We start from the raw sequence: 284,484 nt of genomic DNA, 5'->3' as shown, positions 1-284,484 counted from the left end.
TCCCTGCACCATAAAAAGATCACTTTCGTACCATGCGGGTACTGCTTTCCTCCTAAGCTGTGCATCCGCAGGCAGCTTCAAGGTGTTCCTTTTGTGGATAGACTCTCGTGGAGATGCCGGCTAAGCTCACTTGGGAAGTACAAGTGCCAGAGTTCCTCTCCGGGCAGCATCAAGAGATCACATTCGTAGCAAGCGGGTACTGCTTTCCTCCTAAGCTGTGCATTCGCAGGCAGCTTCAAGGTGTTCATTTTGTGGATAGACTCTCCTGGAGATGCCGGCTAAGCTCACTTGGGAAGTACAAATGCCAGAGTTCCTCTCGGGGCAGGATGAAGAGATCACATTCGTAGCAAGCGAGTACTGCTTTCCTCCTAGCCTGTGCATTCGCAGCCAGCTTCAAGGTGTTCCTGTTGTGGATAGACTCTCGTGGAGATGCCGGCTAAGCTCACTTGGGAAGTACAAGTGCCAGAGTTCCTCTCCGGGCAGCATCAAGAGATCACATTCGTAGCAAGCGGGTACTGCTTTCCTCCTAAGCTGTGCATTCGCAGGCAGCTTCAAGGTGTTCATTTTGTGGATAGACTCTCCTGGAGATGCCGGCTAAGCTCACTTGGGAAGTACAAGTGCCAGAGTTCCTTTCCGGGGCACCATCAAGAGATCACATTCGTAACATGCGGATACTTCTGTCCTCCTAAGCTGTGCCTTCGCAGCCAGCTTCAATGTGTTCCTTTTGTGGATAGCCCCTCGTGGAGATGCCGGCTAAGCACACTTGGGAAGTTCAAGTGCCAGATTTCCTTACCGAAGCAACATCAAGGGATCACATTCGTAGCATGCGGGTACTGCTTTCCTCCTAAGCTGTGCATTCACAGCCAGCTTCAATGTGTTCCTTTTGTGGATAGACTCTCGTGGAGATGCCGGCTAAGCTCACTTGGGAAGTACAAGTGCCAGAGATCCTTTCCGGGGCACCACCAAATATAACATTCGTAGCATGCGGGTACTGCATTCCTCCTAAGCTGTGCATTCGCAGCCAACTTCAAGGTGTTCCTTTTGTCGATAGACTCTCTTGGAGATGCCGGCTAAGCTCACTTGGGAAGTACAAGTGCGTGAGTTCCTCTCCGTGAACCATCAGAAGATCACTTTCGTACCATGCGGGTACTGCTTTCCTCCTAAGCTGTGCATTCGCAGCCAGCTTCAAGGTGTTCCTTTTGTGGATAGACTCTCGCGGAGATGCCGGCTAAGCTCACTTGGGAAGTACAAATGCCAGAGTTCCTCTCCAGTCAGGATCAAGAGATCACATTCGTAGCAAGCGGGTATTGTTTTCCTCCTAAGCTGTGCATTCGCAGCCAGCTTCAAGGTGTTCCTGTTGTGGATAGACTCTCGTGGAGATGCCGGCTAAGCTCTCTTGGGCAGTACAAGTGCCAGAGTTCCTCTCAGGGCAGCACAAGAGATCACATTCGTAGCATGCGGGTACTGCATTCCTCCTAAGGTGTGCATTTCCAGCCAGCTTCAAGGTGTTCCTTTTGTGGATAGACTCTCGTGGAGATGCCGGCTAAGCTCACTTGGGAAGTAAAAGTGCCAGAGTTCCTTTCCGGGTCACCATCAAGAGATCACATTCGTAGCATGCGGGTACTGCTTTCCTCCTAAGCTGTGCCTTCACAGCCAGGTTCAATATGTTCTTTGGTGGATAGACGCTCGTGGAGATGCCGGCTAAGCTCAGTTGGGAAGTACAAGTGCCAGAGTTCCTTTGCTGGGCAACATCAAAATATGATATTCGTAGCAGGCGGGTACTGCTTTCCTCCTACGCGGTGCATTCACAGCCAGCTTCAAGTTGTTCCTTTTGTGGATAGACTCTCGTGGAGATTCCGGCTATGCTCACTTAGGAAGTACAAGTGCCAGATTTCTTTCCGGGCGCCATCAAGAGTTCACATTCGTAGCATGCGGGTACTGCTTTCCGCCTCAGCTGTGCATTCGCAGCCAGCTTCAAAGTGTTTCTTTTGTGTATAGACTCTCGTGGATATGCCGGCTAAGCTCACTTGGGAAGTACAAGTGCCAGAGTTCATTTCCGAGGCACCACCAAATATAACATTCGTAGCATGCGGGTACTGCTTTCCTCCTAAGGTGTGCATTTCCAGCCAACTTCAAGGTGTTCCTTTTGTGGATAAACTCTCGTGGAGATGCCGGCTAAGCTCACTTGGGAAGTACAAGTGCCTGAGTTCCTCTCCGTGCACCATCAAAAGATCACTTTCGTACCAAGCGGATACTGCTTTCCTCCTAAGCTGTGCATTCGCAGCCAGCTTCAAGGTGTTCTTTTTGTGGATAGAGTCTCGTGGAGATTCCGGCTATGCTCACTTAGGAAGTACAAGTGCCAGATTTCTTTCCGGGCGCCATCAAGAGTTCACATTCGTAGCAAGCGGGTACTTCTTTCCTTCTAAGCTGTGCATTCACAGCCAGATTCAATGTGTTCCTTTTGTGGATAGACTCTCGTGGAGATGCCGGCTAAGCTCACTTGGGAAGTACAAGTGCCAGATTTCCTCTCCGGGCCGCATCAAGAGATCACATTCGTAGCAAGCGAGTACTGCTTTCCTCCTAAGCTGTGCATTCGCAGCCAGCTTCAAGGTGTTCCTTTTGTGGATAGACTCTCGTGGAGATGCCGGCTAAGCTCTCTTGGGAAGTACAAGTGCCGGAGTTCCTCTCCCTGCACCATAAAAAGATCACTTTCGTACAATGCGGGTACTGCTTTCCTCCTAAGCTGTGCATCCGCAGGCAGCTTCAAGGTGTTCCTTTTGTGGATAGACTCTCGTGGAGATGCCGGCTAAGCTCACTTGGGAAGTACAAGTGCCAGAGTTCCTCTCCGGGCAGCATCAAGAGATCACATTCGTAGCAAGCGGGTACTGCTTTCCTCCTAAGCTGTGCATTCGCAGGCAGCTTCAAGGTGTTCATTTTGTGGATAGACTCTCCTGGAGATGCCGGCTAAGCTCACTTGGGAAGTACAAATGCCAGAGTTCCTCTCGGGGCAGGATGAAGAGATCACATTCGTAGCAAGCGAGTACTGCTTTCCTCCTAGCCTGTGCATTCGCAGCCAGCTTCAAGGTGTTCCTGTTGTGGATAGACTCTCGTGGAGATGCCGGCTAAGCTCACTTGGGAAGTACAAGTGCCAGAGTTCCTCTCCGGGCAGCATCAAGAGATCACATTCGTAGCAAGCGGGTACTGCTTTCCTCCTAAGCTGTGCATTCGCAGGCAGCTTCAAGGTGTTCATTTTGTGGATAGACTCTCCTGGAGATGCCGGCTAAGCTCACTTGGGAAGTACAAGTGCCAGAGTTCCTTTCCGGGGCACCATCAAGAGATCACATTCGTAACATGTGGGTACTGCTCTCCTCCTAAGCTGTGCCTTCGCAGCCAGCTTCAATGTGTTCCTTTTGTGGATAGACTCTCGTGGAGATGCCGGCTAAGCTCACTTGGGAAGTACAAATGCAAGAGTTCCTCTCGGGGCAGGATGAAGAGATCACATTCGTAGCAAGCGGGTACTGCTTTCCTCCTAAGCTGTGCATTCACAGCCAGATTCAATGTGTTCCTTTTGTGGATAGACTCTCGTGGAGATGCCGCCTAAGCTCACTTGGGAAGTACAAGTGCCAGAGTTCCTCTCCGTGCAGCATCAAGAGAGAACATTCGTAGCATGCGGGTACTGCTTTCCTCCTAAGCTGTGCATTCGCAGCCAGCTTCAAGGTGTTCCTTTTGTGGATAGACTCTCGTGAGGATGCCTGCTAAGCTCACTTGGGAAGTAAAAGTGCCTGAGTTCCTCTCCGTGCACCATCAAAAGATCACTTTCGTACCATGCGGGTACTGCTTTCCTCCTAAGCTGTGCATTCACAGCCAGCTTCAAGGTGTTCCTTTTGTGGATAGACTCTCGTGGAGATGCCTGCTATGCTCTTTTGGGAAGTACAAGTGCCAGAGTTCTGTTCCGGGGCACCATCAAGACATCACATTCGTAGCATGCGGGTACTGCTTTCCTCCAAAGCTGTGCCTTCGCAGTCAGCTTAAATGTGTTCCTTTTGTGGATAGACGCTCGTGGAGATGCCGGCTAAGCACACTTGGGAAGTTCAAGTGCCAGATTTCCTTACCGAGGCAACATCAAGGGATCACATTCGTAGCATGCGGGTACTGCTTTCCTCCAAAGCTGTGCCTTCGCAGCCAGCTTCAATGTGTTCCTTTTGTGGATAGACTCTCGTGGAGATGCCGGCTAAGCTCACTTGGGAAGTACAAGTGCCTGAGTTCCTCTCCGTGCACCATCAAAAGATCACTTTCGTACCATGCGGGTAGTGCTTTCCTCCTAAGCTGTGCATTCGCAGCCAGCTTCAAGGTGTTCCTTTTGTGTATAGACTCTCGTGGAGATGCCGGCTAAGCTCTCTTGGGAAGTACAAGTGGCAGAGTTCCTCTCAGGGCAGCATCAAGAGATCACATTCGTAGCATGCGGGTACTGCTTTCCTCCTAAGCTGTGCATTTCCAGCCAGCTTCAAGGTGTTCCTTTTGTGGATAGACTCTCTTGGAGATGCCGGCTAAGCTCAGTTGGGAAGTACAAGTGCGTGAGTTCCTCTCCGTGAACCATCAAAAGATCACTTTCGTACCATGCGGGTACTGCTTTCCTCCTAAGCTGTGCATTCGCAGCCAGCTTCAAAGTGTTCCTTTTGTGGATAGACGCTCGTGAGGTTGCCTGCTAAGCTCACTTGGGAAGTAAAAGTGCCTGAGTTCCTCTCCGTGCACCATCAAAAGATCACTTTCGTACCATGCGGGTACTGCTTTCCTCCTAAGCTGTGCATTCGCAGGCAGCTTCAAGGTGTTCCTTTTGTGGATAGACTCTCGTGGAGATGCCTGCTAAGCTCTTTTGGGAAGTACAAGTGCCAGAGTTCTGTTCCGGGGCACCATCAAGACATCACATTCGTAGCATGCGGGTACTGCTTTCCTCCAAAGCTGTGCCTTCGCAGCCAGCTTAAATGTGTTCCTTTTGTGGATAGACGCTCGTGGAGATGCCGGCTAAGCACACTTGGGAAGTTCAAGTGCCAGATTTCCTTACCGAGGCAACATCAAGGGATCACATTCGTAGAATGCGGGTACTGCTTTCCTCCAAAGCTGTGCCTTCGCAGCCAGCTTCAATGTGTTCCTTTTGTGGATAGACTCTCGTGGAGATGCTGGCTAAGCTCACTTGGGAAGTACAAGTGCCTGAGTTCCTCTCCGTGCACCATCAAAAGATCACTTTCGTACCATGCGTGTACTGCTTTCCTCCTAAGCTGTGCATTCGCAGCCAGCTTCAAGGTGTTCCTTTTGTGTATAGACTCTCGTGGAGATGCCGGCTAAGCTCTCTTGGGAAGTACAAGTGGCAGAGTTCCTCTCAGGGCGGCATCAAGAGATCACATTCGTAGCATGCGGGTACTGCTTTCCTCCTAAGCTGTGCATTTCCAGCCAGCTTCAAGGTGTTCCTTTTGTGGATAGACTCTCTTGGAGATGCCGGCTAAGCTCAGTTGGGAAGTACAAGTGCGTGAGTTCCTCTCCGTGAACCATCAAAAGATCACTTTCGTACCATGCGGGTACTGCTTTCCTCCTAAGCTGTGCATTCGCAGCCAGCTTCAAGGTGTTTCTTTTGTGGATAGACTCTCGCGGAGATGCCGGCTAAGCTCACTTGGGAAATACAAATGCCAGAGTTCCTCTCCGGTCAGGATCAAGAGATCACATTCGTAGCAAGCGGGTACTGTATTCCTCCTAAGCTGTGCATTCGCAGCCAGCTTCAAGGTGTTCCTGTTGTGGATAGACTCTCGTGGAGATGCCAGCTAAGCTCACTTGGGAAGTACAAGTGTCAGAGTTCCTTTCCTGGGCACCATCAAAATATAATATTCGTAGCATGCGGGTACTGCTTTCTTCCTAAGCTGTGCATTCACAGCCAGCTTCAAAGTGTTACTTTTGTGTATAGACTCTCTTGGAGATGCGGGCTAAGCTCACTTGGGAAGTTCAAGTGCCAGATTTCCTTACCGAGGCAACATCAAGGGATCACATTCGTAGCATGCGGGTACAGCTTTCCTCCTAAGATGTGCATTCACAGCCAGCTTCAATGGCTTCCTTTTGTGGATAGACTCTCGTGGAGATGCCGGTTAAGCTCACTTGGGAAGTACAAGTGCCAGACTTCCTTTCCGGGGCACCACCAAATATAACGTTCGTAGCATGCGGGTACTGCTCTCCTCCTAAGCTGTGCATTCGCAGCCAGCTTCAAGGTGTTCCTTTTGTGGATACACTCTCGTGGAGATGCCGGCTAAGCTCATTTGGGAAGTACAAGTGCCAGAGTTCCTCTCCGGGCAGCATCAAGAGATCACATTCATAGCAAGAGGGTACTGCTTTCCTCCTAAAGTGTGAATTCACAGCCAGCTTCAAAGTGTTACTTTTGTGTATAGACTCTCGTGGAGATGCTGGCTAAGCTCACTTCGGAAGTTCAAGTGCCAGATTTCCTTACCGAGGCAACATCAAGGGATCACATTCGTAGCATGCGGGTACTGCTTTCCTCCTAAGCTGTGCATTCACAGCCAGCTTCAAAGTGTTACTTTTGTGTATAGACTCTCGTGGAGATGCCGGCTAAGCTCACTTGGGAAGTTCAAGTGCCAGATTTCCTTACCGAGGCAACATCAAGGGATCACATTCGTAGGATGCCGGTACTGCTTTCCTCCTAAGCTGTGCATTCACAGCCAGCTTCAATGTGTTCCTTTTGTGCATAGACTCTCGTGGAGATGCCGGCTAAGCTCTCTTGGGAAGTACAAGTGGCAGAGTTCCTCTCAGGGCAGCATCAAGAGATCACATTCGTAGCATGCGGGTACTGCTTTCCTCCTAAGGTGTGCATTTCCAGCCAGTTTCAAGGTGTTACTTTTGTGGATAGACTCTCGTGGAGATGCCGGCTAAGCTCTCTTGGGAAGTACAAGTGCCTGAGTTCCTCTCCGTGCACCATAAAAAGATCACTTTCGTACCATGCGGGTACTGCTTTCCTCCTAAGCTGTGCATTCGCAGGCAGCTTCATGGTGTTCCTTTTGTGGATAGACTCTCGTGGAGATGCCGGCTAAGCTCACTTGGGAAGTACAAGTGCCAGAGTTCCTCTCCGGGCAGCATCAAGAGATCACATTCGTAGCAAGCGGGTACTGCTTTCCTCCTAAGCTGTGCATTCGCAGGCAGCTTCAAGGTGTTCATTTTGTGGATAGACTCTCCTGGAGATGCCGGCTAAGCTCCCTTGGGAAGTACAAGTGCCAGAGTTCCTTTCCGGGGCACCATCAAGAGATCACATTCGTAACATGTGGGTACTGCTCTCCTCCTAAGCTGTGCCTTCGCAGCCAGCTTCAATGTGTTCCTTTTGTGGATAGACTCTCGTGGAGATGCCGGCTAAGCTCACTTGGGAAGTACAAATGCCAGAGTTCCTCTCGGGGCAGGATGAAGAGATCACATTCGTAGCAAGCGGGTACTGCTTTCCTCCTAGCCTGTGCATTCGCAGCCAGCTTCAAGGTGTTCCTGTTGTGGATAGACTCTCGTGGAGATGCCGGCTAAGCTCACTTGGGAAGTACAAGTGCCAGAGTTCCTCTCCGGGCAGCATCAAGAGATCACATTCGTAGCAAGCGGGTACTGCTTTCCTCCTAAGCTGTGCATTCGCAGGCAGCTTCAAGGTGTTCATTTTGTGGATAGACTCTCCTGGAGATGCCGGGTAAGCTCACTTGGGAAGTACAAGTGCCAGAGTTCCTTTCCGGGGCAACATCAAGAGATCACATTCGTAACATGTGGGTACTGCTCTCCTCCTAAGCTGTGCCTTCGCAGCCAGGTTCAATGTGTTCCTTTAGTGGATAGACTCTCGTGGAGATGCCAGCTACGCTCACTTGGGAAGTACAAATGCCAGAGTTCCTCTCGGGGCAGGATGAAGAGATCACATTCGTAGCAAGCGGGTACTGCTTTCCTCCTAAGCTGTGCATTCACAGGCAGATTCAATGTGTTCCTTTTGTGGATAGACTCTCGTGGAGATGCCGCCTAAGCTCACTTGGGAAGTACAAGTGCCAGAGTTCCTCTCCGTGCAGCATCAAGAGAGAACATTCGTAGCATGCGGGTACTGCTTTCCTCCTAAGCTGTGCATTCGCAGCCAGCTTCAAGGTGTTCCTTTTGTGGATAGACTCTCGTGGAGATGCCTGCTAAGCTCTTTTGGGAAGTACAAGTGCCAGAGTTCTGTTCCGGGGCACCATCAAGACATCACATTCGTAGCATGCGGGTACTGCTTTCCTCCAAAGCTGTGCCTTCGCAGCCAGCTTAAATGTGTTCCTTTTGTGGATAGACGCTCGTGGAGATGCCGGCTAAGCTCACTTGGGAAGTACAAGTGCCAGATTTCCTTACCGAGGCAACATCAAGGGATCACATTCGTAGCATGCCGGTACTGCTTTCCTCCTAAGCTGTGCATTCACAGCCAGCTTCAATGTGTTCCTTTTGTGGATAGACTCTCGTGGAGATGCCGGCTAAGCTCACTTGGGAAGTACAAGTGCCAGAGTTCCTTTCCGGGGCACCATCAAGAGATCACATTCGTAACATGCGGGTACTTCTGTCCTCCTAAGCTGTGCCTTCGCAGCCAGCTTCAATGTGTTCCTTTTGTGGATAGCCGCTCGTGGAGATGCCGGCTAAGCACACTTGGGAAGTTCAAGTGCCAGATTTCCTTACCGAGGCAACATCAAGGGATCACATTCGTAGCATGCGGGTACTGCTTTCCTCCTAAGCTGTGCATTCACAGCCAGCTTCAATGTGTTCCTTTTGTGGATAGACTCTCGTGGAGATGCCGGCTAAGCTCACTTGGGAAGTACAAGTGCCAGAGATCCTTTCCGGGGCACCACCAAATATAACATTCGTAGCATGCGGGTACTGCTTTCCTCCTAAGCTGTGCATTCGCAGCCAGCTTCAAGGTGTTCCTTTTGTGGATAGACTCTCGTGGAGAAGCCGGCTAAGCTCTCTTGGGAAGTACAAGTGGCAGAGTTCCTCTCCGGGCAGCATCAAGAGATCACATTCGTAGCATGCGGGTACTGCTTTCCTCCTAAGCTGTGCATTTCCTGCCAGCTTCAAGGTGTTCCTTTTGTCGATAAACTCTCTTGGAGATGCCGGCTAAGCTCACTTGGGAAGTACAAGTGCGTGAGTTCCTCTCCGTGAACCATCAGAAGATCACTTTCGTACCATGCGGGTAATGCTTTCCTCCTAAGCTGTGCATTCGCAGCCAGCTTCAAGGTGTTCCTTTTGTGGATAGACTCTCGCGGAGATGCCGGCTAAGCTCACTTGGGAAGTACAAATGCCAGAGTTCCTCTCGAGTCAGGATCAAGAGATCACATTCGTAGCAAGCGGGTACTGTTTTCCTCCTAAGCTGTGCATTCGCAGCCAGCTTCAAGGTGTTCCTGTTATGGATAGACTCTCGTGGAGATGCCGGCTAAGCTCTCTTGGGCAGTACAAGTGCCAGAGTTCCTCTCAGGGCAGCACAAGAGATCACATTCGTAGCATGCGGGTACTGCTTTCCTCCTAAGGTGTGCATTTCGAGCCCGCTTCAAGGTGTTCCTTTTGTGGATAGACTCACGTGGAGATGCCGGCTAAGCTCACTTGGGAAGTAAAAGTGCCAGAGTTCCTTTCCGGGTCACCATCAAGAGATCACATTCGTAGCATGCGGGTACTGCTTTCCTCCTAAGCTGTGCCTTCGCAGCCAGGTTCAATATGTTCTTTGGTGGATAGACGCTCGTGGAGATGCCGGCTAAGCTCACTTGGGAAGTACAAGTGCCAGAGTTCCTTTGCTGGGCAACATCAAAATATGATATTCGTAGCAGGCGGGTACTGCTTTCCTCCTACGCGGTGCATTCACAGGCAGCTTCAAGTTGTTCCTTTTGTGGATAGACTCTCGTGGAGATTCCGGCTATGCTCACTTAGGAAGTACAAGTGCCAGATTTCTTTCCGGGCGCCATCAAGAGTTCACATTCGTAGCATGCGGGTACTGCTTTCCGCCTAAACTGTGCATTCGCAGCCAGCTTCAAAGTGTTTCTTTTGTGTATAGACTCTCGTGGATATGCCGGCTAAGCTCACTTGGGAAGTACAAGTGCCAGAGTTCATTTCCGAGGCACCACCAAATATAACATTCGTAGCATGCGGGTACTGCTTTCCTCCTAAGGTGTGCATTTCCAGCCAACTTCAAGGTGTTCCTTTTGTGGATAAACTCTCGTGGAGATGCCAGCTAAGCTCACTTGCGAAGTACAAGTGCCTGAGTTCCTCTCCGTGCACCATCAAAAAATCACTTTCGTACCAAGCGGATACTGTTTTCCTCCTAAGCTGTGCATTCGCAGCCAGCTTCAAGGTGTTCCTTTTGTGGATAGAGTCTCGTGGAGATGCCGGCTAAGCTCACTTGGGAAATAAAAATGCCAGAGTTCCTCTCCGGGCAGGATCAAGAGATCACATTCGTAGCAAGCGGGTACTTCTTCCTTCTAAGCTGTGCATTCACAGCCAGATTCAATGTGTTCCTTTTGTGGATAGACTCTCGTGGAGATGCCGGCTAAGCTCACTTGGGAAGTACAAGTGCCAGATTTCCTCTCCGGGCCGCATCAAGAGATCACATTCGTAGCAAGCGTGTAATGCTTTCCTCCTAAGCTGTGCAGTCGCAGCCAGCTTCAAGGTGTTCCTTTTGTGGATAGACTCTCGTGGAGATGCCGGCTAAGCTTACTTGGGAAGTACAAGTGCCAGAGTTCCTTTCAGGGGCACCCTCAAGAGATAACATTCCTAGCATGAGGGTACTGCATTCCTCCTAAGCTGTGCCTTCGCAGCCAGGTTCAATGTGTTCGTTTTGTGGATAGACGCTCGTGGAGATGCCAGCTAAGCTCACTTGGGAAGTACAAGTGTCAGAGTTCCTTTCCTGGGCACCATCAAAATATGATATTCGTAGCATGCGGGTACTGCTTTCCTCCTAAGCTGTGCATTCACAGCCAGCTTCAAAGTGTTACTTTTGTGTATAGACTCTCTTGGAGATGCGGGCTAAGCTCACTTGGGAAGTTCAAGTGCCAGATTTCCTTACCGAGGCAACATCAAGGGATCACATTCGTAGCATGCGGGTACAGCTTTCCTCCTAAGATGTGCATTCACAGGCAGCTTCAATGGCTTCCTTTTGTGGATAGACTCTCGTGGAGATGCCGGTTAAGCTCACTTGGGAAGTACAAGTGCCAGACTTCCTTTCCGGGGCACCACCAAATATAACGTTCGTAGCATGCGGGTACTGCTCTCCTCCTAAGCTGTGCATTCGCAGCCAGCTTCAAGGTGTTCCTTTTGTGGATACACTCTCGTGGAGATGCCGGCTAAGCTCATTTGGGAAGTACAAGTGCCAGAGTTCCTCTCCGGGCAGCATCAAGAGATCACATTCATAGCAAGAGGGTACTGCTTTCCTCCTAAACTGTGAATTCGCAGCCAGCTTCAAAGTGTTACTTTTGTGTATAGACTCTCGTGGAGATGCTGGCTAAGCTCACTTCGGAAGTTCAAGTGCCAGATTTCCTTACCGAGGCAACATCAAGGGATCACATTCGTAGCATGCGGGTACTGCTTTCCTCCTAAGCTGTGCATTCACAGCCAGCTTCAAAGTGTTACTTTTGTGTATAGACTCTCGTGGAGATGCCGGCTAAGCTCACTTGGGAAGTTCAAGTGCCAGATTTCCTTACCGAGGCAACATCAAGGGATCACATTCGTAGGATGCCGGTACTGCTTTCCTCCTAAGCTGTGCATTCACAGCCAGCTTCAATGTGTTCCTTTTGTGCATAGACTCTCGTGGAGATGCCGGCTAAGCTCTCTTGGGAAGTACAAGTGGCAGAGTTCCTCTCAGGGCAGCATCAAGAGATCACATTCGTAGCATGCGGGTACTGCTTTCCTCCTAAGGTGTGCATTTCCAGCCAGTTTCAAGGTGTTACTTTTGTGGATAGACTCTCGTGGAGATGCCGGCTAAGCTCTCTTGGGAAGTACAAGTGCCTGAGTTCCTCTCCGTGCACCATAAAAAGATCACTTTCGTACCATGCGGGTACTGCTTTCCTCCTAAGCTGTGCATTCGCAGGCAGCTTCATGGTGTTCCTTTTGTGGATAGACTCTCGTGGAGATGCCGGCTAAGCTCACTTGGGAAGTACAAGTGCCAGAGTTCCTCTCCGGGCAGCATCAAGAGATCACATTCGTAGCAAGCGGGTACTGCTTTCCTCCTAAGCTGTGCATTCGCAGGCAGCTTCAAGGTGTTCATTTTGTGGATAGACTCTCCTGGAGATGCCGGCTAAGCTCCCTTGGGAAGTACAAGTGCCAGAGTTCCTTTCCGGGGCACCATCAAGAGATCACATTCGTAACATGTGGGTACTGCTCTCCTCCTAAGCTGTGCCTTCGCAGCCAGCTTCAATGTGTTCCTTTTGTGGATAGACTCTCGTGGAGATGCCGGCTAAGCTCACTTGGGAAGTACAAATGCCAGAGTTCCTCTCGGGGCAGGATGAAGAGATCACATTCGTAGCAAGCGGGTACTGCTTTCCTCCTAGCCTGTGCATTCGCAGCCAGCTTCAAGGTGTTCCTGTTGTGGATAGACTCTCGTGGAGATGCCGGCTAAGCTCACTTGGGAAGTACAAGTGCCAGAGTTCCTCTCCGGGCAGCATCAAGAGATCACATTCGTAGCAAGCGGGTACTGCTTTCCTCCTAAGCTGTGCATTCGCAGGCAGCTTCAAGGTGTTCATTTTGTGGATAGACTCTCCTGGAGATGCCGGGTAAGCTCACTTGGGAAGTACAAGTGCCAGAGTTCCTTTCCGGGGCAACATCAAGAGATCACATTCGTAACATGTGGGTACTGCTCTCCTCCTAAGCTGTGCCTTCGCAGCCAGGTTCAATGTGTTCCTTTAGTGGATAGACTCTCGTGGAGATGCCAGCTACGCTCACTTGGGAAGTACAAATGCCAGAGTTCCTCTCGGGGCAGGATGAAGAGATCACATTCGTAGCAAGCGGGTACTGCTTTCCTCCTAAGCTGTGCATTCACAGGCAGATTCAATGTGTTCCTTTTGTGGATAGACTCTCGTGGAGATGCCGCCTAAGCTCACTTGGGAAGTACAAGTGCCAGAGTTCCTCTCCGTGCAGCATCAAGAGAGAACATTCGTAGCATGCGGGTACTGCTTTCCTCCTAAGCTGTGCATTCGCAGCCAGCTTCAAGGTGTTCCTTTTGTGGGTAGACTCTCGTGAGGATGCCTGCTAAGCTCACTTGGGAAGTAAAAGTGCCTGAGTTCCTCTCCGTGCACCATCAAAAGATCACTTTCGTACCATGCGGGTACTGCTTTCCTCCTAAGCTGTGCATTCGCAGGCAGCTTCAAGGTGTTCCTTTTGTGGATAGACTCTCGTGGAGATGCCTGCTAAGCTCTTTTGGGAAGTACAAGTGCCAGAGTTCTGTTCCGGGGCACCATCAAGACATCACATTCGTAGCATGCGGGTACTGCTTTCCTCCAAAGCTGTGCCTTCGCAGCCAGCTTAAATGTGTTCCTTTTGTGGATAGACGCTCGTGGAGATGCCGGCTAAGCTCACTTGGGAAGTACAAGTGCCAGATTTCCTTACCGAGGCAACATCAAGGGATCACATTCGTAGCATGCCGGTACTGCTTTCCTCCTAAGCTGTGCATTCACAGCCAGCTTCAATGTGTTCCTTTTGTGGATAGACTCTCGTGGAGATGCCGGCTAAGCTCACTTGGGAAGTACAAGTGCCAGAGTTCCTTTCCGGGGCACCATCAAGAGATCACATTCGTAACATGCGGGTACTTCTGTCCTCCTAAGCTGTGCCTTCGCAGCCAGCTTCAATGTGTTCCTTTTGTGGATAGCCGCTCGTGGAGATGCCGGCTAAGCACACTTGGGAAGTTCAAGTGCCAGATTTCCTTACCGAGGCAACATCAAGGGATCACATTCGTAGCATGCGGGTACTGCTTTCCTCCTAAGCTGTGCATTCACAGCCAGCTTCAATGTGTTCCTTTTGTGGATAGACTCTCGTGGAGATGCCGGCTAAGCTCACTTGGGAAGTACAAGTGCCAGAGATCCTTTCCGGGGCACCACCAAATATAACATTCGTAGCATGCGGGTACTGCTTTCCTCCTAAGCTGTGCATTCGCAGCCAGCTTCAAGGTGTTCCTTTTGTGGATAGACTCTCGTGGAGAAGCCGGCTAAGCTCTCTTGGGAAGTACAAGTGGCAGAGTTCCTCTCCGGGCAGCATCAAGAGATCACATTCGTAGCATGCGGGTACTGCTTTCCTCCTAAGCTGTGCATTTCCTGCCAGCTTCAAGGTGTTCCTTTTGTCGATAAACTCTCTTGGAGATGCCGGCTAAGCTCACTTGGGAAGTACAAGTGCGTGAGTTCCTCTCCGTGAACCATCAGAAGATCACTTTCGTACCATGCGGGTAATGCTTTCCTCCTAAGCTGTGCATTCGCAGCCAGCTTCAAGGTGTTCCTTTTGTGGATAGACTCTCGCGGAGATGCCGGCTAAGCTCACTTGGGAAGTACAAATGCCAGAGTTCCTCTCGAGTCAGGATCAAGAGATCACATTCGTAGCAAGCGGGTACTGTTTTCCTCCTAAGCTGTGCATTCGCAGCCAGCTTCAAGGTGTTCCTGTTATGGATAGACTCTCGTGGAGATGCCGGCTAAGCTCTCTTGGGCAGTACAAGTGCCAGAGTTCCTCTCAGGGCAGCACAAGAGATCACATTCGTAGCATGCGGGTACTGCTTTCCTCCTAAGGTGTGCATTTCGAGCCCGCTTCAAGGTGTTCCTTTTGTGGATAGACTCACGTGGAGATGCCGGCTAAGCTCACTTGGGAAGTAAAAGTGCCAGAGTTCCTTTCCGGGTCACCATCAAGAGATCACATTCGTAGCATGCGGGTACTGCTTTCCTCCTAAGCTGTGCCTTCGCAGCCAGGTTCAATATGTTCTTTGGTGGATAGACGCTCGTGGAGATGCCGGCTAAGCTCACTTGGGAAGTACAAGTGCCAGAGTTCCTTTGCTGGGCAACATCAAAATATGATATTCGTAGCAGGCGGGTACTGCTTTCCTCCTACGCGGTGCATTCACAGGCAGCTTCAAGTTGTTCCTTTTGTGGATAGACTCTCGTGGAGATTCCGGCTATGCTCACTTAGGAAGTACAAGTGCCAGATTTCTTTCCGGGCGCCATCAAGAGTTCACATTCGTAGCATGCGGGTACTGCTTTCCGCCTAAACTGTGCATTCGCAGCCAGCTTCAAAGTGTTTCTTTTGTGTATAGACTCTCGTGGATATGCCGGCTAAGCTCACTTGGGAAGTACAAGTGCCAGAGTTCATTTCCGAGGCACCACCAAATATAACATTCGTAGCATGCGGGTACTGCTTTCCTCCTAAGGTGTGCATTTCCAGCCAACTTCAAGGTGTTCCTTTTGTGGATAAACTCTCGTGGAGATGCCAGCTAAGCTCACTTGGGAAGTACAAGTGCCTGAGTTCCTCTCCGTGCACCATCAAAAGATCACTTTCGTACCAAGCGGATACTGTTTTCCTCCTAAGCTGTGCATTCGCAGCCAGCTTCAAGGTGTTCCTTTTGTGGATAGAGTCTCGTGGAGATGCCGGCTAAGCTCACTTGGGAAATAAAAATGCCAGAGTTCCTCTCCGGGCAGGATCAAGAGATCACATTCGTAGCAAGCGGGTACTTCTTCCTTCTAAGCTGTGCATTCACAGCCAGATTCAATGTGTTCCTTTTGTGGATAGACTCTCGTGGAGATGCCGGCTAAGCTCACTTGGGAAGTACAAGTGCCAGATTTCCTCTCCGGGCCGCATCAAGAGATCACATTCGTAGCAAGCGTGTAATGCTTTCCTCCTAAGCTGTGCAGTCGCAGCCAGCTTCAAGGTGTTCCTTTTGTGGATAGACTCTCGTGGAGATGCCGGCTAAGCTTACTTGGGAAGTACAAGTGCCAGAGTTCCTTTCAGGGGCACCCTCAAGAGATAACATTCCTAGCATGAGGGTACTGCATTCCTCCTAAGCTGTGCCTTCGCAGCCAGGTTCAATGTGTTCGTTTTGTGGATAGACGCTCGTGGAGATGCCAGCTAAGCTCACTTGGGAAGTACAAGTGTCAGAGTTCCTTTCCTGGGCACCATCAAAATATGATATTCGTAGCATGCGGGTACTGCTTTCCTCCTAAGCTGTGCATTCACAGCCAGCTTCAAAGTGTTACTTTTGTGTATAGACTCTCTTGGAGATGCGGGCTAAGCTCACTTGGGAAGTTCAAGTGCCAGATTTCCTTACCGAGGCAACATCAAGGGATCACATTCGTAGCATGCGGGTACAGCTTTCCTCCTAAGATGTGCATTCACAGGCAGCTTCAATGGCTTCCTTTTGTGGATAGACTCTCGTGGAGATGCCGGTTAAGCTCACTTGGGAAGTACAAGTGCCAGACTTCCTTTCCGGGGCACCACCAAATATAACGTTCGTAGCATGCGGGTACTGCTCTCCTCCTAAGCTGTGCATTCGCAGCCAGCTTCAAGGTGTTCCTTTTGTGGATACACTCTCGTGGAGATGCCGGCTAAGCTCATTTGGGAAGTACAAGTGCCAGAGTTCCTCTCCGGGCAGCATCAAGAGATCACATTCATAGCAAGAGGGTACTGCTTTCCTCCTAAACTGTGAATTCGCAGCCAGCTTCAAAGTGTTACTTTTGTGTATAGACTCTCGTGGAGATGCTGGCTAAGCTCACTTGGGAAGTTCAAGTGCCAGATTTCCTTACCGAGGCAACATCAAGGGATCACATTCGTAGCATGCGGGTACACCTTTCCTCCTAAGCTGTGCATTCACTGCCAGCTTCAAAGTGTTACTTTTGTGTATAGACTCTCGTGCAGATGCCGGCTAAGCTCACTTGGGAAGTTCAAGTGCCAGATTTCCTTACCGAGGCAACATCAAGGGATCACATTCGTAGGATGCGGGTACTGCTTTCCTCCTAAGCTGTGCATTCACAGCCAGCTTCAATGTGTTCCTTTTGTGCATAGACTCTCGTGGAGATGCCGGCTAAACTCACTTGGGAAGTACAAGTGTCAGAGTTCCTTTCCGGGGCACCACCAAATATAACATTCGTAGCATGCGGGTACTGCATTCCTCCTAAGCTGTGCGTTCGCAGCCAGCTTCAAGGTGTTCCTTTTGTGCATAGACTCTCGTGGAGATGCCGGCTAAGCTCTCTTGGGAAGTCCAAGTGGCAGAGTTCCTCTCAGGGCAGCATCAAGAGATCACATTCGTAGCATGCGGGTACTGCTTTCCTCCTAAGGTGTGCATTTCCAGCCAGTTTCAAGGTGTTACTTTTGTGGATAGACTCTCGTGGAGATGCCGGCTAAGCTCACTTGGGAAGTACAAGTGCCAGAGTTCCTCTCCGGGCAGCATCAAGAGATCACATTCGTAGCAAGCGTGTACTGCTTTCCTCCTAAGCTGTGCATTCGCAGCCAGCTTCAAGGTGTTCCTTTTGTGCATAGACTCTCGTGGAGATGCCGGCTAAGCTCTCTTGGGAAGTACAACTGCCGGAGTTCCTCTCCGTGCACCATAAAAAGATCACTTTAGTACCATTCGGGTACTGCTTTCCTCCTAAGCTGTGCATTCGCAGGCAGCTTCAAGGTGTTCCTTTTGTGGATAGACTCTCGTGGAGATGCCGGCTAAGCTCACTTGGGAAGTACAAGTGCCAGAGTTCCTCTCCGGGCAGCATCAAGAGATCACATTCGTAGCAAGCGGGTACTGCTTTCCTCCTAAGCTGTGCATTCGCAGGCAGCTTCAAGGTGTTCATTTTGTGGATAGACTCTCCTGGAGATGCCGGCTAAGCTCACTTGGGAAGTACAAGTGCCAGAGTTCCTTTCCGGGGCACCATCAAGAGATCACATTCGTAACATGTGGGTACTGCTCTCCTCCTAAGCTGTGCCTTCGCAGCCAGCTTCAATGTGTTCCTTTTGTGGATAGACTCTCGTGGAGATGCCGGCTAAGCTCACTTGGGAAGTACAAATGCCAGAGTTCCTCTCGGGGCAGGATGAAGAAATCACATTCGTAGCAAGCGGGTACTTCTTTCCTCCTAAGCTGTGCATTCACAGCCAGATTCAATGTGTTCCTTTTGTGGATAGAACCTCGTGGAGATGCCGCCTAAGCTCACTTGGGAAGTACAAGTGCCAGAGTTCCTCTCCGTGCAGCATCAAGAGAGAACATTCGTAGCATGCGGGTACTGCTTTCCTCCTAAGCTGTGCATTCGCAGCCAGCTTCAAGGTGTTCCTTTTGTGGGTAGACTCTCGTGAGGATGCCTGCTAAGCTCACTTGGGAAGTAAAAGTGCCTGAGTTCCTCTCCGTGCACCATCAAAAGATCACTTTCGTACCATGCGGGTACTGCTTTCCTCCTAAGCTGTGCATTCGCAGGCAGCTTCAAGGTGTTCCTTTTGTGGATAGACTCTCGTGGAGATGCCTGCTAAGCTCTTTTGGGAAGTACAAGTGCCAGAGTTCTGTTCCGGGGCACCATCAAGACATCACATTCGTAGCATGCGGGTACTGCTTTCCTCCAAAGCTGTGCCTTCGCAGCCAGCTTAAATGTGTTCCTTTTGTGGATAGACGCTCGTGGAGATGCCGGCTAAGCTCACTTGGGAAGTACAAGTGCCAGATTTCCTTACCGAGGCAACATCAAGGGATCACATTCGTAGCATTCCGGTACTGCTTTCCTCCTAAGCTGTGCATTCACAGCCAGCTTCAATGTGTTCCTTTTGTGGATAGACTCTCGTGGAGATGCCGGCTAAGCTCACTTGGGAAGTACAAGTGCCAGAGTTCCTTTCCGGGGCACCATCAAGAGATCACATTCGTAACATGCGGGTACTTCTGTCCTCCTAAGCTGTGCCTTCGCAGCCAGCTTCAATGTGTTCCTTTTGTGGATAGCCGCTCGTGGAGATGCCGGCTAAGCACACTTGGGAAGTTCAAGTGCCAGATTTCCTTACCGAGGCAACATCAAGGGATCACATTCGTAGCATGCGGGTACTGCTTTCCTCCTAAGCTGTGCATTCACAGCCAGCTTCAATGTGTTCCTTTTGTGGATAGACTCTCGTGGAGATGCCGGCTAAGCTCACTTGGGAAGTACAAGTGCCAGAGATCCTTTCCGGGGCACCACCAAATATAACATTCGTAGCATGCGGGTACTGCTTTCCTCCTAAGCTGTGCATTCACAGCCAGCTTCAATGTGTTCCTTTTGTGGATAGACTCTCGTGGAGATGCCTGCTAAGCTCTTTTGGGAAGTACAAGTGCCAGAGTTCTGTTCCGGGGCACCATCAAGACATCACATTCGTAGCATGCGGGTACTGCTTTCCTCCAAAGCTGTGCCTTCGCAGCCAGCTTAAATGTGTTCCTTTTGTGGATAGACGCTCGTGGAGATTCCTGCTAAGCACACTTGGGAAGTTCAAGTGCCAGATTTCCTTACTGAGGCAACATCAAGGGATCACATTCGTAGCATGCGGGTACTGCTTTCCTCCTCAGCTGTGCATTCGCAGCCAGCTTCAAGGTGTTCCTTTTGTGGATAGACTCTCGTGGAGATGCCGGCTAAGCTCTCTTGGGAAGTACAAGTGGCAGAGTTCCTCTCAGGGCAGCATCAAGAGATCACATTCGTAGCATGCGGGTACTGCTTTCCTCCTAGGCTGTGCATTTCCAGCCAGCTTCAAGGTGTTCCTTTTGTGGATAGACTCTCTTGGAGATGCCGGCTAAGCTCACTTGGGAAGTACAAGTGCGTGAGTTCCTCTCCGTGAACCATCAGAAGATCACTTTCGTACCATGCGGGTACTGCTTTCCTCCTAAGCTGTGCATTCGCAGCCAGCTTCAAGGTGTTCCTTTTGTGGATAGACTCTCGCGGAGATGCCGGCTAAGCTCACTTGGGAAGTACAAATGCCAGAGTTCCTCTCCGGTCAGGATCAAGAGATCACATTCGTAGCAAGCGGGTACTGTTTTTCTCCTAAGCTCTGCATTCGCAGCCAGCTTCAAGGTGTTCCTGTTGTGGATAGACTCTCGTGGAGATGCCGGCTAAGCTCTCTTGGGCAGTACAAGTGGCAGAGTTCCTCTCAGGGCAGCACAAGAGATCACATTCGTAGCATGCGGGTACTGCTTTCCTCCTAAGGTGTGCATTTCCAGCCAGCTTCAAGGTGTTCCTTTTGTGGATAGACTCTCGTGGAGATGCCGGCTAAGCTCACTTGGGAAGTAAAAGTGCCAGAGTTCCTTTCCGGGTCACCATCAAGAGATCACATTCGTAGCATGCGGGTACTGCTTTCCTCCTAAGCTGTGCCTTCGCAGCCAGGTTCAATATGTTCTTTGGTGGATAGACGCTCGTGGAGATGCCGGCTAAGCTCACTTGGGAAGTACAAGTGCCAGAGTTCCTTTGCTGGGCAACATCAAAATATGATATTCGTAGCAGGCGGGTACTGCTTTCCTCCTACGCGGTGCATTCACAGGCAGCTTCAAGTTGTTCCTTTTGTGGATAGACTCTCGTGGAGATTCCGGCTATGCTCACTTAGGAAGTACAAGTGCCAGATTTCTTTCCGGGCGCCATCAAGAGTTCACATTCGTAGCATGCGGGTACTGCTTTCCGCCTAAGCTGTGCATTCGCAGCCAGCTTCAAAGTGTTTCTTTTGTGTATAGACTCTCGTGGATATGCCGGCTAAGCTCACTTGGGAAGTACAAGTGCCAGAGTTCATTTCCGAGGCACCACCAAATATAACATTTGTAGCATGCGGGTACTGCATTCCTCCTAAGATGTGCATTTCCAGCCAACTTCAAGGTGTTCCTTTTGTGGATAAACTCTCGTGGAGATGCCGGCTAAGCTCACTTGGGAAGTACAAGTGCCTGAGTTCCTCTCCGTGCACCATCAAAAGATCACTTTCCTACCATGCGGGTACTGCTTTCCTCCTAAGCTGTGCATTCGCAGCCAGCTTCAAGGTGTTCCTTTTGTGGATAGAGTCTCGTGGAGATGCCGGCTAAGCTCACGTGGGAAATACAAATACCAGAGTTCCTCTCCGGGCAGGATCAAGAGATCACATTCGTAGCAAGCGGGTACTGCTTTCCTCCTAAGCTGTGCATTCACAGCCAGATTCAATGTGTTCCTTTTGTGGATAGACTCTCGTGAAGATGCCGGCTAAGCTCACTTGGGAAGTACAAGTGCCAGAGTTCCTTTCAGGGGCACCCTCAAGAGATAACATTCGTAGCATGAGGGTACTGCATTCCTCCTAAGCTGTGCCTTCGCAGCCATGTTCAATGTGTTCGTTTTGTGGATAGACGCTCGTGGAGATGCCAGCTAAGCTCACTTGGGAAGTACAAGTGTCAGAGTTCCTTTCCTGGGCACCATCAAAATATGATATTCGTAGCATGCGGGTACTGCTTTCCTCCTAAGCTGTGCATTCACAGCCAGCTTCAAAGTGTTACTTTTGTGTATAGACTCTCGTGGAGATGCCGGTTAAGCTCACTTGGGAAGTACAAGTGCCAGACTTCCTTTCCGGGGCACCACCAAATATAACGTTCGTAGCATGCGGGTACTGCTCTCCTCCTAAGCTGTGCATTCGCAGCCAGCTTCAAGGTGTTCCTTTTGTGGATACACTCTCGTGGAGATGCCGGCTAAGCTCATTTGGGAAGTACAAGTGCCAGAGTTCCTCTCCGGGCAGCATCAAGAGATCACATTCATAGCAAGAGGGTACTGCTTTCCTCCTAAACTGTGAATTCGCAGCCAGCTTCAAAGTGTTACTTTTGTGTATAGACTCTCGAGGAGATGCTGGCTAAGCTCACTTGGGAAGTTCAAGTGCCAGATTTCCTTACCGAGGCAACATCAAGGGATCACATTCGTAGGATGCGGGTACTGCTTTCCCCCTAAGCTGTGCATTCACAGCCAGCTTCAATGTGTTCCTTTTGTGCATAGACTCTCGTGGAGATGCCGGCTAAACTCACTTGGGAAGTACAAGTGTCAGAGTTCCTTTCCGGGGCACCACCAAATATAACATTCGTAGCATGCGGGTACTGCATTCCTCCTAAGCTGTGCGTTCGCAGCCAGCTTCAAGGTGTTCCTTTTGTGCATAGACTCTCGTGGAGATGCCGGCTAAGCTCTCTTGGGAAGTACAAGTGGCAGAGTTCCTCTCAGGGCAGCATCAAGAGATCACATTCGTAGCATGCGGGTACTGCTTTCCTCCTAAGGTGTGCATTTCCAGCCAGTTTCAAGGTGTTACTTTTGTGGATAGACTCTCGTGGAGATGCCGGCTAAGCTCACTTGGGAAGTACAAGTGCCAGAGTTCCTCTCCAGGCAGCATCAAGAGATCACATTCGTAGCAAGCGGGTACTGCTTTCCTCCTAAGCTGTGCATTCGCAGCCAGCTTCAAGGTGTTCCTTTTGTGCATAGACTCTCGTTGAGATGCCGGCTAAGCTCTCTTGGGAAGTACAAGTGCCGGAGTTCCTCTCCGTGCACCATAAAAAGATCACTTTCATACCATCCGGGTACTGCTTTCCTCCTAAGCTGTGCATTCGCAGGCAGCTTCAAGGTGTTCCTTTTGTGGATAGACTCTCGTGGAGATGCCGGCTAAGCTCATTTGGGAAGTACAAGTGCCAGAGTTCCTCTCCGGGCAGCATCAAGAGATCACATTCGTAGCAAGCGGGTACACTTTCCTCCTAGGCTGTGCATTCGCAGCCAGCTTCAAGGTGTTCCTGTTGTGGATAGACTCTCGTGGAGATGCCTGCTAAGCTCTTTGGGAAGTACAAGTGCAAGAGTTCTGTTCCCGGGCACCATCAAGACATCACATTCGTAGCATGCGGGTACTGCTTTCCTCCAAAGCTGTGCCTTCGCAGCCAGCTTCAATGTGTTCCTTTTGTGGATAGACGCTCGTGGAGATGCCGGCTAAGCACACGTGGGAAGTTCAACTGCCAGATTTCCTTACCGAGGCAACATCAAGGGATGACATTCGTAGCATGCGGGTACTGCTTTCCTCCTAAGCTGTGCATTCACAGCCAGCTTCAATGTGTTCCTTTTGTGGTTAGACTCTCGTGGAGATGCCGGTTAAGCTCACTTGGGAAGTACAAGTGCCAGAGATCCTTTCCGGGGCACCACCAAATATAACATTCGTAGCATGCGGGTACTGCATTCCTCCTAAGCTGTGCATTCGCAGCCAGCTTCAAGGTGTTCCTTTTGTGGATAGACTCTCGTGCAGATGCCGGCTAAGCTCTCTTGGGAAGTACAAGTGGCAGAGTTCCTCTCAGGGCAGCATCAAGAGATCACATTCGTAGCATGCGGGTACTGCATTCCTCCTAAGCTGTGCATTTCCAGCCAGCTTCAAGGTGTTCCTTTTGTGGATAGACTCTCTTGGAGATGCCGGCTAAGCTCACTTGGGAAGTACAAGTGCGTGAGTTCCTCTCCGTGAACCATCAAAAGATCACTTTTGTACCATGCGGGTACTGCTTTCCTCCTAAGCTTTGCATTCGCAGCCAGCTTCAAGGTGTTCCTTTTGTGGATAGACTCTCGCGGAGATGCCGGCTAAGCTCACTTGGGAAGTACAAATGCCAGAGTTCCTCTCAGGTCAGGATCAAGAGATCACATTCGCAGCAAGCGGGTACTGATTTCCTCCTAAGCTGTGCATTCGCAGCCAGCTTCAAGGTGTTCCTGTTGTGGATAGACTCTCGTGGAGATGCCGGCTAAGTTCTCTTGGGCAGTACAAGTGGCAGAGTTCCTCTCAGGGCAGCACAAGAGATCACATTCGTAGCATGCGGGTACTGCTTTCCTCCTAAGGTGTGCATTTCCAGCCAGGTTCAAGGTGTTCCTTTTGTGGATAGACTCTCGTGGAGATGCCGGCTAAGTTCAGTTTGGAAATACAAGTGCCTGAGTTCCTCTCCGTGCACCATCAAAAGATCACTTTCGTACCATGCGGGTACTGCTTTCCTCTTAAGCTGTGCATTCGCAGCCAGCTTCAAGGTGTTCCTTTTGTGGACAGACTCTCGTGGAGATGCCGGCTAAGCTCACTTGGGAAGTACAAGTGCCAGAGTTCCTCTCCGGGCAGCATCAAGAGATCACATTCGTAGCAAGCGGGTACTGCTTTCCTCCTAAGCTGTGCAGTCGCAGCCAGTTTCAAGGTGTTCCTTTTGTGGATAGCCTCTCTTGGAGATTCCGGCTAAGCTCACTTGGGAAGTAAAAGTGCCAGAGTTCCTTTCCGGGTCACCATCAAGAGATCACATTCGTAGCATGCTGGTACTGCTTTCGTCTTAAGCTGTGCCTTCGCAGCCAGTTTCAATATGTTCTTTGGTGGATAGACGCTCGTGGAGATGCCGGCTAAGCTCAGTTGGGAAGTACAAGTGCCAGAGTTCCTTTGCTGGGCAACATGAAAATATGATATTCGTAGCAGGGGGGTACTGCTTTCCTCCTAAGCGGTGCATTCACAGCCAGCTTCAAGGTGTTCCTTTTGTGGATAGACTCTCGTGGAGATTCCGGCTATGCTCACTTAGGAAGTACAACTGCCAGATGTCTTTCCGGGCGCCATCAAGTGTTCACATTCGTAGCATGCGGGTACTGCTTTCCGCCTAAGCTGTGCATTCGCAGCCAACTTTAAAGTGTTACTTTTGTGTATAGCCTCGCGTGGATATGCCGGCTAAGCTCACTTGGGAAGTACAAGTGCCAGAGTTCATTTCCGAGGCACCACCAAATATAACATTCGTAGCATGCGGGTACTGCTTTCCTCCTAAGGTGTGCATTTCCAGCCAACTTCAAGGTGTTCCTTTTGTGGATAAACTCTCGTGGAGATGCCGGCTAAGCTCACTTGGGAAATACAAATGCCAGAGTTCCTCTCCAGGCAGGATCAAGAGATCACATTCGTAGCAAGCGGGTACTGCTTTCCTCCTAAGATGTGCATTCAGAGCCAGATTCAATGTGTTCCTTTTGGGAATAGACTCTCGTGGAGCTGCCGGCTAAGCTCACTTGGGAAGTACAAGTGCCAGAATTCCATTCCGGGGCACCACCAAATATAACATTCGTAGCATGCGGGTACTGCTTTCCTCCTAAGCTGTGCATTCGCAGCCAGCTTTAAGGTGTTCGTTTTTTGGATAGACTCTCGTGGAGATGCCGGCTAAGATCTCTTGGTAAGTACAAGTGGCAGAGTTCCTCTCAGGGCAGCATCAAGAACACACATTCGTAGCATGTGGGTACTGCTTTCCTCCTAAGCTGTGCATTCGCAGCCAGCTTCAAGGTGTTCCTTTTGTGGATAGACTCTCGTGGAGATGCCGGGTAAGCTCACATGGGAAGTATAAGTGCCTGAGTTCCTCTCCGTGCACCATAAAAAGATCACTTTCGTACCATGCGGTTACTGCTTTCCTCCTAAGCTGTGCATTCACAGCCGGCTTCAAGGTGTTCCTTTTGTGGATAGACTCTCGTGGAGATGCCGGCTAAGCTCACTTGGGAAGTACAAGTGCCAGAGTTCCTCTCCGGGCAGCATCAAAAGATCACATTCGTAGCAAGCGGGTACTGCTTTCCTCCTAAGCTGTGCATTCGCAGCCAGCTTCAAGGTGTTCCTTTTGTGGATAGACTCTCGTGGAGATGCCGGCTAAGCTCACTTGGGAAGTACAAGTGCCAGAGTTCCTTTCCGGGGCACCATGAAGCGATTTCATTCGTAACATGCGGGTACTGCTTTCCTCCTAAGCTGTGCCTTCGCAGCCAGCTTCATTGTTTTCCTTTTGTGGATAGACGCTCGTGGAGATGCCGGCTAAGCTCACTTGGGAAGTACAAGTGCCAGAGTTCCTTACCTGGGCACCGTCAAAATATGATATTCGTAGCATGCGGGTACTGTTTTCCTCCTAAGCTGTGCATTCGCAGCAAGGTTCAAGGTGTTCCCTTTGGGGATAGACTCTCGTGGAGATGCCGGCTAAGCTCACTTGGGAAGTACAAGTGCCAGAGTTCCTCTCCAGGCAGCATCAAGAGATCACATTCGTAGCAAGCGGGTACTGCTTTCCTCCTAAGCTGTGCATTCGCAGCCAGCTTCAAGGTGTTCCTTTTGTGGATCGACTCTCGTGGAGATGCCGGCTAAGCTCACTTGGGAAGTACAAGTGCCAGAGTTCCTTTCAGGGGCACCATCAAAATATGATATTCATAGCATGCGGGTACTGCTTTCCTCCTAAGCTGTGCATTCACAGCCAGCTTCAAAGTGTTACTTTTGTGTATAGACTCTCGTGGAGATGCCAGCTAAGCTCACTTTGGAAGTTCAAATACCAGATTTCCTTACCGAGGCAACATCAAGAGATCACATTCGTAGCAAGCGGGTACTGCTTTCCTCCTAAGCTGTGCATTTCCAGCCAGCTTCAAGGTGTTCCTTTTGTGGAGAGACTCTCGTGGAACTGCCGGCTAAGCTCACTTGGGAAGTACAAGTGCCAGAGTTCCTCTCCGGGCAGCATCAAGAGATCACATTCGTAGCAAGCGGGTACTGCTTTCCTCCTAAGCCGTGCAGTCGCAGCCAGTTTCAAGGTGTTCCTTTTGTGGATAGACTCTCTTGGAGATGCCAGCTAAGGTCACTTGGGATGTAAAAGTGCCAGAGTTCCTTTCCGGGTCACCATCAAGAGATCACATTCGTAGCATGCAGGTACTGTTTTCCTCCTAAGCTGTGCCTTCGCAGCCAGGTTCAATATGTTCCTTTGGTGGATAGACGCTCGTGGAGATGCCGGCTAAACTCACTTGGGATGTACAAGTGCCAGAGTTCCTTTCTTGAGCACCATCAAAATATGATATTCGTAGCAGGCGGGTACTGCTTTCCTCCTAAGCGTTGCATTCACAGCCAGCTTCAAGGTGTTCATTTTGTGGATAGACTCTCGTGGAGATTCCGGCTATGCTCACTTAGGAAGTACAAGTGCCAGATTTCTTTCCGAGCGCCATCAAGAGTTCACATTCGTATCATGTGGGTACTGCTTTCCACCTAAGCTGTGCATTCGCAGCCAGCTTCAAAGTGTTACTTTTGTGTGTATACTCTCGTGGATATTCTGGCTAAGCTCTCTTGGGAAGTACAAGTGCCAGAGTTCATTTCCGAGGCACCACCAAATATAACATTCGTAGCATGCGGGTACTGCTTTCCTCCTAAGGTGTGCATTTCCAGCCAACTTCAAGGTGTTCCTTTTGTGGATAAACTCTCGTGGAGATGTCGGCTAAGCTCACTGGGGAAGTACAAGTGCCAGAGTTCCTTTCCGGGGCACCACGAAATATAACATTCGTAGCATGCGGGTACTGCTTTTCTTTTAAGCTGTGCATTCGCAGCCAGCTTCAAGGTGTTCGTTTTGTGGATAGACTCTCGTGGAGATGCCGGCTAAGTTCTATTGGGAAGTACAAGTGGCAGAGTTCCTCTCCGGGCAGCATCAAGAACACACATTCGTAGCATGCGGGTACTGCTTTCCTCCTAAGCTGTGCATTCGCAGCCAGCTGCAAGGTGTTCCTTTTGTGGATAGACTCTCGTGGAGATGCCGGCTAAGCTCACTTGGGAAGTACAAGTGCAAGAGTTCCTTTCCGGGGCACCACCAAATATAACATTCGTAGCATGCGGGTACTGCTTTTCTTCTAAGCTGTGCATTCGCAGCCAGAATCAAGGTGTTCGTTTTGTGGATAGACTCTCGTGGAGATGCCTGCTAAGCTCACTTGGGAAGTACAAGTGCCTGAGTTCCTCTCCGTGCACCATCAAAAGATCACTTTCGTACCATGCGGGTACTGCTTTCCTCCTAAGGTGTGCATTTCCAGCCAGCTTCAAGGTGTTCCTTTTGTGGATAGACTCTCGTGGAGATGCCGGCTAAGCTCACTTGGGAAGTACAAGTGCCAGAGTTCCTCTCCGGGCAGCATCAAGAGATCACATTCGTAGCAAGCGGGTACTGCTTTCCTCCTAAGCTGAGCATTCACAGCCAGCTTCAAGGTGTTCCTTTTGTGGATAGACTCTCGTGGAGATTCCAGCTATGCTCAGTTAGGAAGTACAAGTGCCAGATTTCTTTCCGGGCACCATCAAGAGATCACATTCGTAGCATGCCGGTACTGCTTTCCTCCTAAGCTGTGCATTCGCAGCCAGCTTCAAAGTGTTACTTTTGTGTATAGACTCTCGTGGAGATGCCGGCTAAGCTCACTTGGGAAGTTCAAGTGCCAGATTTCCTTACCGAGGCAACATCAAGGGATCACATTCGTAGCATGCGGGTATTTTTTTCCTCCTAAAATGTGCATTCGCAGCCAGGTTCAATGTGTTCCTTTTGAGGATACACTCTCGTGGAGATGCCGGCTAATCTCACTTGGGAAGTACAAGTGCCAGAGTTCCTTTCCTGGGCACCATCAAAATATGATATTCGTAGCAGGCGGGTACTGCTTTCCTCCTAAGCGGTGCATTCACAGCCAGCTTCAAGGTGTTCCTTTTGTGGATAGACTCTCGTGAAGATTCCGGCTATGCTCACTTAGGAAGTACAAGTGCCAGATTTCTTTCCGGGCGCCATCAAGAGTTCACAGTCGTAGCTTGCGGGTAATGCTTTCCTCCTAAGCTGTGCATTCGCAGCCAGCTTCAAAGTGTTACTTTTGTGTATATACTCTCGTGGATATGCCGGCTACGCTCACTTGGGAAGTACAAGTGCCAGAGTTCATTTCCGAGGCACCACCAAATATCACATTCGTAGCATGCGGGTACTGCTTTCCTCCTAAAGTGTGCATTTCCAGCCAACTTCAAGGTGTTCCTTTTGTGGATAAACTCTCGTGGAGATGCCAGCTAAGCTCACTTGGGAAGTACAAGTGCCTGAGTTCCTCTCCGTGCACCATCAAAAGATCACTTTCGTACCATGCGGGTACTCCTTTCCTCCTAAGCTGTGCATTCGCAGCTAGCTTCAAGGTGTTCGTTTTGTGGATAGACTCTCGTGGAGATGCCGGCTAAGCTCTCTTGGGAAGTACAAGTGGCAGAGTTCCTCTCCGGGCAGCATCAAGAACACACATTCGTAGCATGCGGGTACTGCTTTCCTCCTAAGCTGTGCATTCGCAGCCAGCTTCAAGGTGTTCCTTTTGTGGATAGACTCTCGTGGAGATCCCGGCTAAGCTCACTTGGGAAGTACAAGTGCCAGAGTTCCTTTCCGTGGCACCACCAAATATAACATTCGTAGCATGCGGGTACTGCTTTCCTCCTAAGCTGTGCATTCGCAGCCAGCTTCAAGGTGTTCGTTTTGTGAATAGACTCTCGTGGAGATGCCGGCTAAGCTCTCTTGGGAAGTACAAGTGGCAGAGTTCCTCTCCGGGCAGCATCAAGGGATCACATTCGTAGCATGCGGGTACAGCTTTCCTCCTAAGATGTGCATTCACAGCCAGCTTCAATGTGTTCCTTTTGTGGATAGACTCTCGTGGAGGTGCCGGTTAAGCTCACTTGGGAAGTACAAGTGCCAGACTTCCTTTCCGGGGCACCACCAAATATAACAGTCGTAGCATGCGGGTACTGCTCTCCTCCTAAGCTGTGCATTCGCAGCCAGGTTCAAGTTGTTCCTTTTGTGGATACACTCTCGTGGAGATGCCGGCTAAGCTCACTTGGGAAGTACAAGTGCCAGAGTTCCTCTCCGGGCAGCATCAAGAGATCACATTCATAGCAAGAGGGTACTGCTTTCCTCCTAAACTGTGAATTCGCAGCCAGCTTCAAAGTGTTACTTTTGTGTATAGACTCTCGTGGAGATGCCGGCTAAGCTCACTTGGGAAGTTCAAGTGCCAGATTTCCTTACCGAGGCAACATCAAGGGATCACATTCGTAGGATGCGGGTACTGCTTTCCTCCTAAGCTGTGCATTCACAGCCAGCTTCAATGTGTTCCTTTTGTGCATAGACTCTCGTGGAGATGCCTGCTAAGCTCACTTGGGAAGTACAAGTGCCAGAGTTCCTTTCCAGCGCACCACCTAATATAACATTCGTAGCATGCGGGTACTGCATTCCACCTAAGCTGTGCATTCGCAGCCAGCTTCAAGGTGTTCCTTTTGTGGATAGACTCTCGTGGAGATGCCAGCTAAGCTCCCTTGGGAAGTACAAGTGGCAGAGTTCCTCTCAGGGCAGCATCAAGAGATCACATTCGTAGCATGCGGGTACTGCTTTCCTCCTAAGCTGTGCATTTGCAGCCAGCTTCAAAGTGTTACTTTTGTGTATAGACTCTCTTGGAGATGCCGGCTAAGCTCACTTTGGAAGTTCAAGTGCCAGATTTCCTTACCGAGGCAACATCAAGAGATCACATTCGTAGCATGCGGGTATTGTTTTCCTCCTAAGATGTGCACTCGCAGCCAGCTTCAATGTGTTCCTTTTGAGGATACCCTCTCGTGGAGATGCCTGCTAAGCTCTTTTGGGAAGTACAAGTGCCAGAGTTCTGTTCCGGGGCACCATCAAGAGATCACATTCGTAGCATGCGGGTACTGCTTTCCTCCTAAGCTGTGCATTCACAGCTATCTTCAATGTGTTCCTTTTGTGGATAGACTCTCCGTGGAGATGCCGGCTAAGCTCACTTGAGAAGTACAAGTGCCAGAGTTCCTTTCCGGGGCACCACCAAATATAACAGTCGTAGCTTGCGGGTACTGCTTTCCTCCTAAGGTGTGCATTTCCAGCCAGCTTCAAGGTTTTCCTTTTGTGGATAGACTCTCGTGGAGATGCTGGCTAAGCTCACTTGGGAAGTAGAAGTGCCTGAGTTCCTCTCCGTGCACCATCAAAAGATCACTTTCGTACCATGCAGGTACTGCTTTCCTCCTAGGCTGTGCATTCGCAGCCAGCTTCAAGGTGTTCCTTTTGTGGATAGACTCTCGTGGAGATGCCGGCTAAGCTCACTTGGGAAATAAAAGTGCCAGAGTTCCTCTGCGGGCAGCATCAAGAGATCACATTCGTAGCAAGCGGGTACTGCATTCCTCCTAAGCTGTGCAGTCGCAGCCAGCTTCAAGGTGTTCCTTTTGTGGATAGACTCTCGTGGAGATGCCGGCTAAGCTCACTCGGGAAGTACAAGTGCCAGAGTTCCTTTCTGGGTCACCATCAAGAGATAACATTCGTAGCATGCGGGTACAGCTTTCCTCCTAAGCTGTGCCTTCGCAGCCAGCTTCAATGTGTTCCTTTTGTGGATAGACGCTCGTGGAAATTCCGGCTATGCTCACTTGGGAAGTACAAATGCCAGAGTTCCTCTCCGGGCAGGATCAAGAGATCACATTCGTAGCAAGCGGGTACTGCTTTCCTCCTAAGCTGTGCATTCGCAGCCAGCTTTAAAGTGTTACTTGTGTGTATAGACTCTCGAGGAGATGCCTGCTAAGCTCACTTGGGAATTTCAAGTGCCCGATTTCCTTACCGGTGCAACCTCAAGTGATCACATTCGTAGCATGCGGTTACTGCTTTCCTCCTAAGCAGTGCATTCACAACAAGCCTCAATCTGTTCCTTTTGTGGATAGAGTCTCGTGGAGATGCCGGCAAAGCTCTCTTGGGAAGTACAAGTGCCAGAGTTCCTTTCCGGGGCACCACCAAATATAATATTCGTAGCTTGCGGGTACTGCTTTCCTCCTAAGCTGTGCCTTCGCAGCCAGGTTCAATGTGTTCGTTTTGTGAATAGACGCTCGTGGAGATGCCGGCTAAGCTCACTTCGGAAGTTCAAGTGCCAGATTTCCTTACCGATGCAAAACCAAGGGATCACATGCGTAACATGCGGGTACTGCTTTCCTCCTAAGATGTGCATTCACAGCCAGCTTCAATGTCATCCTTTTGTGGATAGAGTCTCGTGGAGATGCCGGCTAAGCTCTCTTGGGAAGTACAAGTGGCAGAGTTCCTCTCAGGGCAGCATCAAGAGATCACATTCGTAGCATGCGGGTACTGCTTTCCTCCTAAGGTGTGCATTTCCAAGCCAGCTTCAAGGTGTTCCTTTTGTGGATAGACTCTCGTGGAGATGCCGGCTAAGCTCACTTGGGAAGTACAAGTGCCTGAGTTCCTCTCCGTGCACCATCAAAAGTTCACTTTCGTTCCATGCGGGTACTGCTTTCCTCCTCAGCTGTGCAGTCACAGCCAGCTTCAAGGTGTTCCTTTTGTGGATAGACTCTCTTGGAGATGCCGGCTAAGCTCACTTGGGAAGTACAAGTGCCAGAGTTCCTTTCCGGGGCACCAGCAAATATAACATTCGTAGCACGCGGGTACTGCTTTCCTCCTAAGCTATGCATTCGCTGCAAGCTTCAAGGTTTTCCTTTTGTGGATAGACTCTCGTGGAGATGCCGAGTTAGCTCTCTTGGGAAGTACAAGTGCCAGAGTTCCTCTCCGGGCAGCATCAAGAGATCACATTCGTAGCAAGCGGGTACTGATTTCCTCCTAAGCTGTGCAGTCACAGCCAGCTTCAAGGTGTTCATTTTGTGGATAGACTCTCTTGGAGATGCCGGCTAAGCTCACTTGGGAAGTACAAGTGCCAGAGTTCCTTTCCGGGGCACCACCAAATATAACATTCGTAGCATGCGGGTACTGCTTTCCTCCTAAGCTGTGCATTCGCAGCCAGCTTCAAGGTGTTCGTTTTGTGAATAGACTCTCGTGGAGATGCCGGCTAAGCTCTCTTGGGAAGTACAAGTGGCAGAGTTCCTCTCCGGGCAGCATCAAGGGATCACATTGGTAGCATGCGGGTACAGCTTTCCTCCTACGATGTGCATTCACAGCCAGCTTCAATGTGTTCCTTTTGTGGATAGACTCTCGTGGAGATGCCGGTTAAGCTCACTTGGGAAGTACAAGTGCCAGACTTCCTTTCCGGGGCACCACCAAATATAACAGTCGTAGCATGCGGGTACTGCTCTCCTCCTAAGCTGTGCATTCGCAGCCAGGTTCAAGTTGTTCCTTATGTGGATACACTCTCGTGGAGATGCCGGCTAAGCTCACTTGGGAAGTACAAGTGCCAGAGTTCCTCTCCGGGCAGCATCAAGAGATCACATTCATAGCAAGAGGGTACTGCTTTCCTCCTAAACTGTGAATTCGCAGCCAGCTTCAAAGTGTTACTTTTGTGTATAGACTCTCGTGGAGATGCCGGCTAAGCTCACTTGGGAAGTTCAAGTGCCAGATTTCCTTACCGAGGCAACATCAAGGGATCACATTCGTAGGATGCGGGTACTGCTTTCCTCCTAAGCTGTGCATTCACAGCCAGCTTCAATGTGTTCCTTTTGTGCATAGACTCTCGTGGAGATGCCTGCTAAGCTCACTTGGGAAGTACAAGTGCCAGAGTTCCTTTCCGGGGCACCACCAAATATAACATTCGTAGCATGCGGGTACTGCATTCCACCTAAGCTGTGCATTCGCAGCCAGCTTCAAGGTGTTCCTTTTGTAGATAGACTCTCGTGGAGATGCCGGCTAAGCTCTCTTGGGAAGTACAAGTGGCAGAATTCCTCTCAGGGCAGCATCAAGAGATCACATTCGTAGCATGCGGTACTGCTTTCCTCCTAAGCTGTGCATTTGCAGCCAGCTTCAAAGTGTTATTTTGTGTATAGACTCTCTTGGAGATGCCGGCTAAGCTCACTTGGGAAGTTCAAGTGCCAGATTTCCTTACCGAGGCAACATCAAGAGATCACATTCGTAGCATGCGGGTATTGTTTTCCTCCTAAGATGTGCACTCGCAGCCAGCTTCAATGTGTTCCTTTTGAGGATACACTCTCGTGGAGATGCCTGCTAAGCTCTTTTGGGAAGTACAAGTGCCAGAGTTCTGTTCCGGGGCACCATCAAGAGATCACATTCGTAGCATGCGGGTACTGCTTTCCTCCTAAGCTGTGCATTCACAGCTAGCTTCAATGTGTTCCTTTTGTGGACAGACTCTCGTGGAGATGCCGGCTAAGCTCACTTGGGAAGTACAAGTGCCAGAGTTCCTTTCCGGGGCACCACCAAATATAACATTCGTAGCATGCGGGTACTGCTTTCCTCCTAAGGTGTGCATTTCCAAGCCAGCTTCAAGGTGTTCCTTTTGTGGATAGACTCTCGTGGAGATGCCGGCTAAGCTCACTTGGGAAGTACAAGTGCCTGAGTTCCTCTCCGTGCACCATCAAAAGTTCACTTTCGTACCATGCGGGTACTGCTTTCCTCCTCAGCTGTGCAGTCACAGCCAGCTTCAAGGTGTTCCTTTTGTGGATAGACTCTCTTGGAGATGCCGGCTAAGCTCACTTGGGAAGTACAAGTGCCAGAGTTCCTTTCCGGGGCACCAGCAAATATAACATTCGTAGCACGCGGGTACTGCTTTCCTCCTAAGCTATGCATTCGCAGCAAGCTTCAAGGTGTTCCTTTTGTGGATAGACTCTCGTGGAGATGCCGAGTTAGCTCTCTTGGGAAGTACAAGTGCCAGAGTTCCTCTCCGGGCAGCATCAAGAGATCACATTCGTAGCAAGCGGGTACTGATTTCCTCCTAAGCTGTGCAGTCACAGCCAGCTTCAAGGTGTTCCTTTTGTGGATAGACTCTCTTGGAGATGCCGGCTAAGCTCACTTGGGAAGTACAAGTGCCAGAGTTCCTTTCCGGGTCACCATCAAGAGATCACATTCGTAGCATGCGGGTACTGATTTCCTCCTAAGCTGTGCCTTCGCTGCCAGGTTCAATATGTTCCTTTTGTGGATAGACGCTCGTGGAGATCCCGGCTAAGCTCACTTGGGAAGTACAAGTGCCAGAGTTCCTTTCCAGGGCACCACCAAATATAACATTCGTAGCATGCGGGTACTGCTTTCCTCCTAAGCTGTGCATTCGCAGCCAGCTTCAAGGTGTTCGTTTTGTGAATAGACTCTCGTGGAGATGCCGGCTAAGCTCTCTTGGGAAGTACAAGTGGCAGAGTTCCTCTCCGGGCAGCATCAAGGGATCACATTCGTAGCAAGCGGGTACTGCTTTCCTCCTAAGCTGTGCATTCGCAGCCAGCTTTAAAGTGTTACTTTTGTGTATAGACTCTCGAGGAGATGCCGGCTAAGCTCACTTGGGAATTTCAAGTGCCCGATTTCCTTACCGGTGCAACATCAAGGGATCACATTCGTAGCATGCGGTTACTGCTTTCCTCCTAAGCAGTGCATTCACAACAAGCCTCAATCTGTTCCTTTTGTGGATAGACTCTCGTGGAGATGCCGGCTAAGCTCTCTTGGGAAGTACAAGTGCCAGAGTTCCTTTCCGGGGCACCACCAAATATAACATTCGTAGCATGCGGGTACTGCTTTCCTCCTAAGCTGTGCCTTCGCAGCCAGGTTCAATGTGTTCGTTTTGTGAATAGACGCTCGTGGAGATGCCGGCTAAGCTCACTTCGGAAGTTCAAGTGCCAGATTTCCTTACCGAGGCAAAACCAAGGGATCACATTCGTAACATGCGGGTACTGCTTTCCTCCTAAGATGTGCATTCACAGCCAGCTTCAATGTCATCCTTTTGTGGATAGAGTCTCGTGGAGATGCCGGCTAAGCTCTCTTGGGAAGTACAAGAGGCATAGTTCCTCTGCGGGCAGCATCAAGAGATCACATTCGTAGCATGCGGGTACTGCTTTCCTCCTAAGGTGTGCATTTCCAAGCCAGCTACAAGGTGTTCCTTTTTTGGATACACTCTCGTGGAGATGCCGGCTAAGCTCACTTGGGAAGTACAAGTGCCTGAGTTCTTCTCCGTGCACCATCAAAAGTTCACTTTCGTACCATGCGGGTACTGCTTTCCTCCTCAGCTGTTCAGTCACAGCCAGCTTCAAGGTGTTCCTTTTGTGGATAGACTCTCGTGGAGATGCCGGCTAAGCTCTCTTGGGAAGTACAAGTGGCAGAGTTCCTCTCCGGGCAGCATTAAGAACACACATTCGTAGCATGCGGGTACTGCTTTCCTCCTAAGCTGTGCATTCGCAGCCAGCTTCAAGGTGTTCCTTTTGCGGATAGACTCTCGTGGAGATGCCTGCTAAGCTCACTTGGGAAGTACAAGTGCCAGAGTTCCTCTCCGTACACCAACAAAAGATCACTTTCGTACCATGCGGGTACTGCTTTCCTCCTAAGCTGTGCATTCGCAGCCAGCTTCAAGGTGTTCCTTTTGTGGATAGACTCTCGTGGAGATGCCGGCTAAGTTCAGTTGGGAAATACAAGTGCCTGAGTTCCTCTCCGTGCACCATCAAAAATCACTTTCGTACCATGCGGGTACTGCTTTCCTCTTAAGCTGTGCATTCGCAGCCAGCTTCAAGGTGTTCCTTTTGTGGACAGACTCTCGTGGAGATGCCGGCTAAGCTCACTTGGGAAGTACAAGTGCCAGAGTTCCTCTCCGGGCAGCATCAAGAGATCACATTCGTAGCAAGCGGGTACTGCTTTCCTCCTAAGCTGTACAGTTGCAGCCAGTTTCAAGGTGTTCCTTTTGTGGATAGACTCTCTTGGAGATGCCGGCTAAGCTCACTTGGGAAGTAAAAGTGCCAGAGTTCCTTTCCGGGTCACCATCAAGAGATCACATTCGTAGCATGCGGGTACTTCTTTCCTCCTAAGCTGTGCCTTCGCAGCCAGGTTCAATATGTTCTTCGGTGGATAGACGCTCGTGGAGATGCCGGCTAAGCTCACTTGGGAAGTACAAGTGCCAGAGTTCCTTTGCTGGGCACCATCAAAATATGATATTCGTAGCATGCGGGTACTGCTTTTCTCCTAAGCTGTGCATTCGCAGCAAGGTTCAAGGTGTTCCTTTTGTGGATAGACTCTCGTGGAGATTCCGGCTATGCTCACTTAGGAAGTGCAAGTGCCAGATTTCTTTCCGGGCACCATCAAGAGATCACATTCTTAGCATGCGGGTTCTGCTTTCCTCCTAAGCTGTGCATTCGCAGGCAGCTTCAAGGTGTTACTTTTGTGTATAGACTCTCTTGGAGTTGCCGGCTAAGCTCACTTGGGAAGTTCAAGTGCCAGATTTCCTTACCGAGGCAACATCAAGGGATCACATTCGTAGCATCCGGGTATTGTTTTGCTCCTAGGATGTGCATTCCCAGCCACCTTCAATGTGTTCCTTTTGAGGAAACACTCTCGTGGAGATGCCTGCTAAGCTCTTTTGGGAAGTACAAGTGCCAGAGTTCTGTTCCGGGGCATCATCAAGAGATCACATTCGTAGCATGCGGGTACCGCTTTCCTCCTAAGCTGTGCATTCGCAGCCAGCTTCAAGGTGTTCCTTTTGTGGATAAACTCTCATGGAGATGCCGGCTAAGCTCACTTGGGAGGTAAAAGTGCCAGAGTTCCTCTGCGGGCAGCATCAAGAGACCACATTCGTAGCAAGCGGGTACTGCTTTCCTCCTAAGCTGTGCAGTCGCAGCCAGCTTCAAGGTGTTCCTTTTGTGGATAGACTCTCGTGGAGATGCCGGCTAAGCTCACTCGGGAAGTACAAGTGCCAGAGTTCCTTTCTGGGGCACCATCAAGAGATAACATTCGTAGCATGCGGGTACTGCTTTCCTCCTAAGCTGTGCCTTCGCAGCCAGCTTCAAGGTGTTCCTTTTGTGGATAGACTCTCGTGGAGGTGCCGGCTAAGCTCACTTGGGAAGTCCAAGTGCCAGAGTTCCTTGCCGGTGCACCACCAAATATAACATTCGGAGCTTGCTGGTACTGCTTTCCTCCTACGCTGTGCATTCGCAGCCAGCTTCAAGGTGTTCCTTTTGTGGATACACTCTCGTGGAGATGCCGGCTAAGCTCACTTGGGAAGTAAAAGTGCCAGAGTTCCTCTGCGGGCAGCATCAAGAGATCACATTCGTAGCAAGCGGGTACTGCTTTCCTCCTAAGCTGTGCAGTCGCAGCCAGCTACATGGTGTTCCTTTTGTGGATAGACCCTCGTGGAGATGCCGGCTAAGCTCACTTGGGAAGTACAAGTGCCAGAGTTCCTCTGCGTGCAGCATCAAGAGATCACATTCATAGCAAGCGGGTACTGCTTTCCTCCTAAGCTGTGCATTCACAGCTAGCTTCAATGTGTTTCTTTTGTGGATAGACTCTCGTGGAGATGCCGGCTCAGCTCACTTGGGAAGTACAAGTGCCAGAGTTCTGTTCCGGGACACCATCAAGAGATCACATTCGTAGCATGCGGGTACTGCTTTCCTCCTAAGCTGTGCATTCACAGCTAGCTTCAATGTGTTCCTTTTGTGGATAGACTCTCGTGGAGATGCCGGCTAAGCTCACTTGGGAAGTACAAGTGCCAGAGTTCCTGTCCGTGCACCATAAAAAGATCACTTTCGTACCATGCGGGTACTGCTTTCCTCCTAAGCTGTGGATTCGCAGCCAGCTTCAAGGTGTTCCTTTTGTGGATAGACTCTCGTGGAGATGCCGGCTAAGCTCACTTGGGAAGTACAAGTGCCAGAGTTCCTCTCCAGGCAGCATCAAGAGATCACATTCGTAGCAAGCGGGTACTGCTTTCCTCCTAAGCTGTGCATTCGCAGCCAGCTTCAAGGTGTTCCTTTTGTGGATCGACTCTCGTGGAGATGCCGGCTAAGCTCACTTGGGAAGTACAAGTGCCAGAGTTCCTTTCAGGGGCACCATCAAAATATGATATTCATAGCATGCGGGTACTGCTTTCCTCCTAAGCTGTGCTTTCACAGCCAGCTTCAAAGTGTTACTTTTGTGTATAGACTCTAGTGGAGATGCCAGCTAAGCTCACTTTGGAAGTTCAAATACCAGATTTCCTTACCGAGGCAACATCAAGAGATCACATTCGTAGCAAGCGGGTACTGCTTTCCTCCTAAGCTGTGCATTTCCAGCCAGCTTCAAGGTGTTCCTTTTGTGGAGAGACTCTCGTGGAACTGCCGGCTAAGCTCACTTGGGAAGTACAAGTGCCAGAGTTCCTCTCCGGGCAGCATCAAGAGATCACATTCGTAGCAAGCGGGTACTGCTTTCCTCCTAAGCCGTGCAGTCGCAACCAGTTTCAAGGTGTTCCTTTTGTGGATAGACTCTCTTGGAGATGCCAGCTAAGCTCACTTGGGATGTAAAAGTGCCAGAGTTCCTTTCCGGGTCACCATCAAGAGATCACATTCGTAGCATGCAGGTACTGTTTTCCTCCTAAGCTGTGCCTTCGCAGCCAGGTTCAATATATTCCTTTGGTGGATAGACGCTCGTGGAGATGCCGGCTAAACTCACTTGGGATGTACAAGTGCCAGAGTTCCTTTCCTGAGCACCATCAAAATATGATATTCGTAGCAGGCGGGTACTGCTTTCCTCCTATGCGTTGCATTCACAGCCAGCTTCAAGGTGTTCATTTTGTGGATAGACTCTCGTGGAGATTCCGGCTATGCTCACTTAGTAAGTACAAGTGCCAGATTTCTTTCCGAGCGCCATCAAGAGTTCACATTCGTATCATGTGGGTACTGCTTTCCTCCTAAGCTGTGCATTCGCAGCCAGCTTCAAAGTGTTACTTTTGTGTATATACTCTCGTGGATATTCTGGCTAAGCTCACTTGGGAAGTACAAGTGCCAGAGTTCATTTCCGAGGCACCACCAAATATAACATTCGTAGCATGCGGGTACTGCTTTCCTCCTAAGGTGTGCATTTCCAGCCAACTTCAAGATGTTCCTTTTGTGGATAAACTCTCGTGGAGATGTCCGCTAAGCTCACTTGGGAAGTACAAGTGCCTGAGTTCCTCTCCGTGCACCATCAAAAGATCACTTTCGTACCATGCGGGTACTGCTTTCCTCCTAAGCTGTGCATTCGCAGGCAGCTTCAAGGTGTTCCTTTTGTGGATCGCCTCTCGTGGAGATGCTGGCTAAGCTCACTGGGGAAGTACAAGTGCCAGAGTTCCTTTCCGGGGCACCACGAAATATAACATTCGTAGCATGCGGGTACTGCTTTTCTTTTAAGCTGTGCATTCGCAGCCAGCTTCAAGGTGTTCGTTTTGTGGATAGACTCTCGTGGAGATGCCGGCTAAGTTCTATTGGGAAGTACAAGTGGCAGAGTTCCTCTCCGGGCAGCATCAAGAACACACATTCGTAGCATGCGGGTACTGCTTTCCTCCTAAGCTGTGCATTCGCAGGCAGCTTCAAGGTGTTCCTTTTGTGGATCGCCTCTCGTGGAGATGCCGGCTAAGCTCACTTGGGAAGTACAAGTGCAAGAGTTCCTTTCCGGGGCACCACCAAATATAACATTCGTAGCATGCGGGTACTGCTTTTCTTCTAAGCTGTGCATTCGCAGCCAGCTTCAAGGTGTTCGTTTTGTGGATAGACTCTCGTGGAGATGCCGGCTAAGTTCTCTTGGGAAGTACAAGTGGCAGAGTTCCTCTCCGGGCAGCATCAAGAACACACATTCGTAGCATGCGGGTACTGATTTCCTCCTAAGCTGTGCATTCACAGCCAGCTTCAAGGTGTTCCTTTTGTGGATAGACTCTCGTGGAGATGCCTGCTAAGCTCACTTGGGAAGAACAAGTGCCTGAGTTCCTCTCCGTGCACCATCAAAAGATCACTTTCGTACCATGCGGGTACTGCTTTCCTCCTAAGGTGTGCATTTCCAGCCAGCTTCAAGGTGTTCCTTTTGTGGATAGACTCTCGTGGAGATGCCGGCTAAGCTCACTTGGGAAGTACAAGTGCCAGAGTTCCTCTCCGGGCAGCATCAAGAGATCACATTCGTAGCAAGCGGGTACTGCTTTCCTCCTAAGCTGAGCAATCACAGCCAGCTTCAAGGTGTTCCTTTTGTGGATAGACTCTCGTGGAGATTCCAGCTATGCTCAGTTAGGAAGTACAAGTGCCAGATTTCTTTCCGGACACCATCAAGAGATCACATTCGTAGCATGCCGGTACTGCTTTCCTCCTAAGCTGTGCATTCGCAGTCAGCTTCAAAGTGTTACTTTTGTGTATAGACTCTCGTGGAGATGCCGGCTAAGCTCACTTGGGAAGTTCAAGTGCCAGATTTCCTTACCGAGGCAACATCAAGGGATCACATTCGTAGCATGCGGGTATTTTTTTCCTCCTAAGATGTGCATTCGCAGCCAGGTTCAATGTGTTCCTTTTGAGGATACACTCTCGTGGAGATGCCGGCTAAGCTCACTTGGGAAGTACAAGTGCCAGAGTTCTGTTCCGGGGCACCATCAAGAGATCACATTCGTAGCAAGCGGGTACTGCTTTCCTCCTAAGCTGTGCCTTCGCAGCCAGCTTCAAGGTGTTCGTTTTGTGGATAGACTCTCGTGGAGATGCCGGCTAATCTCACTTGGGAAGTACAAGTGCCAGAGTTCCTTTCCTGGGCACCATCAAAATATGATATTCGTAGCAGGCGGGTACTGCTTTCCTCCTAAGCGGTGCATTCACAGCCAGCTTCAAGGTGTTCCTTTTGTGGATAGACTCTCGTGAAGATTCCGGCTATGCTCAGTTAGGAAGTACAAGTGCCAGATTTCTTTCCGGGCGCCATCAAGAGTTCACATTCGTAGCTTGCGGGTAATGCTTTCCTCCTAAGCTGTGCATTCGCAGCCAGCTTCAAAGTGTTACTTTTGTGTATATACTCTCGTGGATATGCCGGCTACGCTCACTTGGGAAGTACAAGTGCCAGAGTTCATTTCCGAGGCACCACCAAATATCACATTCGTAGCATGCGGGTACTGCTTTCCTCCTAAGGTGTGCATTTCCAGCCAACTTCAAGGTGTTCCTTTTGTGGATAAACTCTCGTGGAGATGCCAGCTAAGCTCACTTGGGAAGTACAAGTGCCTGAGTTCCTCTCCGTGCACCATCAAAAGATCACTTTCGTACCATGCGGGTACTCCTTTCCTCCTAAGCTGTGCATTCGCAGCTAGCTTCAAGGTGTTCGTTTTGTGGATAGACTCTCGTGGAGATGCCGGCTAAGCTCTCTTGGGAAGTACAAGTGGCAGAGTTCCTCTCCGGGCAGCATCAAGAACACACATTCGTAGCATGCGGGTACTGCTTTCCTCCTAAGCTGTGCATTCGCAGCCAGCTTCAAGGTGTTCCTTTTGTGGATAGACTCTCGTGGAGATCCCGGCTAAGCTCACTTGGGAAGTACAAGTGCCAGAGTTCCTTTCCGGGGCACCACCAAATATAACATTCGTAGCATGCGGGTACTGCTTTCCTCCTAAGCTGTGCATTCGCAGCCAGCTTCAAGGTGTTCGTTTTGTGAATAGACTCTCGTGGAGATGCCTGCTAAGCTCACTTGGGAAGTACAAGTGCCAGAGTTCCTTTCCGGCGCACCACCAAATATAACATTCGTAGCATGCGGGTACTGCATTCCACCTAAGCTGTGCATTCGCAGCCAGCTTCAAGGTGTTCCTTTTGTGGATAGACTCTCGTGGAGATGCCAGCTAAGCTCCCTTGGGAAGTACAAGTGGCAGAGTTCCTCTCAGGGCAGCATCAAGAGATCACATTCGTAGCATGCGGGTACTGCTTTCCTCCTAAGCTGTGCATTTGCAGCCAGCTTCAAAGTGTTACTTTTGTGTATAGACTCTCTTGGAGATGCCGGCTAAGCTCACTTGGGAAGTTCAAGTGCCAGATTTCCTTACCGAGGCAACATCAAGAGATCACATTCGTAGCATGCGGGTATTGTTTTCCTCCTAAGATGTGCACTCGCAGCCAGCTTCAATGTGTTCCTTTTGAGGATACCCTCTCGTGGAGATGCCTGCTAAGCTCTTTTGGGAAGTACAAGTGCCAGAGTTCTGTTCCGGGGCACCATCAAGAGATCACATTCGTAGCATGCGGGTACTGCTTTCCTCCTAAGCTGTGCATTCACAGCTATCTTCAATGTGTTCCTTTTGTGGATAGACTCTCCGTCGAGATGCCGGCTAAGCTCACTTGAGAAGTACAAGTGCCAGAGTTCCTTTCCGGGGCACCACCAAATATAACATTCGTAGCTTGCGGGTACTGCTTTCCTCCTAAGGTGTGCATTTCCAGCCAGCTTCAAGGTTTTCCTTTTGTGGATAGACTCTCGTGGAGATGCTGGCTAAGCTCACTTGGGAAGTAGAAGTGCCTGAGTTCCTCTCCGTGCACCATCAAAAGATCACTTTCGTACCATGCAGGTACTGCTTTCCTCCTAGGCTGTGCATTCGCAGCCAGCTTCAAGGTGTTCCTTTTGTGGATAGACTCTCGTGGAGATGCCGGCTAAGCTCACTTGGGAAATAAAAGTGCCAGAGTTCCTCTCCGGGCAGCATCAAGAGATCACATTCGTAGCAAGCGGGTACTGCATTCCTCCTAAGCTGTGCAGTCGCAGCCAGCTTCAAGGTGTTCCTTTTGTGGATAGACTCTCGTGGAGATGCCGGCTAAGCTCACTCGGGAAGTACAAGTGCCAGAGTTCCTTTCTGGGTCACCATCAAGAGATAACATTCGTAGCATGCGGGTACAGCTTTCCTCCTAAGCTGTGCCTTCGCAGCCAGCTTCAATGTGTTCCTTTTGTGGATAGACGCTCGTGGAAATTCCGGCTATGCTCACTTGGGAAGTACAAATGCCAGAGTTCCTCTCCGGGCAGGATCAAGAGATCACATTCGTAGCAAGCGGGTACTGCTTTCCTCCTAAGCTGTGCATTCGCAGCCAGCTTTAAAGTGTTACTTGTGTGTATAGACTCTCGAGGAGATGCCTGCTAAGCTCACTTGGGAATTTCAAGTGCCCGATTTCCTTACCGGTGCAACCTCAAGTGATCACATTCGTAGCATGCGGTTACTGCTTTCCTCCTAAGCAGTGCATTCACAACAAGCCTCAATCTGTTCCTTTTGTGGATAGAGTCTCGTGGAGATGCCGGCTAAGCTCTCTTGGGAAGTACAAGTGCCAGAGTTCCTTTCCGGGGCACCACCAAATATAACATTCGTAGCTTGCGGGTACTGCTTTCCTCCTAAGCTGTGCATTCGCAGCCAGGTTCAATGTGTTCGTTTTGTGAATAGACGCTCGTGGAGATGCCGGCTAAGCTCACTTCGGAAGTTCAAGTGCCAGATTTCCTTACCGATGCAAAACCAAGGGATCACATGCGTAACATGCGGGTACTGCTTTCCTCCTAAGATGTGCATTTACAGCCAGCTTCAATGTCATCCTTTTGTGGATAGAGTCTCGTGGAGATGCCGGCTAAGCTCTCTTGGGAAGTACAAGTGGCAGAGTTCCTCTCAGGGTAGCATCAAGAGATCACATTCGTAGCATGCGGGTACTGCTTTCCTCCTAAGGTGTGCATTTCCAAGCCAGCTTCAAGGTGTTCCTTTTGTGGATAGACTCTCGTGGAGATGCCGGCTAAGCTCACTTGGGAAGTACAAGTGCCTGAGTTCCTCTCCGTGCACCATCAAAAGTTCACTTTCGTTCCATGCGGGTACTGCTTTCCTCCTCAGCTGTGCAGTCACAGCCAGCTTCAAGGTGTTCCTTTTGTGGATAGACTCTCTTGGAGATGCCGGCTAAGCTCACTTGGGAAGTACAAGTGCCAGAGTTCCTTTCCGGGGCACCAGCAAATATAACATTCGTAGCACGCGGGTACTGCTTTCCTCCTAAGCTATGCATTCGCAGCAAGCTTCAAGGTTTTCCTTTTGTGGATAGACTCTCGTGGAGATGCCGAGTTCGCTCTCTTGGGAAGTACAAGTGCCAGAGTTCCTCTCCGGGCAGCATCAAGAGATCACATTCGTAGCAAGCGGGTACTGATTTCCTCCTAAGCTGTGCAGTCACAGCCAGCTTCAAGGTGTTCATTTTGTGGATAGACTCTCGTGGAGATGCCGGCTAAGCTCTCTTGGGAAGTACAAGTGGCAGAGTTCCTCTCTGGGCAGCATCAAGAACACACAATCGTAGCATGCGGGTACTGCTTTCCTCCTAAGCTGTGCATTCGCAGCCAGCTTCAAGGTGTTCCTTTTGTGGATAGACTCTCGTGGAGATCCCGGCTAAGCTCACTTGGGAAGTACAAGTGCCAGAGTTCCTTTCCGGGGCACCACCAAATATAACATTCGTAGCATGCGGGTACTGCTTTCCTCCTAAGCTGTGCATTCGCAGCCAGCTTCAAGGTGTTCGTTTTGTGAATAGACTCTCGTGGAGATGCCGGCTAAGCTCTCTTGGGAAGTACAAGTGGCAGAGTTCCTCTCCGGGCAGCATCAAGGGATCACATTGGTAGCATGCGGGTACAGCTTTCCTCCTAAGATGTGCATTCACAGCCAGCTTCAATGTGTTCCTTTTGTGGATAGACTCTCGTGGAGATGCCGGTTAAGCTCACTTGGGAAGTACAAGTGCCAGACTTCCTTTCCGGGGCACCACCAAATATAACAGTCGTAGCATGCGGGTACTGCTCTCCTCCTAAGCTGTGCATTTGCAGCCAGGTTCAAGTTGTTCCTTTTGTGGATACACTCTCGTGGAGATGCCGGCTAAGCTCACTTGGGAAGTACAAGTGCCAGAGTTCCTCTCCGGGCAGCATCAAGAGATCACATTCATAGCAAGAGGGTACTGCTTTCCTCCTAAACTGTGAATTCGCAGCCAGCTTCAAAGTGTTACTTTTGTGTATAGACTCTCGTGGAGATGCCGGCTAAGCTCACTTGGGAAGTTCAAGTGCCAGATTTCCTTACCGAGGCAACATCAAGGGATCACATTCGTAGGATGCGGGTACTGCTTTCCTCCTAAGCTGTGCATTCACAGCCAGCTTCAATGTGTTCCTTTTGTGCATAGACTCTCGTGGAGATGCCTGCTAAGCTCACTTGGGAAGTACAAGTGCCAGAGTTCCTTTCCGGGGCACCACCAAATATAACATTCGTAGCATGCGGGTACTGCATTCCACCTAAGCTGTGCATTCGCAGCCAGCTTCAAGGTGTTCCTTTTGTGGATAGACTCTCGTGGAGATGCCGGCTAAGCTCTCTTGGGAAGTACAAGTGGCAGAATTCCTCTCAGGGCAGCATCAAGAGATCACATTCGTAGCATGCGGTACTGCTTTCCTCCTAAGCTGTGCATTTGCAGCCAGCTTCAAAGTGTTATTTTGTGTATAGACTCTCTTGGAGATGCCGGCTAAGCTCACTTGGGAAGTTCAAGTGCCAGATTTCCTTACCGAGGCAACATCAAGAGATCACATTCGTAGCATGCGGGTATTGTTTTCCTCCTAAGATGTGCACTCGCAGCCAGCTTCAATGTGTTCCTTTTGAGGATACACTCTCGTGGAGATGCCTGCTAAGCTCTTTTGGGAAGTACAAGTGCCAGAGTTCTGTTCCGGGGCACCATCAAGAGATCACATTCGTAGCATGCGGGTACTGCTTTCCTCCTAAGCTGTGCATTCACAGCTAGCTTCAATGTGTTCCTTTTGTGGACAGACTCTCGTGGAGATGCCGGCTAAGCTCACTTGGGAAGTACAAGTGCCAGAGTTCCTTTCCGGGGCACCACCAAATATAACATTCGTAGCATGCGGGTACTGCTTTCCTACTAAGCTGTGCATTCGCAGCTAGCTTCAAGGTGTTCGTTTTGTGGATAGACTCTCGTGGAGATGCCGGCTAAGCTCTCTTGGGAAGTACAAGTGGCAGAGTTCCTCTCCGGGCAGCATCAAGGACACACATTCGTAGCATGCGGGTACTGCTTTCCTCCTAAGCTGTGCATTCGCAGCCAGCTTCAAGGTGTTCCTTTTGTGGATAGACTCTCGTGGAGATCCCGGCTAAGCTCACTTGGAAAGTACAAGTGCCAGAGTTCCATTCCGGGGCACCACCAAATATAACATTCGTAGCATGCGGGTACTGCTTTCCTCCTAAGCTGTGCATTCGCAGCCAGCTTCAAGGTGTTCGTTTTGTGAATAGACTCTCGTGGAGATGCCGGCTAAGCTCTCTTGGGAAGTACAAGTGGCAGAGTTCCTCTCCGGGCAGCATCAAGGGATCACATTCGTAGCATGCGGGTACAGCTTTCCTCCTAAGCTGTGCATTCGCAGCCAGCTTTAAAGTGTTACTTTTGTGTATAGACTCTCGAGGAGATGCCGGCTAAGCTCACTTGGGAATTTCAAGTGCCCGATTTCCTTACCGGTGCAACATCAAGGGATCACATTCGTAGCATGCGGTTACTGCTTTCCTCCTAAGCAGTGCATTCACAACAAGCCTCAATCTGTTCCTTTTGTGGATAGACTCTCGTGGAGATGCCGGCTAAGCTCTCTTGGGAAGTACAAGTGCCAGAGTTCCTTTCCGGGGCACCACCAAATATAACATTCGTAGCATGCGGGTACTGCTTTCCTCCTAAGCTGTGCCTTCGCAGCCAGGTTCAATGTGTTCGTTTTGTGAATAGACTCTCGTGGAGATGCCGGCTAAGCTCACTTCGGAAGTTCAAATGCCAGATTTCCTTACCGAGGCAAAACCAAGGGATCACATTCGTAACATGAGGGTACTGCTTTCCTCCTAAGATGTGCATTCACAGCCAGCTTCAATGTCATCCTTTTGTGGATAGAGTCTCGTGGAGATGCCGGCTAAGCTCTCTTGGGAAGTACAAGTGGCAGAGTTCCTCTCAGGGCAGCATCAAGAGATCACATTCGTAGCATGCGGGTACTGCTTTCCTCCTAAGGTGTGCATTTCCAAGCCAGCTTCAAGGTGTTCCTTTTGTGGATACACTCTCGTGGAGATGCCGGCTAAGCTCACTTGGGAAGTACAAGTGCCTGAGTTCCTCTCCGTGCACCATCAAGAGATCACATTCGTAGCATGCGGGTACTGCTTTCCTCCTAAGCTGTGCATTTGCAGCCAGCTTCAAAGTGTTACTTTTGTGTATAGACTCTCTTGGAGATGCCGGCTTAGCTCACTTGGGAAGTTCAAGTGCCAGATTTCCTTACCGAGGCAACATCAAGAGATCACATTCGTAGCATGCGGGTATTGTTTTCCTCCTAAGATGTGCACTCGCAGCCAGATTCAATGTGTTCCTTTTGTGGATAGACTCTCGTGGAGATGCCGGCTAAGCTCACTTGGGAAGTACAAGTGCCAGAGTTCCTTTCCGGGGCACCACCAAATATAACATTCGTAGCATGCGGGTACTGCTTTCCTCCTAAGCTGTGCATTCGCAGCCAGCTTCAAGGTGTTCGTTTTGTGGATAGACTCTCGTGGAGATGCCGGCTAATCTCTCTTGGGAAGTACAAGTGGCAGAGTTCCTCTCCGGGCAGCATCAAGAAATCACATTCGTAGCATGCGGGTACTGCTTTCCTCCTAAGCTGTGCATTCGCAGCCAGCTTCAAAGTGTTACTTTTGTGTATACACTCTCGTGGAGATGCCGGCTAAGCTCACTTGGGAAGTACAAGTGCCAGAGTTCCTTTCCGGGGCACCACCAAATATAACATTCGTAGCATGCGGGTACTGCTTTCCTCCTAAGCTGTGCATTCGCAGCCAGCTTCAAGGTGTTCCTTTTGTGGATAGACTCTCGTGGAGATGCCGGCTAAGCTCACTTGGGAAGTACAAGTGCCTGAGTTCCTCTCCGTGCACCATCAAAAGATTATTTTCGTACCATGCGGGTACTGCTTTCCTCCTAAGCTGTGCATTCGCAGGCAGCGTCAAGGTTTTCCTTTTGTGGATAGACTCTCGTGGAGATGCCGGCTAAGTTCACTTGGGAAGTACAAGTGCCACAGTTCCTCTCCGGGCAACATCAAGAGATCACATTCGTAGCAAGCGGGTACTGCTTTCCTCCTAAGCGGTGCAGTCACAGCCAGCTTCAAGGTGTTCCTTTTGTGGATAGACTCTCGTGGAGATGCCCGCTAAGATTACTTGGGAAGTACAAGTGCCAGAGCTCCTTTCCGGGGCACCATCAAGAGATCACATTCGTAACATGCGGGTACTGCTTTCCTCCTAAGCTGTGCCTTCGCAGCCAGCTTCAATGTGTTCCTTTTGTGGATAGACGCTCGTGGAGATGCCGCCTAAGCTCACTTGGGAAGTACAAGTGCCAGAGTTCCTTTCCTGGGCACCATCAAAATATGATATTCGTAGCATGCGGGTACAGATTTCCTCCTAAGCTGTGCATTCACAGCCAGCTTCAAGGTGTTCCTTTTGTGGATAGACTCTCGTGGATATTCCGGCTATGCTCACTTAGGAAGTACAAGTGCCAGATTTCTTTCCGGACACCATAAAGAGATCACATTCGTAGCATGCGGGTACTGCTTTCCTCCTAATCTGTGCATTCGCAGCCAGCTTCAAAGTGTTACTTTTGTGTATAGACTCTCGTGGAGATGCCGGCTAAGCTCACTTGGGAAGTTCAAGTGCCAGATTTCCTTACCGACGCAACATCAAAGGATCACATTCGTAGCATGCGGGTATTGTTTTCCTCCTAAGATGTACATTCACAGCCAGCTTCAATGTGTTCCTTTTGAGGATACACTCTCGTGGAGATGGCGGCTAAGCTCACTTGGGAAGTGCAAGTGCCAGAGTTCTGTTCCGGGGCACCATCAAGAGATCACATTCGTAGCATGCGGGTACTTCTTTCCTCCTAAGCTGTGCATTCACAGCTAGCTTCAATGTGTTCCTTTTGTGGATACACTCTCGTGGAGATGCCGGCTAAGCTCACTTGGGAAGTACAAGTGCCAGAGTTCCTCTCGGTGCACCATCAAAAGATCACTTTCGTACCATGCGGGTACTGGTTTCCTCCTAAGCTGTGTATTCGCAGCCAGCTTCAATGTGTTCCTTTTGTGGATAGACTCTCGTGGAGATGCCGGCTAAGCTCACTTGGGAAGTACAAGTACCTGAGTTCCTCTCCTGGCAGCATCAAGAGATCACATTCATAGCAAGCGGGTACTGCATTCCTCCTAAGCTGTGCAGTCGCAGCCAGATTCAAGGTGTTCCTTTTTGTGGATAGACTCTCTTGGAGATGCCGGCTAAGCTCACTTGGGAAGTACAAGTGCCAGAGTTCCTTTCCGGGGCACCATCAAGAGATCACATTCGTAACATGTGGGTACTGCTCTCCTCCTAAGCTGTGCCTTCGCAGCCAGCTTCAATGTGTTCCTTTTGTGGATAGACTCTCGTGGAGATGCCGGCTAAGCTCACTTGGGAAGTACAAATGCCAGAGTTCCTCTCGGGGCAGGATGAAGAGATCACATTCGTAGCAAGCGGATACTGCATTCCTCCTAAGCTGTGCATTCACAGCCAGATTCAATGTGTTCCTTTGGTGGATAGACTCTCGTGGAGATGCCGCCTAAGCTCACTTGGGAAGTACAAGTGCCAGAGTTCCTCTCCGTGCAGCATCAAGAGAGAACATTCGTAGCATGCGGGTACTGCTTTCCTCCTAAGCTGTGCCTTCGCAGCCAGCTTAAATCTGTTCCTTTTGTGGATAGACGCTTGGTGATGCCGGCTAAGCACACTTGGGAAGTGCAAGTGCCAGATTTCCTTACCGAGGCAACATCAAGGGATCACATTCGTAGCATGCGGGTACTGCTTTCCTCCAAAGCTGTGCCTTCGCAGCCAGCTTCAATGTGTTCCTTTTGTGGATAGACTCTCGTGGAGATGCCGGCTAAGCTCACTTGGGAAGTACAAGTGCCTGAGTTCCTCTCCGTGCACCATCAAAAATCACTTTCGTACCATGCGGGTACTGCTTTCCTCCTAAGCTGTGCATCCGCAGGCAGCTTCAAGGTGTTCCTTTTGTGGATAGACTCTCGTGGAGATGCCGGCTAAGCTCACTTGGGAAGTACAAATGCCAGAGTTCCTCTCCGGGCAGGATCAAGAGATCACATTCGTAGCAAGCGGGTACTGCTTTCTTCCTAAGCTGTGCATTCACTGCCAGATTCAATGTGTTCCTTTTGTTGATAGACTCTCGTGGAGATGCCGGCTAAGCTCACTTGGGAAGTACAAGTGCCAGAGTTCCTTTCCGGGGCACCACCAAATATAACATTCGTAGCATGCGGGTACTGCTTTCCTCCTAAGCTGTGCATTCGCAACCAGCTTCAAGGTGTTCGTTTTGTGGATAGACTCTCGTGGAGATGCCGGCTAAGCTCTCTTGGGAAGTACAAGTGGCAGAGTTCCTCTCCGGGGAGCATCAAGAAATCACATTCGTAGCATGCGGGTACTGCTTTCCTCCTAGGCTGTGCATTCGCAGCCAGCTTCAAGGTGTTCCTTTTGTGGATAGACTCTCGTGGAGATGCCGGCTAGGCTCACATGGGAAGTAAAAGTGGCTGAGTTCCTCTCCGTGCACCATCAAAAGTTCACTTTCGTACCATGCGGGTACTGCTTTCCTCCTAAGCTGTGCATTCGCAGCCAGCTTCAATGTGTTCCTTTTGTGGATAGACTCTCGTGGAGATGCCGCCTAAGCTCACTTGGGAAGTACAAGTGCCAGAGTTCCTCTCCGGGCAGCATCAAGAGAGAACATTCGTAGCATGCGCGTACTGCTTTCCTCTTAAGCTGTGCATTCGCAGCCAGCTTCAAGGTGTTCCTTTTGTGGATAGACTCTCGTGAGGATGCCGGCTAAGCTCACTTGGGAAGTAAAAGTGCCTGAGTTCCTCTCCGTGCACCATCAAAAGATCACTTTCGTACCATGCGGGTACTGCTTTCCTCCAAATCTGTGCATTCGCAGGCACCTTCATGGTGTTCCTTTTGTGGATAGACTCTCGTGGAGATGCCTGCTAAGCTCTTTTGGGAAGTACAAGTGCCAGAGTTCCTTTCCGGGGCACCATCAAGAGATCACATTCGTAGCATGCGGGTACTGCTTTCTTCCAAAGCTGTGCCTTCGCAGCCAGCTTCAATGTGTTCCTTTTGTGGATAGACTCTCGTGGAGATGCCGGCTAAGCTCACTTAGGAAGTACAAGTGCCTGAGTTTCTCTCCGTGCACCATCAAAAGATCACTTTCGTACCATGCGGGTACTGCTTTCCTCCTAAGCTGTGCATTCGCAGCCAGCTTCAAGGTGTTCCTTTTGTGGATAGACTCTCGTGGAGATGCCGGCTAAGCTCACTTGGGAAGTACAAATGCCAGAGTTCCTCTCCGGGCAGGATCAAGAGATCACATTCGTAGCAAGCGGGTACTGCTTTCTTCCTAAGCTGTGCATTCACAGCCAGATTCAATGTGTTCCTTTTGTGGATACACTCTCGTGGAGATGCCGGCTAAGCTCACTTGGGAAGTACAAGTGCCAGAGTTCCTTTCCGGGGCACCACCAAATATAACATTCGTAGCATGCGGGTACTGCTTTCCTCCTAAGCTGTGCCATCGCAGCCAGCTTCAACGTGTTCGTTTTGTGGATAGACTCTCGTGGAAATGCCGGCTAAGCTCTCTTGGGAAGTACAAGTGGCAGAGTTCCTCTCCGGGCAGCATCAAGAAATCACATTCGTAGCATGCGGGTACTGCTTTCCTCCTAGGCTGTGCATTCGCAGCCAGCTTCAAGGTGTTCCTTTTGTGGATAGACTCTCGTGGAAATGCCGGCTAAGCTCACTTGGGAAGTAAAAGTGGCTGAGTTCCTCTCCGTGCACCATCAAAAGTTCACTTTCGTACCATGCGGGTACTGCTTTCCTCCTAAGCTGTGCATTCGCAGCCAGCTTCAATGTGTTCCTTTTGTGGATAGACTCTCGTGGAGATGCCGCCTAAGCTCACTTGGGAAGTACAAGTGCCAGAGTTCCTCTCCGTGCAGCATCAAGAGAGAACATTCGTAGCATGCGGGTACTGCTTTCCTCTTAAGCTGTGCATTCGCAGCCAGCTTCAAGGTGTTCCTTTTGTGGATAGACATTCGTGAGGATGCCGGCTAAGCTCACTTGGGAAGTACAAGTGCCAGAGTTCCTCTCCGGGCAACATCAAGAGATCACATTCGTAGAAAGCGGGTACTGATTTCCTTTTAAGCGGTGCAGTCACAGCCAGCTTCAAGGTGTTCCTTTTGTGGATAGACTCTCGTGGAGATGCCCGCTAAGATCACTTGGGAAGTACAAGTGCCAGAGCTCCTTTCCGGGGCACCATCAAGAGATCACATTCGTAACATGCGGGTACTGCTTTCCTCCTAAGCTGTGCCTTCGCAGCCAGCTTCAATGTGTTCCTTTTGTGGATAGACTCTCGTGGAGATGCCGCCTAAGCTCACTTGGGAAGTACAAGTGCCAGAGTTCCTTTCCTGGGCACCATCAAAATATGATATTCGTAGCATGCGGGTACAGATTTCCTCCTAAGCTGTGCATTCACAGCCAGCTTCAAGGTGTTCCTTTTGTGGATAGACTCTCGTGGATATTCCGGCTATGCTCACTTAGGAAGTACAAGTGCCAGATTTCTTTCCGGACACCATAAAGAGATCACATTCGTAGCATGCGGGTACTGCTTTCCTCCTAAGCTGTGCATTCGCAGCCAGCTTCAAAGTGTTACTTTTGTGTATAGACTCTCGTGGAGATGCCGGCTAAGCTCACTTGGGAAGTTCAAGTGCCAGATTTCCTTACCGAGGCAACATCAAAGGATCACATTCGTAGCATGCGGGTATTGTTTTCCTCCTAAGATGTACATTCACAGCCAACTTCAATGTGTTCCTTTTGAGGATACACTCTCGTGGAGATGGCGGCTAAGCTCACTTGGGAAGTACAAGTGCCAGAGTTCTGTTCCGGGGCACCATCAAGAGATCACATTCGTAGCATGCGGGTACTTCTTTCCTCCTAAGCTGTGCATTCACAGCTAGCTTCAATGTGTTCCTTTTGTGGATACACTCTCGTGGAGATGCCGGCTAAGCTCACTTGGGAAGTACAAGTGCCAGAGTTCCTCTCGGTGCACCATCAAAAGATCACTTTCGTACCATGCGGGTACTGGTTTCCTCCTAAGCTGTGCATTCGCAGCCAGCTTCAATGTGTTCCTTTTGTGGATAGACTCTCGTGGAGATGCCGGCTAAGCTCACTTGGGAAGTACAACTACCTGAGTTCCTCTCCTGGCAGCATCAAGAGATCACATTCATAGCAAGCGGGTACTGCATTCCTCCTAAGCTGTGCAGTCGCAGCCAGATTCAAGGTGTTCCTTTTTGTGGATAGACTCTCTTGGAGATGCCGGCTAAGCTCACTTGGGAAGTACAAGTGCCAGAGTTCCTTTCCGGGGCACCATCAAGAGATCACATTCGTAACATGTGGGTACTGCTCTCCTCCTAAGCTGTGCCTTCGCAGCCAGCTTCAATGTGTTCCTTTTGTGGATAGACTCTCGTGGAGATGCCGGCTAAGCTCACTTGGGAAGTACAAATGCCAGAGTTCCTCTCGGGGCAGGATGAAGAGATCACATTCATAGCAAGCGGGTACTGCTTTCCTCCTAGGCTGTGCATTCGCAGCCAGCTTCAAGGTGTTCCTGTTGTGGATAGACTCTCGTGGAGATGCCGTCTAACCTCACTTGGGAAGTACAAGTGCAAGAGTTCCTCTCCGGGCAGCATCAAGAGATCACATTCGTAGCAAGCGGATACTGCTTTCCTCCTAAGCTGTGCATTCGCAGGCAGCTTCAAGGTGTTCACTTTGTGGATAGACTCTCGTGGAGATGCCTGCTAAGCTCTTTTGGGAAGTACAAGTGCCAGAGTTCTGTTCCGGGGCACCATCAAGACATCACATTCGTAGCATGCGGGTACTGCTTTCCTCCAAAGCTGTGCCTTCGCAGCCAGCTTAAATGTGTTCCTTTTGTGGATAGACGCTCGTGGAGATGCCGGCTAAGCACACTTGGGAAGTTCAAGTGCCAGATTTCCTTACCGAGGCAACATCAAGGGATCACATTCGTAGCATGAGGGTACTGCTTTCCTCCAAAGCTGTGCCTTCGCAGCCAGCTTCAATGTGTTCCTTTTGTGGATAGACTCTCGTGGAGATGCCGGCTAAGCTCACTTGGGAAGTACAAGTGCCTGAGTTCCTCTCCGTGCACCATCAAAAGATCACTTTCGTACCATGCGGGTACTGCTTTCCTCCTAAGCTGTGCATTCGCAGCCAGCTTCAAGTTGTTCCTTTTGTGGATAGACTCTCGCGGAGATGCCGGCTAAGCTCACTTGGGAAGTACAAATGCCAGAGTTCCTCTCCGGGCAGGATCAAGAGATCACATTCGTAGCAAGCGGGTACTGCTTTCTTCCTAAGCTGTGCATTCACAGCCAGATTCAATGTGTTCCTTTTGTGGATAGACTCTCGTGGAGATGCCGGCTAAGCTCACTTGGGAAGTACAAGTGCCAGAGTTCCTTTCCGGGGCACCACCAAATATAACATTCGTAGCATGCGGGTACTGCTTTCCTCCTAAGCTGTGCATTCGCAGCCAGCTTCAAGGTGTTCCTTTTGTGGATAGACTCTCGTGGAGATGCCGGCTAAGCTCTCTTGGGAAGTACAAGTGGCAGAGTTCCTCTCCGGGCAGCATCAAGGAATCACATTCGTAGCATGCGGGTACTGCTTTCCTCCTAGGCTGTGCATTCGCAGCCAGCTTCAAGGTGTTCCTTTTGTGGATAGACTCTCGTGGAGATGCCGGCTAAGCTCACTTGGGAAGTAAAAGTGGCTGAGTTCCTCTCCGTGCACCATCAAAAGTTCACTTTCGTACCATGCGGGTACTGCTTTCCTCCTAAGCTGTGCATTCGCAGCCAGCTTCAATGTGTTCCTTTTGTGGATAGACTCTCGTGGAGATGCCGCCTAAGCTCACTTGGGATGTACAAGTGCCAGAGTTCCTCTCCGTGCAGCATCAAGAGAGAACATTCGTAGCATGCGGGTACTGCTTTCCTCTTAAGCTGTGCATTCGCAGCCAGCTTCAAGGTGTTCCTTTTGTGGATAGACTCTCGTGAGGATGCCGGCTAAGCTCACTTGGGAAGTAAAAGTGCCTGAGTTCCTCTCCGTGCACCATCAAAAGATCACTTTCGTACCATGCGGGTACTGCTTTCCTCCTAAGCTGTGCATTCGCAGGCACCTTCATGGTGTTCCTTTTGTGGATAGACTCTCGTGGAGATGCCTGCTAAGCTCTTTTGGGAAGTACAAGTGCCAGAGTTCTGTTCCGGGGCACCATCAAGACATCACATTCGTAGCATGCGGGTACTGCTTTCCTCCAAAGCTGTGCCTTCGCAGCCAGCTTCAGTGTGTTCCTTTTGTGGATAGACTCTCGTGGAGATGCCGGCTAAGCCCACTTGGGAAGTACAAGTGCCTGAGTTCCTCTCCGTGCACCATCAAAAGATCACTTTCATACCATGCGGGTACTGCTTTCCTCCTAAGCTGTGCATTCGCAGCCAACTTCAATGTGTTCCTTTTGTGGATAGACTCTCGTGGAGATGCCGCCTAAGCTCACTTGGGAAGTACAAGTTCCAGAGTTCATCTCTGTGCAGCATCAAGAGAGAACATTCGTAGCATGCGGGTACTGCTTTCCTCTTAAGCTGAGCATTCGCAGCCAGCTTCAAGGTGTTCCTTTTGTGGATAGACTCTCGTGAGGATGCCGGCTAAGCTCACGTGGGAAGTACAAGTGCCAGAGTTCCTTTCCGGGGCACCACCAAATATAACATTCGTAGCATGCGGGTACTGCTTTCCTCCTAAGCTGTGCATTCGCAGGCACCTTCATGGTCTTCCTTTTGTGGATAGACTCTCGTGGAGATGCCGGCTAAGCTCTCTTGGGAAGTACAAGTGCCAGAGTTCCTCTCCGGGCACCATCAAGACATCACATTCGTAGCATGCGGGTACTGCTTTCCTCCAAAGCTGTGCCTTCGCAGCCAGCTTCAATGTATTCCTTTTGTGGATAGACTCTCGTGGAGATGCCGGCTAAGCTCACTTGGGAAGTACAAGTGCCTGAGTTCCTCTCCGTGCATCATCAAAAGATCACTTTCGTACCATGCGGGTACTGCTTTCCTCCTAAGCTGTGCATTCGCAGCCAGCTTCAATGTGTTCCTTTTGTGGATAGACTCTCTTGGAGATGCCGCCTAAGCTCACTTGGTAAGTACAAGTGCCAGAGTTCCTCTCCGGGCAGCATCAAGAGAGAACATTCGTAGCATGCGGGTACTGCTCTCCTCTTAAGCTGTGCATTCGTAGGCAGCTTCAAGGTGTTCCTTTTGTGGATAGACACTCGTGAGGATGCCGGCTAAGCTCACTTGGGAAGTAAAAGTGCCTGAGTTCCTCTCCGTGCACCATCAAAAGTTCACTTTCGTACCATGCGGGTACTGCTTTCCTCCTAAGCTGTGCATTCGCAGGCACCTTCATGATGTTCTTTTTGTGGATAGACTCTCGTGGAGATGCCTGCTAAGCTCTTTTGGGAAGTACAAGTGCCAGAGTTCTGTTCCAGGGCACCATCAAGACATCACATTCGTAGCATGCGGGTACTGCTTTCCTCCAAAGCTGTGCCTTCGCAGCCAGCTTCAATGTGTTCCTTTTGTGGATAGACTCTCGTGGAGATGCCGGTTAAGCTCACTTGGGAAGTACAAGTGCCAGAGTTCCTTTCCGGGGCACCATCAAGAGATCACATTGGTAACATGCGGGTACTGCTTTCCTCCTAAGCTGTGCCTTCGCAGCCAGCTTCAATGTGTTCCTTTTGTGGATAGACGCTCGTGGAGATGCCGGCTAAGCACACTTGGGAAGTTCAAGTGCCAGATTTCCTTACCGAGGCAACATCAAGGGATCACATTCGTAGCATGCGGGTACTGCTTTCCTCCTAAGCTGTGCATTCACAGCCAGCTTCAATGTGTTCCTTTTGTGGATAGACCCTCGTGGAGATGCCGGCTAAGCTCACTTGGGAAGTACAAGTGCCAGAGTTCCTTTCCGGGGCACCACAAAATATAACTTTCGTAGCATGCGGGTACTGCATTCTTCCTAAGCTGTGCATTCTTAGCCAGCTTCAAGATGTTCCTTTTGTGGATAGACTCTCGTGGAGATGCCGGCTAAGCTCTCTTGGGAAGTACAAGTGGCAGAGTTCCTCTCAGGGCAGCATCAAGAGATCACATTCGTAGCATGCGGGTACTGCTTTCCTTCTAAGGTGTGCGTTTCCAGCCAGCTTCAAGGTGTTCCTTTTGTGGATAGACTCTCGTGGAGATGCCGGCTAAGCTCACTTGGGAAGTACAAATGCCTGAGTTCCTCTCCGTGCACAATCAAAAGGTCACTTTCGTACCATGCGGATACTGCTTTCCTCCTAAGCTGTGCATTCACAGCCAGCTTCAAGGTGTTCCTTTTGTGGATAGACTCTCGTGGAGATGCCGGCTAAGCTCACTTGGGAAGTACAAATGCCAGAGTTCCTCTCCGGGCAGGATCAAGAGATCACATTCGTAGCAAGCGGGTACTGCTTTCCTCCTAAGCTGTGCCTTCGCAGCCAGCTTCAATGTGTTCCTTTTGTGGATAGACGCTCGTGGAGATGCCGGCTAAGCACACTTGGGAAGTTCAAGTGCCAGATTTCCTTACCGAGGCAACATCAAGGGATCACATTCGTAGCATGCGGGTACTGCTTTCCTCCTAAGCTGTGCATTCACAGCCAGCTTCAATGTGTTCCTTTTGTGGATAGACCCTCGTGGAGATGCCGGCTAAGCTCACTTGGGAAGTACAAGTGCCAGAGTTCCTTTCCGGGGCACCACAAAATATAACTTTCGTAGCATGCGGGTACTGCATTCTTCCTAAGCTGTGCATTCTTAGCCAGCTTCAAGATGTTCCTTTTGTGGATAGACTCTCGTGGAGATGCCGGCTAAGCTCACTTGAGAAGTACAAGTGCCAGAGTTCCTTTCCGGGGCACCACCAAATATAACATTCGTAGCATGCGGGTACTGCTTTCCTCCTAAGCTGTGCATTCGTAGCCAGCTTCAAGGTGTTCGTTTTGTGGATAGACTCTCGTGGAGATGCCGGCTAAGCTCTCTTGGGAAGTACAAGTGGCAGAGTTCCTGTCCGGGCAGCATCAAGAGATCACATTCGTAACATGCGGGTACTGCTTTCCTCCTAAGCTGTGCCTTCGCAGCCAGCTTCAATGTGTTCCTTTAGTGGATAGACGCTCGTGGAGATGCCGCCTAAGCTCACTTGGGAAGTACAAGTGCCAGAGTTCCTTTCCTGGGCACCATCAAAATATGATATTCGTAGCATGCGGGTACAGCTTTCCTCCTAAGCTGTGCATTCACAGCCAGCTTCAAGATGTTCCTTTTGTGGATAGACTCTCGTGGAGATTCCGGCTATGCTCACTGAGGAAGTACAAGTGCCAGATTTCTTTCCGGACACCATCAAGAGATCACATTTGTAGCATGCGGGTACTGCTTTCCTCCTAAGCTGTGCATTCGCAGCCAGCTTCAAAGTGTTACTTTTGTGTATAGACTCTCGTGGAGATGCCAGCTAAGCTCACTTGGGAAGTTCAAGTGCCAGATTTCCTTACCGAGGCAACATCAAGGGATCACATTCGTAGCATGCGGGTACTGCTTTCCTCCTAAGCTGTGCATTCACAGCCAGCTTCAATGTGTTCCTTTTGTGGATAGACCCTCGTGGAGATGCCGGCTAAGCTCACTTGGGAAGTACAAGTGCCAGAGTTCCTTTCCGGGGCACCACAAAATATAACTTTCGTAGCATGCGGGTACTGCATTCTTCCTAAGCTGTGCATTCTTAGCCAGCTTCAAGATGTTCCTTTTGTGGATAGACTCTCGTGGAGATGCCGGCTAAGCTCTCTTGGGAAGTACAAGTGGCAGAGTTCCTCTCAGGGCAGCATCAAGAGATCACATTCGTAGCATGCGGGTACTGCTTTCCTTCTAAGGTGTGCGTTTCCAGCCAGCTTCAAGGTGTTCCTTTTGTGGATAGACTCTCGTGGAGATGCCGGCTAAGCTCACTTGGGAAGTACAAATGCCTGAGTTCCTCTCCGTGCACAATCAAAAGGTCACTTTCGTACCATGCGGATACTGCTTTCCTCCTAAGCTGTGCATTCACAGCCAGCTTCAAGGTGTTCCTTTTGTGGATAGACTCTCGTGGAGATGCCGGCTAAGCTCACTTGGGAAGTACAAATGCCAGAGTTCCTCTCCGGGCAGGATCAAGAGATCACATTCGTAGCAAGCGGGTACTGCTTTCCTCCTAAGCTGTGCCTTCGCAGCCAGCTTCAATGTGTTCCTTTTGTGGATAGACGCTCGTGGAGATGCCGGCTAAGCACACTTGGGAAGTTCAAGTGCCAGATTTCCTTACCGAGGCAACATCAAGGGATCACATTCGTAGCATGCGGGTACTGCTTTCCTCCTAAGCTGTGCATTCACAGCCAGCTTCAATGTGTTCCTTTTGTGGATAGACCCTCGTGGAGATGCCGGCTAAGCTCACTTGGGAAGTACAAGTGCCAGAGTTCCTTTCCGGGGCACCACAAAATATAACTTTCGTAGCATGCGGGTACTGCATTCTTCCTAAGCTGTGCATTCTTAGCCAGCTTCAAGATGTTCCTTTTGTGGATAGACTCTCGTGGAGATGCCGGCTAAGCTCACTTGAGAAGTACAAGTGCCAGAGTTCCTTTCCGGGGCACCACCAAATATAACATTCGTAGCATGCGGGTACTGCTTTCCTCCTAAGCTGTGCATTCGTAGCCAGCTTCAAGGTGTTCGTTTTGTGGATAGACTCTCGTGGAGATGCCGGCTAAGCTCTCTTGGGAAGTACAAGTGGCAGAGTTCCTGTCCGGGCAGCATCAAGAGATCACATTCGTAACATGCGGGTACTGCTTTCCTCCTAAGCTGTGCCTTCGCAGCCAGCTTCAATGTGTTCCTTTAGTGGATAGACGCTCGTGGAGATGCCGCCTAAGCTCACTTGGGAAGTACAAGTGCCAGAGTTCCTTTCCTGGGCACCATCAAAATATGATATTCGTAGCATGCGGGTACAGCTTTCCTCCTAAGCTGTGCATTCACAGCCAGCTTCAAGGTGTTCCTTTTGTGGATAGACTCTCGTGGAGATTCCGGCTATGCTCACTGAGGAAGTACAAGTGCCAGATTTCTTTCCGGACACCATCAAGAGATCACATTTGTAGCATGCGGGTACTGCTTTCCTCCTAAGCTGTGCATTCGCAGCCAGCTTCAAAGTGTTACTTTTGTGTATAGACTCTCGTGGAGATGCCAGCTAAGCTCACTTGGGAAGTTCAAGTGCCAGATTTCCTTACCGAGGCAACATCAAAGGATCACATTGGTAGCATGCGGGTATTGTTTTCCTCCTAAGATGTGCATTCACAGCCAGCTTCAAGGTGTTCCTTTTGTGGATAGACTCTCGTGGATATTCCGGCTATGCTCACTTAGGAAGTACAAGTGCCAGATTTCTTTCCGGACACCATAAAGAGATCACATTCGTAGCATGCGGGTACTGCTTTCCTCCTAAGCTGTGCATTCGCAGGCAGCTTCAAGGTGTTCATTTTGTGGATAGACTCTCGTGGAGATGCCTGCTAAGCTCTTTTGGGAAGTACAAGTGCCAGAGTTCTGTTCCGGGGCACCATCAAGACATCACATTCGTAGCATGCGGGTACTGCTTTCCTCCAAAGCTGTGCCTTCGCAGCCAGCTTAAATGTGTTCCTTTTGTGGATAGACGCTCGTGGAGATGCCGGCTAAGCACACTTGGGAAGTTCAAGTGCCAGATTTCCTTACCGAGGCAACATCAAGGGATCACATTCGTAGCATGAGGGTACTGCTTTCCTCCAAAGCTGTGCCTTCGCAGCCAGCTTCAATGTGTTACTTTTGTGGATAGACTCTCGTGGAGATGCCTGCTAAGCTCACTTGGGAAGTACAAGTGCCTGAGTTCCTCTCCGTGCACCATCAAAAGATCACTTTCGTACCATGCGGGTACTGCTTTCCTCCTAAGCTGTGCATTCGCAGCCAGCTTCAAGTTGTTCCTTTTGTGGATAGACTCTCGTGGAGATGCCGGCTATGCTCACTTGGGAAGTACAAATGCCAGAGTTCCTCTCCGGGCAGGATCAAGAGATCACATTCGTAGCAAGCGGGTACTGCTTTCTTCCTAAGCTGTGCATTCACAGCCAGATTCAATGTGTTCCTTTTGTGGATAGACTCTCGTGGAGATGCCGGCTAAGCTCACTTGGGAAGTACAAGTGCCAGAGTTCCTTTCCGGGGCACCACCAAATATAACATTCGTAGCATGCGGGTACTGCTTTCCTCCTAAGCTGTGCATTCGCAGCCAGCTTCAAGGTGTTCCTTTTGTGGATAGACTCTCGTGGAGATGCCGGCTAAGCTCTCTTGGGAAGTACAAGTGGCAGATTTCCTCTCCGGGCAGCATCAAGAAATCACATTCGTAGCATGCGGGTACTGCTTTCCTCCTAGGCTGTGCATTCGCAGCCAGCTTCAAGGTGTTCCTTTTGTGGATAGACTCTCGTGGAGATGCCGGCTAAGCTCACTTGGGAAGTAAAAGTGGCTGAGTTCCACTCCGTGCACCATCAAAAGTTCACTTTCGTACCATGCGGGTACTGCTTTCCTCCTAAGCTGTGCATTCGCAGCCAGCTTCAATGTGTTCCTTTTGTGGATAGACTCTCGTGGAGATGCCGCCTAAGCTCACTTGGGATGTACAAGTGCCAGAGTTCCTCTCCGTGCAGCATCAAGAGAGAACATTCGTAGCATGCGGGTACTGCTTTCCTCTTAAGCTGTGCATTCGCAGCCAGCTTCAAGGTGTTCCTTTTGTGGATAGACTCTCGTGAGGATGCCGGCTAAGCTCACTTGGGAAGTAAAAGTGCCTGAGTTCCTCTCCGTGCACCATCAAAAGATCACTTTCGTACCATGCGGGTACTGCTTTCCTCCTAAGCTGTGCATTCGCAGGCACCTTCATGGTGTTCCTTTTGTGGATAGACTCTCGTGGAGATGCCTGCTAAGCTCTTTTGGGAAGTACAAGTGCCAGAGTTCTGTTCCGGGGCACCATCAAGACATCACATTCGTAGCATGCGGGTACTGCTTTCCTCCAAAGCTGTGCCTTCGCAGCCAGCTTCAGTGTGTTCCTTTTGTGGATAGACTCTCGTGGAGATGCCGGCTAAGCCCACTTGGGAAGTACAAGTGCCTGAGTTCCTCTCCGTGCACCATCAAAAGATCACTTTCATACCATGCGGGTACTGCTTTCCTCCTAAGCTGTGCCTTCGCAGCCAGCTTCAATGTATTCCTTTTGTGGATAGACTCTCGTGGAGATGCCGGCTAAGCTCACTTGGGAAGTACAAATGCCAGAGTTCCTCTCCGGGCAGGATCAAGAGATCACATTCGTAGCATGCGGGTACTGCTTTCCTCCTAGGCTGTGCATTCGCAGCCAGCTTCAAGGTGTTCCTTTTGTGGATAGTCTCTCGTGGAGATGCCGGCTAAGCTCACTTGGGAAGTAAAAGTGGCTGAGTTCCTCTCCGTGTACCATCAAAAGTTCACTTTCGTACCATGCGGGTACTGCTTTCCTCCTAAGCTGTGCATTCGCAGCCAGCTTCAATGTGTTCCTTTTGTGGATAGACTCTCGTGGAGATGCCGCCTAAGCTCACTTGGGAAGTACAAGTGCCAGAGTTCATCTCTGTGCAGCATCAAGAGAGAACATTCGTAGCATGCGGGTACTGCTTTCCTCTTAAGCTGTGCATTCGCAGCCAGCTTCAAGGTGTTCCTTTAGTGGATAGACTCTCTTGAGGATGCCGGCTAAGCTCACTTGGGAAGTACAAGTGCCAGAGTTCCTTTCCGGGGCACCACCAAATATAACATTCGTAGCATGCGGGTACTGCTTTCCTCCTAAGCTGTGCATTCGCAGGCACCTTCATGGTCTTCCTTTTGTGGATAGACTCTCGTGGAGATGCCGGCTAAGCTCTCTTGGGAAGTACAAGTGCCAGAGTTCCTCTCCGGGCACCATCAAGACATCACATTCGTAGCATGCGGGTACTGCTTTCCTCCAAAGCTGTGCCTTCGCAGCCAGCTTCAATGTATTCCTTTTGTGGATAGACTCTCGTGGAGATGCCGGCTAAGCTCACTTGGGAAGTACAAGTGCCTGAGTTCCTCTCCGTGCACAATCAAAAGATCACTTTCGTACCATGCGGGTACTGCTTTCCTCCTAAGCTGTGCATTCGCAGCCAGCTTCAATGTGTTCCTTTTGTGGATAGACTCTCTTGGAGATGCCGCCTAAGCTCACTTGGTAAGTACAAGTGCCAGAGTTCCTCTCCGTGCAGCATCAAGAGAGAACATTCGTAGCATGCGGGTACTGCTTTCCTCTTAAGCTGTGCATTCGCAGCCAGCTTCAAGGTGTTCCTTTTGTGGATAGACTCTCGTGAGGATGCCGGCTAAGCTCACTTGGGAAGTAAAAGTGCCTGAGTTCCTCTCCGTGCACCATCAAAAGATCACTTTCGTACCATGCGGGTACTGCTTTCCTCCTAAGCTGTGCATTCGCAGGCACCTTCATGGTGTTCCTTTTGTGGATAGACTCTCGTGGAGATGCCTGCTAAGCTCTTTTGGGAAGTACAAGTGCCAGAGTTCTGTTCCGGGGCACCATCAAGACATCACATTCGTAGCATGCGGGTACTGCTTTCCTCCAAAGCTGTGCCTTCGCAGCCAGCTTCAATGTGTTCCTTTTTTGGATAGACTCTCGTGGAGATGCCGGCTAAGCTCACTTGGGAAGTACAAGTGCCAGAGTTCCTTTCCGGGGCACCATCAAGAGATCACATTCGTAACATGCGGGTACTGCTTTCCTCCTAAGCTGTGCCTTCGCAGCCAGCTTCAATGTGTTCCTTTTGTGGATAGACGCTCGTGGAGATGCCAGCCAAGCACACTTGGGAAGTTCAAGTGCCAGATTTCCTTACCGAGGCAACATCAAGGGATCACATTCGGAGCATGCGGGTACTGCTTTCCTCCTAAGCTGTGCATTCACAGCCAGCTTCAATGTGTTCCTTTTGTGGATAGACTCTCGTGGAGATGCCGGCTAAGCTCACTTGGGAAGTACAAGTGCCAGAGTTCCTTTCCGGGGCACCACAAAATATAACTTTCGTAGCATGCGGGTACTGCATTCTTCCTAAGCTGTGCATTCTTAGCCAGCTTCAAGATGTTCCTTTTGTGGATAGACTCTCGTGGAGATGCCGGCTAAGCTCTCTTGGGAAGTACAAGTGGCAGAGTTCCTCTCAGGGCAGCATCAAGAGATCACATTCGTAGCATGCGGGTACTGCTTTCCTTCTAAGGTGTGCGTTTCCAGCCAGCTTCAAGGTGTTGCTTTTGTGGATAGACTCTCGTGGAGATGCCGGCTAAGCTCACTTGGGAAGTACAAATGCCTGAGTTCCTCTCCGTGCACAATCAAAAGATCACTTTCGTACCATGCGGATACTGCTTTCCTCCTAAGCTGTGCATTCGCAGCCAGCTTCAAGGTGTTCCTTTTGTGGATAGACTCTCGTGGAGATGCCGGCTAAGCTCACTTGGGAAGTACAAATGCCAGAGTTCCTCTCCGGGCAGGATCAAGAGATCACATTCGTAGCAAGCGGGTATTGCTTTCTTCCTAAGCTGTGCATTCACAGCCAGAATCAATGTGTTCCTTTTGTGGATAGACTCTCGTGGAGATGCCGGCTAAGCTCACTTGGGAAGTACAAGTGCCAGAGTTCCTTTCCGGGGCACGACCAAATATAACATTCGTAGCATGCGGGTACTGCTTTCCTCCTAAGCTGTGCATTCGCAGCCAGCTTCAAGGTGTTCGTTTTGTGGATAGACTCTCGTGGAGATGCCGGCTAAGCTCTCTTGGGAAGTACAAGTGGCAGAGTTCCTCTCCGGGCAGCATCAAGAGATCACATTCGTAACATGCGGGTACTGCTTTCCTCCTAAGCTGTGCCTTCGCAGCCAGCTTCAATGTGTTCCTTTTGTGGATAGACGCTCGTGGAGATGGCGCCTAAGCTCACTTGGGAAGTACAAGTGCCAGAGTTCCTTTCCTGGGCACCATCAAAATATGATATTCGTAGCATGCGGGTACAGCTTTCCTCCTAAGCTGTGCATTCACAGCCAGCTTCAAGGTGTTCCTTTTGTGGATAGACTCTCGTGGAGATTCCGGCTATGCTCACTGAGGAAGTACAAGTGCCAGATTTCTTTCCGGACACCATCAAGAGATCACATTCGTAGCATGCGGGTACTGCTTTCCTCCTAAGCTGTGCATTCGCAGCCAGCTTCAAAGTGTTACTTTTGTGTATAGACTCTCGTGGAGATGCCGGCTAAGCTCACTTGGGAAGTTCAAGTGCCAGATTTCCTTACCGAGGCAACATCAAGAGATCACATTCGTAGCATGCGGGTACTGCTTTCCTCCTAAGCTGTGCATTCACAGCCAGCTTCAATGTGTTCCTTTTGTGGATAGACTCTCGTGGAGATGCCGGCTAAGCTCACTTGGGAAGTACAAGTGCCAGAGTTCCTTTCCGGGGCACCACCAAATATAACTTTCGTAGCATGCGGGTAATGCATTCTTCCTAAGCTGTGCATTCTTAGCCAGCTTCAAGATGTTCCTTTTGTGGATAGACTCTCGTGGAGATGCCGGCTAAGCTCTCTTGGGAAGTACAAGTGGCAGAGTTCCTCTCAGGGCTGCATCAAGAGATCACATTCGTAGCATGCGGGTACTGCTTTCCTCCTAAGGTGTGCGTTTCCAGCCAGCTTCAAGGTGTTCCTTTTGTGGATAGACTCTCGTGGAGATGCCGGCTAAGCTCACTTGGGAAGTACAAATGCCTGAGTTCCTCTCCGTGCACAATCAAAAGATCACTTTCGTACCATGCGGATACTGCTTTCCTCCTAAGCTGTGCATTCGCAGCCAGCTTCAAGGTGTTCCTTTTGTGGATAGACTCTCGTGGAGATGCCGGCTAAGCTCACTTGGGAAGTACAAATGCCAGAGTTCCTCTCCGGGCAGGATCAAGAGATCACATTCGTAGCAAGCGGGTACTGCTTTCTTCCTAAGCTGTGCATTCACAGCCAGAATCAATGTGTTCCTTTTGTGGATAGACTCTCGTGGAGATGCCGGCTAAGCTCACTTGGGAAGTACAAGTGCCAGAGTTCCTTTCCGGGGCACTACCAAATATAACATTCGTAGCATGCGGGTACAGCTTTCCTCCTAAGCTGTGCATTCATAGCCAGCTTCAAGGTGTTCCTTTTGTGGATAGACTCTCGTGGAGATTCCGGCTATGCTCACTGAGGAAGTACAAGTGCCAGATTTCTTTCCGGACACCATCAAGAGATCACATTTGTAGCATGCGGGTACTGCTTTCCTCCTAAGCTGTGCATTCGCAGCCAGCTTCAAAGTGTTACTTTTGTGTATAGACTCTCGTGGAGATGCCGGCTAAGCTCACTTGGGAAGTTCAAGTGCCAGATTTCCTTACCGAGGCAACATCAAAGGATCACATTCGTAGCATGCGGGTATTGTTTTCCTCCTAAGATGTGCATTCACAGCCAGCTTCAATGTGTTCCTTTTGAGGATACACTCTCGTGGAGATGCCGGCTAAGCTCACTTGGGAAGTACAAGTGCCAGAGTTCTGTTCCGGGGCACCATCAAGAGATCACATTCGTAGCATGCGGGTACTGCTTTCCTCCTAAGCTGTGCATTCACAGCTAGCTTCAATGTGTTCCTTTTGTGGATACACTCTCGTGGAGATGCCGGCTAAGCTCACTTGGGAAGTACAAGTGCCAGAGTTCCTCTCCGAGCACCATCAAAAGATCACTTTCGTACCATGCGGGTACTGGTTTCCTCCTAAGCAGTGCATTCGCAGCCAGCTTCAATGTGTTCCTTTTGTGGATAGACTCTCGTGGAGATGCCGGCTAAGCTCACTTGGGAAGTACAAGTACCTGAGTTCCTCTCCTGGCAGCATCAAGAGATCACATTCATAGCAAGCGGGTACTGCATTCCTCCTAAGCTGTGCAGTCGCAGCCAGATTCAAGGTGTTCCTTTTTGTGGATAGACTCTCTTGGAGATGCCGGCTAAGCTCACTTGGCAAGTAAAAGTGCCAGAGTTCCTTTCCCGGTCACCATCAAGAGATCACATTCGTAGCATGCGGGTACTGCTTTCCTCGTAAGCTGTGCCTTCGCAGCCAGGTTCAATATGTTCCTTTTGTGGATAGACGCTCGTGGAGATGCCGGCTAAGCTCACTTGGGAAGTACAAGTGCCAGAGTTACTTTCCTGGGCACCATAAAAATATGATATTCGTAGCATGCCTGTACTGCTTTCCTCTTAAGCTGTGCATTCGCAGCCAGCTTCAAGGTGTTCCTTTTGTGGATAGACTCTCGTGGAGATTCCGGCTATGCTCACTTAGGAAGTACAAGTACCAGATTTCTTTCCGGGCACCATCAAGAGTTCACATTCGTAGCATGCGGGTACTGCTTTCCTCCTAAGCTGTGCATTCGCAGCCAGCTTCAAAGTGTTACTTTTGTGTATACACTCTCGTGGAGATGCCGGCTAAGCTCACTTGGGAAGTTCAAGTGCCAGATTTCATTACCGAGGCAACATCAAGGAATCACATTCGTAGCATGTGGGTACTGCTTTCCTCGTAAGCTGTGCTTTCACAGCCAGCTTCAATGTCTTCCTTTTGTGGATAGACTCTCGTGGAGATACTGGCTAATCTCACTTGGGAAGTACAAGTGCCTGAGTTCCTCTGCGTGCACCATCAAAAGATCAGTTTCGTACCATGCGGGTACTGGTTTCCTCCTAAGCTGTGCATTCGCAGCCAGCTTCAATGTGTTCCTTTTGTGGATAGACTCTCGTGGAGATGCCGGCTAAGCTCACTTGGGATTACAAGTGGCAGAGTTCCTCTCAGGCAGCATCAAGATATCACATTCGTAGCAAGCGGGTACTGCTTTCCTCCTAAGCTGTGCAGTCGCAGCCAGATTCAAGGTGTTCCTTTTTGTGGATAGACTCTCTTGGAGATGCCGGCTAACCTCACTTGGCAAGTACAAGTGCCAGAGTTCCTCTCAGGGCAGCATCAAGAGATCACATTCGTAGCAAGCGGGTAATGCTTTCCTCCTAAGCTGTGCAGTCGCAGCCAGCTTCAAGGTGTTCCTTTTGTGGATAGACTCCCGTGGAGATGCCGGCTAAGCTCACTTGGGAAGTACAAGTGCCAGAGTTCCTTTCAGGGGCACACTCAAGGGATAACATTCGTAGCATGAGGTTACTGCATTCCTCCTAAGCTGTGCCTTCGCAGCCAGGTTCAATGTGTTCGTTTTGTGGATAGACGCTCGTGGAGATGCCAGCTAAGCTCACTTGGGAAGTACAAGTGTCAGAGTTCCTTTCCTGGGCACCATCAAAATATGATATTCGTAGCATGCGGGTACTGCTTTCCTCCTAAGCTGTGCATTCACAGCCAGCTTCAAAGTGTTACTTTTGTGTATAGACTCTCTTGGAGATGCGGGCTAAGCTCACTTGGGAAGTTCAAGTGCCAGATTTCCTTACCGAGGCAACATCATGGGATCACATTCGTAGCATGCGGGTACAGCTTTCCTCCTAAGATGTGCATTCACAGCCAGCTTCAATGGCTTCCTTTTGTGGATAGACTCTCGTGGAGATGCCGGTTAAGCTCACTTGGGAAGTACAAGTGCCAGACTTCCTTTCCGGGGCACCACCAAATATAACGTTCGTAGCATGCGGGTACTGCTCTCCTCCTAAGCTGTGCATTCGCAGCCAGCTTCAAGGTGTTCCTTTTGTGGATACACTCTCGTGGAGATGCCGGCTAAGCTCATTTGGGAAGTACAAGTGCCAGAGTTCCTCTCCGGGCAGCATCAAGAGATCACATTCATAGCAAGAGGGTACTGCTTTCCTCCTAAACTGTGAATTCGCAGCCAGCTTCAAAGTGTTACTTTTGTGTATAGACTCTCGTGGAGATGCTGGCTAAGCTCACTTGGGAAGTTCAAGTGCCAGATTTCCTTACCGAGGCAACATCAAGGGATCACATTCGTAGCATGCGGGTACACCTTTCCTCCTAAGCTGTGCATTCACTGCCAGCTTCAAAGTGTTACTTTTGTGTATAGACTCTCGTGGAGATGCTGGCTAAGCTCACTTGGGAAGTTCAAGTGCCAGATTTCCTTACCGAGGCAACATCAAGGGATCACATTCGTAGGATGCGGGTACTGCTTTCCTCCTAAGCTGTGCATTCACAGCCAGCTTCAATGTGTTCCTTTTGTGCATAGACGCTCGTGGAGATGCCGGCTAAACTCACTTGGGAAGTACAAGTGTCAGAGTTCCTTTCCGGGGCACCACCAAATATAACATTCGTAGCATGCGGGTACTGCATTCCTCCTAAGGTGTGCGTTCGCAGCCAGCTTCAAGGTGTTCCTTTTGTGCATAGACTCTCGTGGAGATGCCGGCTAAGCTCTCTTGGAAAGTACAAGTGGCAGAGTTCCTCTCAGGGCAGCATCAAGAGATCACATTCGTAGCATGCGAGTACTGCTTTCCTCCTAAGGTGTGCATTTCCAGCCAGTTTCAAGGTGTTACTTTTGTGGATAGACTCTCGTGGAGATGCCGGCTAAGCTCACTTGGGAAGTACAAGTGCCGGAGTTCCTCTCCGTGCACCATAAAAAGATCACTTTCGTACCATGCGGGTACTGCTTTCCTCCTAAGCTGTGCATTCGCAGTCAGTTTCAAGGTGTTCATTTTGTGGATAGACTCTCCTGGAGATGCCGGCTAAGCTCACTTGGGAAGTACAAATGCCAGAGTTCCTCTCAGGGCAGGATGAAGAGATCACATTCGTAGCAAGCGGGTACTGCTTTCGTCCTAGCCTGTGCATTCGCAGCCAGCTTCAAGGTGTTCCTGTTGTGGATAGACTCGCGTGGAGATGCCGGCTAAGCTCACTTGGGAAGTACAAGTGCCAGAGTTCCTCTCCGGGCAGCATCAAGAGATCACATTCGTAGCAAGCGGGTACTTCTTTCCTCCTAAGCTGTGCATTCGCAGGCAGCTTCAAGGTGTTCATTTTGTGGATAGACTCTCCTGGAGATGCCGGCTAAGCTCACTTGGGAAGTACAAGTGCCAGAGTTCGTTTCCGGGGCACCATCAAGAGATCACATTCGTAACATGTGGGTACTGCTCTCCTCCTAAGCTGTGCCTTCGCAGCCAGCTTCAATGTGTTCCTTTTGTGGATAGACTCTCGTGGAGATGCCGGCTAAGCTCACTTGGGAAGTACAAATGCCAGAGTTCCTCTCGGGGCAGGATGAAGAGATAACATTCGTAGCAAGCGGGTACTGCATTCCTCCTAAGCTGTGCATTCACAGCCAGATTCAATGTGTTCCTTTTGTGGATAGACTCTCGTGGAGATGCCGCCTAAGCTCACTTGGGAAGTACAAGTGCCAGAGTTCCTCTCCGTGCAGCATCAAGAGAGAACATTCGTATCATGCGGGTACTGCTTTCCTCCTAAGCTGTGCATTCGCAGCCAGCTTCAAGGTGTTCCTTTTGTGGATAGACGCTCGTGGAGATGCCGGCTATGCACACTTTTGAAGTTCAAGTGACAGATTTGCTTACCGAGGCAACATCAAGGGATCACATTCGTAGCATGCGGGTACTGCTTTCCTCCAAAGCTGTGCCTTCGCAGCCAGCTTAAATGTGTTCCTTTTGTGGATAGACGCTCGTGGAGATGCCGGCTATGCACACTTTTGAAGTTCAAGTGACAGATTTGCTTACCGAGGCAACATCAAGGGATCACATTCGTAGCATGCGGGTACTGCTTTCCTCCTAAGCTGTGCATTCACAGCCAGCTTCAATGTGTTCCTTTTGTGGATAGACTCTCGTGGAGATGGCGGCTAAGCTCACTTGGGAAGTACAAATGCCAGAGTTCCTTTCCGGGGCACCATCAAGAGATCACATTCGTAACATGCGGGTACTGATTTCCTCCTAAGCTGTGCCTTCGCAGCCAGCTTCAATGTGTTCCTTTTGTGGATAGACGCTCGTGGAGATGCCGGCTAAGCACACTTGGGAAGTTCAAGTGCCAGATTTCCTTACCGAGGCAACATCAAGGGATCACATTCGTAGCATGCGGGTACTGCTTTCCTCCTAAGCTGTGCATTCACAGCCAGCTTCAATGTGTTCCTTTTGTGGATAGACTCTCGTGGAGATGCCGGCTAAGCTCTCTTCGGAAGTACAAGTGGCAGAGTTCCTCTCAGGGCAGCATCAACATATCACATTCGTAGCATGCGGGTACTGCTTTCCTCCTAAGCTGTGCATTTCCAGCCAGCTTCAAGGTGTTCCTTTTGTGGATAGACTCTCTTGGAGATGCCGGCTAAGCTCACTTGGGAAGTACAAGTGCGTGAGTTCCTCTCCGTGAACCATCAAAAGATCACTTTCGTACCATGCGGGTACTGCTTTCCTCCTAAGCTGTGCATTCGCAGCCAGCTTCAAGGTGTTCCTTTTGTGGATAGACTCTCGCGGAGATGCCGGCTAAGCTCACTTGGGAAGTACAAATGCCAGAGTTCCTCTCCGGTCAGAATCAAAAGATCACATTCGTAGCAAGCGGGTACTGTTTTCCTCCTAAGCTGTGCATTCGCAGCCAGCTTCAAGGTGTTCCTTTTGTGGATACACTCTCGTGGAGATGCCGGCTAAGCTCTCTTGGGCAGTACAAGTGGCAGAGTTCCTCTCAGGGCAGCACAAGAGATCACATTCGTAGCATGCGGGTACTGCTTTCCTCCTAAGCTGTGCATTCGCAGCCAGCTTCAAGGTGTTCGTTTTGTGGATAGACTCTCGTGGAGATGCCGGCTAAGCTCTCTTGGGAAGTACAAGTGGCAGAGTTCCTCTCCGGGCAGCATCAAGAGATCACATTCGTAACATGCGGGTACTGCTTTCCTCCTAAGCTGTGCCTTCGCAGCCAGCTTCAATGTGTTCCTTTAGTGGATAGACGCTCGTGGAGATGCCGCCTAAGCTCACTTGGGAAGTACAAGTGCCAGAGTTCCTTTCCTGGGCACCATCAAAATATGATATTCGTAGCATGCGGGTACAGCTTTCCTCCTAAGCTGTGCATTCATAGCCAGCTTCAAGGTGTTCCTTTTGTGGATAGACTCTCGTGGAGATTCCGGCTATGCTCACTGAGGAAGTACAAGTGCCAGATTTCTTTCCGGACACCATCAAGAGATCACATTTGTAGCATGCGGGTACTGCTTTCCTCCTAAGCTGTGCATTCGCAGCCAGCTTCAAAGTGTTACTTTTGTGTATAGACTCTCGTGGAGATGCCGGCTACGCTCACTTGGGAAGTTCAAGTGCCAGATTTCCTTACCGAGGCAACATCAAAGGATCACATTCGTAGCATGCGGGTATTGTTTTCCTCCTAAGATGTGCATTCACAGCCAGCTTCAATGTGTTCCTTTTGAGGATACACTCTCGTGGAGATGCCGGCTAAGCTCACTTGGGAAGTACAAGTGCCAGAGTTCTGTTCCGGGGCACCATCAAGAGATCACATTCGTAGCATGCGGGTACTGCTTTCCTCCTAAGCTGTGCATTCACAGCTAGCTTCAATGTGTTCCTTTTGTGGATACACTCTCGTGGAGATGCCGGCTAAGCTCACTTGGGAAGTACAAGTGCCAGAGTTCCTCTCCGAGCACCATCAAAATATCACTTTCGTACCATGCGGGTACTGGTTTCCTCCAAAGCAGTGCATTCGCAGCCAGCTTCAATGTGTTCCTTTTGTGGATAGACTCTCGTGGAGATGCCGGCTAAGCTCACTTGGGAAGTACAAGTACCTGAGTTCCTCTCCTGGCAGCATCAAGAGATCACATTCATAGCAAGCGGGTACTGCATTCCTCCTAAGCTGTGCAGTCGCAGCCAGATTCAAGGTGTTCCTTTTTGTGGATAGACTCTCTTGGAGATGCCGGCTAAGCTCACTTGGCAAGTAAAAGTGCCAGAGTTCCTTTCCCGGTCACCATCAAGAGATCACATTCGTAGCATGCGGGTACTGCTTTCCTCCTAAGCTGTGCCTTCGCAGCCAGGTTCAATATGTTCCTTTTGTGGATAGACGCTCGTGGAGATGCCGGCTAAGCTCACTTGGGAAGTACAAGTGCCAGAGTTACTTTCCTGGGCACCATAAAAATATGATATTCGTAGCATGCCTGTACTGCTTTCCTCTTAAGCTGTGCATTCGCAGCCAGCTTCAAGGTGTTCCTTTTGTGGATAGACTCTCGTGGAGATTCCGGCTATGCTCACTTAGGAAGTACAAGTACCAGATTTCTTTCCGGGCACCATCAAGAGTTCACATTCGTAGCATGCGGGTACTGCTTTCCTCCTAAGCTGTGCATTCGCAGCCAGCTTCAAAGTGTTACTTTTGTGTATACACTCTCGTGGAGATGCCGGCTAAGCTCACTTGGGAAGTTCAAGTGCCAGATTTCATTACCGAGGCAACATCAAGGAATCACATTCGTAGCATGTGGGTACTGCTTTCCTCGTAAGCTGTGCTTTCACAGCCAGCTTCAATGTCTTCCTTTTGTGGATAGACTCTCGTGGAGATACTGGCTAATCTCACTTGGGAAGTACAAGTGCCTGAGTTCCTCTGCGTGCACCATCAAAAGATCAGTTTCGTACCATGCGGGTACTGGTTTCCTCCTAAGCTGTGCATTCGCAGCCAGCTTCAATGTGTTCCTTTTGTGGATAGACTCTCGTGGAGATGCCGGCTAAGCTCACTTGGGATTACAAGTGGCAGAGTTCCTCTCAGGCAGCATCAAGAGATCACATTCGTAGCAAGCGGGTACTGCTTTCCTCCTAAGCTGTGCAGTCGCAGCCAGATTCAAGGTGTTCCTTTTTGTGGATAGACTCTCTTGGAGATGCCGGCTAACCTCACTTGGCAAGTACAAGTGCCAGAGTTCCTCTCCGGGCAGCATCAAGAGATCACATTCGTAGCAAGCGGGTAATGCTTTCCTCCTAAGCTGTGCAGTCGCAGCCAGCTTCAAGGTGTTCCTTTTGTGGATAGACTCTCGTGGAGATGCCGGCTAAGCTCACTTGGGAAGTACAAGTGCCAGAGTTCCTTTCAGGGGCACCCTCAAGGGATAACATTCGTAGCATGAGGTTACTGCATTCCTCCTAAGCTGTGCCTTCGCAGCCAGGTTCAATGTGTTCGTTTTGTGGATAGACGCTCGTGGAGATGCCAGCTAAGCTCACTTGGGAAGTACAAGTGTCAGAGTTCCTTTCCTGGGCACCATCAAAATATGATATTCGTAGCATGCGGGTACTGCTTTCCTCCTAAGCTGTGCATTCACAGCCAGCTTCAACGTGTTACTTTTGTGTATAGACTCTCTTGGAGATGCGGGCTAAGCTCACTTGGGAAGTTCAAGTGCCAGATTTCCTTACCGAGGCAACATCATGGGATCACATTCGTAGCATGCGGGTACAGCTTTCCTCCTAAGATGTGCATTCACAGCCAGCTTCAATGGCTTCCTTTTGTGGATAGACTCTCGTGGAGATGCCGGTTAAGCTCACTTGGGAAGTACAAGTGCCAGACTTCCTTTCCGGGGCACCACCAAATATAACGTTCGTAGCATGCGGGTACTGCTCTCCTCCTAAGCTGTGCATTCGCAGCCAGCTTCAAGGTGTTCCTTTTGTGGATACACTCTCGTGGAGATGCCGGCTAAGCTCATTTGGGAAGTACAAGTGCCAGAGTTCCTCTCCGGGCAGCATCAAGAGATCACATTCATAGCAAGAGGGTACTGCTTTCCTCCTAAACTGTGAATTCGCAGCCAGCTTCAAAGTGTTACTTTTGTGTATAGACTCTCGTGGAGATGCTGGCTAAGCTCACTTGGGAAGTTCAAGTGCCAGATTTCCTTACCGAGGCAACATCAAGGGATCACATTCGTAGCATGCGGGTACACCATTCCTCCTAAGCTGTGCATTCACTGCCAGCTTCAAAGTGTTACTTTTGTGTATAGACTCTAGTGGAGATGCCGGCTAAGCTCACTTGGGAAGTTCAAGTGCCAGATTTCCTTACCGAGGCAACATCAAGGGATCACATTCGTAGGATGCGGGTACTGCTTTCCTCCTAAGCTGTGCATTCACAGCCAGCTTCAATGTGTTCCTTTTGTGCATAGACGCTCGTGGAGATGCCGGCTAAACTCACTTGGGAAGTACAAGTGTCAGAGTTCCTTTCCGGGGCACCAACAAATATAACATTCGTAGCATGCGGGTACTGCATTCCTCCTAAGCTGTGCGTTCGCAGCCAGCTTCAAGGTGTTCCTTTTGTGCATAGACTCTCGTGGAGATGCAGGCTAAGCTCTCTTGGAAAGTACAAGTGGCAGAGTTCCTCTCAGGGCAGCATCAAGAGATCACATTCGTAGCATGCGAGTACTGCTTTCCTCCTAAGGTGTGCATTTCCAGCCAGTTTCAAGGTGTTACTTTTGTGGATAGACTCTCGTGGAGATGCCGGCTAAGCTCACTTGGGAAGTACAAGTGCCGGAGTTCCTCTCCGTGCACCATAAAAAGATCACTTTCGTACCATGCGGGTACTGCTTTCCTCCTAAGCTGTGCATTCGCAGTCAGTTTCAAGGTGTTCATTTTGTGGATAGACTCTCCTGGAGATGCCGGCTAAGCTCACTTGGGAAGTACAAATGCCAGAGTTCCTCTCAGGGCAGGATGAAGAGATCACATTCGTAGCAAGCGGGTACTGCTTTCGTCCTAGCCTGTGCATTCGCAGCCAGCTTCAAGGTGTTCCTGTTGTGGATAGACTCTCGTGGAGATGCCGGCTAAGCTCACTTGGGAAGTACAAGTGCCAGAGTTCCTCTCCGGGCAGCATCAAGAGATCACATTCCTAGCAAGCGGGTACTGCTTTCCTCCTAAGCTGTGCATTCGCAGGCAGCTTCAAGGTGTTCATTTTGTGGATAGACTCTCCTGTAGATGCCGGCTAAGCTCACTTGGGAAGTACAAGTGCCAGAATTCCTTTCCGGGGCACCATCAAGAGATCACATTCGTAACATGTGGGTACTGCTCTCCTCCTAAGCTGTGCCTTCGCAGCCAGCTTCAATGTGTTCCTTTTGTGGATAGACTCTCGTGGAGATGCCGGCTAAGCTCACTTGGGAAGTACAAATGCCAGAGTTCCTCTCGGGGCAGGATGAAGAGATCACATTCGTAGCAAGCGGGTACTGCTTTCCTCCTAGCCTGTGCATTCGCAGCCAGCTTCAAGGTGTTCCTGTTGTGGATAGACTCGCGTGGAGATGCCGGCTAAGCTCACTTGGGAAGTACAAGTGCCAGAGTTCCTCTCCGGGCAGCATCAAGAGATCACATTCGTAGCAAGCGGGTACTGCTTTCCTCCTAAGCTGTGCATTCGCAGGCAGCTTCAAGGTGTTCATTTTGTGGATAGACTCTCCTGGAGATGCCGGCTAAGCTCACTTGGGAAGTACAAGTGCCAGAGTTCGTTTCCGGGGCACCATCAAGAGATCACATTCGTAACATGTGGGTACTGCTCTCCTCCTAAGCTGTGCCTTCGCAGCCAGCTTCAATGTGTTCCTTTTGTGGATAGACTCTCGTGGAGATGCCGGCTAAGCTCACATGGGAAGTACAAATGCCAGAGTTCCTCTCGGGGCAGGATGAAGAGATCACATTCGTAGCAAGCGGGTACTGCATTCCTCCTAAGCTGTGCATTCACAGCCAGATTCAATGTGTTCCTTTTGTGGATAGACTCTCGTGGAGATGCCGCCTAAGCTCACTTGGGAAGTACAAGTGCCAGAGTTCCTCTCCGTGCAGCATCAAGAGAGAACATTCGTATCATGCGGGTACTGCTTTCCTCCTAAGCTGTGCATTCGCAGCCAGCTTCAAGGTGTTCCTTTTGTGGATAGACTCTCGTGAGGATGCCTGCTACGCTCACTTGGGAAGTAAAAGTGCCTGATTTCCTCTCCGTGCACCATCAAAAGATCACTTTCGTACCATGCGGGTACTGCTTTCCTCCTAAGCTGTGCATTCGCAGGCAGCTTCAAGGTGTTCCTTTTGTGGATAGACTCTCGTGGAGATGCCTGCTAAGCTCTTTTGGGAAGTACAAGTGCCAGAGTTCTGTTCCGGGGCACCATCAAGACATCACATTCGTAGCATGCGGGTACTGCTTTCCTCCAAAGCTGTGCCTTCGCAGCCAGCTTAAATGTGTTCCTTTTGTGGATAGACGCTCGTGGAGATGCCGGCTATGCACACTTGGGAAGTTCAAGTGACAGATTTCCTTACCGAGGCAACATCAAGGGATCACATTCGTAGCATGCGGGTACTGCTTTCCTCCTAAGCTGTGCATTCACAGCCAGCTTCAATGTGTTCCTTTTGTGGATAGACTCTCGTGGAGATGGCGGCTAAGCTCACTTGTGAAGTACAAATGCCAGAGTTCCTTTCCGGGGCACCATCAAGAGATCACATTCGTAACATGCGGGTACTGCTTTCCTCCTAAGCTGTGCGTTCGCAGCCAGCTTCAATGTGTTCCTTTTGTGGATAGACGCTCGTGGAGATGCCGGCTAAGCACACTTGGGAAGTTCAAGTGCCAGATTTCCTTACCGAGGCAACATCAAGAAATCACATTCGTAGCATGCGGGTACTGCTTTCCTCCTAAGCTGTGCATTCACAGCCAGCTTCAATGTGTTCCTTTTGTGGATAGACTCTCGTGGAGATGCCGGCTAAGCTCTCTTGGGAAGTACAAGTGGCAGAGTTCCTCTCAGGGCAGCATCAAGATATCACATTCGTAGCATGCGGGTACTGCTTTCCTCCTAAGCTGTGCATTTCCAGCCAGCTTCAAGGTGTTCCTTTTGTGGATAGACTCTCTTGGAGATGCCGGCTAAGCTCACTTGGGAAGTACAAGTGAGTGAGTTCCTCTCCGTGAACCATCAAAAGATCACTTTCGTACCATGCAGGTACTGCTTTCCTCCTAAGCTGTGCATTCGCAGCCAGCTTCAAGGTGTTCCTTTTGTGGATAGACTCTCGCGGAGATGCCGGCTAAGCTCACTTGGGAAGTACAAATGCCAGAGTTCCTCTCCGGTCAGGATCAAAAGATCACATTCGTAGCAAGCGGGTACTGTTTTCCTCCTAAGCTGTGCATTCGCAGCCAGCTTCAAGGTGTTCCTTTTGTGGATACACTCTCGTGGAGATGCCGGCTAAGCTCTCTTGGGCAGTACAAGTGGCAGAGTTCCTCTCAGGGCAGCACAAGAGATCACATTCGTAGCATGCGGGTACTGCTTTCCTCCTAAGGTGTGCATTTCCAGCCAGCTTCAAGGTGTTCCTTTTGTGGATAGACTCTCGTGGAGATGCTGGCTAAGCTCACTTGGGAAGTACAAGTGCCAGAGTTCCTTTGCTGGGCAACATCAAAATATGATATTCGTAGCAGGCGGGTACTGCTTTCCTCCTACGTGGTGCATTCACAGGCAGCTTCAAGTTGTTCCTTTTGTGGATAGACTCTCGTGGAGATGCCGGCTAAGCTCAGTTGGGAAGTACAAGTGCCAGAGTTCCTTTCAGGGGCACCCTCAAGAGATAACATTCGTAGCATGAGGGTACTGCATTCCTCCTAAGCTGTGCCTTCACAGCCAGGTTCAATGTGTTCGTTTTGTGGATAGACGCTCGTGGTGATGCCAGCTAAGCTCACTTGGGAAGTACAAGTGTCAGAGTTCCTTTCCTGGGCACCATCAAAATATGATATTCGTAGCATGCGGGTACTGCTTTCCTCCTAAGCTGTGCATTCACAGCCAGCTTCAAAGTGTTACTTTTGTGTATAGACTCTCGTGGAGATGCGGGCTAAGCTCACTTGGGAAGTTCAAGTGCCAGATTTCCTTACCGAGGCAACATCAAGGGATCACATTCGTAGCATGCGGGTACAGCTTTCCTCCTAAGATGTGCATTCACAGCCAGCTTCAATGGCTTCCTTTTGTGGATAGACTCTCGTGGAGATGCCGGTTAAGCTCACTTGGGAAGTACAAGTGCCAGACTTCCTTTCCGGGGCACCACCAAATATAACGTTCGTAGCATGCGGGTACTGCTCTCCTCCTAAGCTGTGCATTCGCAGCCAGCTTCAAGTTGTTCCTTTTGTGGATACACTCTCGTGGAGATGCCGGCTAAGCTCACTTGGGAAGTACAAGTGCCAGAGTTCCTCTCCGTGCACCATAAAAAGATCACTTTCGTACCATGCGGGTACTGCTTTCCTCCTAAGCTGTGCATCCGCAGGCAGCTTCAAGGTGTTCCTTTTGTGGATAGACTCTCGTGGAGATGCCGGCTAAGCTCACTTGGGAAGTACAAGTGCCAGAGTTCCTCTCCGGGCAGCATCAAGAGATCACATTCGTAGCAAGCGGGTACTGCTTTCCTCCTAAGCTGTGCATTCGCAGGCAGCTTCAAGGTGTACATTTTGTGGATAGACTCTCCTGGAGATGCCGGCTAAGCTCACTTGGGAAGTACAAATGCCAGAGTTCCTCTCGGGGCAGGATGAAGAGATCACATTCGTAGCAAGCGGGTACTGCTTTCCTCCTAGCCTGTGCATTCGCAGCCAGCTTCAAGGTGTTCCTGTTGTGGATAGACTCTCGTGGAGATGCCGGCTAAGCTCACTTGGGAAGTACAAGTGCCAGAGTTCCTCTCCGGGCAGCATCAAGAGATCACATTCGTAGCAAGCGGGTACTGCTTTCCTCCTAAGCTGTGCATTCGCAGGCAGCTTCAAGGTGTTCCTTTTGTGGATAGACTCTCCTGGAGATGCCGGCTAAGCTCACTTGGGAAGTACAAGTGCCAGAGTTCCTTTCCGGGGCACCATCAAGAGATCACATTCGTAACATGTGGGTACTGCTTTCCTCCTAAGCTGTGCATTCGCAGCCAGCTTCAAGGTGTTCCTTTTGTGGATAGACTCTCGTGAGGATGCCTGCTAAGCTCACTTGGGAAGTAAAAGTGCCTGAGTTCCTCTCCGTGCACCATCAAAAGGTCACTTTCGTACCATGCGGGTACTGCTTTCCTCCTAAGCTGTGCATTCGCAGACAGCTTCAAGGTGTTCCTTTTGTGTATAGACTCTCGTGGAGATGCCGGCTAAGCTCTCTTGGGAAGTACAAGTGGCAGAGTTCCTCTCAGGGCAGCATCAAGAGATCACATTCGTAGCATGCGGGTACTGCTTTCCTCCTAAGCTGTGCCTTTCCAGCCAGCTTCAAGGTGTTCCTTTTGTGGATAGATTCTCTTGGAGATGCCGGCTAAGCTCTGTTGGGAAGTACAAGTGCGTGAGTTCCTCTCAGTGCACCATAAAAAGATCACTTTCGTACCATGCGGGTACTGCTTTCCTCCTAAGCTGTGCATCCGCAGGCAGCTTCAAGGTGTTCCTTTTGTGGATAGACTCTCGTGGAGATGCCGGCTAAGCTCACTTGGGAAGTACAAGTGCCAGAGTTCCTCTCCGGGCAGCATCAAGAGATCACATTCGTAGCAAGCGGGTACTGCTTTCCTCCTAAGCTGTGCATTCGCAGGCAGCTTCAAGGTGTTCATTTTGTGGATAGACTCTCCTGGAGATGCCGGCTAAGCTCACTTGGGAAGTACAAATGCCAGAGTTCTTCTCGGGGCAGGATGAAGAGATCACATTCGTAGCAAGCGGGTACTGCTTTCCTCCTAGCCTGTGCATTCGCAGCCAGCTTCAAGGTGTTCCTGTTGTGGATAGACTCTCGTGGAGATGCCGGCTAAGCTCACTTGGGAAGTACAAGTGCCAGAGTTCCTCTCCGGGCAGCATCAAGAGATCACATTCGTAGCAAGCGGGTAATGCTTTCCTCCTAAGCTGTGCAGTCGCAGCCAGCTTCAAGGTGTTCCTTTTGTGGATAGACTCTCGTGGAGATGCCGGCTAAGCTCAGTTGGGAAGTACAAGTGCCAGAGTTCCTTTCAGGGGCACCCTCAAGAGATAACATTCGTAGCATGAGGGTACTGCATTCCTCCTAAGCTGTGCCTTCACAGCCAGGTTCAATGTGTTCGTTTTGTGGATAGACGCTCGTGGTGATGCCAGCTAAGCTCACTTGGGAAGTACAAGTGTCAGAGTTCCTTTCCTGGGCACCATCAAAATATGATATTCGTAGCATGCGGGTACTGCTTTCCTCCTAAGCTGTGCATTCACAGCCAGCTTCAAAGTGTTACTTTTGTGTATAGACTCTCGTGGAGATGCGGGCTAAGCTCACTTGGGAAGTTCAAGTGCCAGATTTCCTTACCGAGGCAACATCAAGGGATCACATTCGTAGCATGCGGGTACAGCTTTCCTCCTAAGATGTGCATTCACAGCCAGCTTCAATGGCTTCCTTTTGTGGATAGACTCTCGTCGAGATGCCGGTTAAGCTCACTTGGGAAGTACAAGTGCCAGACTTCCTTTCCGGGGCACCACCAAATATAACGTTCGTAGCATGCGGGTACTGCTCTCCTCCTAAGCTGTGCATTCGCAGCCAGCTTCAAGTTGTTCCTTTTGTGGATACACTCTCGTGGAGATGCCGGCTAAGCTCACTTGGGAAGTACAAGTGCCAGAGTTCCTCTCCGTGCACCATAAAAAGATCACTTTCGTACCATGCGGGTACTGCTTTCCTCCTAAGCTGTGCATCCGCAGGCAGCTTCAAGGTGTTCCTTTTGTGGATAGACTCTCGTGGAGATGCCGGCTAAGCTCACTTGGGAAGTACAAGTGCCAGAGTTCCTCTCCGGGCAGCATCAAGAGATCACATTCGTAGCAAGCGGGTACTGCTTTCCTCCTAAGCTGTGCATTCGCAGGCAGCTTCAAGGTGTACATTTTGTGGATAGACTCTCCTGGAGATGCCGGCTAAGCTCACTTGGGAAGTACAAATGCCAGAGTTCCTCTCGGGGCAGGATGAAGAGATCACATTCGTAGCAAGCGGGTACTGCTTTCCTCCTAGCCTGTGCATTCGCAGCCAGCTTCAAGGTGTTCCTGTTGTGGATAGACTCTCGTGGAGATGCCGGCTAAGCTCACTTGGGAAGTACAAGTGCCAGAGTTCCTCTCCGGGCAGCATCAAGACATCACATTCGTAGCAAGCGGGTACTGCTTTCCTCCTAAGCTGTGCATTCGCAGGCAGCTTCAAGGTGTTCATTTTGTGGATAGACTCTCCTGGAGATGCCGGCTAAGCTCACTTGGGAAGTACAAGTGCCAGAGTTCCTTTCCGGGTCACCATCAAGAGATCACATTCGTAACATGTGGGTACTGCTTTCCTCCTAAGCTGTGCATTCGCAGCCAGCTTCAAGGTGTTCCTTTTGTGGATAGACTCTCGTGAGGATGCCTGCTAAGCTCACTTGGGAAGTAAAAGTGCCTGAGTTCCTCTCCGTGCACCATCAAAAGGTCACTTTCGTACCATGCGGGTACTGCTTTCCTCCTAAGCTGTGCATTCGCAGGCAGCTTCAAGGTGTTCCTTTTGTGGATAGACTCTCGTGGAGATGCCTGCTAAGCTCTTTTGGGAAGTACAAGTGCCAGAGTTCTGTTCCGGGGCACCATCAAGACATCACATTCGTTCCATGCGGGTACTGCTTTCCTCCAAAGCTGTGCCTTCGCAGCCAGCTTAAATGTGTTCCTTTTGTGGATAGACGCTCGTGGAGATGCCGGCTAAGCACACTTGGGAAGTTCAAGTGCCAGATTTCCTTACCGAGGCAACATCAAGGGATCACATTCGTAGCATGCGGGTACTGCTTTCCTCCAAAGCTGTGCCTTCGCAGCCAGCTTCAATGTGTTCCTTTTGTGGATAGACTCTCGTGGAGATGCCGGCTAAGCTCACTTGGGAAGTACAAGTGCCTGAGTTCCTCTCCGTGCACCATCAAAAGATCACTTTCGTACCATGCGGGTACTGCTTTCCTCCTAAGCTGTGCATTCGCAGCCAGCTTAAAGGTGTTCCTTTTGTGTATAGACTCTCTTGGAGATGCCGGCTAAGCTCAGTTGGGAAGTACAAGTGCGTGAGTTCCTCTCCGTGAACCATCAAAAGATCACTTTCGTACCATGCGGGTACTGCTTTCCTCCTAAGCTGTGCATTCGCAGCCAGCTTCAAGGTGTTCCTTTTGTGGATAGACTCTCCTGGAGATGCCGGCTAAGCTCACTTGGGAAGTACAAGTGCCAGAGTTCCTCTCCGGGCAGCATCAAGACATCACATTCGTAGCAAGCGGGTACTGCTTTCCTCCTAAGCTGTGCATTCGCAGGCAGCTTCAAGGTGTTCATTTTGTGGATAGACTCTCCTGGAGATGCCGGCTAAGCTCACTTGGGAAGTACAAGTGCCAGAGTTCCTTTCCGGGGCACCATCAAGAGATCACATTCGTAACATGTGGGTACTGCTTTCCTCCTAAGCTGTGCATTCGCAGCCAGCTTCAAGGTGTTCCTTTTGTGGATAGACTCTCGTGAGGATGCCTGCTAAGCTCACTTGGGAAGTAAAAGTGCCTGAGTTCCTCTCCGTGCACCATCAAAAGGTCACTTTCGTACCATGCGGGTACTGCTTTCCTCCTAAGCTGTGCATTCGCAGGCAGCTTCAAGGTGTTCCTTTTGTGGATAGACTCTCGTGGAGATGCCTGCTAAGCTCTTTTGGGAAGTACAAGTGCCAGAGTTCTGTTCCGGGGCACCATCAAGACATCACATTCGTAGCATGCGGGTACTGCTTTCCTCCAAAGCTGTGCCTTCGCAGCCAGCTTAAATGTGTTCCTTTTGTGGATAGACGCTCGTGGAGATGCCGGCTAAGCACACTTTGGAAGTTAAAGTGCCAGATTTCCTTACCGAGGCAACATCAAGGGATCACATTCGTAGCATGCGGTACTGCTTTCCTCCAAAGCTGTGCCTTCGCAGCCAGCTTCAATGTGTTCCTTTTGTGGATAGACTCTCGTGGAGATGCCGGCTAAGCTCTCTTGGGAAGTAGAAGTGGCAGAGTTCCTCTCAGGGCAGCATCAAGAGATCACATTCGTAGCATGCGGGTACTGCTTTCCTCCTAAGCTGTGCATTGCCAGCCAGCTTCAAGGTGTTCCTTTTGTGGATAGACTCTCTTGGAGATGCCGGCTAAGCTCAGTTGGGAAGTACAAGTGCGTGAGTTCCTCTCCGTGAACCATCAAAAGATCACTTTCGTACCATGCGGGTACTGCTTTCCTCCTAAGCTGTGCATTCGCAGCCAGCTTCAAGGTGTTCCTTTTGTGGATAGACTCTCGCGGAGATGCCGGCTAAGCTCACTTGGGAAGTACAAATGCCAGAGTTCCTCTCCGGTCAGGATCAAGAGATCACATTCGTAGCAAGCGGGTACTGTATTCCTCCTAAGCTGTGCATTCGCAGCCAGCTTCAAGGTGTTCCTGTTGTGGATAGACTCTCGTGGAGATGCCAGCTAAGCTCACTTGGGAAGTACAAGTGTCAGAGTTCCTTTCCTGGGCACCATCAAAATATGATATTCGTAGCATGCGGGTACTGCTTTCCTCCTAAGCTGTGCTTTCACAGCCAGCTTCAAAGTGTTACTTTTGTGTATAGACTCTCTTGGAGATGCAGGCTAAGCTCACTTGGGAAGTTCAAGTGCCAGATTTCCTTACCGAGGCAACATCAAGGGATCACATTCGTAGCATGCGGGTACAGCTTTCCTCCTAAGATGTGCATTCACAGCCAGCTTCAATGTATTCCTTTTGTGGATAGACTCTCGTGGAGATGCCGGTTAAGCTCACTTGGGAAGTACAAGTGCCAGACTTCCTTTCCGGGGCACCACCAAATATAACGTTCGTAGCATGCGGGTACTGCTCTCCTCCTAAGCTGTGCATTCGCAGCCAGCTTCAAGGTGTTCCTTTTGTGGATACACTCTCGTGGAGATGCCGGCTAAGCTCATTTGGGAGGTACAAGTGCCAAAGTTCCTCTCCGGGCAGCATCAAGAGATCACATTCATAGCAAGAGGGTACTGCTTTCCTCCTAAACTGTGAATTCGCAGCCAGCTTCAAAGTGTTACTTTTGTGTATAGACTCTCGTGGAGATGCTGGCTAAGCTCACTTGGGAAGTTCAAGTGCCAGATTTCCCTAATGAGGCAACATCAAGGGATCACATTCGTAGCATGCGGGTACACCTTTCCTCCTAAGCTGTGCATTCGCAGTCAGCTTCAAAGTGTTACTTTTGTGTATAGACTCTCGTGGAGATGCCGGCTAAGCTCACTTGGGAAGTTCAAGTGCCAGATTTCCTTACCGAGGCAACATCAAGGGATCACATTCGTAGGATGCGGGTACTGCTTTCCTCCTAAGCTGTGCATTCACAGCCAGCTTCAATGTGTTCCTTTTGTGCATAGACTCTCGTGGAGATGCCGGCTAAACTCACTTGGGAAGTACAAGTGTCAGAGTTCCTTTCCGGGGCACCACCAAATATAACATTCGTAGCATGCGGGTACTGCATTCCTCCTAAGCTGTGCGTTCGCAGCCAGGTTCAAGGTGTTCCTTTTGTGCATAGACTCTCGTGGAGATGCCGGCTAAGCTCTCTTGGGAAGTACAAGTGGCAGAGTTCCTCTCAGGGCAGCATCAAGAGATCACATTCGTAGCATGCGAGTACTGCTTTCCTCCTAAGGTGTGCATTAACAGCCAGTTTCAAGGTGTTACTTTTGTGGATAGACTCTCGTGGAGATGCCGGCTAAGCTCACTTGGGAAGTACAAGTGCCAGAGTTCCTCTCCGGGCAGCATCAAGAGATCACATTCGTAGCAAGCGGGTACTGCTTTCCTCCTAAGCTGTGCATTCGCAGCCAGCTTCAAGGTGTTCCTTTTGTGCATAGACTCTCGTGGAGATGCCGGCTAAGCTCTCTTGGGAAGTACAAGTGCCGGAGTTCCTCTCCGTGCACCATAAAAAGATCACTTTCGTACCATGCGGGTACTGCTTTCCTCCTAAGCTGTGCATCCGCAGGCAGCTTCAAGGTGTTCCTTTTGTGGATAGACTCTCGTGGAGATGCCGGCTAAGCTCACTTGGGAAGTACAAGTGCCAGAGTTCCTCTCCGGGCAGCATCAAGAGATCACATTCGTAGCAAGCGGGTACTGCTTTCCTCCTAAGCTGTGCATTCGCAGGCAGCTTCAAGGTGTTCATTTTGTGGATAGACTCTCCTGGAGATGCCGGCTAAGCTCACTTGGGAAGTACAAGTGCCAGAGTTCCTTTCCGGGGCACCATCAAGAGATCACATTCGTAACATGTGGGTACTGCTCTCCTCCTAAGCTGTGCCTTCGCAGCCAGCTTCAATGTGTTCCTTTTGTGGATAGACTCTCGTGGAGATGCCGGCTAAGCTCACTTGGGAAGTACAAATGCCAGAGTTCCTCTCGGGGCAGGATGAAGAGATCACATTCGTAGCAAGCGGGTACTGCTTTCCTCCTAAGCTGTGCATTCGCAGCCAGCTTCAAGGTGTTCCTTTTGTGGATAGACTCTCGTGAGGATGCCTGCTAAGCTCACTTGGGAAGTAAAAGTGCCTGAGTTCCTCTCCGTGCACCATCAAAAGATCACTTTCGTACCATGCGGGTACTGCTTTCCTCCTAAGCTGTGCATTCGCAGGCAGCTTCAAGGTGTTCCTTTTGTGGATAGACTCTCGTGGAGATGCCGCCTAAGCTCACTTGGGAAGTACAAGTGCCAGAGTTCCTCTCCGTGCAGCATCAAGAGAGAACATTCGTAGCATGCGGGTACTGCTTTCCTCCTAAGCTGTGCATTCGCAGCCAGCTTCAAGGTGTTCCTTTTCTGGATAGACTCTCGTGAGGATGCCTGCTAAACTCACTTGGGAAGTAAAAGTGCCTGAGTTCCTCTCCGTGCACCATCAAGACATCACTTTCGTACCATGCGGGTACTGCTTTCCTCCTAAGCTGTGCATTCGCAGGCAGCTTCAAGGTGTTCCTTTTGTGGATAGACTCTCGTGGAGATGCCTGCTAAGCTCTTTTGGGAAGTACAAGTGCCAGAGTTCTGTTCCGGGGCACCATCAAGACATCACATTCGTAGCATGCGGGTACTGCTTTCCTCCAAAGCTGTGCCTTCGCAGCCAGCTTAAATGTGTTCCTTTTGTGGATAGACGCTCGTGGAGATGCCGGCTAAGCACACTTGGGAAGTTCAAGTGCCAGATTTCCTTACCGAGGCAACATCAAGTGATCACATTCGTAGCATGCGGGTACTGCTTTCCTACAAAGCTGTGCCTTCGCAGCCAGCTTCAATGTGTTCCTTTTGTGGATAGACTCTCGTGGAGATGCCGGCTAAGCTCACTTGGGAAGTACAAGTGCCTCAGTTCCTCTCCGTGCCCCATCAAAAGATCACTTTAGTACCATGCGGGTACTGCTTTCCTCCTAAGCTGTGCATTCGCAGCCAGCTTCAAGGTGTTCCTTTTGTGTATAGACTCTCTTGGAGATGCCGGCTAAGCTCTCTTGGGAAGTACAAGTGGCAGAGTTCCTCTCAGGGCAGCATCAAGAGATCACATTCGTAGCATGCTTGTACTGCTTTCCTCCTAAGCTGTGCATTTCCAGCCAGCTTCAAGGTGTTCCTTTTGTGGATAGACTCTCTTGGAGATGCCGGCTAAGCTCAGTTGGGAAGTACAAGTGCGTGAGTTCCTCTCCGTGAACCATCAAAAGATCACTTTCGGACCATGCGGGTACTGCTTTCCTCCTAAGCTGTGCATTCGCAGCCAGCTTCAAGGTGTTCCTTTTGTGGATAGACTCTCGTGAGGATGCCTGCTAAGCTCACTTGGGAAGTAAAAGTGCCTGAGTTCCTCTCCGTGCACCATCAAAAGATCACTTTCGTACCATGCGGGTACTGCTTTCCTCCTAAGCTGTGCATTCGCAGCCAGCTTCAAGGTGTTCCTTTTGTGGATAGACTCTCGTGGAGATGCCTGCTAAGCTCTTTTGGGAAGTACAAGTGCCAGAGTTCTGTTCCGGGGCACCATCAAGACATAACATTCGTAGCATGCGGGTACTGCTTTCCTCCAAAGCTGTGCCTTCGCAGCCAGCTTAAATGTGTTCCTTTTGTGGATAGACGCTCGTGGAGATGCCGGCTAAGCACACTTGGGAAGTTCAAGTGCCAGATTTCCTTACCGAGGCAACATCAAGGGATCACATTCGTAGCATGCGGGTACTGCTTTCCTCCAAAGCTGTGCCTTCGCAGCCAGCTTCAATGTGTTCCTTTTGTGGATAGACTCTCGTGGAGATGCCGGCTAAGCTCACTTGGGAAGTACAAGTGGCAGAGTTCCTCTCCATGCACCATCAAAAGATCACTTTCGTACCATGCGGGTACTGCTTTCCTCCTAAGCTGTGCATTCGCAGCCAGCTTCAAGGTGTTCCTTTTGTGTATAGACTCTCGTGGAGATGCCGGCTAAGCTCTCTTGGGAAGTACAAGTGGCAGAGTTCCTCTCAGGGCAGCATCAAGAGAGAACATTCGTAGCATGCGGGTACTGCTTTCCTCCTAAGCTGTGCATTCGCAGCCAGCTTCAAGGTGTTCCTTTTGTGGATAGACTCTCGTGAGGATGCCTGCTAAGCTCACTTCGGAAGTAAAAGTGCCTGAGTTCCTCTCCGTGCACCATCAAAAGATCACTTTCGTACCATGCGGCTACTGCTTTCCTCCTAAGCTGTGCATTCGCAGGCAGCTTCAAGGTGTTCCTTTTGTGGATAGACTCTCGTGGAGATGCCTGCTAAGCTCTTTTGGGAAGTACAAGTGCCAGAGTTCTGTTCCGGGGCACCATCAAGACATCACATTCGTAGCATGCGGGTACTGCTTTCCTCCAAAGCTGTGCCTTCGCAGCCAGCTTAAATGTGTTCCTTTTGTGGATAGACGCTCGTGGAGATGCCGGCTAAGCACACTTGGGAAGTTCAAGTGCCAGATTTCCTTACCGAGGCAACATCAAGTGATCACATTCGTAGCATGCGGGTACTGCTTTCCTCCAAAGCTGTGCCTTCGCAGCCAGCTTCAATGTGTTCCTTTTGTGTATAGACTCTCGTGGAGATGCCGGCTAAGCTCTCTTGGGAAGTACAAGTGGCAGAGTTCCTCTCAGGGCAGCATCAAGAGATCACATTCGTAGCATGCGGGTACTGCTTTCCTCCTAAGCTGTGCATTTCCAGCCAGCTTCAAGGTGTTCCTTTTGTGGATAGACTCTCTTGGAGATGCCGGCTAAGCTCAGTTGGGAAGTACAAGTGCGTGAGTTCCTCTCCGTGAACCATCAAAAGATCACTTTCGTACCATGCGGGTACTGCTTTCCTCCTAAGCTGTGCATTCGCAGCCAGCTTCAAGGTGTTCCTTTTGTGGATAGACTCTCGCGGAGATGCCGGCTAAGCTCACTTGGGAAGTACAAATGCCAGAGTTCCTCTCCGGTCAGGATCAAGAGATCACATTCGTAGCAAGCGGGTACTGTATTCCTCCTAAGCTGTGCATTCGCAGCCAGCTTCAAGGTGTTCCTGTTGTGGATAGACTCTCGTGGAGATGCCAGCTAAGCTCACTTGGGAAGTACAAGTGTCAGAGTTCCTTTCCTGGGCACCATCAAAATATGATATTCGTAGCATGCGGGTACTGCTTTCCTCCTAAGCTGTGCATTCACAGCCAGCTTCAAAGTGTTACTTTTGTGTATAGACTCTCTTGGAGATGCGGGCTAAGCTCACTTGGGAAGTTCAAGTGCCAGATTTCCTTACCGAGGCAACATCAAGGGATCACATTCGTAGCATGCGGGTACAGCTTTCCTCCTAAGATGTGCATTCACAGCCAGCTTCAATGGCTTCCTTTTGTGGATAGACTCTCGTGGAGATGCCGGTTAAGCTCACTTGGGAAGTACAAGTGCCAGACTTCCATTCCGGGGCACCACCAAATATAACGTTCGTAGCATGCGGGTACTGCTCTCCTCCTAAGCTGTGCATTCGCAGCCAGCTTCAAGGTGTTCCTTTTGTGGATACACTCTCGTGGAGATGCCGGCTAAGCTCATTTGGGAAGTACAAGTGCCAGAGTTCCTCTCCGGGCAGCATCAAGAGATCACATTCATAGCAAGAGGGTACTGCTTTCCTCCTAAACTGTGAATTCGCAGCCAGCTTCAAAGTGTTACTTTTGTGTATAGACTCTCGTGGAGATGCTGGCTAAGCTCACTTGGGAAGTTCAAGTGCCAGATTTCCTTACCGAGGCAACATCAAGGGATCACATTCGGAGCATGCGGGTACAGCTTTCCTCCTAAGATGTGCATTCACAGCCAGCTTCAATGGCTTCCTTTTGTGGATAGACTCTCGTGGAGATGCCGGTTAAGCTCACTTGGGAAGTACAAGTGCCAGACTTCCATTCCGGGGCACCACCAAATATAACGTTCGTAGCATGCGGGTACTGCTCTCCTCCTAAGCTGTGCATTCGCAGCCAGCTTCAAGGTGTTCCTTTTGTGGATACACTCTCGTGGAGATGCCGGCTAAGCTCATTTGGGAAGTACAAGTGCCAGAGTTCCTCTCCGGGCAGCATCAAGAGATCACATTCATAGCAAGAGGGTACTGCTTTCCTCCTAAGCTGTGCATTCACAGCCAGCTTCAATGTGTTCCTTTTGTGCATAGACTCTCGTGGAGATGCCGGCTAAGCTCTCTTGGGAAGTACAAGTGGCAGAGTTCCTCTCAGGGCAGCATCAAGAAATCACATTCGTACCATGCGGGTACTGCTTTCCTCCAAAGGTGTGCATTTCCAGCCAGTTTCAAGGTGTTACTTTTGTGGATAGACTCTCGTGGAGTTGCCGGCTAAGCTCACTTGGGAAGTACAAGTGCCAGAGTTGCTCTCCGGGCAGCATCAAGAGATCACATTCGTAGCAAGCGGGTACTGCTTTCCTCCTAAGCTGTGCATTCGCAGCCAGCTTCAAGGTGTTCCTTTAGTGCATAGACTCTCGTGGAGATGCCGGCTAAGCTCTCTTGGGAAGTACAAGTGCCTGAGTTCCTCTCCGTGCACCATAAAAAGTTCACATTCGTAGCAAGCGGGTACTGCTTTCCTCCTAAGCTGTGCATTCGCAGGCAGCTTCAAGGTGTTCCTTTTGTGGATAGACTCTCGTGGAGATGCCGGCTAAGCTCACTTGGGAAGTACACGTGCCAGAGTTCCTTTCCGGGGCACCATCAAGAGATCACATTCGTAACATGTGGGTACTGCTCTCCTCCTAAGCTGTGCCTTCGCAGCGAGCTTCAATGTGTTCCTTTTGTGGATAGACTGTCGTGGAGATGCCGGCTAAGCTCACTTGGGAAGTACAAATGCCAGAGTTCCTCTCGGGGCAGGATGAAGAGATCACATTCGTAGCAAGCGGGTACTGCTTTCCTCCTAGCCTGTGCATTCGCAGCCAGCTTCAAGGTGTTCCTGTTGTGGATAGACTCTCGTGGAGATGCCGGCTAAGCTCACTTGGGAAGTACAAGTGCCAGAGTTCCTCTCCGGGCAGCATCAAGGGATCACATTCGTAGCAAGCGGGTACTGCTTTCCTCCTAAGCTGTGCATTCGCAGGCAGCTTCAAGGTGTTCATTTTGTGGATAGACTCTCCTGGAGATGCCGGCTAAGCTCACTTGGGAAGTACAAGTGCCAGAGTTCCTTTCCGGGGCACCATCAAGAGATCACATTCGTAACATGTGGGTACTGCTCTCCTCCTAAGCTGTGCCTTCGCAGCCAGCTTCAATGTGATCCTTTTGTGGATAGACTCTCGTGGAGATGCCAGCTACGCTCACTTGGGACGTACAAATGCCAGAGTTCCTCTCGGGGCACGATGAAGAGATCACATTCGTAGCAAGCGGGTACTGCTTTCCTCCTAAGCTGTGCATTCACAGCCAGATTCAATGTGTTCCTTTTGTGGATAGACTCTCGTGGAGATGCCGCCTAAGCTCACTTGGGAAGTACAAGTGCCAGAGTTCCTCTCCGGGCAGCATCAAGAGAGAACATTCGTAGCATGCGGGTACTGCTTTCCTCCTAAGCTGTGCATTCGCAGCCAGCTTCAAGGTGTTCCTTTTGTGGGTAGACTCTCGTGAGGATGCCTGCTAAGCTCACTTGGGAAGTAAAAGTGCCTGAGTTCCTCTCCGTGCACCATCAAAAGATCACTTTCGTACCATGCGGGTACTGCTTTCCTCCTAAGCTGTGCATTCGCAGGCAGCTTCAAGGTGTTCCTCTTGTGGATAGACTCTCGTGGAGATGCCTGCTAAGCTCTTTTGGGAAGTACAAGTGCCAGAGTTCTGTTCCGGGGCACCATCAAGACATCACATTCGTAGCATGCGGGTACTGCTTTCCTCCAAAGCTGTGCCTTCGCAGCCAGCTTAAATGTGTTCCTTTTGTGGATAGACGCTCGTGGAGATGCCGGCTAAGCACACTTGGGAAGTTCAAGTGCCAGATTTCCTTACCGAGGCAACATCAAGGGATCACATTCGTAGCATGCGGGTACTGCTTTCCTCCTAAGCTGTGCATTCACAGCCAGCTTCAATGTGTTCCTTTTGTGGATAGACTCTCGTGGAGATGCCGGCTAAGCTCACTTGGGAAGTACAAGTGCCAGAGTTCCTTTCCGGGGCACCATCAAGAGATCTCATTCGTAACATGGGGGTACTTCTGTCCTCCTAAGCTGTGCCTTCGCAGCCAGCTTCAATGTGTTCCTTTTGTGGATAGCCGCTCGTGGAGATGCCGGCTAAGCACACTTGGGAAGTTCAAGTGCCAGATTTCCTTACCGAGGCAACATCAAGGGATCACATTCGTAGCATGCGGGTACTGCTTTCCTCCTAAGCTGTGCATTCACAGCCAGCTTCAATGTGTTCCTTTTGTGGATAGACTCTCGTGGAGATGCCGGCTAAGCTCACTTTGGAAGTACAAGTGCCAGAGATCCTTTCCGGGGCACCACCAAATATAACATTCGTAGCATGCGGGTACTGCATTCCTCCTAAGCTGTGCATTCGCAGCCAGCTTCAAGGTGTTCCTTTTGTAGATAGACTCTCGTGGAGATGCCGGCTAAGCTCACTTGGGAAGTACAAGTGCCAGAGTTCCTCTCCGGGCAGCATCAAGAGATCACATTCGTAGCAAGCGGGTACTGCTTTCCTCCTAAGCTGTGCATTCGCAGGCAGCTTCAAGGTGTTCATTTTGTGGATAGAATCTCCTGGAGATGCCGGTTAAGCTCACTTGGGAAGTACAAGTGCCAGAGTTCCTTTCCGGGGCACCATCAAGAGATCACATTCGTAACATGTGGGTACTGCTCTCCTCCTAAGCTGTGCCTTCGCAGCCAGCTTCAAGGTGTTCCTTTTGTGGATAGACTCTCGTGAGGATGCCTGCTAAGCTCACTTGGGAAGTAAAAGTGCCTGAGTTCCTCTCCGTGCACCATCAAAAGATCACTTTCGTACCATGCGGGTACTGCTTTCCTCCTAAGCTGTGCATTCGCAGGCAGCTTCAAGGTGTTCCTTTTGTGGATAGACTCTCGTGGAGATGCCGCCTAAGCTCACTTGGGAAGTACAAGTGCCAGAGTTCCTCTCCGTGCAGCATCAAGAGAGAACATTCGTAGCATGCGGGTACTGCTTTCCCCCTAAGCTGTGCATTCGCAGCCAGCTTCAAGGTGTTCCTTTTGTGGATAGACTCTCGTGAGGATGCCTGCTAAGCTCACTTGGGAAGTAAAAGTGCCTGAGTTCCTCTCCGTGCACCATCAAGACATCACTTTCGTACCATGCGGGTACTGCTTTCCTCCTAAGCTGTGCATTCGCAGGCAGCTTCAAGGTGTTCCTTTTGTGGATAGACTCTCGTGGAGATGCCTGCTAAGCTCTTTTGGGAAGTACAAGTGCCAGAGTTCTGTTCCGGGGCACCATCAAGACATCACATTCGTAGCATGCGGGTACTGCTTTCCTCCAAAGCTGTGCCTTCGCAGCCAGCTTAAATGTGTTCCTTTTGTGGATAGACGCTCGTGGAGATGCCGGCTAAGCACACTTGGGAAGTTCAAGTGCCAGATTTCCTTACCGAGGCAACATCAAGTGATCACATTCGTAGCATGCGGGTACTGCTTTCCTACAAAGCTGTGCCTTCGCAGCCAGCTTCAATGTGTTCCTTTTGTGGATAGACTCTCGTGGAGATGCCGGCTAAGCTCACTTGGGAAGTACAAGTGCCTCAGTTCCTCTCCGTGCACCATCAAAAGATCACTTTAGTACCATGCGGGTACTGCTTTCCTCCTAAGCTGTGCATTCGCAGCCAGCTTCAAGGTGTTCCTTTTGTGTATAGACTCTCTTGGAGATGCCGGCTAAGCTCTCTTGGGAAGTACAAGTGGCAGAGTTCCTCTCAGGGCAGCATCAAGAGATCACATTCGTAGCATGCTTGTACTGCTTTCCTCCTAAGCTGTGCATTTCCAGCCAGCTTCAAGGTGTTCCTTTTGTGGATAGACTCTCTTGGAGATGCCGGCTAAGCTCAGTTGGGAAGTACAAGTGCGTGAGTTCCTCTCCGTGAACCATCAAAAGATCACTTTCGGACCATGCGGGTACTGCTTTCCTCCTAAGCTGTGCATTCGCAGCCAGCTTCAAGGTGTTCCTTTTGTGGATGGACTCTCGTGAGGATGCCTGCTAAGCTCACTTGGGAAGTAAAAGTGCCTGAGTTCCTCTCCGTGCACCATCAAAAGATCACTTTCGTACCATGCGGGTACTGCTTTCCTCCTAAGCTGTGCATTCGCAGCCAGCTTCAAGGTGTTCCTTTTGTGGATAGACTCTCGTGGAGATGCCTGCTAAGCTCTTTTGGGAAGTACAAGTGCCAGAGTTCTGTTCCGGGGCACCATCAAGACATCACATTCGTAGCATGCGGGTACTGCTTTCCTCCAAAGCTGTGCCTTCGCAGCCAGCTTAAATGTGTTCCTTTTGTGGATAGACGCTCGTGGAGATGCCGGCTAAGCTCACTTGGGAAGTACAAGTGGCAGAGTTCCTCTCCATGCACCATCAAAAGATCACTTTCGTACCATGCGGGTACTGCTTTCCTCCTAAGCTGTGCATTCGCAGCCAGCTTCAAGGTGTTCCTTTTGTGTATAGACTCTCGTGGAGATGCCGGCTAAGCTCTCTTGGGAAGTACAAGTGGCAGAGTTCCTCTCAGGGCAGCATCAAGAGATCACATTCGTAGCATGCGGGTACTGCTTTCCTCCTAAGCTGTGCATTTCCAGCCAGCTTCAAGGTGTTTCTTTTGTGGATAGACTCTCTTGGAGATGCCGGCTAAGCTCAGTTGGGAAGTACAAGTGCGTGAGTTCCTCTCCGTGAACCATCAAAAGATCACTTTCGTACCATGCGGGTACTGCTTTCCTCCTAAGCTGTGCATTCGCAGCCAGCTTCAAGGTGTTCCTTTTGTGGATAGACTCTGGCGGAGATGCCGGCTAAGCTCACTTGGGAAGTACAAATGCCAGAGTTCCTCTCCGGTCAGGATCAAGAGATCACATTCGTAGCAAGCGGGTACTGTATTCCTCCTAAGCTGTGCATTCGCAGCCAGCTTCAAGGTGTTCCTGTTGTGGATAGACTCTCGTGGAGATGCCAGCTAAGCTCAATTGGGAAGTACAAGTGTCAGAGTTCCTTTCCTGGGCACCATCAAAATATGATATTCGTAGCATGCGGGTACTGCTTTCCTCCTAAGCTGTGCATTCACAGCCAGCTTCAAAGTGTTACTTTTGTGTATATACTCTCTTGGAGATGCGGGCTAAGCTCACTTGGGAAGTTCAAGTGCCAGATTTCCTTACCGAGGCAACATCAAGGGATCACATTCGTAGCATGCGGGTACAGCATTCCTCCTAAGATGTGCATTCACAGCCAGCTTCAATGGCTTCCTTTTGTGGATAGACTCTCGTGGAGATGCCGGTTAAGCTCACTTGGGAAGTACAAGTGCCAGACTTCCTTTCCGGGGCACCACCAAATATAATGTTCGTAGCATGCGGGTACTGCTCTCCTCCTAAGCTGTGCATTCGCAGCCAGCTTCAAGGTGTTCCTTTTGTGGATACACTCTCGTGGAGATGCCGGCTAAGCTCATTTGGGAAGTACAAGTGCCAGAGTTCCTCTCCGGGCAGCATCAAGAGATCACATTCATAGCAAGAGGGTACTGCTTTCCTCCTAAACTGTGAATTCGCAGCCAGCTTCAAAGTGTTACTTTTGTGTATAGACTCTCGTGGAGATGCTGGCTAAGCTCACTTGGGAAGTTCAAGTGCCAGATTTCCTTACCGAGGCAACATCAAGGGATCACATTCGTAGCATGCGGGTACACCTTTCCTCCTAAGCTGTGCATTCACTGCCAGCTTCAAAGTGTTACTTTTGTGTATAGACTCTCGTGGAGATGCCGGCTAAGCTCACTTGGAAAGTTCAAGTGCCAGATTTCCATACCGAGGCAACATCAAGGGATCACATTCGTAGGATGCGGGTACTGCTTTCCTCCTAAGCTGTGCATTCACAGCCAGCTACAATGTGTTCCTTTTGTGCATAGACTCTCGTGGAGATGCTGGCTAAACTCACTTGGGAAGTACAAGTGTCAGAGTTCCTTTCCGGGGCACCACCAAATATAACATTCGTAGCATGCGGGTACTGCATTCCTCCTAAGCTGTGCGTTCGCAGCCAGCTTCAAGGTGTTCCTTTTGTGCATAGACTCTCATGGAGATGCCGGCTAAGCTCTCTTGGGAAGTACAAATGGCAGAGTTCCTCTCAGGGCAGCATCAAGAGATCACATTCGTAGCATGCGAGTACTGCTTTCCTCCTAAGGTGTGCATTTCCAGCCAGCTTCAAGGTGTTCCTTTTGTGGATAGACTCTCGTGAGGATGCCTGCTAAGCTCACTTGGGAAGTAAAAGTGCCTGAGTTCCTCTCCGTGCACCATCAAAAGATCACTTTCGTACCATGCGGGTACTGCTTTCCTCCTAAGCTGTGCATTCGCAGCCAGCTTCAAGGTGTTCCTTTTGTGGATAGACTCTCGTGGAGATGCCTGCTAAGCTCTTTTGGGAAGTACAAGTGCCAGAGTTCTGTTCCGGGGCACCATCAAGACATCACATTCGTAGCATGCGGGTACTGCTTTCCTCCAAAGCTGTGCCTTCGCAGCCAGCTTAAATGTGTTCCTTTTGTGGATAGACGCTCGTGGAGATGCCGGCTAAGCACACTTGGGAAGTTCAAGTGCCAGATTTCCTTACCGAGGCAACATCAAGGGATCACATTCGTAGCATGCGGGTACTGCTTTCCTCCAAAGCTGTGCCTTCGCAGCCAGCTTCAATGTGTTCCTTTTGTGGATAGACTCTCGTGGAGATGCCGGCTAAGCTCACTTGGGAAGTACAAGTGGCAGAGTTCCTCTCCATGCACCATCAAAAGATCACTTTCGTACCATGCGGGTACTGCTTTCCTCCTAAGCTGTGCATTCGCAGCCAGCTTCAAGGTGTTCCTTTTTTGTATAGACTCTCGTGGAGATGCCGGCTAAGCTCTCTTGGGAAGTACAAGTGGCAGAGTTCCTCTCAGGGCAGCATCAAGAGATCACATTCGTAGCATGCGGGTACTGCTTTCCTCCTAAGCTGTGCATTTCCAGCCAGCTTCAAGGTGTTTCTTTTGTGGATAGACTCTCTTGGAGATGCCGGCTAAGCTCAGTTGGGAAGTACAAGTGCGTGAGTTCCTCTCCGTGAACCATCAAAAGATCACTTTCGTACCATGCGGGTACTGCTTTCCTCCTAAGCTGTGCATTCGCAGCCAGCTTCAAGGTGTTCCTTTTGTGGATAGACTCTGGCGGAGATGCCGGCTAAGCTCACTTGGGAAGTACAAATGCCAGAGTTCCTCTCCGGTCAGGATCAAGAGATCACATTCGTAGCAAGCGGGTACTGTATTCCTCCTAAGCTGTGCATTCGCAGCCAGCTTCAAGGTGTTCCTGTTGTGGATAGACTCTCGTGGAGATGCCAGCTAAGCTCAATTGGGAAGTACAAGTGTCAGAGTTCCTTTCCTGGGCACCATCAAAATATGATATTCGTAGCATGCGGGTACTGCTTTCCTCCTAAGCTGTGCATTCACAGCCAGCTTCAAAGTGTTACTTTTGTGTATATACTCTCTTGGAGATGCGGGCTAAGCTCACTTGGGAAGTTCAAGTGCCAGATTTCCTTACCGAGGCAACATCAAGGGATCACATTCGTAGCATGCGGGTACAGCTTTCCTCCTAAGATGTGCATTCACAGCCAGCTTCAATGGCTTCCTTTTGTGGATAGACTCTCGTGGAGATGCCGGTTAAGCTCACTTGGGAAGTACAAGTGCCAGACTTCCTTTCCGGGGCACCACCAAATATAACGTTCGTAGCATGCGGGTACTGCTCTCCTCCTAAGCTGTGCATTCGCAGCCAGCTTCAAGGTGTTCCTTTTGTGGATACACTCTCGTGGAGATGCCGGCTAAGCTCATTTGGGAAGTACAAGTGCCAGAGTTCCTCTCCGGGCAGCATCAAGAGATCACATTCATAGCAAGAGGATACTGCTTTCCTCCTAAACTGTGAATTCGCAGCCAGCTTCAAAGTGTTACTTTTGTGTATAGACTCTCGTGGAGATGCTGGCTAAGCTCACTTGGGAAGTTCAAGTGCCAGATTTCCTTACCGAGGCAACATCAAGGGATCACATTCGTAGCATGCGGGTACACCTTTCCTCCTAAGCTGTGCATTCACTGCCAGCTTCAAAGTGTTACTTTTGTGTATAGACTCTCGTGGAGATGCCGGCTAAGCTCACTTGGGAAGTTCAAGTGCCAGATTTCCTTACCGAGGCAACATCAAGGGATCATATTCGTAGGATGCGGGTACTGCTTTCCTCCTAAGCTGTGCATTCACAGCCAGCTTCAATGTGTTCCTTTTGTGGATAGACTCTCGTGGAGATGCCGGCTAAGCTCACTTGGGAAGTACAAGTGGCAGAGTTCCTCTCCATGCACCATCAAAAGATCACTTTCGTACCATGCGGGTACTGCTTTCCTCCTAAGCTGTGCATTCGCAGCCAGCTTCAAGGTGTTCCTTTTGTGTATAGACTCTCGTGGAGATGCCGGCTAAGCTCTCTTGGGAAGTACAAGTGGCAGAGTTCCTCTCAGGGCAGCATCAAGAGATCACATTCGTAGCATGCGGGTACTGCTTTCCTCCTAAGCTGTGCATTTCCAGCCAGCTTCAAGGTGTTTCTTTTGTGGATAGACTCTCTTGGAGATGCCGGCTAAGCTCAGTTGGGAAGTACAAGTGCGTGAGTTCCTCTCCGTGAACCATCAAAAGATCACTTTCGTACCATGCGGGTACTGCTTTCCTCCTAAGCTGTGCATTCGCAGCCAGCTTCAAGGTGTTCCTTTTGTGGATATACTCTCGCGGAGATGCCGGCTAAGCTCACTTGGGAAGTACAAATGCCAGAGTTCCTCTCCGGTCAGGATCAAGAGATCACATTCGTAGCAAGCGGGTACTGTATTCCTCCTAAGCTGTGCATTCGCAGCCAGCTTCAAGGTGTTCCTGTTGTGGATAGACTCTCGTGGAGATGCCAGCTAAGCTCAATTGGGAAGTACAAGTGTCAGAGTTCCTTTCCTGGGCACCATCAAAATATGATATTCGTAGCATGCGGGTACTGCTTTCCTCCTAAGCTGTGCATTCACAGCCAGCTTCAAAGTGTTACTTTTGTGTATATACTCTCTTGGAGATGCGGGCTAAGCTCACTTGGGAAGTTCAAGTGCCAGATTTCCTTACCGAGGCAACATCAAGGGATCACATTCGTAGCATGCGGGTACAGCTTTCCTCCTAAGATGTGCATTCACAGCCAGCTTCAATGGCTTCCTTTTGTGGATAGACTCTCGTGGAGATGCCGGTTAAGCTCACTTGGGAAGTACAAGTGCCAGACTTCCTTTCCGGGGCACCACCAAATATAACGTTCGTAGCATGCGGGTACTGCTCTCCTCCTAAGCTGTGCATTCGCAGCCAGCTTCAAGGTGTTCCTTTTGTGGATACACTCTCGTGGAGATGCCGGCTAAGCTCATTTGGGAAGTACAAGTGCCAGAGTTCCTCTCCGGGCAGCATCAAGAGATCACATTCATAGCAAGAGGGTACTGCTTTCCTCCTAAACTGTGAATTCGCAGCCAGCTTCAAAGTGTTACTTTTGTGTATAGACTCTCGTGGAGATGCTGGCTAAGCTCACTTGGGAAGTTCAAGTGCCAGATTTCCTTACCGAGGCAACATCAAGGGATCACATTCGTAGCATGCGGGTACACCTTTCCTCCTAAGCTGTGCATTCACTGCCAGCTTCAAAGTGTTACTTTTGTGTATAGACTCTCGTGGAGATGCCGGCTAAGCTCACTTGGGAAGTTCAAGTGCCAGATTTCCTTACCGAGGCAACATCAAGGGATCACATTCGTAGGATGCGGGTACTGCTTTCCTCCTAAGCTGTGCATTCACAGCCAGCTTCAATGTGTTCCTTTTGTGCATAGACTCTCGTGGAGATGCCGGCTAAACTCACTTGGGAAGTACAAGTGTCAGAGTTCCTTTCCGGGGCACCACCAAATATAATATTCGTAGCATGCGGGTACTGCATTCCTCCTAAGCTGTGCGTTCGCAGCCAGCTTCAAGGTGTTCCTTTTGTGGATACACTCTCGTGGAGATGCCGGCTAAGCTCATTTGGGAAGTACAAGTGCCAGAGTTCCTCTCCGGGCAGCATCAAGAGATCACATTCATAGCAAGAGGGTACTGCTTTCCTCCTAAACTGTGAATTCGCAGCCAGCTTCAAAGTGTTACTTTTGTGTATAGACTCTCGTGGAGATGCTGGCTAAGCTCACTTGGGAAGTTCAAGTGCCAGATTTCCTTACCGAGGCAACATCAAGGGATCACATTCGGAGCATGCGGGTACAGCTTTCCTCCTAAGATGTGCATTCACAGCCAGCTTCAATGGCTTCCTTTTGTGGATAGACTCTCGTGGAGATGCCGGTTAAGCTCACTTGGGAAGTACAAGTGCCAGACTTCCATTCCGGGGCACCACCAAATATAACGTTCGTAGCATGCGGGTACTGCTCTCCTCCTAAGCTGTGCATTCGCAGCCAGCTTCAAGGTGTTCCTTTTGTGGATACACTCTCGTGGAGATGCCGGCTAAGCTCATTTGGGAAGTACAAGTGCCAGAGTTCCTCTCCGGGCAGCATCAAGAGATCACATTCATAGCAAGAGGGTACTGCTTTCCTCCTAAGCTGTGCATTCACAGCCAGCTTCAATGTGTTCCTTTTGTGCATAGACTCTCGTGGAGATGCCGGCTAAGCTCTCTTGGGAAGTACAAGTGGCAGAGTTCCTCTCAGGGCAGCATCAAGAAATCACATTCGTACCATGCGGGTACTGCTTTCCTCCAAAGGTGTGCATTTCCAGCCAGTTTCAAGGTGTTACTTTTGTGGATAGACTCTCGTGGAGTTGCCGGCTAAGCTCACTTGGGAAGTACAAGTGCCAGAGTTCCTCTCCGGGCAGCATCAAGAGATCACATTCGTAGCAAGCGGGTACTGCTTTCCTCCTAAGCTGTGCATTCGCAGCAAGCTTCAAGGTGTTCCTTTAGTGCATAGACTCTCGTGGAGATGCCGGCTAAGCTCTCTTGGGAAGTACAAGTGCCTGAGTTCCTCTCCGTGCACCATAAAAAGTTCACATTCGTAGCAAGCGGGTACTGCTTTCCTCCTAAGCTGTGCATTCGCAGGCAACTTCAAGGTGTTCCTTTTGTGGATAGACTCTCGTGGAGATGCCGGCTAAGCTCACTTGGGAAGTACACGTGCCAGAGTTCCTTTCCGGGGCACCATCAAGAGATCACATTCGTAACATGTGGGTACTGCTCTCCTCCTAAGCTGTGCCTTCGCAGCCAGCTTCAATGTGTTCCTTTTGTGGATAGACTCTCGTGGAGATGCCGGCTAAGCTCACTTGGGAAGTACAAATGCCAGAGTTCCTCTCGGGGCAGGATGAAGAGATCACATTCGTAGCAAGCGGGTACTGCTTTCCTCCTAGCCTGTGCATTCGCAGCCAGCTTCAAGGTGTTCCTGTTGTGGATAGACTCTCGTGGAGATGCCGGCTAAGCTCACTTGGGAAGTACAAGTGCCAGAGTTCCTCTCCGGGCAGCATCAAGAGATCACATTCGTAGCAAGCGGGTACTGCTTTCCTCCTAAGCTGTGCATTCGCAGGCAGCTTCAAGGTGTTCATTTTGTGGATAGACTCTCCTGGAGATGCCGGCTAAGCTCACTTGGGAAGTACAAGTGCCAGAGTTCCTTTCCGGGGCACCATCAAGAGATCACATTCGTAACATGTGGGTACTGCTGTCCTCCTAAGCTGTGCCTTCGCAGCCAGCTTCAATGTGATCCTTTTGTGGATAGACTCTCGTGGAGATGCCAGCTACGCTCACTTGGGACGTACAAATGCCAGAGTTCCTCTCGGGGCACGATGAAGAGATCACATTCGTAGCAAGCGGGTACTGCTTTCCTCCTAAGCTGTGCATTCACAGCCAGATTCAATGTGTTCCTTTTGTGGATAGACTCTCGTGGAGATGCCGCCTAAGCTCACTTGGGAAGTACAAGTGCCAGAGTTCCTCTCCGGGCAGCATCAAGAGAGAACATTCGTAGCATGCGGGTACTGCTTTCCTCCTAAGCTGTGCATTCGCAGCCAGCTTCAAGGTGTTCCTTTTGTGGGTAGACTCTCGTGAGGATGCCTGCTAAGCTCACTTGGGAAGTAAAAGTGCCTGAGTTCCTCTCCGTGCACCATCAAAAGATCACTTTCGTACCATGCGGGTACTGCTTTCCTCCTAAGCTGTGCATTCGCAGGCAGCTTCAAGGTGTTCCTCTTGTGGATAGACTCTCGTGGAGATGCCTGCTAAGCTCTTTTGGGAAGTACAAGTGCCAGAGTTCTGTTCCGGGGCACCATCAAGACATCACATTCGTAGCATGCGGGTACTGCTTTCCTCCAAAGCTGTGCCTTCGCAGCCAGCTTAAATGTGTTCCTTTTGTGGATAGACGCTCGTGGAGATGCCGGCTAAGCACACTTGGGAAGTTCAAGTGCCAGATTTCCTTACCGAGGCAACATCAAGAGTTCACATTCGTAGCATGCGGGTACTGCTTTCCGCCTAAGCTGTGCATTCGCAGCCAGCTTCAAAGTGTTTCTTTTGTGTATAGACTCTCGTGGATATGCCGGCTAAGCTCACTTGGGAAGTACAAGTGCCAGAGTTCATTTCCGAGGCACCACCAAATATAACATTCGTAGCATGCGGGTACTGCTTTCCTCCTAAGGTGTGCATTTCCAGCCAACTTCAAGGTGTTCCTTTTGTGGATAAACTCTCGTGGAGATGCCGGCTAAGCTCACTTGGGAAGTACAAGTGCCTGAGTTCCTCTCCGTGCACCATCAAAAGATCACTTTCGTACCAAGCGGATACTGCTTTCCTCCTAAGCTGTGCATTCGCAGCCAGCTTCAAGGTGTTCCTTTTGTGGATAGAGTCTCGTGGAGATGCCGGCTAAGCTCACTTGGGAAGTACAAGTGCCAGATTTCCTCTCCGGGCCGCATCAAGAGATCACATTCGTAGCAAGCGGGTACTTCTTTCCTTCTAAGCTGTGCATTCACAGCCAGATTCAATGTGTTCCTTTTGTGGATAGACTCTCGTGGAGATGCCGGCTAAGCTCACTTGGGAAGTACAAGTGCCAGATTTCCTCTCCGGGCCGCATCAAGAGATCACATTCGTAGCAAGCGGGTAATGCTTTCCTCCTAAGCTGTGCAGTCGCAGCCAGCTTCAAGGTGTTCCTTTTGTGGATAGACTCTCGTGGAGATGCCGGCTAAGCTCACTTGGGAAGTACAAGTGCCAGAGTTCCTTTCAGGGGCACCCTCAAGAGATAACATTCGTAGCATGAGGGTACTGCATTCCTCCTAAGCTGTGCCTTCGCAGCCAGGTTCAATGTGTTCGTTTTGTGGATAGACGCTCGTGGAGATGCCAGCTAAGCTCACTTGGGAAGTTCAAGTGCCAGAGTTCATTTCCGAGGCACCACCAAATATAACATTCGTAGCATGCGGGTACTGCTTTCCTCCTAAGGTGTGCATTTCCAGCCAACTTCAAGGTGTTCCTTTTGTGGATAAACTCTCGTGGAGATGCCGGCTAAGCTCACTTGGGAGGTACAAGTGCCTGAGTTCCTCTCCGTGCACCATCAAAAGATCACTTTCGTACCAAGCGGATACTGCTTTCCTCCTAAGCTGTGCATTCGCAGCCAGCTTCAAGGTGTTCCTTTTGTGGATAGAGTCTCGTGGAGATGCCGGCTAAGCTCACTTGGGAAATACAAATGCCAGAGTTCCTCTCCGGGCAGGATCAAGAGATCACATTCGTAGCAAGCGGGTACTTCTTTCCTTCTAAGCTGTGCATTCACAGCCAGATTCAATGTGTTCCTTTTGTGGATAGACTCTCGTGGAGATGCCGGCTAAGCTCACTTGGGAAGTACAAGTGCCAGATTTCCTCTCCGGGCCGCATCAAGAGATCACATTCGTAGCAAGCGGGTAATGCTTTCCTCCTAAGCTGTGCAGTCGCAGCCAGCTTCAAGGTGTTCCTTTTGTGGATAGACTCTCGTGGAGATGCCGGCTAAGCTCACTTGGGAAGTACAAGTGCCAGAGTTCCTTTCAGGGGCACCCTCAAGAGATAACATTCGTAGCATGAGGGTACTGCATTCCTCCTAAGCTGTGCCTTCGCAGCCAGGTTCAATGTGTTCGTTTTGTGGATAGACGCTCGTGGAGATGCCAGCTAAGCTCACTTGGGAAGTACAAGTGTCAGAGTTCCTTTCCTGGGCACCATCAAAATATGATATTCGTAGCATGCGGGTACTGCTTTCCTCCTAATCTGTGCATTCACAGCCAGCTTCAAAGTGTTACTTTTGTGTATAGACTCTCTTGGAGATGCGGGCTAAGCTCACTTGGGAATTTCAAGTGCCAGATTTCCTTACCGAGGCAACATCAAGGGATCACATTTGTAGCATGCGGGTACTGCTTTCCTCCTAAGATGTGCATTCACAGGCAGCTTCAATGGCTTCCTTTTGTGGATAGGCTCTCGTGGAGATGCCGGTTAAGCTCACTTGGGAAGTGCAAGTGCCAGACTTCCTTTCCGGGGCACCACCAAATATAACGTTCGTAGTATGCGGGTACTGCTCTCCTCCTAAGCTGTGCATTCGCAGCCAGCTTCAAGGTGTTCCTTTTGTGGATACACTCTCGTGGAGATGCCGGCTAAGCTCACTTGGGAAGTACAAGTGCCAGAGTTCCTCTCCGGGCAGCATCAAGAGATCACATTCATAGCAAGAGGGTACTGCTTTCCTCCTAAACTGTGAATTCGCAGCCAGCTTCAAAGTGTTACTTTTGTGTATAGACGTTCGTGGAGATGCTGGCTAAGCTCACTTGGGAAGTTCAAGTGCCAGATTTCCTTACCGAGGCAACATCAAGGGATCACATTCGTAGCATGCGGGTACACCTTTCCTCCTAAGCTGTGCATTCACTGCCAGCTTCAAAGTGTTACTTTTGTGTATAGACTCTCGTGGAGATGCCAGCTAAGCTCACTTGGGAAGTTCAAGTGCCAGATTTCCTTACCGAGGCAACATCAAGGGATCACATTCGTAGGATGCGGGTACTGCTTTCCTCCTAAGCTGTGCATTCACAGCCAGCTTCAATGTGTTCCTTTTGTGCATAGACTCTCGTGGAGATGCCGGCTAAACTCACTTGGGAAGTACAAGTGTCAGAGTTCCTTTCCGGGGCACCACCAAATATAACATTCGTAGCATGCGGGTACTGCATTCCTCCTAAGCTGTGCGTTCGCAGCCAGCTTCAAGGTGTTCCTTTTGTGCATAGACTCTCGTGGAGATGCTGGCTAAGCTCTCTTGGGAAGTACAAGTTGCAGAGTTCCTCTCCGTGCACCATCAAAAGATCACTTTCGTACCAAGCGGATACTGCTTTCCTCCTAAGCTGTGCATTCGCAGCCAGCTTCAAGGTGTTCCTTTTGTGGATAGAGTCTCGTGGAGATGCCGGCTAAGCTCACTTGGGAAATACAAATGCCAGAGATCCTCTCCGGGCAGGATCAATAGATCACATTCGTAGCAAGCGGGTACTGCTTTCCTCCTAAGCTGTGCATTCACAGCCAGATTCAATGTGTTCCTTTTGTGGATAGACTCTCGTGGAGATGCCGCCTAAGCTCACTTGGGAAGTACAAGTGCCAGAGTTCCTCTCCGTGCAGCATCAAGAGAGAACATTCGTAGCATGCGGGTACTGCTTTCCTCCAAAGCTGTGCATTCGCAGCCAGCTTCAAGGTGTTCCTTTTGTGGATAGACTCTCGTGAGGATGCCTGCTAAGCTCACTTGGGAAGTAAAAGTGCCTGAGTTCCTCTCCGTGCACCATCAAAAGGTCACTTTCGTACCATGCGGGTACTGCTTTCCTCCTAAGGTGTGCATTCGCAGGCAGCTTCAAGGTGTTCCTTTTGTGGATAGACTCTCGTGGAGATGCCTGCTAAGCTCTTTTGGGAAGTACAAGTGCCAGAGTTCTGTTCCGGGGCACCATCAAGACATCACATTCGTAGCATGCGGGTACTGCTTTCCTCCAAAGCTGTGCCTTCGCAGCCAGCTTAAATGTGTTCCTTTTGTGGATAGACGCTCGTGGAGATGCCGGCTAAGCACACTTGGGAAGTTCAAGTGCCAGATTTCCTTACCGAGGCAACATCAAGGGATCACATTCGTAGCATGCGGGTACTGCTTTCCTCCAAAGCTGTGCCTTCGCAGCCAGCTTCAATGTGTTCCTTTTGTGGATAGACTCTCGTGGCGATGCCGGCTAAGCTCACTTGGGAAGTACAAGTGCCTGAGTTCCTCTCCGTGCACCATCAAAAGATCACTTTCGTACCATGCGGGTACTGCTTTCCTCCTAAGCTGTGCATTCGCAGCCAGCTTCAAGGTGTTCCTTTTGTGTATAGACTCTCGTGGAGATGCCGGCTAAGCTCTCTTGGGAAGTACAAGTGGCAGAGTTCCTCTCAGGGCAGCATCAAGAGATCACATTCGTAGCATGCGGGTACTGCTTTCCTCCTAAGCTGTGCATTTCCAGCCAGCTTCAAGGTGTTCCTTTTGTGGATAGACTCTCTTGGAGATGCCGGCTAAGCTCAGTTGGGAAGTACAAGTGCGTGAGTTCCTCTCCGTGAACCATCAAAATATCACTTTCGTACCATGCGGGTACTGCTTTCCTCCTAAGCTGTGCATTCGCAGCCAGCTTCAAGGTGTTCCTTTTGTGGAGAGACTCTCGCGGAGATGCCGGCTAAGCTCACTTGGGAAGTACAAATGCCAGAGTTCCTCTCCGGTCAGGATCAAGAGATCACATTCGTAGCAAGCGGGTACTGTATTCCTCCTAAGCTGTGCATTCGCAGCCAGCTTCAAGGTGTTCCTGTTGTGGATAGACTCTCGTGGAGATGCCAGCTAAGCTCACTTGGGAAGTACAAGTGTCAGAGTTCCTTTCCTGGGCACCATCAAAATATGATATTCCTAGCATGCGGGTACTGCTTTCCTCCTAAGCTGTGCATTCACAGCCAGCTTCAAAGTGTTACTTTTGTGTATAGACTCTCTTGGAGATGCGGGCTAAGCTCACTTGGGAAGTTCAAGTGCCAGATTTCCTTACCGAGGCAACATCAAGGGATCACATTCGTAGCATGCGGGTACAGCTTTCCTCCTAAGATGTGCATTCACAGCCAGCTTCAATGGCTTCCTTTTGTGGATAGACTCTCGTGGAGATGCCGGTTAAGCTCACTTGTGAAGTACAAGTGCCAGACTTCCTTTCCGGGGCACCACCAAATATAACGTTCGTAGCATGCGGGTACTGCTCTCCTCCTAAGCTGTGCATTCGCAGCCAGCTTCAAGGTGTTCCTTTTGTGGATACACTCTCGTGGAGATGCCGGCTAAGCTCATTTGGGAAGTACAAGTGCCAGAGTTCCTCTCCGGGCAGCATCAAGAGATCACATTCATAGCAAGAGGGTACTGCTTTCCTCCTAAACTGTGAATTCGCAGCCAGCTTCAAAGTGTTACTTTTGTGTATAGACTCTCGTGGAGATGCTGGCTAAGCTCACTTGGGAAGTTCAAGTGCCAGATTTCCTTACTGAGGCAACATCAAGGGATCACATTCGTAGCATGCGGGTACACCTTTCCTCCTAAGCTGTGCATTCACTGCCAGCTTCAAAGTGTTACTTTTGTGTATAGACTCTCGTGGAGATGCCGGCTAAGCTCACTTGGGAAGTTCAAGTGCCAGATTTCCTTACCGAGGCAACATCAAGGGATCACATTCGTAGGATGCGGGTACTGCTTTCCTCCTAAGCTGTGCATTCACAGCCAGCTTCAATGTGTTCCTTTTGTGCATAGACTCTCGTGGAGATGCCGGCTAAACTCACTTGGGAAGTACAAGTGTCAGACTTCCTTTCCGGGGCACCACCAAATATAACATTCGTAGCATGCGGGTACTGCATTCCTCCTAAGCTGTGCGTTGGCAGCCAGGTTCAAGGTGTTCCTTTTGTGCATAGACTCTCGTGGAGATGCCGGCTAAGTTCTCTTGGGAAGTACAAGTGGCAGAGTTCCTCTCAGGGCAGCATCAAGAGATCACATTCGTAGCATGCGAGTATTGCTTTCCTCCTAAGGTGTGCATTTCCAGCCAGTTTTAAGGTGTTACTTTTGTGGATAGACTCTCGTGGAGATGCCGGCTAAGCTCACTTGGGAAGTACAAGTGCCAGAGTTCCTCTCCGGGCAGCATCAAGAGATCACATTCGTAGCAAGCGGGTACTGCTTTCCTCCTAAGCTGTGCATTCGCAGCCAGTTTCAAGGTGTTCCTTTTGTGCATAGACTCTCGTGGAGATGCCGGCTAAGCTCTCTTGGGAAGTACAAGTGCCGGAGTTCCTCTCCGTGCACCATAAAAAGATCACTTTCGTACCATGCGGGTACTGCTTTCCTCCTAAGCTGTGCATCCGCAGGCAGCTTCAAGGTGTTCCTTTTGTGGATAGACTCTCGTGGAGATGCCGGCTAAGCTCACTTGGGAAGTACAAATGCCAGAGTTCCTCTCGGGGCAGGATGAAGAGATCACATTCGTAGCAAGCGGGTACCGCTTTCCTCCTAGCCTGTGCATTCGCAGCCAGCTTCAAGGTGTTCCTGTTGTGGATAGACTCTCGTGGAGATGCCGGCTAAGCTCACTTGGGAAGTACAAGTGCCAGAGTTCCTCTCCGGGCAGCATCAAGAGATCACATTCGTAGCAAGCGGGTACTGCTTTCCTCCTAAGCTGTGCATTCACAGCCAGATTCAATGTGTTCCTTTTGTGGATAGACTCTCGTGGAGATGCCGCCTAAGCTCACTTCGGAAGTACAAGTGCCAGAGTTCCTCTCCGTGCAGCATCAAGAGAGAACATTCGTAGCATGCGGGTACTGCTTTCCTCCTAAGCTGTGCATTCGCAGCCAGCTTCAAGGTGTTCCTTTTGTGGATAGACTCTCGTGAGGATGCCTGCTAAGCTCACTTGGGAAGTAAAAGTGCCTGAGTTCCTCTCCGTGCACCATCAAAAGATCACTTTCGTACCATGCGGGTACTGCTTTCCTCCTAAGCTGTGCATTCGCAGGCAGCTTCAAGGTGTTTCTTTTGTGGATAGACTCTCGTGGAGATGCCTGCTAAGCTCTTTTGGGAAGTACAAGTGCCAGAGTTCTGTTCCGGGGCACCATCAAGACATCACATTCGTAGCATGCGGGTACTGCTTTCCTCCAAAGCTGTGCCTTCGCAGCCAGCTTAAATGTGTTCCTTTTGTGGATAGACGCTCGTGGAGATGCCGGCTAAGCACACTTGGGAAGTTCAAGTGCCAGATTTCCTTACCGAGGCAACATCAATGGATCACATTCGTAGCATGCGGGTACTGCTTTCCTCCAAAGCTGTGCCTTCGCAGCCAGCTTCAATGTGTTCCTTTTGTGGATAGACTCTCGTGGAGATGCCGGCTAAGCTCACTTGGGAAGTACAAGTGCCTGAGTTCCTCTCCGTGCACCATCAAAAGATCACTTTCGTACCATGCGGGTACTGCTTTCCTCCTAAGCTGTGCATTCGCAGCCAGCTTCAAGGTGTTCCTTTTGTGTATAGACTCTCGTGGAGATGCCGGCTAAGCTCTCTTGGGAAGTACAAGTGGCAGAGTTCCTCTCAGGGCAGCATCAAGAGATCACATTCGTAGCATGCGGGTACTGCTTTCCTCCTAAGCTGTGCATTTCCAGCCAGCTTCAAGGTGTTACTTTTGTGGATAGACTCTCGTGGAGATGCCGGCTAAGCTCACTTGGGAAGTACAAGTGCCAGAGCTCCTCTCCGGGTAGCATCAAGAGATCACATTCGTAGCAAGCGGGTACTGCTTTCCTCCTAAGCTGTGCATTCGCAGCCAGCTTCAAGGTGTTCCTTTAGTGCATAGACTCTCGTGGAGATGCCGGCTAAGCTCTCTTGGGAAGTACAAGTGCCTGAGTTCCTCTCCGTGCACCATAAAAAGATCACTTTCGTACCATGCGGGTACTTCTTTCCTCCTAAGCTGTGCAATCGCAGGCAGCTTCATGGTGTTCCTTTTGTGGATAGACTCTCGTGGAGATGCCGGCTAAGCTCACTTGGGAAGTACAAGTGCCAGAGTTCCTCTCCGGGCAGCATCAAGAGATCACATTCGTAGCAAGCGGGTACTGCTTTCCTCCTAAGCTGTGCATTCGCAGGCAGCTTCAAGGTGTTCATTTTGTGGATAGACTCTCCTGGAGATGCCGGCTAAGCTCCCTTGGGAAGTACAAGTGCCAGAGTTCCTTTCCGGGGCACCATCAAGAGATCACATTCGTAACATGTGGGTACTGCTCTCCTCCTAAGCTGTGCCTTCGCAGCCAGCTTCAATGTGTTCCTTTTGTGGATAGAATCTCGTGGAGATGCCGGCTAAGCTCACTTGGGAAGTACAAATGCCAGAGTTCCTCTCGGGGCAGGATGAAGAGATCACATTCGTAGCAAGCGGTTACTGCTTTCCTCCTAGCCTGTGCATTCGCAGCCAGCTTCAAGGTGTTCCTGTTGTGGATAGACTCTCGTGGAGATGCCGGCTAAGCTCACTTGGGAAGTACAAGTGCCAGAGTTCCTCTCCGGGCAGCATCAAGAGAGAACATTCGTAGCATGCGGGTACTGCTTTGCTCCTAAGCTGTGCATTCGCAGCCAGCTTCAAGGTGTTCCTTTTGTGGATAGACTCTCGTGAGGATGCCTGCTAAGCTCACTTGGGAAGTAAAAGTGCCTGAGTTCCTCTCCGTGCACCATCAAAAGATCACTTTCGTACCATGCGGGTACTGCTTTCCTCCTAAGCTGTGCATTCGCAGGCAGCTTCAAGGTGTTCCTTTTGTGGATAGACTCTCGTGGAGATGCCTGCTAAGCTCTTTTGGGAAGTACAAGTGCCAGAGTTCTGTTCCGGGGCACCATCAAGACATCACATTCGTGGCATGCGGGTACTGCTTTCCTCCAAAGCTGTGCCTTCGCAGCCAGCTTAAATGCGTTCCTTTTGTGGATAGACGCTCGTGGAGATGCCGGCTAAGCACACTTGGGAAGTTCAAGTGCCAGATTTCCTTACCGAGGCAACATCAAGGGATCACATTCGTAGCATGCGGGTACTGCTTTCCTCCAAAGCTGTGCCTTCGCAGCCAGCTTCAATGTGTTCCTTTTGTGTATAGACTCTCGTGGAGATGCCGGCTAAGCTCTCTTGGGAAGTACAAGTGGCAGAATTCCTCTCAGGGCAGCATCAAGAGATCACATTCGTAGCATGCGGGTACTGCTTTCCTCCTAAGCTGTGCATTTCCAGCCAGCTTCAAGGTGTTCCTTTTGTGGATAGACTCTCTTGGAGATGCCGGCTAAGCTCAGTTGGGAAGTACAAGTGCGTGAGTTCCTCTCCGTGAACCATCAAAAGATCACTTTCGTACCATGCGGGTACTGCTTTCCTCCTAAGCTGTGCATTCGCAGCCAGCTTCAAGGTGTTCCTTTTGTGGATAGACTCTCGCGGAGATGCCGGCTAAGCTCACTTGGGAAGTACAAATGCCAGAGTTCCTCTCCGGTCAGGATCAAGAGATCACATTCGTAGCAAGCGGGTACTGTATTCCTCCTAAGCTGTGCATTCGCAGCCAGCTTCAAGGTGTTCCTGTTGTGGATAGACTCTCGTGGAGATGCCAGCTAAGCTCACTTGGGAAGTACAAGTGCCAGAGTTCCTTTCCGGGGCACCATCAAGAGATCACATTCGTAACATGTGGGTACTGCTCTCCTCCTAAGCTGTGCCTTCGCAGCCAGCTTCAATGTGTTCCTTTTGTGGATAGACTCTCGTGGAGATGCCGGCTAAGCTCACTTGGGAAGTACAAATGCCAGAGTTCCTTTCGGGGCAGGATGAAGAGATCACATTCGTAGCAAGCGGGTACTGCTTTCCTCCTAAGCTGTGCATTCACAGCCAGATTCAATGTGTTCCTTTTGTGGATAGACTCTCGTGGAGATGCCGCCTAAGCTCACTTGGGAAGTACAAGTGCCAGAGTTCCTCTCCGGGCAGCATCAAGAGAGAACATTCGTAGCATGCGGGTACTGCTTTGCTCCTAAGCTGTGCATTCGCAGCCAGCTTCAAGGTGTTCCTTTTGTGGATAGACTCTCGTGAGGATGCCTGCTAAGCTCACTTGGGAAGTAAAAGTGCCTGAGTTCCTCTCCGTGCACCATCAAAAGATCACTTTCGTACCATGCGGGTACTGCTTTCCTCCTAAGCTGTGCATTCGCAGGCAGCTTCAAGGTGTTCCTTTTGTGGATAGACTCTCGTGGAGATGCCTGCTAAGCTCTTTTGGGAAGTACAAGTGCCAGAGTTCTGTTCCGGGGCACCATCAAGACATCACATTCGTAGCATGCGGGCACTGCTTTCCTCCAAAGCTGTGCCTTCGCAGCCAGCTTAAATGTGTTCCTTTTGTGGATAGACGCTCGTGGAGATGCCGGCTAAGCACACTTGGGAAGTTCAAGTGCCAGATTTCCTTACCGAGGCAACATCAAGTGATCACATTCGTAGCATGCGGGTACTGCTTTCCTCCAAAGCTGTGCCTTCGCAGCCAGCTTCAATGTGTTCCTTTTGTGTATAGACTCTCGTGGAGATGCCGGCTAAGCTCTCTTGGGAAGTACAAGTGGCAGAGTTCCTCTCAGGGCAGCATCAAGAGATCACATTCGTAGCATGCGGGTACTGCTTTCCTCCTAAGCTGTGCATTTCCAGCCAGCTTCAAGGTGTTCCTTTTGTGGATAGACTCTCTTGGAGATGCCGGCTAAGCTCAGTTGGGAAGTACAAGTGCGTGAGTTCCTCTCCGTGAACCATCAAAAGATCACTTTGGTACCATGCGGGTACTGCTTTCCTCCTAAGCTGTGCATTCGCTGCCAGCTTCAAGGTGTTCCTTTTGTGGATAGACTCTCGCGGAGATGCCGGCTAAGCTCACTTGGGAAGTACAAATGCCAGAGTTCCTCTCCGGTCAGGATCAAGAGATCACATTCGTAGCAAGCGGGTACTGTATTCCTCCTAAGCTGTGCATTCGCAGCCAGCTTCAAGGTGTTCCTGTTGTGGATAGACTCTCGTGGAGATGCCAGCTAAGCTCACTTGGGAAGTACAAGTGTCAGAGTTCCTTTCCTGGGCACCATCAAAATATGATATTCGTAGCATGCGGGTACTGCTTTCCTCCTAAGCTGTGCATTCACAGCCAGCTTCAAAGTGTTACTTTTGTGTATAGACTCTCTTGGAGATGCGGGCTAAGCTCACTTGGGAAGTTCAAGTGCCAGATTTCCTTACCGAGGCAACATCAAGGGATCACATTCGTAGCATGCGGGTACAGCTTTCCTCCTAAGATGTGCATTCACAGCCAGCTTCAATGGCTTCCTTTTGTGGATAGACTCTCGTGGAGATGCCGGTTAAGCTCACTTGGGAGGTACAAGTGCCAGACTTTCATTCCGGGGCGCCACCAAATATAACGTTCGTAGCATGCGGGTACTGCTCTCCTCCTAAGCTGTGCATTCGCAGCCAGCTTCAAGGTGTTCCTTTTGTGGATACACTCTCGTGGAGATGCCGGCTAAGCTCATTTGGGAAGTACAAGTGCCAGAGTTCCTCTCCGGGCAGCATCAAAGGATCACATTCATAGCAAGAGGGTACTGCTTTCCTCCTAAACTGTGAATTCGCAGCCAGCTTCAAAGTGTTACTTTTGTGTATAGACTCTCGTGGAGATGCTGGCTAAGCTCACTTGGGAAGTTCAAGTGCCAGATTTCCTTACCGAGGCAACATCAAGGGATCACATTCGTAGCATGCGGGTACACCTTTCCTCCTAAGCTGTGCATTCACAGCCAGCTTCAAAGTGTTACTTTTGTGTATAGACTCTCGTGGAGATGCCGGCTAAGCTCACGTGGGAAGTTTAAGTGCCAGATTTCCTTACCGAGGCAACATCAAGGGATCACATTCGTAGGATGCCGGTACTGCTTTCCTCCTAAGCTGTGCATTCACAGCCAGCTTCAATGTGTTCCTTTTGTGGATAGACTCTCGTGGAGATGCCGCCTAAGCTCACTTGGGAAGTACAAGTGCCAGAGTTCCTCTCCGGGCAGCATCAAGAGATCACATTCGTAGCAAGCGGGTACTGCTTTCCTCCTAAGCTGTGTATTCGCAGGCAGCTTCAAGGTGTTCATTTTGTGGATAGACTCTCCTGGAGATGCTGGCTAAGCTCACTTGGGAAGTACAAGTGCCAGAGTTCCTTTCCGGGGCACCATCAAGAGATCACATTCGTAACATGTGGGTACTGCTCTCCTCCTAAGCTGTGCCTTCGCAGCCAGGTTCAATGTGTTCCTTTTGTGGATAGACTCTCGTGGAGATGCCGGCTAAGCTCACTTGGGAAGTACAAATGCCAGAGTTCCTCTCGGGGCAGGATGAAGAGATCACATTCGTAGCAAGCGGGTACTGCTTTCCTCCTAGCCTGTGCATTCGCAGCCAGCTTCAAGGTGTTCCTGTTGTGGATAGACTCTCGTGGAGATGCCGGCTAAGCTCACTTGGGAAGTACAAGTGCCAGAGTTCCTCTCCGGGCAGCATCAAGAGATCACATTCGTAGCAAGCGGGTACTGCTTTCCTCCTAAGCTGTGCATTCGCAGGCAGCTTCAAGGTGTTCATTTTGTGGATAGACTCTCCTGGAGATGCCGGCTAAGCTCACTTGGGAAGTACAAGTGCCAGAGTTCCTTTCCGGGGCACCATCAAGAGATCACATTCGTAACATGTGGGTACTGCTCTCCTCCTAAGCTGTGCCTTCGCAGCCAGCTTCAATGTGATCCTTTTGTGGATAGACTCTCGTGGAGATGCCAGCTACGCTCACTTGGGACGTACAAATGCCAGAGTTCCTCTCGGGGCAGGATGAAGAGATCACATTCGTAGCAAGCGGGTACTGCTTTCCTCCTAAGCTGTGCATTCACAGCCAGATTCAATGTGTTCCTGTTGTGGATAGACTCTCGTGGAGATGCCGCCTAAGCTCACTTGGGAAGTACAAGTGCCAGAGTTCCTCTCCGTGCAGCATCAAGAGAGAACATTCGTAGCATGCGGGTACTGCTTTCCTCCTAAGCTGTGCATTCGCAGCAGCTTCAAGGTGTTCCTTTTGTGGGTAGACTCTCGTGAGGATGCCTGCTAAGCTCACTTGGGAAGTAAAAGTGCCTGAGTTCCTCTCCGTGCACCATCAAAAGATCACTTTCGTACCATGCGGGTACTGCTTTCCTCCTAAGCTGTGCATTCGCAGGCAGCTTCAAGGTGTTCCTCTTGTGGATAGACTCTCGTGGAGATGCCTGCTAAGCTCTTTTGGGAAGTACAAGTGCCAGAGTTCTGTTCCGGGGCACCATCAAGACATCACATTCGTAGCATGCGGATACTGCTTTCCTCCAAAGCTGTGCCTTCGCAGCCAGCTTAAATGTGTTCCTTTTGTGGATAGACGCTCGTGGAGATGCCGGCTAAGCACACTTGGGAAGTTCAAGTGCCAGATTTCCTTACCGAGGCAACATCAAGGGATCACATTCGTAGCATGCGGGTACTGCTTTCCTCCTAAGCTGTGCATTCACAGCCAGCTTCAATGTGTTCCTTTTGTGGATAGACTCTCGTGGAGATGCCGGCTAAGCTCACTTGGGAAGTACAAGTGCCAGAGTTCCTTTCCGGGGCACCATCAAGAGATCACATTCGTAACATGCGGGTACTTCTGTCCTCCTAAGCTGTGCCTTCGCAGCCAGCTTCAATGTGTTCCTTTTGTGGATAGCCGCTCGTGGAGATGCCGGCTAAGCACACTTGGGAAGTTCAAGTGCCAGATTTCCTTACCGAAGCAACATCAAGGGATCACATTCGTAGCATGCGGGTACTGCTTTCCTCCTAAGCTGTGCATTCACAGCCAGCTTCAATGTGTTCCTTTTGTGGATAGACTCTCGTGGAGATGCCGGCTAAGCTCACTTGGGATGTACAAGTGCCAGAGATCCTTTCCGGGGCACCACCAAATATAACATTCGTAGCATGCGGGTACTGCATTCCTCCTAAGCTGTGCATTCGCAGCCAACTTCAAGGTGTTCCTTTTGTGTATAGACTCTCGTGGAGATGCCGGCTAAGCTCTCTTGGGAAGTACAAGTGGCAGAATTCCTCTCAGGGCAGCATCAAGAGATCACATTCGTAGCATGCGGGTACTGCTTTCCTCCTAAGCTGTGCATTTCCAGCCAGCTTCAAGGTGTTCCTTTTGTGGATAGACTCTCTTGGAGATGCCGGCTAAGCTCAGTTGGGAAGTACAAGTGCGTGAGTTCCTCTCCGTGAACCATCAAAAGATCACTTTCGTACCATGCGGGTACTGCTTTCCTCCTAAGCTGTGCATTCGCAGCCAGCTTCAAGGTGTTCCTTTTGTGGATAGACTCTCGCGGAGATGCCGGCTAAGCTCACTTGGGAAGTACAAATGCCAGAGTTCCTCTCCGGTCACGATCAAGAGATCACATTCGTAGCAAGCGGGTACTGTATTCCTCCTAAGCTGTGCATTCGCAGCCAGCTTCAAGGTGTTCCTGTTGTGGATAGACTCTCGTGGAGATGCCAGCTAAGCTCACTTGGGAAGTACAAGTGCCAGAGTTCCTTTCCGGGGCACCATCAAGAGATCACATTCGTAACATGTGGGTACTGCTCTCCTCCTAAGCTGTGCCTTCGCAGCCAGCTTCAATGTGTTCCTTTTGTGGATAGACTCTCGTGGAGATGCCGGCTAAGCTCACTTGGGAAGTACAAATGCCAGAGTTCCTTTCGGGGCAGGATGAAGAGATCACATTCGTAGCAAGCGGGTACTGCTTTCCTCCTAAGCTGTGCATTCACAGCCAGATTCAATGTGTTCCTTTTGTGGATAGACTCTCGTGGAGATGCCGCCTAAGCTCACTTGGGAAGTACAAGTGCCAGAGTTCCTCTCCGGGCAGCATCAAGAGAGAACATTCGTAGCATGCGGGTACTGCTTTGCTCCTAAGCTGTGCATTCGCAGCCAGCTTCAAGGTGTTCCTTTTGTGGATAGACTCTCGTGAGGATGCCTGCTAAGCTCACTTGGGAAGTAAAAGTGCCTGAGTTCCTCTCCGTGCACCATCAAAAGATCACTTTCGTACCATGCGGGTACTGCTTTCCTCCTAAGCTGTGCATTCGCAGGCAGCTTCAAGGTGTTCCTTTTGTGGATAGACTCTCGTGGAGATGCCTGCTAAGCTCTTTTGGGAAGTACAAGTGCCAGAGTTCTGTTCCGGGGCACCATCAAGACATCACATTCGTAGCATGCGGGCACTGCTTTCCTCCAAAGCTGTGCCTTCGCAGCCAGCTTAAATGTGTTCCTTTTGTGGATAGACGCTCGTGGAGATGCCGGCTAAGCACACTTGGGAAGTTCAAGTGCCAGATTTCCTTACCGAGGCAACATCAAGGGATCACATTCGTAGCATGCGGGTACTGCTTTCCTCCAAAGCTGTGCCTTCGCAGCCAGCTTCAATGTGTTCCTTTTGTGTATAGACTCTCGTGGAGATGCCGGCTAAGCTCTCTTGGGAAGTACAAGTGGCAGAGTTCCTCTCAGGGCAGCATCAAGAGATCACATTCGTAGCATGCGGGTACTGCTTTCCTCCTAAGCTGTGCATTTCCAGCCAGCTTCAAGGTGTTCCTTTTGTGGATAGACTCTCTTGGAGATGCCGGCTAAGCTCAGTTGGGAAGTACAAGTGCGTGAGTTCCTCTCCGTGAACCATCAAAATATCACTTTCGTACCATGCGGGTACTGCTTTCCTCCTAAGCTGTGCATTCGCTGCCAGCTTCAAGGTGTTCCTTTTGTGGATAGACTCTCGCGGAGATGCCGGCTAAGCTCACTTGGGAAGTACAAATGCCAGAGTTCCTCTCCGGTCAGGATCAAGAGATCACATTCGTAGCAAGCGGGTACTGTATTCCTCCTAAGCTGTGCATTCGCAGCCAGCTTCAAGGTGTTCCTGTTGTGGATAGACTCTCGTGGAGATGCCAGCTAAGCTCACTTGGGAAGTACAAGTGTCAGAGTTCCTTTCCTGGGCACCATCAAAATATGATATTCGTAGCATGCGGGTACTGCTTTCCTCCTAAGCTGTGCATTCACAGCCAGCTTCAAAGTGTTACTTTTGTGTATAGACTCTCTTGGAGATGCGGGCTAAGCTCACTTGGGAAGTTCAAGTGCCAGATTTCCTTACCGAGGCAACATCAAGGGATCACATTCGTAGCATGCGGGTACAGCTTTCCTCCTAAGATGTGCATTCACAGCCAGCTTCAATGGCTTCCTTTTGTGGATAGACTCTCGTGGAGATGCCGGTTAAGCTCACTTGGGAGGTACAAGTGCCAGACTTTCATTCCGGGGCGCCACCAAATATAACGTTCGTAGCATGCGGGTACTGCTCTCCTCCTAAGCTGTGCATTCGCAGCCAGCTTCAAGGTGTTCCTTTTGTGGATACACTCTCGTGGAGATGCCGGCTAAGCTCATTTGGGAAGTACAAGTGCCAGAGTTCCTCTCCGGGCAGCATCAAAGGATCACATTCATAGCAAGAGGGTACTGCTTTCCTCCTAAACTGTGAATTCGCAGCCAGCTTCAAAGTGTTACTTTTGTGTATAGACTCTCGTGGAGATGCTGGCTAAGCTCACTTGGGAAGTTCAAGTGCCAGATTTCCTTACCGAGGCAACATCAAGGGATCACATTCGTAGCATGCGGGTACACCTTTCCTCCTAAGCTGTGCATTCACAGCCAGCTTCAAAGTGTTACTTTTGTGTATAGACTCTCGTGGAGATGCCGGCTAAGCTCACGTGGGAAGTTTAAGTGCCAGATTTCCTTACCGAGGCAACATCAAGGGATCACATTCGTAGGATGCCGGTACTGCTTTCCTCCTAAGCTGTGCATTCACAGCCAGCTTCAATGTGTTCCTTTTGTGGATAGACTCTCGTGGAGATGCCGGCTAAGCTCACTTGGGAAGTACAAGTGCCAGAGTTCCTCTCCGGGCAGCATCAAGAGATCACATTCGTAGCAAGCGGGTACTGCTTTCCTCCTAAGCTGTGTATTCGCAGGCAGCTTCAAGGTGTTCATTTTGTGGATAGACTCTCCTGGAGATGCTGGCTAAGCTCACTTGGGAAGTACAAGTGCCAGAGTTCCTTTCCGGGGCACCATCAAGAGATCACATTCGTAACATGTGGGTACTGCTCTCCTCCTAAGCTGTGCCTTCGCAGCCAGGTTCAATGTGTTCCTTTTGTGGATAGACTCTCGTGGAGATGCCGGCTAAGCTCACTTGGGAAGTACAAATGCCAGAGTTCCTCTCGGGGCAGGATGAAGAGATCACATTCGTAGCAAGCGGGTACTGCTTTCCTCCTAGCCTGTGCATTCGCAGCCAGCTTCAAGGTGTTCCTGTTGTGGATAGACTCTCGTGGAGATGCCGGCTAAGCTCACTTGGGAAGTACAAGTGCCAGAGTTCCTCTCCGGGCAGCATCAAGAGATCACATTCGTAGCAAGCGGGTACTGCTTTCCTCCTAAGCTGTGCATTCGCAGGCAGCTTCAAGGTGTTCATTTTGTGGATAGACTCTCCTGGAGATGCCGGCTAAGCTCACTTGGGAAGTACAAGTGCCAGAGTTCCTTTCCGGGGCACCATCAAGAGATCACATTCGTAACATGTGGGTACTGCTCTCCTCCTAAGCTGTGCCTTCGCAGCCAGCTTCAATGTGATCCTTTTGTGGATAGACTCTCGTGGAGATGCCAGCTACGCTCACTTGGGACGTACAAATGCCAGAGTTCCTCTCGGGGCAGGATGAAGAGATCACATTCGTAGCAAGCGGGTACTGCTTTCCTCCTAAGCTGTGCATTCACAGCCAGATTCAATGTGTTCCTGTTGTGGATAGACTCTCGTGGAGATGCCGCCTAAGCTCACTTGGGAAGTACAAGTGCCAGAGTTCCTCTCCGTGCAGCATCAAGAGAGAACATTCGTAGCATGCGGGTACTGCTTTCCTCCTAAGCTGTGCATTCGCAGCAGCTTCAAGGTGTTCCTTTTGTGGGTAGACTCTCGTGAGGATGCCTGCTAAGCTCACTTGGGAAGTAAAAGTGCCTGAGTTCCTCTCCGTGCACCATCAAAAGATCACTTTCGTACCATGCGGGTACTGCTTTCCTCCTAAGCTGTGCATTCGCAGGCAGCTTCAAGGTGTTCCTCTTGTGGATAGACTCTCGTGGAGATGCCTGCTAAGCTCTTTTGGGAAGTACAAGTGCCAGAGTTCTGTTCCGGGGCACCATCAAGACATCACATTCGTAGCATGCGGATACTGTTTTCCTCCAAAGCTGTGCCTTCGCAGCCAGCTTAAATGTGTTCCTTTTGTGGATAGACGCTCGTGGAGATGCCGGCTAAGCACACTTGGGAAGTTCAAGTGCCAGATTTCCTTACCGAGGCAACATCAAGGGATCACATTCGTAGCATGCGGGTACTGCTTTCCTCCTAAGCTGTGCATTCACAGCCAGCTTCAATGTGTTCCTTTTGTGGATAGACTCTCGTGGAGATGCCGGCTAAGCTCACTTGGGAAGTACAAGTGCCAGAGTTCCTTTCCGGGGCACCATCAAGAGATCACATTCGTAACATGCGGGTACTTCTGTCCTCCTAAGCTGTGCCTTCGCAGCCAGCTTCAATGTGTTCCTTTTGTGGATAGCCGCTCGTGGAGATGCCGGCTAAGCACACTTGGGAAGTTCAAGTGCCAGATTTCCTTACCGAAGCAACATCAAGGGATCACATTCGTAGCATGCGGGTACTGCTTTCCTCCTAAGCTGTGCATTCACAGCCAGCTTCAATGTGTTCCTTTTGTGGATAGACTCTCGTGGAGATGCCGGCTAAGCTCACTTGGGATGTACAAGTGCCAGAGATCCTTTCCGGGGCACCACCAAATATAACATTCGTAGCATGCGGGTACTGCATTCCTCCTAAGCTGTGCATTCGCAGCCAACTTCAAGGTGTTCCTTTTGTCGATAGACTCTCTTGGAGATGCCGGCTAAGCTCACTTGGGAAGTACAAGTGCGTGAGTTCCTCTCCGTGAACCATCAGAAGATCACTTTCGTACCATGCGGGTACTGCTTTCCTCCTAAGCTGTGCATTCGCAGCCAGCTTCAAGGTGTTCCTTTTGTGGATAGACTCTCGCGGAGATGCCGGCTAAGCTCACTTGGGAAGTACAAATGCCAGAGTTCCTCTCCAGTCAGGATCAAGAGATCACATTCGTAGCAAGCGGGTATTGTTTTCCTCCTAAGCTGTGCATTCGCAGCCAGCTTCAAGTTGTTCCTGTTGTGGATAGACTCTCGTGGAGATGCCGGCTAAGCTCTCTTGGGCAGTACAAGTGCCAGAGTTCCTCTCAGGGCAGCACAAGAGATCACATTCGTAGCATGCGGGTACTGCATTCCTCCTAAGGTGTGCATTTCCAGCCAGCTTCAAGGTGTTCCTTTTGTGGATAGACTCTCGTGGAGATGCCGGCTAAGCTCACTTGGGAAGTAAAAGTGCCTGAGTTCCTTTCCGGGTCACCATCAAGAGATCACATTCGTAGCATGCGGGTACTGCTTTCCTCCTAAGCTGTGCCTTCGCAGCCAGGTTCAATATGTTCTTTGGTGGATAGACGCTCGTGGAGATGCCGGCTAAGCTCAGTTGGGAAGTACAATTGCCAGAGTTCCTTTGCTGGGCAACATCAAAATATGATATTCGTAGCAGGCGGGTACTGCTTTCCTCCTACGCGGTGCATTCACAGCCAGCTTCAAGTTGTTCCTTTTGTGGATAGACTCTCGTGGAGATTCCGGCTATGCTCACTTAGGAAGTACAAGTGCCAGATTTCTTTCCGGGCGCCATCAAGAGTTCACATTCGTAGCATGCGGGTACTGCTTTCCGCCTAAGCTGTGCATTCGCAGCCAGCTTCAAAGTGTTTCTTTTGTGTATAGACTCTCGTGGATATGCCGGCTAAGCTCACTTGGGAAGTACAAGTGCCAGAGTTCATTTCCGAGGCACCACCAAATATAACATTCGTAGCATGCGGGTACTGCTTTCCTCCTAAGGTGTGCATTTCCAGCCAACTTCAAGGTGTTCCTTTTGTGGATAAACTCTCGTGGAGATGCCGGCTAAGCTCACTTGGGAAGTACAAGTGCCTGAGTTCCTCTCCGTGCACCATCAAAAGATCACTTTCGTACCAAGCGGATACTGCTTTCCTCCTAAGCTGTGCATTCGCAGCCAGCTTCAAGTTGTTCTTTTTGTGGATAGAGTCTCGTGGAGATTCCGGCTATGCTCACTTAGGAAGTACAAGTGCCAGATTTCTTTCCGGGCGCCATCAAGAGTTCACATTCGTAGCAAGCGGGTACTTCTTTCCTTCTAAGCTGTGCATTCACAGCCAGATTCAATGTGTTCCTTTTGTGGATAGACTCTCGTGGAGATGCCGGCTAAGCTCACTTGGGAAGTACAAGTGCCAGATTTCCTCTCCGGGCCGCATCAAGAGATCACATTCGTAGCAAGCGGGTACTGCTTTCCTCCTAAGCTGTGCATTCGCAGCCAGCTTCAAGGTGTTCCTTTTGTGGATAGACTCTCGTGGAGATGCCGGCTAAGCTCTCTTGGGAAGTACAAGTGCCGGAGTTCCTCTCCCTGCACCATAAAAAGATCACTTTCGTACCATGCGGGTACTGCTTTCCTCCTAAGCTGTGCATCCGCAGGCAGCTTCAAGGTGTTCCTTTTGTGGATAGACTCTCGTGGAGATGCCGGCTAAGCTCACTTGGGAAGTACAAGTGCCAGAGTTCCTCTCCGGGCAGCATCAAGAGATCACATTCGTAGCAAGCGGGTACTGCTTTCCTCCTAAGCTGTGCATTCGCAGGCAGCTTCAAGGTGTTCATTTTGTGGATAGACTCTCCTGGAGATGCCGGCTAAGCTCACTTGGGAAGTACAAATACCAGAGTTCCTCTCGGGGCAGGATGAAGAGATCACATTCGTAGCAAGCGAGTACTGCTTTCCTCCTAGCCTGTGCATTCGCAGCCAGCTTCAAGGTGTTCCTGTTGTGGATAGACTCTCGTGGAGATGCCGGCTAAGCTCACTTGGGAAGTACAAGTGCCAGAGTTCCTCTCCGGGCAGCATCAAGAGATCACATTCGTAGCAAGCGGGTACTGCTTTCCTCCTAAGCTGTGCATTCGCAGGCAGCTTCAAGGTGTTCATTTTGTGGATAGACTCTCCTGGAGATGCCGGCTAAGCTCACTTGGGAAGTACAAGTGCCAGAGTTCCTTTCCGGGGCACCATCAAGAGATCACATTCGTAACATGCGGATACTTCTGTCCTCCTAAGCTGTGCCTTCGCAGCCAGCTTCAATGTGTTCCTTTTGTGGATAGCCCCTCGTGGAGATGCCGGCTAAGCACATTTGGGAAGTTCAAGTGCCAGATTTCCTTACCGAAGCAACATCAAGGGATCACATTCGTAGCATGCGGGTACTGCTTTCCTCCTAAGCTGTGCATTCACAGCCAGCTTCAATGTGTTCCTTTTGTGGATAGACTCTCGTGGAGATGCCGGCTAAGCTCACTTGGGAAGTACAAGTGCCAGAGATCCTTTCCGGGGCACCACCAAATATAACATTCGTAGCATGCGGGTACTGCATTCCTCCTAAGCTGTGCATTCGCAGCCAACTTCAAGGTGTTCCTTTTGTCGATAGACTCTCTTGGAGATGCCGGCTAAGCTCACTTGGGAAGTACAAGTGCGTGAGTTCCTCTCCGTGAACCATCAGAAGATCACTTTCGTACCATGCGGGTACTGCTTTCCTCCTAAGCTGTGCATTCGCAGCCAGCTTCAAGGTGTTCCTTTTGTGGATAGACTCTCGCGGAGATGCCGGCTAAGCTCACTTGGGAAGTACAAATGCCAGAGTTCCTCTCCAGTCAGGATCAAGAGATCACATTCGTAGCAAGCGGGTATTGTTTTCCTCCTAAGCTGTGCATTCGCAGCCAGCTTCAAGGTGTTCCTGTTGTGGATAGGCTCTCGTGGAGATGCCGGCTAAGCTCTCTTGGGCAGTACAAGTGCCAGAGTTCCTCTCAGGGCAGCACAAGAGATCACATTCGTAGCATGCGGGTACTGCATTCCTCCTAAGGTGTGCATTTCCAGCCAGCTTCAAGGTGTTCCTTTTGTGGATAGACTCTCGTGGAGATGCCGGCTAAGCTCACTTGGGAAGTAAAAGTGCCAGAGTTCCTTTCCGGGTCACCATCAAGAGATCACATTCGTAGCATGCGGGTACTGCTTTCCTCCTAAGCGGTGCCTTCGCAGCCAGGTTCAATATGTTCTTTGGTGGATAGACGCTCGTGGAGATGCCGGCTAAGCTCAGTTGGGAAGTACAAGTGCCAGAGTTCCTTTGCTGGGCAACATCAAAATATGATATTCGTAGCAGGCGGGTACTGCTTTCCTCCTACGCGGTGCATTCACAGGCAGCTTCAAGTTGTTCCTTTTGTGGATAGACTCTCGTGGAGATTCCGGCTATGCTCACTTAGGAAGTACAAGTGCCAGATTTCTTTCCGGGCGCCATCAAGAGTTCACATTCGTAGCATGCGGGTACTGCTTTCCGCCTAAGCTGTGCATTCGCAGCCAGCTTCAAAGTGTTTCTTTTGTGTATAGACTCTCGTGGATATGCCGGCTAAGCTCACTTGGGAAGTACAAGTGCCAGAGTTCATTTCCGAGGCACCACCAAATATAACATTCGTAGCATGCGGGTACTGCTTTCCTCCTAAGGTGTGCATTTCCAGCCAACTTCAAGGTGTTCCTTTTGTGGATAAACTCTCGTGGAGATGCCGGCTAAGCTCACTTGGGAAGTACAAGTGCCTGAGTTCCTCTCCGTGCAACATCAAAAGATCACTTTCGTACCAAGCGGATACTGCTTTCCTCCTAAGCTGTGCATTCGCAGCCAGCTTCAAGGTGTTCTTTTTGTGGATAGAGTCTCGTGGAGATTCCGGCTATGCTCACTTAGGAAGTACAAGTGCCAGATTTCTTTCCGGGCGCCATCAAGAGTTCACATTCGTAGCAAGCGGGTACTTCTTTCCTTCTAAGCTGTGCATTCACAGCCAGATTCAATGTGTTCCTTTTGTGGATAGACTCTCGTGGAGATGCCGGCTAAGCTCACTTGGGAAGTACAAGTGCCAGATTTCCTCTCCGGGCCGCATCAAGAGATCACATTCGTAGCAAGCGGGTACTGCTTTCCTCCTAAGCTGTGCATTCGCAGCCAGCTTCAAGGTGTTCCTTTTGTGGATAGACTCTCGTGGAGATGCCGGCTAAGCTCTCTTGGGAAGTACAAGTGCCGGAGTTCCTCTCCCTGCACCATAAAAAGATCACTTTCGTACCATGCGGGTACTGCTTTCCTCCTAAGCTGTGCATCCGCAGGCAGCTTCAAGGTGTTCCTTTTGTGGATAGACTCTCGTGGAGATGCCGGCTAAGCTCACTTGGGAAGTACAAGTGCCAGAGTTCCTCTCCGGGCAGCATCAAGAGATCACATTCGTAGCAAGCGGGTACTGCTTTCCTCCTAAGCTGTGCATTCGCAGGCAGCTTGAAGGTGTTCATTTTGTGGATAGACTCTCCTGGAGATGCCGGCTAAGCTCACTTGGGAAGTACAAATGCCAGAGTTCCTCTCGGGGCAGGATGAAGAGATCACATTCGTAGCAAGCGAGTACTGCTTTCCTCCTAGCCTGTGCATTCGCAGCCAGCTTCAAGGTGTTCCTGTTGTGGATAGACTCTCGTGGAGATGCCGGCTAAGCTCACTTGGGAAGTACAAGTGCCAGAGTTCCTCTCCGTGCAGCATCAAGAGAGAACATTCGTAGCATGCGGGTACTGCTTTGCTCCTAAGCTGTGCATTCGCAGCCAGCTTCAAGGTGTTCCTTTTGTGGATAGACTCTCGTGAGGATGCCTGCTAAGCTCACTTGGGAAGTAAAAGTGCCTGAGTTCCTCTCCGTGCACCATCAAAAGATCACTTTCGTACCATGCGGGTACTGCTTTCCTCCTAAGCTGTGCATTCGCAGGCAGCTTCAAGGTGTTCCTTTTGTGGACAGACTCTCGTGGAGATGCCTGCTAAGCTCTTTTGGGAAGTACAAGTGCCAGAGTTCTGTTCCGGGGCACCATCAAGACATCACATTCGTAGCATGCGGGTACTGCTTTCCTCCAAAGCTGTGCCTTCGCAGCCAGCTTAAATGCGTTCCTTTTGTGGATAGACGCTCGTGGAGATGCCGGCTAAGCACACTTGGGAAGTTCAAGTGCCAGATTTCCTTACCGAGGCAACATCAAGGGATCACATTCGTAGCATGCGGGTACTGCTTTCCTCCAAAGCTGTGCCTTCGCAGCCAGCTTCAATGTGTTCCTTTTGTGTATAGACTCTCGTGGAGATGCCGGCTAAGCTCTCTTGGGAAGTACAAGTGGCAGAATTCCTCTCAGGGCAGCATCAAGAGATCACATTCGTAGCATGCGGGTACTGCTTTCCTCCTAAGCTGTGCATTTCCAGCCAGCTTCAAGGTGTTCCTTTTGTGGATAGACTCTCTTGGAGATGCCGGCTAAGCTCAGTTGGGAAGTACAAGTGCGTGAGTTCCTCTCCGTGAACCATCAAAAGATCACTTTCGTACCATGCGGGTACTGCTTTCCTCCTAAGCTGTGCATTCGCAGCCAGCTTCAAGGTGTTCCTTTTGTGGATAGACTCTCGCGGAGATGCCGGCTAAGCTCACTTGGGAAGTACAAATGCCAGAGTTCCTCTCCGGTCAGGATCAAGAGATCACATTCGTAGCAAGCGGGTACTGTATTCCTCCTAAGCTGTGCATTCGCAGCCAGCTTCAAGGTGTTCCTGTTGTGGATAGACTCTCGTGGAGATGCCAGCTAAGCTCACTTGGGAAGTACAAGTGCCAGAGTTCCTTTCCGGGGCACCATCAAGAGATCACATTCGTAACATGTGGGTACTGCTCTCCTCCTAAGCTGTGCCTTCGCAGCCAGCTTCAATGTGTTCCTTTTGTGGATAGACTCTCGTGGAGATGCCGGCTAAGCTCACTTGGGAAGTACAAATGCCAGAGTTCCTTTCGGGGCAGGATGAAGAGATCACATTCGTAGCAAGCGGGTACTGCTTTCCTCCTAAGCTGTGCATTCACAGCCAGATTCAATGTGTTCCTTTTGTGGATAGACTCTCGTGGAGATGCCGCCTAAGCTCACTTGGGAAGTACAAGTGCCAGAGTTCCTCTCCGGGCAGCATCAAGAGAGAACATTCGTAGCATGCGGGTACTGCTTTGCTCCTAAGCTGTGCATTCGCAGCCAGCTTCAAGGTGTTCCTTTTGTGGATAGACTCTCGTGAGGATGCCTGCTAAGCTCACTTGGGAAGTAAAAGTGCCTGAGTTCCTCTCCGTGCACCATCAAAAGATCACTTTCGTACCATGCGGGTACTGCTTTCCTCCTAAGCTGTGCATTCGCAGGCAGCTTCAAGGTGTTCCTTTTGTGGATAGACTCTCGTGGAGATGCCTGCTAAGCTCTTTTGGGAAGTACAAGTGCCAGAGTTCTGTTCCGGGGCACCATCAAGACATCACATTCGTAGCATGCGGGCACTGCTTTCCTCCAAAGCTGTGCCTTCGCAGCCAGCTTAAATGTGTTCCTTTTGTGGATAGACGCTCGTGGAGATGCCGGCTAAGCACACTTGGGAAGTTCAAGTGCCAGATTTCCTTACCGAGGCAACATCAAGGGATCACATTCGTAGCATGCGGGTACTGCTTTCCTCCAAAGCTGTGCCTTCGCAGCCAGCTTCAATGTGTTCCTTTTGTGTATAGACTCTCGTGGAGATGCCGGCTAAGCTCTCTTGGGAAGTACAAGTGGCAGAGTTCCTCTCAGGGCAGCATCAAGAGATCACATTCGTAGCATGCGGGTACTGCTTTCCTCCTAAGCTGTGCATTTCCAGCCAGCTTCAAGGTGTTCCTTTTGTGGATAGACTCTCTTGGAGATGCCGGCTAAGCTCAGTTGGGAAGTACAAGTGCGTGAGTTCCTCTCCGTGAACCATCAAAAGATCACTTTCGTACCATGCGGGTACTGCTTTCCTCCTAAGCTGTGCATTCGCTGCCAGCTTCAAGGTGTTCCTTTTGTGGATAGACTCTCGCGGAGATGCCGGCTAAGCTCACTTGGGAAGTACAAATGCCAGAGTTCCTCTCCGGTCAGGATAAAGAGATCACATTCGTAGCAAGCGGGTACTGTATTCCTCCTAAGCTGTGCATTCGCAGCCAGCTTCAAGGTGTTCCTGTTGTGGATAGACTCTCGTGGAGATGCCAGCTAAGCTCACTTGGGAAGTACAAGTGTCAGAGTTCCTTTCCTGGGCACCATCAAAATATGATATTCGTAGCATGCGGGTACTGCTTTCCTCCTAAGCTGTGCATTCACAGCCAGCTTCAAAGTGTTACTTTTGTGTATAGACTCTCTTGGAGATGCGGGCTAAGCTCACTTGGGAAGTTCAAGTGCCAGATTTCCTTACCGAGGCAACATCAAGGGATCACATTCGTAGCATGCGGGTACAGCTTTCCTCCTAAGATGTGCATTCACAGCCAGCTTCAATGGCTTCCTTTTGTGGATAGACTCTCGTGGAGATGCCGGTTAAGCTCACTTGGGAGGTACAAGTGCCAGACTTTCATTCCGGGGCGCCACCAAATATAACGTTCGTAGCATGCGGGTACTGCTCTCCTCCTAAGCTGTGCATTCGCAGCCAGCTTCAAGGTGTTCCTTTTGTGGATACACTCTCGTGGAGATGCCGGCTAAGCTCATTTGGGAAGTACAAGTGCCAGAGTTCCTCTCCGGGCAGCATCAAAGGATCACATTCATAGCAAGAGGGTACTGCTTTCCTCCTAAACTGTGAATTCGCAGCCAGCTTCAAAGTGTTACTTTTGTGTATAGACTCTCGTGGAGATGCTGGCTAAGCTCACTTGGGAAGTTCAAGTGCCAGATTTCCTTACCGAGGCAACATCAAGGGATCACATTCGTAGCATGCGGGTACACCTTTCCTCCTAAGCTGTGCATTCACAGCCAGCTTCAAAGTGTTACTTTTGTGTATAGACTCTCGTGGAGATGCCGGCTAAGCTCACGTGGGAAGTTTAAGTGCCAGATTTCCTTACCGAGGCAACATCAAGGGATCACATTCGTAGGATGCCGGTACTGCTTTCCTCCTAAGCTGTGCATTCACAGCCAGCTTCAATGTGTTCCTTTTGTGGATAGACTCTCGTGGAGATGCCGGCTAAGCTCACTTGGGAAGTACAAGTGCCAGAGTTCCTCTCCGGGCAGCATCAAGAGATCACATTCGTAGCAAGCGGGTACTGCTTTCCTCCTAAGCTGTGTATTCGCAGGCAGCTTCAAGGTGTTCATTTTGTGGATAGACTCTCCTGGAGATGCTGGCTAAGCTCACTTGGGAAGTACAAGTGCCAGAGTTCCTTTCCGGGGCACCATCAAGAGATCACATTCGTAACATGTGGGTACTGCTCTCCTCCTAAGCTGTGCCTTCGCAGCCAGGTTCAATGTGTTCCTTTTGTGGATAGACTCTCGTGGAGATGCCGGCTAAGCTCACTTGGGAAGTACAAATGCCAGAGTTCCTCTCGGGGCAGGATGAAGAGATCACATTCGTAGCAAGCGGGTACTGCTTTCCTCCTAGCCTGTGCATTCGCAGCCAGCTTCAAGGTGTTCCTGTTGTGGATAGACTCTCGTGGAGATGCCGGCTAAGCTCACTTGGGAAGTACAAGTGCCAGAGTTCCTCTCCGGGCAGCATCAAGAGATCACATTCGTAGCAAGCGGGTACTGCTTTCCTCCTAAGCTGTGCATTCGCAGGCAGCTTCAAGGTGTTCATTTTGTGGATAGACTCTCCTGGAGATGCCGGCTAAGCTCACTTGGGAAGTACAAGTGCCAGAGTTCCTTTCCGGGGCACCATCAAGAGATCACATTCGTAACATGTGGGTACTGCTCTCCTCCTAAGCTGTGCCTTCGCAGCCAGCTTCAATGTGATCCTTTTGTGGATAGACTCTCGTGGAGATGCCAGCTACGCTCACTTGGGACGTACAAATGCCAGAGTTCCTCTCGGGGCAGGATGAAGAGATCACATTCGTAGCAAGCGGGTACTGCTTTCCTCCTAAGCTGTGCATTCACAGCCAGATTCAATGTGTTCCTGTTGTGGATAGACTCTCGTGGAGATGCCGCCTAAGCTCACTTGGGAAGTACAAGTGCCAGAGTTCCTCTCCGTGCAGCATCAAGAGAGAACATTCGTAGCATGCGGGTACTGCTTTCCTCCTAAGCTGTGCATTCGCAGCAGCTTCAAGGTGTTCCTTTTGTGGGTAGACTCTCGTGAGGATGCCTGCTAAGCTCACTTGGGAAGTAAAAGTGCCTGAGTTCCTCTCCGTGCACCATCAAAAGATCACTTTCGTACCATGCGGGTACTGCTTTCCTCCTAAGCTGTGCATTCGCAGGCAGCTTCAAGGTGTTCCTCTTGTGGATAGACTCTCGTGGAGATGCCTGCTAAGCTCTTTTGGGAAGTACAAGTGCCAGAGTTCTGTTCCGGGGCACCATCAAGACATCACATTCGTAGCATGCGGATACTGCTTTCCTCCAAAGCTGTGCCTTCGCAGCCAGCTTAAATGTGTTCCTTTTGTGGATAGACGCTCGTGGAGATGCCGGCTAAGCACACTTGGGAAGTTCAAGTGCCAGATTTCCTTACCGAGGCAACATCAAGGGATCACATTCGTAGCATGCGGGTACTGCATTCCTCCTAAGCTGTGCATTCACAGCCAGCTTCAATGTGTTCCTTTTGTGGATAGACTCTCGTGGAGATGCCGGCTAAGCTCACTTGGGAAGTACAAGTGCCAGAGTTCCTTTCCGGGGCACCATCAAGAGATCACATTCGTAACATGCGGGTACTTCTGTCCTCCTAAGCTGTGCCTTCGCAGCCAGCTTCAATGTGTTCCTTTTGTGGATAGCCGCTCGTGGAGATGCCGGCTAAGCACACTTGGGAAGTTCAAGTGCCAGATTTCCTTACCGAAGCAACATCAAGGGATCACATTCGTAGCATGCGGGTACTGCTTTCCTCCTAAGCTGTGCATTCACAGCCAGCTTCAATGTGTTCCTTTTGTGGATAGACTCTCGTGGAGATGCCGGCTAAGCTCACTTGGGAAGTACAAGTGCCAGAGATCCTTTCCGGGGCACCACCAAATATAACATTCGTAGCATGCGGGTACTGCATTCCTCCTAAGCTGTGCATTCGCAGCCAACTTCAAGGTGTTCCTTTTGTCGATAGACTCTCTTGGAGATGCCGGCTAAGCTCACTTGGGAAGTACAAGTGCGTGAGTTCCTCTCCGTGAACCATCAGAAGATCACTTTCGTACCATGCGGGTACTGCTTTCCTCCTAAGCTGTGCATTCGCAGCCAGCTTCAAGGTGTTCCTTTTGTGGATAGACTCTCGCGGAGATGCCGGCTAAGCTCACTTGGGAAGTACAAATGCCAGAGTTCCTCTCCAGTCAGGATCAAGAGATCACATTCGTAGCAAGCGGGTATTGTTTTCCTCCTAAGCTGTGCATTCGCAGCCAGCTTCAAGTTGTTCCTGTTGTGGATAGACTCTCGTGGAGATGCCGGCTAAGCTCTCTTGGGCAGTACAAGTGCCAGAGTTCCTCTCAGGGCAGCACAAGAGATCACATTCGTAGCATGCGGGTACTGCATTCCTCCTAAGGTGTGCATTTCCAGCCAGCTTCAAGGTGTTCCTTTTGTGGATAGACTCTCGTGGAGATGCCGGCTAAGCTCACTTGGGAAGTAAAAGTGCCAGAGTTCCTTTCCGGGTCACCATCAAGAGATCACATTCGTAGCATGCGGGTACTGCTTTCCTCCTAAGCTGTGCCTTCGCAGCCAGGTTCAATATGTTCTTTGGTGGATAGACGCTCGTGGAGATGCCGGCTAAGCTCAGTTGGGAAGTACAAGTGCCAGAGTTCCTTTGCTGGGCAACATCAAAATATGATATTCGTAGCAGGCGGGTACTGCTTTCCTCCTACGCGGTGCATTCACAGCCAGCTTCAAGTTGTTCCTTTTGTGGATAGACTCTCGTGGAGATTCCGGCTATGCTCACTTAGGAAGTACAAGTGCCAGATTTCTTTCCGGGCGCCATCAAGAGTTCACATTCGTAGCATGCGGGTACTGCTTTCCGCCTAAGCTGTGCATTCGCAGCCAGCTTCAAAGTGTTTCTTTTGTGTATAGACTCTCGTGGATATGCCGGCTAAGCTCACTTGGGAAGTACAAGTGCCAGAGTTCATTTCCGAGGCACCACCAAATATAACATTCGTAGCATGCGGGTACTGCTTTCCTCCTAAGGTGTGCATTTCCAGCCAACTTCAAGGTGTTCCTTTTGTGGATAAACTCTCGTGGAGATGCCGGCTAAGCTCACTTGGGAAGTACAAGTGCCTGAGTTCCTCTCCGTGCACCATCAAAAGATCACTTTCGTACCAAGCGGATACTGCTTTCCTCCTAAGCTGTGCATTCGCAGCCAGCTTCAAGGTGTTCTTTTTGTGGATAGAGTCTCGTGGAGATTCCGGCTATGCTCACTTAGGAAGTACAAGTGCCAGGTTTCTTTCCGGGCGCCATCAAGAGTTCACATTCGTAGCAAGCGGGTACTTCTTTCCTTCTAAGCTGTGCATTCACAGCCAGATTCAATGTGTTCCTTTTGTGGATAGACTCTCGTGGAGATGCCGGCTAAGCTCACTTGGGAAGTACAAGTGCCAGATTTCCTCTCCGGGCCGCATCAAGAGATCACATTCGTAGCAAGCGGGTACTGCTTTCCTCCTAAGCTGTGCATTCGCAGCCAGCTTCAAGGTGTTCCTTTTGTGGATAGACTCTCGTGGAGATGCCGGCTAAGCTCTCTTGGGAAGTACAAGTGCCGGAGTTCCTCTCCCTGCACCATAAAAAGATCACTTTCGTACCATGCGGGTACTGCTTTCCTCCTAAGCTGTGCATCCGCAGGCAGCTTCAAGGTGTTCCTTTTGTGGATAGACTCTCGTGGAGATGCCGGCTAAGCTCACTTGGGAAGTACAAGTGCCAGAGTTCCTCTCCGGGCAGCATCAAGAGATCACATTCGTAGCAAGCGGGTACTGCTTTCCTCCTAAGCTGTGCATTCGCAGGCAGCTTCAAGGTGTTCATTTTGTGGATAGACTCTCCTGGAGATGCCGGCTAAGCTCACTTGGGAAGTACAAATGCCAGAGTTCCTCTCGGGGCAGGATGAAGAGATCACATTCGTAGCAAGCGAGTACTGCTTTCCTCCTAGCCTGTGCATTCGCAGCCAGCTTCAAGGTGTTCCTATTGTGGATAGACTCTCGTGGAGATGCCGGCTAAGCTCACTTGGGAAGTACAAGTGCCAGAGTTCCTCTCCGGGCAGCATCAAGAGATCACATTCGTAGCAAGCGGGTACTGCTTTCCTCCTAAGCTGTGCATTCGCAGGCAGCTTCAAGGTGTTCATTTTGTGGATAGACTCTCCTGGAGATGCCGGCTAAGCTCACTTGGGAAGTACAAGTGCCAGAGTTCCTTTCCGGGGCACCATCAAGAGATCACATTCGTAACATGCGGATACTTCTGTCCTCCTAAGCTGTGCCTTCGCAGCCAGCTTCAATGTGTTCCTTTTGTGGATAGCCCCTCGTGGAGATGCCGGCTAAGCACACTTGGGAAGTTCAAGTGCCAGATTTCCTTACCGAAGCAACATCAAGGGATCACATTCGTAGCATGCGGGTACTGCTTTCCTCCTAAGCTGTGCATTCACAGCCAGCTTCAATGTGTTCCTTTTGTGGATAGACTCTCGTGGAGATGCCGGCTAAGCTCACTTGGGAAGTACAAGTGCCAGAGATCCTTTCCGGGGCACCACCAAATATAACATTCGTAGCATGCGGGTACTGCATTCCTCCTAAGCTGTGCATTCGCAGCCAACTTCAAGGTGTTCCTTTTGTCGATAGACTCTCTTGGAGATGCCGGCTAAGCTCACTTGGGAAGTACAAGTGCGTGAGTTCCTCTCCGTGAACCATCAGAAGATCACTTTCGTACCATGCGGGTACTGCTTTCCTCCTAAGCTGTGCATTCGCAGCCAGCTTCAAGGTGTTCCTTTTGTGGATAGACTCTCGCGGCGATGCCGGCTAAGCTCACTTGGGAAGTACAAATGCCAGAGTTCCTCTCCAGTCAGGATCAAGAGATCACATTCGTAGCAAGCGGGTATTGTTTTCCTCCTAAGCTGTGCATTCGCAGCCAGCTTCAAGGTGTTCCTGTTGTGGATAGACTCTCGTGGAGATGCCGGCTAAGCTCTCTTGGGCAGTACAAGTGCCAGAGTTCCTCTCAGGGCAGCACAAGAGATCACATTCGTAGCATGCGGGTACTGCATTCCTCCTAAGGTGTGCATTTCCAGCCAGCTTCAAGGTGTTCCTTTTGTGGATAGACTCTCGTGGAGATGCCGGCTAAGCTCACTTGGGAAGTAAAAGTGCCAGAGTTCCTTTCCGGGTCACCATCAAGAGATCACATTCGTAGCATGCGGGTACTGCTTTCCTCCTAAGCGGTGCCTTCGCAGCCAGGTTCAATATGTTCTTTGGTGGATAGACGCTCGTGGAGATGCCGGCTAAGCTCAGTTGGGAAGTACAAGTGCCAGAGTTCCTTTGCTGGGCAACATCAAAATATGATATTCGTAGCAGGCGGGTACTGCTTTCCTCCTACGCGGTGCATTCACAGGCAGCTTCAAGTTGTTCCTTTTGTGGATAGACTCTCGTGGAGATTCCGGCTATGCTCACTTAGGAAGTACAAGTGCCAGATTTCTTTCCGGGCGCCATCAAGAGTTCACATTCGTAGCATGCGGGTACTGCTTTCCGCCTAAGCTGTGCATTCGCAGCCAGCTTCAAAGTGTTTCTTTTGTGTATAGACTCTCGTGGATATGCCGGCTAAGCTCACTTGGGAAGTACAAGTGCCAGAGTTCATTTCCGAGGCACCACCAAATATAACATTCGTAGCATGCGGGTACTGCTTTCCTCCTAAGGTGTGCATTTCCAGCCAACTTCAAGGTGTTCCTTTTGTGGATAAACTCTCGTGGAGATGCCGGCTAAGCTCACTTGGGAAGTACAAGTGCCTGAGTTCCTCTCCGTGCACCATCAAAAGATCACTTTCGTACCAAGCGGATACTGCTTTCCTCCTAAGCTGTGCATTCGCAGCCAGCTTCAAGGTGTTCTTTTTGTGGATAGAGTCTCGTGGAGATTCCGGCTATGCTCACTTAGGAAGTACAAGTGCCAGATTTCTTTCCGGGCGCCATCAAGAGTTCACATTCGTAGCAAGCGGGTACTTCTTTCCTTCTAAGCTGTGCATTCACAGCCAGATTCAATGTGTTCCTTTTGTGGATAGACTCTCGTGGAGATGCCGGCTAAGCTCACTTGGGAAGTACAAGTGCCAGATTTCCTCTCCGGGCCGCATCAAGAGATCACATTCGTAGCAAGCGGGTACTGCTTTCCTCCTAAGCTGTGCATTCGCAGCCAGCTTCAAGGTGTTCCTTTTGTGGATAGACTCTCGTGGAGATGCCGGCTAAGCTCTCTTGGGAAGTACAAGTGCCGGAGTTCCTCTCCCTGCACCATAAAAAGATCACTTTCGTACCATGCGGGTACTGCTTTCCTCCTAAGCTGTGCATCCGCAGGCAGCTTCAAGGTGTTCCTTTTGTGGATAGACTCTCGTGGAGATGCCGGCTAAGCTCACTTGGGAAGTACAAGTGCCAGAGTTCCTCTCCGGGCAGCATCAAGAGATCACATTCGTAGCAAGCGGGTACTGCTTTCCTCCTAAGCTGTGCATTCGCAGGCAGCTTCAAGGTGTTCATTTTGTGGATAGACTCTCCTGGAGATGCCGGCTAAGCTCACTTGGGAAGTACAAATGCCAGAGTTCCTCTCGGGGCAGGATGAAGAGATCACATTCGTAGCAAGCGAGTACTGCTTTCCTCCTAGCCTGTGCATTCGCAGCCAGCTTCAAGGTGTTCCTGTTGTGGATAGACTCTCGTGGAGATGCCGGCTAAGCTCACTTGGGAAGTACAAGTGCCAGAGTTCCTCTCCGGGCAGCATCAAGAGATCACATTCGTAGCAAGCGGGTACTGCTTTCCTCCTAAGCTGTGCATTCGCAGGCAGCTTCAAGGTGTTCATTTTGTGGATAGACTCTCCTGGAGATGCCGGCTAAGCTCACTTGGGAAGTACAAGTGCCAGAGTTCCTTTCCGGGGCACCATCAAGAGATCACATTCGTAACATGCGGATACTTCTGTCCTCCTAAGCTGTGCCTTCGCAGCCAGCTTCAATGTGTTCCTTTTGTGGATAGCCCCTCGTGGAGATGCCGGCTAAGCACACTTGGGAAGTTCAAGTGCCAGATTTCCTTACCGAAGCAACATCAAGGGATCACATTCGTAGCATGCGGGTACTGCTTTCCTCCTAAGCTGTGCATTCACAGCCAGCTTCAATGTGTTCCTTTTGTGGATAGACTCTCGTGGAGATGCCGGCTAAGCTCACTTGGGAAGTACAAGTGCCAGAGATCCTTTCCGGGGCACCACCAAATATAACATTCGTAGCATGCGGGTACTGCATTCCTCCTAAGCTGTGCATTCGCAGCCAACTTCAAGGTGTTCCTTTTGTCGATAGACTCTCTTGGAGATGCCGGCTAAGCTCACTTGGGAAGTACAAGTGCGTGAGTTCCTCTCCGTGAACCATCAGAAGATCACTTTCGTACCATGCGGGTACTGCTTTCCTCCTAAGCTGTGCATTCGCAGCCAGCTTCAAGGTGTTCCTTTTGTGGATAGACTCTCGCGGCGATGCCGGCTAAGCTCACTTGGGAAGTACAAATGCCAGAGTTCCTCTCCAGTCAGGATCAAGAGATCACATTCGTAGCAAGCGGGTATTGTTTTCCTCCTAAGCTGTGCATTCGCAGCCAGCTTCAAGGTGTTCCTGTTGTGGATAGACTCTCGTGGAGATGCCGGCTAAGCTCTCTTGGGCAGTACAAGTGCCAGAGTTCCTCTCAGGGCAGCACAAGAGATCACATTCGTAGCATGCGGGTACTGCATTCCTCCTAAGGTGTGCATTTCCAGCCAGCTTCAAGGTGTTCCTTTTGTGGATAGACTCTCGTGGAGATGCCGGCTAAGCTCACTTGGGAAGTAAAAGTGCCAGAGTTCCTTTCCGGGTCACCATCAAGAGATCACATTCGTAGCATGCGGGTACTGCTTTCCTCCTAAGCGGTGCCTTCGCAGCCAGGTTCAATATGTTCTTTGGTGGATAGACGCTCGTGGAGATGCCGGCTAAGCTCAGTTGGGAAGTACAAGTGCCAGAGTTCCTTTGCTGGGCAACATCAAAATATGATATTCGTAGCAGGCGGGTACTGCTTTCCTCCTACGCGGTGCATTCACAGGCAGCTTCAAGTTGTTCCTTTTGTGGATAGACTCTCGTGGAGATTCCGGCTATGCTCACTTAGGAAGTACAAGTGCCAGATTTCTTTCCGGGCGCCATCAAGAGTTCACATTCGTAGCATGCGGGTACTGCTTTCCGCCTAAGCTGTGCATTCGCAGCCAGCTTCAAAGTGTTTCTTTTGTGTATAGACTCTCGTGGATATGCCGGCTAAGCTCACTTGGGAAGTACAAGTGCCAGAGTTCATTTCCGAGGCACCACCAAATATAACATTCGTAGCATGCGGGTACTGCTTTCCTCCTAAGGTGTGCATTTCCAGCCAACTTCAAGGTGTTCCTTTTGTGGATAAACTCTCGTGGAGATGCCGGCTAAGCTCACTTGGGAAGTACAAGTGCCTGAGTTCCTCTCCGTGCACCATCAAAAGATCACTTTCGTACCAAGCGGATACTGCTTTCCTCCTAAGCTGTGCATTCGCAGCCAGCTTCAAGGTGTTCTTTTTGTGGATAGAGTCTCGTGGAGATTCCGGCTATGCTCACTTAGGAAGTACAAGTGCCAGATTTCTTTCCGGGCGCCATCAAGAGTTCACATTCGTAGCAAGCGGGTACTTCTTTCCTTCTAAGCTGTGCATTCACAGCCAGATTCAATGTGTTCCTTTTGTGGATAGACTCTCGTGGAGATGCCGGCTAAGCTCACTTGGGAAGTACAAGTGCCAGATTTCCTCTCCGGGCCGCATCAAGAGATCACATTCGTAGCAAGCGGGTACTGCTTTCCTCCTAAGCTGTGCATTCGCAGCCAGCTTCAAGGTGTTCCTTTTGTGGATAGACTCTCGTGGAGATGCCGGCTAAGCTCTCTTGGGAAGTACAAGTGCCGGAGTTCCTCTCCCTGCACCATAAAAAGATCACTTTCGTACCATGCGGGTACTGCTTTCCTCCTAAGCTGTGCATCCGCAGGCAGCTTCAAGGTGTTCCTTTTGTGGATAGACTCTCGTGGAGATGCCGGCTAAGCTCACTTGGGAAGTACAAGTGCCAGAGTTCCTCTCCGGGCAGCATCAAGAGATCACATTCGTAGCAAGCGGGTACTGCTTTCCTCCTAAGCTGTGCATTCGCAGGCAGCTTCAAGGTGTTCATTTTGTGGATAGACTCTCCTGGAGATGCCGGCTAAGCTCACTTGGGAAGTACAAATGCCAGAGTTCCTCTCGGGGCAGGATGAAGAGATCACATTCGTAGCAAGCGAGTACTGCTTTCCTCCTAGCCTGTGCATTCGCAGCCAGCTTCAAGGTGTTCCTGTTGTGGATAGACTCTCGTGGAGATGCCGGCTAAGCTCACTTGGGAAGTACAAGTGCCAGAGTTCCTCTCCGGGCAGCATCAAGAGATCACATTCGTAGCAAGCGGGTACTGCTTTCCTCCTAAGCTGTGCATTCGCAGGCAGCTTCAAGGTGTTCATTTTGTGGATAGACTCTCCTGGAGATGCCGGCTAAGCTCACTTGGGAAGTACAAGTGCCAGAGTTCCTTTCCGGGGCACCATCAAGAGATCACATTCGTAACATGCGGATACTTCTGTCCTCCTAAGCTGTGCCTTCGCAGCCAGCTTCAATGTGTTCCTTTTGTGGATAGCCCCTCGTGGAGATGCCGGCTAAGCACACTTGGGAAGTTCAAGTGCCAGATTTCCTTACCGAAGCAACATCAAGGGATCACATTCGTAGCATGCGGGTACTGCTTTCCTCCTAAGCTGTGCATTCACAGCCAGCTTCAATGTGTTCCTTTTGTGGATAGACTCTCGTGGAGATGCCGGCTAAGCTCACTTGGGAAGTACAAGTGCCAGAGATCCTTTCCGGGGCACCACCAAATATAACATTCGTAGCATGCGGGTACTGCATTCCTCCTAAGCTGTGCATTCGCAGCCAACTTCAAGGTGTTCCTTTTGTCGATAGACTCTCTTGGAGATGCCGGCTAAGCTCACTTGGGAAGTACAAGTGCGTGAGTTCCTCTCCGTGAACCATCAGAAGATCACTTTCGTACCATGCGGGTACTGCTTTCCTCCTAAGCTGTGCATTCGCAGCCAGCTTCAAGGTGTTCCTTTTGTGGATAGACTCTCGCGGAGATGCCGGCTAAGCTCACTTGGGAAGTACAAATGCCAGAGTTCCTCTCCAGTCAGGATCAAGAGATCACATTCGTAGCAAGCGGGTATTGTTTTCCTCCTAAGCTGTGCATTCGCAGCCAGCTTCAAGGTGTTCCTGTTGTGGATAGACTCTCGTGGAGATGCCGGCTAAGCTCTCTTGGGCAGTACAAGTGCCAGAGTTCCTCTCAGGGCAGCACAAGAGATCACATTCGTAGCATGCGGGTACTGCATTCCTCCTAAGGTGTGCATTTCCAGCCAGCTTCAAGGTGTTCCTTTTGTGGATAGACTCTCGTGGAGATGCCGGCTAAGCTCACTTGGGAAGTAAAAGTGCCAGAGTTCCTTTCCGGGTCACCATCAAGAGATCACATTCGTAGCATGCGGGTACTGCTTTCCTCCTAAGCTGTGCCTTCACAGCCAGGTTCAATATGTTCTTTGGTGGATAGACGCTCGTGGAGATGCCGGCTAAGCTCAGTTGGGAAGTACAAGTGCCAGAGTTCCTTTGCTGGGCAACATCAAAATATGATATTCGTAGCAGGCGGGTACTGCTTTCCTCCTACGCGGTGCATTCACAGCCAGCTTCAAGTTGTTCCTTTTGTGGATAGACTCTCGTGGAGATTCCGGCTATGCTCACTTAGGAAGTACAAGTGCCAGATTTCTTTCCGGGCGCCATCAAGAGTTCACATTCGTAGCATGCGGGTACTGCTTTCCGCCTCAGCTGTGCATTCGCAGCCAGCTTCAAAGTGTTTCTTTTGTGTATAGACTCTCGTGGATATGCCGGCTAAGCTCACTTGGGAAGTACAAGTGCCAGAGTTCATTTCCGAGGCACCACCAAATATAACATTCGTAGCATGCGGGTACTGCTTTCCTCCTAAGGTGTGCATTTCCAGCCAACTTCAAGGTGTTCCTTTTGTGGATAAACTCTCGTGGAGATGCCGGCTAAGCTCACTTGGGAAGTACAAGTGCCTGAGTTCCTCTCCGTGCACCATCAAAAGATCACTTTCGTACCAAGCGGATACTGCTTTCCTCCTAAGCTGTGCATTCGCAGCCAGCTTCAAGGTGTTCTTTTTGTGGATAGAGTCTCGTGGAGATTCCGGCTATGCTCACTTAGGAAGTACAAGTGCCAGATTTCTTTCCGGGCGCCATCAAGAGTTCACATTCGTAGCAAGCGGGTACTTCTTTCCTTCTAAGCTGTGCATTCACAGCCAGATTCAATGTGTTCCTTTTGTGGATAGACTCTCGTGGAGATGCCGGCTAAGCTCACTTGGGAAGTACAAGTGCCAGATTTCCTCTCCGGGCCGCATCAAGAGATCACATTCGTAGCAAGCGGGTACTGCTTTCCTCCTAAGCTGTGCATTCGCAGCCAGCTTCAAGGTGTTCCTTTTGTGGATAGACTCTCGTGGAGATGCCGGCTAAGCTCTCTTGGGAAGTACAAGTGCCGGAGTTCCTCTCCCTGCACCATAAAAAGATCACTTTCGTACAATGCGGGTACTGCTTTCCTCCTAAGCTGTGCATCCGCAGGCAGCTTCAAGGTGTTCCTTTTGTGGATAGACTCTCGTGGAGATGCCGGCTAAGCTCACTTGGGAAGTACAAGTGCCAGAGTTCCTCTCCGGGCAGCATCAAGAGATCACATTCGTAGCAAGCGGGTACTGCTTTCCTCCTAAGCTGTGCATTCGCAGGCAGCTTCAAGGTGTTCATTTTGTGGATAGACTCTCCTGGAGATGCCGGCTAAGCTCACTTGGGAAGTACAAATGCCAGAGTTCCTCTCGGGGCAGGATGAAGAGATCACATTCGTAGCAAGCGAGTACTGCTTTCCTCCTAGCCTGTGCATTCGCAGCCAGCTTCAAGGTGTTCCTGTTGTGGATAGACTCTCGTGGAGATGCCGGCTAAGCTCACTTGGGAAGTACAAGTGCCAGAGTTCCTCTCCGGGCAGCATCAAGAGATCACATTCGTAGCAAGCGGGTACTGCTTTCCTCCTAAGCTGTGCATTCGCAGGCAGCTTCAAGGTGTTCATTTTGTGGATAGACTCTCCTGGAGATGCCGGCTAAGCTCACTTGGGAAGTACAAGTGCCAGAGTTCCTTTCCGGGGCACCATCAAGAGATCACATTCGTAACATGTGGGTACTGCTCTCCTCCTAAGCTGTGCCTTCGCAGCCAGCTTCAATGTGTTCCTTTTGTGGATAGACTCTCGTGGAGATGCCGGCTAAGCTCACTTGGGAAGTACAAATGCAAGAGTTCCTCTCGGGGCAGGATGAAGAGATCACATTCGTAGCAAGCGGGTACTGCTTTCCTCCTAAGCTGTGCATTCACAGCCAGATTCAATGTGTTCCTTTTGTGGATAGACTCTCGTGGAGATGCCGCCTAAGCTCACTTGGGAAGTACAAGTGCCAGAGTTCCTCTCCGTGCAGCATCAAGAGAGAACATTCGTAGCATGCGGGTACTGCTTTCCTCCTAAGCTGTGCATTCGCAGCCAGCTTCAAGGTGTTCCTTTTGTGGATAGACTCTCGTGAGGATGCCTGCTAAGCTCACTTGGGAAGTAAAAGTGCCTGAGTTCCTCTCCGTGCACCATCAAAAGATCACTTTCGTACCATGCGGGTACTGCTTTCCTCCTAAGCTGTGCATTCACAGCCAGCTTCAAGGTGTTCCTTTTGTGGATAGACTCTCGTGGAGATGCCTGCTATGCTCTTTTGGGAAGTACAAGTGCCAGAGTTCTGTTCCGGGGCACCATCAAGACATCACATTCGTAGCATGCGGGTACTGCTTTCCTCCAAAGCTGTGCCTTCGCAGTCAGCTTAAATGTGTTCCTTTTGTGGATAGACGCTCGTGGAGATGCCGGCTAAGCACACTTGGGAAGTTCAAGTGCCAGATTTCCTTACCGAGGCAACATCAAGGGATCACATTCGTAGCATGCGGGTACTGCTTTCCTCCAAAGCTGTGCCTTCGCAGCCAGCTTCAATGTGTTCCTTTTGTGGATAGACTCTCGTGGAGATGCCGGCTAAGCTCACTTGGGAAGTACAAGTGCCTGAGTTCCTCTCCGTGCACCATCAAAAGATCACTTTCGTACCATGCGGGTAGTGCTTTCCTCCTAAGCTGTGCATTCGCAGCCAGCTTCAAGGTGTTCCTTTTGTGTATAGACTCTCGTGGAGATGCCGGCTAAGCTCTCTTGGGAAGTACAAGTGGCAGAGTTCCTCTCAGGGCAGCATCAAGAGATCACATTCGTAGCATGCGGGTACTGCTTTCCTCCTAAGCTGTGCATTTCCAGCCAGCTTCAAGGTGTTCCTTTTGTGGATAGACTCTCTTGGAGATGCCGGCTAAGCTCAGTTGGGAAGTACAAGTGCGTGAGTTCCTCTCCGTGAACCATCAAAAGATCACTTTCGTACCATGCGGGTACTGCTTTCCTCCTAAGCTGTGCATTCGCAGCCAGCTTCAAAGTGTTCCTTTTGTGGATAGACGCTCGTGAGGTTGCCTGCTAAGCTCACTTGGGAAGTAAAAGTGCCTGAGTTCCTCTCCGTGCACCATCAAAAGATCACTTTCGTACCATGCGGGTACTGCTTTCCTCCTAAGCTGTGCATTCGCAGGCAGCTTCAAGGTGTTCCTTTTGTGGATAGACTCTCGTGGAGATGCCTGCTAAGCTCTTTTGGGAAGTACAAGTGCCAGAGTTCTGTTCCGGGGCACCATCAAGACATCACATTCGTAGCATGCGGGTACTGCTTTCCTCCAAAGCTGTGCCTTCGCAGCCAGCTTAAATGTGTTCCTTTTGTGGATAGACTCTCGTGGAGATGCCGGCTAAGCTCACTTGGGAAGTACAAATGCAAGAGTTCCTCTCGGGGCAGGATGAAGAGATCACATTCGTAGCAAGCGGGTACTGCTTTCCTCCTAAGCTGTGCATTCACAGCCAGATTCAATGTGTTCCTTTTGTGGATAGACTCTCGTGGAGATGCCGCCTAAGCTCACTTGGGAAGTACAAGTGCCAGAGTTCCTCTCCGTGCAGCATCAAGAGAGAACATTCGTAGCATGCGGGTACTGCTTTCCTCCTAAGCTGTGCATTCGCAGCCAGCTTCAAGGTGTTCCTTTTGTGGATAGACTCTCGTGAGGATGCCTGCTAAGCTCACTTGGGAAGTAAAAGTGCCTGAGTTCCTCTCCGTGCACCATCAAAAGATCACTTTCGTACCATGCGGGTACTGCTTTCCTCCTAAGCTGTGCATTCACAGCCAGCTTCAAGGTGTTCCTTTTGTGGATAGACTCTCGTGGAGATGCCTGCTATGCTCTTTTGGGAAGTACAAGTGCCAGAGTTCTGTTCCGGGGCACCATCAAGACATCACATTCGTAGCATGCGGGTACTGCTTTCCTCCAAAGCTGTGCCTTCGCAGTCAGCTTAAATGTGTTCCTTTTGTGGATAGACGCTCGTGGAGATGCCGGCTAAGCACACTTGGGAAGTTCAAGTGCCAGATTTCCTTACCGAGGCAACATCAAGGGATCACATTCGTAGCATGCGGGTACTGCTTTCCTCCAAAGCTGTGCCTTCGCAGCCAGCTTCAATGTGTTCCTTTTGTGGATAGACTCTCGTGGAGATGCCGGCTAAGCTCACTTGGGAAGTACAAGTGCCTGAGTTCCTCTCCGTGCACCATCAAAAGATCACTTTCGTACCATGCGGGTAGTGCTTTCCTCCTAAGCTGTGCATTCGCAGCCAGCTTCAAGGTGTTCCTTTTGTGTATAGACTCTCGTGGAGATGCCGGCTAAGCTCTCTTGGGAAGTACAAGTGGCAGAGTTCCTCTCAGGGCAGCATCAAGAGATCACATTCGTAGCATGCGGGTACTGCTTTCCTCCTAAGCTGTGCATTTCCAGCCAGCTTCAAGGTGTTCCTTTTGTGGATAGACTCTCTTGGAGATGCCGGCTAAGCTCAGTTGGGAAGTACAAGTGCGTGAGTTCCTCTCCGTGAACCATCAAAAGATCACTTTCGTACCATGCGGGTACTGCTTTCCTCCTAAGCTGTGCATTCGCAGCCAGCTTCAAAGTGTTCCTTTTGTGGATAGACGCTCGTGAGGTTGCCTGCTAAGCTCACTTGGGAAGTAAAAGTGCCTGAGTTCCTCTCCGTGCACCATCAAAAGATCACTTTCGTACCATGCGGGTACTGCTTTCCTCCTAAGCTGTGCATTCGCAGGCAGCTTCAAGGTGTTCCTTTTGTGGATAGACTCTCGTGGAGATGCCTGCTAAGCTCTTTTGGGAAGTACAAGTGCCAGAGTTCTGTTCCGGGGCACCATCAAGACATCACATTCGTAGCATGCGGGTACTGCTTTCCTCCAAAGCTGTGCCTTCGCAGCCAGCTTAAATGTGTTCCTTTTGTGGATAGACGCTCGTGGAGATGCCGGCTAAGCACACTTGGGAAGTTCAAGTGCCAGATTTCCTTACCGAGGCAACATCAAGGGATCACATTCGTAGAATGCGGGTACTGCTTTCCTCCAAAGCTGTGCCTTCGCAGCCAGCTTCAATGTGTTCCTTTTGTGGATAGACTCTCGTGGAGATGCTGGCTAAGCTCACTTGGGAAGTACAAGTGCCTGAGTTCCTCTCCGTGCACCATCAAAAGATCACTTTCGTACCATGCGTGTACTGCTTTCCTCCTAAGCTGTGCATTCGCAGCCAGCTTCAAGGTGTTCCTTTTGTGTATAGACTCTCGTGGAGATGCCGGCTAAGCTCTCTTGGGAAGTACAAGTGGCAGAGTTCCTCTCAGGGCGGCATCAAGAGATCACATTCGTAGCATGCGGGTACTGCTTTCCTCCTAAGCTGTGCATTTCCAGCCAGCTTCAAGGTGTTCCTTTTGTGGATAGACTCTCTTGGAGATGCCGGCTAAGCTCAGTTGGGAAGTACAAGTGCGTGAGTTCCTCTCCGTGAACCATCAAAAGATCACTTTCGTACCATGCGGGTACTGCTTTCCTCCTAAGCTGTGCATTCGCAGCCAGCTTCAAGGTGTTTCTTTTGTGGATAGACTCTCGCGGAGATGCCGGCTAAGCTCACTTGGGAAATACAAATGCCAGAGTTCCTCTCCGGTCAGGATCAAGAGATCACATTCGTAGCAAGCGGGTACTGTATTCCTCCTAAGCTGTGCATTCGCAGCCAGCTTCAAGGTGTTCCTGTTGTGGATAGACTCTCGTGGAGATGCCAGCTAAGCTCACTTGGGAAGTACAAGTGTCAGAGTTCCTTTCCTGGGCACCATCAAAATATAATATTCGTAGCATGCGGGTACTGCTTTCTTCCTAAGCTGTGCATTCACAGCCAGCTTCAAAGTGTTACTTTTGTGTATAGACTCTCTTGGAGATGCGGGCTAAGCTCACTTGGGAAGTTCAAGTGCCAGATTTCCTTACCGAGGCAACATCAAGGGATCACATTCGTAGCATGCGGGTACAGCTTTCCTCCTAAGATGTGCATTCACAGCCAGCTTCAATGGCTTCCTTTTGTGGATAGACTCTCGTGGAGATGCCGGTTAAGCTCACTTGGGAAGTACAAGTGCCAGACTTCCTTTCCGGGGCACCACCAAATATAACGTTCGTAGCATGCGGGTACTGCTCTCCTCCTAAGCTGTGCATTCGCAGCCAGCTTCAAGGTGTTCCTTTTGTGGATACACTCTCGTGGAGATGCCGGCTAAGCTCATTTGGGAAGTACAAGTGCCAGAGTTCCTCTCCGGGCAGCATCAAGAGATCACATTCATAGCAAGAGGGTACTGCTTTCCTCCTAAAGTGTGAATTCACAGCCAGCTTCAAAGTGTTACTTTTGTGTATAGACTCTCGTGGAGATGCTGGCTAAGCTCACTTCGGAAGTTCAAGTGCCAGATTTCCTTACCGAGGCAACATCAAGGGATCACATTCGTAGCATGCGGGTACTGCTTTCCTCCTAAGCTGTGCATTCACAGCCAGCTTCAAAGTGTTACTTTTGTGTATAGACTCTCGTGGAGATGCCGGCTAAGCTCACTTGGGAAGTTCAAGTGCGAGATTTCCTTACCGAGGCAACATCAAGGGATCACATTCGTAGGATGCGGGTACTGCTTTCCTCCTAAGCTGTGCATTCACAGCCAGCTTCAATGTGTTCCTTTTGTGCATAGACTCTCGTGGAGATGCCGGCTAAGCTCTCTTGGGAAGTACAAGTGGCAGAGTTCCTCTCAGGGCAGCATCAAGAGATCACATTCGTAGCATGCGGGTACTGCTTTCCTCCTAAGGTGTGCATTTCCAGCCAGTTTCAAGGTGTTACTTTTGTGGATAGACTCTCGTGGAGATGCCGGCTAAGCTCTCTTGGGAAGTACAAGTGCCTGAGTTCCTCTCCGTGCACCATAAAAAGATCACTTTCGTACCATGCGGGTACTGCTTTCCTCCTAAGCTGTGCATTCGCAGGCAGCTTCATGGTGTTCCTTTTGTGGATAGACTCTCGTGGAGATGCCGGCTAAGCTCACTTGGGAAGTACAAGTGCCAGAGTTCCTCTCCGGGCAGCATCAAGAGATCACATTCGTAGCAAGCGGGTACTGCTTTCCTCCTAAGCTGTGCATTCGCAGGCAGCTTCAAGGTGTTCATTTTGTGGATAGACTCTCCTGGAGATGCCGGCTAAGCTCCCTTGGGAAGTACAAGTGCCAGAGTTCCTTTCCGGGGCACCATCAAGAGATCACATTCGTAACATGTGGGTACTGCTCTCCTCCTAAGCTGTGCCTTCGCAGCCAGCTTCAATGTGTTCCTTTTGTGGATAGACTCTCGTGGAGATGCCGGCTAAGCTCACTTGGGAAGTACAAATGCCAGAGTTCCTCTCGGGGCAGGATGAAGAGATCACATTCGTAGCAAGCGGGTACTGCTTTCCTCCTAGCCTGTGCATTCGCAGCCAGCTTCAAGGTGTTCCTGTTGTGGATAGACTCTCGTGGAGATGCCGGCTAAGCTCACTTGGGAAGTACAAGTGCCAGAGTTCCTCTCCGGGCAGCATCAAGAGATCACATTCGTAGCAAGCGGGTACTGCTTTCCTCCTAAGCTGTGCATTCGCAGGCAGCTTCAAGGTGTTCATTTTGTGGATAGACTCTCCTGGAGATGCCGGGTAAGCTCACTTGGGAAGTACAAGTGCCAGAGTTCCTTTCCGGGGCAACATCAAGAGATCACATTCGTAACATGTGGGTACTGCTCTCCTCCTAAGCTGTGCCTTCGCAGCCAGGTTCAATGTGTTCCTTTAGTGGATAGACTCTCGTGGAGATGCCAGCTACGCTCACTTGGGAAGTACAAATGCCAGAGTTCCTCTCGGGGCAGGATGAAGAGATCACATTCGTAGCAAGCGGGTACTGCTTTCCTCCTAAGCTGTGCATTCACAGGCAGATTCAATGTGTTCCTTTTGTGGATAGACTCTCGTGGAGATGCCGCCTAAGCTCACTTGGGAAGTACAAGTGCCAGAGTTCCTCTCCGTGCAGCATCAAGAGAGAACATTCGTAGCATGCGGGTACTGCTTTCCTCCTAAGCTGTGCATTCGCAGCCAGCTTCAAGGTGTTCCTTTTGTGGGTAGACTCTCGTGAGGATGCCTGCTAAGCTCACTTGGGAAGTAAAAGTGCCTGAGTTCCTCTCCGTGCACCATCAAAAGATCACTTTCGTACCATGCGGGTACTGCTTTCCTCCTAAGCTGTGCATTCTCAGGCAGCTTCAAGGTGTTCCTTTTGTGGATAGACTCTCGTGGAGATGCCTGCTAAGCTCTTTTGGGAAGTACAAGTGCCAGAGTTCTGTTCCGGGGCACCATCAAGACATCACATTCGTAGCATGCGGGTACTGCTTTCCTCCAAAGCTGTGCCTTCGCAGCCAGCTTAAATGTGTTCCTTTTGTGGATAGACGCTCGTGGAGATGCCGGCTAAGCTCACTTGGGAAGTACAAGTGCCAGATTTCCTTACCGAGGCAACATCAAGGGATCACATTCGTAGCATGCCGGTACTGCTTTCCTCCTAAGCTGTGCATTCACAGCCAGCTTCAATGTGTTCCTTTTGTGGATAGACTCTCGTGGAGATGCCGGCTAAGCTCACTTGGGAAGTACAAGTGCCAGAGTTCCTTTCCGGGGCACCATCAAGAGATCACATTCGTAACATGCGGGTACTTCTGTCCTCCTAAGCTGTGCCTTCGCAGCCAGCTTCAATGTGTTCCTTTTGTGGATAGCCGCTCGTGGAGATGCCGGCTAAGCACACTTGGGAAGTTCAAGTGCCAGATTTCCTTACCGAGGCAACATCAAGGGATCACATTCGTAGCATGCGGGTACTGCTTTCCTCCTAAGCTGTGCATTCACAGCCAGCTTCAATGTGTTCCTTTTGTGGATAGACTCTCGTGGAGATGCCGGCTAAGCTCACTTGGGAAGTACAAGTGCCAGAGATCCTTTCCGGGGCACCACCAAATATAACATTCGTAGCATGCGGGTACTGCTTTCCTCCTAAGCTGTGCATTCGCAGCCAGCTTCAAGGTGTTCCTTTTGTGGATAGACTCTCGTGGAGAAGCCGGCTAAGCTCTCTTGGGAAGTACAAGTGGCAGAGTTCCTCTCCGGGCAGCATCAAGAGATCACATTCGTAGCATGCGGGTACTGCTTTCCTCCTAAGCTGTGCATTTCCTGCCAGCTTCAAGGTGTTCCTTTTGTCGATAAACTCTCTTGGAGATGCCGGCTAAGCTCACTTGGGAAGTACAAGTGCGTGAGTTCCTCTCCGTGAACCATCAGAAGATCACTTTCGTACCATGCGGGTAATGCTTTCCTCCTAAGCTGTGCATTCGCAGCCAGCTTCAAGGTGTTCCTTTTGTGGATAGACTCTCGCGGAGATGCCGGCTAAGCTCACTTGGGAATTACAAATGCCAGAGTTCCTCTCGAGTCAGGATCAAGAGATCACATTCGTAGCAAGCGGGTACTGTTTTCCTCCTAAGCTGTGCATTCGCAGCCAGCTTCAAGGTGTTCCTGTTATGGATAGACTCTCGTGGAGATGCCGGCTAAGCTCTCTTGGGCAGTACAAGTGCCAGAGTTCCTCTCAGGGCAGCACAAGAGATCACATTCGTAGCATGCGGGTACTGCTTTCCTCCTAAGGTGTGCATTTCGAGCCCGCTTCAAGGTGTTCCTTTTGTGGATAGACTCACGTGGAGATGCCGGCTAAGCTCACTTGGGAAGTAAAAGTGCCAGAGTTCCTTTCCGGGTCACCATCAAGAGATCACATTCGTAGCATGCGGGTACTGCTTTCCTCCTAAGCTGTGCCTTCGCAGCCAGGTTCAATATGTTCTTTGGTGGATAGACGCTCGTGGAGATGCCGGCTAAGCTCACTTGGGAAGTACAAGTGCCAGAGTTCCTTTGCTGGGCAACATCAAAATATGATATTCGTAGCAGGCGGGTACTGCTTTCCTCCTACGCGGTGCATTCACAGGCAGCTTCAAGTTGTTCCTTTTGTGGATAGACTCTCGTGGAGATTCCGGCTATGCTCACTTAGGAAGTACAAGTGCCAGATTTCTTTCCGGGCGCCATCAAGAGTTCACATTCGTAGCATGCGGGTACTGCTTTCCGCCTAAACTGTGCATTCGCAGCCAGCTTCAAAGTGTTTCTTTTGTGTATAGACTCTCGTGGATATGCCGGCTAAGCTCACTTGGGAAGTACAAGTGCCAGAGTTCATTTCCGAGGCACCACCAAATATAACATTCGTAGCATGCGGGTACTGCTTTCCTCCTAAGGTGTGCATTTCCAGCCAACTTCAAGGTGTTCCTTTTGTGGATAAACTCTCGTGGAGATGCCAGCTAAGCTCACTTGGGAAGTACAAGTGCCTGAGTTCCTCTCCGTGCACCATCAAAAGATCACTTTCGTACCAAGCGGATACTGTTTTCCTCCTAAGCTGTGCATTCGCAGCCAGCTTCAAGGTGTTCCTTTTGTGGATAGAGTCTCGTGGAGATGCCGGCTAAGCTCACTTGGGAAATAAAAATGCCAGAGTTCCTCTCCGGGCAGGATCAAGAGATCACATTCGTAGCAAGCGGGTACTTCTTCCTTCTAAGCTGTGCATTCACAGCCAGATTCAATGTGTTCCTTTTGTGGATAGACTCTCGTGGAGATGCCGGCTAAGCTCACTTGGGAAGTACAAGTGCCAGATTTCCTCTCCGGGCCGCATCAAGAGATCACATTCGTAGCAAGCGTGTAATGCTTTCCTCCTAAGCTGTGCAGTCGCAGCCAGCTTCAAGGTGTTCCTTTTGTGGATAGACTCTCGTGGAGATGCCGGCTAAGCTTACTTGGGAAGTACAAGTGCCAGAGTTCCTTTCAGGGGCACCCTCAAGAGATAACATTCCTAGCATGAGGGTACTGCATTCCTCCTAAGCTGTGCCTTCGCAGCCAGGTTCAATGTGTTCGTTTTGTGGATAGACGCTCGTGGAGATGCCAGCTAAGCTCACTTGGGAAGTACAAGTGTCAGAGTTCCTTTCCTGGGCACCATCAAAATATGATATTCGTAGCATGCGGGTACTGCTTTCCTCCTAAGCTGTGCATTCACAGCCAGCTTCAAAGTGTTACTTTTGTGTATAGACTCTCTTGGAGATGCGGGCTAAGCTCACTTGGGAAGTTCAAGTGCCAGATTTCCTTACCGAGGCAACATCAAGGGATCACATTCGTAGCATGCGGGTACAGCTTTCCTCCTAAGATGTGCATTCACAGGCAGCTTCAATGGCTTCCTTTTGTGGATAGACTCTCGTGGAGATGCCGGTTAAGCTCACTTGGGAAGTACAAGTGCCAGACTTCCTTTCCGGGGCACCACCAAATATAACGTTCGTAGCATGCGGGTACTGCTCTCCTCCTAAGCTGTGCATTCGCAGCCAGCTTCAAGGTGTTCCTTTTGTGGATACACTCTCGTGGAGATGCCGGCTAAGCTCATTTGGGAAGTACAAGTGCCAGAGTTCCTCTCCGGGCAGCATCAAGAGATCACATTCATAGCAAGAGGGTACTGCTTTCCTCCTAAACTGTGAATTCGCAGCCAGCTTCAAAGTGTTACTTTTGTGTATAGACTCTCGTGGAGATGCTGGCTAAGCTCACTTGGGAAGTTCAAGTGCCAGATTTCCTTACCGAGGCAACATCAAGGGATCACATTCGTAGCATGCGGGTACACCTTTCCTCCTAAGCTGTGCATTCACTGCCAGCTTCAAAGTGTTACTTTTGTGTATAGACTCTCGTGCAGATGCCGGCTAAGCTCACTTGGGAAGTTCAAGTGCCAGATTTCCTTACCGAGGCAACATCAAGGGATCACATTCGTAGGATGCGGGTACTGCTTTCCTCCTAAGCTGTGCATTCACAGCCAGCTTCAATGTGTTCCTTTTGTGCATAGACTCTCGTGGAGATGCCGGCTAAACTCACTTGGGAAGTACAAGTGTCAGAGTTCCTTTCCGGGGCACCACCAAATATAACATTCGTAGCATGCGGGTACTGCATTCCTCCTAAGCTGTGCGTTCGCAGCCAGCTTCAAGGTGTTCCTTTTGTGCATAGACTCTCGTGGAGATGCCGGCTAAGCTCTCTTGGGAAGTACAAGTGGCAGAGTTCCTCTCAGGGCAGCATCAAGAGATCACATTCGTAGCATGCGGGTACTGCTTTCCTCCTAAGGTGTGCATTTCCAGCCAGTTTCAAGGTGTTACTTTTGTGGATAGACTCTCGTGGAGATGCCGGCTAAGCTCACTTGGGAAGTACAAGTGCCAGAGTTCCTCTCCGGGCAGCATCAAGAGATCACATTCGTAGCAAGCGTGTACTGCTTTCCTCCTAAGCTGTGCATTCGCAGCCAGCTTCAAGGTGTTCCTTTTGTGCATAGACTCTCGTGGAGATGCCGGCTAAGCTCTCTTGGGAAGTACAACTGCCGGAGTTCCTCTCCGTGCACCATAAAAAGATCACTTTAGTACCATTCGGGTACTGCTTTCCTCCTAAGCTGTGCATTCGCAGGCAGCTTCAAGGTGTTCCTTTTGTGGATAGACTCTCGTGGAGATGCCGGCTAAGCTCACTTGGGAAGTACAAGTGCCAGAGTTCCTCTCCGGGCAGCATCAAGAGATCACATTCGTAGCAAGCGGGTACTGCTTTCCTCCTAAGCTGTGCATTCGCAGGCAGCTTCAAGGTGTTCATTTTGTGGATAGACTCTCCTGGAGATGCCGGCTAAGCTCACTTGGGAAGTACAAGTGCCAGAGTTCCTTTCCGGGGCACCATCAAGAGATCACATTCGTAACATGTGGGTACTGCTCTCCTCCTAAGCTGTGCCTTCGCAGCCAGCTTCAATGTGTTCCTTTTGTGGATAGACTCTCGTGGAGATGCCGGCTAAGCTCACTTGGGAAGTACAAATGCCAGAGTTCCTCTCGGGGCAGGATGAAGAGATCACATTCGTAGCAAGCGGGTACTGCTTTCCTCCTAACCTGTGCATTCGCAGCCAGCTTCAAGGTGTTCCTGTTGTGGATAGACTCTCGTGGAGATGCCGGCTAAGCTCACTTGGGAAGTACAAGTGCCAGAGTTCCTCTCCGGGCAGCATCAAGAGATCACATTCGTAGCAAGCGGGTACTGCTTTCCTCCTAAGCTGTGCATTCGCAGGCAGCTTCAAGGTGTTCATTTTGTGGATAGACTCTCCTGGAGATGCCGGCTAAGCTCACTTGGGAAGTACAAGTGCCAGAGTTCCTTTCCGGGGCACCATCAAGAGATCACATTCGTAACATGTGGGTACTGCTCTCCTCCTAAGCTGTGCCTTCTCAGCCAGCTTCAATGTGTTCCTTTTGTGGATAGACTCTCGTGGAGATGCCGGCTAAGCTCACTTGGGAAGTACAAATGCCAGAGTTCCTCTCGGGGCAGGATGAAGAAATCACATTCGTAGCAAGCGGGTACTTCTTTCCTCCTAAGCTGTGCATTCACAGCCAGATTCAATGTGTTCCTTTTGTGGATAGACCCTCGTGGAGATGCCGCCTAAGCTCACTTGGGAAGTACAAGTGCCAGAGTTCCTCTCCGTGCAGCATCAAGAGAGAACATTCGTAGCATGCGGGTACTGCTTTCCTCCTAAGCTGTGCATTCGCAGGCAGCTTCAAGGTGTTCCTTTTGTGGATAGACTCTCGTGAGGATGCCTGCTAAGCTCACTTGGGAAGTAAAAGTGCCTGAGTTCCTCTCCGTGCACCATCAAAAGATCACTTTCGTACCATGCGGGTACTGCTTTCCTCCTAAGCTGTGCATTCGCAGGCAGCTTCAAGGTGTTCCTTTTGTGGATAGACTCTCGTTGAGATGCCTGCTAAGCTCTTTTGGGAAGTACAAGTGCCAGAGTTCTGTTCCGGGGCACCATCAAGACATCACATTCGTAGCATGCGGGTACTGCTTTCCTCCAAAGCTGTGCCTTCGCAGCCAGCTTAAATGTGTTCCTTTTGTGGATAGACGCTCGTGGAGATTCCTGCTAAGCACACTTGGGAAGTTCAAGTGCCAGATTTCCTTACTGAGGCAACATCAAGGGATCACATTCGTAGCATGCGGGTACTGCTTTCCTCCTCAGCTGTGCATTCGCAGCCAGCTTCAAGGTGTTCCTTTTGTGGATAGACTCTCGTGGAGATGCCGGCTAAGCTCTCTTGGGAAGTACAAGTGGCAGAGTTCCTCTCAGGGCAGCATCAAGAGATCACATTCGTAGCATGCGGGTACTGCTTTCCTCCTAGGCTGTGCATTTCCAGCCAGCTTCAAGGTGTTCCTTTTGTGGATAGACTCTCTTGGAGATGCCGGCTAAGCTCACTTGGGAAGTACAAGTGCGTGAGTTCCTCTCCGTGAACCATCAGAAGATCACTTTCGTACCATGCGGGTACTGCTTTCCTCCTAAGCTGTGCATTCGCAGCCAGCTTCAAGGTGTTCCTTTTGTGGATAGACTCTCGCGGAGATGCCGGCTAAGCTCACTTGGGAAGTACAAATGCCAGAGTTCCTCTCCGGTCAGGATCAAGAGATCACATTCGTAGCAAGCGGGTACTGTTTTTCTCCTAAGCTCTGCATTCGCAGCCAGCTTCAAGGTGTTCCTGTTGTGGATAGACTCTCGTGGAGATGCCGGCTAAGCTCTCTTGGGCAGTACAAGTGGCAGAGTTCCTCTCAGGGCAGCACAAGAGATCACATTCGTAGCATGCGGGTACTGCTTTCCTCCTAAGGTGTGCATTTCCAGCCAGCTTCAAGGTGTTCCTTTTGTGGATAGACTCTCGTGGAGATGCCGGCTAAGCTCACTTGGGAAGTAAAAGTGCCAGAGTTCCTTTCCGGGTCACCATCAAGAGATCACATTCGTAGCATGCGGGTACTGATTTCCTCCTAAGCTGTGCCTTCGCAGCCAGGTTCAATATGTTCTTTGGTGGATAGACGCTCGTGGAGATGCCGGCTAAGCTCACTTGGGAAGTACAAGTGCCAGAGTTCCTTTGCTGGGCAACATCAAAATATGATATTCGTAGCAGGCGGGTACTGCTTTCCTCCTACGCGGTGCATTCACAGGCAGCTTCAAGTTGTTCCTTTTGTGGATAGACTCTCGTGGAGATTCCGGCTATGCTCACTTAGGAAGTACAAGTGCCAGATTTCTTTCCGGGCGCCATCAAGAGTTCACATTCGTAGCATGCGGGTACTGCTTTCCGCCTAAGCTGTGCATTCGCAGCCAGCTTCAAAGTGTTTCTTTTGTGTATAGACTCTCGTGGATATGCCGGCTAAGCTCACTTGGGAAGTACAAGTGCCAGAGTTCATTTCCGAGGCACCACCAAATATAACATTCGTAGCATGCGGGTACTGCATTCCTCCTAAGATGTGCATTTCCAGCCAACTTCAAGGTGTTCCTTTTGTGGATAAACTCTCGTGGAGATGCCGGCTAAGCTCACTTGGGAAGTACAAGTGCCTGAGTTCCTCTCCGTGCACCATCAAAAGATCACTTTCCTACCATGCGGGTACTGCTTTCCTCCTAAGCTGTGCATTCGCAGCCAGCTTCAAGGTGTTCCTTTTGTGGATAGAGTCTCGTGGAGATGCCGGCTAAGCTCACGTGGGAAATACAAATACCAGAGTTCCTCTCCGGGCAGGATCAAGAGATCACATTCGTAGCAAGCGGGTACTGCTTTCCTCCTAAGCTGTGCATTCACAGCCAGATTCAATGTGTTCCTTTTGTGGATAGACTCTCGTGAAGATGCCGGCTAAGCTCACTTGGGAAGTACAAGTGCCAGAGTTCCTTTCAGGGGCACCCTCAAGAGATAACATTCGTAGCATGAGGGTACTGCATTCCTCCTAAGCTGTGCCTTCGCAGCCATGTTCAATGTGTTCGTTTTGTGGATAGACGCTCGTGGAGATGCCAGCTAAGCTCACTTGGGAAGTACAAGTGTCAGAGTTCCTTTCCTGGGCACCATCAAAATATGATATTCGAAGCATGCGGGTACTGCTTTCCTCCTAAGCTGTGCATTCACAGCCAGCTTCAAAGTGTTACTTTTGTGTATAGACTCTCGTGGAGATGCCGGTTAAGCTCACTTGGGAAGTACAAGTGCCAGACTTCCTTTCCGGGGCACCACCAAATATAACGTTCGTAGCATGCGGGTACTGCTCTCCTCCTAAGCTGTGCATTCGCAGCCAGCTTCAAGGTGTTCCTTTTGTGGATACACTCTCGTGGAGATGCCGGCTAAGCTCATTTGGGAAGTACAAGTGCCAGAGTTCCTCTCCGGGCAGCATCAAGAGATCACATTCATAGCAAGAGGGTACTGCTTTCCTCCTAAACTGTGAATTCGCAGCCAGCTTCAAAGTGTTACTTTTGTGTATAGACTCTCGAGGAGATGCTGGCTAAGCTCACTTGGGAAGTTCAAGTGCCAGATTTCCTTACCGAGGCAACATCAAGGGATCACATTCGTAGGATGCGGGTACTGCTTTCCCCCTAAGCTGTGCATTCACAGCCAGCTTCAATGTGTTCCTTTTGTGCATAGACTCTCGTGGAGATGCCGGCTAAACTCACTTGGGAAGTACAAGTGTCAGAGTTCCTTTCCGGGGCACCACCAAATATAACATTCGTAGCATGCGGGTACTGCATTCCTCCTAAGCTGTGCGTTCGCAGCCAGCTTCAAGGTGTTCCTTTTGTGCATAGACTCTCGTGGAGATGCCGGCTAAGCTCTCTTGGGAAGTACAAGTGGCAGAGTTCCTCTCAGGGCAGCATCAAGAGATCATATTCGTAGCATGCGGGTACTGCTTTCCTCCTAAGGTGTGCATTTCCAGCCAGTTTCAAGGTGTTACTTTTGTGGATAGACTCTCGTGGAGATGCCGGCTAAGCTCACTTGGGAAGTACAAGTGCCAGAGTTCCTCTCCAGGCAGCATCAAGAGATCACATTCGTAGCAAGCGGGTACTGCTTTCCTCCTAAGCTGTGCATTCGCAGCCAGCTTCAAGGTGTTCCTTTTGTGCATAGACTCTCGTTGAGATGCCGGCTAAGCTCTCTTGGGAAGTACAAGTGAGGGAGTTCCTCTCCGTGCACCATAAAAAGATCACTTTCATACCATCCGGGTACTGCTTTCCTCCTAAGCTGTGCATTCGCAGGCAGCTTCAAGGTGTTCCTTTTGTGGATAGACTCTCGTGGAGATGCCGGCTAAGCTCATTTGGGAAGTACAAGTGCCAGAGTTCCTCTCCGGGCAGCATCAAGAGATCACATTCGTAGCAAGCGGGTACACTTTCCTCCTAGGCTGTGCATTCGCAGCCAGCTTCAAGGTGTTCCTGTTGTGGATAGACTCTCGTGGAGATGCCTGCTAAGCTCTTTGGGAAGTACAAGTGCAAGAGTTCTGTTCCCGGGCACCATCAAGACATCACATTCGTAGCATGCGGGTACTGCTTTCCTCCAAAGCTGTGCCTTCGCAGCCAGCTTCAATGTGTTCCTTTTGTGGATAGACGCTCGTGGAGATGCCGGCTAAGCACACGTGGGAAGTTCAAGTGCCAGATTTCCTTACCGAGGCAACATCAAGGGATGACATTCGTAGCATGCGGGTACTGCTTTCCTCCTAAGCTGTGCATTCACAGCCAGCTTCAATGTGTTCCTTTTGTGGTTAGACTCTCGTGGAGATGCCGGTTAAGCTCACTTGGGAAGTACAAGTGCCAGAGATCCTTTCCGGGGCACCACCAAATATAACATTCGTAGCATGCGGGTACTGCATTCCTCCTAAGCTGTGCATTCGCAGCCAGCTTCAAGGTGTTCCTTTTGTGGATAGACTCTCGTGCAGATGCCGGCTAAGCTCTCTTGGGAAGTACAAGTGGCAGAGTTCCTCTCAGGGCAGCATCAAGAGATCACATTCGTAGCATGCGGGTACTGCATTCCTCCTAAGCTGTGCATTTCCAGCCAGCTTCAAGGTGTTCCTTTTGTGGATAGACTCTCTTGGAGATGCCGGCTAAGCTCACTTGGGAAGTACAAGTGCGTGAGATCCTCTCCGTGAACCATCAAAAGATCACTTTTGTACCATGCGGGTACTGCTTTCCTCCTAAGCTTTGCATTCGCAGCCAGCTTCAAGGTGTTCCTTTTGTGGATAGACTCTCGCGGAGATGCCGGCTAAGCTCACTTGGGAAGTACAAATGCCAGAGTTCCTCTCAGGTCAGGATCAAGAGATCACATTCGCAGCAAGCGGGTACTGATTTCCTCCTAAGCTGTGCATTCGCAGCCAGCTTCAAGGTGTTCCTGTTGTGGATAGACTCTCGTGGAGATGCCGGCTAAGTTCTCTTGGGCAGTACAAGTGGCAGAGTTCCTCTCAGGGCAGCACAAGAGATCACATTCGTAGCATGCGGGTACTGCTTTCCTCCTAAGGTGTGCATTTCCAGCCAGGTTCAAGGTGTTCCTTTTGTGGATAGACTCTCGTGGAGATGCCGGCTAAGTTCAGTTTGGAAATACAAGTGCCTGAGTTCCTCTCCGTGCACCATCAAAAGATCACTTTCGTACCATGCGGGTACTGCTTTCCTCTTAAGCTGTGCATTCGCAGCCAGCTTCAAGGTGTTCCTTTTGTGGACAGACTCTCGTGGAGATGCCGGCTAAGCTCACTTGGGAAGTACAAGTGCCAGAGTTCCTCTCCGGGCAGCATCAAGAGATCACATTCGTAGCAAGCGGGTACTGCTTTCCTCCTAAGCTGTGCAGTCGCAGCCAGTTTCAAGGTGTTCCTTTTGTGGATAGCCTCTCTTGGAGATTCCGGCTAAGCTCACTTGGGAAGTAAAAGTGCCAGAGTTCCTTTCCGGGTCACCATCAAGAGATCACATTCGTAGCATGCTGGTACTGCTTTCGTCTTAAGCTGTGCCTTCGCAGCCAGGTTCAATATGTTCTTTGGTGGATAGACGCTCGTGGAGATGCCGGCTAAGCTCAGTTGGGAAGTACAAGTGCCAGAGTTCCTTTGCTGGGCAACATGAAAATATGATATTCGTAGCAGGGGGGTACTGCTTTCCTCCTAAGCGGTGCATTCACAGCCAGCTTCAAGGTGTTCCTTTTGTGGATAGACTCTCGTGGAGATTCCGGCTATGCTCACTTAGGAAGTACAACTGCCAGATGTCTTTCCGGGCGCCATCAAGTGTTCACATTCGTAGCATGCGGGTACTGCTTTCCGCCTAAGCTGTGCATTCGCAGCCAGCTTTAAAGTGTTACTTTTGTGTATAGCCTCGCGTGGATATGCCGGCTAAGCTCACTTGGGAAGTACAAGTGCCAGAGTTCATTTCCGAGGCACCACCAAATATAACATTCGTAGCATGCGGGTACTGCTTTCCTCCTAAGGTGTGCATTTCCAGCCAACTTCAAGGTGTTCCTTTTGTGGATAAACTCTCGTGGAGATGCCGGCTAAGCTCACTTGGGAAATACAAATGCCAGAGTTCCTCTCCAGGCAGGATCAAGAGATCACATTCGTAGCAAGCGGGTACTGCTTTCCTCCTAAGCTGTGCATTCAGAGCCAGATTCAATGTGTTCCTTTTGGGAATAGACTCTCGTGGAGATGCCGGCTAAGCTCACTTGGGAAGTACAAGTGCCAGAATTCCATTCCGGGGCACCACCAAATATAACATTCGTAGCATGCGGGTACTGCTTTCCTCCTAAGCTGTGCATTCGCAGCCAGCTTTAAGGTGTTCGTTTTTTGGATAGACTCTCGTGGAGATGCCGGCTAAGATCTCTTGGTAAGTACAAGTGGCAGAGTTCCTCTCAGGGCAGCATCAAGAACACACATTCGTAGCATGTGGGTACTGCTTTCCTCCTAAGCTGTGCATTCGCAGCCAGCTTCAAGGTGTTCCTTTTGTGGATAGACTCTCGTGGAGATGCCGGGTAAGCTCACATGGGAAGTATAAGTGCCTGAGTTCCTCTCCGTGCACCATAAAAAGATCACTTTCGTACCATGCGGTTACTGCTTTCCTCCTAAGCTGTGCATTCACAGCCGGCTTCAAGGTGTTCCTTTTGTGGATAGACTCTCGTGGAGATGCCGGCTAAGCTCACTTGGGAAGTACAAGTGCCAGAGTTCCTCTCCGGGCAGCATCAAAAGATCACATTCGTAGCAAGCGGGTACTGCTTTCCTCCTAAGCTGTGCATTCGCAGCCAGCTTCAAGGTGTTCCTTTTGTGGATAGACTCTCGTGGAGATGCCGGCTAAGCTCACTTGGGAAGTACAAGTGCCAGAGTTCCTTTCCGGGGCACCATGAAGCGATTTCATTCGTAACATGCGGGTACTGCTTTCCTCCTAAGCTGTGCCTTCGCAGCCAGCTTCAATGTTTTCCTTTTGTGGATAGACGCTCGTGGAGATGCCGGCTAAGCTCACTTGGGAAGTACAAGTGCCAGAGTTCCTTACCTGGGCACCGTCAAAATATGATATTCGTAGCATGCGGGTACTGTTTTCCTCCTAAGCTGTGCATTCGCAGCAAGGTTCAAGGTGTTCCCTTTGGGGATAGACTCTCGTGGAGATGCCGGCTAAGCTCACTTGGGAAGTACAAGTGCCAGAGTTCCTCTCCAGGCAGCATCAAGAGATCACATTCGTAGCAAGCGGGTACTGCTTTCCTCCTAAGCTGTGCATTCGCAGCCAGCTTCAAGGTGTTCCTTTTGTGGATCGACTCTCGTGGAGATGCCGGCTAAGCTCACTTGGGAAGTACAAGTGCCAGAGTTCCTTTCAGGGGCACCATCAAAATATGATATTCATAGCATGCGGGTACTGCTTTCCTCCTAAGCTGTGCATTCACAGCCAGCTTCAAAGTGTTACTTTTGTGTATAGACTCTCGTGGAGATGCCAGCTAAGCTCACTTTGGAAGTTCAAATACCAGATTTCCTTACCGAGGCAACATCAAGAGATCACATTCGTAGCAAGCGGGTACTGCTTTCCTCCTAAGCTGTGCATTTCCAGCCAGCTTCAAGGTGTTCCTTTTGTGGAGAGACTCTCGTGGAACTGCCGGCTAAGCTCACTTGGGAAGTACAAGTGCCAGAGTTCCTCTCCGGGCAGCATCAAGAGATCACATTCGTAGCAAGCGGGTACTGCTTTCCTCCTAAGCCGTGCAGTCGCAGCCAGTTTCAAGGTGTTCCTTTTGTGGATAGACTCTCTTGGAGATGCCAGCTAAGGTCACTTGGGATGTAAAAGTGCCAGAGTTCCTTTCCGGGTCACCATCAAGAGATCACATTCGTAGCATGCAGGTACTGTTTTCCTCCTAAGCTGTGCCTTCGCAGCCAGGTTCAATATGTTCCTTTGGTGGATAGACGCTCGTGGAGATGCCGGCTAAACTCACTTGGGATGTACAAGTGCCAGAGTTCCTTTCTTGAGCACCATCAAAATATGATATTCGTAGCAGGCGGGTACTGCTTTCCTCCTAAGCGTTGCATTCACAGCCAGCTTCAAGGTGTTCATTTTGTGGATAGACTCTCGTGGAGATTCCGGCTATGCTCACTTAGGAAGTACAAGTGCCAGATTTCTTTCCGAGCGCCATCAAGAGTTCACATTCGTATCATGTGGGTACTGCTTTCCACCTAAGCTGTGCATTCGCAGCCAGCTTCAAAGTGTTACTTTTGTGTGTATACTCTCGTGGATATTCTGGCTAAGCTCACTTGGGAAGTACAAGTGCCAGAGTTCATTTCCGAGGCACCACCAAATATAACATTCGTAGCATGCGGGTACTGCTTTCCTCCTAAGGTGTGCATTTCCAGCCAACTTCAAGGTGTTCCTTTTGTGGATAAACTCTCGTGGAGATGTCGGCTAAGCTCACTGGGGAAGTACAAGTGCCAGAGTTCCTTTCCGGGGCACCACGAAATATAACATTCGTAGCATGCGGGTACTGCTTTTCTTTTAAGCTGTGCATTCGCAGCCAGCTTCAAGGTGTTCGTTTTGTGGATAGACTCTCGTGGAGATGCCGGCTAAGTTCTATTGGGAAGTACAAGTGGCAGAGTTCCTCTCCGGGCAGCATCAAGAACACACATTCGTAGCATGCGGGTACTGCTTTCCTCCTAAGCTGTGCATTCGCAGCCAGCTGCAAGGTGTTCCTTTTGTGGATAGACTCTCGTGGAGATGCCGGCTAAGCTCACTTGGGAAGTACAAGTGCAAGAGTTCCTTTCCGGGGCACCACCAAATATAACATTCGTAGCATGCGGGTACTGCTTTTCTTCTAAGCTGTGCATTCGCAGCCAGCTTCAAGGTGTTCGTTTTGTGGATAGACTCTCGTGGAGATGCCGGCTAAGTTCTCTTGGGAAGTACCAGTGGCAGAGTTCCTCTCCGGGCAGCATCAAGAACACACATTCGTAGCATGCGGGTACTGCTTTCCTCCTAAGCTGTGCATTCGCAGCCAGCTTCAAGGTGTTCCTTTTGAGGATAGACTCTCGTGGAGATGCCTGCTAAGCTCACTTGGGAAGTACAAGTGCCTGAGTTCCTCTCCGTGCACCATCAAAAGATCACTTTCGTACCATGCGGGTACTGCTTTCCTCCTAAGGTGTGCATTTCCAGCCAGCTTCAAGGTGTTCCTTTTGTGGATAGACTCTCGTGGAGATGCCGGCTAAGCTCACTTGGGAAGTACAAGTGCCAGAGTTCCTCTCCGGGCACCATCAAGAGATCACATTCGTAGCAAGCGGGTACTGCTTTCCTCCTAAGCTGAGCATTCACAGCCAGCTTCAAGGTGTTCCTTTTGTGGATAGACTCTCGTGGAGATTCCAGCTATGCTCAGTTAGGAAGTACAAGTGCCAGATTTCTTTCCGGGCACCATCAAGAGATCACATTCGTAGCATGCCGGTACTGCTTTCCTCCTAAGCTGTGCATTCGCAGCCAGCTTCAAAGTGTTACTTTTGTGTATAGACTCTCGTGGAGATGCCGGCTAAGCTCACTTGGGAAGTTCAAGTGCCAGATTTCCTTACCGAGGCAACATCAAGGGATCACATTCGTAGCATGCGGGTATTTTTTTCCTCCTAAGATGTGCATTCGCAGCCAGGTTCAATGTGTTCCTTTTGAGGATACACTCTCGTGGAGATGCCGGCTAATCTCACTTGGGAAGTACAAGTGCCAGAGTTCCTTTCCTGGGCACCATCAAAATATGATATTCGTAGCAGGCGGGTACTGCTTTCCTCCTAAGCGGTGCATTCACAGCCAGCTTCAAGGTGTTCCTTTTGTGGATAGACTCTCGTGAAGATTCCGGCTATGCTCACTTAGGAAGTACAAGTGCCAGATTTCTTTCCGGGCGCCATCAAGAGTTCACAGTCGTAGCTTGCGGGTAATGCTTTCCTCCTAAGCTGTGCATTCGCAGCCAGCTTCAAAGTGTTACTTTTGTGTATATACTCTCGTGGATATGCCGGCTACGCTCACTTGGGAAGTACAAGTGCCAGAGTTCATTTCCGAGGCACCACCAAATATCACATTCGTAGCATGCGGGTACTGCTTTCCTCCTAAAGTGTGCATTTCCAGCCAACTTCAAGGTGTTCCTTTTGTGGATAAACTCTCGTGGAGATGCCAGCTAAGCTCACTTGGGAAGTACAAGTGCCTGAGTTCCTCTCCGTGCACCATCAAAAGATCACTTTCGTACCATGCGGGTACTCCTTTCCTCCTAAGCTGTGCATTCGCAGCTAGCTTCAAGGTGTTCGTTTTGTGGATAGACTCTCTTGGAGATGCCGGCTAAGCTCTCTTGGGAAGTACAAGTGGCAGAGTTCCTCTCCGGGCAGCATCAAGAACACACATTCGTAGCATGCGGGTACTGCTTTCCTCCTAAGCTGTGCATTCGCAGCCAGCTTCAAGGTGTTCCTTTTGTGGATAGACTCTCGTGGAGATCCCGGCTAAGCTCACTTGGGAAGTACAAGTGCCAGAGTTCCTTTCCGGGGCACCACCAAATATAACATTCGTAGCATGCGGGTACTGCTTTCCTCCTAAGCTGTGCATTCGCAGCCAGCTTCAAGGTGTTCGTTTTGTGAATAGACTCTCGTGGAGATGCCGGCTAAGCTCTCTTGGGAAGTACAAGTGGCAGAGTTCCTCTCCGGGCAGCATCAAGGGATCACATTAGTAGCATGCGGGTACAGCTTTCCTCCTAAGATGTGCATTCACAGCCAGCTTCAATGTGTTCCTTTTGTGGATAGACTCTCGTGGAGGTGCCGGTTAAGCTCACTTGGGAAGTACAAGTGCCAGACTTCCTTTCCGGGGCACCACCAAATATAACAGTCGTAGCATGCGGGTACTGCTCTCCTCCTAAGCTGTGCATTCGCAGCCAGGTTCAAGTTGTTCCTTTTGTGGATACACTCTCGTGGAGATGCCGGCTAAGCTCACTTGGGAAGTACAAGTGCCAGAGTTCCTCTCCGGGCAGCATCAAGAGATCACATTCATAGCAAGAGGGTACTGCTTTCCTCCTAAACTGTGAATTCGCAGCCAGCTTCAAAGTGTTACTTTTGTGTATAGACTCTCGTGGAGATGCCGGCTAAGCTCACTTGGGAAGTTCAAGTGCCAGATTTCCTTACCGAGGCAACATCAAGGGATCACATTCGTAGGATGCGGGTACTGCTTTCCTCCTAAGCTGTGCATTCACAGCCAGCTTCAATGTGTTCCTTTTGTGCATAGACTCTCGTGGAGATGCCTGCTAAGCTCACTTGGGAAGTACAAGTGCCAGAGTTCCTTTCCAGCGCACCACCTAATATAACATTCGTAGCATGCGGGTACTGCATTCCACCTAAGCTGTGCATTCGCAGCCAGCTTCAAGGTGTTCCTTTTGTGGATAGACTCTCGTGGAGATGCCAGCTAAGCTCCCTTGGGAAGTACAAGTGGCAGAGTTCCTCTCAGGGCAGCATCAAGAGATCACATTCGTAGCATGCGGGTACTGCTTTCCTCCTAAGCTGTGCATTTGCAGCCAGCTTCAAAGTGTTACTTTTGTGTATAGACTCTCTTGGAGATGCCGGCTAAGCTCACTTTGGAAGTTCAAGTGCCAGATTTCCTTACCGAGGCAACATCAAGAGATCACATTCGTAGCATGCGGGTATTGTTTTCCTCCTAAGATGTGCACTCGCAGCCAGCTTCAATGTGTTCCTTTTGAGGATACCCTCTCGTGGAGATGCCTGCTAAGCTCTTTTGGGAAGTACAAGTGCCAGAGTTCTGTTCCGGGGCACCATCAAGAGATCACATTCGTAGCATGCGGGTACTGCTTTCCTCCTAAGCTGTGCATTCACAGCTATCTTCAATGTGTTCCTTTTGTGGATAGACTCTCCGTGGAGATGCCGGCTAAGCTCACTTGAGAAGTACAAGTGCCAGAGTTCCTTTCCGGGGCACCACCAAATATAACAGTCGTAGCTTGCGGGTACTGCTTTCCTCCTAAGGTGTGCATTTCCAGCCAGCTTCAAGGTTTTCCTTTTGTGGATAGACTCTCGTGGAGATGCTGGCTAAGCTCACTTGGGAAGTAGAAGTGCCTGAGTTCCTCTCCGTGCACCATCAAAAGATCACTTTCGTACCATGCAGGTACTGCTTTCCTCCTAGGCTGTGCATTCGCAGCCAGCTTCAAGGTGTTCCTTTTGTGGATAGACTCTCGTGGAGATGCCGGCTAAGCTCACTTGGGAAATAAAAGTGCCAGAGTTCCTCTGTGGGCAGCATCAAGAGATCACATTCGTAGCAAGCGGGTACTGCATTCCTCCTAAGCTGTGCAGTCGCAGCCAGCTTCAAGGTGTTCCTTTTGTGGATAGACTCTCGTGGAGATGCCGGCTAAGCTCACTCGGGAAGTACAAGTGCCAGAGTTCCTTTCTGGGTCACCATCAAGAGATAACATTCGTAGCATGCGGGTACAGCTTTCCTCCTAAGCTGTGCCTTCGCAGCCAGCTTCAATGTGTTCCTTTTGTGGATAGACGCTCGTGGAAATTCCGGCTATGCTCACTTGGGAAGTACAAATGCCAGAGTTCCTCTCCGGGCAGGATCAAGAGATCACATTCGTAGCAAGCGGGTACTGCTTTCCTCCTAAGCTGTGCATTCGCAGCCAGCTTTAAAGTGTTACTTGTGTGTATAGACTCTCGAGGAGATGCCTGCTAAGCTCACTTGGGAATTTCAAGTGCCCGATTTCCTTACCGGTGCAACCTCAAGTGATCACATTCGTAGCATGCGGTTACTGCTTTCCTCCTAAGCAGTGCATTCACAACAAGCCTCAATCTGTTCCTTTTGTGGATAGAGTCTCGTGGAGATGCCGGCAAAGCTCTCTTGGGAAGTACAAGTGCCAGAGTTCCTTTCCGGGGCACCACCAAATATAACATTCGTAGCTTGCGGGTACTGCTTTCCTCCTAAGCTGTGCCTTCGCAGCCAGGTTCAATGTGTTCGTTTTGTGAATAGACGCTCGTGGAGATGCCGGCTAAGCTCACTTCGGAAGTTCAAGTGCCAGATTTCCTTACCGATGCAAAACCAAGGGATCACATGCGTAACATGCGGGTACTGCTTTCCTCCTAAGATGTGCATTCACAGCCAGCTTCAATGTCATCCTTTTGTGGATAGAGTCTCGTGGAGATGCCGGCTAAGCTCTCTTGGGAAGTACAAGTGGCAGAGTTCCTCTCAGGGCAGCATCAAGAGATCACATTCGTAGCATGCGGGTACTGCTTTCCTCCTAAGGTGTGCATTTCCAAGCCAGCTTCAAGGTGTTCCTTTTGTGGATAGACTCTCGTGGAGATGCCGGCTAAGCTCACTTGGGAAGTACAAGTGCCTGAGTTCCTCTCCGTGCACCATCAAAAGTTCACTTTCGTTCCATGCGGGTACTGCTTTCCTCCTCAGCTGTGCAGTCACAGCCAGCTTCAAGGTGTTCCTTTTGTGGATAGACTCTCTTGGAGATGCCGGCTAAGCTCACTTGGGAAGTACAAGTGCCAGAGTTCCTTTCCGGGGCACCAGCAAATATAACATTCGTAGCACGCGGGTACTGCTTTCCTCCTAAGCTATGCATTCGCTGCAAGCTTCAAGGTTTTCCTTTTGTGGATAGACTCTCGTGGAGATGCCGAGTTAGCTCTCTTGGGAAGTACAAGTGCCAGAGTTCCTCTCCGGGCAGCATCAAGAGATCACATTCGTAGCAAGCGGGTACTGATTTCCTCCTAAGCTGTGCAGTCACAGCCAGCTTCAAGGTGTTCATTTTGTGGATAGACTCTCGTGGAGATGCCGGCTAAGCTCTCTTGGGAAGTACAAGTGGCAGAGTTCCTCTCTGGGCAGCATCAAGAACACACAATCGTAGCATGCGGGTGCTGCTTTCCTCCTAAGCTGTGCATTCGCAGCCAGCTTCAAGGTGTTCCTTTTGTGGATAGACTCTCGTGGAGATCCCGGCTAAGCTCACTTGGGAAGTACAAGTGCCAGAGTTCCTTTCCGGGGCACCACCAAATATAACATTCGTAGCATGCGGGTACTGCTTTCCTCCTAAGCTGTGCATTCGCAGCCAGCTTCAAGGTGTTCGTTTTGTGAATAGACTCTCGTGGAGATGCCGGCTAAGCTCTCTTGGGAAGTACAAGTGGCAGAGTTCCTCTCCGGGCAGCATCAAGGGATCACATTGGTAGCATGCGGGTACAGCTTTCCTCCTACGATGTGCATTCACAGCCAGCTTCAATGTGTTCCTTTTGTGGATAGACTCTCGTGGAGATGCCGGTTAAGCTCACTTGGGAAGTACAAGTGCCAGACTTCCTTTCCGGGGCACCACCAAATATAACAGTCGTAGCATGCGGGTACTGCTCTCCTCCTAAGCTGTGCATTCGCAGCCAGGTTCAAGTTGTTCCTTATGTGGATACACTCTCGTGGAGATGCCGGCTAAGCTCACTTGGGAAGTACAAGTGCCAGAGTTCCTCTCCGGGCAGCATCAAGAGATCACATTCATAGCAAGAGGGTACTGCTTTCCTCCTAAACTGTGAATTCGCAGCCAGCTTCAAAGTGTTACTTTTGTGTATAGACTCTCGTGGAGATGCCGGCTAAGCTCACTTGGGAAGTTCAAGTGCCAGATTTCCTTACCGAGGCAACATCAAGGGATCACATTCGTAGGATGCGGGTACTGCTTTCCTCCTAAGCTGTGCATTCACAGCCAGCTTCAATGTGTTCCTTTTGTGCATAGACTCTCGTGGAGATGCCTGCTAAGCTCACTTGGGAAGTACAAGTGCCAGAGTTCCTTTCCGGGGCACCACCAAATATAACATTCGTAGCATGCGGGTACTGCATTCCACCTAAGCTGTGCATTCGCAGCCAGCTTCAAGGTGTTCCTTTTGTAGATAGACTCTCGTGGAGATGCCGGCTAAGCTCTCTTGGGAAGTACAAGTGGCAGAATTCCTCTCAGGGCAGCATCAAGAGATCACATTCGTAGCATGCGGTACTGCTTTCCTCCTAAGCTGTGCATTTGCAGCCAGCTTCAAAGTGTTATTTTGTGTATAGACTCTCTTGGAGATGCCGGCTAAGCTCACTTGGGAAGTTCAAGTGCCAGATTTCCTTACCGAGGCAACATCAAGAGATCACATTCGTAGCATGCGGGTATTGTTTTCCTCCTAAGATGTGCACTCGCAGCCAGCTTCAATGTGTTCCTTTTGAGGATACACTCTCGTGGAGATGCCTGCTAAGCTCTTTTGGGAAGTACAAGTGCCAGAGTTCTGTTCCGGGGCACCATCAAGAGATCACATTCGTAGCATGCGGGTACTGCTTTCCTCCTAAGCTGTGCATTCACAGCTAGCTTCAATGTGTTCCTTTTGTGGACAGACTCTCGTGGAGATGCCGGCTAAGCTCACTTGGGAAGTACAAGTGCCAGAGTTCCTTTCCGGGGCACCACCAAATATAACATTCGTAGCATGCGGGTACTGCTTTCCTCCTAAGGTGTGCATTTCCAAGCCAGCTTCAAGGTGTTCCTTTTGTGGATAGACTCTCGTGGAGATGCCGGCTAAGCTCACTTGGGAAGTACAAGTGCCTGAGTTCCTCTCCGTGCACCATCAAAAGTTCACTTTCGTACCATGCGGGTACTGCTTTCCTCCTCAGCTGTGCAGTCACAGCCAGCTTCAAGGTGTTCCTTTTGTGGATAGACTCTCTTGGAGATGCCGGCTAAGCTCACTTGGGAAGTACAAGTGCCAGAGTTCCTTTCCGGGGCACCAGCAAATATAACATTCGTAGCACGCGGGTACTGCTTTCCTCATAAGCTATGCATTCGCAGCAAGCTTCAAGGTGTTCCTTTTGTGGATAGACTCTCGTGGAGATGCCGAGTTAGCTCTCTTGGGAAGTACAAGTGCCAGAGTTCCTCTCCGGGCAGCATCAAGAGATCACATTCGTAGCAAGCGGGTACTGATTTCCTCCTAAGCTGTGCAGTCACAGCCAGCTTCAAGGTGTTCCTTTTGTGGATAGACTCTCTTGGAGATGCCGGCTAAGCTCACTTGGGAAGTACAAGTGCCAGAGTTCCTTTCCGGGTCACCATCAAGAGATCACATTCGTAGCATGCGGGTACTGATTTCCTCCTAAGCTGTGCCTTCGCTGCCAGGTTCAATATGTTCCTTTTGTGGATAGACGCTCGTGGAGATCCCGGCTAAGCTCACTTGGGAAGTACAAGTGCCAGAGTTCCTTTCCAGGGCACCACCAAATATAACATTCGTAGCATGCGGGTACTGCTTTCCTCCTAAGCTGTGCATTCGCAGCCAGCTTCAAGGTGTTCGTTTTGTGAATAGACTCTCGTGGAGATGCCGGCTAAGCTCTCTTGGGAAGTACAAGTGGCAGAGTTCCTCTCCGGGCAGCATCAAGGGATCACATTCGTAGCAAGCGGGTACTGCTTTCCTCCTAAGCTGTGCATTCGCAGCCAGCTTTAAAGTGTTACTTTTGTGTATAGACTCTCGAGGAGATGCCGGCTAAGCTCACTTGGGAATTTCAAGTGCCCGATTTCCTTACCGGTGCAACATCAAGGGATCACATTCGTAGCATGCGGTTACTGCTTTCCTCCTAAGCAGTGCATTCACAACAAGCCTCAATCTGTTCCTTTTGTGGATAGACTCTCGTGGAGATGCCGGCTAAGCTCTCTTGGGAAGTACAAGTGCCAGAGTTCCTTTCCGGGGCACCACCAAATATAACATTCGTAGCATGCGGGTACTGCTTTCCTCCTAAGCTGTGCCTTCGCAGCCAGGTTCAATGTGTTCGTTTTGTGAATAGACGCTCGTGGAGATGCCGGCTAAGCTCACTTCGGAAGTTCAAGTGCCAGATTTCCTTACCGAGGCAAAACCAAGGGATCACATTCGTAACATGCGGGTACTGCTTTCCTCCTAAGATGTGCATTCACAGCCAGCTTCAATGTCATCCTTTTGTGGATAGAGTCTCGTGGAGATGCCGGCTAAGCTCTCTTGGGAAGTACAAGAGGCATAGTTCCTCTGCGGGCAGCATCAAGAGATCACATTCGTAGCATGCGGGTACTGCTTTCCTCCTAAGGTGTGCATTTCCAAGCCAGCTACAAGGTGTTCCTTTTTTGGATACACTCTCGTGGAGATGCCGGCTAAGCTCACTTGGGAAGTACAAGTGCCTGAGTTCTTCTCCGTGCACCATCAAAAGTTCACTTTCGTACCATGCGGGTACTGCTTTCCTCCTCAGCTGTTCAGTCACAGCCAGCTTCAAGGTGTTCCTTTTGTGGATAGACTCTCGTGGAGATGCCGGCTAAGCTCTCTTGGGAAGTACAAGTGGCAGAGTTCCTCTCCGGGCAGCATTAAGAACACACATTCGTAGCATGCGGGTACTGCTTTCCTCCTAAGCTGTGCATTCGCAGCCAGCTTCAAGGTGTTCCTTTTGCGGATAGACTCTCGTGGAGATGCCTGCTAAGCTCACTTGGGAAGTACAAGTGCCAGAGTTCCTCTCCGTACACCAACAAAAGATCACTTTCGTACCATGCGGGTACTGCTTTCCTCCTAAGCTGTGCATTCGCAGCCAGCTTCAAGGTGTTCCTTTTGTGGATAGACTCTCGTGGAGATGCCGGCTAAGTTCAGTTGGGAAATACAAGTGCCTGAGTTCCTCTCCGTGCACCATCAAAAATCACTTTCGTACCATGCGGGTACTGCTTTCCTCTTAAGCTGTGCATTCGCAGCCAGCTTCAAGGTGTTCCTTTTGTGGACAGACTCTCGTGGAGATGCCGGCTAAGCTCACTTGGGAAGTACAAGTGCCAGAGTTCCTCTCCGGGCAGCATCAAGAGATCACATTCGTAGCAAGCGGGTACTGCTTTCCTCCTAAGCTGTACAGTTGCAGCCAGTTTCAAGGTGTTCCTTTTGTGGATAGACTCTCTTGGAGATGCCGGCTAAGCTCACTTGGGAAGTAAAAGTGCCAGAGTTCCTTTCCGGGTCACCATCAAGAGATCACATTCGTAGCATGCGGGTACTTCTTTCCTCCTAAGCTGTGCCTTCGCAGCCAGGTTCAATATGTTCTTCGGTGGATAGACGCTCGTGGAGATGCCGGCTAAGCTCACTTGGGAAGTACAAGTGCCAGAGTTCCTTTGCTGGGCACCATCAAAATATGATATTCGTAGCATGCGGGTACTGCTTTTCTCCTAAGCTGTGCATTCGCAGCAAGGTTCAAGGTGTTCCTTTTGTGGATAGACTCTCGTGGAGATTCCGGCTATGCTCACTTAGGAAGTGCAAGTGCCAGATTTCTTTCCGGGCACCATCAAGAGATCACATTCTTAGCATGCGGGTTCTGCTTTCCTCCTAAGCTGTGCATTCGCAGGCAGCTTCAAGGTGTTACTTTTGTGTATAGACTCTCTTGGAGTTGCCGGCTAAGCTCACTTGGGAAGTTCAAGTGCCAGATTTCCTTACCGAGGCAACATCAAGGGATCACATTCGTAGCATCCGGGTATTGTTTTGCTCCTAGGATGTGCATTCCCAGCCACCTTCAATGTGTTCCTTTTGAGGAAACACTCTCGTGGAGATGCCTGCTAAGCTCTTTTGGGAAGTACAAGTGCCAGAGTTCTGTTCCGGGGCATCATCAAGAGATCACATTCGTAGCATGCGGGTACCGCTTTCCTCCTAAGCTGTGCATTCGCAGCCAGCTTCAAGGTGTTCCTTTTGTGGATAAACTCTCATGGAGATGCCGGCTAAGCTCACTTGGGAGGTAAAAGTGCCAGAGTTCCTCTGCGGGCAGCATCAAGAGACCACATTCGTAGCAAGCGGGTACTGCTTTCCTCCTAAGCTGTGCAGTCGCAGCCAGCTTCAAGGTGTTCCTTTTGTGGATAGACTCTCGTGGAGATGCCGGCTAAGCTCACTCGGGAAGTACAAGTGCCAGAGTTCCTTTCTGGGGCACCATCAAGAGATAACATTCGTAGCATGCGGGTACTGCTTTCCTCCTAAGCTGTGCCTTCGCAGCCAGCTTCAAGGTGTTCCTTTTGTGGATAGACTCTCGTGGAGGTGCCGGCTAAGCTCACTTGGGAAGTCCAAGTGCCAGAGTTCCTTGCCGGTGCACCACCAAATATAACATTCGGAGCTTGCTGGTACTGCTTTCCTCCTACGCTGTGCATTCGCAGCCAGCTTCAAGGTGTTCCTTTTGTGGATACACTCTCGTGGAGATGCCGGCTAAGCTCACTTGGGAAGTAAAAGTGCCAGAGTTCCTCTGCGGGCAGCATCAAGAGATCACATTCGTAGCAAGCGGGTACTGCTTTCCTCCTAAGCTGTGCAGTCGCAGCCAGCTACATGGTGTTCCTTTTGTGGATAGACCCTCGTGGAGATGCCGGCTAAGCTCACTTGGGAAGTACAAGTGCCAGAGTTCCTCTGCGTGCAGCATCAAGAGATCACATTCATAGCAAGCGGGTACTGCTTTCCTCCTAAGCTGTGCATTCACAGCTAGCTTCAATGTGTTTCTTTTGTGGATAGACTCTCGTGGAGATGCCGGCTCAGCTCACTTGGGAAGTACAAGTGCCAGAGTTCTGTTCCGGGACACCATCAAGAGATCACATTCGTAGCATGCGGGTACTGCTTTCCTCCTAAGCTGTGCATTCACAGCTAGCTTCAATGTGTTCCTTTTGTGGATAGACTCTCGTGGAGATGCCGGCTAAGCTCACTTGGGAAGTACAAGTGCCAGAGTTCCTGTCCGTGCACCATAAAAAGATCACTTTCGTACCATGCGGGTACTGCTTTCCTCCTAAGCTGTGGATTCGCAGCCAGCTTCAAGGTGTTCCTTTTGTGGATAGACTCTCGTGGAGATGCCGGCTAAGCTCACTTGGGAAGTACAAGTGCCAGAGTTCCTCTCCAGGCAGCATCAAGAGATCACATTCGTAGCAAGCGGGTACTGCTTTCCTCCTAAGCTGTGCATTCGCAGCCAGCTTCAAGGTGTTCCTTTTGTGGATCGACTCTCGTGGAGATGCCGGCTAAGCTCACTTGGGAAGTACAAGTGCCAGAGTTCCTTTCAGGGGCACCATCAAAATATGATATTCATAGCATGCGGGTACTGCTTTCCTCCTAAGCTGTGCTTTCACAGCCAGCTTCAAAGTGTTACTTTTGTGTATAGACTCTAGTGGAGATGCCAGCTAAGCTCACTTTGGAAGTTCAAATACCAGATTTCCTTACCGAGGCAACATCAAGAGATCACATTCGTAGCAAGCGGGTACTGCTTTCCTCCTAAGCTGTGCATTTCCAGCCAGCTTCAAGGTGTTCCTTTTGTGGAGAGACTCTCGTGGAACTGCCGGCTAAGCTCACTTGGGAAGTACAAGTGCCAGAGTTCCTCTCCGGGCAGCATCAAGAGATCACATTCGTAGCAAGCGGGTACTGCTTTCCTCCTAAGCCGTGCAGTCGCAACCAGTTTCAAGGTGTTCCTTTTGTGGATAGACTCTCTTGGAGATGCCAGCTAAGCTCACTTGGGATGTAAAAGTGCCAGAGTTCCTTTCCGGGTCACCATCAAGAGATCACATTCGTAGCATGCAGGTACTGTTTTCCTCCTAAGCTGTGCCTTCGCAGCCAGGTTCAATATATTCCTTTGGTGGATAGACGCTCGTGGAGATGCCGGCTAAACTCACTTGGGATGTACAAGTGCCAGAGTTCCTTTCCTGAGCACCATCAAAATATGATATTCGTAGCAGGCGGGTACTGCTTTCCTCCTATGCGTTGCATTCACAGCCAGCTTCAAGGTGTTCATTTTGTGGATAGACTCTCGTGGAGATTCCGGCTATGCTCACTTAGTAAGTACAAGTGCCAGATTTCTTTCCGAGCGCCATCAAGAGTTCACATTCGTATCATGTGGGTACTGCTTTCCTCCTAAGCTGTGCATTCGCAGCCAGCTTCAAAGTGTTACTTTTGTGTATATACTCTCGTGGATATTCTGGCTAAGCTCACTTGGGAAGTACAAGTGCCAGAGTTCATTTCCGAGGCACCACCAAATATAACATTCGTAGCATGCGGGTACTGCTTTCCTCCTAAGGTGTGCATTTCCAGCCAACTTCAAGATGTTCCTTTTGTGGATAAACTCTCGTGGAGATGTCCGCTAAGCTCACTTGGGAAGTACAAGTGCCTGAGTTCCTCTCCGTGCACCATCAAAAGATCACTTTCGTACCATGCGGGTACTGCTTTCCTCCTAAGCTGTGCATTCGCAGGCAGCTTCAAGGTGTTCCTTTTGTGGATCGCCTCTCGTGGAGATGCTGGCTAAGCTCACTGGGGAAGTACAAGTGCCAGAGTTCCTTTCCGGGGCACCACGAAATATAACATTCGTAGCATGCGGGTACTGCTTTTCTTTTAAGCTGTGCATTCGCAGCCAGCTTCAAGGTGTTCGTTTTGTGGATAGACTCTCGTGGAGATGCCGGCTAAGTTCTATTGGGAAGTACAAGTGGCAGAGTTCCTCTCCGGGCAGCATCAAGAACACACATTCGTAGCATGCGGGTACTGCTTTCCTCCTAAGCTGTGCATTCGCAGGCAGCTTCAAGGTGTTCCTTTTGTGGATCGCCTCTCGTGGAGATGCCGGCTAAGCTCACTTGGGAAGTACAAGTGCAAGAGTTCCTTTCCGGGGCACCACCAAATATAACATTCGTAGCATGCGGGTACTGCTTTTCTTCTAAGCTGTGCATTCGCAGCCAGCTTCAAGGTGTTCGTTTTGTGGATAGACTCTCGTGGAGATGCCGGCTAAGTTCTCTTGGGAAGTACAAGTGGCAGAGTTCCTCTCCGGGCAGCATCAAGAACACACATTCGTAGCATGCGGGTACTGATTTCCTCCTAAGCTGTGCATTCACAGCCAGCTTCAAGGTGTTCCTTTTGTGGATAGACTCTCGTGGAGATGCCTGCTAAGCTCACTTGGGAAGAACAAGTGCCTGAGTTCCTCTCCGTGCACCATCAAAAGATCACTTTCGTACCATGCGGGTACTGCTTTCCTCCTAAGGTGTGCATTTCCAGCCAGCTTCAAGGTGTTCCTTTTGTGGATAGACTCTCGTGGAGATGCCGGCTAAGCTCACTTGGGAAGTACAAGTGCCAGAGTTCCTCTCCGGGCAGCATCAAGAGATCACATTCGTAGCAAGCGGGTACTGCTTTCCTCCTAAGCTGAGCAATCACAGCCAGCTTCAAGGTGTTCCTTTTGTGGATAGACTCTCGTGGAGATTCCAGCTATGCTCAGTTAGGAAGTACAAGTGCCAGATTTCTTTCCGGACACCATCAAGAGATCACATTCGTAGCATGCCGGTACTGCTTTCCTCCTAAGCTGTGCATTCGCAGTCAGCTTCAAAGTGTTACTTTTGTGTATAGACTCTCGTGGAGATGCCGGCTAAGCTCACTTGGGAAGTTCAAGTGCCAGATTTCCTTACCGAGGCAACATCAAGGGATCACATTCGTAGCATGCGGGTATTTTTTTCCTCCTAAGATGTGCATTCGCAGCCAGGTTCAATGTGTTCCTTTTGAGGATACACTCTCGTGGAGATGCCGGCTAAGCTCACTTGGGAAGTACAAGTGCCAGAGTTCTGTTCCGGGGCACCATCAAGAGATCACATTCGTAGCAAGCGGGTACTGCTTTCCTCCTAAGCTGTGCCTTCGCAGCCAGCTTCAAGGTGTTCGTTTTGTGGATAGACTCTCGTGGAGATGCCGGCTAATCTCACTTGGGAAGTACAAGTGCCAGAGTTCCTTTCCTGGGCACCATCAAAATATGATATTCGTAGCAGGCGGGTACTGCTTTCCTCCTAAGCGGTGCATTCACAGCCAGCTTCAAGGTGTTCCTTTTGTGGATAGACTCTCGTGAAGATTCCGGCTATGCTCAGTTAGGAAGTACAAGTGCCAGATTTCTTTCCGGGCGCCATCAAGAGTTCACATTCGTAGCTTGCGGGTAATGCTTTCCTCCTAAGCTGTGCATTCGCAGCCAGCTTCAAAGTGTTACTTTTGTGTATATACTCTCGTGGATATGCCGGCTACGCTCACTTGGGAAGTACAAGTGCCAGAGTTCATTTCCGAGGCACCACCAAATATCACATTCGTAGCATGCGGGTACTGCTTTCCTCCTAAGGTGTGCATTTCCAGCCAACTTCAAGGTGTTCCTTTTGTGGATAAACTCTCGTGGAGATGCCAGCTAAGCTCACTTGGGAAGTACAAGTGCCTGAGTTCCTCTCCGTGCACCATCAAAAGATCACTTTCGTACCATGCGGGTACTCCTTTCCTCCTAAGCTGTGCATTCGCAGCTAGCTTCAAGGTGTTCGTTTTGTGGATAGACTCTCGTGGAGATGCCGGCTAAGCTCTCTTGGGAAGTACAAGTGGCAGAGTTCCTCTCCGGGCAGCATCAAGAACACACATTCGTAGCATGCGGGTACTGCTTTCCTCCTAAGCTGTGCATTCGCAGCCAGCTTCAAGGTGTTCCTTTTGTGGATAGACTCTCGTGGAGATCCCGGCTAAGCTCACTTGGGAAGTACAAGTGCCAGAGTTCCTTTCCGGGGCACCACCAAATATAACATTCGTAGCATGCGGGTACTGCTTTCCTCCTAAGCTGTGCATTCGCAGCCAGCTTCAAGGTGTTCGTTTTGTGAATAGACTCTCGTGGAGATGCCGGCTAAGCTCTCTTGGGAAGTACAAGTGGCAGAGTTCCTCTCCGGGCAGCATCAAGGGATCACATTGGTAGCATGCGGGTACAGCTTTCCTCCTAAGATGTGCATTCACAGCCAGCTTCAATGTGTTCCTTTTGTGGATAGACTCTCGTGGAGATGCCGGTTAAGCTCACTTGGGAAGTACAAGTGCCAGACTTCCTTTCCGGGGCACCACCAAATATAACAGTCGTAGCATGCGGGTACTGCTCTCCTCCTAAGCTGTGCATTCGCAGCCAGGTTCAAGTTGTTCCTTTTGTGGATACACTCTCGTGGAGATGCCGGCTAAGCTCACTTGGGAAGTACAAGTGCCAGAGTTCCTCTCCGGGCAGCATCAAGAGATCACATTCATAGCAAGAGGGTACTGCTTTCCTCCTAAACTGTGAATTCGCAGCCAGCTTCAAAGTGTTACTTTTGTGTATAGACTCTCGTGGAGATGCCGGCTAAGCTCACTTGGGAAGTTCAAGTGCCAGATTTCCTTACCGAGGCAACATCAAGGGATCACATTCGTAGGATGCGGGTACTGCTTTCCTCCTAAGCTGTGCATTCACAGCCAGCTTCAATGTGTTCCTTTTGTGCATAGACTCTCGTGGAGATGCCTGCTAAGCTCACTTGGGAAGTACAAGTGCCAGAGTTCCTTTCCGGGGCACCACCAAATATAACATTCGTAGCATGCGGGTACTGCATTCCACCTAAGCTGTGCATTCGCAGCCAGCTTCAAGGTGTTCCTTTTGTGGATAGACTCTCGTGGAGATGCCGGCTAAGCTCTCTTGGGAAGTACAAGTGGCAGAATTCCTCTCAGGGCAGCATCAAGAGATCACATTCGTAGCATGCGGTACTGCTTTCCTCCTAAGCTGTGCATTTGCAGCCAGCTTCAAAGTGTTATTTTGTGTATAGACTCTCTTGGAGATGCCGGCTAAGCTCACTTGGGAAGTTCAAGTGCCAGATTTCCTTACCGAGGCAACATCAAGAGATCACATTCGTAGCATGCGGGTATTGTTTTCCTCCTAAGATGTGCACTCGCAGCCAGCTTCAATGTGTTCCTTTTGAGGATACACTCTCGTGGAGATGCCTGCTAAGCTCTTTTGGGAAGTACAAGTGCCAGAGTTCTGTTCCGGGGCACCATCAAGAGATCACATTCGTAGCATGCGGGTACTGCTTTCCTCCTAAGCTGTGCATTCACAGCTAGCTTCAATGTGTTCCTTTTGTGGACAGACTCTCGTGGAGATGCCGGCTAAGCTCACTTGGGAAGTACAAGTGCCAGAGTTCCTTTCCGGGGCACCACCAAATATAACATTCGTAGCATGCGGGTACTGCTTTCCTACTAAGCTGTGCATTCGCAGCTAGCTTCAAGGTGTTCGTTTTGTGGATAGACTCTCGTGGAGATGCCGGCTAAGCTCTCTTGGGAAGTACAAGTGGCAGAGTTCCTCTCCGGGCAGCATCAAGGACACACATTCGTAGCATGCGGGTACTGCTTTCCTCCTAAGCTGTGCATTCGCAGCCAGCTTCAAGGTGTTCCTTTTGTGGATAGACTCTCGTGGAGATCCCGGCTAAGCTCACTTGGAAAGTACAAGTGCCAGAGTTCCATTCCGGGGCACCACCAAATATAACATTCGTAGCATGCGGGTACTGCTTTCCTCCTAAGCTGTGCATTCGCAGCCAGCTTCAAGGTGTTCGTTTTGTGAATAGACTCTCGTGGAGATGCCGGCTAAGCTCTCTTGGGAAGTACAAGTGGCAGAGTTCCTCTCCGGGCAGCATCAAGGGATCACATTCGTAGCATGCGGGTACAGCTTTCCTCCTAAGCTGTGCATTCGCAGCCAGCTTTAAAGTGTTACTTTTGTGTATAGACTCTCGAGGAGATGCCGGCTAAGCTCACTTGGGAATTTCAAGTGCCCGATTTCCTTACCGGTGCAACATCAAGGGATCACATTCGTAGCATGCGGTTACTGCTTTCCTCCTAAGCAGTGCATTCACAACAAGCCTCAATCTGTTCCTTTTGTGGATAGACTCTCGTGGAGATGCCGGCTAAGCTCTCTTGGGAAGTACAAGTGCCAGAGTTCCTTTCCGGGGCACCACCAAATATAACATTCGTAGCATGCGGGTACTGCTTTCCTCCTAAGCTGTGCCTTCGCAGCCAGGTTCAATGTGTTCGTTTTGTGAATAGACTCTCGTGGAGATGCCGGCTAAGCTCACTTCGGAAGTTCAAATGCCAGATTTCCTTACCGAGGCAAAACCAAGGGATCACATTCGTAACATGAGGGTACTGCTTTCCTCCTAAGATGTGCATTCACAGCCAGCTTCAATGTCATCCTTTTGTGGATAGAGTCTCGTGGAGATGCCGGCTAAGCTCTCTTGGGAAGTACAAGTGGCAGAGTTCCTCTCAGGGCAGCATCAAGAGATCACATTCGTAGCATGCGGGTACTGCTTTCCTCCTAAGGTGTGCATTTCCAAGCCAGCTTCAAGGTGTTCCTTTTGTGGATACACTCTCGTGGAGATGCCGGCTAAGCTCACTTGGGAAGTACAAGTGCCTGAGTTCCTCTCCGTGCACCATCAAGAGATCACATTCGTAGCATGCGGGTACTGCTTTCCTCCTAAGCTGTGCATTTGCAGCCAGCTTCAAAGTGTTACTTTTGTGTATAGACTCTCTTGGAGATGCCGGCTTAGCTCACTTGGGAAGTTCAAGTGCCAGATTTCCTTACCGAGGCAACATCAAGAGATCACATTCGTAGCATGCGGGTATTGTTTTCCTCCTAAGATGTGCACTCGCAGCCAGCTTCAATGTGTTCCTTTTGAGGATACAGTCTCGTGGAGATGCCTGCTAAGCTCTTTTGGGAAGTACAAGTGCCAGAGTTCTGTTCCGGGGCACCATCAAGAGATCACATTCGTAGCATGCGGGTACTGCTTTCCTCCTAAGCTGTGCATTCACAGCTAGCTTCAATGTGTTCCTTTTGTGGATAGACTCTCGTGGAGATGCCGGCTAAGCTCACTTGGGAAGTACAAGTGCCAGAGTTCCTTTCCGGGGCACCACCAAATATAACCTTCGTAGCTTGCGGGTACTGCTTTCCTCCTAAGGTGTGCATTTCCAGCCAGCTTCAAGGTGTTCCTTTTGTGGATAGACTCTCGTGGAGATGCCGGCTAAGCTCACTTGGGAAGTACAAGTGCCTGAGTTCCTCTCCGTGCACCATCAAAAGATCACTTTCGTACCATGCAGGTACTGCTTTCCTCCTAAGCTGTGCATTCGCAGCCAGCTTCAAAGTGTTACTTCTGTGTATAGACTCTCGTGGAGATGCCGGCTAAGCTCACTTGGGAAGTAAAAGTGCCAGAGTTCCTCTGCGGGCAGCATCAAGAGATCACATTCGTAGCAAGCGGGTACTGCTTTCCTCCTAAGCTGTGCAGTCGCAGCCAGCTTCAAGGTGTTCCTTTTGTGGATAGACTCTCGTGGAGATGCCGGCTAAGCTCACTTGGGAAGTACAAGTGCCAGAGTTTCTTTCCTGGGCCCCATCAAAATATGATATTCGTAGCATGCGGGTACTTCTTTCCTCCTAAGCGGTGCATTCACAGCCATCTTCAAGGTGTTCCTTTTGTGGATAGACTCTCGTGGAGATTCCGGCTATGCTCACTTAGGAAGTATAAGTACCAGATTTCTTTCCGGGCACCATCAAGAGTTCACATTCGTAGCATGCGGGTACTGCTTTCCTAATATGCTGTGCACTCGCAGCCAGCTTCAAAGTGTTACTTTTGTGTATAGACTCTCTTGGAGATGCCGGCTAAGCTCACTTGGGAAGTACAAGTGCCAGAGTTCCTTTCCGGGGCACCACCAAATATAACATTCGTAGCATGCGGGTACTGCTTTCCTCCTAATCTGTGCATTCGCAGCCAGCTTCAAGGTGTTCGTTTTGTGAATAGACTCTCGTGGAGATGCCGGCTAAGCTCTCTTGGGAAGTACAAGTGGCAGAGTTCCTCTCCGGGCAGCATCAAGGGATCACATTCGTAGCAAGCGGGTACTGCTTTCCTCCTAAGCTGTGCATTCGCAGCCAGCTTTAAAGTGTTACTTTTGTGTATAGACTCTCGAGGAGATGCCGGCTAAGCTCACTTGGGAATTTCAAGTGCCCGATTTCCTTACCGGTGCAACATCAAGGGATCACATTCGTAGCATGCGGTTATTGCTTTCCTCCTAAGCAGTGCATTCACAACAAGCCTCAATCTGTTCCTTTTGTGGATAGACTCTCGTGGAGATGCCGGCTAAGCTCTCTTGGGAAGTACAAGTGCCAGAGTTCCTTTCCGGGGCACCACCAAATATAACATTCGTAGCATGCGGGTACTGCTTTCCTCCTAAGCTGTGCCTTCGCAGCCAGGTTCAATGTGTTCGTTTTGTGAATAGACGCTCGTGGAGATGCCGGCTAAGCTCACTTCGGAAGTTCAAGTGCCAGATTTCCTTACCGAGGCAAAACCAAGGGATCACATTCGTAACATGCGGGTACTGCTTTCCTCCTAAGATGTGCATTCACAGCCAGCTTCAATGTCATCCTTTTGTGGATAGAGTCTCGTGGAGATGCCGGCTAAGCTCTCTTGGGAAGTACAAGTGGCAGAGTTCCTCTCAGGGCAGCATCAAGAGATCACATTCGTAGCATGCGGGTACTGCTTTCCTCCTAAGGTGTGCATTTCCAAGCCAGCTTCAAGGTGTTCCTTTTGTGGATACACTCTCGTGGAGATGCCGGCTAAGCTCACTTGGGAAGTACAAGTGCCTGAGTTCCTCTCCGTGCACCATCAAAAGTTCACTTTCGTACCATGCGGGTACTGCTTTCCTCCTCAGCTGTGCAGTCACAGCCAGCTTCAAGGTGTTCCTTTTGTGGATAGACTCTCTTGGAGATGCCGGCTAAGCTCACTTGGGAAGTACAAGTGCCAGAGTTCCTTTCCGGGTCACCATCAAGAGATCACATTCGTAGCATGCGGGTACTGATTTCCTCCTAAGCTGTGCCTTCGCAGCCAGGTTCAATATGTTCCTTTTGTGGATAGACGCTCGTGGAGATGCCGGCTAAGCTCACTTGGGAAGTACAAGTGCCAGAGTTCCTTTCCGGGGCACCACCAAATATAACATTCGTAGCATGCGGGTACTGCTTTCCTACTAAGCTGTGCATTCGCAGCTAGCTTCAAGGTGTTCGTTTTGTGGATAGACTCTCGTGGAGATGCCGGCTAAGCTCTCTTGGGAAGTACAAGTGGCAGAGTTCCTCTCCGGGCAGCATCAAGGACACACATTCGTAGCATGCGGGTACTGCTTTCCTCCTAAGCTGTGCATTCGCAACCAGCTTCAAGGTGTTCCTTTTGTGGATAGACTCTCGTGGAGATGCCGGCTAAGCTCTCTTGGGTAGTACAAGTGGCAGAGTTCCTCTCCGGGCAGCATCAGGGGATCACATTCGTAGCATGCGGGTACAGCTTTCCTCCTAAGCTGTGCATTCGCAGCCAGCTTTAAAGTGTTACTTTTGTGTATAGACTCTCGAGGAGATGCCGGCTAAGCTCACTTGGGAATTTCAAGTGCCCGATTTCCTTACCGGTGCAACATCAAGGGATCACATTCGTAGCATGCGGTTACTGCTTTCCTCCTAAGCAGTGCATTCACAACAAGCCTCAATCTGTTCCTTTTGTGGATAGACTCTCGTGGAGATGCCGGCTAAGCTCACTTGGGAAGTACAACTGCCAGAGTTCCTTTCCGGGGCACCACCAAATATAACATTCGTAGCATGCCGGTACTGCATTCCTCCTAAGCTGTGCATTCTTAGCCAGCTTCAAGATGTTCCTTTTGTGGATAGACTCTCGTGGAGATGCCGGCTAAGCTCTCTTGGGAAGTACAAGTGGCAGAGTTCCTCTCAGGGCAGCATCAAGAGATCACATTCGTAGCATGCGGGTACTGCTTTCCTCCTAAGGTGTGCATTTCCAGCCAGCTTCAAGGTGTTCCTTTTGTGGATAGACTCTCGTGGAGATTCCGGCTAAGCTCACTTGGGAAGTACAAGTGCCTGAGTTCCTCTCCGTGCACCATCAAAAGATCACTTTCGTACCATGCGGGTACTGCTTTCCTCCTAAGATGTGCATTCGCAGCCAGCTTCAAGGTGTTCCTTTTGTGGATAGACTCTCGTGGAGATTCCGGCTAAGCTCACTTGGGAAGTACAAATGCCAGAGTTCCTCTCTGGGCACGATCAAGAGATCACATTCGTTGCAAGCGGGTACTGCTTTCCTGCTAAGCTGTGCATTCACAGCCAGATTCAATGTGTTCCTTTTGTTAATAGACTCTCGTGGAAATGCCGGCTAAGCTCAATTGGGAAGTAGAAGTGCCAGAGTTCCTTTCCGGGGCACCAGCAAATATAACATTCGTAGCACGCGGGTACTGCTTTCCTCCTAAGCTATGCATTCGCAGCAAGCTTCAAGGTGTTCCTTTTGTGGATAGACTCTCTTGGAGATGCCGGCTAAGCTCACTTGGGAAGTACAAGTGCCAGAGTTCCTCTCCGGGCAGCATCAAGAGGTCACATTCGTAGCAAGCGGGTAATGCTTTCCTCCTAAGCTGTGCAGTCGCAGCCAGCTTCAAGGTGTTCCTTTTGTGGATAGTCTCTCGTGGAGATGCCGGCTAAGCTCACTTGGGAAGTACAGGTGCCAGAGTTCCTTTCAGGGGCACCTTCAAGGGATAATATTCGTAGCATGAGGGTACTGCATTCCTCCTAAGCTGTGCCTTCGCAGCCAGGTTCAATGTGTTCGTTTTGTGGATAGATGCTCGTGGAGATGCCAGCTAAGCTCACTTGGGAAGTACAAGTGCCAGAGTTCCTTTCCTGGGCACCATCAAAATATGATATTTGTAGCATGCGGGTACTGCTTTCCTCCTAAGCTGTGCATTCACAGCCAGCTTCAAAGTGTTACTTTTGTGGATAGACTCTCGTGGAGATGCCGGCTAAGCTCACTTGGGAAGTTCAAGTGCCAGATTTCCTTACCGAGGCAACATCAAGGGATCACATTCGTAGCATGCGGGTACAGCTTTCCTCCTAAGATGTGCATTCACAGCCAGCTTCAATGTGTTCCTTTTGTGGATAGACTCTCGTGGAGATGCCGGCTAAGCTCACTTGGGAAGTACAAGTGCCAGACTTCCTTTCCGGGGCACCACCAATTATAACATTCGTAGGATGCGGGTACTGCTCTCCTCCTAAGCTGTGCATTCGCAGCCAGGTTCAAGGTGTTTCTTTTGTGGATACACTCTCGTGGAGATGCCGGCTAAGCTCACTTGGGAAGTACAAGTGCCAGAGTTCCTCTCCGTGCAGCATCAAGAGATCACATTCATAGCAAGAGGGTACTGCTTTCCTCCTAAACTGTGAATTTGCAGCCAGCTTCAAAGTGTTACTTTTGTGTTTAGACTCTCGTGGAGATGCCGGCTAAGCTCACTTGGGAAGTTCAAGTGCCAGATTTCCTTACCGAGGCAGCATCAAGGGATCACATTCGTAGGATGCGGGTACTGCTTTCCTCCTAAGCTGTGCATTCACAGCCAGCTTCAATGTGTTCCTTTTGTGCATAGACTCTCGTGGAGATGCCTGCTAAGCTCACTTGGGAAGTACAAGTGCCAGAGTTCCTTTCCGAGGCACCACCAAATATAACATTCGTAGCATATGGGTACTGCATTCCACCTAAGCTGTGCATTCGCAGCCAGCTTCAAGGTGTTCCTTTTGTGGATAGACTCTCGTGGAGATGCCGGCTAAGCTCTCTTGGGAAGTACAAGTGGCAGAGTTCCTCTCAGGGCAGCATCAAGAGATCACATTCGTAGGATGCGTGTACTGCTTTCCTCCTAAGGTGTGCATTTCCAGGCAGATTCAAGGTGTTATTTTGTGGATAGACTCTCGTGGAGATGCCGGCTCAGCTCACTTGGGAAGTACAAGTGCCAGAGTTCTGTTCCGGGACACCATCAAGAGATCACATTCGTAGCATGCGGGTACTGCTTTCCTCCTAAGCTGTGCATTCACAGCTAGCTTCAATGTGTTCCTTTTGTGGATAGACTCTCGTGGAGATGCCGGCTAAGCTCACTTGGGAAGTACAAGTGCCAGAGTTCCTGTCCGTGCACCATAAAAAGATCACTTTCGTACCATGCGGGTACTGCTTTCCTCCTAAGCTGTGGATTCGCAGCCAGCTTCAAGGTGTTCCTTTTGTGGATAGACTCTCGTGGAGATGCCGGCTAAGCTCACTTGGGAAGTACAAGTGCCAGAGTTCCTTTCAGGGGCACCATCATAATATGATATTCGTAGCATGCGGGTACTGCTTTCCTCCTAAGCTGTGCATTCACAGCCAGCTTCAAAGTGTTACTTTTGTGTATAGACTCTCGTGGAGATGCCAGCTAAGCTCACTTTGGAAGTTCAAATACCAGATTTCCTTACCGAGGCAACATCAAGGGATCACATTCGTAGCATGCGGGTACTGCATTCCTCCTAAGCTGTGCATTCATAGCTAGCTTCAATGTGTTCCTTTTGTGGATAGACTCTCGTGGAGATGCCGGCTAAGCTCACTTGGGAAGTACAAGTGCCAGAGTTCCTGTCCGTGCACCATAAAAAGATCACTTTCGTACCATGCGGGTACTGCTTTCCTCCTAAGCTGTGGATTCGCAGCCAGCTTCAAGGTGTTCCTTTTGTGGATAGACTCTCGTGGAGATGCCGGCTAAGCTCACTTGGGAAGTAAAAGTGCCAGAGTTCCTCTCCGGGCAGCATCAAGAGATCACATTCGTAGCATGCGGGTACTGCTTTCCTCCTAAGCTGTGCATTTCCAGCCAGCTTCAAGGTGTTCCTTTTGTGGACAGACTCTCGTGGAACTGCCGTCTAAGCTCACTTGGGAAGTACAAGTGCCAGAGTTCCTCTCCGGGCAGCATCAAGAGATCACATTCCTAGCAAGCAGGTACTGCTTTCCTCCTAAGCCGTGCAGTCGCAGCCAGTTTCAAGGTGTTCCTTTTGTGGATAGACTCTCGTGGAGATGCCGGCTAAGCTCACTTGGGATGTACAAGTGCCAGAGTTCCTTTCCTGAGCACCATCAAAATATGATATTCGTAGCAGGCGGGTACTGCTTTCCTCCTAAGCGTTGCATTCACAGCCAGCTTCAAGGTGTTCCTTTTGTGGATAGACGCTCGTGGAGATTCCGGCTATGCTCACTTAGGAAGTACAAGTGCCAGATTTCTTTCCGGGCGCCATCAAGAGTTCACATTCGTAGCATGCGGGTACTGCTTTCCTCCTAAGCTGTGCATTCGCAGCCACCTTCAAAGTGTTACTTTTGTGTATATACTCTCGTGGATATTCCGGCTAAGCTCACTTGGGAAGTACAAGTGCCAGAGTTCATTTCTGAGGCACCACCAAATATAACATTCGTAGCATGCGGGTACTGCTTTCCTACTAAGGTGTGCATTTCCAGCCAACTTCAAGGTGTTCCTTTTGTGGATAAACTCTCGTGGAGATGCCGGCTAAGCTCACTTGGGAATTACAAGTGCCTTAGTTCCTCTCCGTGCACCATCAAAAGATCACTTTCGTACCATGCGGGTACTGCTTTCCTCCTAAGCTGTGCATTCGCAGCCAGCTTCAAGGTGTTCCTTTTGTGGATCGACTCTCGTGGAGATGCTGGCTAAGCTCACTTGGGAAGTAGAAGTGCCAGAGTTCCTTTCCGAGGCACCACCAAATATAACATTCGTAGCATGCGGGTACTGCTTTCCTCCTAAGCTGTGCATTCGCAGCCAGCTTCAAGGTGTTCGTTTTGTGGATAGACTCTCGTGGAGATGCCGGCTAAGCTCTCTTGGGAAGTACAAGTGGCAGAGTACCTCTCCGGGCAGCATCAAGAACACACATTCGTAGCATGCGGGTACTGCTTTCCTCCTAAGCTGTGCATTCGCAGCCAGCTTCAAGGTGTTCCTTTTGTGGATAGACTCTCGTGGAGATGCCGGCTAAGCTCACTTGAGAAGTACAAGTGCAAGAGTTCCTTTCCGGGGCACCACCAAATATAACATTCGTAGCATGCGGGTACTGCATTTCTTCTAAGCTGTGCATTCGCAGCCAGCTTCAAGGTGTTCGTTTTGTGCATAGACTCTCGTGGAGATGCCGGCTAAGTTCTCTTGGGAAGTACAAGTGCCTGAGTTCCTCTCCGTGCACCATCAAAAGATCACTTTCGTACCATGCGGGTACTGCTTTCCTCCTAAGGTGTGCATTTCCAGCCAGCTTCAAGGTGTTCCTTTTGTGGATAGACTCTCGTGGAGATTCCAGCTATGCTCAGTTAGGAAGTACAAGTGCCAGATTTCTTTCCGGGCACCATCAAGAGATCACATTCGTAGCATGCCGGTACTGCTTTCCTCCTAAGCTGTGCATTTGCAGCCAGCTTCAAAGTGTTACTTTTGTGTATAGACTCTCGTGGAGATGCCGGCTAAGCTCACTTGGGAATTTCAAGTGCCCGATTTCCTTACCGGTGCAACATCAAGGCATCACATTCGTAGCATGCGGTTACTGCTTTCCTCCTAAGCAGTGCATTCACAACAAGCCTCAATCTGTTCCTTTTGTGGATAGACCCTCGTGGAGATGCCGGCTAAGCTCACTTGGGAAGTACAAATGCCAGAGTTACTCTCCGGGCACGATCAAGAGATCACATTCGTTGCAAGCGGGTACTGCTTTCCTGCTAATCTGTGCATTCACAGCCAGATTCAATGTGTTCCTTTTGTTAATAGACTCTCGTGGAAATGCCGGCTAAGCTCAATTGGGAAGTAGAAGTGCCAGAGTTCCTTTCCGGGGCACCAGCAAATATAACTTTCGTAGCACGCGGGTACTGCTTTCCTCCTAAGCTACGCATTCGCAGGAAGCTTCAAGGTGTTCCTTTTGTGGATAGACTCTCGTGGAGATGCCGACTTAGCTCTCTTGGGAAGTACAAGTGCCAGAGTTCCTCTCCGGGCAGCATCAAGAGATCACATTCGTAGCAAGCGGGTACTGATTTCCTCCTAAGCTGTGCAGTCACAGCCAGCTTCAAGGTGTTCCTTTTGTGGATAGACTCTCTTGGAGATGCCGGCTAAGCTCACTTGGGAAGTACAAGTGCCAGAGTTCCTTTCCGGGTCACTATCAAGAGATCGCATTCGTAGCATGCGGGTACTGCTTTCCTCCTAAGCTGTGCCTTCGCAGCCAGGTTCAATATGTTCCTTTTGTGGATAGACGCTCGTGGAGATGCCGGCTAAGCTCACTTGGGAAGTACAAGTGCCAGAGTTTCTTTTCTGGGCCCCATCAAAATATGATATTCGTAGCATGCGGGTACTGCTTTCCTCCTAAGCGGTGCATTCACAGCCATCTTCAAGGTGTTCCTTTGGGGATAGACTCTCGTGGAGATTCCGGCTATGCTCACTTAGGAAGTACAAGTACCAGATTTCTTTCCGGGCATCATCAAGAGTTTACATTCGTAGCATGCGGGTACTGCTTTCCTAATAAGCTGTGCATTCGCAGCCAGCTTCAAAGTGTTACTTTTGTGTATAGACTCTCGTGGAGATGCTGGCTAAGCTCACTTGGGAAGTTCAACTGCCAAATTTCCTTACCGAGGCAACATCAAGGGATCACATTCGTAGCATGCGGGTACTGCTTTCCTCCTAATCTGTGCATTCACAGCCAGCTTCAATGTGTTCCTCTTGTGGATAGACTCTCGTGGAGATGCCGGCTAAGCTCACTTGGGAAGTACAAGTGCCAGAGTTCCTTTCCGGGGCACCACCAAATATAACATTCGTAGCATGCGGGTACTGCATTCCTCCAAAGCTGTGCATTCGCAACCAGCTTCAAGATGTTCCTTTTGTGGATCGACTCTCGTGGAGATGCCGGCTAAGCTCTCTTGGGAAGTACAAGTGGCAGAGTTCCTCTCAGGGCAGCATCAAGAGATCACATTCGTAGCATGCGGGTACTGCTTTCCTCCTAAGGTGTGCATTTCCAGCAAGCTTCAAGGTGTTCCTTTTGTGGATAGACTCTCGTGGAGATGCCGGCTAAGCTCACTTGGGAAGTACAAGTGCCTGAGTTCCTCTCCGTGCACCATCAAAAGATCACTTTCGTACCATGCGGGTACTGCTTTCCTCCTAAGCTGTGCATTCGCAGGCAGCTTCAAGGTGTTCCTTTTGTGGATAGACTCTCGTGGAGATGCCGGCTAAGCTCACTTGGGAAGTACAAATGCCAGAGTTCCTCTCCGGGCAGGATCAAGTGATCACATTCGCTGCAAGCGGGTACTGCTGTCTTGCTAAGCTGTGCATTCACAGCCAGATTCAATGTGTTCCTTTTGTGGATAGACTCCCGTGGAGATGCCGGCTAAGCTCAATTGGGAAGTAGAAGGGCCACAGTTCCTTTCCGGGGCACCACCATATATAACATTCGTAGCACGCGGGTACTGCTTTCCTCCTAAGCTGTGCATTCGCAGCAAGCTTCAAGGTGTTCCTTTTGTGGATAGGCTCTCGTGGAGATGCCGGCTTAGCTCTCTTGTGAAGTACAAGTGCCAGAGTTCCTCTCCGGGCAGCATGAAGAGATCACATTCGTAGCAAGCGGGTAGTGATTTCCTCCTAAGCTGTGCAGTCGCAGCCAGCTTCAAGGTGTTCCTTTTGTGCATAGACTCTCTTGGAGATGCCTGCTAAGCTCACTTGGGAAGTTCAAGTGCCAGATTTCCTTACCGAGGCAGCATCAAGGGATCACATTCGTAGGATGCGGGTACTGCTTTCCTCCTAAGCTGTGCATTCACAGCCAGCTTCAATGTGTTCCTTTTGTGCATAGACTCTCGTGGAGATGCCTGCTAAGCTCACTTGGGAAGTACAAGTGCCAGAGTTCCTTTCCGAGGCACCACCAAATATAACATTCGTAGCATATGGGTACTGCATTCCACCTAAGCTGTGCATTCGCAGCCAGCTTCAAGGTGTTCCTTTTGTGGATAGACTCTCGTGGAGATGCCGGCTAAGCTCTCTTGGGAAGTACAAGTGGCAGAGTTCCTCTCAGGGCAGCATCAAGAGATAACATTCGTAGGATGCGTGTACTGCTTTCCTCCTAAGGTCTGCATTTCCAGCCAGATTCAAGGTGTTATTTTGTGGATAGACTCTCGTGGAGATGCCGGCTCAGCTCACTTGGGAAGTACAAGTGCCAGAGTTCTGTTCCCGGACACCATCAAGAGATAACATTCGTAGCATGCGGGTACTGCTTTCCTCCTAAGCTGTGCATTCACAGCTAGCTTCAATGTGTTCCTTTTGTGGATAGACTCTCGTGGAGATGCCGGCTAAGCTCACTTGGGAAGTACAAGTGCCAGAGTTCCTGTCCGTGCACCATAAAAAGATCACTTTCGTACCATGCAGATACTGCTTTCCTCCTAAGCTGTTGATTCGCAGCCAGCTTCAAGGTGTTCCTTTTGTGGATAGACTCTCGTGGAGATGCCGGCTAAGCTCACTTGGGAAGTACAAGTGCCAGAGTTCCTCTCCGGGCAGCATCAAGAGATCACATTCGTAGCAAGCGGGTACTGCTTTCCTCCTAAGCTGTGCATTCGCAGCCAGCTTCAAGGTGTTCCTTTTGTGGATAGACTCTCGTGAAGATGCCGGCTAAGCTCACTTGGGAAGTACAAGTGCCAGAGTTCCTTTCAGGGGCACCATCAAAATATTTTATTCGTAGAATGCGGGTACTGCTTTCCTCCTAAGCTGTGCATTCACAGCCAGCTTCAAAGTGTTACTTTTGTGTATAGACTCTCGTGGAGATGCCACCTAAGCTCACTTTGGAAGTTCAAATACCAGATTTCCTTACCGAGGCAACATCAAGGGATCACATTCGTAGCATGCGGGTACTGCATTCCTCCTAAGCTGTGCATTCATAGCTAGCTTCAATGTGTTCCTTTTGTGGATAGACTCTCGTGGAGATGCCGGCTAAGCTCACTTGGGAAGTAAAAGTTCCAGAGTTCCTTTCCGGGTCACCATCAAGAGATCACATTCGTAGCATGCTGGTAATGCTTTCCTCCTAAGCTGTGCCTTCGCAGCCAGGTTCAATATGTTCTTTGGTGGATAGACGCTCGTGGAGATGCCGGCTAAGCTCACTTGGGAAGTACAAGTGCCAGAGTTCCTTTGCTGGGCAACATCAAAATATGATATTCGTAGTAGGGGGGTACTGCTTTCCTCCTAAGCGGTGCATTCACAGCCAGCTTCAAGGTGTTCCTTTTGTGGATAGACTCTTGTGGACATTCCGGCTATGCTCACTTAGGAAGTACAACTGCCAGATTTCTTTCCGGGCGCCATCAAGAGTTCACATTCGTAGCATGCGGGTACTGCTTTCCGTCTAAGCTGTGCATTCGCAGCCAGCTTCAAAGTGTTACTTTTGTGTATAGACTCGCGTGGATATGCCGGCTTAGCTCACTTGGGAAGTACAAGTGCCAGAGTACATTTCCGAGGCACCACCAAATATAACATTCGTAGCATGCGGGTACTGCTTTCCTCCTAAGGTGTGCATTTCCAGCCAACTTCAAGGTGTTCCTTTTGTGGATAAACTCTCGTGGAGATGCCGGCTAAGCTCACTTGGGAAATACAAATGCCAGAGTTCCTCTCCGGGCAGGATCAAGAGATCACATTCGTAGCAAGCGGGTACTGCTTTCCTCCTAAGCTGTGCATTCACAGCCAGATTCAATGTGTTCCTTTTGGGAATAGACTCTCGTGGAGTTGCCGGCTAAGCTCACTTGGGAAGTAAAAGTGCCAGAGTTCCTTTCCGGGGCACCACCAAATATAACATTCGTAGCATGCGGGTACTGCTTTCCTCCTAAGCTGTGCATTCGCAGCCAGCTTTAAGGTGTTCGTTTTTTGCATAGACTCTCGTGGAGATGCCGGCTAAGCTGTCTTGGTAAGTACAAGTGGCAGAGTTCCTCTCCGGGCAGCTACAAGAACACACATTCGTAGCATGTGGGTACTGATTTCCTCCTAAGCTGTGCATTCGCAGCCAGCTTCAAGGTGTTCCTTTTGTGGATAGACTCTCGTGGAGATGCCGGCTAAGCTCACTTGGGAAGTACAAGTGCCTGAGTTCCTCTCCGTGCACCATAAAAAGATCACTTTCGTACCATGCGGGTACTGCTTTCCTCCTAAGCTGTGCATTCACAGCCGGCTTCAAGGTGTTCCTTTTGTGGATAGACTCTCGTGGAGATGCCGGCTAAGCTCACTTGGGAAGTACAAGTGCCAGAGTTCCTCTCCGGGCAGCATCAAAAGATCACGTTCGTAGCAAGCGGGTACTGCATTCCTCCTAAGCTGTGCATTCGCAGCCAGCTTCAAGGTGTTCCTTTTGTGGATAGACTCTCGTGGAGATGCCGGCTAAGCTCACTTGGGAAGTACAAGTGCCAGACTTCCTTTCCGGGGCACCATGAAGCGATTACATTCGTACCATGCGGGTTCCGCTTTCCTCCTAAGCTGTGCCTTCGCAGCCAGCTTCAATGTGTTCCTTTTGTGGATAGACGCTCGTGGAGATGCCGGCTAAGCTCACTTGGGAAGTACCAGTGCCAGACTTCCTTTCCTGGGCACCATCAAAATATGATATTCGTAGCATGCGGGTACTGCTTTCCTCCTAAGCTGTGCGTTCGCAGCCAGCTTCAAAGTGTAACTTTTGTGTATAGACTCTCTTGGAGTTGCCGGCTAAGCTCACTTGGGAAGTTCAAGTGCCAGATTTCCTTACCGAGGCAACATCAAGGGATCATATTCGTAGCATGCGGGTATTGTTTTCCTCCTAGGATGTGCATTCCAGGCCAGCTTCAATGTGTTCCTTTTGAGGAAACACTCTCGTGGAGATGCCTGCTAAGCTCTTTTGGGAAGTACAAGTGCCAGAGTTCTGTTCCGGGGCACCATCAAGAGATCACATTCGTAGCATGCGGGTACAGCTTTCCTCCTAAGCTGTGCCTTCGCAGCCAGCTTCAAGGTGTTCCTTTTGTGGATAGACTCTCGTGCAGATGCCGGCTAAGCTCTCTTGGGAAGTACAAGTGGCAGAGTTCCTCTCAGGGCAGCATCAAGAGATCACATTCGGAGCATGCGGGTACTGCTTTCCTCCTAAGCTGTGCATTTCCAGCCAGCTTCAAGGTGTTCCTTTTGTGGATAGACTCTCTTGGAGATGCCGGCTAAGCTCACTTGGGAAGTACAAGTGCGTGAGTTCCTCTCCGTGAACCATCAAAAGATCACTTTCGTACCATGCGGGTACTGCTTTCCTCCTAAGCTGTGCATTCGCAGCCAGCTTCAAGGTGTTCCTTTTGTGGATAGACTCTCGCGGAGATGCCGGCTAAGCTCACTTGGGAAGTACAAATGCCAGAGTTCCTCTCCGGGCAGGATCAAGAGATCACATTCGTAGCAAGCGGGTACTGTTTTCCTCCTAAGCTGTGCATTCGCAGCCAGCTTCAAGGTGTTCCTGTTGTGGATAGACTCTCGTGGAGATGCCGGCTAGGCTCTCTTGGGCAGTACAAGTGGTAGAGTTCCTCTCAGGGCAGCACAAGGGATCACATTCGTAGCATGCGGGTACTGCTTTCCTCCTAAGGTGTGCATTTCCAGCCAGCTTCAAGGTGTTCCTTTTGTGGATAGACTCTCGTGGAGATGCCGGCTAAGCTCACTTGGGAAGTACAAGTGCCAGAGTTCCTTTGCTGGGCAACATCAAAATATGATATTCGTAGTAGGGGGGTACTGCTTTCCTCCTAAGCGGTGCATTCACAGCCAGCTTCAAGGTGTTCCTTTTGTGGATAGACTCTCGTGGACATTCCGGCTATGCTCACTTAGGAAGTACAACTGCCAGATTTCTTTCCGGGCGCCATCAAGAGTTCACATTCGTAGCATGCGGGTACTGCTTTCCGTCTAAGCTGTGCATTCGCAGCCAGCTTCAAAGTGTTACTTTTGTGTATAGACTCGCGTGGATATGCCGGCTTAGCTCACTTGGGAAGTACAAGTGCCAGAGTACATTTCCGAGGCACCACCAAATATAACATTCGTAGCATGCGGGTACTGCTTTCCTCCTAAGGTGTGCATTTCCAGCCAACTTCAAGGTGTTCCTTTTGTGGATAAACTCTCGTGGAGATGCCGGCTAAGCTCACTTGGGAAATACAAATGCCAGAGTTCCTCTCCGGGCAGGATCAAGAGATCACATTCGTAGCAAGCGGGTACTGCTTTCCTCCTAAGCTGTGCATTCACAGCCAGATTCAATGTGTTCCTTTTGGGAATAGACTCTCGTGGAGTTGCCGGCTAAGCTCACTTGGGAAGTAAAAGTGCCAGAGTTCCTTTCCGGGGCACCACCAAATATAACATTCGTAGCATGCGGGTACTGCTTTCCTCCTAAGCTGTGCATTCGCAGCCAGCTTTAAGGTGTTCGTTTTTTGCATAGACTCTCGTGGAGATGCCGGCTAAGCTGTCTTGGTAAGTACAAGTGGCAGAGTTCCTCTCCGGGCAGCTACAAGAACACACATTCGTAGCATGTGGGTACTGATTTCCTCCTAAGCTGTGCATTCGCAGCCAGCTTCAAGGTGTTCCTTTTGTGGATAGACTCTCGTGGAGATGCCGGCTAAGCTCACTTGGGAAGTACAAGTGCCTGAGTTCCTCTCCGTGCACCATAAAAAGATCACTTTCGTACCATGCGGGTACTGCTTTCCTCCTAAGCTGTGCATTCACAGCCGGCTTCAAGGTGTTCCTTTTGTGGATAGACTCTCGTGGAGATGCCGGCTAAGCTCACTTGGGAAGTACAAGTGCCAGAGTTCCTCTCCGGGCAGCATCAAAAGATCACGTTCGTAGCAAGCGGGTACTGCATTCCTCCTAAGCTGTGCATTCGCAGCCAGCTTCAAGGTGTTCCTTTTGTGGATAGACTCTCGTGGAGATGCCGGCTAAGCTCACTTGGGAAGTACAAGTGCCAGACTTCCTTTCCGGGACACCATGAAGCGATTACATTCGTACCATGCGGGTTCCGCTTTCCTCCTAAGCTGTGCCTTCGCAGCCAGCTTCAATGTGTTCCTTTTGTGGATAGACGCTCGTGGAGATGCCGGCTAAGCTCACTTGGGAAGTACCAGTGCCAGACTTCCTTTCCTGGGCACCATCAAAATATGATATTCGTAGCATGCGGGTACTGCTTTCCTCCTAAGCTGTGCGTTCGCAGCCAGCTTCAAAGTGTAACTTTTGTGTATAGACTCTCTTGGAGTTGCCGGCTAAGCTCACTTGGGAAGTTCAAGTGCCAGATTTCCTTACCGAGGCAACATCAAGGGATCATATTCGTAGCATGCGGGTATTGTTTTCCTCCTAGGATGTGCATTCCAGGCCAGCTTCAATGTGTTCCTTTTGAGGAAACACTCTCGTGGAGATGCCTGCTAAGCTCTTTTGGGAAGTACAAGTGCCAGAGTTCTGTTCCGGGGCACCATCAAGAGATCACATTCGTAGCATGCGGGTACAGCTTTCCTCCTAAGCTGTGCCTTCGCAGCCAGCTTCAAGGTGTTCCTTTTGTGGATAGACTCTCGTGCAGATGCCGGCTAAGCTCTCTTGGGAAGTACAAGTGGCAGAGTTCCTCTCAGGGCAGCATCAAGAGATCACATTCGGAGCATGCGGGTACTGCTTTCCTCCTAAGCTGTGCATTTCCAGCCAGCTTCAAGGTGTTCCTTTTGTGGATAGACTCTCTTGGAGATGCCGGCTAAGCTCACTTGGGAAGTACAAGTGCGTGAGTTCCTCTCCGTGAACCATCAAAAGATCACTTTCGTACCATGCGGGTACTGCTTTCCTCCTAAGCTGTGCATTCGCAGCCAGCTTCAAGGTGTTCCTTTTGTGGATAGACTCTCGCGGAAATGCCGGCTGAGCTCACTTGGGAAGTACAAATGCCAGAGTTCCTCTCCGGGCAGGATCAAGAGATCACATTCGTAGCAAGCGGGTACTGTTTTCCTCCTAAGCTGTGCATTCGCAGCCAGCTTCAAGGTGTTCCTGTTGTGGATAGACTCTCGTGGAGATGCCGGCTAGGCTCTCTTGGGCAGTACAAGTGGTAGAGTTCCTCTCAGGGCAGCACAAGGGATCACATTCGTAGCATGCGGGTACTGCTTTCCTCCTAAGGTGTGCATTTCCAGCCAGCTTCAAGGTGTTCCTTTTGTGGATAGACTCTCGTGGAGATGCCGGCTAAGCTCACTTGGGAGGTACAATTGCCAGAGTTCCTTTCCGGGTCACCATCAAGAGATCACATTCGTAGCATGCGGGTACTGCTTTCCTCCTAAGCGGTGCCTTCGCAGCCAGGTTCAATATGTTCTTTGGTGGATAGACGCTCGTGGAGATGCCGGCTAAGCTCACTTGGGAAGTACAAGTGCCAGAGTTCCTTTGCTGGGCAACATCAAAATATGATATTCGTAGCAGGCGGGTACTGCTTTCCTCCTAAGCGGTGCATTCACAGGCAGCTTCAAGTTGTTCCTTTTGTGGATAGACTCTCGTGGAGATTCCGGCTATGCTCACTTAGGAAGTACAAGTGCCAGATTTCTTTCCGGGCGCCATCAAGAGTTCACATTCGTAGCATGCGGGTACTGCTTTCCGCCTAAGCTGTGCATTCGCAGCCAGCTTCAAAGTGTTTCTTTTGTGTATAGACTCTCGTGGATATGCCGGCTAAGCTCACTTGGGAAGTACAAGTGCCAGAGTTCATTTCCGAGGTACCACCAAATATAACATTCGTAGCATGCGGGTACTGCTTTCCACGTACGGTGTTCATTTCCAGCCAACTTCAAGGTGTTCCTTTTGTGGATAAACTCTCGTGGAGATGCCGGCTCAGCTCACTTGGGAAATACAAGTGCCTGAGTTCCTCTCCGTGCACCATCAAAAGATCACTTTCGTACCATGCGGGTACTGCTTTCCTCCTAAGCTGTGCATTCGCAGCCAGCTTCAAGGTGTTCCTTTTGTGGATAGAATCTCGTGGAGATGCCGGCTAAGCTCAGTTGGGAAATACAAATGCCAGAGTTCCTCTCCGGGCAGGATCTAGAGATCACATTCGTAGCAAGTGGGTACTGCTTTCCTCCTAAGCTGTGCATTCACAGCCAGATTCAATGTGATCCTTTTGTGGATAGACTCTCGTGGAGATGCCGGCTAAGCTCACTTGGGAAGTACAAGTGCCAGAGTTCCTTTCCGGGGCACCACCAAATATAACATTCGTAGCATGCGGGTACTGCTTTCCTCCTAAGCTGTGCATTCGCAGCCAGCTTCAAGGTGTTCGTTTTTTGGATAGCCTCTCGTGGAGATGCCGGCTAAGCTCTCTTGGGAAGTACAAGTGGCAGAGTTCCTCTCCGGGCAGCATCAAGAACACACATTCGTAGCATGCGGGTACTGCTTTCCTCCTAAGCTGTGCATTCGCAGCCAGCTTCAAGGTGTTCCTTTTGCGGATAGACTCTCGTGGAGATGCCTGCTAAGCTCACTTGGGAAGTACAAGTGCCAGAGTTCCTCTCCGTGCACCATCAAAAGATCACTTTCGTACCATGAGGGTACTGCTTTCCTCCTAAGCTGTGCATTCGCAGCCAGCTTCAAGGTGTTCCTTTTGTGGATAGACTCTCGCGGAGATGCCGGCTAAGCTCACTTGGGAAGTACAAATGCCAGAGTTCCTCTCCGGGCAGAAGCAAGAGATCACATTCGTAGCAAGCGGGTACTGCTTTCCTCCTAAGCTGTGCTTTCGCAGCCAGCTTCAAGGTGTTCCTTTTGTTGATAGACTCTCGTGGAGATGCCGGCTAAGCTCTCTTGGGAAGTACAAGTGGCAGAGTTCCTCTCAGGGCAGCATCAAGAGATCACATTCGTAGCATGCGGGTACTGCTTTCCTCCTAAGGTGTGCATTTCCAGCCAGCTTCAAGGTGTTCCTTTTTGGGTAGACTCTCGTGGAGATGCCGGCTAAGCTCAGTTGGGAAATACAAGTGCCTGAGTTCCTCTCCGTGCACCATCAAAAGATCACTTTCGTACCATGCGGGTACTGCTTTCCTCCTAAGCTGTGCATTCGCAGCCAGCTTCAAGGTGTTCCTTTTGTGGACAGACTCTCGTGGAGATGCCGGCTAAGCTCACTTTGGAAGTACAAGTGCCAGAGTTCCTCTCCGGGCAGCATCAAGTGATCACATTCGTAGCAAGCGGGTACTGCTTTCCTCCTAAGCTGTACAGTCGCAGCCAGTTTCAAGGTGTTCCTTTTGTGGATAGACTCTCTTGGAGATGCCGGCTAAGCTCACTTGGGAAGTAAAAGTGCCAGAGTTCCTTTCCGGGTCACCATCAAGAGATCACATTCGTAGCATGCGGGTACTGCTTTCCTCCTAAGCTGTGCATTCGCAGCCAGGTTCAATATGTTCTTTGGTGGATAGACGCTCGTGGAGATGCCGGCTAAGCTCACTTGGGAAGTACAAGTGCCAGAGTTCCTTTGCTGGGCAACATCAAAATATGATATTTGTAGCAGGGGGGTACTGCTTTCCTCCTAAGCGGTGCATTCACAGCCAGCTTCAAGGTGTTCCTTTTGTGGATAGACTCTCGTGGAGATTCCGGCTATGCTCACTTAGGAAGTACAACTGCCAGATTTCTTTCCGGGCGCCATCAAGAGTTCACATTCGTAGCATGCGGGTACTGCTTTCCGCCGAAGCTGTGCATTCGCAGCCAGCTTCAAAGTGTTACTTTTGTGTATAGACTCTCGTGGATATGCCGGCTAAGCTCACTTGGGAAGTACAAGTGCCAGAGTTCATTTCCGAGGCACCACCAAATATAACATTCGTAGCATGCGGGTACTGCTTTCCTCCTAAGGTGTGCATTTCCAGCCAACTTCAAGGTGTTCCTTTTGTGGATAGACTCTCGTGGAGATGCCGGCTAAGCTCACTTGGGAAGTACAAGTGCCAGAGTTCCTTTCCGGGGCACCATGAAGCCATCACATTCGTAACATGCGGGTACTGCTTTCCTCCTAAGCTGTGCCTTCGCAGCCAGCTTCAATGTGTTCCTTTTGTGGATAGACGCTCGTGGAGATGCCGGCTAAGCTCACTTGGGAAGTACAAGTGCCAGAGTTCCTTTCCGGGGCACCATGAAGCGATCACATTCGTAACATGCGGGTACTGCTTTCCTCCTAAGCTGTGCATTCGCAGCAAGGTTCAAGGTGTTCCTTTTGTGGATAGACTCTCGTGGAGATTCCGGCTATGCTCACTTAGGAAGTGCAAGTGCCAGATTTCTTTCCGGGCACCATCAAGAGATCACATTCTTTGCATGCGGGTACTGCTTTCCTCCTAAGCTGTGCGTTCGCAGCCAGCTTCAAAGTGTTACTTTTGTGTATAGACTCTCTTGGAGTTGCCGGCTAAGCTCACTTGGGAAGTTCAAGTGCCAGATTTCCTTACCGAGGCAACATCAAGGGATCACATTCGTAGCATGCGGGTATTGTTTTCCTCCTAGGATGTGCATTCCCAGCCAGCTTCAATGTGTTCCTTTTGAGGAAACACTCTCGTGGAGTTGCCTGCTAAGCTCTTTTGGGAAGTACAAGTGCCAGAGTTCTGTTCCGGGGCACCATCAAGAGATCACATTCGTAGCATGCGGGTACCGCTTTCCTCCTAAGCTGTGCATTCGCAGCCAGCTTCAAGGTGTTCCTTTTGTGGATAGACTCTCGTGGAGATGCCGGCTAAGCTCACTTGGTAGGTAAAAGTGCCAGAGTTCCTCTGCGGGCAGCATCAAGAGACCACATTCGTAGCAAGCGGGTACTGCTTTCCTCCTAAGCTGTGCAGTCGCAGCCAGCTTCAAGGTGTTCCTTTTGTGGATAGACTCTCGTGGAGATGCCGGCTAAGCTCACTCGGGAAGTACAAGTGCCAGAGTTCCTTTCTGGGGCACCATCAAGAGATAACATTCGTAGCATGAGGGTACTGCTTTCCTCCTAAGCTGTGCCTTCGCCGCCAGCTTCAAGGTGTTCCTTTTGTGGATAGACTCTCGTTGGAGGTGCCGGCTAAGCTCACTTGTGAAGTCCAAGTGCCAGAGTTCCTTGCCGGTGCACCACCAAATATAACATTCGGAGCTTGCTGGTACTGCTTTCCTCCTACGCTGTGCATTCGCAGCCAGCTTCAAGGTGTTCCTTTTGTGGGTACACTCTCGTGGAGATGCCGGCTAAGCTCACTTGGGAAGTAAAAGTGCCAGAGTTCCTCTGCGGGCAGCATCAAGAGATAACATTCGTAGCAAGCGGGTACTGCTTTCCTCCTAAGCTGTGCAGTCGCAGCCAGCTACATGGTGTTCCTTTTGTGGATAGACTCTCGTGGAGATGCCGGCTAAGCTCACTTGGGAAGTACAAGTGCCAGAGTTCCTTTCCTGGGCACCATCAAAATATGATATTCGTAGCATGCGGGTACTGCTTTCCTCATAAGCTGTGCATTCACAGCCAGCGTCAAGGTGTTATTTTGTGGATAGACTCTCGTGGAGATTCCGGCTATGCTCACTCAGGAAGTACAAGTCTCAGATTTCTTTCCGGGCACCATCAAGAGATCACATTCGTAGCATGCGTGTACTGCTTTCCTCCTAAGCTGTGCATTCGCAGCCAGCTTCAAAGTGTTACTTCTGTGTATAGACTCTCGTGGAGATGCCGGCTAAGCTCACTTGGGAATTTCAAGTGCCCGATTTACTTACCGGTGCAACATGAAGGGATCACATTCGTAGCATGCGGTTACTGCTTTCCTCCTAAGCAGTGCATTGACAACAAGCCTCAATCTGTTCCTTTTGTGGATAGACTCTCGTGGAGATGCCGGCTAAGCTCTCTTGGGAAGTACAAGTGCCAGAGTTCCTTTGCTGGGCACCGTCAAAATATGATATTCGTAGCATGCGGGTACTGCATTCCTCCTAAGCTGTGCCTTCGCAGCCAGGTTCAATGTGTTCGTTTTGTGGATAGACGCTCGTGGAGATGCCGGCTAAGCTCACTTGGGAAGTACAAGTGCCAGAGTTCCTTTGCTGGGCACCATCAAAATATGATATTCGTAGCATGCCGGTACTGCTTTCCTCCTAAGCTGTGCATTCACAGCCAGCTTCAAAGTGTTACTTTTGTGTATAGACTCTCGTGAAGATGCGGGCTAAGCTCACTTGGGAAGTTCAAGTGCCAGATTTCCTTACCGAGGCAAAATCAAGGGATCACATTCGTAGCATGCGGTACTGCTTTCCTCCTAAGACGTGCATTCACAGCCAGCTTCAATGTGATCCTTTTGTGGATAGACTCTCGTGGAGATGCCGGCTAAGCTCTCTTGGGAAGTACAAGTGGCAGAGTTCCTCTCAGGGCAGCATCAAGAGATCACATTCGTAGCATGCGGGTACTGCTTTCCTCCTAAAGTGTGCATTTCCAAGCCAGCTTCAAGGTGTTCCTTTTTTGGATAGACTCTCGTGGAGATGCCGGCTAAGCTCACTTGGGAAGTACAAGTGCCTTAGTTCCTCTCCGTGCACCATCAAAAGATCACTTTCGTACCATGCGGGTACTGCTTTCCTCCTAAGCTGTGCATTCGCAGCCGGCTTCAAGGTGTTCCTTTTGTGGATAGACTCTCGTGGAGATGCCGGCTAAGCTCACTTGGGTAGTACAAATGCCAGAGTTCCTCTCCGGGCAGGATCAAGAGATCACATTCGTTGCAATCGGGTACTGCTTTCCTGCTAAGCTGTGCATTCACAGCCAGATTCAATGTGTTCCGTTTGTGGATAGACTCTCGTGGAGATGCCAGCTAAGCTCAATTGGGAAGTAGAAGGGCCACAGTTCCTTTCCGGAGCACCACCATATATAACATTCGTAGCACGCGGGTACTGCTTTCCTCCTAAGCTGTGCATTCGCAGCAAGCTTCAAGGTGTTCCTTTTGTGGATAGACTCTCGTGGAGGTGCCGGCTTAGCTCTCTTGCGAAGTACAAGTGCCAGAGTTCCTTTCCGGGTCACCATCAAGAGATCACATTCGTAGCATGCGGATACTGGGTACTGCTTTCCTCCTAAGCTGTGCATTCGCAGCCAGCTTCAAGGTGTTCCTTTTGTGGATAGACTCTCGTGGAGATGCCGGCTAAGCTCACTTGGGAAGTACAAGTGCCAGAGATCCTCTCAGGGCAGCATCAAGAGATCACATTTGTAGGATGCGGGTACTGCTTTCCTCCTAAGGTGTGCATTTCCAGCCAGATTCAAGGTGTTAGTTTTGTGGATAGACTCTCGTGGAGATGCCGGCTCAGCTCACTTGGGAAGTACAAGTGCCAGAGTTCTGTTCAGGGACACCATCAAGAGATCACATTCGTAGCATGCGGGTACTGCTTTCCTCCTAAGCTGTGCATTCACAGCTAGCTTCAATGTGTTTCTTTTGTGGATAGACTCTCGTGGAGATGCCGGCTAAGCTCACTTGGGAAGTACAAGTGCCAGAGTTCCTGTCCGTGCACCATAAAAAGATGACTTTCGTACCATGCGGGTACTGCTTTTCTCCTAAGCTGTGGATTCGAAGCCAGCTTCAAGGTGTTCCTTTTGTGGATAGACTCTCGTCGAGATGCCGGCTAAGCTCACTTGGGAAGTAGAAGTGCCAGAGTTCCTCTCCGGGCAGCATCAAGAGATCACATTCGTAGCAAGCAGGTACTGCTTTCCTCCTAAGCTGTGCAGTCGCAGCCAGCTTCAAGGTGTTCCTTTTGTGGATAGACTCTCGTGGAGATGCCGGCTAAGCTCACTTGGGAAGTACAAGTGCCAGAGTTCCTTTCAGGGGCACCATCAAAACATGATATTCCTAGCATGCGGGTACTGCTTTCCTCCTAAGCTGTGCATTCACAGCCAGCTTCAAAGTGTTACTTTTGTGTATAGACTCTCGTGGAGATGCCACCTAAGCTCACTTTGGAAGTTCAAATACCAGATTTCCTTACCGAGGCAACATCAAGGGATCACATTCGTAGCATGCGGGTACTGCTTTCCTCCTAAGCTGTGCATTCACAGCTAGCTTCAATGTGTTCCTTTTGTGGATAGACTCTCGTGGAGATGCCGGCTAAGCTCAGTTGGGAAGTACAAGTGCCAGAGTTCCTGTCCGTGCACCATAAAAAGATCACTTTCGTACCATGCGGGTACTGCTTTCCTCCTAAGCTGTAGATTCGCAGCCAGCTTCAAGGTGTTCCTTTTGTGGATAGACTCTCGTGGAGATGCCGGCTAAGCTCACTTGGGAAGTAAAAGTGCCAGAGTTCCTCTCCGGGCAGCATCAAGAGATCACATTCGTAGCAAGCGGGTACTGCTTTCCTCCTAAGCCGTGCAGTCGCAGCCAGTTTCACGGTGTTCCTTTTGTGGATAGACTCTCTTGGAGATGCCGGCTAAGCTCACTTGGGATGTAAAAGTGCCAGAGTTCCTTTCCGGGTCACCATCAAGAGATCACATTCGTAGCATGCGGGTCCTGTTTCCTCCTAAGCTGTGCCTTCACAGCCAGGTTCAATATGTTCCTTTTGTGGATCGACTCTCGTGGAGATGCTGGCTAAGCTCACTTGGGAAGTACAAGTGCCAGAGTTCCTTTCCGGGGCACCACCAAATATAACATTCGTAGCATGCGGATACTGCTTTCCTCCTAAGCTGTGCATTCGCAGCCAGCTTCAAGGTGTTCGTTTTGTTCATAGACTCTCGTGGAGATGCCGGCTAAGCTCTCTTGGGAAGTACAAGTGGCAGAGTTCCTCTCCGGGCAGCATCAAGAACACACATTCGTAGCATGCGGGTACTGCTTTCCTCCTATGCTGTGCATTCGCAGCCAGCTTCAAGGTGTTCCTTTTGTGGATAGACTCTTGTAGAGATGCCGGCTAAGCTCACTTGGGAAGTACAAGTGCAAGAGTTCCTTTCCGGGGCACTACCAAATATAACATTCGTACCATGCGGGTACTGCTTTTCTTCTAAGCTGTGCATTCGCAGCCAGCTTCAAGGTGTTCGTTTTGTGCATAGACTCTCGTGGAGATGCCGGCTAAGTTCTCTTGGGAAGTACAAGTGGCAGAGTTCCTCTCCGGGCAGCATCAAGAACACACATTCGTAGCATGCGGGTACTGCTTTCCTCCTAAGCTGTGCATTCGCAGCCAGCTTCAAGTTGTTCCTTTTGTGGATAGACTCTCGTGGAGATGCCGGCTAAGCTCACTTGGGAAGTACAAGTGCCTGAGTTCCTCTCCGTGCACCATCAAAAGATCACTTTCGTACCATGTGGGTACTGCTTTCCTCCTAAGGTGTGCATTTCCAGCCAGCTTCAAGGTGTTCCTTTTGTGGATAGACTCTCGTGGAGATGCCGGCTAAGCTCACTTGGGAAGTACAAGTGCCAGAGTTCCTCTCCGGGCAGCATCAAGAGATCACATTCGTAGCAAGCGGGTACTGCTTTCCTCCTAAGCTGAGCATTCACATCCAGCTTCAAGGTGTTCCTTTTGTGGATAGACTCTCGTGGAGATTCCGGCTATGCTCAGTTAGGAAGTACAAGTGCCAGATTTCTTTCCGGGCACCATCAAGAGATCACATTCGTAGCATGCCGGTACTGCTTTCCTCCTAAGCTGTGCATTCGCAGCCAGCTTCAAAGTGTTACTTTTGTGTATAGACTCTCGTGGAGATGCCGGCTAAGCTCACTTGGGAAGTTCAAGTGCCAGATTTCCTTACCGAGGCAACATCAAGGGATCACATTCGTAGCATGCGGGTATTGTATTCCTCCTAAGATGTGCATTCGCAGCCAGCTTCAATGTGTTCCTTTTGAGGATACACTCTCGTGGAGATGCCGGCTAAGCTCACTTGGGAAGTACAAGTGCCAGAGTTCTGTTCCGGGTCACCATCAAGAGATCACATTCGTAGCAAGCGGGTACTGCTTTCCTCCTAAGCTGTGCCTTCGCAGCCAGCTTCAAGGTGTTCCTTTTGTGGATAGACTCTCGTGGAGATGCCGGCTAAGCTCACTTGGGAAGTACAAGTGCCAGAGTTCCTTTCCTGGGCACCATCAAAATATGATATTCGTAGCAGGCGGGTACTGCTTTCCTCCTAAGCGGTGCATTCACAGCCAGCTTCAAGGTGTTCCTTTTGTGGATAGACGCTCGTGGAGATGCCGGCTAAGCTCACTTGGGAAGTACAAGTGCCAGAGTTCCTTTCCTGGGCACCATCAAAATATGATATTCGTAGCATGCCAGTACGGCGTTCCTCCTAAGCTGTGCATTCACAGCCAGCTTCAAAGTGTTACTTTTGTGTGTAGACTCTCGTGAAGATGCGGGCTAAGCTCACTTGGGAAGTTCAAGTGCCGGATTTCCTTACCGAGGCAAAATCAAGGGATCACCTTCGTAGCATGCGGGTACTGCTTTCCTCCTAAGATGTGCATTCACTGCCAGCTTCAATGTGATCCTTTTGTGGATACACTCTCGTGGAGATGCCGGCTAAGCTCTCTTGGGAAGTACAAGTGGCAGAGTTCCTCTCAGGGCAGCATCAAGAGATCACATTCATAGCATGCGGGTACTGCTTTCCTCCTAAGGTGTGCATTTCCAAGCCAGCTTCAAGGTGTTCCTTTTGTGGATAGACTCTCGTGGAGATGCCGGCTAAGCTCACTTGGGAAGTACAAGTGCCTGAGTTCCTCTCCGTGCACCATCAAAAGATCACTGTCGTACCATGCGGGTACTGCATTCCTCCTAAGCTGTGCATTCGCAGCCGGCTTCAAGGTGCTCCTTTTGTGGATAGACTCTCGTGGAGATGCCGGCTAAGCTCACTTGGGAAGTACAAATGCCAGAGTTCCTCTCCGGGCAGGATCAAGAGATCACATTCGTTGCAAGCGAGTACTGCTTTCCTGCTAAGCTGTGCATTCACAGCCAGATTCAATGTGTTCCTTTTGTGGATAGACTCTCGTGGAGATGCCGGCTAAGCTCAATTGGGAAGTAGAAGGGCCACAGTTCCTTTCCGGGGCACCACCATATATAACATTCGTAGCACGCGGGTACTGCTTTCCTCCTAAGCTGTGCATTCGCAGCAAGCTTCAAGGTGTTCCTTTTGTGGATAGACTCTCGTGGAGATGCCGGCTTAGCTCTCTTGGGAAGTACAAGTGTCAGAGTTCCTCTCCGGGCCGCATCAAGAGATCACATTCGTAGCAAGCGGGTACTGTTTTCCTCCTTAGCTGTGCAGTCGCAGCCAGCTTCAAGGTGTTCCTTTTGTGGATAGACTCTCGTGGAGATGCCGGCTAAGCTCACTTGGGAAGTACAAGTGCCAGAGTTCCTTTCCGGGTCACCATCAAGAGATCACATTCGTAGCATGCGGGTACTGCTTTCCTCCTAAGCTGTGCCTTCGCAGCCAGGTTCAATATGTTCCTTTTGTGGATAGACGCTCATGGAGATGCCGGCTAAGCTCACTTGGGAAGTACAAGTGCCAGAGTTCCTTTCCTGGGCACCATCAAAATATGATATTCGTAGCATGCGGGTACTGCTTTCTTGCTAAGCGTTGCATTCACAGCCAGCTTCAAGGTGTTCCTTTTGTGGATAGACTCTCGTGGAGATTCCGGCTATGCTCACTTAGGAAGTACAAGTACCAGATTTCTTTCCGGGCACCATCAAGTGTTCACATTCGTAGCATGCGGGTACTGCTTTCCTAATAAGCTGTGCATTCGCAGCCAGCTTCAAAGTGTTACTTTTGTGTATAGACTCTCGTGGAGATGCCGGTAAGCTCACTTGAGAAGTTGAAGTGCCAGATTTCTTTACCCAGGCAATATCAGGGGATCACATTCGTAGCATGCGGGTACTGCTTTCCTCCTAAGCTGTGCATTCACAGCCAGCTTCAATGTGTTCCTTTTGTGGATAGACTCTCATGGAGATGCCAGCTAAGCTCACTTGGGAAGTACAAGTGCCAGAGTTCCTTTCCGGGGCACCACCAAATATAACATTCGTAGCATGCGGGTACTGAATTCCCCCTAAGCTGTGCATTCGCAGCCAGCTTCAAGATGTTCCTTTTGTGGATAGACTCTCGTGGAGATGCCGGCTAAGCTCTCTTGGGAAGTACAAGTGGCAGAGTACCTCTCAGGGCAGCATCAAGAGATCACATTCGTAGCATGCGGGTACTGCTTTCCTCCTAAGTTGTGCATTTCCAGCCAGCTTCAAGGTGTTCCTTTTGTGGATAGACTCTCGTGGAGATGCCGGCTAAGCTCACTTGGGAACTACAAGTGCCTGAGTTCCTCTCCGTGCACCATCAAAAGATCACTTTCGTACCATGCGGGTACTGCTTTCCTCCTAAGCTGTGCATTCGCAGCCAGCTTCAAGGTGTTCCTTTTGTGGATAGACTCTCGTGGAGATGCCGGCTAAGCTCACTTGGGAAGTAAAAATGCCAGAGTTCCTTTCCGGGCAGGATCAAGAGATCACATTCGTAGCAAGCGGGTACTGCTTTCTTCCTAAGCTGTGCATTCACAGCCAAATTCAATGTGTTCCTTTTGTGGATAGACTCTCGTGGAGATGCCGGCTAATCTCACTTGGGAAGTACAAGTGCCAGAGTTCCTTTCCGGGGCACCACCAAATATAACATTCGTAGCATTCGGGTACTGCTTTCCTCCTAAGCTGTGCATTCTCAGCCAGCTTCAAGGTGTTCGTTTTGTGGATAGACTCTCGTGGAGATGCCGGCTAAGCTCTCTTGGGAAGTACAAGTGGCAGAGTTCCTCTCCGGGCAGCATCAAGAAATCACATTCGTAGCATGCGGGTACTGCTTTCCTCCTAAGCTGTGCATTCGCAGCCAGCTTCAAGGTGTTCCTTTTGTGGATAGACTCTCGTGGAGATGCTGGCTAAGCTCACTTGGGAAGTACAAGTGCCTGAGTTCCTCTCCGTGCACCATCAAAAGACCACTTTTGTACCATGCGGGTACTGCTTTCCTCCTAAGCTGTGCATTCGCAGGCAGCGTCAAGGTGTTCCTTTTGTGGATAGACTCTCGTGGAGATGCCGGCTAAGCTCACTTGGGAAGTACAAATGCCAGAGTTCCTCTCCGGGCAGGATCAAGAGATCACATTCGTTGCAAGCGGGTACTGCTTTCCTGCTAAGCTGTGCATTCACAGCCAGATTCAATGTGTTCCTTTTGTGGATAAACTCTCGTGGAGATGCCGGCTAAGCTCAATTGGGAAGTAGATGGCCCACAGTTCCTTTCCGGAGCACCACCATATATAACATTCGTACCACGCGGGTACTGCTTTCCTCCTAAGCTGTGCATTCGCAGCAAGCTTCAAGGTGTTCCTTTTGTGGATAGACTCTCGTGGAGATTCCGGCTTAGCTCTCTTGTGAAGTACAAGTGCCAGAGTTCCTCTCCGGGCAGCATCAAGAGATCACATTCGTAGCAAGCGGGTACTGATTTCCTCCTAAGCTGTGCAGTCGCAGCCAGCTTCAAGGTGTTCCTTTTGTGGATAGACTCTCTTGGAGATGCCGGCTAAGCTCACTTGAGAAGTACAAGTGCCAGAGTTCCTTTCCGCGTCACTATCAAGAGATCACATTCGTAGTATGCGGGTACTGCTTTCCTCCTAAGCTGTGCCTTCGCAGCCAGGTTCAATATGTTCCTTTTGTGGATAGACGCTCGTGGAGATGCCGGCTAAGCTCACTTGGGAAGTACAAGTCTCAGATTTCTTTCCGGGCACCATCAAGAGATCACATTCGAAGCATGCGGGGACTGCTTTCCTCCTAAGCTGTGCATTCACAGCTAGCTTCAATGTGTTCCTTTTGTGGATAGACTCTCGTGGAGATGCCGGCTAAGCTCTCTTCGGAAGTACAAGTGCCAGATTTCCTTTCCGGGGCACCACCAAATATAACATTCGTAGCTTGCGGGTACTGCTTTCCTCCTAAGGTGTGCATTTCCAGCAAGCTTCAAGGTGTTCCTTTTGTGGATAGATTCTCGTGGAGATGCAGGCTAAGCTCACTTGGGAAGTACAAGTGCCTGAGTTCCTCTCCGTGCACCATCAAAAGATCACTTTCGTACCATGCGGGTACTGCTTTCCTCCTAAGCTGTGCATTCGCAGCCAGCTTCAAGGTGTTCCTTTTTTGGATAGACTCTCGTGGAGATGCCGGCTAAGCTCACTTGGGAAGTGCAAGTGCCAGAGTTACTTTCCTGGGCACCATCAAAATATGATATTCGTAGCATGCGGGTACTGCTTTCCTCGTAAGCTGTGCTTTCACAGCCAGCCTCAAGGTGTTCCTTTTGTGGATAGACTCTCGTGGAGATTCCGGCTATGCTCACTCAGGAAGTACAAGTCTCAGATTTCTTTCCGGGCCCCCTCAAGAGATCACATTCGTAGCATGCGTGTACTGCTTTCCTCCTAAGTTGTGCATTCGCAGCCAGCTTCAAAGTGTTACTTTTGTGTATGGACTCTCGTGGAGATGCCGGCTAAGCTCACTTGGGAATTTCAAGTGCCCGATTTCCTTACCGGTGCAACATAAAGGGATCACATTCGTAGCATGCGGTTACTGCTTTCCACGTAAGCAGTGCATTCACAACCAGCCTCAATCTGTTCCTTTTGTGGATAGACTCTCGTGGAGATGCCGGCTAAGCTCTCTTGGGAAGTACAAGTGCCAGAGTTCCTTTCCGGGGCACCACCAAATATAACATTCGTAGCATGCGGGTACTGCTTTCCTCCTAAGCTGTGCCTTCGCAGCCATGTTCAATGTGTTCGTTTTGTGGATAGATGCTCGTGGAGATGCCGGCTAAGCTCACTTGGGAAGTACAAGTGCCAGAGTTCCTTTCCTGGGCACCATCAAAATATCATATTCGTAGCATGCCGGTACTGCGTTCCTCCTAAGTTGTGCATTCACAGCCAGCTTCAAAGTGTTACTTTTGTGTATAGACTCTCGTGAAGATGCGGGCTAAGCTCACTTGGGAAGTTCAAGTGCCGGATTTCCTTACCGAGGCAAAATCAAGGGATCACCTTCGTAGCATGCGGGTACTGCATTCCTCCTAAGATGTGCATTCACAGCCAGCTTCAATGTGATCCTTTTGTGGATAGACTCTCGTGGAGATGCCGGCTAAGCTCTCTTGGGAAGTACAAGCGGCAGAGTTCCTCTCAGGGCAGCATCAAGAGATCACATTCGTAGCATGCGGGTACTGCTTTCCTCCTAAGGTGTGCATTTCCAAGCCAGCTTCAAGGTGTTAGTTTTGTGGATAGACTCTTGTGGAGATGCCGGCTAAGCTCACTTGGGAAGTACAAGTGCCTGAGTTCCTCTCCGTGCACCATCAAAAGATCACTTTCGTACCATGCGGGTACTGCTTTCCTCCTAAGCTGTGCATTCGCAGCTGGCTTCAAGGTGCTCCTTTTGTGGATAGACTCTCGTGGAGATGCCGGCTAAGCTCACTTGGGAAGTACAAATGCCAGAGTTCCTCTCCGGGCAGGATCAAGAGATCACATTCGTTGCAAGCGGGTACTGCTTTCCTACTAAGCTGTGCATTCACAGCCAGATTCAATGTGTTCCTTTTGTGGATAGACTCTCGTGGAGATGCCGGCTAAGCTCAATTGGGAAGTAGAAGTGCCACAGTTCCTTTCCGGGGCACCACCAAATATAACATTCGTAGCACGCGGGTACTGCTTTCCTCCTAAGCTGTGCATTCACAGCCAGCTTCAAGGTGTTCCTTTTTGGATAGACTCTCGTGGAGATTCCGACTATGCTCACTTAGGAAGTACAAGTGCCAGATTTCTTTTCGGGCACCATCAAGAGATCACATTCGTATCATGCGGGTACTGCTTTCCTCCTAAGTTGTGCATTTCCAGCAAGCTTCAAGGTGTTCCTTTTGTGGATAGACTCTCGTGGAGATGCCGGCTAAGCTCACTTGGGAAGTACAAGTGCCTGAGTTCTTCTCCGTGCACCATCAAAAGATCAGTTTCGTACCATGCGGGTACTGCTTTCCTCCTAAGCTGTGCATTCGCAGCCAGCTTCAAGGTGTTCCTTTTGTGGATAGACTCCCGTGGAGATGCCGGCTATGCTCACTTGGGAAGTAAAAGTGCCAGAGTTCCTCTCCGGGCAGGATCAAGAGATCACATTCGTAGCAAGCGGGTACTGCTTTCCTCCTAAGCTGTGCAGTCGCAGCCAGCTTCAAGGGGTTCCTTTTGTGGATAGACTGTCGTGGAGATGCCGGCTAAGCTCACTTGGTAAGTACAAGTGCCAGAGTTCCATTCCGGGTCACATTCATGAGATCACATTCGTACCATGCGGGTACTGCTTTCCTCCTAAGCTGTGCCTTCGCAGCCAGCTTCAATGTGTTCCTTTTGTTGATAGCCGCTCGTGGAGATGCCGGCTAAGCTCACTTGGGAAGTACAAGTGCCAGAGTTCCTTTCCTGGGCACCATCAAAATATGATATTCGTTGCATGCGGGTACTGATTTCCTCCTAAGCTGTGCATTCACAGCCAGCTTCAAGGTGTTCCTTTCTGGATAGACTCTCGTGGAGATTCCGGCTATGCTCACTTAGGAAGTACAAGTGCCAGATTTCTTTCCGGGCACCATCGAGAGATCACATTCGTAGCATTCGGGTAATGCTTTCCTCCTAAGCGGTGCATTCACAGGCAGCTTCAAAGTGTTACTTTTGTGTATAGACTCTCGTGGAGATGCCGGCTAAGCTCTCTTGTGAAGTACAAGTGCCAGATTTCCTTACCGGGGCAACATCAAGGGATCACATTCGTAGCATGCGGGTACTGCTTTCCTCCTAAGCTGTGCATTCGCTGCCATCTTCAATGTGTTCCTATTGTGGATAGACTCTCGTGGACATGCCGGCTAAGCTCACTTGGGAAGAATAAGCGCCAGAGTTCCTTTCCTGGGCAACATCAAAATATGATATTCGTAGCATGCGGGTACTGCTTTCCTCCTAAGCTGTGCATTCGCAGCCAGCTTCAAGGTGTTCCTTTTGTGGATAGACTCTCGTGGAGATGCCGGCTAAGCTCACTTGGGGAGTACAAGTGCCAGAGTTCCTTTCCGGGGCACCATGAAGAGATTACATTCGTAGCAAACGGGTACTGGTTTCCTCCTAGGATGTGCATTCGCAGCCAGCTTCAAGGTGTTCCTTTGGGGATAGACTCTCGTGGAGATGCCGGCTAAGGTCACTTGGGAAGTAAAAGTGCCAGAGTTCCTTTCCGGGGCACCCACAAGAGATCACATTCGTAGCATGCGGGTACTGCTTTCCTCCTAAGCTGTTCATTCGCAGCCAGCTTCAATGTGTTCCTTTGTGGATAGACTCTCGTGGAGATGCCGGCTAAGCTCACCTGGGAAGTACAAGTGCCAGAGTTCCTCTCCGTGCACCATCAAATATCACTTTCGTTCCATGTGGGTACTGCTTTCCTCCTATGCTGTGCATTCGCAGCCAGCTTCAAGGAGTTCCTTTTGTGGATAGACTTTCGTGGAGATGCCGGCTAAGCTCCCTTGGGAAGTACAAGTGCCAGAGTTCCTCTCCGTGCACCATCAAAAGGTCACTTTCGTAGCAAGCGGGTACTGCTTTCCTCCTAAGCTGTGCATTCGCAGCCAGGTTCAAGGTGTTTCTTTGGTGGATAGACTCTCGTGGAGATGCCGGCTATGCTCACTTGGAAAGTACAAGTGCCAGAGTTCCTTTCCGGGGCACCATCAAGAGATCATATTCATAGCATGCGGGTACTTCTTTCCTCCTAAGCTGTGCATTCGCAGCCAACTTCAAGGTCTTCCATTTGTGGATAGAATCTCGTGGAGATGCCGTCCTAGCTCACTTGGGAGGTTCAAGTGCCAGATTTCCTTTCCGGGGCACCAGCAAGAGATCACATTCGTAGCATGCGGGTACTGTTTCCTCCTGAGCTGTGCATTCGCGGCCAGCTTCAATGTGTTCCTTTTGTGGATAGACTCTCGTGGAGATGCCGGCTAAGCTCTCTTTGGAAGTACAAGTGGCAGAGTTCCTCTCCGGGGCACCCTCAAGAGATCACATTCATAGCATGCGGGTATTGCTTTCCTCCTAAGATGTGCATTCGCAGCCAGCTTCAATGTTTTCCTTTTGAGGATACACTCTCGTGGAGATGCCGGCTAAGCTCACTTGGGAAGTACTAGTGCCAGAGTTCCTCTCCGGGCAGCATCAAGAGATCACATTCGTAGCAAGCGGGTACTGCTTTCCTCCTAAGCTGTGCAGTCGCAACCAGCTTCAAGGTATTCCGTTTGTGGATAGGCTCTCGTGGAGATGCCGGCTAAGCTCACTTGGGAAGTACAAGTGCCAGAGTTCCTTTCCGGGGCACCACCAAATATAACATTCGTAGCATGCGGGTACTGCTTTCCTCCTAAGCTGTGCATTCGCAGCCAGCTTCAAGGTGTTTCTTTTGTGGATAGACTCTCGTGGAGAAGCCGGCTAAGCTCTCTTGGGAAGTACAAGTGGCAGAGTTCCTCTCTGGGCAATATCAAGAGATCACATTCTTAGCAAGCGGGTACTGCTTTCCTCCTAATTTGTGCATTTCCAGCCAGCTTCAAGGTGTTCCTTTTTTGGATAGACTCTCGTGGTGATGCCCGCTAAGCTCACTTGGGAAGGACAAGTGCCAGAGTTCCTTTCCGAGGCACCCTCAACAAATCACATTCGTAGCATGCGGGTATTGCTTTTCTCCTAAGATGTGCATTCGCAGCCAGCTTCAATGTGTTCCTTTTGAGGATACTCTCTCGTGGAGATGCCAGCTAAGCTCACTTGGGAAGTACAAGTGCCAGAGTTCTGTTCCGGGGCACCACCAAATATAACATCCGTAGCATGCGGGTACTGCTTTCCTACTAAGCTGTGCATTCGCAGCCAGCTTCAAGGTGTTCCTTTTGTGGATAGACTCTCGTGGAGATGCCGGCTAAGCTCACTTGGGAAGTACAAGTGCCAGAGTTCCTTTCCTGTGCACCATCAAAATATGATATTCGTAGCATGCGGGTACTGCTTTCCTCCTAAGCTGTGCATTCACAGCCAGATTCATGGTGTTCCTTTTTGGATAGGCTCTCGTGGAGATTCCGGCTATGCTCACTGAGGAAGTACAAGTGACAGATTTCTTTCCGGGCACCATCAAGAGATCACATTCGTAGCATGCGGGTACTGCTTTCCTCCTAAGCTGTGCATTCGCAGGCAGCTTCAAAGTGTTACTTTTGTGAATAGACTCTCGTGGAGATGCCGGCGAAGCTCACTTGGGAAGTTCAAGTGCCAGATTTCCTTACCGTGGCAACATTAAGGGATCATATTCGTAGCATGCGGGTACTGCTCTCCTCCTAAGGTGTGCATTCACAGCCAGCTTCAATGTGTTCCTTTTGTGGATAGACTCTCTTGGAGATGCCGGTTAAGCTCACTTGGGAAGTACAAGTGCCAGAGTTCCTTTCCGGGGCACCACCAAATATGACATTCGTAGCATGCGGGTACTGCTTTCCTCCTAAGATGTACATTCGCAGCCAGCTTCAGGGTGTTCCTTTTGTGGATAGACTCTCGTGGAGATGCCGGCTAAGCTCTCTTGGGAAGTACAAGTGGCAGAGTTCCTCTCCGGGCAGCATCAAGAGATCACATTCGTAGCATGCGGGTACTGCTTTCCTAATAAGCTGTGCATTCGCAGCTAGCTTCAAAGTGTTACTTTTGTGTATAGACTCTCGTGGAGATGCTGGCTAAGCTCACTTGGGAAGTACAAGTGCCAGAGTTCCTTTCCGGGGCACCATTAAATATGATATTCGTAGCATGCGGGTACTGCTTTCCTCCTAAGCTGTGCATTCACAGCCAGCTTCAAGGTGTTCCTTTTTGGATAGACTCTCGTGGAGATTCCCACTATGCTCACTTAGGAAGTACAAGTGCCAGATTTCTTTTCGGGCACCATCAAGAGATCACATTCGTATCATGCGGGTACTGCTTTCCTCCTAAGTTGTGCATTTCCAGCAAGCTTCAAGGTCTTCCTTTTGTGGATAGACTCTCGTGGAGATGCCGGCTAAGCTCACTTGGGAAGTACAAGTGCCTGAGTTCTTCTCCGTGCACCATCAAAAGATCAGTTTCGTACCATGCGGGTACTGCTTTCCTCCTAAGCTGTGCATTCGCAGCCAGCTTCAAGGTGTTCCTTTTGTGGATAGACTCCCGTGGAGATGCCGGCTATGCTCACTTGGGAAGTACAAGTGCCAGAGTTCCTCTCCGGGCAGGATCAAGAGATCACATTCGTAGCAAGCGGGTACTGCTTTCCTCTTAAGCTGTGCAGTCGCAGCCAGCTTCAAGGGGTTCCTTTTGTGGATAGACTCTCGTGGAGATGCCGGCTAAGCTCACTTGGGAAGGACAAGTGCCAGAGTTCTTTTCCGGGTCACCATCAAGAGATCACATTCGTAGCGCTTCCGCCTCCATTTTTGCAGCGCATCCTGCTCTGCTCTATACCAAATAGGAACCTCAACGTGAGCACTGGCTTATAAGTAAGGCCCTTACGTGTTATGCCTAATGGAGCCGGGCAGCAATACAGGGAGCCATTTATCGTGGTTCTGCTTTCGTTTCAAGGCAGGAGGCTTCTCTGTTCTCCCCCTTATGTGAAGTCACGAGTTCCCCAAGGAGAGTGTCAGCGTGTGTTCGAACTTCAACAGAAGTACAGTTCGTGGTGTCACACTGCAGGCGTATGGAATATGCACAGGTCTCGTAAGCAACCCCCAGCATCTTTTGTTTCGGCAGTTCGTTGTTTAGAAGAGCGGGTATAGAAAAACGTAAATGAACCAGATGCTGGGGGTAAGTTGGATCTCTTTTGAATTTCTCGGCTCAACATGTACTTTGGTTGCGAGTCATTCTGGCAATGGGAGAGTGATGGCATAGAGCTTTTTATCTCCAATTTGCAAGCTCTGGTCAAGCGGCCTGGAAGGAAACAGAAAAGCATTGGTATCGTATGGAATTTATTCTATGCTGGCACGGCTTAGAGAATACAGTGAGTTTTCTCCAAAGAAACCTTGTCCTTCCACTTCCATTTTGGAAGCGCATCCTGCTCTCCTCTATGCCAAAGAGGAACCTCAACGTGAGCACTGGCTTGGAAGTAAAGCCCTTATGTGTTATGGCGAATGGAGCCATGCAGCAATGTAGTAAGCTATTAATCGTGGTTCTGCTTCGGTTAAAGGCAGGAGGCTTCTCCGTTCTCCTCCTTATGTGAATTCACGAGTTCCTCAAGGAGATTGTCAGCGTGAGTTCGAACTTCAAAAGAAGCACAGTTTGTGGTGTCACACTACAGGCGTACGGAAGATGCACAAGCCTCGTAGGCCACCTCCAGCTTCCTTCCTTGTGGCAGTTTGCTGTGCAGAACAGAGGGTATAGAAAAACTTATATGAACCCAGGGCTCAGTGGGTAAAATGTATCTCTTTTCACATACTCGGTTCAACATGCACTTAGGGTGCGAGTCATCGAGGCAATGGGAGAATGATCGCACAGAGTTTTTATCTCCAATTTTAGAATCTCCATTCATGCCGCCTGGAAGCAACCAGAAAATCATGGCTATCGTATGGCATTTAGTCTATGACGGCATGGCTCAGAGAATACAATGAGTTTTCTCCAAAGAAACCTTGCGCTTCCACGTCCATGTTGCAAGCGCATCCTGCTCTGCTCTATGCCAAATAGGAACCTCAACATGAGGACTAGATTGGAAGTTAGGCCCTTACATGTCATTCCTAATGGAGCCGTACAGCAATGCAGTATGCCATTAATCGCGCTTCTGCTTCCGTTTAAAGGCAGGAGGCTTCTCAGTTCTCCTCCTTATTTCAAGTAACGAATTCCTCAAGGAGAGTGAAAGCGTGTTTTCGAACTTCAACAGAAGCACAGTTCGTGCTTTCACACTGCAAGGCATAGGGAAGACTCACAGGCCTCGTAGGCAACCTCCAGCATCCTTCATTTTGGCGGTTCCCTGCACAGAAGCGCGGATATAGAAAAACGTAAACGAGCCATGGGTGCTGGGGGTAAGTTGTATCTCTTTTGATTGCTCGGCTCAACATGTACTTAGGGTGCGAGTCATCCTGGCAGTGGGAGTGTGATCGCACAGAGCTTTTTATCACCAAATTACAAGCTCCATTCAAGCGGCCTGGAAGGAAACAGAAAAGCATTGCTATCGTATGGCATTTAGTCTATGATGGCATGGCTCAGAGAATAAAATGAGTTTTCTCCAAAGAAACCTTGTGCTTCCACTTCCATATTGGAAGCGCATCCTGCTCTGCTCTATACCAAATAGCAACCTCAACGTGAGCACTGGCTTGGAAGTAAGGCCCTTACGTGTTATGGCTAATGGAGCCGTGCAGCAATGCAGTAAGCCATGAATCGTGGTTCTGCTTTGGTTTAAAGGCAGGAGGCTTCTCTGTTCTCCTCCTTATGTGAAGTCACGAGTTCCTCAAGGAGGGTGTCATCGTGAGTTCGAACTTCAACAGAAGCACTGTTTGTGGTGTCACACTGCTGGCATATGGAAGATGCACAGGCCTCGTAGGCAACCTCCAGCTTACTTCCTTGCGGCAGTTTGCTGTGCAGAACAGAGGGTAGAGAAAAACTTATATGAACCATGGGTGCAGTGGGTAAGTTGTATCTCTTTTGCCATACTCGGCTCAACATGTACATAGCGTTCGAGTCAACCTGACAATGGGAGAATGGTCGCACAGAGTTTTAATATCCAATTTTAGAATCTCCATTCATGCCGCCTAGAAGCAACCAGAAAAGCATTGCTATCGTAATGCATTTAGTCTATGACGGCATGGCTCAGAGAATACAATGAGTTTTCTCCAAAGAATCCTTGTGCTTCCACTTCCATGTTGGAAGCGCATCCTGCTCTGCTCTATACCAAATAGGAACCTCAACATGAGGACTAGCTTGGAAGTAAGGCCATCACGGGTCATGCCTAATGGAGCCGTGCAGCAATACAGTAAGCCCTTAATCGTGGTTGTGTTTCAGTTTAAAGGCAGGAGGCTTCTCCGTATTCCTCCTTATTTCAAGCCACGAATACCTAAAGGAGAGTGTCAGCGTGTGTTCGAACTTCAACAGAAGCACAGTTCGTGCTTTCACACTGCAAGGCATATGGAAGACGCACAGGCCTCGTAGGCAACCTCCAGCATCCTTCATTTCGGCGGTTCCCTGCAGATAAGCGAGGGTATAGAAAAACGTAAATGAGCCAAGGGTGCTAGGGGTAAGTTGTATCTCTTTTGATTGCTCGGCTCAACATGTACTGAGAGTGCGAGTCATCCTGGCAATGGGAGTATGATCGCACAGAGCTTTTTATCACCAATTTACAAGGTCCATTCAAGCGGCCTGGGAGGAAACAGAAAAGCATTGCTATCGTCTGGCGTTTAGTGTATGCCGGCATGGCTCAGAGAATACAATGAGTTTTCACGAAAGGGACCTTCTGCTTCCACTTCCATAGTGGAAGCGCATCCTGCTCTGCTCTATACCAAATAGGAACCACAACGTGAGCACTGGCTTAGAAGTAAGGCCCTTGCGTGTTATGCCTAATGGAGGAGGGCAGCAATGCACGGAGCCATTAATCGTGGTTCTGCTTTCGTTTCAAGGCAGGAGGCTTCTCCGTTCTCCTCCTTTTGTAAAGTCAGGAGTTCCTCAAGGTGAGTTTCAGCGTGAGTTCGAACTTCAACAGAAGCACAGTTTGTGGTGTCACACTGCAGTCGTACGGAAGACGCAGAGGCCTCATAGGCAAGCTCCAGCTTCCTACCTTGCGGCAGTTTGCTGAGCAGAACAGAGGGTATAGAAAAACTTATATGAACCAAGGGTTTAGTGGGTAAGTTGTATCTCTTTTGAGATACTCGTCTCAACATGTACTTAGGGAGCCAGTCATTCTGGCAGTGGGAGTGTGATCGAACAGAGCTTTATATCACCAATTTACAAGCTCCATTCAAGCGGCCTGGAAGGAAACAGAAAAGCATTGCTATCGTATGGCATTTAGTCTATGCCGGCATGGCTCAGAGAATACAATGAGTTTTCTCCAAAGAAACCTTGTGCTTCCACTTCCATGTTGGAAGCGCATCCTGCTCTGCTCTATGCCAAATAGGAACATCAACATGAGCACTGGCTTCGATGTAAGGGACTTATGTCTTATGCCTAATGGAGCCCTGAAAAAATACAGGGAGCCATTAATCGTGGTTCTGCTTTCGTTCAACGACAGGAGGCTTCTCCGATCTCCTCCTTATGTAAACTCACGAGTTCCTCAAGGAGAGTGTCAGCGTGAGTTCGACCTTCAACAGAAGCACAGTTTGTGGTTTCACACTGCAGGCATACGGAAGAGGCAGAGGCCTCGTAAGCAACCTCCAGCTTCCTATCTTGTGGCAGTTTGCTGTGCAGAAGAGAGGGTATAGAAAAACTTATATGAACCAAGGGCGCACTGGGTAAGTTGTATCTCTTTTGAAATACTCGGCTCAACATGTACTTATGGTGCGAGTCATCCTGTCAATGGGAGAATGATCGCACAGAGTTTTTGTCTCCAATTTTAGAATCAGGATTCATGCCGCCTTTAAGCAACCAGAAAAGCATTGCTATCTTACGGCATTTAGTCTATGACGGCATGGCTCCGAGAATAGTGTGAGTTTTCTCCAAGGAATCCTTGTGCTTCCACTTCCATGTTGGAAGCGCATCCTGCTCTGCTCTATACCAAATAGGAACCTCAACATGAGGACTAGTTTGGAAGTAAGGCCCTCACGGGTCATGCCTAATGGAGCCATGCAGCAATGCAATAAGTCCTTAATCGTGGTTCTGTTTCCCTTTAAAGGCAGGAGGCTTCTCCGTTCTCCTCCTTATTTGAAGTCACGAATTCCTCAAGGAGAGTGTCAGGGTGTGTTCCAACTTCAACAGAAGCACAGTCCGTGCTTTCACACTGCAGGCATAGGGAAGATGCACAGGCCTCGTAGGCAACCTCCAGCATCCTTCATTTCGGCGGTTCCCTGCACAGAAGCGCGGGTATAGAAAAACGTATATGAGCCAAGGGTGCTGGGGATGTTGGACCTCTTTTCACATACTCGGCTCAACATGTATTTAGGGTGCGAGTCATCCTGGCAGTGGGAGTGTGATCGCACAGAGCTTTCTATCACCAATTTACAAGGTCCATTCAAGCGGCCTGGAAAGAAACAGAAAAGCATGGCTATCGTATGGCATTTAGTCTATGACGGCATGGCTCCGAGAATACAGTGAGTGTTCTCCAAAGAAACCTTGTGCTTCCACGTCCATGTTGCAAGCACATCCTGCTCTGCTCTATGCCAAAGTGGAACCTCAACATGTGCACTAGATTGGAAGTTAGGCCCTTAGGTGTCATGCCTAATGGAGCCGTGCAGCATTGCAGTATGCCATTAATCGCGGTTCTGCTTCCGTTTAAAGGCAGGAAGCTTCTCCGTATTCGTCCTTATTTCAAGTCACGAATTCCTCAAGGAGAGTGTCAGCGTGTGTTCGAAATTCAACAGAAGCACAGTTCGTGCTTTCACACTGCGGGCATAGGGAAGATGCACAGGCCTCGTATGCAGCCTCCAGCATCCTTCATTTCGGCAGTTCATTGTACAACAGAGCGGATATAGAAAAACGTAAATGAGCCAAGCGTGCTGGAGATAAGTTGGATCTCTTTTGAATTGTTCGGCTCAACATGCACTTAGGGTGCGAGTCATACTGGCAAAGGGAGAGTGATCGCACAGAGCTTTTTATCTCCAATTTGCAAGCTCCATTCAAGCGGCCTGGAAGGAAACAGAAAAGCATTGCTATCGTACGGCATTTAGGCTATGCCGGCATGGCTCACAGAATACAATGAGTTTTCTCCCAAGAAACCTCGTGCTTCCGCTTCCATGTTGGAAGAGCATTACGCTCTGCTCTATACCAAATAGGAACCTCAACGTGAGCACTGCCTTGGAAGTAAGGCCCTTACGTGTTATGGCTAATGGAGCCGTGCAGCAATGCAGTAAGCCATTAATCGTGGTTCTGCTTTGTTTTAAAGGCAGGAGGCTTCTCTCTTCTACTCCTTATGTGAAGTCACTAATTCCTCAAGGAGGGTGTCAGCGTGAGTTCGAACTTCAACAGAAGCACAGCTTGTGGTGTCACACTGCAGGCGTATGGAAGATGCACAGACCTCGTAGGCAACCTCCAGCATCCTTCCTTGTGGCAGTTTGCTGTGCAGAACAGAGGGTAGAGAAAAACTTATATGAAACATGGGTGCAGTGGGTAAGCTGTATCTGTTTTGACATACTCGGCTCAACACGTACTTAGGGTTCGAGTCATCCTGGCAATGTGAGAATGATCGCACAGAGTTTCAATCTCCAATTTTAGAATCTCCATTCATGCCGCCTGGTGCAACCAGAAAAGCATTCCTATCTTATGGCTTTTAGTCTACGACGGCATGGCTTAGAGAATACAATGAGTTTTCTCCAAAAAATCCTTGTGCTTCCACTTCAATGTTGGAAGCGCATCCTGCTCTGCTCTATACCAAATAGGAGCCTCAACATGAGGACTAGCTTGGAATTAAGGCCCTCACGGGTCATGCCTACTGGAGCCGTGCAGCAATGCAGTAAGCCCTTCATCGTGGTTCTGTTTCCGTTTAAAGGCAGGAGGCTTCTCCGTATTCCTCCTAATTTCAACTAACGAATTCCTAAAGGAGAGTGTCAGCGTGTGTTCCAACTTCAACAGAAGCACAGTTCGTGCTTTCACACTGCAAGGCATAAGTGAGACGCAGAGGCCTCGTAGGCAACCTCCAGCATCCTTCATTTCGGCGGTGCCCTGCACAGAAGCGCGGGAATACAAAAACGTAAATGAGCCAAGGGTGCTGGGGGTAAGTTGTATCTCTTTTGATTGCTCGGCTCAACATGTACTTAGGGTGCGAGTCATCCTGGCAGTGGGAGTGTGCTCACACAGATCTTTTTATCATCAATTTACAAGCTCCATTCAAGCAGCCTGGAAGGAAACAGAAAAGCATTGCTATCGTATGGCATTTAGACTATGCCGGCATGGCTCAGAGAATACAATGAGTTTTCTCCAAAGAAACCTTGTGCTTCCACGTCCATATTGGAAGCGCATCCTGCTCAGCTCTATACTAGATAGGAACATCAACGTGAGCAATGGCTTGGAAGTAAGGCCCATACGTGTTATGCTTAATGGAGCCAGGCAGCAATGCAGGCAGCCATTAATCTTGGATCTGCTATCGTTTGAATGCAGGAGGCTTCTCCGTTCTCCTCCTTATGTAAAGTCACGAGTTCCTCAAGGAGAGTGTCAGCGTGAGTTCGAAATTCAATAGAAGGAGAGTTTCTTGTGTCACACTGCAGGCGTACGGAAGAAGCAGAGGCCTCGTAGGAAACCTCCAGCTTCCTACCTTGCGGCAGTTTGCTGTGTAGAACAGAGGGTATTGAAAAACTTATATAGGCCAAGGGTGCAGTGGGTCAGTTGTATCACTTTTGCCATACTCGGCTAAACATGTACTTAGGGTGCGAGTCATCCTGGCAAAGGGAGAATGATCGCACAGAGTTTTAAATTCCAATTTTAGAATCTCGATTCATGCCGCCAGGAAGCAACCAGAAAAGCATTGCTATCGTATAGCATTTAGTCTATGACGGCATGGCTCAGAGAATACAATGAGTTTTCTACAAAGAAACCCTGTGCTTCCACTTCCATTTTGGAAGAGCATCACGCTCTGTTCTATACCAAATAGGAACCTCAACGTGAGCACTGGCTTGGAAGATAGGCCCTTACGTGTCATGCCTAATGGAGCCGTGCAACAATTCAGTATGCCATTAATCGTGGTTCTGCTTCCGTTTAAAGGCAGGAGGCTTCTCCGTTCTCCTCCTTATGTGAAGTCACGAGTTCCCCAAGGAGAGTGTCAGCGTGTGTTCGAACTGCAACAGAAGCACAGTTCGTGGTGTCACACTGTAAGCGTATGGAATATGCACAGACCTCGTAAGCAACCCCCAGATCTTTCGTTTCGGCAGTTCGTTCTACAGAAGAGCGGGTATAGAAAAACGTAAATGAGCCAAGCGTGCTCGTGGTAAGTTGGATCTCTTTTGAATTGCTCGCTTCAACATGTACTTAGGGTGCGAGTCATCCTGGCAATGGGAGAGTGATGGCACAGAGCTTTTTATCTCCAATTTGCAAGCTCCGGTCAAGCGGCCTGGAAGGAAACAGAAAGGCATTGCTATCGTATGGCATTTATTCTATGCCGGCATGGCTCAGAGAATACAATGAGTTTTTTCCAAGGAAACCTTGTCCTTCCACTTCCATGTTGGAAACGCATCCTGCTATGCTCTATGCCAAATAGGAACCTCAACATGAGCACTACCTTGGAAGTTAGGCCCTTATGTGTCATGCCTAATGGAGCCGTGCAACACTGCAGGATGCCATTAATCGTGGTTCTGCTTCGGTTTAAATGCAGGAGGCTTCTCCGTATTCCTCCTTATTTCAAGTCACGAATTCCTCAAGGAGACTGTCAGCGTGTGTTCGAACTTCAAAAGAAGCATAGTTCGTGCTTTCACACTGCGGGCATAGGGAAGATGCACAGGCCTCGTAGGCAACCTCCAGCATCCTTCATTTGGGCGGTTCCTTGCACAGAAGCGCGGGTATAGAAAAACGTATATGAGCCAAGGGTGCTGGAGATAAGTTGTATCTCTTTTGATTGCTGGGCTCAACATGGACTTAAGGTGCGAGTCATCCTGGCAGTGGGAGAGTGATCGCACAGAGCTTTTTATCTCCAATTTGCAAGCTCCATTCAAGCGGCCTGGAAGGAAACAGAAAAGCATTGCTATCGTACGGCATTTAGGCTATGCCGGCATGGCTCACAGAATACAATGAGTTTTCTCCCAAGAAACCTCGTGCTTCCGCTTCCATGTTGGAAGAGCATTACGCTCTGCTCTATACCAAATAGGAACCTCAACGTGAGCACTGCCTTGGAAGTAAGGCCCTTACGTGTTATGGCTAATGGAGCCGTGCAGCAATGCAGTAAGCCATTAATCGTGGTTCTGCTTTGTTTTAAAGGCAGGAGGCTTCTCTCTTCTACTCCTTATGTGAAGTCACTAATTCCTCAAGGAGGGTGTCAGCGTGAGTTCGAACTTCAACAGAAGCACAGCTTGTGGTGTCACACTGCAGGCGTATGGAAGATGCACAGACCTCGTAGGCAACCTCCAGCATCCTTCCTTGTGGCAGTTTGCTGTGCAGAACAGAGGGTAGAGAAAAACTTATATGAAACATGGGTGCAGTGGGTAAGCTGTATCTGTTTTGACATACTCGGCTCAACACGTACTTAGGGTTCGAGTCATCCTGGCAATGTGAGAATGATCGCACAGAGTTTCAATCTCCAATTTTAGAATCTCCATTCATGCCGCCTGGTGCAACCAGAAAAGCATTCCTATCTTATGGCTTTTAGTCTACGACGGCATGGCTTAGAGAATACAATGAGTTTTCTCCAAAAAATCCTTGTGCTTCCACTTCAATGTTGGAAGCGCATCCTGCTCTGCTCTATACCAAATAGGAGCCTCAACATGAGGACTAGCTTGGAATTAAGGCCCTCACGGGTCATGCCTACTGGAGCCGTGCAGCAATGCAGTAAGCCCTTCATCGTGGTTCTGTTTCCGTTTAAAGGCAGGAGGCTTCTCCGTATTCCTCCTAATTTCAACTAACGAATTCCTAAAGGAGAGTGTCAGCGTGTGTTCCAACTTCAACAGAAGCACAGTTCGTGCTTTCACACTGCAAGGCATAAGTGAGACGCACAGGCCTCGTAGGCAACCTCCAGCATCCTTCATTTCGGCGGTGCCCTGCACAGAAGCGCGGGAATACAAAAACGTAAATGAGCCAAGGGTGCTGGGGGTAAGTTGTATCTCTTTTGATTGCTCGGCTCAACATGTACTTAGGGTGCGAGTCATCCTGGCAGTGGGAGTGTGCTCACACAGATCTTTTTATCATCAATTTACAAGCTCCATTCAAGCAGCCTGGAAGGAAACAGAAAAGCATTGCTATCGTATGGCATTTAGACTATGCCGGCATGGCTCAGAGAATACAATGAGTTTTCTCCAAAGAAACCTTGTGCTTCCACGTCCATATTGGAAGCGCATCCTGCTCAGCTCTATACTAGATAGGAACATCAACGTGAGCAATGGCTTGGAAGTAAGGCCCATACGTGTTATGCTTAATGGAGCCAGGCAGCAATGCAGGCAGCCATTAATCTTGGATCTGCTATCGTTTGAATGCAGGAGGCTTCTCCGTTCTCCTCCTTATGTAAAGTCACGAGTTCCTCAAGGAGAGTGTCAGCGTGAGTTCGAAATTCAATAGAAGGAGAGTTTCTTGTGTCACACTGCAGGCGTACGGAAGAAGCAGAGGCCTCGTAGGAAACCTCCAGCTTCCTACCTTGCGGCAGTTTGCTGTGTAGAACAGAGGGTATTGAAAAACTTATATAGGCCAAGGGTGCAGTGGGTCAGTTGTATCACTTTTGCCATACTCGGCTAAACATGTACTTAGGGTGCGAGTCATCCTGGCAAAGGGAGAATGATCGCACAGAGTTTTAAATTCCAATTTTAGAATCTCGATTCATGCCGCCAGGAAGCAACCAGAAAAGCATTGCTATCGTATAGCATTTAGTCTATGACGGCATGGCTCAGAGAATACAATGAGTTTTCTACAAAGAAACCCTGTGCTTCCACTTCCATTTTGGAAGAGCATCACGCTCTGTTCTATACCAAATAGGAACCTCAACGTGAGCACTGGCTTGGAAGATAGGCCCTTACGTGTCATGCCTAATGGAGCCGTGCAACAATTCAGTATGCCATTAATCGTGGTTCTGCTTCCGTTTAAAGGCAGGAGGCTTCTCCGTTCTCCTCCTTATGTGAAGTCACGAGTTCCCCAAGGAGAGTGTCAGCGTGTGTTCGAACTGCAACAGAAGCACAGTTCGTGGTGTCACACTGTAAGCGTATGGAATATGCACAGACCTCGTAAGCAACCCCCAGATCTTTCGTTTCGGCAGTTCGTTCTACAGAAGAGCGGGTATAGAAAAACGTAAATGAGCCAAGCGTGCTCGTGGTAAGTTGGATCTCTTTTGAATTGCTCGCTTCAACATGTACTTAGGGTGCGAGTCATCCTGGCAATGGGAGAGTGATGGCACAGAGCTTTTTATCTCCAATTTGCAAGCTCCGGTCAAGCGGCCTGGAAGGAAACAGAAAGGCATTGCTATCGTATGGCATTTATTCTATGCCGGCATGGCTCAGAGAATACAATGAGTTTTTTCCAAGGAAACCTTGTCCTTCCACTTCCATGTTGGAAACGCATCCTGCTATGCTCTATGCCAAATAGGAACCTCAACATGAGCACTACCTTGGAAGTTAGGCCCTTATGTGTCATGCCTAATGGAGCCGTGCAACACTGCAGGATGCCATTAATCGTGGTTCTGCTTCGGTTTAAATGCAGGAGGCTTCTCCGTATTCCTCCTTATTTCAAGTCACGAATTCCTCAAGGAGACTGTCAGCGTGTGTTCGAACTTCAAAAGAAGCATAGTTCGTGCTTTCACACTGCGGGCATAGGGAAGATGCACAGGCCTCGTAGGCAACCTCCAGCATCCTTCATTTGGGCGGTTCCTTGCACAGAAGCGCGGGTATAGAAAAACGTATATGAGCCAAGGGTGCTGGAGATAAGTTGTATCTCTTTTGATTGCTGGGCTCAACATGGACTTAAGGTGCGAGTCATCCTGGCAGTGGGAGTGTGATCACACAGAGCTTTTTATCACCAATTTAAAAGCTCCATTCAAGCGGCCTGGAAGGAAACAGAAAAGCATTGCTATCGTATGGCATTTAGTCTATGACGGCATGGCTCAGAGAATACAATGAGTTTTCTCCAAAGAAACCTTTTGCTTCCACTTCCATATTGGAAGCGCATCCTGCTCTGCTCTATACCAAATAGGAACCTCAACGTGAGCACTGGCTTGGAAGTAAGGCCCTTACGTGTTATGCCTAATGGAGCCGGGCAGCAATGCAGGGAGCCGTTAATCGTGGATCTGCTATCGTTTGAATGCAGGAGGCTTCTTCGTTCTACACCTCATGTAAAGTCACGAGTTCCTCAAGGAGAGTGTCAGCGTGAGTTCGAACTTCAACAGAAGCAGAGTTTGTTGTGTCACACTGCAGGCGTACGGAAGAGGCAGATGCCTCGTAGGCAACCTCCAGCTTCCTACCTTGCAGCAGTTTGCTGTGCAGAGCAGAGGGTAGAGAAAAACTTATTTGAACCAAGGGCGCAGTGGGTAAGTTGTATCATTTTGACATACTAGGCTCAAAATGTACTTAGGGTGCGAGTCATCCTGGCAATGGGAGAATGATCGCACAGAGTTTTTATCTCCAATTTTAGAATCACCATTCATGCCGCCTGGAAGCAACCAGAAAAGCATTGCTATCGTATGGCATTTAGTCTATGCCGGCATGGCTCAGAGAATAAAATGAGTTTTCTCCAAAGAAACCATGTGCTTCCACTTCCATTTTGGAAGAGCATCACGCTCTGCTCTATAACAAATAGGAACCTCAACGTGAGCACTGTTTTTGAAGTAAAGCCCTTACGTGTCATGCCTAATGAAGCCGTGCAGCAATGCAGTATGCCATTAATCGTGGTTTTGCTTCACTTTAAAACCAGGAGGCTTCTCCGTTCTCCTCCTTATGTGAAGTCACGAGTTCCCCAAGGAGAGTGTCAGCGTGTGTTCGACCTGCAACAGAAGCACATTTCGTGGTGTCACACTGCAAGCGTATGGAATATGCACAGGCCTCGTAAGCAACCCCCAACATCTTTCGTTTCGGCAGTTCGTTGTACAGAAGAACGGCTATAGAAAAACATATATGAGCCAAGGGTGCTGGAGATAAGTTGGATTTCTTTTGAATTGCTCGCTTCAACATGTACTTAGGGTGCGAGTCATCCTGGCAATGGGAGAGTGATCGCACAGAGCTTTTTATCTCCAATTTGCATGCTCCAGTCAAGCGGCCTGGAAGGAAACAGAAAAGCATTGCTATCGTATGGCATTTAGTCTATGCTGGCACGGCTCAGAGAATACAATGTGTTTTCTCCCAAGAAACCTCGTGCTTCCGCTTCCATGTTGGAAGAGCATTACGCTCTGCTCTATACCAAACAGGAACCTCAACGTGAGCACTGGCTTGGAAGTAAGGCCCTTACGTGTTATGGCTAATGGAGCCGTGCAGCAATGCAGTAAGACATTAAACGTGGTTCTGCTTTGGTTTAATGGCAGGAGGCTTCTCTGTTCTCCTCCGTATGAGAAATCACGAGTTCCTCTAGGAGGGTGTCAGCGTGATTTCGAACTTCAACAGAAGCACAGTTTGTGGTGTCACACTGCAGGCTTACGGATGATGCACAGACCTCGTAGGCAACCTCCAGCTTCCTTCCTTGTGGCAGTTTGCTGTGCAGAACAGAGGGTAGAGAAAAACTTATATGAACCATGGGCGCAGTGGGTAAGTTGTATCTCTTTTGACATACTCGGCTCAACATGTACTTAGGGTTCGAGTCATCCTGGCAATGGGAGAATGATCACACAGAGTTTTAATCTCCAATTTTAGAATCTCCATTCATGCCGCCTGGAAGCAACCAGAAAAGCATTGCTATCGTAATGCATTTAGTGTATGACGGCGTGGCTCAGAGAATACAATGAGTTTTCTCCAAAGAATCCTTGTGCTTTCACTTCCATGTTGGAAGCGCATCCTGCTCTGCTCTATACCAAATAGGAACCTCAACATGAGGACTAGCTTGGAAGTAAGGCCCTCACGGGTCATGCCTAAAGGAGCTGTGCAGCAATGCAGTAAGCCCTTAATCGTGGTTCTGTTTCCGTTTAAAGGCAGGAGGCTTCTCCGTATTCCTCCTTATTTCAAGCCACGAATACCTAAAGGAGAGTGTCAGCGTGTGTTCGAACTTCAACAGAAGCACAGTTCGTGCTTTCACACTGCAAGGCATATGGAAGACGCACAGGCCTCGTAGACAACCTCCAGCTTCCTTCATTTGGGCGGTTCCCTGCACAGAAGCGCCGGTATAGAAAAACGTAAATGAGCCAAGGGTGCTGGGGGTATGTTGTATCTCTTTTGATTGCTCGGCTCAACATGTACTTAGGGTGCGAGTCATCCTGGCAGTGGGAGTGTGATCGCACAGAGTAAAATTTTTATCATCAATTTACAAGCTACATTCAAGCGGCCTGGAAGGAGACAGAAAAGCATTGCTATCGTATGGCATTTAGTCTATGCCGGCATGGCTCAGAGAATACAATGAGTTTTCTCCAAAGAAACCTTGTGCTTCCACTTCCATATTGAAAGCGCATCCTGCTCTGCTCTATTCCAAATAGGAACCTCAACGTGAGCATTTGCTTGGAAGTAAGGCCCTTAGGAGTTATGCCAAATGGAGCCGGGCAGCAATACAGGGAGCCATTAATCATGGTTCTGCTTTTGTTTAAAGTCAGGAGGCTTCTCCGTTCTCCTCCTTATGTACAGTCACGAGTTCCTCAAGGAGAGTGTCAGCGTGAGTTCGAACTTCAACAGAAGCACAGTTTGTGGTGTCACACTGCAGGCGTATGGAAGATGCACAGGCCTCGTAAGCAACCCCCAGAATCTTTCGTTTCGGCAGTTCGTTGTACAGAAGAGCGGGTATAGTAAAACGTAAATGAACCAAAGGTGCTGGGGGTAAGTTGGATCTCTTTTGAATTTCTCGGCTCAACATGTACTTTGGGTGCGAATCATTCTGGCAATGGGAGAGTGATCGCACAGAGCTTTTTATCTCCAATTTGCAAGCTCCGGTCAAGCGGCCTGGAAGGAAACACAAAAGCATTGCTATCGTATGGCATTTATTCTATGCCGGCATGGCTCAGAGAATACAATGAGTTTTCTCCAAAGAAACCGTGTCCTTCCACTTCCATGTTGGAAGCGCATCTTGCTCTGCTCCATGCCAAAGAGGAACCTCAACGTGAGCACTGGCTTGGAAGTAAGGCCCTTATGTTTTATGGCTAATGGAGCAATGCAGCAATGCAGTAAGCTATTAATCGTGGTTCTGCTTGGGTTAAAGGCAGGAGGCTTCTCCGTTCTCCTCCTTATGTGAAGTCACGTGTTCCTCAAGGAGAGTGTCAGCGTGAGTTCGAACTTCAAAAGAAGCACCGTTTGTGGTGTCACACTGCAGGCGTACGGAAGATGCACAGGCCTCGTAGGCAACCTCCAGCTTCCTTCCTTGCGGCAGTTTGCTGTGCAGAACAGAGGGTATACAAAAACTTAGAGGAACCAAGGGCGCAGTGGGTAAATTGTATGTCTTTTGACATACTCGGCTCAACATGGACTTTGGGTGCGAGTCATTCTGGCAATGGGAGAATGATCGTACAGAGTTTTTATCTCCAATTTTAGAATCTCCATTCATGCCGCCTGGAAGCAACCAGAAAAGCATGGCTATCGTATGGCATTTAGTCTATGACGGCATGGCTCAGAGAATACAATGAGTTTTCTCCAAAGAGACCTTGTGCTTCCACTTCCATGTTGGAAGCGCATCCTGCTCTGCTCTATGCCAAATAGGAACCTCAACATGATCACTAGCTTGTTAGTTAGGCCCTTACGTGTCATGCCTAATGGAGCCTTGCAGCAAAGCAGTATGCCATTCATCGTGGTTCTGCTTCCGTTTAAAGGCAGGAGGCTTCTCCGTTCTCCTCCTTCTTTGAAGTCACGAATTCCTCAAGGAGAGTGTCAGCGTGTGTTCCAGCTTCAACAGAAGCACAGTTCGTGCTTTCACACTGCGGGCATAGGGAAGATGCACAGGCCTCGTAGGCAACCTCCGGCATCCTTCATTTCGGCGGTTCCCTGCATAGAAGAGCGAGTATAGAAAAACGTATATGAGCCAAGGTTGCTAGAGAAAAGTTGGTTCTCTTTTGAACTGCTCGGCTCAACATGTACTTAGGGTTCGAGTCATCCTGGCAATGGGAGAGTGATCGCACAGAGCTTTTTATCTCCAATTTGCATGCTCCAGTCAAGCGGCCTGGTAGGAAACAGAATAGCATTGCAATCGTATGGCATTTAGTCTATGCTGCCATGGCTCAGAGAATACAATGAGTTTTCTCCCAAGAAACCTCGTGCTTCCGCTTCCATGTTGGAAGAGCATCACGCTCTGCTCTATACCAAATAGGAACCTCAACGTGAGCACTGGCTTGGAAGTAAGGCCCTTACGTGTTATGGCTAATGGAGCCGTGCAGCAATGCAGCAAGCCAGTAAACGTGGTTCTGCTTTGGTTTAAAGGCAGGAGGAAAAAAAAAAGAAAAAAAAAATAAATAAAGGCAGGAGGCTTCTCTGTTCTCCTCCTTATGTGAAGTCACGAGTTCCTCAAGGAGCGTGTCAGCGGGAGTTCGAACTTCAACAGAAGCACAGTTTGTGGTGTCACACTGTAGGCGAACGGAAGATGCACAGACCTCGTAGGCAATCTCCAGCATCCTTCCTTGCGGCAGTTTGCTGTGCAGAACAGAGGGTAGAGAAGAACTTATATGAACCAAGGGCGCAGTGGGTAAGTTGTATCTCTTTTGACATACTCGGCTCAACATATACTTAGGGTTCGAGTCATCCTGGCAATGGGAGAATGATCGCACAGAGTTTTAATCTCCAATTTTAGAATCTCCATTCATGCCGCCTGGAAGCAAGCAGAAAAGCATGGCTATCGTATGGCATTTAGTCTATGACTGCATGACTCAGAAAATACAATGAGTTTTCTCCAAAGAATCCTTGTGCTTCCACTTCCATGTTGGAAGCGCATCCTGCTCTGCTCTATACCAAATAGGAACCTCAACATGAGGACTAGCTTTGAAGTAAGGCCCTCACGGGTCATGCCTAATGGAGCCGTGCAGCAATGCAGTAAGCCCTTAATCGTGGTTCTGTTTCCGTTCAAAGGCAGGAGGCTTCTCCGTATTCCTCCTTATTTCAAGCCACGAATTCCTCAAAGAGAGTGTCAGCGTGTGTTCGAACTTCAACAGAAGCACAGTTCGTGCTTTCACACTGCAAGGCATATGGAAGACGCACAGGCCTCGTAGGCAACCTCCAGCTTCCTTCATTTGGGCGGTTCCCTGCCCAGCAGCGCTGGTATAGAAAAACGTAAATGAGCCAAGGGTGCTGGGGTAAGTTGTATCTCTTTTGATTGCTCGGCTCAACATGTACTTAGGGTGCGAGTCATCCTGGCAGTGGGAGTGTGATCGCACAGAGCTCTTTATCACCAATTTACAAGCTCCATTCAAGCGGCCTGGAAGGAAACAGAAAAGCATGGCTATCGTATGGCATTTAGTCATTGCCGGCATGGCTCAGAGAGTACAATGAGTTTTTTCCAAAGAAACCTTGTGCTTCCATTTCCATATTGGAAGCGCATCCTGCTCTGCTCTATACCAAATAGGAACCTCAACGTGAGCACTGGCTTGGAAGTAAGACCCTTACGTGTTATGCCAAATGGAGCCGGGCAGCAATACAGAGAGCCATTAATCATGGTTCTGCTTTTGTTTAAAGGCAGGAGGCTTCTCCGTTCTCCTCCTTATGTGAAGTCACGAGTTCCTCAAGGAGCGTGTCAGCGTGAGTTCGAACTTCAACAGAAGCACAGTTTGTGGTGTCACACTGCAGGCGTACGGAAGGTGCACAGACCTCGTAGGCAATCTCCAGCATCCTTCCTTGCGGCAGTTTGCTGTGCAGAACAGAGGGTAGAGAAAAACTTTTATGAACCAAGGGCGCAATGGGTAAGTTTTATCTGTTTTGATTGTTCGGCTCAACATGTACTTAGGGTGCGAGTCATCCTGGCAATGGGAGAGTGATCGCACAGAGCTTTTTATCTCCAATTTGCAAGCTCCGGTCAAGCGGCCTGGAAGGAAACAGAAAAGCATTGCTATCGTATGGCATTTATTGTATGCCGGCATGGCTAAGAGAATACAATGAGTTTTCTCCAAAGAAACCGTGTCCTTCCACTTCCATGTTGGAAGCGCATCCTGCTCTGCTCTATGCGAAAGAGGAACCTCAACGTGAGCACTGGCTTGGAAGTAAGGCCCTTATGTGTTATGGCTAATGGAGCCATGCAGCAAAGCTGTATGCCATTAATCGTGGTTCTGCTTCCGTTTAAAGGCAGGAGGCTTCTCCGTTCTCCTCCTTCTTTGAAGTCACGAATTCCTCAAGGAGAGTGTCAGCGTGTGTTCCAACTTCAACAGAAGCACAGTTCGTGCTTTCACACTGCGGGCATAGGGAAGATGCACAGGCCTCGTAGGCAACCTCCGGCATCCTTCATTTCGGCGGTTCCCTGCATAGAAGAGCGAGTATAGAAAAACGTATATGAGCCAAGGTTGCTAGAGAAAAGTTGGTTCTCTTTTGAACTGCTCGGCTCAACATGTACTTAGGGTTCGAGTCATCCGAGCAATGGGAGAGTGATCCCACAGAGCTTTTTATCTCCAATTTGCATGCACCAGTCAAGTGGCCTGGAAGGAAACAGAAAAGCATTGCTATCGTATGGCATTTAGTCTATGCTGGCATGGCTCAGAGAATACAATGAGTTTTCTCCGAAGAAACCTCGTGCTTCCGCTTCCATGTTGGAAGAGCATTACGCTCTGCTCTATACCAAATAGGAACCTCAATGTGAGCACTGGCTTGGAAGTAAGGCCCTTACGTGTTATGGCTAATGGAGCCGTGCAGCAATGCAGTAAGCCATTAAACGTGGTTCTGCTTTGGTTTAAAGGAGGCTTCTCTGTTCTCCTCCTTATGTGAAGTCACGAATTCCTCAAGGAGCGTGTCAGCGTGTGTTCCAACTTCAACAGAAGCACAGTTCGTGCTTTCACACTGCGGGCATAGGGAAGATGCACAGGCCTCGAATGCAACCTCCGGCATCCTTCATTTCGGCGGTTCCCTGCATAGAAGCGTGAATATAGAAAAAAGTATATGAGCCAATGTTGCTAGAGAAAAGTTGGTTCTATTTTGAACTGCTCGGCTCAACATGTACTTAGGGTTCGAGTCATCCTGGCAATGGGAGAGTGATTGCACAGAGCTTTTTATCTCCAATTTGCATGCTCCAGTCAAGCGGCCTGGAAGGAAACAGAAAAGCATTGCTATCGTATGGCATTTAGTCTATGCCGGCATGGCTCAGAGAATACAATGAGTTTTCTCCCAAGAAACCTCGTGCTTCCGCTTCCATGTTGGAAGAGCATTACGCTCTGCTCTATACCAAATAGGAACCTCAACGTGAGCACTGGCTTGGAAGTAAGGCCCTTACGTGTTATGGCTAATGGAGCCGTGCAGCAATGCAGTAAGACATTAAACGTGGTTCTGCTTTGGTTTAAAGGCAGGAGGCTTCTCCGTTCTCCTCCTTATGTGAAGTCACGAGGTCTTCAAGGAGAGTGTCAGCGTGAGTTCGAACTTCAAAAGAAGCACAGTTTGTGGTGTCACACTGCAGGCGTACGGAAGATGCACAGGCCTCGTAGGCAACCTCCAGCTTCCGTACTTGCGGCAGACTGCTGTGCAGAACAGAGGGTAGAGAAAAACTTATATGAACCAAGGGCGCAGTGGGTAAGTTGTATCTCTTTTGATTGCTCGGCTCACATGTACTTAGGGTGCGAGTCATCCTGGCAATGGGAGAGTGATCGCACAGAGCTTTTTATCTCCAATTTGCAAGCTCCGGTCAAGCAGCCTGGAAGGAAACAGAAAAGCATTGCTATCGTATGGCATTTATTCTATGCCGGCATGGCTCAGAAGATACAATGAGTTTTCTCCAAAGAAACCGTGTCCTTCCACTTCCATGTTGGAAGCGCATCCTGCTCTGCTCTATGCCAAAGAAGAACCTCAACGTGAGCACTGGCTTGGAAGTAAGGCCCTTATGTGTTATGGCTAATGGAGCCATGCAGCAATGCAGTAAGCTATTAATCGTGGTTCTGCTTGGGTTAAAGGCAAGAGGCTTCTCCGTTCTCCTCCTTAGGTGAAGTCACGAGTTCCTCAAGGAGAGTGTCAGCGTGAGTTCGTACTTCAAAAGAAGCACAGTTTGTGGTTTCACACTGCAGGCGTACGGAAGATGCACAGGCTTCGTAGGCAACCTCCAGCTTCCTTCCTTGCGGCAGATTGCTGTGCAGAACAGATGGTAGAGAAAAACTTATATGCACCACGGGCGCAGTGGGTAAGTTGTATCTCTTTTGACATACTCGGCTCAACATGTACTTAGGTTTCGAGTCATCCTGGCAATGGGAGAATGATCACACAGAGTTTTAATCTCCAATTTTAGAATCTCCATTCATGCCGCCTGGTAGCAACCCGAAAAGCATTGCTATCGTAATGCATTTACTCTATGACGGCGTGGCTCAGAGAATACAATGAGTTTTCTCCAAAGAATCCTTGTGCTTCCACTTCCATGTTGGAAGCGCATCCTGCTCTGCTCTATACCAAGTAGGAACCTCAACATGAGGACTAGCTTGGAAGTAAGGCCCTCACGGGTCATTCCTAATGGAGCCGTGCAGCAATGCAGTAAGCCCTTAATCGTGGTTCTGTTTCCGTTTAAAGGCAGGAGGCTTCTCCGTATTCCTCCTTATTTCAAGCCACGAATTCCTCAAGGAGAGTGTCAGCGTGTGTTCGAACTTCAACAGAAGCACAGTTCGTGCTTTCACACTGCAAGGCATATGGAAGACGCACAGGCCTCGTAGGCAACCTCCAGCTTCCTTCATTTGGGCGGTTCCCTGCACAGAGTCGGGGGTATAGAAAAACGTAAATGAGCCAAGGGTGCTGGGGGTAAGTTGTATCTCTTTTGATTGCTCGGCTCAACATGTACTTAGGGTGCGAGTCATCCTGGCAGTGGGAGTGTCATCGCACAGAGCTCTTTTATCACCAATTTACAAGCTCCATTCAAGCGGCCTGGAAGGAAACAGAAAAGCATTGTTATCGTATGGCATTTAGTCTATGCCGGCATGGGTCAGAGAATACAATGAGTTTTCTCCAAAGAAACCTTGTGCTTCCACTTCCATATTGGAAGCGCATCCTGCTCTGCTCTATACCAAATAGGAAACTCAACGTGAGCACTGGCTTGGAAGTAAGGCCCTTACGTGTTATGCCAAATGGAGCCGGGGAGCAATACAGGGAGCCATTAATCATGGTTCTGCTTTTGTTTAAAGTCAGGAGGCTTCTCCGTTCTCCTCCTTATGTAAAGTCACGAGTTCCTCAAGGAGTGTCAGCGTGAGTTCGATCTTCCAAAGAAGCACAGTTTGTGGTGTCACACTGCAGGCGTACGGAAGATGCACAGGCCTCGTAGGCAACCTCCAGCTTCCTTCCTTGTGGCAGTTTGCTGTGCAGAACAGAGGGTAGAGAAAAACTTATATGAACCAAAGTCGCAGTGGGTAAATTGTATCTCTTTTGACATACTCGGCTCAACATGTACTTAGGGTTCGAGTAATCCTGGCAATGGGAGAATGATCACACAGAATTTTAATCTCCAATTATAGAATCTCCATTCATGCCGCCTGGAAGCAAGCAGAAAAGCATGGCTATCGTATGGCATTTAGTCTATGCCGGCATGGCTCAGAGAATACAATGAGTTTTCTCCAAAGAAACCTTGTGCTTCCACTTCCATATTGGAAGCGCATCCTGCTCTGCTCTATACCAAATAGGAACCTCAACGTGAGCACTGGCTTGGAAGTAAGGCCCTTACGTGTTATGCCAAATGGAGCCGGGCAGCAATACAGGGAGCCATTAATCATGGTTCTGCTTTTGTTTAAAGGCAGGAGGCTTCTCCGTTCTCCTCCATATGTAAAGTCACGAGTTCCTCAAGGAGAGTGTCAGCGTGAGTTCAAACTTCAACAGAAGCACAGTTTGTGGTGTCACACTGCAGGCGTATGGAAGATGCACAGGCCTCGTAAGCAACCCCCAGCATCTTTCGTTTCGGCAATTCGTTGTACAGAAGAGCGGGTATAGAAAAACGTAAATGAACCAAAGGTGCTGGGGGTAAGTTGGATGTCTTTTGAATTTCTCGGCTAAACATGTACTTTGGGTGCGAGTCATCCTGGCAATGGGAGAGTGATCGCACAGAGCTTTTTATCTCCAATTTGCAAGCTCAGGTCAAGCGGCCTGGAAGGACAAAGAAAAGCATTGCTATCGTACAGCATTTATTCTATGCCGGCATGGCTCAGAGAATACAATGAGTTTTCTCCAAAGAAACCGTGTCCTTCCACTTCCATGTTGGAAGCGCATCCTGCTCTGCTCTATGCCCAATAGGAACCTCAACATGAGCACTAGCTTGGAAGTTAGGCCCTTACGTGTCATGCCTAATGGAGCCGTGCAGCAATGCAGTAAGCCATTAAACGTGGTTCTGCTTTGGTTTAAAGTCAGGAGGCTTCTCTGTTCTCCTCCTTATGTGAAGTCACGAGTTCCTCAAGGAGCGTGTCAGCGTGAGTTCGAACTTCAACAGAAGCACAGTTTGTGATGTCACACTGCAGGCGTACGGATGATGCACAGACCTCGTACGCAAACTCCAGCATCATCCTTACTTGCGGCAGTTTGCTGTGCAGCACAGAGGGTAGAGAAAAACTTATATGAACCAAGGGCGCAGTGGGTAAGTTGTATCTCTTTTGATTGCTCGGCTCACATGTACTTAGGGTGAGAGTCATCCTGGCAATGGGAGAGTGATCGCACAGAGCTTTTTATCTCCAATTTGCAAGCTCCGGTCAAGCGGCCTGGAAGGAAACAGAAAAGCATTGCTATCGTATGGCATTTATTCTATGCCGGCATGGCTCAGAGAATACAATGAGTTTTCTCCAAAGAAACCGTGTCCTTCCACTTCCATGTTGGAAGCGCATCCTGCTCTGCTCTATGCCAAAGAGGAACTTCAACGTGAGCACTGGCTTGGAAGTAAGGCCCTTATGTGTTATGGCTAATGGAGCCATGCAGCAATGCAGTAAGCTATTAATCGTGGTTCTGCTTGGGTTAAAGGCAGGAGGCTTCTCCGTTCTCCTCCTTATGTGAAGTCACGAGTTCCTCAAGGAGAGTGTCAGCGTGAGTTCGTACTTCAAAAGAAGCACAGTTTGTGGTTTCACACTGCAGGCGTACGGAAGATGCACAGGCCTCGTAGGCAACCTCTAGCTTCCTTCCTTGCGGCAGATTGCTGTGCCGAACAGAGGGTAGAGAAAAACTTATATGAACCAAGGGCTCAGTGGGTAAGTTGTATCTCTTTTGACATACTCGGCTCAACATGTACTTAGGGTTCGAGGCATCCTGGCAATGGGAGAATGATCACACAGAATTTTAATCTCCAATTTTAGAATCTCCATTCATGCCGCCTGGAAGCAACCAGAAAAGCATGGCTATCGTGTGGCATTTAGTCTATGACGGCATGGCTCAGAGAATACAATGAGTTTTCTCCAAAGAATCCTTGTGCTTCCACTTCCATGTTGGAAGCGCATCCTGCTCTGCTCTATACCAAATAGGAACCTCAACATGAGGACTAGCTGGAGCCGTTCAGCAATGCAGTAAGCCCTTAATCGTGGTTCTGTTTCCGTTTAAAGGCAGGAGGCTTCTCCGTATTCCTCCTTATTTCAAGCCACCAATTCCTCAAGGAGAGTGTCAGCGTGTGTTCGAACTTCAACAGAAGCACAGTTCGTGCTTTCACACTGCAAGGCATATGGAAGACGCACAGGCCTCGTAGGCAACCTCCAGCTTCCTTCATTTGGGCGGTTCCCTGCACAGAAGCGCCGGTATAGAAAAACGTAAATGAGCCAAGGGTGCTGGGGGTAAGTTGTATCTCTTTTGATTGCTCGGCTCAACATGTACTTAGGGTGCGAGTCATCCTGGCAGTGGGAGTGTGATCGCACAGAGCTCTTTATCACCAATTTACAAGCTCCATTCAAGCGGCCTGGAAGGAAACAGAAAAGCATGGCTATCGTATGGCATTTCGTCTATGCCGGCATGGCTCAGAGAATACAATGAGTTTTCTCCAAAGAAACCTTGTGCTTCCACTTCCATATTGGAAGCGCATCCTGCTCTGCTCTATACCAAATAGGAACCTCAACGTGAGCACTGGCTTGGAAGTAAGGCCCTTACGTGTTATGCCAAATGGAGCCGGGCAGCAATACAGGGAGCCATTAATCATGGTTCTGCTTTTGTTTAAAGGCAGGAGGCTTCTCCGTTCTCCTCCTTATGTACAGTCACAAGTTCCTCAAGGAGAGTGTCAGCGTGAGTTCGAACTTCAACAGAAGCACAGTTTGTGGTGTCACACTGCAGGCGTACGGAAGATGCACACGCCTCATAGGCAACCTCCAGCTTCCTTCCTTGTGGCAGTTTGCTGTGCAGAACAGAGGGTATAGAAAAACTTATATGAACCAAGGGCGCAGTGGGTAAATTGTATCTCTTTTGACATACTCGGCTTAACATGTACTTAGGGTGCGAGTCATCCTGGCAATGGGAGAATGATCGCACAGTGTTTTTATCTCCAATTTTAGAATCTCCATTCATGCCGCCTGGAAGCAACCAGAAAAGCATGGCTATCGTATGGCATTTAGTCTATGACGGCATGGCTCAGAGAATACAATGAGATTTCTCCAAAGAATCCTTGTGCTTCCACTTCCATGTTGGAAGCGCATCCTGAACTGCTCTATGCCCAATCGGAACCTCAACATGAGCACTAGCTTGGAAGTAAGGCCCTTACGTGTCATGCCTAATGGAGCCGTGCAGCAATGCAGTAAGCTCTTAATCGTGGTTCTGCTTTGGTTTAAAGGCAGGAGGCTTCTCTGTTCTCCTCCTTATGTGAAGTCACGAGTTCCTCAAGGAGAGTTTCAGCGTGAGTTCGTACTTCAAAAGAAGCACAGTTTGTGGTGTCACACTGCTTGCGTATGGAAGATGCATAGGCCTCGTAAGCAACCCCCAGCATCTTTCGTTTCGGCAGTTCGTTGTACAGAAGAGCGGGTATAGAAAAACGTAAATGAACCAAAGGTGCTGGGGGTAAGTTGGATCTCTTTTGAATTTCTCGGCTCAACATGTACTTTGGGTGCGAGTCATCCTGGCAATGGGAGAGTGATCGCACAGAGCTTTTTATCTCCAATTTGCAAGCTCCGGTCAAGCGGCCTGGAAGGAAACAGAAAAGCATTGCTATCGTACGGCATTTATTCTATGCCGGCATGGCTCAGAGAATACAATGAGTTTTCTCCAAAGAAACCGTGTCCTTCCACTTCCATGTTGGAAGCGCATCCTGCTCTGCTCTATGCCAAAGAGGAACCTCAACGTGAGCACTGGCTTGGAAGTAAGGCCCTTATGTGTTATGGCTAATGGAGCCATGCAGCAATGCAGTAAGCTATTAATCGTGGTTCTGCTTGGGTTAAAGGAAGGAGGCTTCTCCGTTCTCCTCGTTATATGAAGTCACGTGTTCCTCAAGGAGAGTGTCAGCGTGAGTTCGAACTTGAAAGGAAGCACAGTTTGTGGTGTCACACTGCAGGCGTACGGAAGATGCACAGGCCTCGTAGGCAACCTCCAGCTTCCTTCCTTGCGGCAGTTTGCTGTGCAGAGCAGACGGTATAGAAAAACTTATATGAACCAAAGGCGCAGTGGGTAAATTGTATCTCTTTTGACATACTCGGCTCAACATGTACTAAGGGTTCGAGTCATCCTGGCAATGGGAAAATGATCGCACCGAGTTTTTATCTCCAATTTTAGAATCTCAATTCATGCCGCCTGGAAGCAACCAGAAAAGCATGGCTATCGTATGGCATTTAGTCTATGACGGCATGGCTCAGAGAATACAATGAGTTTTCTCCAAAGAGACCTTGTGCTTCCACTTCCATGTTGGAAGCGCATCCTGCTCTGCTCTATACCAAATAGGAACCTCAACATGAGCACTAGCTTGGAAGTTAGGCCCTTACGTGTCATGCCTAATGGAGCCGTGCAGCAATGCAGTAAGCCATTAAACGTGGTTCTGCTTTGGTTTAAAGGCAGGAGGCTTCTCTGTTCTCCTCCTTATGTGAAGTCACGAGTTCCTCAAGGAGCGTGTCAGCGTGAGTTCGAACTTCAAAAGAAGCACAGTTTGTGGTGTCACACTGCAGGCGTACGGAAGATGCACAGGCCTCGTAGGCAACCTCCAGCTTCCTTCCTTGTGGCAGATTGCTGTGCAGAACAGAGGGTAGAGAAAAACTTATATGCACCAAGGGCGCAGTGGGTAAGTTGTATCTCTTTTGACATACTCGACTCAACATGTACTTAGGGTTCGAGTCATCCTGGCAATGGGAGAATGATCACACAGAATTTTAATCTCCAATTTTAGAATCTCCATTCATGCCGCCTGGAAGCAACCAGAAAAGCATTGCTATCGTAATGCATTTAGTCTATGACGGCGTGGCTCAGAGAATACAATGAGTTTTCTCCAAAGAATCCTTGTGCTTCCACTTCCATGTTGGAAGCGCATCCTGCTCTGCTCTATACCAAATAGGAACCTCAACATGAGGACTACCTTGGAAGTAAGGCCCTCACGGGTCATGCCTAATGGAGCCGTGCAGTAATGCAGTAAGCCCTTCATCGTGGTTCTGTTTCCGTTTAAAGGCAGGAGGCTTCTCCGTATTCCGCCTTATTTCAAGCCACGAATTCCTCAAGGAGAGTGTCAGCGTGTGTTCGAACTTCAACAGAAGCACAGTTCGTGCTTTCACACTGCAAGGCATATGGAAGACGCACAGGCTTCGTAGGCAACCTCCAGCTTCCTTCATTTGGGCGGTTCCCTGCACAGAAGCGCCGGTATAGAAAAACGTAAATGAGCCAAGGGTGCTGGGGGTAAGTTGTATCTCTTTTGATTGCTCGGCTCAACATGTACTTAGGGTGCGAGTCATCCTGGCAGTGGGAGTGTGATCGCACAGAGCTCTTTATCACCAATTTACAAGCTTCATTCAAGCGGCCTGGAAGGAAACAGAAAAGCATTGCTATCGTATGGCATTTCGTCTATGCCGGCATGGCTCAGAGAATACAATGAGTTTTCTCCAAAGAAACCTTGTGCTTCCACTTCCATATTGGAAGCGCATCCTGCTCTGCTCTATACCAAATAGGAACCTCAACGTGAGCACTGGCTTGGAAGTAAGGCCCTTACGTGTTATGCCAAATGGAGCCGGGCAGCAAAACAGGGAGCCATTAATCATGGTTCTGCTTTTGATTAAATGCAGGAGGCTTCTCCGTTCTCCTCCTTATGTAAAGTCACGAGTTCCTCAAGGACAGTGTCAGCGTGAGTTCGAACTTCAACAGAAGCACAGTTTGTGGTGTCACACTGCAGGCATACGGAAGATGCACAGACCTCGTAGGCAACCTCCAGCTTCCTTCCTTGTGGCAGTTTGCTGTGCAGAACAGAGGGTATAGAAAAACTTATATGAACCAAAGGCGCAGTGGGTAAATGGTATCTCTTTTGACATACTCGGCTCAACATGTACTAAGGGTTCGAGTCATCCTGGCAATGGGAAAATGATCGCACAGAGTTTTTATCTCCAACTTTAGAATCTCCATTCATACCGCCTGGAAGCAACCAGAAAAGCATGGCTATCGTATGGCATTTAGTCTATGACGGCATGGCTTAGAGAATACAATGAGTTTTCTCCAAAGAGACCTTGTGCTTCCACTTCCATGTTGGAAGCGCATCCTGCTCAGCTCTTTGCCAAAGAGGAACCTCAACGTGAGCACTGGCTTGGAAGTAAGGCCCTTATGTGTTATGGCTAATGGAGCCATGCAGCAATGCAGTAAGCTATTAATCGTGGTTCTGCTTGGGTTAAAGGAAGGAGGCTTCTCCGTTCTCCTCCTTAGGTGAAGTCACGTGTTCCTCAAGGAGAGTGTCAGCGTGAGTTCGAAATTCAAAAGAAGCACAGTTTGCGGTGTCACACTGCAGGCGTACGGAAGATCCACAGGCCTGGTAGGCAACCTCCAGCGTCCTTCCTTGCGGCAGTTTGCTGTGCAGAACAGAGGGTATAGAAAAACTTATATGAACCAAAGGCGCAGTGGGTAAATTGTATCTCTTTTGACATACTCGGCTCAACATGTACTAAGGGTACGAGTCATCCTGGCAATGGGAAAATGATCGCACAGAGTTTTTATCTCCAATTTTAGAATCTCCATTCATGCCGCCTGGAAGCAACCAGAAAAGCATGGCTATCGTATAGCATTTAGTCTATGACGGCATGGCTCAGAGAATACAATGAGTTTTCTCCAAAGAGACCTTGTGCTTCCACTTCCATGTTGGAAGCGCATCCTGCTCTGCTCTCTGCCAAATAGGAACCTCAACATGAGCACTAGCTTGGAAGTAAGGCACGTACGTGTCATTCCTAATGGAGCCGTGCAGCAATGCAGTAAGCCATTAAACGTGGTTCTGCTTTGGTTTAAAGGCAGGAGGCTTCTCTGTTCTCCTCCTTATGTGAAGTTACGAGTTCCTCAAGGAGAGTGTCAGCGTGAGTTCGAACTTCAACAGAAGCACAGTTTGTGGTGTCACACTGCAGGCGTACGGAAGATGCACAGACCTCGTACGCAAACTCCAGCATCATCCTTACTTGCGGCAGTTTGCTGTGCAGAACAGAGGGTAGAGAAAAACTTATATGAACCAAGGGCGCAGTGGGTAAGTTGTATCTCTTTTGATTGCTCGGCTCACATGTACTTAGGGTGCGAGTCATCCTGGCAATGGGAGAGTGATCGCACAGAGCTTTTTATCTCCAATTTGCAAGCTCCGGTCAAGCGTCCTGGAAGGAAACAGAAAAGCATTGCTATCGTATGGCATTTATTCTATGCCGGCATGGCTCAGAGAATACAATGAGTTTTCTCCAAAGAAACCGTGTCCTTCCACTTCCATGTTGGAAGCGCATCGTGCTCTGCTCTATGCCAAAGAGGAACCTCAACGTGAGCACTGGCTTGGAAGTAAGGCCCTTATGTGTTATGGCTAATGGAGCCATGCAGCAATGCAGTAAGCTATTAATCGTGGTTCTGCTTGGGTTAAAGGCAAGAGGCTTCTCCGTTCTCCTCCTTAGGTGAAGTCACGAGTTCCTCAAGGAGAGTGTCAGCGTGAGTTCGTACTTCAAAAGAAGCACAGTTTGTGGTGTCACACTGCAGGCGTACGGAAGATGCACAGGCCTCGTAGGCAACCTCCAGCTTTCTTCCTTGCGGAAGATTGCTGTGCAGAACAGAGGGTAGAGAAAAACTTATATGCACCAAGGGCGCAGTGGGTAAATTGTATCTCTTTTGAGATACTCGGCTCAACATGTACTTAGGGTTCTAGTCATCCTGGCAATGGGAGAATGATCACACAGAGTTTTTATCTCCAATTTTAGAATCTCCATTCATGCCGCCTGGAAGCAACCAGAAAAGCATTGCTATCGTAATGCATTTACTCTATGACGGCGTGGCTCAGAGAATACAATGAGTTTTCTCCAAAGAATCCTTGTGCTTCCACTTCCATGTTGGAAGCGCATCCTGCTCTGCTCTATACCAAATAGGAACCTCAACATGAGGACTAGCTTGGAAGTAAGGCCCTCACGGGTCATGCCTAATGGAGCCGAGCAGCACAGCAGTAAGCCCTTCATCGTGGTTCTGTTTCCGTTTAAAGGCAGGAGGCTTCTCCGTATTCCTCCTTATTTCAAGCCACCAATTCCTCAAGGAGAGTGTCAGCGTGTGTTCGAACTTCAACAGAAGCACAGTTCGTGCTTTCACACTGCAAGGCATATGGAAGACGCACAGGTCTCCTAGGCAACCTCCAGCTTCCTTCATTTGGGCGGTTCCCTGCAGAGAAGCGCCGGTATACAAAAACGTAAATGAGCCAAGGGTGCTGGGGGTAAGTTGTATCTCTTTTGGTTGCTCGGCTCAACATGTACTTAGGGTGCGAGTCATCCTGGCAGTGGGAGTGTGATCGCACAGAGCTCTTTATCACCAATTTACAAACTCCATTCAAGCGGCCTGGAAGGAAACAGAAAAGCATTGCTATCGTATGGCATTTATTCTACGCCGGCATGGCTCAGCGAATACAATGAGTTTTCTCCAAAGAAACCTTGTGCTTCCACTTCCATGTTGGAAGCGAATCCTGCTCTGCTCTATGCCAAAGAGGAACCTCAACGTGAGCACTGGCTTCGAAGTAAGGCCCTTATGTGTTATGGCTAATGGAGCCATGCAGCAATGCAGTAAGCTATTAATCGTGGTTCTGCTTGGGTTAAAGGCAGGAGGCTTCTCCGTTCTCCTCCTTATGTGAAGTCACGTGTTCCTCAAGGAGAGTGTCAGCGTGAGTTCGAACTTCAAAAGAAGCACAGTTTGTGGTGTCACACTGCAGGCGTACGGAAGATGCACAGGCCTCGTAGGCAACCTCCAGCTTCCTTCCTTGCGGCAGTTTGCTGTGCAGAACAGAGGGTATAGAAAAACTTATATGAACCAAAGGCGCAGTGGGTAAATTGTATCTCTTTTGACATACTCGGCTCAACATGTAGTAAGGGTTCGAGTCATCCTGGCAATGGGAAAATGATCGCACAGAGTTTTTATCTCCAATTTTAGAATCTCCATTCATGCCGCTTGGAAGCCACCAGAAAAGCATGGCTATCGTATGGCATTTAGTCTATGACGGCATGGGTCAGAGAATACAATGAGTTTTCTCCAAAGAGACCTTGTGCTTCCACTTCCATGTTGGAAGCTCATCCTGCTCTGCTCTATGCCAAATAGGAACCGCAACATGAGCACTAGCTTGGAAATTAGGCCCTTACGTGTCATGCCTAATGGAGCCGTGCAGCAATGCAGTAAGCCATTAAACGTGGTTCTGCTTTGGTTTAAAGGCAGGAGGCTTCTCTGTTCTCCTCCTTATGTGAAGTCACGAGTTCCTCAAGGAGCATGTCAGCGTGAGTTCGAAATTCAACAGAAGCACAGTTTGTGATGTCACACTGCAGGCGTACGGAAGATGCACAGACCTCGTACGCAAACTCCAGCATCATCCTTACGTGCGGCAGTTTGCTGTGCAGAACAGAGGGTAGAGAAAACTTATATGAACCAAGGGCGCAGTGGGTAAGTTGTATCTCTTTTGATTGCTCGGCTCACATGTACTTAGGGTGCGAGTCATCCTGGCAATGAGAGAGTGATCGCACAGAGCTTTTTATCTCCAATTTGCAAGCTCCGGTCAAGCGGCCTGGAAGGAAACAGAAAAGAATTGCTCTCGTATGGCATTTATTCTATGCCGGCATGGCTCAGAGAATACAATGAGTTTTCTCCAAAGAAACCGTGTCCTTCCACTTCCATGTTGGAAGCGCATCCTGCTCTGCTCTATGCCAAAGAGGAACCTCAACGTGAGCACTGGCTTGGAAGTAAGGCCCTTACGTGTTATGGCTAATGGAGCCATGCAGCAATGCAGTAAGCTATTAATCGTGGTTCTGCTTGGGTTAAAGGCAGGAGGATTCTCCGTTCTCCTCCTTATGTGAATTCACGAGTTCCTCAAGGAGAGTGTCAGCGTGAGTTCGAACTTCAAAAGAAGCACAGTTTGTGGTGTCACACTGCAGGCATACGGAAGATGCACAGGCCTCGTAGGCAACCTCCAGCTTCCTTCCTTGCGGCAGATTGCTGTGCAGAACAGAGGGTAGAGAAAAACTTATATGAACCAAGGGCGCAGTGGGTAAGTTGTATCTCTTTTGACATACTCGGCTCAACATGTACTTAGGGTTCGAGTCATCCTGGCAATGGGAGAATGATCACACAGAATTTTAATCTCCAATTTTAGAATCTCCATTCATGCCGCCTGGAAGCAACCAGAAAAGCATTGTTATCGTAATGCATTTACTCTATGACGGCGTGGCTCAGAGAATACAATGAGTTTTCTCCAAAGAGACCTTGTGCTTCTACTTCAATTTTGGAAGCGCATCCTGCTCTGCTCTATGCCAAATAGGAACCTCAACATGAGCACTAGCTTGGAAGTTAGGCCCTTACGTGTCATGCCTAATGGAGCCGTGCAGCAATGCAGTAAGCCATTAAACGTGGTTCTGCTTTGGTTTAAAGGCAGGAGGCTTCTCTGTTCTCCTCCTTATGAGAAGTCACGAGTTCCTCTAGGAGAGTGTCAGCGTGAGTTCGAACTTCAACAGAAGCACAGTTTGTGGTGTCACACTGCAGGTGTACGGAAGATGCACAGGCCTCGTAGGCAACCTCCAGCTTCCTTCCTTGCGGCAGATTGCTGTGCAGAACAGAGGGTAGAGAAAAACTTATATGAACCAAGGGCGCAGTGGGTAAGTTGTATCTCTTTTGACATACTCGGCTCAACATGTACTTAGGGTTCGAGTCTTCCTGGCAATGGGAGAATGATCACACAGAATTTTAATCTCCAATTTTAGAATCTCCATTCATGCCGCCTGGAAGCAACCAGAAAAGCATGGCTATCGTATGGCATTTAGTCTATGACGGCGTGGCTCAGAGAATACAATGAGTTTTCTCCAAAGAATCCTTGTGCTTCCACTTCCATGTTGGAAGCGCATCCTGCTCTGCTCTATACCAAATAGCAACCTCAACATGAGGACTAGCTGGAGCCGTGCAGCAATGCAGTAAGCCCTTAATCGTGGTTCTGTTTCCGTTTAAAGGCAGGAGGCTTCTCCGTATTCCTCCTTATTTCAAGCCACGAATTCCTCAAGGAGAGTGTCAGCGTGTGTTCGAACTTCAACAGAAGCACAGTTCGTGCTTTCACACTGCAAGGCATATGGAAGACGCACAGGCCTCGTAGGCAACCTCCAGCTTCCTTCATTTGGGCGGTTCCATGCACAGAATCGCCGGTATAGAAAAACGTAAATGAGCCAAGGGTGCTGGGGGTAAGTTGTATCTCTTTTGATTGCTCGGCTCAACATGTACTTAGGGTGCGAGTCATCCTGGCAGTGGGAGTGTGATCGCACAGAGCTCTTTATCACCAATTTACAAGCTCCATTCAAGCGGCCTGGAAGGAAACAGAAAAGCATTGCTATCGTATGGCATTTCGTCTATGCCGGCATGGCTCAGAGAATACAATGAGTTTTCTCCAAAGAAACCTTGTGCTTCCACTTCCATATTGGAAGTGCATCCTGCTCTGCTCTATACCAAATAGGAACCTCAACGTGAGCACTGGCTTGGAAGTAAGGCCCTTACGTGTTATGCCAAATGCAGCCGGGCAGAAAACAGGGAGCCATTAATCATGGTTCTGCTTTTGTTTAAAGGCAGGAGGCTTCTCCGTTCTCCCCCTTATGTAAAGTCACGAGTTCCTCGAGGAGAGTGTCAGCGTAAGTTCGAACTTCAACAGAAGCACAGTTTGTGGTGTCACACTGAAGGCGTATGGAAGATGCACAGGCCTCGTAAGCAACCCCCAGCATCTTTCGTTTCGGCAGTTCGTTGTACAGAAGAGCGGGTATAGAAAAACGTAAATGAACCAAAGGTGCTGGGGGTACGTTGGATCTCTTTTGAATTTCTCGGCTCAACATGTACTTTGGGTGCGAGTCATCCTGGCAATGGGAGAGTGATCGCACAGAGCTTTTTATCTCCAATTTGCAAGCTCCGGTCAAGCGGCCTGGAAGGAAATAGAAAAGCATTGCTATCGTACGGCATTTATTCTATACCGGCATGGCTCAGAGAATACAATGAGTTTTCTCCAAAGAAACCGTGTCCTTCCACTTCCATGTTGGAAGCGCATCCTGCTCTGCTCTATGCCAAAGAGGAACCTAAACGTGAGCACTGGCTTGGAAGTAAGGCCCTTATGTGTTATGGCTAATGGAGCCATGCAGCAATGCAGTATGCTATTAATCGTGGTTCTGCTTGGGTTAAAGGCAGGAGGCTTCTCCGTTCTCCTCCTTAGGTGAAGTCACGTGTTCCTCAAGGAGAGTGTCAGCGTGAGTTCGAACTTCAAAAGAAGCACAGTTTGTGGTGTCACACTGCAGGCGTACAGAAGATGCACAGACCTCGTAGGCAACCTCCAGCTTCCTTCCTTGTGGCAGTTTGCTGTGCAGAACAGAGGGTATAGAAAAACTTATATGAACCAAAGGCGCAGTGGGTAAATTGTATCTCTTTTGACATACTCGGCTCAACATGTACTAAGGGTTCGAGTCATCCTGGCAATGGGAAAATGATCGCACAGAGTTTTTATCACCAATTTTAGAATCTCCATTCATGCCGCCTGGAAGCAACCAGAAAAGCATGGCTATCGTATGGCATTTAGTCTATGACGGCATGGCTCAGAGAATACAATGAGTTTTCTCCAAAGAGACCTTGTGCTTCCACTTCCATGTTGGAAGTGCATCCTGCTCTGCTATCTGCCAAATAGAAACGTCAACATGAGAACTAGCTTGGAAGTTAGGCCCTTACGTGTCATGCCTAATGGAGCCGTGCAGCAATGCAGTAAGCCATTAAACGTGGTTCTGCTTTGGTTTAAAGGCAGGAGGCTTCTCTGTTCTCCTCCTTATGTGAAGTCACGAGTTCCTCAAGGAGCGTGTCAGCGTGAGTTCAAACTTCAACAGAAGCACAGTTTGTGATGACACACTGCAGGCGTACGGAAGATGCACAGACCTCGTACGCAAACTCCAGCATCATCCTTACTTGCGGCAGTTTGCTGTGCAGAACAGAGGGTAGAGAAAAACTTATATGAACCAAGGGCGCAGTGGGTAAGTTGTATCTCTTTTGATTGCTCGGCTCACATGTACTTAGGGTGCGAGTCATCCTGGCAATGGGAGAGTGATCGCACAGGGCTTTTTATCTCCAATTTGCAAGCTCCGGTCAAGCGGCCTGGAAGGAAACAGAAAAGCATTGCTATCGTATGGCATTTATTCTATGCCGGCATGGCTCAGAAAATACAATGAGTTTTCTCCAAAGAAACCTTGTGCTTCCACTTCCATGTTGGAAGCGCATCCTGCTCTGCTCTATGCCAAAGAGGAACCTCAACGTGAGCACTGGCTTGGAAGTAAGGCCCTTATGTGTTATGGCTAATGGAGCCATGCAGCAATGAAGTAAGATCTTAATCGTGGTTCTGCTTGGGTTAAACGCAAGAGGCTTCTCCGTTCTCCTCCTTATGTGAAGTCACGAGTTCCTCAAGGAGAGTGTCAGCGTGAGTTCGTACTTCAAAAGAAGCACAGTTTGTGGTGTCACACTGCAGGCGTACGGAAGATGCACAGGCCTCGTAGGCAACCTCCAGCTTCCTTCCTTGCGGCAGATTGCTGTGCAGAACAGAGGGTATAGAAAAACTTATATGCACCACGCGCGCAGTGGGTAAGTTGTATCTCTTTTGACATACTCGGCTCAACATGTACTTAGGGTTCGAGTCATCCTGGCAATGGGAGAATGATCACACAGAGTTTTTATCTCCAATTTTAGAATCTCCATTCATGCCGCCTGGAAGCAACCAGAAAAGCATTGCTATCGTAATGCATTTACTCTATGACGGCGTGGCTCAGAGAATACAATGAGTTTTCTCCAAAGAATCCTTGTGCTTCCACTTCCATGTTGGAAGCGCATCCTGCTCTGCTCTATACCAAACAGGAACCTCACCATGAGGACTAGCTTGGAAGTAAGGCCCTCACGGGTCATGCCTAATGGAGCCGTGCAGCAATGCAGTAAGCCCTTAATCGTGGTTCTGTTTCCGTTTAAAGGCAGGAGGCTTCTCCGTATTCCTCCTTATTTCAAGCCACGAATTCCTCAAGGAGAGTGCCAGCGTGTGTTCGAACTTCAACAGAAGCACAGTTCGTGCTTTCACACTGCAAGCCATATGGAAGACGCACTGGCCTCGTAGGCAACCTCCAGCTTCCTTCATTTGGGCGGTTCCCTGCACAGAAGCGCCGGTATAGAAAAACGTAAATGAGCCAAGGGTGCTGGGGGTAAGTTGTATCTCTTTTGATTGCTCGGCTCAACATGTACTTAGGGTGCGAGTCATCCTGGCAGTGGGAGTGTGATCGCACAGAGCTCTTTATCACCAATTTACAAGCTCCATTCAAGCGGCCTGGAAGGAAACAGAAAAGCATTGCTATCGTATGGCATTTAGTCTATGCCGGCATGGCTCAGAGAATACAATGAGTTTTCTCCAAAGAAACCTTGTGCTTCCACTTCCATATTGGAAGCGCATCCTGCTCTGCTCTATACCAAATAGGAACCTCAACGTGAGCACTGGCTTGGAAATAACACCCTTACGTGTTATGCCAAATGGAGCCGGGCAGCAATACAGGGAGCCACTAATCATGGTTCAGCTTTTGTTTAAAGGCAGGAGGCTTCTCCGTTGTCCTCCTTATGTAAAGTCACGAGTTCCTCAAGGAGAGTGTCAGCGTGAGTTCGAACTTCAACAGAAGCACAGTTTGTGGTGTCACACTGCAGGCGTATGGAAGATGCACAGGCCTCGTAAGCAACCCCCAGCATCTTTCGTTTCGGCAGTTCGTTGTAGAGAAGAGTGGGTATAGAAAAACGTAAATGAACCAAAGGTGCTGGGGGTAAGTTGGATCTCTTTTGAATTTCTCGGCTCAACATGTACTTTGGGTGCGAGTCATCCTGGCAATGGGAGAGTGATCGCACAGAGCTTTTTATCTCCAATTTGCAAGCTCCGGTCAAGCGGCCTGGAAGGAAACAGAAAAGCATTGCTATCGTACGGCATTTAGTCTATGCCGGCATGGCTCAGAGAATACAATGAGTTTTCTCCAAAGAAACCGTGTCCTTCCACTTCCATGTTGGAAGCGCATCCTGCTCTGCTCTATGCCAAAGAGGAACCTCAACGTGAGCACTGGCTTGGAAGTAAGGCCCTTATGTGTTATGGCTAATGGAGCCATGCAGCAATGCAGTAAGCTATTAATCGTGGTTCTGCTTGGGTTAAAGGCAGGAGGCTTCTCCGTTCTCCTCCTTATGTGAAGTCACGAGTTCCTCAAGGAGAGTGTTAGCGTGAGTTCGTACTTCAAAAGAAGCACAGTTTGTGGTGTCACACTGCAGGCGTACGGAAGATGCACAGGCCTCGTAGGCAACCTCCAGCTTCCTTCCTTGTGGCAGATTGCTGTGCAGAACAGAGGGTAGAGAAAAACTTATATGAACCAAGGGCACAGTGGGTAAGTTGTATCTCTTTTGACATACTCGGCTAAACATGTACTCAGGGTTCGAGTCATCCTGGCAATGGGAGAATGATCACACAGAATTTTAATCTCCAATTTTAGAATCTCCATTCATGCCGCCTGGAAGCAACCAGAAAAGCATTGCTATCGTAATGCATTTAGTCTATGACGGCGTGGCTCAGAGAATACAATGAGTTTTCTCCAAAGAATCCTTGTGCTTCCACTTCCATGTTGGAAGCGCATCCTGCTCTGCTCTATACCAAATAGGAACCTCAACATGAGGACTAGCTGGAGCCGTGCAGCAATGCAGTAAGCCCTTAATCGTGGTTCTGTTTCCGTTTAAAGGCAGGAGGCTTCTCCGTATTCCTCCTTATTTCAAGCCACCAATTCCTCAAGGAGAGTGTCAGTGTGTGTTCGAACTTCAACAGAAGCACAGTTCGTGCTTTCACACTGCAAGGCATATGGAAGACGCACAGGCCTCGTAGGCAACCTCCAGCTTCCTTCATTTGGGCGGTTCCCTGCACAGAAGCGCCGGTATAGAAAAACGTAAATGAGCCAAGGGTGCTGGGGGTAAGTTGTATCTCTTTTGATTGCTCGGCTCAACATGTACTTAGGGTGCGAGTCATCCTGGCAGTGGGAGTGTGATCGCACAGAGCTCTTTATCACCAATTTACAAGCTCCATTCAAGCGGCCTGGAAGGAAACAGAAAAGCATGGCTATCGTATGGCATTTCGTCTATGCCGGCATGGCTCAGAGAATACAATGAGTTTTCTCCAAAGAAACCTTGTGCTTCCACTTCCATATTGGAAGCGCATCCTGCTCTGCTCTATACCAAATAGGAACCTCAACGTGAGCACTGGCTTGGAAGTAAGGCCCTTACGTGTTATGCCAAATGCAGCCGGGCAGCAATACAGGGAGCCATTAATCATGGTTCTGCTTTTGTTTAAAGGCAGGAGGCTTCTCCGTTCTCCTCCTTATGTACAGTCACAAGTTCCTCAAGGAGAGTGTCAGCGTGAGTTCGAACTTCAACAGAAGCACAGTTTGTGGTGTCACACTGCAGGCGTACGGAAGAGGCACACGCCTCATAGGCAACCTCCAGCTTCCTTCCTTGTGGCAGTTTGCTGTGCAGAACAGAGGGTATAGAAAAACTTATATGAACCAAGGGCGCAGTGGGTAAATTGTATCTCTTTTGACATACTCGGCTTAACATGTACTTAGGGTGCGAGTCATCCTGGCAATGGGAGAATGATCGCACAGTGTTTTTATCTCCAATTTTAGAATCTCCATTCATGCCGCCTGGAAGCAACCAGAAAAGCATGGCTATCGTATGGCATTTAGTCTATGCCGGCATGGGTCAGAGAATACAATGAGTTTTCTCCAAAGAGACCTTGTGCTTCCACTTCCATGTTGGAAGCGCATCCTGCTCTGCTCTATGCCAAATAGGAACCTCAACATGAGCACTAGCTTGGAAGTTAGGCCCTTACGTGTCATGCCTAATGGAGCCGTGCAGCAATGCAGTAAGCCATTAAACTTGGTTCTGCTTTGGTTTAAAGGCAGGAGGCTTCTCTGTTCTCCTCCTTATGTGAAGTCACGTGTTCCTCAAGGAGAGTGTCAGCGTGAGTTCGAACTTCAAAGAAGCACAGTTTGTGATGTCACACTGCAGGCGTACAGAAGATGCACAGACCTCGTACGCAAACTCCAGCATCATCCTTACTTGGGGCAGTTTGCTGTGCAGAACAGAGGGTAGAGAAAAACTTATATGAACCAAGGGCGCAGTGGGTAAGTTGTATCTCTTTTGATTGCTCGGCTCACATGTACTTAGGGTGCGAGTCATCCTGGCAATGGGAGAGTGATCGGACAGAGTTTTTTATCTCCAATTTTAGAATCTCCGGTCAAGCGGCCTGGAAGGAAACAGAAAAGCATGGCTATCGTATGGCATTTATTCTATGCCGGCATGGCTCAGAGAATACAATGAGTTTTCTCCAAAGAATCCTTGTGCTTCCACTTCCATGTTGGAAGCGCATCCTGAACTGCTCTATGCCCAATAGGAACCTCAACATGAGCACTAGCTTGGAAGTTAGGCCCTTACGTGTCATGCCTAATGGAGCCGTGCAGCAATGCAGTAAGCCATTAAACGTGGTTCTGCTTTGGTTTAAAGGCAGGAGGCTTCTCTGTTCTCCTCCTTATGTGAAGTCACGAGTTCCTCAAGGAGCGTGTCAGCGTGAGTTCGAACTTCATCAGAAGCACAGTTTGTGATGACACACTGCAGGCGTACGGAAGATGCACAGACCTCGTACGCAAACTCCAGCATCATCCTTACTTGCGGCAGTTTGCTGTGCAGAACAGAGGGTAGAGAAAAACTTATATGAACCAAGGGCGCAGTGGGTAAGTTGTATCTCTTTTGATTGCTCGGCTCACATGTACTTAGGGTGCGAGTCATCCTGGCAATGGGAGAGTGATCGCACAGAGCTTTTTATCTCCAATTTGCAAGCTCCGGTCAAGCGGCCTGGAAGGAAACAGAAAAGCATTGCTATCGTATGGCATTTAGTCTATGCCGGCATGGCTCAGAGAATGCAATGTGTTTTCTCCAAAGAAACCGTGTCCTTCCACTTCCATGTTGGAAGTGCATCCTGCTCTGCTCTATGCCAAAGAGGAACCTCAACGTGAGCACTGGCTTGGAAGTAAGGCCCTTATGTGTTATGGCTAATGGAGCCATGCAGCAATGCAGTAAGCTATTAATCGTTGTTCTGCTTGGGTTAAAGGCAGGAGGCTTCTCCGTTCTCCTCCTTATGTGAAGTCACGAGTTCCTCAAGGAGAGTGTCAGCGTGAGTTCGTACTTCAAAAGAAGCACATTTTGTGGTTTCACACTGCAGGCGTACGGAAGATGCACAGGCCTCGTAGGCAACCTCCAGCTTCCTTCCTTGCGGCAGATTGCTGTGCAGAACAGAGGGTCGAGAAAAACGTATATGCACCAAGGGCGCAGTGGGTAAGTTGTATCTCTTTTGACATACTCGGCTCAACATGTACTTAGGGTTCGAGTCATCCTGGCAATGGGAGAATGATCACACAGAATTTTAATCTCCAATTTTAGAATCTCCATTCATGCCGCCTGGAAGCAACCAGAAAAGCATTGCTATCCTAGTGCATTTAGTCTATGACGGCATGGCTCAGAGAATACAATGAGTTTTCTCCAAAGAATCCTTGTGCTTCCACTTCCATGTTGGAAGCGCATCCTGCTCTGCTCTATACCAAACAGGAACCTGAACATGAGGACTAGCTTGGAAGTAAGGCCCTCACGGGTCATGCCTAATGGAGCCGTGCAGCAATGCAGTAAGCCCTTAATCGTGGTTCTGTTTCCGTTTAAAGGCAGGAGGCTTCTCCGTATTCCTCCTTATTTCAAGCCACGAATTCCTCAAGGAGAGTGCCAGCGTGTGTTCGAACTTCAACAGAAGCACAGTTCGTGCTTTCACACTGCAAGCCATATGGAAGACGCACTGGCCTCGTTGGCAACCTCCAGCTTCCTTCATTTGGGCGGTTCCCTGCACAGAAGCGCCGGTATAGAAAAATGTAAATGAGCCAAGGGTGCTGGGGGTAAGTTGTATCTCTTTTGATTTCTCGGATCAACATGTACTTTGGGTGCGAGTCATCCTGGCAATGGGAGAGTGATCGCACAGAGCTTTTTATCTCCAATTTGCAAGCTCCGGTCAAGCGGCCTGGAAGGAAACAGAAAAGCATTGCTATCGTACGGCATTTATTCTATGCCGGCATGGCTCAGAGAATACAATGAGTTTTCTCCAAAGAAACCGTGTCCTTCCACTTCCATGTTGGAAGCGCATCCTGCTCTGCTCTATGCCAAAGAGGAACCTCAACGTGAGCACTGGCTTGGAAGTAAGGCCCTTATGTGTTATGGCTAATGGAGCCATGCAGCAATGCAGTAAGCTATTAATCGTGGTTCTGCTTGGGTTAAAGGCAGGAGGCTTCTCCGTTCTCCTCCTTATGTGAAGTCACGAGTTCCTCAAGGAGAGTGTCAGCGTGAGTTCGTACTTCAAAAGAAGCACAGTTTGTGGTGTCACACTGCAGGCGTACGGAAGATGCACAGGCCTCGTAGGCAACCTCCAGCTTCCTTCCTTGTGGCAGATTGCTGTGCAGAACAGAGGGTATATTAAAACTTATATGAACCAAGGGCGCAGTGGGTAAGTTGTATCACTTTTAACATATTCGGCACAACATGTACTTAGGGTTCGAGTCATCCTGGCAATGGGAGAATGATCACACAGAATTTTAATCTCAAATTTTAGAATTTCCATTCATGCTGCCTGGAAGCAACCAGAAAAGCATTGCTATCGTAATACATTTAATCTATGACGGCGTGGCTCAGAGAATACAATGAGTTTTCTCCAAAGAATCCTTGTCCTTCCACTTCCATGTTGGAATTGCATCCTGCTCTGCTCTATACCAAACAGGAACCTCAACATGAGGACTAGCTTGGAAGTAAGGCCCTCACGGGTCATGCCTAATGGAACCGTGCAGCAATGCAGTAAGGCCTTAATCGTGGTTCTGTTTCCGTTTAAAGGCAGGAGGCTTCTCCGTATTCCTCCTTATTTCAAGCCACGAATTCCTCAAGGAGAGTGTCAGCGTGTGTTCGAACTTCAACAGAAGCACAGTTCGTGCTTTCACACTGCAAGGCATATGGAAGAGGCACAGGCCTCGTAGGCAACCTTCAGCTTCCTTCATTTTGGCGGTGCCCTGCACAGAAGCGCCGGTATAGAAAAACGTAAATGAGCCAAGGGTGCTGGGGGTAAGTTGTATCTCTTTTGATTGCTCGGCTCAACATGTACTTAGGGTGCAAGTCATCCTGGCAGTGGGAGTGTGATCGCACAGAGCTCTTTATCACCAATTTACAAGCTCCATTCAAGCGGCCTGGAAGGAAACAGAAAAGAATGGCTATCGTATGGCATTTCGTCTATGCCGGCATGGCTCAGAGAATACAATGAGTTTTCCCCAAAGAAACCTTGTGCTTCCACTTCCATATTGGAAGCGCATCCTGCTCTGCTCTATACCAAATAGGAACCTCAACGTGAGCACTGGCTTGGAAGTAAGGCCCTTACGTGTTATGCCAAATGGAGCCGGGCAGCAATACAGGGAGCCATTAATCATGGTTCTGCTTTTGTTGAAAGGCAGGAGGCTTCTCCGTTCTCCTCCGTATGTAAAGTCACGAGTTCCTCAAGGAGAGTGTCAGCGTGAGTTCGAACTTCAACAGAAGCACAGTTTGTGGTGTCACACTGCAGGCGTATGGAAGATGCACAGGCCTCGTAAGCAACCCCCAGCATCTTTCGTTTCGGCAGTTCGTTGTACAGAAGAGCGGGTATAGAAAAACGTAAATGAACCAAAGGTGCTGGGGATAAGTTGGATCTCTTTTGAATTTCTCGGCTCAACATGTACTTTGGGTGCGAGTCATCCTGGCAATGGGAGAGTGATCGCACAGAGCTTTTTATCTCCAATTTGCAAGCTCCGGTCAAGCGGCCTGGAAGGAAACAGAAAAGCATTGCTATCGTACGGCATTTATTCTATGCCGGCATGGCTCAGAGAATACAATGAGTTTTCTCCAAAGAAACCGTGTCCTTCCACTTCCATGTTGGAAGCACATCCTGCTCTGCTCTATGCCAAAGAGGAACCTCAACGTGAGCACTGGCTTGGAAGAAAGGCCCTTATGTGTTATGGCTAATGGAGCCATGCAGCAATGCAGTAAGGTATTAATCGTGGTTCTGCTTGGGTTAAAGGCAGGAGGCTTCTCCGTTCTCCTCCTTAGGTGAAGTCACGTGTTCCTCAAGGAGAGTGTCAGCGTGAGTTCGAAATTCAAAAGAAGCACAGTTTGTGGTGTCACACTGCAGGCGTACGGAAGATCCACAGGCCTGGTAGGCAACCTCCAGCTACCTTCCTTGCGGCAGTTTGCTGTGCAGAACAGAGGGTATAGAAAAACTTATATGAAACAAAGGCGCAGTGGGTAAATTGTATCTCTTTTGACATACTCGGCTCAACATGTAGTAAGGGTTCGAGTCATCCTGGCAATGGGAAAATGATCGCACAGAGTTTTTATCTCCAATTTTAGAATCTCCATTCATGCCGCCTGGAAGCAACCAGAAAAGCATGGCTATCGTATGGCATTTAGTCTATGACGGCATGGCTCAGAGAATACAATGAGTTTTCTCCAAAGAGACCTTGTGCTTCCACTTCCATGATGGAAGCTCATCCTGCTCTGCTCTATGCCAAAGAGGAACCTCAACGTGAGCACTGGCTTGGAAGTAAGGCCCTTATGTGTTATGGCTAATGGAGCCATGCAGCAATGCAGTAAGCTATTAATCGTGGTTCTGCTTGGGTTAAAGGCAAGAGGCTTCTCCGTTCTCCTCCTTATGTGAAGTCACGAGTTCCTCAAGGAGCGTGTCAGCGTCAGTTCGTACTTCAAAAGAAGCACAGTTTTTGGTGTCACACTGCAGGCGTACGGAAGATGCACAGACCTCGTACGCAAACTCCAGCATCATCCATACTTGCGGCAGTTTGCTGTGCAGAACAGAGGGTAGAGAAAAACTTATATGAACCAAGGGCGCAGTGGGTAAGTTGTATCTCTTTTGATTGCTCGGCTCACATGTACTTAGGGTGCGAGTCATCCTGGCAATGGGAGAGTGATCGCACAGAGCTTTTTATCTCCAATTTGCAAGCTCCGGTCAAGCGTCCTGGAAGGAAACAGAAAAGCATTGCTATCGTACGGCATTTATTCTATGCCGGCATGGCTCAGAGAATACAATGAGTTTTCTCCAAAGAAAGCGTGTCCTTCCACTTCCATGTTGGAAGCGCATCGTGCTCTGCTCTATGCCAAAGAGGAACCTCAACGTGAGCACTGGCTTGGAAGTAAGGCCCTTATGTGTTATGGCTAATGGAGCCATGCAGCAATGCAGTAAGCTATTAATCATGGTTCTGCTTGGGTTAAAGGCAGGAGGCTTCTCCGTTCTCCTCCTTAGGTGTAGTCACGAGTTCCTCAAGGAGAGTGTCAGCGTGAGTTCGTACTTCAAAAGAAGCACAGTTTGAGGTGTCACACTGAGGGCGTACGGAAGATGCACAGGCCTCGTAGGCAACCTACAGCTTCCTTCCTTGCGGCAGATTGCTGTGCAGAACAGAGGGTAGAGAAAAACTTATATGCACCAAGGGCGCAGTGGGTAAGTTGTATCTCTTTTGACATACTCTGCTCAACATGTACTTAGGGTTCGAGTCATCCTGGCAATGGGAGAATGATCACACAGAGTTTTTATCTCCAATTTTAGAATCTCCATTCATGCCGCCTGGAAGCAACCAGAAAAGCATTGCTATCGTAATGCATTTAGTCTATGACGGCGTGGCTCAGAGAATACAATGAGTTTTCTCCAAAGAATCCTTGTGCTTCCACTTCCATGTTGGAAGCGCATCCTGCTCTTCTCTGTACCAAATAGGAACCTCAACATGAGGACTAGCTTGGAAGTAAGGCCCTCACGGGTCATGGCTAATGGAGCCATGCAGCAATGCAGTAACCCCTTCATCGTGGTTCTGTTTCCGTTTAAAGGCAGGAGGCTTCTCCGTATTCCTCCTTATTTCAAGCCACGAATTCCTCAAGGAGAGTGTCAGCGTGTGTTCGAACTTCAACAGAAGCACAGTTCGTGCTTTCACACTGCAAGGCATATGGAAGTCGCACAGGCCTCGTAGGCAACCTCCAGCTTCCTTCATTTGGGCGGTTCCCTGCAGAGAAGCGCCGGTATAGAAAAACGTAAATGAGACAAGCGTGCTGGGGGTAAGTTGTATCTCTTTTGATTGCTCGGCTCAACATGTACTTAGGGTGCGAGTCATCCTGGCAGTGGGAGTGTGATCGCACAGAGCTGTTTATCACCAATTTACAAACTCCATTCAAGCGGCCTGGAAGGAAACAGAAAAGCATTGCTATCGTATGGCATTTAGTCTATGCCGGCATGGCTCAGAGAATACAATGAGTTTTCTCCAAAGAAACCTTGTGCTTCCACTTCCATGTTGGAAGCGCATCCTGCTCTGCTCTATGCCAAAGAGGAACCTCAACGTGAGCACTGGCTTCGAAGTAAGGCCCTTATGTGTTTTGGCTAATGGAGCCATGCAGCAATGCAGTAACCTATTAATCGTGGTTCTGCTTGGGTTAAAGGCAGGAGGCTTCTCCGTTCTCCTCCTTATGTGAAGTCACGTGTTCCTCAAGGAGAGTGTCAGCGTGAGTTCGTACTTCAAAAGAAGCACAGTTTTTGGTGTCACACTGCAGGCGTACGGAAGATGCACAGGCCTCGTAGGCAACCTCCAGCTTCCTTCCTTGGGGCAGATTGCTGTGCAGAACAGAGGGTATAGAAAAACTTATATGAACCAAAGGCGCAGTGGGTAAATTGTATCTCTTTTGACATACTTGGCTCAACATGTAGTAAGGGTTCGAGTCATCCTGGCAATGGGAAAATGATCGCACAGAGTTTTTATCTCCAATTTTACAATCTCCATTCATGCCGCTTGGAAGCAACCAGAAAAGTATGGCTATCGTATGGCATTTAGTCTATGACGGCATGGGTCAGAGAATACAATGAGTTTTCTCCAAAGAGACCTTGTGCTTCCACTTCCATGTTGGAAGCACATCCTGCTCTGCTCTATGCCAAATAGGAACCGCAATATGAGCACTAGCTTGGAAATTAGGCCCTTACGTGTCATGTCTAATGGAGCCGTGCAGCAATGCAGTAAGCCATTAAACGTGGTTCTGCTTTGGTTTAAAGGCAGGAGGCTTCTCTGTTCTCCTCCTTATGTGAAGTCACGAGTTCCTCAAGGAGCGTGTCAGCGTGAGTTCGAACTTCAACAGAAGCACAGTTTGTGATGTCACACTGCAGGCGTACGGAAGATGCACAGACCTCGTACGCAAACTCCAGCATCATCCTTACTGGCGGCAGTTTGCTGTGCAGAACAGAGGGTAGAGAAAAACTTATATGAACCAAGGACGCAGTGGGTAAGTTGTATCTCTTTTGATTGCTCGGCTCACATGTACTTAGGGTGCGAGTCATCCTGGCAATGGGAGAGTGATCGCACAGAGCTTTTTATCTCAAACTTGCAAGCTCCGGTCAAGCGGCCTGGAAGGAAACAGAAAAGCATTGCTATCGTATGGCATTTATTCTATGCCGGCATGGCTCAGAAAATACAATGAGCTTTCTCCAAAGAAACCGTGTCCTTCCACTTCCATGTTGGAAGCGCATCCTGCTCTGCTCTATGCCAAAGAGGAACCTCAACGTGAGCACTGGCTTGGAAGTAAGGCCCTTACGTGTTATGGCTAATGGAGCCATGCAGCAATGCAGTAAGCTATTAATCGTGGTTCTGCTTGGGTTAAAGGCAGGAGGCTTCTCCGTTCTCTTCCTTATGTGAAGTCACGAGTTCCTCAAGGAGAGTGTCAGCGTGAGTTCGTACTTCAAAAGAAGCACAGGTTGTGGTGTCACACTGCAGGCGTACGGAAGATGCACAGGCCTCGTAGGCAACCTCCAGCTTCCTTCCTTGCGGCATATTGCTGTGCAGAACAGAGGGTAGAGAAAAACTTATAAGAACCAAGGGCGCAGTGGGTAAGTTGTATCTCTTTTGATTGCTCGGCTCAACATGTAGTAAGGGTTCGAGTCATCCTGGCAATGGGAAAATGATCGCACAGAGTTTTTATCTCCAATTTTAGAATCTCCATTCATGCCGCTTGGAAGCAACCAGAAAAGCATGGCTATCGTATGGCATTTAGTCTATGACGGCATGGCTCAGAGAATACAATGAGTTTTCTCCAAAGAGACCTTGTGCTTCCACTTCCATGTTGGAAGCGCATCCTGCTCTGCTCTATGCCAAATAGGAACCGCAACATGAGCACTAGCTTGGAAATTAGGCCCTTACGTGTCATGCCTAATGGAGCCGTGCAGCAATGCAGTAAGCCATTAAAGGTGGTTCTGCTTTGGTTTAAAGGCAGGAGGCTTCTCTGTTCTCCTCCTTATGTGAAGTTACGAGTTCCTCAAGGAGCGTGTCAGCGTGAGTTCGAACTTCAACAGAAGCACAGTTTGTGGTGTCACACTGCAGGCGTACGGAAGATGCACAGACCTCGTACGCAAACTCCAGCATCATCCTTACTTGCGGCAGTTTGCTGTGCAGAACAGAGGGTAGAGAAAAACTTATATGAACCAAGGGCGCAGTGGGTAAGTTGTATCTCTTTTGATTGCTCGGCTCACATGTACTTAGGGTGCGAGTCATCCTGGCAATGGGAGAGTGATCGCACAGAGCTTTTTATCTCAAACTTGCAAGCTCCGGTCAAGCGGCCTGGAAGGAAACAGAAAAGCATTGCTATCGTATGGCATTTATTCTATGCCGGCATGGCTCAGAGAATACAATGAGTTTTCTCCAAAGAAAGCGTGTCCTTCCACTTCCATGTTGGAAGCGCATCGTGCTCTGCTCCATGCCAAAGAGGAACCTCAACGTGAGCACTGGCTTGGAAGTAAGGCCCTTATGTGTTATGGCTAATGGAGCCATGCAGCAATGCAGTAAGCTATTAATCGTGGTTCTGCTTGGGTTAAAGGCAGGAGGCTTCTCCGTTCTCCTCCTTAGGTGTAGTCACGAGTTCCTCAAGGAGAGTGTCAGCGTGAGTTCGTACTTCAAAAGAAGCACAGTTTGAGGTGTCACACTGCAGGCGTACGGAAGATGCACAGACCTCGTACGCAAACTCCAGCATCATCCTTACTTGCGGCACTTTGCTGTGCAGAACAGAGGGTAGAGAAAACTTACATGAACCAAGGGCACAGTGGGTAAGTTGTATCTCTTTTGACATACTCGGCTAAACATGTACTTAGGGTTCGAGTCATCCTGGCAATGGGAGAATGATCACACAGAATTTTAATCTCCAATTTTAGAATCTCCATTCATGCCGTCTGGAAGCAACCAGAGAAGCATTGCTATCGTAATGCATCTAGTCTATGACGGCGTGGCTCAGAGAATACAATGAGTTTTCTCCAAAGAATCCTTGTGCTTCCACTTCCATGTTGGAAGCGCATCCTGCTCTGCTCTATAGCAAATAGGAACCTCAACATGAGGACTAGCTTGGAAGTAAGGCCCTCACGGGTCAAGCCTAATGGAGCCGTGCAGCAATGCAGTAAGCCCTTCATCGTGGTTCTGTTTCCGTTTAAAGGCAGGAGGCTTCTCCGTATTCCTCCTTATTTCAAGCCACGAATTCCTCAGGGAGAGTCTCAGCGTGTGTTCGAACTTCAACAGAAGCACAGTTCGTTCTTTCACACTGCAAGGCATATGGAAGACGCACAGGCCTCGTAGGCAACCTCCAGCTTCCTTCATTTGGGCGGTTCCCTGCACAGAAGCGCCGGTATAGAAAAACGTAAATGAGCCAAGGGTGCGGGGCATAAGTTGTATCTGTTTTGATTGCTCGGCTCAGCATGTACTTAGGGTGCGAGTCATCCTGGCAGTGGGAGTGTGATCGCACAGAGCTCTTTATCACCAATTTACAAGCTCCATTCAAGCGGCCTGGAAGGAAACAGAAAAGCATGGCTATCGTATGGCATTCAGTCTATGCCGGCATGGGTCAGAGAATACAATGAGTTTTCTCCAAAGAAACCTTGTGCTTCCACTTCCATATTGGAAGCGCATCCTGCACTGCTCTATACCAAATAGGAACCTCAACGTGAGCACTGGCTTGGAAGTAAGGCCCTTACGTGTTATGCCAAATGGAGCCGGGCAGCAATACTGGGAGCCATTAATCATGGTTCTGATTTTGTTTAAAGGCAGGAGGCTTCTCCGTTCTCCTCCTTATGTAAAGTCACGAGTTCCTCAAGGAGAGTGTCAGCGTGAGTTCGAACTTCAACAGAAGCACAGTTTGTGGTGTCACACTGCAGGCGTATGGAAGATGCACAGGCCTCGTAAGCAACCCCCAGCATCTTTCGTTTCGGCAGTTCGTTGTACAGAAGAGCGGGTATAGAAAAACGTAAATGAACCAAAGGTGCTGGGGGTAAGTTGGATCTCTTTTGAATTTCTCGGCTCAACATGTACTTTGGGTGAGAGTCATCCTGGAAATGAGAGAGTGATCGCACAGAGCTTTTTATCTCCAATTTGCAAGCTCCGGTCAAGCGGCCTGGAAGGAAACAGAAAAGCATTGCTATCGTACGGCATTTATTCTATGCCGGCATGGCTCAGAGAATACAATGAGTTTTCTCCAAAGAAACCGTGTCCTTCTACTTCCATGTTGGAAGCGCATCCATCTCTGCTCTATGCCAAAGAGGAACCTCAACGTGAGCACTGGCTTGGAAGTAAGACCCTTATGTGTTATGGCTAATGGAGCCATGCAGCAATGCAGTAAGCTATTAATCATGGTTCTGCTTGGGTTAAAGGCAGGAGGCTTCTCCGTTCTCCTCCTTAGGTGAAGTCACGTGTTCCTCAAGGAGAGTGTCAGCGTGAGTTGGAAATTGAAAAGAAGCACAGTTTGTGGTGTCACACTGCAGGCGTACGGAAGATGCTCAGGCCTCGTAGGCAACCTCCAGCTTCCTTCCTTGCGGCAGTTTGCTGTGCAGAACAGAGGGTATAGAAAAACTTATATGAACCAAAGGCGCAGTGGGTAAACTGTATCTCTTTTGACATACTCGGCTCAACATGTACTAAGGGTGCGAGTCATCCTGGCAATGGGAAAATGATCGCAGAGAGTTTTTATCTCCAATTTTAGAATCTCCATTCATGCCGCCTGGAAGCAACCAGAAAAGCATGGCTATCGTATGGCATTTAGTCTATGACGGCATGGCTCAGAGAATACAATGAGTTTTCTCCAAAGAGACCTTGTGCTTCCACTTCCATGTTGGAAGCGCATCCTGCTCTGCTCTATGCCAAATAGGAAGCTCAACATGAGCACTAGCTTGGAAGATAAGCCCTGACGTGTCATGCCTAATGGATCCGTGCAGCAATGCAGTAAGCCATTAAACGTGGTTCTGCTTTGGTTTAAAGGCAGGAGGCTTCTCTGTTCTCCTCCTTATGTGAAGTCACGAGATCCTGAAGGAGCGTGTCAGCGTGAGTTCGAACTTCAACAGAAGCACAGTTTGTGATGTCACACTGCGGGCGTACGGAAGATGCACAGACCTCGTACGCAAACTCCAGCATCATCCTTACTTGCGGCAGTTTGCTGTGCAGAACAGAGGGTAGAGAAAAACTTATATGAACCAAGGGCGCAGTGGGTAAGTTGTATCTCTTTTGATTGCTCGGCTCACATGTACTTAGGGTGCGAGTCATCCTGGCAATGGGAGAGTGATCGCACAGAGCTTTTTATCTCCAATTTGCAAGCTCCGGTCAAGCGGCCTGGAAGGAAACAGAAAAGCATTGCTATCGTATGGCATTTATTCTATGCCGGCATGGCTCAGAGAATACAATGAGTTTTCTCCAAAGAAACCGTGTCCTTCCACTTCCATGTTGGAAGCGCATCCTGCTCTGCTCTATGCCAAAGAGGAACCTCAACGTGATCACTGGCTTGGAAGTAAGGCCCTTACCTGTTATGGCTAATGGAGCCATGCAGCAATGCTGTAAGCTATAAATCGTGGTTCTGCTTGGGTTAAAGGCAGGAGGCTTCTCCGTTCTCCTCCTTATGTGAAGTCACGAGTTCCTCAAGGAGAGTGTCAGCGTGAGTTCGTACTTCAAAAGAAGCACAGTTGGTGGTGTCACACTGCAGGCGTACGAAAGATGCACAGGCCTCGTAGGTAACCTCCAGCTTCCTTCCTTGTGGCAGATTGCTGTGCAGAACAGTGGGTAGAGAAAAACTTATATGAACCAAGGGCGCAGTGGGTAAGTTGTATCTCTTTTGATTGCTCGGCTCACATGTACTTAGGGTGCGAGTCATCCTGGCAATGGGAGAGTGGTCGCACAGAGCTTTTTATCTCCAATTTGCAAGCTCCGGTCAAGCGGCCTGGAAGGAAACAGAAAAGCATTGCTATCGTATGGCATTTATTCTATGCCGGCATGGCTCAGAGAATACAATGAGTTTTCTCCAAAGAAACCGTGTCCTTCCACTTCCATGTTGGAAGCGCATCCTGCTCTGCTCTATGCCAAAGAGGAACCTCAACGTGAGCACTGGCTTGGAAGTAAGGCCCTTATGTGTTATGGCTAATGGAGCCATGCAGCAATGCAGTAAGCTATTAATCGTGGTTCTGCTTGGGTTAAAGGCAGGAGGCTTCTCCGTTCTCCTCCTTATGTGAAGTCACAAGTTCCTCAAGGAGAGTGTCAGCGTGAGTTCGTACTTCAAAAGAAGCACAGTTTGTGGTCTCACACTGCAGGCGTACAGAAGATGCACAGGCCTCGTAGGCAACCTCCAGCTTCCTTCCTTGCGGCAGATTGCTGTGCAGAACAGAGGGTAGAGAAAAACTTATATGCACCACGGGCGCAGTGGGTACGTTGTATGTCTTTTGACATACTCGGCTCAACATGTACTTAGGGTTCGAGTCATCCTGGCAATGGGAGAATGATCACACAGAATTTTAATCTCCAATTTTAGAATCTCCATTCATGCCGCCTGGAAGCAACCAGAAAAGCATTGCTATCGTAATGCATTTAGTCTATGACGGCGTGGCTCAGAGAATACAATGAGTTTTCTCCAAAGAATCCTTGTGCTTCCACTTCCATGTTGGAAGCGCATCCTGCTCTGCTCTATACCAAATAGGAACCTCAACATGAGGACTAGCTTGGAAGTAAGGCCCTCACGGGTCATGCCTAATGGAGCCGTGCAGCAATGCAGTAAGCCCTTCATCGTGGTTCTGTTTCCGTTTAAAGGCAGGAGGCTTCTCCGTATTCCTCCTTATTTCAAGCCACGATTCCTCAAGCAGAGGGTCAGCGTGTTTTCGAACTTCAACAGAAGCACAGTTCGTGCTTTCACACTGCAAGGCATATGGAAGACGCAGAGGCCTCGTAGGCAACCTCCAGCTTCCTTCATTTGGGCGGTTCCCTGCCCAGAAGCGCCGGTATAGAAAAACGTAAATGAGCCAAGGGTGCTGGGGGTAAGTTGTATCTCTTTTGATTGCTCGGCTCAACATGTACTTAGGGTGCGAGTCATCCTGGCAGTGGGAGTGTGATCGCACAGAGCTCTTTATCACCAATTTACAAGCTCCATTCAAGCGGCCTGGAAGGAAACAGAAAAGCATGGCTATCGTATGGCATTTAGTCTATGCCGGCATGGCTCAGAGAATACAATGAGTTTTCTCCAAAGAAACCTTGTGCTTCCACTTCCATATTGGAAGCGCATCCTGCTCTGCTCTATACCAAATAGGAACCTCAACGTGAGCACTGGCTTGGAAGTAAGGCCCTTACGTGTTATGCCAAATGCAGCCGGGCAGCAATACAGGGAGCCATTAATCATGGTTCTGCTTTTGTTGAAAGGCAGGAGGCTTCTCCGTTCTCCTCCTTATGTAAAGTCACGAGTTCCTCAAGGAGAGTGTCAGCGTGAGTTCGAACTTCAACAGAAGCACAGTTTGTGGTGTCACACTGCAGGCGTATGGAAGATGCACAGGCCTCGTAAGCAACCCCCAGCATCTTTCGTTTCGGCAGTTCGTTGTACAGAAGAGCGGGTATAGAAAAACGTAAATGAACCAAAGGTGCTGGGGGTAAGTTGGATGTCTTTTGAATTTCTCGGCTAAACATGTACTTTGGGTGCGAGTCATCCTGGCAATGGGAGAGTGATCGCACAGAGCTTTTTATCTCCAATTTGCAAGCTCCGGTCAAGCGGCCTGGAAGGAAACAGAAAAGCATAGCTATCGTACGGCATTTATTCTATGCCGGCATGGCTCAGAGAATACAATGAATTTTCTCCAAAGAAACCGTGTCCTTCCACTTCCATGTTGGAAGCGCATCCTGCTCTGCTCTATGCCAAAGAGGAACCTCAACGTGAGCACTGGCTTGGAAGCAAGGCCCTTATGTGTTATGGCTAATGGAGCCATGCAGCAATGCAGTAAGCTATTAATCGTGGTTCTGCTTGGGTTAAAGGCAGGAGGCTTCTCCGTTCTCCTCCTTATGTGAAGTCACGTGTTCCTCAAGGAGAGTGTCAGCGTGAGTTCGAACTTCAAAAGAAGCACAGTTTGTGGTGTCACACTGCAGGCGTACGGAAGATGCACAGGCCTCGTAGGCAACCTCCAGCTTCCTTCCTTGTAGCAGTTTGCTGTGCAGAACAAAGGGTATATAAAAACTTATATGAACCAAAGGCGCAGTGGGTAAATTGTATCTCTTTTGACATACTCGGCTCAACATGTACTAAGGGTGCGAATCATCCTGGCAATGGGAAAATGATCGCACAGAGTTTTTATCTCCAATTTTAGAATCTCCATTCATGCCGCCTGGAAGCAACCAGAAAAGCATGGCTATCGTATGGCATTTAGTCTATGACGGCATGGCTCAGAGAATACAATGAGTTTTCTCCAAAGAGACCTTGTGCTTCCACTTCCATGTTGGAAGCGCATCCTGCTCTGCTCTATGCCAAAGAGGAACCTCAACGTGAGCACTGGCTTCGAAGTAAGGCCCTTATGTGTGATGGCTAATGGAGCCATGCAGCAATGCAGTAAGCTATTAATCGTGGTTCTGCTTGGGTTAAAGGCAAGAGGCTTCTCCGTTCTCCTCCTTATGTGAAGTCACGAGTTCCTCAAGGCGAGTGTCAGCGTGAGTTCGTACTTCAAAAAAGCACAGTTTGTGGTGTCACACTGCAGGCGTACGGAAGATGCACAGGCCTCGTAGGCAACCTCCAGCTTCCTTCCTTGTGGCAGATTGCTGTGCAGAACACAGGGTAGAGAAAAACTTATATGCACCAAGGGCGGATTGGGTAAGTTGTATCTCTTTTGACATACTCGGCTCAACATGTACTTAGGGTTCGAGTCATCCTGGCAATGGGAGAATGATCACACAGAATTTTAATCTCCAATTTTAGAATCTCCATTCATGCCGCCTGGAAGCAACCAGAAAAGCATGGCTATCGTATGGCATTTAGTCTATGACGGCATCGCTCAGAGAATACAATGAGTTTTCTCCAAAGAATCCTTGTGCTTCCACTTCCATGTTGGAAGTGCATCCTGCTCTGCTCTATACCAAATAGGAACCTCAACGTGAGCACTGGCTTGGAAGTAAGGCCCTTACGTGTTATGCCAAATTCAGCCGGGCAGCAATACAGGGAGCCATTAATCATGGTTCTGCTTTTGTTGAAAGGCAGGAGGCTTCTCCGTTCTCCTCCTTATGTAAAGTCACGAGTTCCTCAAGGAGAGTGTCAGCGTGAGTTCGAACTTCAACAGAAGCACAGTTTGTGGTGTCACACTGCAGGCGTATGGAAGATGCACAGGCCTCGTAAGCAACCCCCAGCATCTTTCGTTTCGGCAGTTCGTTGTACAGAAGAGCGGGTATAGAAAAACGTAAATGAACCAAAGGTGCTGGGGGTACGTTGGATCTCTTTTGAATTTCTCGGCTCAACATGTACTTTGGGTGCGAGTCATCCTGGCAATGGGAGAGTGATCGCACAGAGCTTTTTATCTCCAATTTGCAAGCTCCGGTCAAGCGGCCTGGAAGGAAACAGAAAAGCATTGCTATCGTACGGCATTTATTCTATGCCGGCATGGCTCAGAGAATACAATGAGTTTTCTCCAAAGAAACCGTGTCCTTCCACTTCCATGTTAGAAGCGCATCCTGCTCTGCTCTATGCCAATGAGGAACCTCAACGTGAGCACTGGCTTGGAAGTAAGGCCCTTATGTGTTATGGCTAATGGAGCCATGCAGCAATGCAGTAAGCTATTAATCGTGCTTCTGCTTGGGTTAAGGCAGGAGGCTTCTCCGTTCTCCTCCTTAGGTGAAGTCACGTGTTCCTCAAGGAGAGTGTCAGCGTGAGTTCGAACTTCAAAAGAAGCACAGGTTGTGGTGTCACACTGCAGGCGTACGGAAGATGCACAGGCGTCGTAGGCAACCTCCAGCTTCCTTCCTTGTGGCAGTTTGCTGTGCAGAACAGAGGGTATAGAAAAACTTATATGAACCAAAGGCAGAGTGGGTAAATTGTATCTCTTTTGACATGCTCGGCTCAACATGTACTAACGGTTCGAGTCATCCTGGCAATGGGAAAATGATCGCACAGAGTTTTTATCTCCAATTTTAGAATCTCCATTCATGCCGCCTGGAAGCAACCAGAAAAGCATGGCTATCGTATGGTATTTACTCTATGACGGCATGGCTCAGAGAATACAATGAGTTTTCTCCAAAGAGACCTTGTGCTTCCACTTCCATGTTGGAAGCGCATCCTGCTCTGCTCTATGCCCAATAGGAACCTCAACATGAGCACTAGCTTGGAAGTTAGGCCCTTACGTGTCATGCCTAATGGAGCCGTGCAGCAATGCAGTAAGCCATTAAACGTGGTTCTGCTTTGGTTTAAAGGCAGGAGGCTTCTCTGTTCTCCTCCTTATGTGAAGTCACGAGTTCCTCAAGGAGCGTGTCAGCGTGAGTTCGAACTTCAACAGAAGCACAGTTTGTGATGTCACACTGCAGGCGTACGGAAGATGCACAGACCTCGTACGCAAACTCTAGCATCATCCTTACTTGTGGCAGTTTGCTGTGCAGAACAGAGGGTAGAGAAAAACTTATATGAACCAAGGGCGCAGTGGGTAAGTTGTATCTCTTTTGATTGCTCGGCTCACATGTACTTAGGGTGCGAGTCATCCTGGCAATGGGAGAGTGATCGCACAGAGTTTTTTACCTCCAATTTGCAAGCTCCGGTCAAGCGGCCTGGAAGGAAACAGAAAAGCATTGCTATCGTATGGCATTTATTCTATGCCGGCATGGCTCAGAAGATACAATGAGTTTTCTCCAAAGAAACCGAGTCCTTCCACTTCCATGTTGGAAGCTCATCCTGCTCTGCTCTATGCCAAAGAAGAACCTCAACGTGAGCACTGGCTTGGAAGTAAGGCCCTTATGTGTTATGGCTAATGGAGCCATGCAGCAATGCAGTAAGCTCTTAATCGTGGTTCTGCTTGGGTTAAAGGCAAGAGGCTTCTCCGTTCTCCTAGTTATGTGAAGTCACGAGTTCCTCTAGGAGAGTGTCAGCGTGAGTTCGTACTTCAAAAGAAGCACAGTTTGTGGTTTCACACTGCAGGCGTACGGAAGATGCACAGGCTTCGTAGGCAACCTCCAGCTTCCTTCCTTGCGGCAGATTGCTGTGCAGAACAGAGGGTAGAGAAAAACTTATATGCACCACGGGCGCAGTGGGTAAGTTGTATCTCTTTTGACATACTCGGCTCAACATGTACTTAGGTTTCGAGTCATCCTGGCAATGGGAGAATGATCACACAGAGTTTTAATCTCCAATTTTAGAATCTCCATTCATGCCGCCTGGAAGCAACCAGAAAAGCATGGCTATCGTAATGCATTTACTCTATGACGGCGTGGCTCAGAGAATACAATGAGTTTTCTCCAAAGAATCCTTGTGCTTCCACTTCCATGTTGGAAGCGCATCCTGCTCTGCTCTATACCAAGTAGGAACCTCAACATAAGGACTAGCTTGGGAGTAAGGCCCTCACGGGTCATGCCTAATGGAGCCGTGCAGCAATGCAGTAAGCCCTTAATCGTGGTTCTGTTTCCGTTTAAAGGCAGGAGGCTTCTCCGGATTCCTCCTTATTTCAAGCCACGAATTCCTCAAGGAGAGTGTCAGCGTGTGTTCGAACTTCAACAGAAGCACAGTTCGTGCTTTCACACTGCAAGGCATATGGAAGACGCAGAGGCCTCGTAGGCAACCTCCAGCTTCCTTCATTTGGGCGGTTCCCTGCCCAGAAGCGCCGGTATAGAAAAACGTAAATGAGCCAAGGGTGCTGGGGGTAAGTTGTATCTCTTTTGATTGCTCGGCTCAACATGTACTTAGGGTGCGAGTCATCCTGGCAGTGGGAGTGTGATCGCACAGAGCTCTTTATCACCAATTTACAAGCTCCATTCAAGCGGCCTGGAAGGAAACAGAAAAGCATGGCTATCGTATGGCATTTAGTCTATGCCGGCATGGCTCAGAGAATACAATGAGTTTTCTCCAAAGAAACCTTGTGCTTCCACTTCCATATTGGAAGCGCATCCTGCTCTGCTCTATACCAAATAGGAACCTCAACGTGAGCACTGGCTTGGAAGTAAGGCCCTTACGTGTTATGCCAAATGCAGCCGGGCAGCAATACAGGGAGCCATTAATCATGGTTCTGCTTTTGTTGAAAGGCAGGAGGCTTCTCCGTTCTCCTCCTTATGTAAAGTCACGAGTTCCTCAAGGAGAGTGTCAGCGTGAGTTCGAACTTCAACAGAAGCACAGTTTGTGGTGTCACACTGCAGGCGTATGGAAGATGCACAGGCCTCGTAAGCAACCCCCAGCATCTTTCGTTTCGGCAGTTCGTTGTACAGAAGAGCGGGTATAGAAAAACGTAAATGAACCAAAGGTGCTGGGGGTAAGTTGGATGTCTTTTGAATTTCTCGGCTAAACATGTACTTTGGGTGCGAGTCATCCTGGCAATGGGAGAGTGATCGCACAGAGCTTTTTATCTCCAATTTGCAAGCTCCGGTCAAGCGGCCTGGAAGGAAACAGAAAAGCATAGCTATCGTACGGCATTTATTCTATGCCGGCATGGCTCAGAGAATACAATGAATTTTCTCCAAAGAAACCGTGTCCTTCCAATTCCATGTTGGAAGCGCATCCTGCTCTGCTCTATGCCAAAGAGGAACCTCAACGTGAGCACTGGCTTGGAAGCAAGGCCCTTATGTGTTATGGCTAATGGAGCCATGCAGCAATGCAGTAAGCTATTAATCGTGGTTCTGCTTGGGTTAAAGGCAGGAGGCTTCTCCGTTCTCCTCCTTATGTGAAGTCACGTGTTCCTCAAGGAGAGTGTCAGCGTGAGTTCGAACTTCAAAAGAAGCACAGTTTGTGGTGTCACACTGCAGGCGTACGGAAGATGCACAGGCCTCCTAGGCAACCTCCAGCTTCCTTCCTTGTAGCAGTTTGCTGTGCAGAACAAAGGGTATATAAAAACTTATATGAACCAAAGGCGCAGTGGGTAAATTGTATCTCTTTTGACATACTCGGCTCAACATGTACTAAGGGTGCGAATCATCCTGGCAATGGGAAAATGATCGCACAGAGTTTTTATCTCCAATTTTAGAATCTCCATTCATGCCGCCTGGAAGCAACCAGAAAAGCATGGCTATCGTATGGCATTTAGTCTATGACGGCATGGCTCAGAGAATACAATGAGTTTTCTCCAAAGAGACCTTGTGCTTCCACTTCCATGTTGGAAGCGCATCCTGCTCTGCTCTATGCCAAAGAGGAACCTCAACGTGAGCACTGGCTTCGAAGTAAGGCCCTTATGTGTGATGGCTAATGGAGCCATGCAGCAATGCAGTAAGCTATTAATCGTGGTTCTGCTTGGGTTAAAGGCAAGAGGCTTCTCCGTTCTCCTCCTTATGTGAAGTCACGAGTTCCTCAAGGCGAGTGTCAGCGTGAGTTCGTACTTCAAAAAAGCACAGTTTGTGGTGTCACACTGCAGGCGTACGGAAGATGCACAGGCCTCGTAGGCAACCTCCAGCTTCCTTCCTTGTGGCAGATTGCTGTGCAGAACACAGGGTAGAGAAAAACTTATATGCACCAAGGGCGGATTGGGTAAGTTGTATCTCTTTTGACATACTCGGCTCAACATGTACTTAGGGTTCGAGTCATCCTGGCAATGGGAGAATGATCACACAGAATTTTAATCTCCAATTTTAGAATCTCCATTCATGCCGCCTGGAAGCAACCAGAAAAGCATGGCTATCGTATGGCATTTAGTCTATGACGGCATCGCTCAGAGAATACAATGAGTTTTCTCCAAAGAATCCTTGTGCTTCCACTTCCATGTTGGAAGTGCATCCTGCTCTGCTCTATACCAAATAGGAACCTCAACGTGAGCACTGGCTTGGAAGTAAGGCCCTTACGTGTTATGCCAAATTCAGCCGGGCAGCAATACAGGGAGCCATTAATCATGGTTCTGCTTTTGTTGAAAGGCAGGAGGCTTCTCCGTTCTCCTCCTTATGTAAAGTCACGAGTTCCTCAAGGAGAGTGTCAGCGTGAGTTCGAACTTCAACAGAAGCACAGTTTGTGGTGTCACACTGCAGGCGTATGGAAGATGCACAGGCCTCGTAAGCAACCCCCAGCATCTTTCGTTTCGGCAGTTCGTTGTACAGAAGAGCGGGTATAGAAAAACGTAAATGAACCAAAGGTGCTGGGGGTACGTTGGATCTCTTTTGAATTTCTCGGCTCAACATGTACTTTGGGTGCGAGTCATCCTGGCAATGGGAGAGTGATCGCACAGAGCTTTTTATCTCCAATTTGCAAGCTCCGGTCAAGCGGCCTGGAAGGAAACAGAAAAGCATTGCTATCGTACGGCATTTATTCTATGCCGGCATGGCTCAGAGAATACAATGAGTTTTCTCCAAAGAAACCGTGTCCTTCCACTTCCATGTTAGAAGCGCATCCTGCTCTGCTCTATGCCAATGAGGAACCTCAACGTGAGCACTGGCTTGGAAGTAAGGCCCTTATGTGTTATGGCTAATGGAGCCATGCAGCAATGCAGTAAGCTATTAATCGTGCTTCTGCTTGGGTTAAGGCAGGAGGCTTCTCCGTTCTCCTCCTTAGGTGAAGTCACGTGTTCCTCAAGGAGAGTGTCAGCGTGAGTTCGAACTTCAAAAGAAGCACAGGTTGTGGTGTCACACTGCAGGCGTACGGAAGATGCACAGGCGTCGTAGGCAACCTCCAGCTTCCTTCCTTGTGGCAGTTTGCTGTGCAGAACAGAGGGTATAGAAAAACTTATATGAACCAAAGGCAGAGTGGGTAAATTGTATCTCTTTTGACATGCTCGGCTCAACATGTACTAACGGTTCGAGTCATCCTGGCAATGGGAAAATGATCGCACAGAGTTTTTATCTCCAATTTTAGAATCTCCATTCATGCCGCCTGGAAGCAACCAGAAAAGCATGGCTATCGTATGGTATTTACTCTATGACGGCATGGCTCAGAGAATACAATGAGTTTTCTCCAAAGAGACCTTGTGCTTCCACTTCCATGTTGGAAGCGCATCCTGCTCTGCTCTATGCCCAATAGGAACCTCAACATGAGCACTAGCTTGGAAGTTAGGCCCTTACGTGTCATGCCTAATGGAGCCGTGCAGCAATGCAGTAAGCCATTAAACGTGGTTCTGCTTTGGTTTAAAGGCAGGAGGCTTCTCTGTTCTCCTCCTTATGTGAAGTCACGAGTTCCTCAAGGAGCGTGTCAGCGTGAGTTCGAACTTCAACAGAAGCACAGTTTGTGATGTCACACTGCAGGCGTACGGAAGATGCACAGACCTCGTACGCAAACTCTAGCATCATCCTTACTTGTGGCAGTTTGCTGTGCAGAACAGAGGGTAGAGAAAAACTTATATGAACCAAGGGCGCAGTGGGTAAGTTGTATCTCTTTTGATTGCTCGGCTCACATGTACTTAGGGTGCGAGTCATCCTGGCAATGGGAGAGTGATCGCACAGAGTTTTTTACCTCCAATTTGCAAGCTCCGGTCAAGCGGCCTGGAAGGAAACAGAAAAGCATTGCTATCGTATGGCATTTATTCTATGCCGGCATGGCTCAGAAGATACAATGAGTTTTCTCCAAAGAAACCGAGTCCTTCCACTTCCATGTTGGAAGCTCATCCTGCTCTGCTCTATGCCAAAGAAGAACCTCAACGTGAGCACTGGCTTGGAAGTAAGGCCCTTATGTGTTATGGCTAATGGAGCCATGCAGCAATGCAGTAAGCTCTTAATCGTGGTTCTGCTTGGGTTAAAGGCAAGAGGCTTCTCCGTTCTCCTAGTTATGTGAAGTCACGAGTTCCTCTAGGAGAGTGTCAGCGTGAGTTCGTACTTCAAAAGAAGCACAGTTTGTGGTTTCACACTGCAGGCGTACGGAAGATGCACAGGCTTCGTAGGCAACCTCCAGCTTCCTTCCTTGCGGCAGATTGCTGTGCAGAACAGAGGGTAGAGAAAAACTTATATGCACCACGGGCGCAGTGGGTAAGTTGTATCTCTTTTGACATACTCGGCTCAACATGTACTTAGGTTTCGAGTCATCCTGGCAATGGGAGAATGATCACACAGAGTTTTAATCTCCAATTTTAGAATCTCCATTCATGCCGCCTGGAAGCAACCAGAAAAGCATGGCTATCGTAATGCATTTACTCTATGACGGCGTGGCTCAGAGAATACAATGAGTTTTCTCCAAAGAATCCTTGTGCTTCCACTTCCATGTTGGAAGCGCATCCTGCTCTGCTCTATACCAAGTAGGAACCTCAACATAAGGACTAGCTTGGGAGTAAGGCCCTCACGGGTCATGCCTAATGGAGCCGTGCAGCAATGCAGTAAGCCCTTAATCGTGGTTCTGTTTCCGTTTAAAGGCAGGAGGCTTCTCCGGATTCCTCCTTATTTCAAGCCACGAATTCCTCAAGGAGAGTGTCAGCGTGTGTTCGAACTTCAACAGAAGCACAGTTCGTGCTTTCACACTGCAAGGCATATGGAAGACGCAGAGGCCTCGTAGGCAACCTCCAGCTTCCTTCATTTGGGCGGTTCCCTGCACAGAATCGCCGGTATAGAAAAACGTAAATGAGCCAAGGGTGCTAGGGGTAAGTTGTATCTCTTTTGATTGCTCGGCTCAACATGTACTTAGGGTGCGAGTCATCCTGGCAATGGGAGTGTGATCGCACAGAGCTCTTTTATCACCAATTTACTAACTCCATTCAAGCGGCCTGGAAGGAAACAGAAAAGCATTGTTATCGTATGGCATTTAGTCTATGCCGGCATGGGTCAGAGAATACAATGAGTTTTCTCCAAAGAAACCTTGTGCTTCCACTTCCATATTGGAAGCGCATCCTGCTCTGCTCTATACCAAATAGGAACCTCAACGTGAGCACTGGCTTGGAAATAACACCCTTACGTGTTATGCGAAATGGAGCCGGGCAGCAATACAGGGAGCCATTAATCATGGTTCTGCTTTTGTTTAAAGTCAGGAGGCTTCTCCGTTCTCCTCCTTATGTAAAGTCACGAGTTCCTCAAGGAGAGTGTCAGCGTGAGTTCGATCTTCCAAAGAAGCACAGTTTGTGGTGTCACACTGCAGGCGTACGGAAGATGCACAGGCCTCGTAGGCAACCTCCAGCTTCCTTCCTTGTGGCAGTTTTCTGTGCAGAACAGAGGGTAGATAAAAAGTTATATGAAACAAAGGCGCAGTGGGTAAATTGTATCTCTTTTGACATACTCGGCTCAACATGTACTTAGGGTTCGAGTAATCCTGGCAATGGGAGAATGATCACACAGAATTTTAATCTCCAATTTTAGAATCTCCATTCATGCCGCCTGGAAGCAACCAGAAAAGCATGGCTATCGTATGGCATTTAGTCTATGACGGCGTGGCTCAGAGAATACAATGAGTTTTCTCCAAAGAAACCGTGTCCTTCCACTTCCATGTTGGAAGCCCATCCTACTCTGCTCTATGCCAAAGAGGAACCTCAACGTGAGCACTGGCTTGGAAGTAAGGCCCTTATGTGTTATGGATAATGGAGCCATGCAGCAATGCAGTAAGCTATTAATCGTGGTTCTGCTTGGGTTAAAGACAGGAGGCTTCTCCGTTCTCCTCCTTATGTGAAGTCACGAGTTGCTCAAGGAGAGTGTCAGCGTGAGTTCGTACTTCAAAAGAAGCACAGTTTGTGGTGTCACACTGCAGGCGTACGGAAGATGCACAGGCCTCGTAGGCAACCTCCAGCTTCCTTCCTTGTGGCAGTTTGCTGTGCAGAACAGAGGGTAGAGAAAAACTTATATGAACCATGGGCGCAGTGGGTAAGTTGTATCTCTTTTGACATACTCGGCTCAACATGTACTTAGGGTTCGAGTCATCCTGGCAATGGGAGAATGATCACACAGAATTTTAATCTCAAATTTTAGAATCTCCATTCATGCCGCCTGGAAGCAACCAGAAAAGCATTGCTATCGTAATGCATTTAGTCTATGACGGCGTGGCTCAAAGAATACAATGAGTTTTCTCCAAAGAATCCTTGTGCTTTCACTTCCATGTTGGAAGCGCATCCTGCTCTGCTCTATACCAAATAGTAACCTCAACATGAGGACTAGCTTGGAAGTAAGGCCCTCACGGGTCATGCCTAATGGAGCCGTGCAGCAATGCAGTAAGCCCTTAATCGTGGTTCTGTTTCCGTTTAAAGGCAGGAGGCTTCTCCGTATTCCTCCTTATTTCAAGCCACGAATTCCTCAAGGAGAGTGTCAGCGTGTGTTTGAACTTCAACAGAAGCACAGTTCGTGCTTTCACACTGCAAGGCATATGGAAGACGCACAGGCCTCGTAGGAAACCTCCAGCTTCCTTCATTTGGGCGGTTCCCTGCACAGAAGCGCCGGTATAGAAAAACGTAAATGAGCCAAGGGTGCTGGGGGTAAGTTGTATCTCTTTTGATTGCTCGGCTCAACATGTACTTAGGGTGCGAGTCATCCTGGCAGTGGGAGTGTGATCGCACAGAGCTCTTTATCACCAATTTACAAGCTCCATTCAAGCGGCCTGGAAGGAAACAGAAAAGCATGGCTATCGTATGGCATTTAGTCTATGCCGGCATGGCTCAGAGAATACAATGAGTTTTCTCCAAAGAAACCTTGTGCTTCCACTTCCATATTGGAAGCGCATCCTGCTCTGCTCTATACCAAATAGGAACCTGAACGTGAGCACTGGCTTGGAAGTAAGGCCCTTACGTGTTATGCCAAATGGAGCCGGGCAGCAATACAGGGAGCCATTAATCATGGTTCTGCTTTTGTTTAAAGGCAGGAGGCTTCTCCGTTCTCCTCCTTATGTAAACTCACGAGTTCCTCAAGGAGAGTGTCAGCGTGAGTTCGAACTTCAACAGAAGCACAGTGTGTGGTGTCACACTGCAGGCGTATGGGAGATGCACAGGCCTCGTAAGCAACCCCCAGCATCTTTCGTTTCGGCAGGTCGTTGTACAGAAGAGCGGGTATAGAAAAACGTAAATGAACCAAAGGTGCTGGGGGTAAGTTGGATCTCTTTTGAATTTCTCGGCTCAACATGTACTTTGGGTGCGAGTCATCCTGGCAATGGGAGAGTGATCGCACAGAGCTTTTTATCTCCAATTTGCAAGCTCTGGTCAAGCAGTCTGGAAGGAAACAGAAAAGCATTGCTATCGTATGGCATTTATTCTATGCCGGCATGGCTCAGAGAATACAATGAGTTTTCTCCAAAGAAACCGTGTCCTTCCACTTCCATGTTGGAAGCGCATCCTGCTCTGCTCTTTGCCAAAGAGGAACCTCAACGTGAGCACTAGCTTGGAAGTAAGGCCCTTATCTGTTATGGCTAATGGAGCCATGCAGCAATGCAGTAAGCTATTAATCGTGTTTCTGCTTGGGTTAAAGGCAGGAGGCTTCTCCGTTCTCCTCCTTATGTGAAGTCACGTGTTCCTCAAGGAGAGTGTCAGCGTGAGTTCGAACTTCAAAAGAAGCACAGTTTGTGGTGTCACACTGCAGGCGTACGGAAGATGCACAGGCCTCCTAGGCAACCTCCAGCTTCCTTCCTTGTAGCAGTTTGCTGTGCAGAACAGAGGGTATATAAAAACTTATATGAACCAAAGGCGCAGTGGGTAAATTGTATCTCTTTTGACATACTCGGCTCAACATGTACTAAGGGTGCGAGTCATCCTGGCAATGGGAAAATGATCGCACAGAGTTTTTATCTCCAATTTTAGAATCTCCATTCATGCCTCCTGGAAGCAACCAGAAAAGCATGGCTATCGTATGGCATTTAGTCTATGGCGGCATGGCTCAGAGAATACAATGAGTTTTCTCCAAAGAGACCTTGTGCTTCCACTTTCATGTTGGAAGCGCATCCTGCTCTGCTCTATGCCAAAGAGGAACCTCAACGTGAGCACTGACTTGGAAGTAAGGCCCTTATGTGTTATGGCTAATGGAGCCATGCAGCAATGCAGTAAGCTATTAATCGTGGTTCTGCTTGGGTTAAAGGCAGGAGGCTACTCCGTTCTCCTCCTTATGTGAAGTCACGAGTTCCTCAAGGAGAGTGTCAGCGTGAGTTCGAACTTCAAAAGAAGCACAGTCTGTGGTGTCACAATGCAGTCGTACGGAAGATGCACAGGCCTCATAGGCAACCTCCAGCTTCCTTCCTTGCGGCAGTTTGCTGTGCAGAACAGAGGGTATAAAAAAACTTATATGAACCATAGGCGCAGTGGGTAAATTGTATCTCTTTTGACATACTCGGCTCAACATGTACTAAGGGTGCGAGTCATCCTGGCCATAGGATAATGATCGCACAGAGTTTTTATCTCCAATTTTAGAATCTCCATTCATGCCGCCTGGAAGCAACCAGAAAAGCATGGCTATCGTAATGCATTTAGTCTATGCCGGCATGGCTCAGAGAATACAATGAGTTTTCTCCAAAGAAACCTTGTGCTTCCACTTCCATATTGGAAGGGCATCCTGCTCTGCTCTATACCAAATAGGAACCTGAACGTGAGCACTGGCTTGGAAGTAAGGCCCTTACGTGTTATGCCAAATGGAGCCGGGCAGCAATACAGGGAGCCATTAATCATGGTTCTGCTTTTGTTTAAAGGCAGGAGGCTTCTCCGTTCTCCTCCTTATGTAAAGTCACGAGTTCCTCAAGGAGAGTGTCAGAGTGAGTTCGAACTTCAACAGAAGCACAGTTTGTGGTGTCACACTGCAGGCATATGGAAGATGCACAGGCCTCGTAAGCAACCCCCAGCATCTTTCGTTTCGGCAGTTCGTTGTACAGAAGAGCGGGTTTAGAAAAACGTAAATGAACCAAAGGTGCTGGGGGTAAGTTGGATCTCTTCTGAATTTCTCGGCTGAACATGTACTTTGGGTGCGAGTCCTCCTGGCAATGGGTGAGTGATCGCACAGAGCTTTTTATCTCCAATTTGCAAGCGCCGGTCAAGCGGCCTGGAAGGAAACAGAAAAGCATTGCTATCGTATGGCATTTATTATATGCCGGCATGGCTCAGAGAATACAATGTGTTTTCTCCAAAGAAACCGTGTCCTTCCACTTCCATGTTGGAAGCGCATCCTGCTCTGCTCTATGCCAAAGAGGAACCTCAACGAGAGCACTGGCTTGGAAGTAAGGCCCATATGTGTTATGGCTAATGGAGCCATGCAGCAATGGAGTAAGCTATTAATCGTGGTTCTGCTTGGGTTAAAGGCAGGAGGCTTCTCCGTTCTCCCCCTTATGTGAAGACACGTGTTCCTCAAGGAGAGTGTCAGCGTGAGTTCGAACTTCAAAAGAAGCACAGTCTGTGGTGTCACACAGCAGGCGTACGGAAGATGCACAGGCCTCATAGGCAACCTCCAGCTTCCTTCCTTGCGGCAGTTTGCTGTGCAGAACAGAGGGTATAGAAAAACTTATATGAACCAAAGGCGCAGTGGGTAAATTGTATCTCGTTTGACATACTCGGCTCAACATGTACTAAGGGTGCGAGTCATCCTGGCAATAGGATAATGATCGCACAGAGTTTTTATCTCCAATTTTAGAATCTCCATTCATGCCGCCTGGAAGCAACCAGAAAAGCATGGCTATCGTAATGCATTTAGTCTATGCCGGCATGGCTCAGCGAATACAATGAGTTTTCTCCAAAGAAACCTTGTGCTTCCACTTCCATATTGGAAGCGCATCCTGCTCTGCTCTATACCAAATAGGAACCTGAACGTGAGCACTGGCATGGAAGTAAGGCCCTTACGTGTTATGCCAAATGGAGCCGGGCAGCAATACAGGGAGCCATTAATCATGGTTCTGCTTTTGTTTAAAGGCAGGAGGCTTCTCCGTTCTCCTCCTTATGTAAAGTCACGAGTTCCTCAAGGAGAGTGTCAGCGTGAGTTCGAACTTCAACAGAAGCACAGTGTGTGGTGTCACACTGCAGGCGTATGGAAGATGCACAGGCCTCGTAAGCAACCCCCAGCATCTTTCGTTTCGGCAGTTCGTTGTACAGAAGAGCGGGTTTAGAAAAACGTAAATGAACCAAAGGTGCTGGGGGTAAGTTGGATCTCTTCTGAATTTCTCTGCTCAACATGTACTTTGGGTGCGAGTCATCCTGGCAATGGGAGAGTGATCGCACAGAGCTTTTTATCTCGAATTTGCAAGCTCCGGTCAAGGGGCCTGGAAGGAAACAGAAAAGCATTGCTATCGTATGGCATTTATTCTATGCCGGCATGGCTCAGAGAATACAATGAGTTTTCTCCAAAGAGACCTTGTGCTTCCACTTCCATGTTGGAAGCGCATCCTGCTCTGCTCTATGCCCAATAGGAACCTCAACATGAGCACTAGCTTGGAAGTTAGGCCCTTACGTGTCAAGCCTAATGGAGCCGTGCAGCAATGCAGTAAGCCATTAAACGTGGTTCTGCTTTGGTTTAAAGGCAGGAGCTTCTCTGTTCTCCTCCTTATGTGAAGTCACGAGTTCCTCAAGGAGCGTGTCAGCGTGAGTTCAAACTTCAACAGAAGCACAGTTTGTGATGTCACACTGCAGGCGTACGGAAGATGCACAGACCTCGTACGCATACTCCAGCATCATCCTTCCTTGCAGCAGTTTGCTGTGCAGAACAGAGGGTAGAGAAAAACTTATATGAACCAATGGCGCAGTGGGTAAGTTGTATCTCTTTTGATTGCTCGGCTCACATGTACTTAGGGTGCGAGTCATCCTGGCAATGGGAGAGTGATCGCACAGAGCTTTTTATCTCCAATTTGCAAGCTCCGGTCAAGCGGCCTGGAAGGTAACAGAAAAGCATTGCTTTCGTATGCCATTTATTCTATGCCGGAATGGCTCAGAGAATACAATGAGTCTTCTCCAAAGAAACCGTGTCCTTCCACTTCCATGTTGGAAGCACATCCTGCTCTGCTCTATGCCAAAGAGGAACCTCAACGTGAGCACTGGCTTGGAAGTAAGGCCCTTATGTGTTATGGCTAATGGAGCCATGCAGCAATGCAGTAAGCTATTAATCGTGGTTCTGCTTGGGTTAAAGGCAGGAGGCTATTCCGTTCTCCTCCTTATGTGAAGTCACGTGTTCCTCAAGGAGAGTGTCAGCGTGAGTTCATACTTCAAAAGAAGCACAGTTTGTGGTATCACACTGCAGGCGTACGGTAGTTGCACAGGCCTCGTAGGTAACCTCCAGCTTCCTTCCTTGTGGCAGATTGCTGTGCAGAACAGAGGGTAGAGAAAAACTTATATGAACCAAGGGCGCATTGGGTAAGTTGTATCTCTTTTGACATACTCGGCTCAACATGTACTTAGGGTTCGAGTCATCCTGGCAATGGGAGAATGATCACACAGAATTTTAATCTCCAATTTTAGAATCTCCATTCATGCCGCCTGGAAGCAACCAGAAAAGCATGGCTATCGTAATGCATTTAGTCTATGCCGGCATGGCTCAGAGAATACAATGAGTTTTCTCCAAAGAAACCTTGTGCTTCCACTTCCATATTGGAAGGGCATCCTGCTCTGCTCTATACCAAATAGGAACCTGAACGTGAGCACTGGCTTGGAAGTAAGGCCCTTACGTGTTATGCCAAATGGAGCCGGGCAGCAATACAGGGAGCCATTAATCATGGTTCTGCTTTTGTTTAAAGGCAGGAGGCTTCTCCGTTCTCCTCCTTATGTAAAGTCACGAGTTCCTCAAGGAGAGTGTCAGAGTGAGTTCGAACTTCAACAGAAGCACAGTTTGTGGTGTCACACTGCAGGCATATGGAAGATGCACAGGCCTCGTAAGCAACCCCCAGCATCTTTCGTTTCGGCAGTTCGTTGTACAGAAGAGCGGGTTTAGAAAAACGTAAATGAACCAAAGGTGCTGGGGGTAAGTTGGATCTCTTCTGAATTTCTCGGCTGAACATGTACTTTGGGTGCGAGTCCTCCTGGCAATGGG

This window comes from Kogia breviceps, chromosome 18, assembly GCF_026419965.1.
Source record: "Kogia breviceps isolate mKogBre1 chromosome 18, mKogBre1 haplotype 1, whole genome shotgun sequence".
In the NCBI taxonomy this organism is placed as follows: Eukaryota; Metazoa; Chordata; class Mammalia; order Artiodactyla; family Physeteridae; genus Kogia; species Kogia breviceps.
This window is presented reverse-complemented; position numbering follows the sequence as displayed.